This window comes from Gordionus sp. m RMFG-2023, chromosome 2 (genome assembly GCF_954871325.1).
Source record: "Gordionus sp. m RMFG-2023 chromosome 2, tfGorSpeb1-WG-v2, whole genome shotgun sequence".
Taxonomy (NCBI): Eukaryota; Metazoa; Nematomorpha; class Gordioida; order Chordodea; family Parachordodidae; genus Gordionus; species Gordionus sp. m RMFG-2023.
The window spans coordinates 43,155,168-43,443,525 of record NC_088776.1 but is presented as its reverse complement, the minus strand read 5'-3'; the positions used below and the strand labels follow the sequence as shown (position 1 = coordinate 43,443,525).

The window sequence follows — 288,358 nt, the reverse complement described above, 5'->3', positions numbered from 1 at the left end:
CTGTTTGTTTCCAATTTTTATAGGAATTTTCGGGGATTTTCGACCTGCGTGAATTAGCTAGACCGAGTAGTTATTAAAAATATTTTTTATCATTTTTAGCCAAAGTGATGGCGTACCTACCTTCTCCAAGGCCCTCCACAAACTAGCATGAATAATAGAATCAAAAGCTTTTTTAAAATCAAAAGCAATGATAACTAATTGACTTTTCCGTATTATGGCTCTCTCAATTTGGCCTTTTACCCCAATAATAGCTTCAAGTTAGTTATACCCCTTCCTGAACGATACCAGTAAGGTCTACAAAATTAGGTTCCACTACCGGTCTAAGTTTGTTTAGGATAATATTTATGAATATCTTATAGACTATCGAATTTAATGAGATACCCCTCCAGTCTTCCAGATATGTTGGGTTCTTTGTTTCACGAAAGTTGACTAGTATATCCATTTAATCGCCTGGACATCTCTCTTCTTGCCAAACTCTGGTAATAATTGGAAACAATGTCCGCGCGTAACGTTGGATCGGTCTTCAAGTACTCGCTATGCATATTATCTTGGCCACAAGACTTTTGATTTTTTAATTTTTTTTATTATACTTATTATTTCACTTTTGATAGGAGGGAATAATCTTTCTATATTTACATTTAGTGCAGTGGAAAGATAAGTGCATGATATGGGTGTGATAATTTGGAAGACAAAACTTGTTAGAAGGTAGTTGGTAGAGTTAACGGTAAGGGGAAGGCGTTGTTGTGAAGTTAGTTGATATGTTATTTGATAAAGAGGAGATTTTTTTTCCACTATAAAATTTTTGGTATAGAGATATCCAAATTTCTATCTGCTCACCCGGATCTGTAATTGTTTTGTTATATTGGCTGAGTTTAAAATATTGATCTTTCTTGAAGGAGGTAAAAGATTTTAATAATTTGAAAGCTTTGTATGCATCATTTATATTGACAAGAGTTACTTATTTCCATAGTTTGATTCTCAAGATATTTCCTCTTGTCCCTGCGATGGCTAATATCATTGAGAATGTACTTGACTCTATTCATCCTGTAGTGACCTGCCCCCTCAAGGCTAACGATCATTAAACCTAAATAAAAAAATTTATCATATGGTAATATCCAGATTAGACATAAATTGGAAAAAATATTTTTAATTCATATGATTTTTTTTAATAAACGCAATAAAAACTTGTGCATTATTGATGTCAAATTTGATAGATTTAATACTTAAATTATATGTAAATAATATATTATTAATGATAACACAAAATTGGTCAATATCTAACAAATAATTAGTCTTATAATCGCGAAAACAAAAATTTTAAGTCCCAACGCTTCGCAATGATCTGGTTTGACTGTAAATTAAAAGACTTTAATTCCTATGGGGTGGTCATCCGCTGATTAATTAAAAACTAACCGGCCTCATTTAAAAATTATTTTTAACTCACCCATTGTTAAAAAATTTTGTCACACCCACCAACTGCAGACCTCTAGTACAGATATCAAACAATTGATTTATTAAACCGTATTTGTTGATATAGATAGACTTAGAGGAGAGATATAAGAGTCTTAAATGTCATTGGGGAAAAATTAGATCGGTAAAAATATGATGGCCCCGATTAATTTTGGAAATGTTTTCAACATATTTAAATACATGTCAACCAAAATTATATTGTTAATGCAAAATTTTTGTTAGTTTTACACTGCTCAATCATTGACATAATACCAATTGTAATATGATTATAAATATTTTCTAAATTACATATATTTTATAATTGAATTCCTAACAAGTAATACAAGCACAATTAATATATCAACATTATATAATATTTGTAAAATCATTAAATCAACTTATTTCTTTCCAGCTACAAATCAATTCTTATCTTTCATCTAAATTTATAAACAGACTTGATCATTATATATTTTTATATGTGATATTTTTCAAATAAAATCGTATATTTCAATTTTGTGTTCAAATAACTTAAATATTCGTTCTATGGTGTTAAATTTTTTTTAACTGCTCCCCTCCACCCAATTTTTGTCTGACCCACCCCCAAATAGATGAAACAAGTCGGGCCTGTTTTGTTTTATGTGGAAATATCATATTATAAATATCTTACCCTTCTTGTACCCCAACCAAACTCAGATTTGAAACAAAGTGACTGTAACTATGAATTAAATATTTTTTAAAATTAACTTTCACTTTATATTTTTAAAAAGATTTATTTCTGATAGGTTTTCACATGCCCCCCCCCCTCACAATGAGCTAAATCAAAGGACCTAGATGGATAATAGCATTCAAAAAATCATTTTCTTCGGCTTTATTTGATGTCCTTGTCAGATATTTCTTGTAAATGAAGTATGATTCTCTCCAAACTGACCCGAGGGCCTGGATAGAAAAACATTTTATTTATGTTTCTTAATGTACACCACTCACACATATTACTTACTCAAAACAAACATAACTTTATAGTTTATAGCTATAAATTTTACTATGCCACATATTCCATTTCTTAAAAAAAAATATTTACAAAAATATCACAAATACAAAATCGCCCATAAATTGTTTATTATACTATTGATGTATATACTTATTCTAATTGAGACACAAAATGAAATATACACTATATATATTTTCGCATAAATAAAATATCCACTATTTTTATTAACTTGAGCTACTATATATTTTTATTTCAACAATTCTTAGCCCTAACCATAATAGCATATCAAATATTATGCCATGTGAGGCTATATGCTAACGAGTCTTCTCTTTGTGAAACAGAATGAGAGCGCAAACGTAACGTAGAGGAGTACAGAGCTCGAGTATTTATATTTAAAACAGGAGCTAATCATATATGATATTTCATTTATTACTTTTAAATTTACCAATTATATAAAGCGATAAGAATTTAGAACTTAAAGCTATATTAATATTGACTACTAAAACTAAAACATATTTAATAAGATGGAGGTGCAATAAATGTAACATTCCTCCTTATTGAATCATTTTTTAAAAATACTACGCCTTCTGATATGGGTGGAGAGGTGATTCCCATATGATACCATTTTTTTTAAATTATAATTATATTTTATAGATAAATTTTTTTTTTTATTATAACAAAAAATTTTCGGATCTTTTTTCCGAGTCATTATGAAATTATTTACAATGGACATAGGTAATTTAGGTGAATATTTTAAATAAATTTTCTTAAATATCAAAGATTATAAATTCATAAACATAACTTTTCCATGAAGTCTTAGAGCATTTTCAATGCAATATCCTTAAGATAATATTTATAATTAAAATTAATGATTTTCATCCGCGAGGGGGGTTTTATAAATTTTTTTAAATGTCTATTCTATTTATAATTTAAATATTAGTTTAATTATTTTAAGAGTTAAACTTTTTAAGAGATGTTACTTTTATATCGATATTTTGTATAATAAATTGTGTAGTAATTATGTAATGCCACTTAATATAATATTAAAAATGAAATTTAATTTTTTTTTATCAGATTATGATAAGGGATTTTATTATATTTATAATATACTGTACCTGGTCATATTGATTTAACTTTTAGATTATTTAAAGATTTATGATAAAAATTTAGAGATAAAAGATTTTCTTAGAAATCCATTTTATTTAGATTCCTGAAATATTCGTTGTTAAATTTATGATAAATGAACCGATTTCAGTGAGGGAAAAAGTCTCCCTAATGTTCAAGCCTTTAAGAAAATATAGGATACAACCATGATTCGTCTTATTCCTAGTGCAAAATTATATTTTACGATCAAAGCCCACTTAGAGTGCGATGGTGAAATATATTTGAAGAGCAAGGTCTAGACTGGAACAGCCATAGATTTTGGAGGTATAAAGAAAAAAATTAATTTTTTTAAGTGCAAACTAATAAAATCACACTCTTTTTCTAAAGAGTTGTTAGGCAGATGCCTTAAGATTATTTTATTTTTTAAAAAAATTTGTAAGTAGATTATATATTTTTTAAATTTGAACGTTGTTTAGTAAGTTTATAATAAAAGTTTAAAGGTTATTATTAAATATTAATAGTAAACATTTTTTTAGAAATTTTTAACCATTATCGCGCTAAGCCCAAAATATATTGATATACTAAATAGAGGTCTGCAATAGGCGGATTTGGCCAATAAGGCCGCCCATTCGTTGTTTTAAAATTTTTTAACTAGCCCCTCTCCCCCTATATCCTAAATTTTGTTTAACCTATCTGCCCGCCTAATGTTTAAAATATCGTAGAAAGTCCACCCATGTCTGCCCGGATAATGAGCGGACTAAAAAACCATTGCAAATCTCAAGTACTAACTGCTGAAATCAGCTTATCTAATTTGGATTTGTCTCAATTAATATAAAAGCAGATATTTAGTAATTAAATATCATCGATAAATTTTTTTGAAAATATTGTAATGGAAATGTGAATTATTAGAAACCTGCAATTCCCGAGTAACGTTTGGAAAAAATTAATTGAGCCGGGACGGGCGAAAAAATTAATGGACCTGGCTGGCAAAAGGTAGATGCCCAGCGCGTTTAATAGATAATTAAAAAAAAATATTTGAAAGCTTAATTTTGTTAAAATAATTATTTTGTTTATAAATATAATTTTAATGATTAAATGACCCGCTACATGATCATTCATTTATAAATACTATTTCCTTTTCCTACATTTTGTGTTTATTGCTTTAATAAGAAAATCATGAAACTTAAATCTTCGTTATTGTTTATTTTTTGTAGGGGACATTTATGGATTTTAAAAAATCGGACCGGGCAATCTTAGTAAAAAATTGGAATCGGCCGGGCCGGAACTAAATCAGGCAGGGTCTAAAAATTTTGCCATTTGCAGACCTCTAATTATTCTAACAAACAGAGTATGTACCGATGAATGTAATGCGAAGATGATAGACCTAATAAATATATAAATCCTTTAAGATTTAAAGCCTATAATTGACCAAATAATCAATAGTTTAACGAGATTCTCATTAATCGGTGACTTCATACTCTGAATCACCTCCGAGGGCAACAATGTTTCAAGGGCAAGAGAATAGAGCTTACAAGACGTGTTATCATTACCATTTACGTGATCATATATAGAGAAACTGCCCGAGGTAGAGTAGATTACCTGGGTAGGATAGCAATACAACAGATGCTAGGGGAAAATGGGCACTCATAACAGTCGATACTACCGTGGAGGTGTCTAAGATAGCATATTCGGAACATCGGATACAAAACCTGATAAGTCACCGAGGAGTTTGAGTCATTAAATTGGCCCAAAAAAAATAATATTAAGCAACCTACTGATTTTTTTATTAGGATGCAGCGTTTATCGCGAGTATTTTATTTATATTTAGATAGTGTTATTTTTTTTATTAATATTATTTTTATTGTTTGCATTAATATAAAAAAAATATACAAGATATTAGACATTTTAATAATTATGGTTTTTGTATTATAAATAATGAAATATAAGTGTTTTATTAACTAAAGTGAAAATAAAGTTATGAGCTAAAAATTAATATGTGCTTTGCGTAAAATTTAAAGTATAAACACGCAATTATTAATCTTTGCAGGTAAATTAAAAATGGATATAAAATATTTAATTTTAACAGATTCCCTAAATAAAATTGGTATTGTTACATAATCTAAATTGTGTAGGTGAAATTACTTTGTATCACCATTAGCGGTGATTTTTAATAATATTTTTTTAAATATTATTCTTAAGTTTTTGGGTTAATTTAATTTAATTTGTAAGTTTCAAGGTAATTGTTTATTTTATAAAATATATTGTTAATTTGAAAAATGATGAAATATATAACTAAAATTAGGTAGTTAAATAATGAATGTCCAAATGGTTCTAGAAAATCACCTAAAACCTGAGAAAATAGAATAAATATAAAAACTATTTAACAATGATGCGTGATAAAAAACCCGAAACACAAGGCTAAACACTAAATAGAGAAATGATTATATTCTAACGAAGTAAAGCTGGGTTACGATCCACGAGGAAGCATGCTGACCAGTTGCGATGAAGGGGCGAATAGAATTTAAGGTTTCAAAAGAAGTAACAATAACGGTGATGATATGAATCCGATATATTAGACAATTGTCTAAACGGAGTCGGCAATTGACCTAACTCACATAATAATGGCCAAAATTCCGTCATGAAGAAATTCATCGACTGGCCAAGAATCGAATAAGAGACCATAAAAATTGAACTATTAATAAGGGCACTTTCTATGCTTAACACGTCTTGGTCATCTTATAGAACGCTTGCTCATTATAATTTTTAAAATGTATAGCAGCTAATATATTTTTTTAATTAATAGGGATATGTGAATGTTATGTTTCGACATATTTCAGTGCTGATAATTTGTCTTATTTCTGCATATTGTGATAGGAGAATCGAGTACCTTAGCTTCTATTATATAAAATTTTTGTGGGTCTCGGCGATTCTCCTATTACAACAATAAGCATAAATAAGGCAAAATCTGTTTTAATGATTATGTATAATTTTAAGGTGAACCATAAATATCGTAATCATAATAACATTAACATAGAAGGAAAGATGACTTATTGATAGCATTTTTGCTTGCAGAAAATAAAATAGACATATAAAAAAAAATTAAAATTCAATATTATAATTATAATATAACGCCGAGAATAAAAATTAATATCACGAAAATGAAAGACTTTTAGATCAAAATTCATAGTTATAATCTTTATAACATCGACGGTAGACTAGCAAATTTTATTTTCTGAAGGGACATTTGAAGGTTTTGAGGGGGCAGTTACTCGATTTAATCTGGATATGGGTTTATATGGGATCGATATTTAAGTTAAAACTTGAATTTATTAATGACTAATCTCAATCTATATATGATATATAGATAGATAATTAATTTAAAATATTTTAGGATATAGAATTAATAAATACCGATTTCTAAAATTCCAATTCTTTCTTTCTTGTTTTTCTGAGTTTAATAATATCTATCAAATATCAGATATTTTCAGTTTTAAAATATAATAATACCAAATTGAATGATTATTATTTTTATTAACATCTTCCATTCATTAGGTTTATTTTTAACATGATCATAATTTTTGGTCTATTGTTACAAACACAATTGAAATAAGGTTTTAATTTTAAAAAGATGCATTTAAAATATGTCGTTTCATTGAATCGGAAATAGTAAAAAATAAATATACTAATGTATAATGACAAGAGTTTTGATTGATGATTTGTGTAACTATTATCTAATTTATTTTGGGCCGAAATTATGATTTTACGTTAGACTCTCGGTATTTTTCGTCAATGTCTTCTAAAATTTCTTTCTTTTTATTACCTTCGATCGTACCTTGAAAATTTTGAGCGTGTGTCACAGCTGGTTTGGGTATAGAGACTAGTGATTTTTCGATTAATTGGGGCGGAAAAGCAACACTAAATACCTGAGGATAGTTTTCCACGAAATGAACGGTTAATTCATCCTTAATAAATTGAGGTAGATCGTCAAAATCTTTTCTATTTTCTAGGGGAAGTATTACCGTTTTGACACCTGCTCTTTTAGCCTGAAAATATGTTCAACAAAAATTAATGGAATATATAAATTATTAAATACACAATAAAACCAATATAGGGTGATCATTTTGACTAGAGTTAAGAAGGTTGACACTGTATAGAATAGTAATTGTTATATTTGAATATCGTATATATTCAAAAGGTTAGGTTATATATTTTAAAAGGACGTTATTTGTATTTTATATTATTATAACTTTCCGACATGTAATATTATATTATCGAGGTTAATCAAATTGCATATTATTAGAAGTTAAATGGAATAATTATATAAATGTATATATACAAAAGAATTACAAATAAAATTCATTATTGTTTTTAAACTTTCGATATAATATTTGGCGACGAGGTAAAAAAGTCGCGCGGTTTTCGGTTTTCGGTCAAGTTAAATGTTATATAGAATTTTAACTTTTTTTTCTGTTTATAAAAAAAATAAATAAAATAATAATAAATTTGTTTAGAAATTATGGATAAAAGATGAGAGATAAATGGGCTATACGACTATAGACACATAAAATATCCTAAAAATTTTCTATTGATGACTATGGAAAAAAAAAATATTCCTCAAATTAACGTCACTTTGAAAAAAACTATTTATAGCTTATGGAGGAATAAATATTAACTGATATAAAAAAAAAATTACTTTTCCCAAGGAAATATGGGCAGATATATACAAAATTGCAAAACAACTTATAAAGATAAAACAACTGTTCTGGCATCTAGAATTGAATTCATTAGATTAAGTCGCGGGCCTACAGAATCCGTTTTGAGTTGTTTAAAAACTATAAAGGAGCTAGCCCGATGATGCGAATTTGAAGATAATGAAGAACTAAGAATTAACGATCAATTAATCGCCGGAGAACTATGTTTACGACACCCAGATACTAAAGACGAAGACCAACCGTTAAACTTAAACAAAGTTATAGAATTTATAATAATGATAAAGGGCACTATCAAAATGATTGATGCAGCCTATTTAGATTTCCATGGATTATAGAATTTATAATAATGATAAAGGGCACTATCAAAATGATTGATGCAGCCTATTTAGATTTCCATGGATTATAGAATTTATGATAATGATAAAGGGAACTATCAAAATGATTGATACAGCCTATTTAGATTTCCGTGGATTATAGAATTTGACTTATCGTGATTGATACAGACTATTTAGATTTCCGTGGATTATAGAATTTGACACAGCCTATTTGGATTTCCAGGGATTATAGAATTTGACTTATCGTTACCAACATATGTAAAAATTAACAAGATATGATAATGGTAACGTGAAATTGACAAACTATATAAAGAATTTGTTACAGTGTTTGATAATAAATTAGGATTAATAAAAAATGTCGAAGGAAAACTACAATTGGAAGAAAATACAAAACCAATTGCACTGCGAGTACCGTTATTGAAAATGAACTGAAACGTTTGGAAGAAAATAATATAATAAAGAAAATAGATCCATCAACAACAAGAGTAACCTGGAGTACTCTAATGGTAGTGGTACGTAAAACTTCAGGTGAACTACGATTATGTGGAGAATAATTCTACCAACGTTTGAAGAATTAAACTATAGAGAATATAAAACAAGTTGCATCAAACCAAAGATTATTACGTTGGGTTTATAAATTATCTGCATATGATTATGATAGTGTACAAATATAATTGCAGATGCTTTATCACAAATAAGGGAAGATTATAAAGTTAGGAGATGAAAACGGAAAAAATTAATAGATGAACTTGAACTTGGTAAATAAAAAGATTGTTAGACGATCTTAACTTGATGGGAAAGAAGATATGTTATATTTGGGAGGCGGGCATAAGGGCTCGAATCCCTGAAAAATTTGAAAAACCTCTAAAAATTTTAAATTTTTTTAAAAAATAAAAAAATCATTTTGAAAAATATGTTAACTAAAAAAAATTCAGGTAATTTAAAAAATTTTTTTGAAAACCCAGAGATCGTAAAGGTTAGTGACAAAAAATATTAAATCTTACATAAATTATCCTCAATATTGCAAAAATTATGCTTAACATTAGATTATGGCTATATTAAGTCTCAGATAGACACCGATGTTTAGGGTTTTCAAAAAATAACAAATAGGGCCAATATTTTTTTAAAACCTGAATTGATCCGATATTTTTTTAAAATTGTTTTTGGTTATTTATAATAAATAATTAATGAAAGAAACCAAAATACAATTTTTTGTTATAAATGTTTAAAAATAGTTTAACATTTTACACTATTTTTTGCCACAATCAGCTAATGTTGTTAAACGGTTCGATTTAGCCAATTTTAAAAACGTTTATCTCAATATTTTGGCCAAAAGTAAATTACTCAAGCTTATTGATTTTGCCCACAGATGGCAGAAAGGTTTGAATTTCTATTGGCAATATTTTGAGGCTTAGGTAATAATATTTTGGCTAAAATCTTGATTTAACTCCTTTTATACAGTTAAATGGAGCTGTTTAACAATACTACATTCACCCAAAGTTGCAAATATTTTAAATGAGATTATTAAATTTTGGGAGAATGAAAAAAATAAAATACACTTAATCATTTGTAATAGTTAGTTGGTTTTTAAAAAAAATAGAGAATATTGATATTTTTATGGCATTGATAAAAAAAAATAGATGGTAAGTAATCATTTAAATATCGGATCGGGTTTTAAGTAATATCGGAAAATATTGAATAGGATCGGTGAAAGTGCGGATACGCACAGACCTACATTAGATATCTATTACCTAATTAATTGGGCAATTACAAATTATTTTTATTTAGTTATAATATAATATATTACATATTTTTATTTATCACTTTAAACTTGTATTCTAATCTGCTTATTCTATCTCATTTTATAAATAAAAGAAGAAAAGCGATTGAAATATACAATTTCCGGTCAATTATTTCTATGAAATTAAGCAAAAAATGACCGCTCTAATGTCACAATGTTATTAAATGTATCTAGATACATATGCATAATCTAAAAATATATATAGAGATATTTTCCCAAAGATACATTTTTTATTATGATTATGTAAAGTGTATATATTGACAAAATTACAAATCTATTGTTGAAACCAGAGTTTATGCTCTTGAAAATAAAAAAATATTAAAGATTTTTGATCTCTAAAGATTTTTTAGAGAGTGCTCAAACAAGTTTTTTGATCAAATTTTACTTAAAATTTCAAATCATTTCTTTAAAAAACTTGTGATTTTTAGCATAAAAAATATTTTATGATGAAATCACAAATTTTTATTTTGGGCAAAAAAATCTTCAAAACATTTTGAGATTATTTATTTCAAACTCTAGTTAAAACTCAAATTGTGAATTGAGGCAAACATTTTATTTATATATAATTAAATGATTATAAAATATTATTGTTATCATTAATAAAACATTCTCTTAGTTTTCAAGGCATCCCTATTTTAGTGTCCCAGTCTTTCAACTGGTGTGCGGGAAGTAGGGCAAGATTAATCTTTAAATATAATAAAATCCTCACTCATTTATAGAATAGTCAATCTGAAGGGAGTTAAAATTTATATCCTTATTATCCTTTTGAATCGCTGTTTCAATTCTTCTTTTTATCTTTTAAATTTTCTGGCATTTGAAGCCAGTCATTAAGTTTGAAAATTTGCTGATACTGCGTTGATTGTTTATTCTTCATCAATATTACTAATATTAAGCATATATGTTTTAAAAAATATTATAAAGATTATTATTAGGTTTTCGTCATCCATTGTGTAAAGTAAAACTTGCCTCAAACAAATAAAAAAAAGGATTACTTTAAAATTTTAATATAATATAAAAAACGCCAAATAAATTTACCAAAATTTATCCACAAATAGATATAGATAGTTATTTTTATATAAATGCATCAAGATCAGAAACTTAATGATACAACATTCATGTATCTAGATACTTTAACAACTTTGCATATTTCTAGGTAAGCCCATCCCTTTAAAAAAAAGTTATCCAAAATAGAATTAATGTATCTACCGCAATAACTTTTTCTTTGATACCACCAACGGGCAATATTTTCCCTGTCAAAGATATTTCTCCAGTCATAGCAATATCATCCCTGACCGGTGCGTCATTAGCTAAAGAAAGTAAAGCTGTTACTATCGTACAACCGGCACTTGGGCCATCTTTTGGAGTCGCTCCCTAGGTGCATGATAAATTTAAAAAAATTAAAACAATATCCAATTTTATATATTTTATACCTCGTATTGGAAATGTGAAACCTATAGGAATTCGGAATCTCTTAATTTTAAATCATTTACTGAAGGAGATTATTTAGAAAAATTTGATTTGAAAATGAATTAAATCTCGGGCCTAACCAATATTTCTCTTAAAAATAGGACAGGGTCTAAAAAAAATATAATAGACATTAATTTTACCATATTTTTGTTATTAAAATATTATAATAATTAGAATTTATTTATATTTTAGGATGAATAAATTATCAATTTTTATCTAACTTTAAAAAATATACTTAATTTATTATCGGGCTTGGCTTAAAAAGGGAGAAAGCCGAGCTTGAGCCAGAAATAAATTAAATTTTCATGGTTCTATCCCATAGAGGCAAATATCAAAGTTAAATCATTTTTAAAACAAAACAGTCATCCTTTTCAAACGAAGCTCCTTATTTATAACAAAAAAAATATTTATAATATTTTTGAAATTATCTAAATTATTTCTTAGTTTAAGTTAGACATGAGTGTAATGGGAATAAAGAAAATGGTACATTGTAGCAGATATGAGCATTACAAGTTGAAAATCGAGGGCTTAAAAAATGTTTTCGATTCTTTTCTTTTCTTAAATTAAATGATAACTAAAATTTATTTGGTATTGAGACAAAGCAATTCATAATTTTTATTTAATTTAACTAAATGCCTTTAATTTAATAAAGTTCAATTGAAAAATTGATTTTGCTTGCTGGACTTTACTGCATAAGTCAAAGATCTGATCTGTCGATGCGGGTTAACTCAATTTGGGTCTTTTGCGCGGCGGTGTGAGCCAGCTGCACTTAAAAATAAAAATTGATAACTATTTTCTTCTCTTTAGAAATAGGATTATTTTGATAAGAACCAGGCATAATGTGAAAAAGAGTTTAACAATATTCTATTTTATTAATGATTTTAGAAATTCTTAGACATAAACATTGATCAGTATAAAAACTATTAATGTTTTGAAATTTAAAAAAAAATCAAATCATTCTCTTTTCGAAAATGACTAAATTAAGAATTTAGATGAGGAGATCTAATAAAAATATATATAAATGAGATAACCAAAATAAGATATTTTTGTTGGTCTTATCCTAAGCTATCTATCCAATACAACAAACATATAGAATTTTTTCCCAATGAGACTTCACCTCCCCAAAACATAGCCCTAAAATAGTCAAAACTGTTCTATTTCTAATATATAGAAATATACAATTTATTTAAAACTAAAATGATAAAATCGAATAACCAACCTCGGGAACATGTAGATGTATCTGAGATTTGAGCAAATATGGATTGCAAGGGAAGAATTGCATCATAAATTTTTTCGCGTATGTGTAAGCTATCTGGGTACTCTCCTTCATAACGTCCCCCAGATGACCTGTCATTTGAACGATGTTCCCGTTCAATTTGTTCCCATCATCACTTACCGAGGGTGTTGCATTGGTCTCGTAATGGTAATCTTTCTTTTTATCCTCTTCTTGGTAGCGATTATAATGATCGCGGTCATCCTTTTTACCAACCGCTCTATCACCGGCTGTTGCTTCGTAAAATCCTTCATCTTCACTGTTCTTTGATGATTTTATCGATTTTCGATTGATAGTTTTTGGGTATGGGTCGATGGGCCGGACTAGGGATGTTTCTATGTATAAGGTAGATCCACCTGGTAGGAAAAACAGAGAATTTAATTTTTAAACCTCCTGGAATGAATTTGGTAAAAATAAAAAAAAATTAAGTTGGGTATTCTGAATATGCTGGAATACAATTACGGTAAAATCTGATTTATAAAAAAAACATGATCAAAAATAAATTGGTTTATAAAATAACACATTGATGTCAACCTATATAAAAAGAACCGGTAAATACCCTCTTTAAAAGAACCGACCATATCAAAAAGGGAAGATTCGAGCCCAGTCCAGGACATCTCGAATTAAAATTAAACTTTAATGTATTCAATGCATTTAAAATATTTAAAAAATTATTTGGGTGGCCATGAATGCCTCTTTTTTATAGTTACTGCCCGGCAAATATTAGTATGAAGATCAAATAAAAGAGCTCGCCTAATTTTTATTAAAATGGCGGTTGCTATTAATAATATCAAATAAAAGCTTAATAATCAAATATCAAATTTAATATTATAATCAGGCGCGTAAGCAGGAATTTGGTCGGGGGGGGGGGATAATAAATTTTTTAAATATATATTATTGTTATTTAAAAATATCAAGTATAAATTTATTAGGACTAATAACTATTATACACAATTTTAAATTAATGTGAATTATAAAAAAATTATATATAAACCGGCACATAAAAAAACTATAAAATAAATGTGAATTAAAAAATATTAAACGGATATAACTGGCGGCATATGAAAAACTATAAAATATAAAGTGAATATAACCACCATAAGAATCACTTAACCCAAAATAGAAATTTGAATTTCTTGAGCCTTTAAAATTTATATATAAAGTATAAAAAAATTTAAATGTTGGAAATATAATTAATACACAAAAAGTTTTTTAGGAATAATTGTATTTTGTATGTTATATTTACAATGTAAAATCGAATCTTCGTTGGGATTGTGCTAATTTTTCAATTATCTCATCCTTGCTTGGCGTCAAATGCCTATGAATATTCAAAAGAGACAAACCATTCAATCTACTTTCAGAAGTTGTACTTCCTGATTAATTTTTTTTAAAATATATCCGGGCAATTTTTTTTTTAAAAAAACATCCGGGCTGGGTCTGAAATTTTTTTTAAAAAAACATCCAGGCCGGTGTGTATATTTTAAAACCAAATAATTGAAATCGCCATTATTAGCTATTAATCAAAAATAAATATAATTTATTTTAAAAAAATCCGGGCCGGGCTCGAAAATTTTATCTAAAAAAAGCCGGGCCGGGCCTGAAATTTGTTTTAAAAAAACCCGGGTCGTGCCCTGAAAATAGTACCTCTGCAGGGCTCTGTTATTCTTCTTAAAAAAGAGAATGTTCTCTCATTAGTTTACTAATGAGAAGAGTTGCTAATATATATATAACCATTTTAATACATTGGGAATATAACCTAAAATGTGTTTGAAATTATGCAAAACAACCATAGCATTTTTTGGGACTATATCATAGTTATTCAGCTAATAAGGCATCATAAGTTTAACATCTTCATGATAACAATCTAACAAATATATATTTTTTTTATCACCATCTGAAAAAGGTTGGGAAAACTTTTGTGGAAGTAATATCTGTAGATTGGTAAGTGCTGCATGATGAATTAAAAACCATTCATTTATTTGGGTTATAAATGTATCTAAGAGAGGGGACATTTGTTTTAATACTCTTCTACTGATCCTATATTAATGTTTTGACGATGAGCTTACCTTGCTGAAAGTCGAAGGAGACAAATATTAAACACGTATAGCTCTACTTTTGACTCAATAATAACATAAAATTCTTCATCAACAGCCCCTATATCCCTGAGTTCTTAAAAAATGTTCTCCGCTATTCTCATCTCTTAATCAAGTCAATGTCATATATTTGAAAAGTATTACATAAAATAGCTGTATAATTAAATAATACATTCTAATGAGAAAAAAATTTTTCTTTTTTCTGAGGAAATATTTCTTTCAGGCCATTGTGTTATTTCAGTAATAGCATTAATAATCGGTTCTTCTAACTCCATAAAAGCTGTTACTGCTTGATGGCGGAGACTCCATCTCGTAAGACAAGCTTGTGATTTCTTTCTCCCTGTTGGACAAGGAGTTTCAGAAATAATTATTATTTAACTAGAAATTTGAAAATGGTAGATAAATATTATGCCACTAGAAATTTAAAAATAATAGGTAATACGCCAAGGAAAACTTGAAATCGAAATTAATTGATAAAATAACTTAGTAGATGAATGTGATAAATAAATGTAATTAAATATATATTTAATATGAGATAGGAATAAATATTAACAAATATAAATTAACATAAACAATAATATTTTTGAAAAAGAGATTTTATATAATATTTTTAAAATACAGTTACACATTAGTTACCCATAGCTGTCCAAGCCAGTCCCATTACAACGCCTACGGGTAAGGGGTTGAGAGTGTACATTCTGTCGCTACTAAATACGGGTTTACCAACAAATTCTTGAAGATTTGAGTCGTTTATAATTAAGTGGGTAGCTTCGTTATTTACTAGTTTGTAAGCTACTTTCCTCAGGATCTTCACAAAAAAGATAAATATTATTATATTAGTGTTGCAACTAAATTCCCCTCAAAAAACTAGAATATGCTTAAATTTTATCATTTTAATTTATGATTATTAATACAAAGTTGAGTTTCATAATATTCTTTCATTCGATAATATCTAACAATCTACCTTTTACAAGAACCATTAAAGTGAAAACGGTAATCCAGTCTTATATTTTCATTGATATAAAAAGAAGTATCGTTTTGCTTAAACCAGAAAGACCGTTAAAACGGTCTACGGTCCAGTGCCAATCAATGAGCTTTAATAATTTATCACAATTGGTTGTTGAGAGGGAAAAAAATAAGGAAACTTTTTCAATCTGTTTTTGAAGGTTCCTAACTCCACTTTCTCTGCAATATCTACGGATCAAGGTTTTTAGTGCCGAAGGCGATATTTCGGCCTTTTCTTTATCAACTCCACATCTTTCTCTAGCCTGAGGTATCAGATATTGCTAAAAAATATTTAAAAAATTAATATAAATAAATTATAACAAAAATAAAATTTTATTTAAGGCAAATACATAATTAAGAAAATATATTTATGATTACCGGCAATGTGCGTAATCAGGCAATATGTATAATATCATAAAACCTGTTTTAAAAAAACTGGTATATAATTGATTTAAAGTTGAAAAGTATCAAAATAGTTAATTGAGCACGTTTTTAAAATTTCAAACAATTGGTGACCTTTAGAGTTATTTATAATTTATATGCTAAAATCCGTATTGTCTGCTTATATACATTGTCGGTAACATACAAATTATAAAAATATAAATTAGAAGTTCTTCAAACAAATCGCCATTTGATTATGATTACGACTTCTTTCTTTTAATCACTCTATATTATAATAGTGATCAGAAGAATAAAAAACACTGAAAGAAAATCCGGAGAAGAAATACACCCTGAAAATAACTATCCCGAAAAAAAATAATATGATGAAAAGTAAGGAAAAAATGTGGATTAGCTAGGATGAGATTATATGAAATTACCTATTTTTGTAGATTTTTAAAAACAATTCTAGAAATCGTTTATATTATAGAAAGCTTAAAAATTATGTAGTATTTTATTTTTTTGATTATGAGAATTATTCAAATCCGATATATCAGACAGCCTTAATAATTATAGAAATATATTATAATAACTGTGATTTTTACAATAAAAAATAGTAATGATATATATAATAACTTGCGTTTAGTACATATTTAACATTGAGGTAGGTAGAAAGAGAATTTGTTTATAATATATATGGGGCACATTTGCCCTGTCTAAGAAAACTTCATCCAGACTAAACCACTTTTTAACAAGTTTACATTTTTTTGATGAATAAATACTTTTGTTGGTATATTAACAGTAACAATTTTTGGTAGTTATTAGAAATCCATCAAATTTATAAATCATTATTAAATGTTTGATCATTACAAGAACTTATCAGTATGGTAATAATTTTTAATCGTTTATTTTAAATTACGAATAATATCTTTAATATTATGAGATGGAAGCTTTAGTAATAGCAAGATACATTTTGCAAATATGAAGAAGCTTTGCATATATATTTTATTAATAAATAAAAAATATAGCTTCTATTGTATGTAAGTGTAATGAAATGCATTTTTTGAGATATTTTAATTTTTTTTAAAAATACTCAAAACACATTAGTATTTTAAATTACAAAAATATAATCTATGTTTTTTTTTCAAGATTTCACCTTATTTAAAATTAATAACATGAAAGCTGAGAAAACTACTTTAGATAGAGAATTTGATAATTTACATATATAATAGAATATTATAATATTGACTGTGGGAGATTTTTATATAACAAATAAGGAATGTAACATTTATTTAAAAAAGCAATTTAAAAACAATTTCGATGTCTTTTATCAATCTGCTTAAATTATAACGAATTTTAGGCATTTAAATATCTTCAGGAGTCATCGTTAAAATTATATTTGCATTATACATATAGCATAAATACTTCTTTAATAAAATAATTACCGTCCTTCAAAAGGCCTCCAAAAAATGGAATCGAATAATTTAGTCATTAGGAATATAATTTGATAAAATAATTAATATTAGCGATTGCCGCTGCATGATATTTTATAAATTTAAGCTAAAAAGGCTTAATTTGCATTATCATAATAACGTTTAAATCTCATAAAATTTAATGACTTTTTAAAGCAAAATGATTATTATATTATGGCATCCTAGTATTTTTAAAATGATCGAAATGAGTAGCGATTGACAAATATTTTTGGACTCCTCCTGAATTCCCATCTGGGAGATAAGCATCCTTAAAGTCCAACTTTGAATATTTTTGTCTTTTTCCAATCTTTGCTAGTAAATCAACCAACGCTGGGATTATATGATGCTCCTTCACTAGCGCTGTGTTAATAATATAAAATTGGCAAATATTTTAATGGTTCTATCCGTCTTCCGTACATTAACGGTTGGCGTTATCCAATTAAACTGATTCTTTACTGGGTCCCTATATCAATACCCCCATTATTCACCAACCTCTCCAACTCCATCTCGATAGGTTTACGCTCGCCTGGAAACTCCTATGGTTTAACTCTCAGGTCTAAGTCCAATTCCACCTCGAAATTGGTGATCAACCCCGATTTTCCATCAAAGAGTATATTTAACCAATAAGTAATCCCACCTATTTGTCAGTCCTTTTCAATCTTCTGTATTCTAACAATTCTTGTCTTATCTTAATAGCTAAAATCTATGGTAATACAAACAAAGAAGTATCATACGACTCTGTTACTACCACTTGAAGATATTGTATTTCTCCTTTTACTTAAATCAATAATTGTTTTACATTTATCTATCAGCTATTTATTTTCATATGCTCTCAGAGATGATGTAGGAGATAATTTTGGTTTTCCCATTCTTTCCCAGATTTTCTCGATGTTTATAGGGACCCGAGCCTGTAATGAAATCCCAATTAAGCCACAAATTATTGATTCTTGCTGCTATCTTGGTCCGATTCATCTTTTACCCTAACACCTGGTATATCGAGTCTGGTGAATTATTATGATGATTATTGCAATTGTTAAAGTTGTCGTAGTTAGTAATGAGTTTACCCCAATGCTCTTGCAACAACGAGCACAATGGCTTTTTCTCGTACACTAGTGACAAGTCACAAATTTGGCTGGACATTTATCATTCTCTCCATGTTGAAAATTACATTTTGTATATCTCTTTTCTTTACCCTGATAATTCTCATTACATCCTTGTTTTCTGCTATTTTGATTATTTTGTTTATTAGACCAATTATTAACTCTATTTATTTCCCCTTGATCTTGGATTATCTCCTGATATGCTTCTCTCAATAATTAATGCCAAGTCTAATATTGAGTAAATGTAACATTTGATTCTATGTACCCTCAGGAAACCGACTCTGAAATTCTTATTCAACTTTTGGAAGATCAATGCTTGCTAAAAATTCGTAATTTTTCATCAGTAATCTGTATACTGACAAGATTTACATTACTCTAAAGTTGACTAGAAAATTACATTATTTGTTTATCTGCATCTAATAAACTATATTCGCTTATAGAATAATGTATTATTCCTATTAAGAATCTTATTTGCAGCCTCTACAAAATCCTTATACTTCAATTCTATCAATTTCTTTGGGAAAATATATCACTCCAACTAACCTAATCTCTCCAGACCAAAACAAGCTAATAAGACTCTAAGTTTATCTTCCTCCTCTGTTATGCTTTTTAAACTAAAAATCGCCTATACATGAACTAAGTATAACACAATATCTATTTCACTTTTGTAAAATTCTAAGTTAATTGTTTTTATAATATTTATAAGTTTAAATCAAGAATTATTCAATCAATAAAAGTATCGTAATCAATTTAATATATTTACTAATCCAAAACTATAAGTTTAATCAATATATATTATTTCTATTATTATCTTCACCATGATTTTGTAGAGGTTGCAAATAAGCTGTTTTAGAAGAATAATAAATCATTATAACCAAAAAAAGTTTATTAGATGTAGACGAGGGTCAAATGAACAAATAATGCAATTTTCTAGTCGATTTAAAGAGTTATGTAAACTTTGTCAGTATAGAGATCAGAGCCGTAACCACGAAAATGGTGCGTGGCCAGACCCCCCCCCCCCTCAAAAAAAATTTTTTTGGCCCTCAAACCTGGCCCCTCAAATTTAAAAAAAATTATTAGTTATTTATAATTGATTATTTTTATATTTTTAAAATAAATTTCAAATATTTATTCAAAAAACATGTCTAATTTGTAAATTTCTTTCTATACTGTTTTATTATTATCCAATATTAAATCATCATCCATTCATTTTATCATTTTCATGTGTGTTTGTGTATAACATTATATACGAGCGTAATCACATATCACGTTTAAATTGTACTTTCAATGATAATTATTTTATTTATTATAGTTCAATTTCAATAACATTATTATTATAACCAGTTATTTAAAACAGCGGTGAATAATTTAGAATTATGAAAAGTATGTTTCTTCGTGGCAGATGTGCTTGAATATATTTCAGATAAATATAACAAAAGTGAGATGCCTTTTTTTGTTTTAAGGCTGATGAAACAAAAGATGCATAAGGTTGTAAAAATCTGAGCATAATTATTCGCCATATTTTTCCTGGAGAAGTCCAAAAAAATTTAATAAGAATTATTAATTTACAGGTCTTTCTGCTTAAAGTATTAATGATTGAATTTTATAGCAACTTAATGAGTTAAATATTAATTCACCGAATATAATAAGCCAAGCATATGATGGTAAAAACTTTATGCCTGACCAAAATAGAGAGTGAAACCTTACTTTAAAAAAATATTAATAAAAATTCCTTTTATACATTACTACAAGCACAAGCATGTTGTGCTTCAAAATTTGCATAATACTATTGTTATAATTTCTAATTTTTTTAATTTATCCAATGCATTGTACGTAAACTATTTTTAATTATTGTAGAAATGCATAATTAGATTTTTTGCATAAAAAATATTGATTTCTTAATTATATTTGGTTCAAAGGGGGGGGGGGTGAAAGGATGCAAAATTAATATAAATATCGAATCGGAATTGGATCGGTTTTAAACCAATATCGGAAAATATCGGATCGCGGTGAAAAATATGTGGATCGGCACAGCCCTAATTATAATATTATTTTGTATATTCATATTATAGTATTATTTTGTATATTCATATTATAGTATTATTTTGTATATTCACATTATAGTATTATTTTGTATTCAATTACATTATTAAATTTTTAATAAAAATAGGAAAAATTTTCTATGAATCCTTAATTATTTGTTTTATTTAAAAAAATAGTGGCCCCCTCAAGTAAACAGCTGCCCCCCCCCGGCTAAAAATTCATGGCTACGGCCCTGATATATTGATGTAATATTGATAAAAATTACGAGAACAATTTTTAGTAAGCGTTGATTTTCCAGAAGTTGAATACGAATTTCGGGCCGGTTTCCCGAGGGTAAAAACATAAACACATCAAATGTTACATTTACTCAATATTAGACTTGGCATTAATTATTGAGAGAGCAGATCAAGAGATAAGATCAAGGGGAAATAAATAGTTAATAACAGGTCCAATAAACAAAATAATTAGAATAGCAGAAAACAAGGTTGGAATGATAATTATGAGATAATGAAAACAGATGTACAAAATGTAATTTTCAATATGGAGAGAATGATAAATGTCCAGCCAAATTTGTGACTTGCCACAAGTGTGTGAGAAAAGGCCATTATGCTCTTTGTTGCAAGTGCATTGGGGTAAATTCATTACTAAATACAGACACCTCTAACAATTGCAGTATGAATAGAATGTAATAATATGAAAGAAGGGAATCAACAGGGGTATAACAACTATAATTATCAAATATCATATATATTACAATATCTTGTTTAATTTAATTATTATGTCTCATTTCCGAGTTAAATTTTATTATAAAAAAATTTCTTTATACTAACAAATATATAATTGGTTAGCAAGAATTGAATTTTTTTTAAAAATTAAGTCACTATCATAAAATATAAATTTGATTAACAGTGATCTAATCATATTCATTCAGGAAACAAGAATAATAATTTGTAATATTAAGGAGTAATTCAAACGAATAATCTGTTAAAAAGTGAATTGTTAAATTATTTGTCAAATTTTAATTATTATTAGTATTTGATTATAAATATTCTTGGATTGAATAATTAGTCATTTGTATTTATTAATTCAGACTCAAGTTTGAATAGAATAATCTTTAAATGGGTCTAATCAAAACGGAATATATTAAATAATATGCAAGAGAAATGAGATATCTGGGGATGTGATTTCCGATACAATTGTGCATTCCATTTATGAGTTGCCAATGTAGGTTAAAAAAATTTCGCAAGTGAACCTATACAGAAAAATAAGTCATTTTATATAAAGATGAGAATGTTTATTTTTAAATATTAGAATAAAATTCAATTTATTTCAAATACTTCAGCAATAGCCAATTTTTCTTCAGCCACATAGCCAGAAACGTCAATCATTTCCATTCTATCCCTCAGTGGTTCTGGAATAGTATCGGTTATGTTGGCCGTACATATAAATAACACCTTAAATGGTAAAAATTTACATTAATAATCAAAAATTTTAAAAAATAAATTTAGCTGATAATGATTGTAATTTAAAAATTAAATAATATTATCAAAAATAGAGGGAGAGGAAATGGTTAATATTGCTAGATAATATAGTAGAGCAATAGTTGATTTTATTGACTAAGGCTAAGCCTAAGCTGAGTGTTTTTTGGCTAAGAAATCTTTAAAAATATGACAAATGTCACTCTTTTGAATTACATTATCATTGAATTTTCACGATTATCGATTCTATTAAAAAACTGGAAAAGTTTTATAATGACGAATATGAAAATTGTATTGAATTTCCAAAACAAATTTAAAATATTCATTTTTACCTAATTTCATTAAAAAATCATTGGAAAAGTTTTAAAATGACGAATATGACAATTGTCACCCTACTGAATTAAATTATTATAAAATTTACAGTTAGGCAGAGCGTTAGCCAATCAAAATCAGCTTAAGCTCAACTTTAGCCATTAAACTCAGCCTAAGCTCAGCCTTACCAAAATAAATCGGCACAAACTTAGCCTTAGCCAAAAAATCGGCTCAGACAGTCAAAAAAATCGGTAAGGCTAAGACGATTACCCAACTATACTTAGTAGACCCCTTAATTTAGCTACTTTTCTTACATTTAATTAATTTGAAAATAAACGTTTACCGAATGAAGACTACCTAGACCAACGAAGAAATAGTATTGAAAAATATAATTCGTTTATCTGTGTATGAAATGATATTGACAAATTTTAAAAACCTTGGACAAATCTACTGAAACATCTAGATAATGATCCAAAAAATTATAGTTTTGTTCGGGGTCCAGCATTTCGAGCATAGCGGAAGATGGGTCCCCTTGATAGCCTTTGCCTATTTTGTCAACCTGTGTGATAGATTTATCGTTTTTATTCAAAATGGGTATGTAGCGGTAGTTACTGTTTAAAAAAGTAATGAGTAACTAGTAAAGTAAAGTTATCAATCGTTACTTACTTTTCATTTTAATCCAATTGAGCCTAGTTTAAAAGATTTGATCATAATCAAAATAACTATTTAATTTAACACTTCAATGAGCTAAGTGGTTAATTTTAAAATAAAATTATAATATATTGAAACTAGTGTCAAGGCCAAAAGGGGGAATCGAGGGGGTGCCCCACGGTTGCATGATTTTAATTTTTTCAAAAAACAATAACTCATATTTTTGTTGACATTATTAAATTATAGTTTATATTATTAATGCAATAGCATCCTAATTTAGAGTTAGTTGCATTATATTAATTTTTATATCATAAATTTGTGAAAAATTGTGAAGTCTTTAGATGGTTTCACAAATAAGAGGCCAGAAGGGATATTTCTGCTGCTTTTTAAAGAAGTTAAATTATTCCGTCTTCCGAAGAAGGGTGATTGCCCAAATAGTTGTCAATTTCAAATAATTTATACATTGCCTTAAGAATTTCAATGACTATATATATCACCTAGTATATGTGACGAGAGATGTTTCCCGAGATTAAAGCGAATTAAAACATATTTGCGTTCGACCATGACTCAAGAAAGATTGAGTAATTAAAAAATTTGACAGAATTAAATCAAAAAAATTATATAAATATTTATAACTTATGTCATGTATCTACTAAATTGTGCCGTAATTTTTAATAGTGAAAATAAAATTGTTTTTTTATATCAATTTTATGTATGATGGGAGACGGGATTGCTAGATTTCATGATTGGCCCTAATCATCATTCTTCCATATACCATTTTTTATATTTTTCATATCTCACAGTCACATTTTTAAAAATAATCTTTTCAACCTTATTATTAAACAAGTTAACTAGCGATACATATATTTTATATTGTATGGGATTATATTAGTAGTGCTGTAAAGTAACGGCATTCGTTACCTTCTTCTAGAAGTAACGAGTAACGGTAACGCATTTCTTTTTTTGAGTAACGTTAATGCAAAACGTTACTTCAAATTTTTCTTAAATATATGGAAAACATTATTCTATTATAAAATTTTTATTTATTTTTTAAATAATTTAAGCCGAGTTTTAAATTTCATCAACCACTAAATTTCTTCATTTTTATTTTAAATTTTCAGTCGTGATCGCTAATCTAATTAATATTAATCAATCGATGTATGCAAATATATATTCTTATTAATATTATAATTTATTTTATAAAGAATATTAATGTCGATTGTACATTGTCTTCAGATTAAGTTGAGTAAAGCCTGCCTTGGATTCAATATGAAAATTTTTTTACACTAATAAAGAAAACTAAGGGTACAAAATTTACACTGCAGGAGTTTGTAAAAAAATGGAATGCGCTGAAGGAATGGGAAATGTGGTTCAAATGGCAAAGCAGATGGCAAAAAAGAGGCAGGATGTGGTAGGTGTTAAATGTTTGAAAAATATGGATAGTAGTGGTATTAAGAACACCTGGAAGATCTATATGGAAGGATTTTTGAACGAAGAAAATGAATGGGATAATAATGTTAGTTGTGCAAAGATAGAAGGTCCAGGGTATAAATTTGGCAAGGAAGAAATAAAGAGAGCAGTGAAAAAGATGAAAAAAGGGAAGGCGTCGGGTTTAGCGAGGGTGGTATCAGAGATGCTTAAAGGTTCTGATAATTTAGGGATTGAATGGTTAATGAATTTAGCCAATCAAATTTTCATAGAAGGAACTATTCCCGAGGACTGGCGAAGAAGTATAATATACCAGTATACAAGGGGAAAGGTGATCCTTTAGTTGCGGGTCTTACATAGCTATTAAACTCTTGGAACATGTAATGAAAGTATTTGAGAGTGTTAGAGAAGCGGATAAGGGATCAAATTAAAATTGATGAAATGAAGTTTGGTTTTACATCGGAGACACGATAGATGCAATTTTTGTGGTAAGACAAATACAGGAGAAGTATCTTGCGAAGGAAAAGAAACTGTATCATGCATTTGTTGATTTGGAGAAAATTTGACAAGGTGTCGCGTGAGGTTATTTGATGGGCCTTGAGAAAATCAGGTGTGGAGGAATGGTAGGTTATCGCAGTGATAGCAATGTATGTGGGAGCACAAACAGCAGTACGGACGGATTATGGTGATAGTGAAAGCTTTGAGAGTAGGATTTCATCAAAGATCCGTGCTGAGTCCGTTATTATTTATCTTAGTAATGGATGTAGTGGCTAGAAAAATGCTTGAAGGACTTCCCTGGGAGCTATTATATGCAGATGACCTTGTATTAATGGCAAACAGTGAGGAAGAATTGAGGCATAAAATTATAAATGGAAGATGACAATGGAAGCAAAGGGTCTGAAAATGAATGCATCAAAGATAAAGGTGATGATTGGTGGGGAAAATCTAAAGATGAAGAAATCCGGTAAGTGGCCTTGTGGTGTATATGGGAAAGTAGTTGCTGGAAATTAATCCAATGCACCAGATATCAGAAATGGGTACATAATAGATGAAGAGTGGAAAAGGGAAGTTTAATGTTAGCAAGAATGACCTTTATTTGTAGAACATTCATGACAGGGATACATAATAATGATAACGATGGTGGTGTAGATATTGGCAATGGGGTTAACCCTAGAAAAATGGATACATAATAATGATAACGATGGTGGTATAGATATTAGCAATGGGTTAACCCTAGAAAAATGGATAAGTTTTGTTATTTGGGTGATATGCTAAACGCAGGTGGTGGTGTAGATTCAGCCGTTGTTGCAAGGGTCAGAAAGCTTGGAAGAAGTTCAGAGAGATGTCGTCTATTCTTACAAATAAAAACTTCTCTTTGATGTTAAAGGAGAAAGTTTATGTAAGCTGTGAGGAGTTGTTTAGTTTATGACTGGGAAACATGAGCAATGAAAACGGTTCACGCAAATTTAAAAGAACAGAGATGTGGATGATTAGATGCATGTATGGTATCCCTGAGAGAGAGGAAAACTAGCAAGAAATTGTGAACAGGATTGGGTATAGAAATGATTGGAGTGGTAATGCGACGAAATAGACTAAGATGGTTTGGATAGGTGGAACGTATGCAAAAGATAATTGGGTAAAGAGATGCACCTTGATGGAAGTAGGAGGATCAAGACCTAGAGGAAGGTTCAAGATGACGTGAACAAATGTGATAGCAGCGGATAAGAGAAGCATGAATCTTACAAATATTGATGTTCAGGACCGTCAAAAATGGAAAAGAAAATTCAGAGGGAAAACTGGCCTACCCGGGTAAACCTGGAAATCGCCATAAAACGAAGAAGATGGCTATATATAAAACCTGTTCCTATGCGATTTTAGAGAGAGAAGAAAAAATGCATTTGGTAATTCACCCGCTATTTAAATCAGATTGATCCTCGTAAAACAATGTCAGTAAAGGAGGAAGCTTGAACTTATTTTCTGTTTGAGAAAAGATATTGATAAAGAAAAGGCAGAACGCACAGATTATTTTCTAATAAGATTCTCTTAAAGATGAACTAAGCTTTTTTCAAAATAAAGATTATTCTTTAATTTTTAATAAAATTTATTCAATATAATACAACCCTGCTACCCTCAACGCCAATTGTACGTGTGTTTAGCACTAAGTACTCTTGTTTATCTGATCAAAATTTTACAAATCAATTGTTGATAAAAATTTAAAAAAATTTTACAAAAATATCTTATCTTATAATATATTATTTTTGTATCATTTTATTTATAAATTATTATATAAAAAAAATTCTTATAAAAAGATAACTTATTATTTATGCATAATTATATTTATAATTAGGGAAATTTTTTTTAGTTAATTTTTTAGTAACGTTTTTTGAATAGTCAGCAACGTGATTTCCCTCTTCCTAAGGTAACTAATAAAGGTAAAGCGTTCCATTTTTCAGACGTAACCGGTAACGAGAAACGCGTTTCTTTTTTGAAACATTTTCAGCAATAATTTTTAGTTGTTAAAGCCAATTTTTAAGCGGATAAAAAAATTGGTAAATCATTTTTTTAGCAGAAAAAACAATTGCATCAGCATGAAATTTTTCCTAAAAATATAGCTCAACTATGAAAAAAGGAGAAATAAATGAACCCGCACCTCAACGTCTACCGAATTTTATTAGGCATGCGCCTATAGAAAGAGCCAATTTATCCAATTCTTAGCTTTTACATAAATGAACATATGATATTAAGAAAATATTAGAGTAACTTGGAAAATTAATTATAATTAGGGATGAAAATTTTCCCCAGTCTAGAAATTATACTTATATCATAATAATTACAAATGAAATTTATAAATAATTATAATAAATTTTAAAAGATATTTTTAGTAGAGAATATGTATAATTTCACAATTTTTAAATAGATGTGTTCAGTTTTTAGTTTTAACATCAAATCAATTTATAAAACATACTATATTAAAGTTTTTAAATTGCTCATGTTTGATCTTATAGATGCTTAGAAAGTATTCAGATGTTTAGTACTATTATTATAAACACGAAGCTCAGAATAAGAAGGACTGAATTGCAGTGTGCAAATACTGCAATTTAGAATACAGGTTTCCCAACTTAACAGATGAAAATACATATTTCTAAAAGCAATAGATATCTAAGAACATTAAATAATTAACAATAATGCAGGTATAACATCTGAAGAACAAAGTATGGATATTGAATGCATAAGCCATTTTTATAAAAATTGCCCATTTTCAATAACTCATTGTTTGTATAGAAAGAAAATATTTCAATAAAATGCCTTCAAGATTTTAAGTAAGTTAAAACTTTTTAGACAGCAAATAAAAAATATTGTAAATATAGTTACTGAAAAATTAGATAAAAGTAAAATATTGACTCCAAAATATAATTATCCAGAAAATCGATTTATGATATTTATCCCCTTTGCTTAAATTAAATCCGCAAAACTTTGGGTCAAATATATGAGCAGCATATTGCATGTCCCGGCCATAAAAAAATTTTCGGTTCTTAATAAATTGCTCAATCTTTGAAATCTCGCTCTGCAATAATAGATTGGATTTTGTTTTATAATGGTTAAATGCTTCACTCCTGTGAATAAATGATTGAGGGACATCAAATAAATTGGCTTTATCTCCTTTCACTATCTCCATTTGTGTAAATATGACTTTTTTTAATAATCAGATCATTTAAAAACTCATCATTGTCGATAAGACTAAGTCTCTTATCTCGATCAGTAAAAATATCAAATATTGTCATTTCCTATAAAATATCTTTATTTTTTAATAAGTTATTTATCATCGAAACTATACCTGCCCAACGAGTATGGGTACAAATATAAAGAAATAATTTTATTTTTATTTCTAAGTAGTTGTTTTTCCTTTAATGTCGATAAAAGAATATTGTTGAATTTTACATATTTGATTATACTTTGGCTTTTTTGACTCATTTTAATATTCTTTAGAAGTAAATTTAGTCCACGAGCAACACACCGAATGTATTCAATAGTTGCATATTTATTTTTTACAAGGGTCCATGCTTTATTCATATTGCTTGCATTATTCGTTATTATGATGTTTTCTGTTGAGTTGGGAAAGCTGCATTCTATCACCATGCAATACAGTCCTTCGTACCAAGTATCTGTATACTTTCTAGGCATCTATAAGATCAAATATGAGCAATTTAAAAATTTTAATATAGAAATATATTTATTTAATGTTAAAACTGCAAATACAACTATAAACTTAACACATCATTAAAAAAACTATGAAATCAATTGTTATAAATAGTCTCTACTAAAAATAACTCAAAATTTATTATAAATTTCATTTGTTTTAATTATAATATAAATATACTTTCTAAACTAGGTATTTTATTTTAACGAGTATCTTAGAAAATTTTGCAATGGAGATAAGAAAATTAATGTATATTTAAAAGCAAAGCACAATTATAATTTATGATATGAACCACGAGGTAAAAATGATTTTATAAGATATGATTAAAATTATATTTATTTTATCATGAGACCATTTTTAAAACTGGGAAAGTTTTAGTGGGAAAAAATATAATAAAAATCATGTTGATTTAAGAAAAAAATATTATAAATGGGGAAACTATAAGGGAAAATTTCCCATATATCCCGGAAAATTTATCCTGTGTTACATCCCTAACAATTTAACATAAAAATAGCTGTTGCGATTAAATTATTTTTTCAGAAATTTGAATTATTAGTTGAATTAAAGTTAGAAGAAGTTGGTCTACCCTATCCTATATCTCTTAATCCTATTACTTATCTTATCTTTATTACAGTTATTATTAAAAATTGTAAATAAATTTCAGTTAATAAAAAAATTCCCTTTCACATTACTAGAGTTGAGCTAATATTATATTATCGAAAATGAACATATATCAAAACAAAACATAATTATGATATGAACAGAGAGGAAAAAATATTAAAATATGATAAATATCCTGATTTTGATCAAAAAAACATAAAATAAATATTGGGGAAACTATGGGGGAAATTCTTCCTATGTTACATCCATAGTTATAATCATTAAAAAATAATTATAAATATGCGAGTATGATTTAATTAAATTAATATAAATATATTATTTATATTTTTCAATTCAGAAATCAGATTCTCTAAATTTATACACATTATAACAATCCATTATATTGTTATGATAAAAACCCCCGGAAAAAATCCCAGGAAAAAAACCCTCAGGAAATAAAACCTACGAAAAAAAACCCCAGGAAATAAAACCCCCGGAAAAAACCCCCAGGAAAAAAAACCCCCAGGAAAAAACCCCTTGGGATTATTTTTAAACACTCTCATATTTAAGTATAATCTAGCAATAATTTATATTGAATTGGTATTTAGACAATTGCAAGTTAATAATTTGTTAAAAATATTATTGTTCAGCAACTAGTTAAATGAACAGATATTAAAATGTATTATGATCAGTAAGTTTTAAAATGTATTTTTAATCAAAAGAATAAAAATTGTTTATCAATTAAAAACGCTATAATTGGTATTTATTTATAAAATTAAACAATAATAATTTGGATCTTTATGCCGTGACAAAAAAAAAATTTAATTTACAAAAATATTTTATTCATAAAATTTCTATTTTATAAAAAAAATTTAATGGATCTTATTTATCCTGGAAAGCTCATATTTGAAGGTTATTCTTATACCATACATAAAAAATGCTCAAACAAGATTAGATGGCGCTGCTCAAAGTATTCTTCTTTTAAATGCCGAGCAATACTTTTTTCAACACTCGATAATCAAGACCCGGTTCTTGATACAGCTCATAATCATCCATCAAATATTGATGGACTAGTAGCAATGAAATCCATTGCTAACATGAAGAAGCGATGTGCAGACTCTTTGGAAAAACCTCTTCAAATTTATGCAGAGGAAATTGTAAAATTAGACCAAAGAGTTCAGTCGCATATGTTATCGGAAGGTTCTATAAAAAGAACTCTAAGGAATCACAAAGCAATGCAACACCCTTCAAATCTTGAGAATTTGGAAGACCTAGTTATTGAAGGTATTAGTTTAAATATAATTATGGTATTAGTTTAAATATAATTATATTTTCATAAAAATTTAAATATTGTAGGTGATTGGGCAAATTGTGGCTCCCAGAACTCAAAACGATTTTTATTATTTGATAATGGCCCACAAGCTGAAGAACGCATAATAATGTTCGCAATAGATGATTCCTTGAATCTAATATCTAATAGGACAGAGTGGTATATGGATGGTAATTTTGCCATGTCCCCAAAAAATTTTCTATAATTATATGTGATTAGAGTAGCAATAAACAATATTTTTATCACAGCGGTTTATTGTGTACTCCAGAAAAAAACTCAAAGTACTTATGAAATAATATTTCAAACAATAATGTCTAAATGTCAGGAAAGGGATTTATTTCCTGATCCATTATATATATACATGGATTTCGAAAAGTCTGCTATGACCGGGGTTAAGAGTATCATTGGTATGATTATTAATATGTTTAATAATTTAAATTTATTTTTTCAATTAAGGAATCACATCGTAATTAGAGGATGTTTTTACCATTTGTGTCAAAGTACCCCTAGAATAAATTCAGAAGCTGGGTCTGGAAAGCGAATACGGGACCGATGAAATGCAATGACATTCCTGAGATCGGTTACTCCGAGCAATGGTAAGGATTTACTTGATTATTTTGATAAAAATTATGTCAATGGAGTATCAAGGGAGGTCATAAGAAGCAATTCTCAATCCCAATGACGTCGAATTGAGCCTCGATTTTCTCCAGAAACCTGGAACGTGAATCAGAGCACTTTTTCAGATGAAGAACGAACAAATAATCAATGCAAAGGTTGAAATCATCGTTTTTCTAATCTGGTTGGGAATAAACACCTATCAATCTGGGTACTCATTAAAAAAAATGAAATGCGAGGTGGCTGCCGATGAAACCAAACTTGAAAGATGGCGCGTAGGTAGTTGGACATCGAAAACAAAATCGCAGAGTTCTAACAACCAGATTCGGCTAAAGAAACTTTGTGAAGAATACCGTGATGGGGTGCGAAGCCTTCCAGATTTTATAAGAGCGATTTCCTTCAATATTCGATGGCATCCAATATAATTATTATTATAAATTATAAAATTTGTATTTACATAATCATGATTTACCAATAAAATAAACATTTCTTATTTCTAGGTTTTGTCAAATTTAGTCTATTTAATATCATATTTAAAGATGGTATTGTATTTTTACTATAGCAAAATTTTTTTACAATACCTAGTTATTTTACTGAGGCATTTTTTCCCAGTACCAATTTAAACATCAGTTTTTCTTATTTAAGCATTTTTTATGGAGAGTAGGCCAAATAAAAATATACCTATATTATTAGGTCTTAAGTAAATTCTATAAAAATGAAGGAATTTTTTTCCGGGGTTTTTTTCCTGGGGCTTTATTTTCCGGGGTTTTTTTTCCTGAGGGTTTATTTTCCGGGGGTTTTTTCCGGGATTCATTAATTAATAAGATCAGATATAAATCAAATCCGAGGGCCGGGAAAAAGCTTGCCGAAGGCCCGCCAAAATGGGGTATAATGAGAAAAGAAAAAGTTAGGTCGGCCCTAATTTAATTGGTCCAAAAAAATTAATAATTTTTAAAATATTTATTAGAGTCGGGTCCTATAGAGCAGTTAGGTTATGTCCTGGTTCGATTTATTTTTGATAATTATTTCTGTTCTAAACATCTTTTGAACTAGACCCTACTTTGGCTTGTTTTAAGTGTTTAGTGGCATTGATATTTTTTAAATCTATTAATTTTTAGGTTTAGTCGAAGCTATGTAGCCGGCAAAACAACGGCTGTTTAGTAATAAGTCGAACCAAGACATGCCCTAATTCCTTTTTTATAGATTTCTAGTGATTAGAATCTAATTTACTCCAATAGTTTAGCGATTTAATCAGGGACACTTTTCCAAATTATCCAATTATATCACTTTAAAATGCGAATAGTATTTATTTGATAAAAAAAAATAAGGTATAAATTAAGTGCTATCCTATTATTAGATATAAAAAAAATCCTTTAATATATATATATATATGTGCGCCATCGAAATGCAACATGATTAATATAAGACATATTTTCTTTAAAAAAAATTAAGGCAGCTAACAAAATATGTGTCGAATGGTATAAACACATCAAAGTAAAACTCCTGAAAATTAAAAAATTTTTTTTAACTTCGTCAATTAAAACTAGAGGGTTTTCTGTCTTCGTCTTTTTCAAGCATTGTATAATTTTACCCGGCATGGCTCCCACATAAGTTCTCCTATAAATTATTTATGTTCAAATAAAATAATTTATATGCCAAAATAATAAAATAAATTTGATAACAAATTATATATAGATTTTAATGTCTAAAATAGTTTCAAAAAGTGTAATATAAATCATTAAACCTGTGTCCTTTAATTTCGGCGACATCCGTCATGCCTCCCACGCTAAATCTAAAAAACTTTTTTTCAAATATAATGAATTCATTTAAATTGTCTATAATAATGGTGAAAACTGAGCTAAATTAATAGAATTTGCGAAATATCCTTAGCTGCGAATTCAATTCAATTTTAAGGCTTATTAACAATGTTTTATAGCAAAGAAAGTTTAATCTAAGAGGGATTCGTTATTTCGTTTTTTGGTTCGAAGCGTTAGGGGTAAAAAAAAATTTTAAATGACCTTACTCGATCACTATTTAGATCGGTGCTTAAGGGGTCAAAAATTCTTTTAGTCATACTCAATATTTTCATAAATAGAAAATATTTTAGGTCAGATTTGTAAACCTCGATTTAGATCTTTTTAATATATAATAGGGAATTAATATATATGGAATAATGAGTACTCGATAAATTACCAAGAATAACTAGCTTAAAACTGCATTACATCCTCCTGAGCAATCTTAAACTATCCCTCTTATCAAATATCAACCTCTGAATAATGATAATCTCGAAAAATGGGTCAAGGTTTATTTTTTTTAATAACATTTCACAGAATAATATAATTGTAGAATAATAATATGACTTCTCTATTAAGGGCAGATGCTATAGATTTAGCTATACTCGTTTTTCCGACACCCGGTGGTCCATAAAAGCATAATATCTTCCCTTGAACCGATTTCTTTAAGTGACTAACGGCTATAAATTCCTTTTAAATTTTAGATAATTGATTTAATCAATGAATGCGTTTTCAATTGTCTGAAGAAAAAAGGGTTAAAAATGTGAAAAAATGCCAAAAATCAATGTTTTTTAAAATCAAGGATGCCAAACTAAGATGCGTTTTTTGACGTCCTCCATTCCGTAATGGTCTGCTTCCAATATTTTGCGAGCTCTAGCTAAATCCATATTCTCTTGACTAAATATGCCCCAGGGTAAGTTAGTCAACCATTCAAGATAATTTCGCGTCACACTTTTTTTTTAAAAATAGAAGAAAAAAATAATATATACAATATAAATTCATTATATAAAAAATGGCTACGATTGTAACTCTCATTATCCTAATGTATTATTTATTCGGCACTTCTTCCTAGCTCTACTAGTTATTCTTTCGGTTGTATTAGTCCTTTGTATTAATCAGAAATGACATATATCACTTTTTTAGCAGATAGATAAAAAATTAAAAATGTAGTATATTTATATTAAAAAAAGGAAATATATAGTTCATCAATATTATCATTTATAACTAATTTATGAAATTCATAAAATAAATTTAAAGAAAGAAGCAAAGTTTGAATTATAATCTTAAAAATTTTTTTTATCATCAAAAGATTTTGTATACATAAAAAGATCTTAAATTTTAGATAAAATTTGATCTAAAAATCTTGTTTTGGTATTCTCAAAAAAATATTAAGAGATCAAAAATCTTTGAAGATTTTTTAATTTGAAGAACATTTCAACTATGGAAAAAATAAATAGGGAATAATGGTTAACAGCACCTTCTTTATTATTTACCGGTTTAGAAATTTTGATAAGAATTTTTTTAAATAAAATTTGAAGTATCGGCCACTATTTAAAGTATAGGCCAACACCATTATTTTAGATATCGTGAGTATTGGATTGAGACCGATACCAATTATCGGTCCATCTCTGTTATCTATTAAGTTTTGATCATGGCACATTTCCAACATTGTAGCTATTTATACTATATATTTTTTACTATGCTCTGATAAGTAATATTTGCAATATTTTGGGCATATTTATTCGATATTCCGAATAAGCACTTGTTTCAATGCCCTCTCTTAGTTATTCGTCGGATACGTGCGTGGTCAAATTTCTGAGTTTTCATTTTGTTTTTGGATATATTGGTAGAATTTATATCTTTCAATAATATTTAGTTTTGGGTGCAAAAAATTGTCAAAATTTTGTGTAGTTCTCATAAATCTTTCCTGTCATGGCTCTCCGGTGTACATGAATCCAAAATTTTATAGGTAACATTCTATCATTATGAATAAAGATTGTTCTTGAGTGGTATTCATAAATTTTTTTGGGTATTTGAATTCTTTGAATACGATCTTATTATTCTTTATATTGTATTTTGACTCACTCTATTAATTTAGGCATAACTACACCAATTAAGGACTGGGTATTAAGAAATCAGGGTATTTAGATATAGCGTTGGAAACAACTGCGTAATATTAAATCAATATAAAAAGAGGACAATATAATTGAAAAAATAGGGAAAAGCGAGGAGGTAACCTAATAAAAAAAACACAAATATGATATATTAATTTAATGATTTATTCGATAAAAATTATATTTGCAGAGATTATAAGATTGGTAGTTTTATTTTAAGGAATTAGGCTATTTTTTTTAAAGATGAAATATGTTTTAAAGACACAAAACACTCTTCGACTAAATGCGCAATCATGCTTGGAGTTCATATTTAATATTTATCCATCATTCCTTTATTTGCCCTTATATTTTAAAACGATGAATGAATGAATTTGTTTCTCATCTATAAATAAATAGTATAGGCTTACCTAAACTCAGAGGAGTGGTTATCCAAGAAAGATAATTTGTTGAGCTCCTCGTTGATAACGTCCATGACGGCTTGGGGAACTTTCAGATTCTTCAATTTTTCCCGAAATTTTTCCTCAATAGCGTCCTTATCGTCCTTCTCCATGCCCAACTCTTTTTTGATAACTTTCAATTGCTCTTGTAGCATGTATTTACGGTGCTGTTGTTTTACTTTATCTTCCACCTATACAAAAAATTTACCCAAATTATATTCTAAGTTTCAGATATCAAATTTTAAAGCGTTAGGGCAATAAATATTTAAAATATGCGTATAGTCCTGAAATGGCATCCCGAATATCAGGCTGTAGTTGGATCGGTCGGACAGACATCTTCTCGGACTAGGGGTTTAACCAAATTTTTAAATATATTTCTCAATAAAAAAAAATTTTCTGAAACAAATATAATTCCGTTTCCTTGATATATCTCGTAACTCTTTCCTTAGTTCAATATTTTTAATCAATTTTATTCTATTGGACTCATATTTTTGAAAAAAATAATTAAACCAGATCAGTCGGACAAAATTTATTTAATAATTTTTTCCGATCAGGCCGGCTCTGAGAAAATAAGTCCGATGTAGGGCTCTAATGAAGTATATGTTAGCCTCATTGTGCTGTTATTCCGTCAATGTATTATTTCATAAACTTCAAATCATCATTTTGATCTCGTTTATTAAAATTTCAAAAATCCTAAAATATATTACAGACAGTATTGAATTCTTATCCTACGAATTTCCCAAAAAATATATGAAAAAAAGTAATGTAAATTAGAATAAGTTCACAATAAAATTTCCTAAAAATCATAGTTAGAAATACATTTCCAACAAAATCAGATTTTTTAATACTTAGATAATTTTAAAATATATATAAACGATAAAATAAAATGGCGGTTTAAAAAAAAACCTCTTTTCCAATCTTGTGCTGTAATTTACTGAGCTCGTACTCTTTCTTAAGCAAGGAGAGAGAAAGCATGAGTCTTTTGGGGACGGACTGTTCCTCCAGAACCTTCTGCAACTCCAATGAGTCGGCTGATGTTAATGTGGCGCCAAGATCGGCAAGATAAACCGGGTTATCTGTTACACCACCTATCCTCGTATTTTGAAATAATTGGGCAACACTTTCGCGGTACAGTGGGTTTAAGGTTATAATGTCTCTTATGGTTTTAATGACTTCGGCGCAAAGGGCCTATCACCAAAAATAATTTGAATAAAGTTATAAATATTTTTGGTTCGATACTTTTAAAAGAAACTATACATTCATATAAGATTAAACCCCCTGAATATTTGCCCGAAGGGGAAGATAAACTAATATCAACATATTATAATTAAATTCTAGCTCATCTTTTAAAATGTACAATATTCTAAATGATAATTATTAGGGCTGTGCCGATATTAAATATCGGATCGGTACCGATATTTCGCGTTTCCGAAAATATCGGATTGGGCCGATACCTGTAAAAACCGATTCGATCTTTTTACTTTTCTTTTTTTTGTTATTTTATTTTATTTTATGTTATGATATTTATTTTACATTATTATAATATTTTCTAAATAATTTTTTTAATTTTATTTCTTTTTTAAAATAGATTTCTAATATTTTAAAAGTTTTTGTTATAAAAATAGAAAGGAACATCCAAAGTTTTATTTATTTTAAATCTTTTTAAATAACGCCATTTTTTTTGTTTATACTTTAAATATAGTATCTGAATTGTGGAAATATTTTACAAAAGACAAAGATAATTTTGCAAAATGCGTTATCTGCGGAATCATCTGAGTCTGCCTTCAATACGGCAGGAGATATAGATAGTCCATATTGTAGAAGTTTATTGCCAGAAAATCTAGAGGCTCTCATATTTATTAAAAAAATCTAATATATTATAATTTTATATATTAAATATTACAATTTTATAATTCATACCAACAAATGGATATATTATTAAATATATTTTTTTTATTATAGTCTTAATTGTAGAAATAAAAAAATTAAATTCATAATTCGATTTTTTGCATAAAAATATTGATTTCTTTACATTTGGTTCAAACAGGGGTGATTAAAAATCAGTAAAAATATCGGATCGGGTTTGAAGCAATATCGGAAAATATCGGATCGGTGAAAATATGTGGATCGGCACAGCCCTAATAATTATATAGATTTTCTTAGATATACTCGCTAAAACATTCTTATTTTTTAATAATTGAATCTGGCTATGCAAAGTTATAAGTTGGGAGTGGAGATCAACATTTTGACTATATTATAATGCAAACTAAATGAGGTATTTGCGTTTCGTAATACAATGGTATCGTGCAAATTAAAAAACAATTTATAAACTTTAATAAAAACACAAGCTAGTTTGCTTTTTTGAAAACGCTCAATTAGGTAGCACTATTATGCATTCCTTCGTTTTCTTTTCTTTCTTTCCTTCTGGCAAGGTAAAATATTTTTTTTCTCTCAAATTTTGAAAGAAAAAGGTTGAATTCACGTATGACCATGATTGCCAGATCTTGTAAGTGGATGCCTTATTCTTTATCTACACGTTGACGTTCACACTATTTTCTCATGTTTTTTTTAAAAAATTTTAGTTTCTCACTTTCTTTATAAATATCCATTAACCATTTTTAACCAACCAATCATATTAATTGAAAAACATTAAATTATATAATTAAAAAAATATCTCAAATCAACACCAATAGTTCATAGAAGGCCTTCTCTTTTTTAAATTCATTGTTTTTTAATCTGTTTTCTAAATTTAATATAATTTTTTTCAAATAGTTTACATGTTCTATCTAATATTTTATAAAAAAAAATAAATAATCAATCATGTTAAAAAATTTAATTATAAGAAAATAATTTTTTTTTGTACAAGCCAAACTAATTAATAGTTATGGAAAAATATTTATTTCAGCTGAAAATTAAGATATAATTTTAAATAGAATACTCAAGTAAAATTTTTAATAAACAAATATAAAATAGAACTTCTTTGATTTCAATCAAATTACAAATTTGAGTAAAAAATAAACAAACCAGAACAAAAATGCATTGATACTAAGCCTATTCAAAAACAAATCAAATATTTGCCTAATTTGGAATAATTTGTAACAAATAGTAATGATACAAGTGGTAAATTATTTGTTTTGTTCGAATATGAATAATTAGTTTTTTTATTTGAATGATGTCTTTTAAGAAAATTTTTTTATATCAAAAACTTATCAATTTGACAGGGAAGTGATTCAAGGTATAGATCAACTACTTGTGAAAGGCTTTTTAGTTAGTGTCTTTCAAAAAATTGCATTATAAAGAAGAAACAATTTTTTAAAAAAAATATTTGCCTTATAAAGTGGTTTGACATTATAAATTAAATTAATTTAAGCTTTGTTAATAACTTGACTACATACACTTAATCCACAAATTATTAAATCTAATGTACAAATAACAAATAAAAAATTATGTCAAAATATATATGAATTATATTTATAATATTTAAAAAAAGGAATTATTCAAATAATTACAATGAAATACAAATAGTAAATTTTTTGATTTATGAAATAATGGAAAATTCAATTTGTATTTGTTTTTGAATAGTCCTAACCAATAACACCACCTTTTTTAGCTGATACTGATATCCAAACTGACATCAACAATATTAACTTGGTATCAGTCAATGCCACCAATATCAAAAATGTAGATTTATTTTAAATGAGCAAAATGTAATTCATTAATAAAATCATTTTTTACTTATCATTTATAAGTAAACTTAAAGAATAAAGATTAGAATCATCTTTTACCAGTTAACAAGCTTTTATAAGAATATGTTTTATTAATTCATATGGTAATGTAGAGTAGATAAAAAAAATTCAATTTATGAAAGTTAATTTTTTTGAGTATGTGCAATTGGTATAAGTTTAAATTGAAAGTACCAGCAAATATATATATATAATGGTTCATCTCTAAACAAGAAAGATATTGCTATGATTTGATTGACAATCAGAATTAATTTATTAAAAATTAATTGATTATAATAAAAAATATCAAAAAAGAAGATTATTTAAACATGTTATAAAATAAAGTTACCTTGATTTCTTCAGTAACTTTGAATTTTTCATGAAGATAATTCTCTGTCTCAACCATTAATAATGGTAATTTTGAAGGAGAATCATTGTCAATTAAAATGCTATCTAAAGGTTTCTCAATTATTGTTTTTTTAGATTTTAATTTTATATCATCAATATTATTTGTAATAATTTTTTTATTATTCCGCCAAGATCTACTGGGCTTCGCATTTACACTAGTCAACTTTGAAAGAATTTTGTCTTTACCTTGAAGTTTATTAACAGAATTTGCTGTAAAATATATTTTATATTTGAATATGGTGTTATAGAACTTTCAATAGGAATATCTTCTATATCTTTAATCATGTTTAATATTTTTACTCTAAATAAATGGTCTCTAAATAAAAATATCTAAAAATCTAAGTACCTTCGATGAGCCATAACAATCATCCTTAATTTATCACCCAAATCTTGCATTTCATGAATATGTACAAATGATCCCACATGATATAAATCATCTAAATTGTATAAAACCTCCATTTCATTGCTGTAATAATAATAATAATATATTGTCATAAAATAAGAATGTAAACTCATCATCCTTTTTCAGAAAAACTCCTGCATAAGGTTGATTTAGTTTTACTTTTTGTCTAATCAAATCAATTAATAATTTATTAGTAATCTATAGAATAATTTATAACTATTTCATATCATTTCATTTAACTTCTATAATTTTTATAAAACGAGGAAAAAGTGGATTGCGATTGACAGCAATAACAGGAATATGAGGATAATTTTCAGGAATGTGCATAGGAGCAAGTGCCATATTTTGTGTTGTATATAACTGAGGCTGTTCAGCTGGTAAATTTGAAGCAATGTCATCCATATCATCATCAGGGGGAGGCTTATCATCAGATTTTGATGAATAATTCCGAGAAATCTGATAATTTGATAATTTAAATTTTAGATTAACATTTTGTGAAGAGTATTTGGTCAATGGATAATGTATAAATTTTCTCTTAAATAAGAAACTTTCAGAAACTTTATTTATGGACCTTAATACCAGCATGATAAGAAATATTTTTTGAACCTAACTTTAAAATTAAAGAGTGAAATAATATATTTTTTTCTTTTCATATTTTAATTATTAATGCATGCATTATGAGTTCCCATAATTTCATTTGGCCAACTAAAATTTTTGACTTTAAACCTTATCCATGATGGGTATATAAGAGAAGAGAGACAGAGAAGAGAAGAGAAGAGAAGAGAGATGAGAAGAGAAGAGAAGAGAATCTGCCTTCTAACCAGGCCTTTATTTGTGGGGGAGGAGGGGTCAGTCATCATGAGTGAAACATTATAGGCAAGGAACTGTAATGCGCAATCGATTGTTAGTATGATATTCACTAAAGATTTATGATATTAATATGTGATATTTAAATAAAATATTAATTCTCTAAACTTTTATTCGCGTCAAGCTAAAGAGACGAAGGAAATTAAATTATGCCTAACGAAGACATTAAGATAGCTCTAAAGAAAAGCGAAGTAGAATAAAATCTAGCCAAAATTTGATCAAAGATGAAATATTTTTAATAAAAATTTTCTACATGCCTCCCAAATTCTGTAAATTGAAGGTTAATATTCAGGACTATGTTTATAATTTGGAACTCATTTTTAAAGTAAAAAGTAGCTTTGACCCTAAATTAAGTAAAAATCTGATTTTAGCATATACTGGATAAAAATTTAACAAGCATTATGAACTATCGAATTATCACTACCCGAATAAGTGATACATCAATTACATAAAGTTACTTAATAGTATAGAGAAAATTTTATTGGATATATTAAATATTTTCCTACATAGGTATAATTTTTAAAATAGAAAAGAGAAACGATTATTGATTTTTCGATTAAATTAAAAATTTTATTCCCTTTGTAATTTTAAACCGCCAGTTGATAAACTTTTAGGAGATTTCATCTTAGGAGTATGTTACCTGAGTTGGACAAAGAGCTTCAAGGAAGTGAACAAATTAATATAACTTAAGTCAACACAATATTCTAGTGACGTTTATTTTAAGAATAATAGTTATAATGGTAACAAATTTAATAGTAATAATAATTTAAATAGTAACAAATTAAATAATAATAATTATATTCTAAAATATATATAAAAAAACGTCATTAATTTTCTTGCGACAAAGCTAACCATATTGAAAAAGATTGCCGCATGCTATGCATATGATTCTACCGCGGACACCTGGCCTCTTTTTTTTATAACAAAACTACAATCTTGGTGAAGATATGTAGGTTGCTGATGACAATGGAATTCAATAAAGGCGCTGCTTGCAGTGTAATAGACAATTACCTGGACTCGTATTGCCATATCATTACTTTCGCCTGCATATAAACATCTGGGCTATGGCAATACTAAAATTGAAGTAGTAAATATACCGCAATGATATACGGCATATTATATACCATTGATGTATCGTTAAAGTCGAAATATAATATATTTATAAATTTTTACCGATTTTAAAAGGGAGAATTCTCTTAAATTTGGAATGTATTTCCTTAGAGAATTTGATATAAAACTTCAAAAAAAAATTCAGATGCTCAATCCCGATTGTTGGTAGAGAAAACAAAAACAGATGTGCTTACAAAAAAAAATTCGAAGACGAAATCAAATATTTAAAAATTAATCTAATAGGACCTATCTTTCACTCGGACGAGTATAATTATATTAATTTGAAAGAAGTTATTAAATTAATATAAAATTGGTATATTGACAATATTAATAATTATTCAAAGATTATAAATATTTTTTATTATGATTATAAATAATTGTTCCCAAGTAAGTCTTATAATATTATAAAGATGGAATTATTATACCCTATCAGCTAAAAAAGGAAGTCTTGTAATTTTATAAAAATGGACTATAAACTAAAGAAGGATCTTTTGACAGACATTCGTCAATGATATCCTGGTATTATGGAAATGAAGTCATCATACAAATATTACGTTTTTGGGGCAGATCTTGATGGTAGACGTTGAAGATTTTGCTAAATGATGTAAGAGTTGCCAGATAAGCCGGGAGCGTAAAGTGCCTTTATAGAATTGGAACATTCTTACCCGACCTTGAAGGAATCCACATTATTAACAGTCTCTGTCTTTGGAAAATATTGGTTAATTTGTATAGACTCTTTTATTAAATGGGTTGAAGTTACAATTTTAACATATATTAGTTCAGCGAGTGTAATTAATAAACTGCGAAATTATTTTGCTAGATTTGGGTTACCTCGCTGTTTCATAACGGTATTCAGTTTGCCGAATCTGAATTTCGAATAAACAGTAAAACATTTTAGCTCAGCCCCTTATAGCCCCAAATCTAAAGGGTTGGCTGAGTGCTACATCCGCACCATATAGAAGCGTTTCTGTGGCTATAGGCCAGCTAAATCCAGCGATGTTTAAATTATTGACCGATATCCATGTACAACAACTGGTATATAGCCTGTAAAAATGATGTTTGGTAGTCTGCTCAAGACGATGTTGGATCAGAGGAGATTATCCTTGAGATAAAGGACCTAAAATGCATTATGGAAACAAACAAAAATGTTATAAAAACAGGACTTTGAGCCCCTGAATTTGGAAATAAACAAAAGGCTTGAATAGAAAACAAAAACACTGCTGAATAACATGAAGAGATGGTGGTTCAACGTAAAAGTGTCATATTGTATGATGTTTAGTTGATGGCTTAATAAAAAACAAGCATGTCAACCAACTGAGATATGCACGTCACTGTAAGCAAAAGAAATATCAATAGCAGTGATGAAAGAGTAAGACAAGGTAGAGAAAATATGACCATAACAAAAAGAGTTTCGAAACCCTATTATGTTACCATGTCAAATTCAATTTGTAGTGGGGAAAACTGTAATGGATAATCAATTAATTGCGCTTTAGATTACATAATTATATATCTATTAATGTAATCGACGATTATTCGTTATTTTAAATATTAATTGAATGGTTATTATTTTAATAATTCAAAATTTTATAATATTTAAAATATTCGTTCTCTAACCTTTACACGCCCAGATTTACCCTCCTACCCTGAAATTAATTTTACTAAATATTTTCTAAGAGACCCCCACCCCCTGAAAGATATATAATGGTAGGTTCCCTTTATTTCCTCCTAATGCCGTTTAGAATATTTCAAATTCTACACAATATTTTAAGAAGGGGATGCTTGCCTCGTAGAGTCCAATTCTTGATTTCTCGGAGTTAGGGACATAGAGTAAATTACCTCCTAACCAAAAATATTCAATCTATTCCCTCAAAAATAACAAAAAAATTAAAGACATGCAGAGGTCAAAATTTTAGGCTGGGACCGGATTTGAAAAATAATTAATTTTCTACTCAGTCTGAATATTTTTGGAAATTATTGGCCTGGTGTGGATTTTTATTTTTAATAATTTTTCAGCCCAGTTCGTATTTTATAATTTTATTATTTTAAATAATTTTCACTGTATTTTGAAATTGTTAATGGAAATTGCAAATATGAGCAGAAATAATAATAATTCAATATATGATTTTCCAGCATTTTCTTATTAATTGATATAATTTAAATTTATTCAGCCCGAATTATTAAATTTTTAAATTAAGCTCAGCCTGGATATTATTTTAATATTAAGGCCAGGCACGGATTTTTAAAGGTATACCATTTTGTGGCCCGTTCCGGGATAGACTGCTCGTCTGGGAAAAGATCAGTGTAAGATATCAGCCGATATCTTTATTTAATGATTATATAGTAAAATCCTAAATTGATAAATTTGCGAATTTATGTTTACGTTATTATTTTTTGTATTTTTAACTTTTTCCTGTAGCATTTTGGAAATTATAATATTATACCTATTGTTCATATGTAAAATTTAAGTAATTCAACAATCATTTATAACTAAGTGATCAATGCTTAGGATATAATTAAAAATATATAATATGCATGTCACATTCAGCTATAAACATTATCCATCTTTGAATGAGATAATTAACAAATTACACTTAATCAGCGATAATGCACCGAATATTGTATTGGCTATGAGAAACGGAATAATTCAAATTTTTTTTTGTTCTGCCAATAGTTGAGAGTTGTTTATTTTTTTGCATGAAATATATTGATTTTTTTTATGACATATTGGTTCAAAAATAAATGGTGACCCCCATTGGAAAAATCCTGGCTACGCCATTGCCAGTAGCATTTACTACTACTTTATAGTTATTGTATCAATTATTTTCTAATCTAAAAATTAATTTTTAAATCATAATTAACTCGTTGGCCGTCATTAGTATTTAAATGATATATAAAAAGAAAAGTATATTTTTGTAAAAACATAAATTATTTCTATTCCCTAAAAAATAATATTAAAATCAATAATTATTATAATCGTTATTAGGTTTTAACATCAAATCTAAAGGTATATAAAAAGAATTTATTTTAAATGTTATAAAAATTAAATGAAATTATAATAATATTCGTATAATATATTATTAATAATAATTATCAGTAATTTTATGCTAAAAAGAACCGAATTTATGTTTGAAAAATTTTATCATAATAAAATACACCAAAATAATAGAAGAAAAGAAGAATGCAATTAAATCTATACATGCTTTTAGCAAATTTTTTTATTTTATTATCATAATATTTAATTATTTTAAATATATGCTTAATAAATTTATATCAATAAAAGTGTATGAAAATGATAATTTTTTCATAGAGTATATTCCAGATTTTTTTTGTATTATGATATTCTATAAGAAAGGTTTTATTGAATTGGTCTTAGTTAACTAGAATTAAATAGAAAGTTAGTTATGCATCTTATTTACTTAGAGTCTATTGTCATTATTCATTAATATATGAAATCAGAATAGTCGTTGCTGTTTTCTTGCAAAGCGTAAATAGAATTTAGCACGTATTAGTCCTGAAAACGATCCTTCTGCAGAACAAGCACATATGAGAATTATTAATAGCCTTTTAATAAATTTTACATATTCTGAAAAAATTTAAATTTTTTGTTTCTTACTTTTTTCCTTTAATATGGCTATGACGTCCTCTAAAGAGTTTATCCATATGAAGAATTAGACGAACTATCAAAATCAACTCCACAGAATACTGAAACATGACTTTCATCAAGTTTTTGATAGCAAATTGCTCATATGATCCATCCCTCGTTTGATGAAACGATTTTTTATTGTATAAGTATTTAAAACTTTATACTAAATTTGTCTATAATATTCATTAATTTCCCCAAAATGATGGTATACGATAAATTTGAGCCTTCTTTGAATCTTAAAGGCCTTTTTTTCTGTCCTTTTAAAATGGGTTCCTCTACAATTAAATTGTTTGTCTTTAAAATTAATTTCTCTCGAAAATTTATCGAAATTATCATTTTGTCATCGTGCATCTAAAATTTTGATCAGAATTTTTTATATTTAAAATTTTGAAAATACAATGAGGAACTTTGGATTATAGCATTTGTATCTTCTAATCTCTCAAATATTGTTATTATTTTAAGGAATAAAAAGTTTTCAAAAAGATTTATTTTATGTAATAAATTTTTTGCTCTTATAACTAATTAATGTGAAATATTTTTCTAATTTCTTATAAAGGTATTATGATTATTTCATAGTTCCTTTCTATTGATTTTAGTATTATTTTGTATACACCAGCATGTAGGACACAATAGCCATAAAGAAGATGAACTGTCATTTTCATCTTGAATGAAACAATATATCTCCGCATTTTTGTAGAATCTCGAGCAAAAGATAATACATCTTTTCATTAATACTATAAAATCGAAAATTTTTGAAATAAGTAATGATGGAATCTTGTACCACATACACAATGTACATTGCTCTAGATTCTTAATTAAGAAGAGGCGTTTGTAAAACAGATATCTTTCCGCTAACGTTAGAGACTCAATCGTAACCTTGACCTCATCATTTTTTTATGTTATAATAAATAATATATGTTTTCTCTTTATTTCATTTTTGGATGAGATATAATAATTAACGTTAGGCCATTTCCAGACATAACGTTTTTTCAAAGCGATTTTTGGGTAATGTTACCAACAATCAATTTTTTATTTCCAAAAAAAATGTTAACTTCTCGAATTAATTTTTTTATATAATATCATATTTTTTTAAAAAAACACACTAGATCCCCAACTTGTTTGATTTTAATAACGATTAAACTGGTTTGATTTTAATAACGATTAAATGGCGTTTTGAAATGTGGATCCAGATTGTTTTTTTATATAAAATATTATAATATATTAAAAAACATAATTCTAGAATTTAACATTTTTTTTTGGAAATAAAAAAAAATTGCTTGTAACATTACCCAAAAACCGCTTTGAAATTCTGTCTGGAAAGGGCCTTCGAGGTCTGCAATTGGCGAGTTTTAGCCAACAAGCCCGCCCACTCGTTGTTTTAAAATTTTTTGACCCGCTCGCCCGTCCACCATGGTTTTTTAAATTAATCCGTCCGCCGCCCAATGTTTAAAAATTATTTTAGTGGCTGGTTAATGCATTTATAATTAAACATATATAATATGCAAAAAGAAGTCTACTCATTTCTGAAAAATATTAAAAAATTCACCCGCCCACGTCTATACATTACTTTAAAAATATTCCCGCCCGCCATTCGCCCAATGTTTAAAATATTTTTAGAAATCGGCATAGGCGGGCATGGGGGGACGGGCTAAAAACCCATCGCCCATTACAGACCTCTAATTCACTTATTTTTTTATGGTCCAGCGAGAGTGGAAAGGCAAAAGGGCTTAGTAATATAGAAATACTATAATAATTAATACGCGATTTTGTCTTTGTTTCTTTTTTTTGGATTAAACATAATAATTATCTTTTTTTATGAGGTCAGAGTCCTATAGAAATTCCTTAAAGGGGGCGAGACCCCACTGCCTCCGTGAAGTTGGCACTTATGACTTGAAGGCTCTCTTACAACATTATAGAAACTCTCTCCAAAAATATTACTTATCCTCAACGAGCAGAAAACTGAGGTCCGCCAAATTTACTGTTCTATTTCATTCAGCCTCAACCGAATTCCCGCCTTTAACTCGTATCGATTTCACAGTTGGCGGTTTAGAATATATTACTAATTCTAGCCTAATACTTTGTCTTCCTTACTATAAGAACATATCTAAACCTCTTCTTTTCATCAAGCTTTCTTCTTTCATTAAAACCTTTACTATATTCCTAAAATCCTTATGCCCTTACCTTCAATTTTTCTGACTTCCATCAAATCAAGTTAAAAAAAATCTTTATCTCCTCTTCAGTCCCAATTCATGACTACTTCTGGGCTTATCGCTTCTAGTCACAGTCGAACCAGATTCGTTAACTTTCCCCTTTCTCTGACCTCTTATTGGTTAAAGTCTAGACTATTTAGGACAGTTCTGTTATCCCAAATACTCAACAACCTTTCTCGGGTTTGCAGAAAGGCGGGGATATACCACTCAATGACGACCTCTTCGTAAATCTAAGATCAAGCCATTATGATGGCCATCTTACAGTTTTTCAAGTAAATCAAGGATCTGATTACCAGTTCTGGAAATCCTACTCTCTAAAAACATTGATTTTCTTCTCTCCTCAGTGGAGTCAAGATATGGGAACTACAGCTTAACTGTGAAATTATTTTGTCTTATCAGCAGCGTCTACATGAGCAGGGAAGGGAGGGTAGGAACAGTTTGCATCCAAATTTTTTAAAGGGGTAGGGAGTAGGCGCCCTTAATGGGGGTAGGATAAATATTTGGAGGTAAATTTTTAAATGTAATAGGGCAAAAGATATTGCTATAAAAATTAATACTTTTATTATAGACCTATTATAATTCAATGATATTGCTGATCATCTATCAAATCTATATTTGCATACGATCATAGACATTATTTTCCAATAAAACTTTCTGTTATCTTTTTAAATGCCAAACAATATACTATAATAATGCATTAATTGTAAATGAGGGGGGTTTTGTTAAATTTATAATCTAAAAATACCTCTTTTTTCACAATATTTTGATGGTTGGTAGTAGAGTTGAAATAGTTTAAGCTATTCTTTTTAAAATTTTTGAAGAGAGCACCGTTATAATTATAAAGGTATAATTAATGTAGGAATGGCTAGAATTTTTTAGTGGGGGTTTGCATTAGGCATTGCCTTAACTACCGCTTTTGTCGAAATCATTTCCGACAGCATATAAAATAAAACGACCGTATTTCCCATCCACTTAAATTAGCCGGATTTACTAGAACCATTGATCGCCAAATATAGTTCTATCGATTCTTTTGCTGCATTCATGCCCAACGCTTGATCTATTCTAATCTCCAAAGGTCAAGCCTTTTTTTAAAGATTTATGGAGAAGAATCTGCGAAATAACCCATCACCAAAAAATCTGTTATCTTTATCTCTACAATTGAATAATCTCCCATCCATTCTCCAACATTATCTTTATCTCTCTCCTACTTATTTTTTCACCCTTTCCCTTTAGATTTCCTAAATCTCTTCTATTTTTTATCTCTATCATAGTTTACATTCAATGCCTATATTCATTTATTTTTAAAATAGAAATATTAACTTAAAATTTTCAATATAAAACCAATTTTAAAAAAGCATAAAAATACTTATATACATTTTTAAATTAAAAATAATTACCGAAATTTTTTTTAATTAATGGCCAATACGAATTTATTTTTGGCTATGATGTATTTCACAGATATCTCTCATTTAGGTATATTTCATAAATAATACTTTTCTACAATCCAATATGTCGGTATTCTATACATAAGTATTCATAATTTTATCGCTAAATTCCTACCTTTACCTATTCATTTTTCGTCGTTTGATTGATTTTATACATTATGGTATTATCTACTTATTTGAAATATTAATATTTATTGAAATTAGAAGAATTTCTGTTTATTTTCTCTCTCTCCACAATTCATGCCAAATATTTTCATCTTTGTAGAATACATCCATATTATAAAAAAACTACAATTTTGCCACCGTTTGACAAAACTTAACCCGTGATATCTTTAACACTTAATGGGGCTGAAATTTAAAAAATAAAAATTAATGGTTTTTTATATTTTTGCAGAATCATAATTCGAGTTATTCAATTAAGGCACAAATAAAACAAAATAATATTTATGCAATAATATAATCATATTAAAATTCCAGAAGAGGGCAATTTCCTAACTTTATACTCCCCGGGGATGCTTTTGGTATAAATGAGATGATTTGAAAAATAATATTTTTTTAGTTATCAGCCCACATTTGGTAAAATCAAAGAAATATAGATAGTTGTTTCGCATAACAACCACATAATAACTTGACCTAGCTCTCATTTGATCCTTCAATTAAATGATGTAAGCTAATAGAACGCATGTCACCTAGGTGTCAAACATCCTTTATTTCCTTTATATTTTATATTAATATGTAACCATTATAATGAGTGATGATTGAATAATATTGTTCATGCTCATCAAGCCTGATTATATACATCTCAATTTACAAATTATAAACCAAACTTTTAAAAATTGATTTAGAAAACAATTTTTAATATTATAAGAAATTTTTGAGATTACACTAGGATTATTGACAAGCAATTGTCTAGTGGGATTTATTGAAAGGAAATATAAATTATTAATTTGATAATAAGCGCAAATCATAAAATAAATAATTCCAGATATCCTATGAAATCGTATAAAATTTTTTTATATTATTCCTATCCCTTTCCTATTATGTAAATTTAATCATTTTATAATGAAATTATAATAGACCTAGGATAAATATTAAATATACTTTTTTTGGTATAAATATTCTTAGGTAAAATTTAATTCATAAAATACAGAAATATAAAAAATAATTATAATATTTTGCATATTTTAATTTAACAACTCACAAACAAACATTTGTATTATATTAATATTTAAATATATTTTAAATATTAATATACAAGATGCTAAATAACTACTTACAGAAAACGATTATTACCTACATAAAATCATTAAATATTCTTCCCTATTCTATATAATGAATATTCATTAAAAAGAGAGTATATGAAATATTAATACATTCTTATATCCAAGATAGTTCTTTTAATTTATATTTTTCCAAAAGTTCTTTATTTTTTATTTAGAGCAGGAGTAATTATTTACACAATTATATCATACTACTATAAGCAAAGCATCTAATTATATATTTAAATTAATCGCCGATGAATATTTTATAATGTTAGATACAATTTCTTACCTTATAATTTAAATTTATTATATGCTAATTTTTAACCTCACGAGCATGAAGTTGTAATATTGAATATGTGCAAGTAATCGTAAACTTTTTTTTACAATCGGATAGATTTATCAGCATATTTCGCTTAACTCTTACCTAATATAAGTAATGTAATTAATATCTAAATAAACGGGAGTCGGTGAGTATGCAGAATTTTTCTAAATATATCTTAAAACAGGGAGGGGCAGAAAATAAAAAAATATTAAAAGTAAGGGGTATGCTCCCGGAGTGTTGTCTCCAAATTATTTTCTTTCAAGTAGATGCTGAATATAATAACAATTTTGTTAAAACTCTGAATCATGGCACGGAGTGAAGACACACCAACATATCAAAAAATTTGTCCCTTCTGAAGAATTTCGCTTTTTTTATTAAATCGAATTTTCCCCAAATACTCTTTTTTAATATATTATCGACAACATTATTTTAAGAGTGAACCAGGCTATTAATAGCTCTATTTTAATTGCCGGAGTTAAGTAACTTTAACTCAGATATGCAATCACCGAAATCAATTTATATTAGTCAATTATACTTATATTATCATTTACTAATTAATAGGTTCCCTCATTTCTGTAAATTGATGCTAAATTTAAGGTCTCTTTTTCTGTGATAAAAGAAATTCAATTGCTTTCTTAAATTTACAAAAAAATATTGCGTAGTTTAAAAGTTTACGATAATGTTTTCAATTCTTTTTAAAACATTATAAAACTGATTTTTATTAACTCCAGAAATACTTTCGAGCATAACCAATATATACTTTTCTTTCTTTCTTTGCATTGGCTTCATTTGAGTGTTCTGTTGCGAATAACATCCTATGAATTACCATTTGGAGAACATTTATCAGGGTTAGGATCCGTGGTATCAAGACCTAACATAACCGGTGCTAGATCTATTTTATATTGTTCGAACTCAACTTCAAATTCTGCTGTTTTATATCTTAGTATGGTTATAATTTCTAATATTCTCTTGATTAAATATTCAATAAAATTTATATTTTTTAATACCATCGAATGTTACTAAATTTTGTAGACAATTACGGTAATGTTCATAGTCTTCTAATCTAACACCCATTTTAACGTTAAGGCCAGCATCTGTGACCAATTCCTTTTTAAAAAAATTTAAAATGCTTCAATTTCAATTTTTGTAAGATTTGTCTCACCTGTATGTTTTTGAAAGTGGTGATTTCAAAATTATCAATTATTAAATGTAGTGTAAATGTAATATAATTTTATTTCCTCCATATTGATTGGCCTAAATAACAAATGTGTTAGGTATATTCAACTTTTATTATTTATAAATGAATATTTTAATAATGGTTGAAAATAGTGTAATTATATTGTGCGCCAACATAATTTAAATAATCAATGGCACATACAGGGAGCACAAAAACGTCGGTCGACACACAACTATGGGCATAAAGGTATCCCAAGATATAGACAATTTATCCTTTTTTAAATTTTATAATGTGATTGTAAACTATTTAAGTTTCCAATAAACTTTGAAACATTTTTTATATTTTTATTATTGTTTATTGCAAATCATGTTTTTCAAAAAATATTATCACAATGTATTAATTGATAATTTGATAATTATTAAAAACAATAAAATTTATAACAGATTTTTTTTCTCTTTCAATCCGTAAATCTTCTTTTATTAAAAATACTATAATATATCATAAGCCCTCTTTCAGGTCTTTAGTTTTGAGGGCTATTATTTTACTAAGTGTTTTTGCAAAATTCAAAATAAGGAGAAGGAATCATTTTGTAGAATATTAAAATATTTTTTGAATTTTGTATTTTGCCCAGGGCATCCCTATTAATGTTTGAAAACATAGGATAGCTTTCACATGCAATATTAAAAGCTTGGAAGTATACTCCATATTTTATGGCTCATTTAACCAATATATTGAAAAGTGTGCGACGAATGGCGTTTCCACTGCTTATACTGTTGAATTGCGAGGTTTTAAATATCATTGTCATCTAAATAAAAAAGAAAATAAAATATTGATAGGTTTTGAGTATCATTGTCATCTAAATAAAAAAGATATTAACATTAATTATTGTATTATCATTTTTATTTAGATGCAAACACACAATTATTGTATTATCTTTTTTATTTAGATGCAAACACTCAATTCAACATATACATTGTATGCAATAAATTTCTGAGAGAACGGTTTATGGCATCTCGCGCAATACGAAGTAAATATTGCTGTTCAGACATGTTATTAAAGCAAAACTAATTTCTGGTTGTTAGGTTCTAATCCAAGATTTACAGAGGGAAGTGTCCCTCAAAATTTAAGCTTCTACCCCTTGTTTAGCGCAGTGAGGAAAGATAATATTAAGATAGCATATTAAAGTATAGGTAATTAATTGAACCTGCAATTATTGGGGCATTCTGCTCCTTCTGCTTTCTTGAAGTTGAAAAAGTTGTACGTTTTCGTATAGTTTGGAATGCAATGAATTTACTAATAAATTTACTAGGGAGAGTATTGTAGGCATTTGCGAAGTCTAACTAGATGTTGATAGGTCTCGAAATAAATCAAGATGATATAGACTGCAGCTTATAATACGCTTTATTTTAACGTCAAAATAAGTAATTGCGAGAACCCTAGAAGCTGTTTAAGAAAAGAAATTTTGCAATGAATCTACGAAAGATGCTGATTGCAATGCGTCTGATGTATTAATTAGATTTTGTGAGAACAAGTTTTCCTCAATCATCTATGCAGGGAGCTGTCTTGTAAAAAAAATAAGTCGTATGCATTCAAGGCCATAAATCGCATATTCCTGGAGAGGATTCCCTTCATTACATCTTCCTATATGAAAATAATGAACAAGAGATTTTTTATTGTATGATGGATTAGAGGGCTTGATGAATATGTAATGCTTTATGAAGATTTTTTCACATATTTCATTTTCAAAATAGTAGTTGCGAAATGTTAGATGAAAAGCATCCTTAATGTTCACGTTATCAATATTTTTCTTAATTAACTTTAATTTTATACCCAGCAGATTGGGAGTCTTGTCATTATTATTTTTTTAATATAAGTTTGATTGGTCTATATAACACTATCATCTTGATCGAATCCTTGATCTACTGAGTGATTGAGGTTTATTAGTTGAAGATGCTAAAATCTATATGCCCGAAAAATAGGAATTTTCCTCATCAAATCTGGGAATAAAAAATTTCAGGTATAAGTTTTATCAATTAAATGCGAGTGCATCTTCAAATCCGGGGGTTGATTAGCAATACTATCTTGTTGGGGCCATATTGTGCTGCAAAAATAATCTTTAGAGAATGATTGTTTCCGTTATTTTATTCTTCAAATCTGATAAATTCTAGGTTTTTGACATGGGAAATTGTTGGGACATTTTTTAGTTAATTCTTTTCCAATAATTGTTTAAAATTAATTATAAATAAGTTGATAGATATAATTTAAATTTTATCATGTATAGGATAAGTGTAACCCAGCAGAGGCTAAGAAATATAGGGAAAAACCCCCTGAGTAAATATTGGCTATGACTTTGGTAAATAATATATTCAATTGATTTTAATTTTCACCGACCTGTTTGTGTTATTGCCTGACCCTCCAATTAATCATAATTTACTATCTTTAAAGATGTATAGATATTTTTTGCTACAACAGAGAAAATCATATATAAAGTTTTTATTTATTTAAATCTAATTAATGTTACTTTTAATTTAATTTTTACTTTGTAAAATTTGAAAAGAAATTATTAGTAAAAGTAATTTTTTTTATAAACTTTTAACATTATACATTTTAAACTAAACTGACACATCATAAAGATTGTCGAAATTTATTATGCTGAGCGAATATATACAACATAGTAGCTTTAAATAGATAATGATATTTTAAGAGTATATAAACATAAATTATAATCATAAATCACGAGTATATATCTATGAATTGATATTTGAAATCAAATAATATCCTCTTTCTCTTTTATAATATTTTATAAATTCGGTAATTTGTTTTTCTGTTTTTAAACAAATTTCCGGTCCAACATAAGAAGAAATATAATAAAACATGTAATATATCTTCAATCTACATTAATTATAAACATGTTAAATTTAAAAATATTTATTATAGATATACTACCATTAGAGAACTGCACGGGCTGTCTGTTAGCCCGACCCGAGTCTCGAGCTCGGGTGGGGTTCGGACATTAAAGAAAATATTTTTCGGGTTTGGGTCGGGTTGTAAGAGTTGTCCGACCCAAAACCCAACCCTACCTGACCAGAAAAAAATATTTATATAAATACCCTAAATTATCATTATAACTCATAATGTCAATTATAGAACCATATCATATTTTATTTATTACATTTTATTCTTAAAATATAAATCAGAATATCATCTCATTTTCAATTATATTTTATAACTTACATAACAACTATATACTAAACTATTTTATGTGAATATTTTAGTACATTGTATTGCATAGTTAGTGATATTATTATATACTTTACTTTCTATTCTATCAAGTTAAATAAAATATATTTTACTAATATCTATTTAATTAAATAGCCTCATATTTTCATATTAAAAAAATTATTTCAATGGATGCCAAATTAAAAATAATAGGTGAAAAGATTAAGGGCAATGAATATGAAGTAAGGGAAAATGCCAATGGCAAATCCGCGGTCTGGAAGACATTTTCATTTATATATGATGAAAACATAAAAAACTTAATTATGTAAGTTGCAATTTTTGCAAATATATGCTTATAATTCTATAACAATATACATAAAATATATGATATTATGAAATTATTTAGGCATAAATCAACTAAAAAGCATAAATGCGTATTTACAATAGAGAGTAAAATACTCATATACAATTGATAGCCTTTTTGGTACTGATCCCCAAAAACTCAAAAGTTGTGCCAAATTAAAAAAACGACCATGTTTTGTAGACATGATTTGAGATCATTTGATGCCATTCTTGGGGAAGGCTTTGTTGATTGTTGCCAATATTTTGACAAAATTGGCTCAATAAATGGAAATTTGATGTTAAAAGTATCATTCCAACGACAATTTCTAGAAATTTGATAGATACTGCTGATAATATACGCAATAAATTATTTCCAAAATTAAACGCATATATGAAAAAGGGTCGATATGCTGATAACAAATATATGAAAAAATATGGTTAAATTATTTATAATTTTTAGATTCGATTGTATTTTAACTTTTTTATAATATTTTATACAAATTAAAGAAAATGCAATTTAACATATATTTTGATTAGATTATGGCCGTCAATAAACTTTTATTTAAGGTGGCGATGAATAAATACACATAATTTTTTTTAGGTTATTATAATATTCAAACTCAAATTGTAAAATTTTATTCGGGCTGGTCGGGTTGGACTAAAAAATGTGTGCTCGGGTCGGACTCGGACAAAAAAAGTTTTTTAAATTCGGGCTCGGGTCGGGCTCGGGCTACGAAAAATTACTTAGCAGACCTATAACTACCATACTAGAGCATATGCCTACCTACTAAAATCTAAATTGAATAGAATATTGGCATTATTCATATTCGATTCTTATTTTCGAATCGAATCACATTATTGATTATTCTTTCAAATTTTTCTATTCGTGCTCGTAGATTAATTTATTTGTGTTCGTAGAATAATTCTATATTTATGTTAGTATACGAATAATTTTAAATTCCTATTCGTACGAATAATAAAAACTTTTTTCGATTTGATTCATTAAATATTCGATTCGATAATTAAATTCTTTAAAACAATTTCAAAAATGAAAAAATGGATTATCAAAATTACACAAGTGATTTGTAAAAAAAAGTAAAAATAGAAAAATTTCCACAAGGAACATGTTAAATAATTAAGAATAATTATGAATATTTGTGAATAATTTCGAATATTTACAAACTTTTTAAATATCTTTCAAATATTTTTTTCGAATAATATAAATAATTTTAAATTACGAATAATTCAATCGAATAATAGATAAAAAATTATTCGACAAATAATGTATTTTTCTTATTCTATTGGTATAATTCCAGAAATCAGTCGGCCTGAAATTTTTATACTAGCTGGATTCGTACATTGAGAAATATTTGAATTATTTTATTTTCCTAATGCTTTTATATATGTTTTTCTTCTTTTTTTCAATAAAAAAACTCATATTTCTTTTATTCCTACTAGGCCTTATAAAATTTTTTGATAAACCACGGTTTTTTTTCTTAAGTCCTAATAATTATTTTTTTCGGATCAGACTCAGATCATTGGAAATGATAGACGAATTAGATCAGTAGGACAAACAATTCAAAAATTTCATTACGATGGACCTTAGAAAATTAATCCCATGCAGAGCTTTTATAATCGGTATTAGTAGTTACCACGTGATTATTTTTAGTGTTGTATAAATAAATTTCCTTGCTTTAAAAAAACATGGTGAAATCGTGTTCCTTTAATTTTAGACGAATTTTGTTTGAACATAAACTTATTTATATTTTTGACGATTTAAAATAATCTTCAAATAATTTTGAGTACAAGATTTTACATTGAGGAAGTTAGATATTTGATTAAATTTTAAATGATGCCAAAATCTTTTTTAAAAATTTTTTATAAGTAAATCTTTGTAAATCAAAAATTTAAAAAAAAAAATCTTCGGAGATTTTTGCTTAAAAAATTCTGTTTTTGTTACAAAAATTAGCTCAATTTATTATTTTTATTAATTTTTCAAGCTGGGTTTAGAAAAGATAGATCGCGAGTTGAACAGATCCACCCCGGATATGTCTAATTCTACAAGGAACAACAGTTTAGAACACCCCACCCCCTCTCTTCTTATTAAAGGTGTTTATTAACTTTAGCAGGGCAATTAATTCAATAAACAAACATATGCTCCACATTAAAAATAAATCGAAATTCCCTATTACATTATATCAGCAATATAATTGCCTTTTTTTATAATTCCAACAATTTTGTACCATTTAATAATATGTAGTCATTTTCATGCAAATATGAACATCCTAAAGTGTTACTTAATATCTTGATATTAGAACATGTTATGGTACAATTTCTAATAACCAAAAGTAAGTTGGTTTATCAAAAAGAATCTAACGCTATCCCAATCTTAACCTTGCAAAATCTTGAATACGCTGATGACATTACCTAACAACTCTAGAGAAAACTGCCACTTTCATATCAATAACCTTGTCGATATAGCAAGACGAGTTGTAATTAATATTCCACCCAAAAAAACATATCACTATCGTCGAATTTCTTTTCAAATATTATTAATGACATTTAGTTGGAATATGTGATAGAGTTCAATACCTACTTCCTATACCAATTAAAATGAAATAATATTAAAGCTAGAAAAGGTTCATGGATTTTTTATTCCTGGAAATCAATTTGAAAATGGAAAATTATCCTCCTCAAGCTTAATATCCAAATTTTTGAAACACGTGTATGTATACCGCTAATTTTTTATGGTTGGAATCTTGACACCCAGATTTTAGAGATATTCTAAAAAATAACTAGACCTGCATGCCTAACCAAAATAACTGTTGGACCCCAAATTTACCATAATACTTTCTATTCTGAACTAGATGCAGAGGTTACTTTCATAGCAATCATATATAAAAATTATTTAATATTGAATAACCCTCATAAATTGCCCTAATCAGAATAGCAATAAATAGAATGGAAATATGAATGGAAGAAGCGGATATAATAATGCAAATATTATTATAACTTACATTTTAAATCGGATATAGTTGTTTTATATTCTTATACACTACATATTCTATAATATTCAGGCAACGAGGATTCTCGCCTCCTCATTGAAATATTATTCAAAATAGATGATATTGACCTATTAATATTTTAAGCATCAAATTTTCTAAAAAAATTTACATCCCACCATTTCTATTTACTATGAATAGAACATAATCTATTCGTTTCATATTCATTATATTAGATTAAAATTGTTTGAGTAATTTTTTAATTTACAAAAAAATACAAAAATTTTAATATAAAAATGAAATATTCTGTTTTAATTTTAATTACATAAATTAAATTGTAAAGGTTGCGTTAACTATATTTTATATCTCAAAATTTAGTTTTCACTATGATTGGCGGTAATTTAAAAATTTAATAAACATTTATAAAAAAAATAATCTACTTTTTATCTAAGATATAATGAATAAAAATTTTTTAACTGAAACTAGTTACATTTATAGTTAGGCGAAAGTTACAATTTTTAAAATGCAACTTTTTACAGTTAAGGTTCTCGAATAACTAGTTACCATTACTAAATTTAAATGAACGCGTTCATGAATTAGAACGTGTCCCTTTTTTTTGTTAATTAACTTTTGAACGTAAACATATTCAATTTTTACTGGAAAACAACAGCGAATTAATTCATTTAAAAAAGTTTTTTTTTAAATTCTTATATTTTTAAAATAGAAAAGAGAGAATGATATTTTAAGTAAAATTTTTATAAATCTATAAAAATTTCAAAGTACTTTAGTTAAATTGATGAAAATTAAGAAATGTGTCATTGTCTTTAAAAAAAATATAACACGTGCTCAAGTTTTGCCGCTTTTAAAGTTTTTGAATTCGAAAATTATGTTTCAAATTTATATTTTTCATTTTCGGGCAGGTTTTAAAAAAGTTTTAAAAAAGAGACAGACAGGGTAAATAAATATTGAATTGCTGGGATCTAGAATAAATATCTTATATTATTTATGCTTGCTAAAAGACTTATAAAATAAAATATCTTCGGATTAAACTAAACTATTAAATAATTTTTTTCAATATATTTGCTTTTGTAAAAAAAAAATTTTTTTACCTATTATATTATACTATAATTGTTTTTTTTAAATATAAAATTATTTATATCGATTAAGGATTAAAATATAAAATTTGTATAATAAATTATCATTTATTTTTTTATCTATAAATTTTTTTTCCAGATGTGCAATAATTAGATTTGTATAATAAAAAAATTGGTAAAAATGAATTAATGGTTAAAGTATATTTCGAAGATAATAAAATAAAAGTGTTGTGATTAATTTTGTATCATAAATAAATACTATATATTAACTGTAATAATAGTAATAATTTTTAATTATAATAATTCTAACAAAAAATATTTCGTTTTATAAAAAAAACTCCATTTTTTAAGACAAGATTGAATAAAGGCACAACTAGCACTCTAAAATATTGAATAAAGTTTTTTTAAAAATAACTAAATTACCCTATTATTATTAATTTTATTTTAATACTATATTTTATCAAAAACGACATGGTTTACATTTAAAAAAGGATAAAATTTTAATTATAATCAACGCGGAATGGAAGAAAAGATTTTTGGTGATGAAACCATATACAATACTAAATTTTTTCATTGTCATTCCTACCATAATATAAGAATTAGTCAGCAACCATAAATGGAAATTTTTGGTTTTTAAAAAATGAAATCTGATTTTGTTTCTATTTTTTTTTAGTGTTTTAGTTCAATTTTGGTCTCATCGAAAAAGAATTTATTGAATGAAATAAGATCTTCCTTAATATTTTAATAATTTTATTTTTATTCAATTTACTATATATCTACAAATTTTTATATATTTTGCGGACATTTCCAATTTTCCTATTAATTGAAATTAATTCTACAGGAAAATAAACATTTTTTTTTGAATAGTTAAGAATTAATGTAATTTAAATTTATAAACTTTTAACGCCATCTATGAAATAAAATATTAATAATTTTTATTTTAAATAAAATCTAGCAAATCTATAAAAAAACCAGAGTTGTTATTCGCTACTTTTAAAAGTAGCGCGCTATTAGCTATCGCTATTTGTCAAAAAAGTAGCACGCTATTAGCTACTATTTTTTAAAAGTAGCACGCTATTAGCTACTATTTTTTAAAAGTAGCTTTAGCTACTTTTTAAGCTACTTTTTATAAAAAAAATTTAGAAACAAATTTGCTTTATTTTTTGCTTATAATGTCATTATATAGTAAATATATAAAAATCAACATTTATCAATATTAAAATAAAGTTAGTTTTGATTATAAAAAAATTTATGTAATAAAAATAGTAATTTGTTGCATTTTATAAGTTTTTACATTGTATTATGTGTCCAACTATCTGCCGTGGTACATATATATGATATCTCTGATAACTCTACTATTAGAGCATCCTTCATCACTTCAAAGTTATCTGCTATTTTATTCATTAGTGTCTGGCGACATAAAATTGTTATACCAGGGGGTAGAGTTTTAATCATCATGGTAAATGATGGATTATCAACCAAGGACATTGGCTGAACTGTATTAATTATAAATATCAGCCAATTTCTGAGAAATATTGGCATTTGTATTATTAATTAATTTGGTTTTAAATGAATTAGTCTTTTTGGATGTAGAGTCGCCTATACCAAAATTATTTAGATGTTTCTCCGTTTCCTTAAAACCATTAGCATGTCTTATAAAATAAATACTATTAGAATTTAAAAATGACAATTTACCTTTTTATGTTTCTTGAGATTATAACTGGATTGATTTGAGGAAATATTTTTCTTACATTTTAAACAAATATTTATTTTAAAATATTTTTCAAATCTAGGGAATGGGAAATTTGTATTATAGCTCTTAAGAACATTTTCTTCCCTGGTATCTTCCATTTCATTAATATCATTGTCTGAATCACTTTTAACGATTTGGATATCCATAGGTGATGACATTTTAAATTATTAACACGTGAATTAGGTTCATAATACAAATGAAAATATAAATTACAAATTGAAAATATATTTCAATTTCAAAATTATATAATAAATCATAAAAATTATAATTAATTATGATATTATATTTAAATTTTCATGTTTATATACTTACCCATTATATTATTTTAAAGTATCTATGTAGCGCGCTACTTAGTTACTTTCAAAAAAAGTAGCGTGCTAAAAAATTAAATAATTACAAAAAAAGAAGCCGCTATTAGCTATAGCTACCAAAAAAGATAGCGCGCTATTCGCTTTAACAACTCTGAAAAAAACAAAGACCATCAAAAAGTAGAATAAACAATATTTACTTTCACCACAAAAAAATATAGGCAGGTTTGAAAAAAATAATGTTATATTTCCTTTTTATTCTTACAATTATAAAATAATAAGAAAAGTTTTTTAAAAATATAAGAAAGTGGGAAATATTTTATTCATTTTTATTTCATATTTTGTAATAAATTAGAATAAAATAGATAAGCATAATTATATTATCAAAGTTATTGCTAAATATTTAAATTTAATGCATATGCCATTAAAAAAATAGGTTATTAATATTTAGGCCTTAGAACTATTTAAAAAAATTTTCACCATCGGATTGGGCCGTAAAAATCGATATTGCATGTCTCTTTTTACTTGGACAAATAGATTTTGCTATAAACATCAGCCTAGTCTAAAAGCGATTCTAGATTTTTTTTAAAAAATCCTTTGTATTTATATTTTGCCAAATCAAACAACAACTCTTCCACCATAAATTCCCTAAATATAAAGACATTAAAATACCCCATCCTTATTAACTGGTTATTTTGAGTCTATTAAAGCCCAATTTGGATCGATTTTTAGGGCCCAATTAAGATATTAACCAAATTAATATTATTTAAGCTTCAAGATTTGACAAATAGAGGCCCAAATCTTTCCCCATCTATCAGCAAAATCTTCAGGCTTACATAATACTATTTTAGTTAAATCTTAATAGGACCGTTTTAAAAATCGATCAAAATCTTGCTTTTTAACAATACTGCCTATTAGTTACCACAACTTTGGGAAACAAGCAGAAAACACTGTTCAAAATCTTTTTTTAACTAGACAGCAAAATTTATAATAACACTTATATTGCCATGCAGAACTGATTCATCCGGCAAATAATATCGGTAGAGATATGGATAAGAATAAGCTGTACAATCTTAATCATCGAAAAAATATATAATCTATTTCTATATTTTCTTTACATAAATTATAATTATTTTATGAATATATTTTAATATATTAAAATCAAAAATTTATCATAACGATTTTTAAATTAATTATGTTAAAATGGCTTACTCGTTTATACGATGTGATTTATAGTTTTAAAATAAACCATTATTTATTAAATTGCCTTTTTTTCCAGTTAATAAAAACTTAAGTTTAATTTAAATTTAATCAATCGTGTTATCAATTATTAGCATTATCTTTAATAAAGAAATGTACACTAAAGATTAATGAATATTTAATTAAATAAATAAGGTATTTAAATATCAGATTTCTAAAAGATAAGAAATTAATCAAATCAAATTTATATTTAGTGTTAATCGTTGATTATATAACTGCACCGCTGGGAGTTGGGAATAAAAAGCATGTTCAAGAACGCCTAAATTTAATTTGAGCACACCTTTAATATTTTAGAAAATCTTTTTTTTGAGTGCGTCTAAAAAATTGGTGCCTTAAACGCTAAAGGCTTGAGGACCTTATTAGGTAAATTCATAATGTTCAATAATGTTTATATGATTTTTCACATTTATTAGTAAAATTAATAGTTTATAAAAAATTACATGATGTTATGCCCTTGAATTTGATTTTTTCCATCCTTAATTAGAGTGGCATATTTAAGAGGCTTTAAGACGGACTAAGTAAAATGTGTAAATGTTTTAAAAAACATATGTTATGATTTTCAGTTATAATAAGGCAAAATTCTTTACCATTAATTTTACTTATAAATTCTTTACGAACATCATCCTCATGACAGTGCTTGGAAGATGGTGGCGATTACCCTGGGCTGCCAAATTTTTCAAAATTTTATGGGCTGCCAAATTTCAACAAATAACTTTGGGTTTACTATTTTTTTAAAATAAACCTTTCTTCCTAACCCTTCATATCATACAATGATATTACACTAAATTAATTGGTAATCAATATTGAAATTAAGAATAAAATATCAATTTTTGATTGCAAGAAAGTCTATTTTTTTTTAATCCAGTCCAGAAATTTCATACCTGGTAATTACTAACTTCCTTCGAAATTTTAGAATGCGTTGTAGGAATAATGATATTAACATTGGCCTCGCCGTAACAGGCTTTATTTTACCCTGCATTCACAGTTAGCGCGAATATAAAAATACAGCATATTTTGTGTACTTTGCCGTGAATTCGTGTTAACTGTGAATGCAGGGTAGCCCCTCATTCATATTAGCGCGAATTTGCTGCCGAGAATACAAAAATACAGTTAAGTATACAAAATTGTATTGACAAAGGTTACGATAATGGAGTTAATATGAAAATTTAGAAAATGAATTGAAAAGGCATTTTTAGCCTTGCAGTTTTTATAGCTTCCACTGGGGTTATTTCGCGATGTTTTAATTAACTGTTGAATCTTCTTTTTTTGGTATTGTACCGGGTATATTTATATACTATATTTCGATTGAACTGCCTTTTGTTTTAGCAATAAATATGTCAATTCATGAATAATTTAATAAAATTTTACATATTGAGAAAGGGATAAATTATCAGTTTTCTATAGATAAATTCTATCAACAGGGTCCAAAGTTGTGCTCATTCAAAGTTAGACAAACAAAATTTTAACTTTCCAGCAAGTAAAAATATTTTTTTTATTTTTTTATTAAACTTTTCATTTAAGCAGACGATAAAAAAAATAGATTTCAGTAAAGATGATTTGAGTTTAATTAAAATTTTAAGACAAGAAAAACATTACGGAGCCAAAAGTTCTGAAGGAATTTCCTAACAGAAACTGGTCTATCGCAGCCTTTAATTGATTGATTGCAAAAACTGATTGGACCTGGTCAGCAAAAAAAATGGGTAGTGGTAGATCACGCACAGCTCGTACTATAGAAAATATTGGTAAAACGCTAGGATTGTGCCAAGAAACCCGACCTAGCACCCACAGAACAATTCGCCAAGTATCCGGGAAACAAGTATTTGTTTGCATACTTCAATGTATCGCATTATCCACGAGCTCAACTAAGATGTATAAAAAAGAAATAAGCCCAAATTCTAACCGATGCATATATGATTGTCTGTCTGGTACCAAACAACTTTTACTAAAATACCCTCAGAGGTTAGTTCATTTTATATTGTTCACGGGTGAAAATTTATTCACAGCAACTCCGACTATAAATCTGAAAAATGATAGGGTAAATGTTGTAGTTTCAAGGAGAAAAAAACAAGTTACAGCCAATTGATTACTTCGTGTTTGTTCAAATTTCTTTAAATTCGTCATGGTTTTAGTCGGGGTATCAAATCTTGGCTGCACAGGGCTTATCTTTATCGAACCAGGGGTCTCAATTAATGGTCATACAATCGTTAAATTTTACGGTGAGCACTATTGCCTGCTATTAAATAATTGTCTGGGTGATTTTTCTTATTCCAGTAGAATATTACTCCAACTCACCAAGTTAGAGAAACTGTGGGTTTGCTTTTAAAAAAACTACAGATTTTATTTCAACCCATCCTTGCCCCTCCCCCCAATAGCCCTGATCTCAATCCAATCAACTACATGATATGAGGTGTCATTCAAGAACATGTTTTCAAACCCACATACGCGACTTTGTCCATCTCAAACAGCAACTTGTGAAGGAATGGAATCGTTTTATTCAGGGAATTGCTGATTGTGCAATCAATGAATGGCGAGTTCGCCTTAGAGTGTGTATTCAGCAAATAGTAGGTATTTTGAACTTCCGCTTTGAAGTACAACATTTGACTCAAATTAATTTTAATTGTTGATGTTTTCATGTTTTTACGAATTGTAAAGTTTAGTAATAAATAAAAAATTAATTTTTACATGTCGATAGTTTGAATTTTGTTTGCTTTGAATGTGCATAACCTGAACCCTTTTGATAGAATTTCATGATATTTGCAGAAAACATTGATAGTTTACCCTCTCTCTCAATCTATAAAATTTTATTGTATTATTTTTAGAATTGACAAATTTATTTCTAAACATAAATGGCATCAGTTCGTATATTTCTGACTTTTCTCAACTATGGCAAATTTTTAAAAATCATATTAGTTTTTTACATTAAAACTATTACCGGAAACTGAATGTGAATGCAAATTAGCAAGTGTATAAACGATGCGTGATATTAGGTTGATAGTATTTGTTACTTATGACTCCAGTGGATGTTTAGGAAGCATCAGAAGGAACAAATTGGAGCACAGAGACAATTTAATTATCCAAAGAATTGAGATCACTAATCTTATTGCAAATGCAATATTTTTATTAAAAATAGTATAAAAGATAAATATTAAGACTAAGAATTCTTTATTATTACGTTTTGAATGTAAAAATTTAATGACTAAAAACATATAATCATATAGCAATTTTATGATTTGAATTTATAAAGAGAGGTCTACTTTTTCTGAGACTTGGCCAATTCATCTAGAATCAAATTTTTATCTAGAATAATCTCCTGATAAATATGTAATATTGCGAATCCATTTAAATGGCTTTCACCGGTGTTATTTCTTAAATGGGTTTAACCTTTTCAAAGTTGAAAAACCTTTCATTAGTGCTGGTGCTAGTCGGTAAGTAGCTAAAATAAAAGGCAATGTTTTGATATTAGGCAGGGAATCTAAAGTGCAATTATACATGGAAATAAGTATATTTTGGAAGAGTACTCTATTCTGTCAAAATTTTTATACCAAAATTCGACATCACAAAGTAATTTAACATACGATCCTGATAATTCATCAGAATAAAAATCTGAGATTTTCTTAATATCCTCTCGCGTTTAAATTGTATTTAGACTCAACCGGCAAAAGAAAATAAAAGCTGTTTAAAATAAAATTATGACTAATAAATCCTTCCTTTAATTGAAATAAAAATGTATCAATAAGGGGAATAAAAATATTTATTTTATAATCAATCGTAGATGCATCAATATTTAAGCGATTGGACTATATAGAAACTACTCTAGGTTTAAAATTTTTAATCCCAAACATATTAGCAATCACCTATACTTTCTCATTATATTTACCAAATTAAATGATTTTTCTTATTTAAAAATTATAAAAAATTAATTAAAATTTTTAAAACTATCTAATTAGTTTAACAATATAAATTTTATTATTAAATTTATAAATATCTAATTTAACTCTACCAGAAAAAATTTACAATATATTTTTATTGTTATTTAATATTTTACATATAATTTTTAATATGGATTTTTAAACCATGTTATTATTTAAAATAAAATTCTTATTTGTTTTTTTAAATATTCATTTTGATATCGTATATATTATTTTATTTATAAATTAAAACCGTTTTTTAAATAAAATTATTCTAAATTTAAAAAAAATTTTTAAAAAATTTTTTTCGGGGGTTATGGGAGGGGCGGGGGGAGGAGCTTGGGGTTGAACCCTTCCCCCTTTTCTACGCCTCTGAGCAATGACTATATTTAATCCCTGTTTATAATGATTTAATATTGAAGTTTAAATATTTTGTATTTAACTTTTATTTAATACCCTATTTATGTTTTGCGTTTATAATAATATTCATTATATCTTAAGATGCCCGCTTAGCCTGATAAAATTAATATAATCAAAAGATTTTTTAATTACTATTTATTTGATAGCCATATTAATTTTTATTTTTACCCCCCCCCCCCCATTCCCTGATCAAGTCCAACCCTTTAAGATAATAAATACTTTCAGTCAAAAAATATTTAAAATACCTTTTATTTGATACCCTTATCTATATTTTTTGTTGATAAAAATATTCCTGACCCCCTCCCCTCCCAAGACCCTAAACCCGCCCGGTATGAAGGATTATTATTATTACAATAAAAAAATATTTTAATTACCTTTTATTTGATACTCATACAAAAAAAAATATTTTTTACCCCCCCCCTATCCACCCCCCAGACCAAGTCATACCCATACTTTTAATCTAAAGATATTTAAATTAGCTTTTATTTGATACCCATATCAATATTTTGTGTTGATAAAAATATTCTGACCCTCCCCCTCCCAAGACCACCCGCCCTCTATGAGTGAATATTATTATTACAATAAAAAATATTTTAATTACCTTTTATTTGATACCCATATCAAAATAAAATATTTTTACACCCCCCCTCCATCTACCCCCTAGACCAAGTCATGCCCATTAAGACAAAAAATGAATACTTTCAATCTAAAGATATTTAAATTAGCTTTTATTTGATACCCATATCGATATTTTGTGTTGATAAAAATATTCCTGACCCCCCAAGACCTAGACCCGCCCTCTATGAGTAATTATTCACCTTTTATTTGATACCCATATCAAAAAAAATTATTTTTTACACCCCCCTTCCCTCCATCTACCCAAGTCATACCCATCAAGACCAAGAATGAAGACTTTTAGTCAAAAGATATTTAAATTAGCTATTATTTGATTCCCATATCGATATTTTATTTTGGTAAAAATATTCCTGCACCCCAGACCTAGATTGGCGCATTAAGGGGAAGAAATTGACCTCCAGTTGAATATATCTTTTGATTAGCTATCGATTGATACCCTATATTAAACATATCGTATTTCTTAAGGTCAAAAAAACAACATTGAAAATAAATAAATAACAATTAATTTTAAAAAAAATAAAGCAAAACGCGTTTTAATTAAGATTCTTCTATATCATGGTTCAAACGTTATAATACTATATAGTTCTTTATCCTTTAAAAATTGAATTCATAAAGGGATCCCTTTAAAACCCGTGATTATCCTGGATAGTTCTGATCCCTTTAAAAATTACGACATATATATATATATATATATCAAATCTAAGGAAACAGATTGATACCGATCTGTAAATATTTATTAAAATAAAAAAGGTTCTTATTAAATTTTTATAAAATTTGGTAATTATATTGTGCAGTGTTGCTAAACAGCTCGATTTGGGCCGATTTTTAAAAATGGTCCGATTAAGATCTTAGACAAAATAATATTATCTAAGCCCGATATAACCAGTTATTGAAAACCGTGGTGATATTTTAGCATTATAAAGAAAATACTGAGATAACAACAATTTTGGTAAGTCAATAAATTAAACATAATCTTTACGATCTTAAATCAAGATTTCATGATATTTCTCGTCTGGTTCGACAAAAATTACGGATGCTGCAATGTATAAAACATAATTTATTCTTTCTGGACTATTTATAGCAATGTTTTTATACACCATCCAAAAAGATCCTGAATTAAATAAAAATGCGAAATTTGTATACAAAAATACGTGATATACATCACCCAGATTCAAAAAGAAGTAATATCTCTTATGGTAGACATGGTGCTTGATTATATTTCAGATAAATATAACAAAAGTGAGATGCCGTAATTTTTTAAGACTGATGTGACAAAAGATGCATCAGGTTGTGAAAATCTGAGCATAATTATTTATATTTTTTCTGGAGAAGTCCAAGAAAATTTAATAGGGATTATTAATATACAGTGTCTTTCTGCTGAAAGCATAACTAATTGCATTTTAAAGCAACTTAATGAGTTAAATATTAATTCAACGAATATGATAAACCAGGCATATGATGGTGCAAACGTTATGTCTGGCCGAAATGGAGGAGTGCAAACCCTACTTCAAAAAAGAATTAATAAAAAAGTTCCTTTTATACATTGCTACAACCACATGTTGCATCTTGTGGTTCAAAATTTGTACAATAATATTGTTATCATTTCTAATTTTTTAATTTATTCAATGCATTGCATAATTTTTTAGGCGGTTTAAAGTGTCCTGTAAATATGCAGGCCATATTCTTAAGAGACTTTGAGACCAGAAGTGGACTGGTCATTTAGAAACATCTGGCATCGTTTATGTTAATTTTGAGGCTATTGGTGAAGTATCAGTTTACTTTTCTAATAGAACTCTTAATTCATAGGTTAATTTATGAGATATTAATAAGAATAGATCCACTATAAGTATCTACAGTCAGTAGGTACTTATCAAGTGGATGCTAAATATTGTATTGATCCACGATTAATATATTTAAGAAATATAAGAAGCAATAATTCTATTGATTTGATTAGAATAAAGGCTGAAAAACTTTTAACAAAATTTAATCTCACTCCCCACAAATCATCAAGGATACGTAAAACGCCTATAAATTTTCAAGATTTTTTAGTCGAGACCAAATTATAATTTGATTGTGAAAAAGACTCCAATTGGAGTTCTTTAAATGGGAATTATTGATTACTTTGTTGATAATTTATTAGATAGATTTACACAAGATGATTATAATCTTCTATCAAGTTTTAATGTATTGCCCCCCCCCCTGTGATAGTGATTATTTTATATCGGACAAAATGGCACGATTAGAATAATTATTAAACTTAAATATGGAAACTTTACATCATGAAATGAAAATAGCTAAAGGATTATTAGCTGCAGAAGTTAAAGAAACACATAATTTTGAAAATATCCTAAATATTTATAAAAAAAATATCATAATGCATTTAAAGAATTGTATATGCTATTCAGCAGCCATCATCATTGGTGTACCAAAGGCTTCTTGTGTGGTTTCTTTCTTTATAATAAAGAGAGTTCTATCGAGCAGAGGATCGATGAAAGATCAAATGTAAGCAAAATTTATTAATGGCTTATAAAAAAAAATTAACACAAAATTTATCCCATTTATGTTAAAATTTAAAAATAAAAAATCGTCGTATTATATTATATGTTCATAGTATTATTTTGTATTCATATAACATTTATAATTTTTTAATAAAAATAGCAACAAATTTATATGAATGCTTAATTATTTCTTTTATTTAAAAGAAATAGTGGCCCCTAACTGAAAATTCCTGGCTACGGCCCTGAAGTGAACATGATGTTGAGATATCCTATATATAATATATATAGCTCATGTGTTTATTATTCACTAGCTATGTAGATTTTAAGATTCTAGAGGCATGCTTAGTATAAAATTTTTATTATTTCATAATTCCTTTCTATTAATTTTGTGATATTATTTGCTTATAACAAGTAGGATCTTAAAGAGTATGCACCATCACTGCTATTTGGAATTGAGCGAAATATCTCCATGCATTTGGGAGATTCCAACAGATAATAAATCTTTAATTAATACTATGAAATAGCGAATGTTTGAGTATTTACTCTGTATTTCGTGATGCTTAAGAATATCTATTATATTTAAGGTTGGGAAATTTTTTAAAAATATATTCGAACATATATACAAAACTTCAAAGATAAATAGTAAGAATATAAAAGCAAAAAATGTATTCTAAATACTAAATACATATAAAAAAATTAGAAAAAGTTTTAAATACAAAGAACACTTTTTAAAACAGATTTCAAAACTAAGAGAGGTATGGATCCTTTCATATTTTTACAAAAACTCTATAAATAAATAATTACAAGAAAAATTAATACCCATTTATATGTATATGTAAAATTATTCATGAAATAATATAGATTGATCTACATCGGCCCTAAATTTTTAGGCCATGCTCGGTCCGAAAATTTTTTTTTTAATTTTTCCTTCCCGGCCCGCTGCCGAACAAATTTTTTTTTCATTTGTCCGGAAAAGTCCTACCCAAAATATAAATTACTTGTCCACCCGACCTGCCCAAATTTATTTAAATAAAAAAATTAATTTTTTTATTGTAAAAAAATATTCTACAAATAAAAATATTAGCGCTTTGTTTCTTGTAATAATTTTAAAATATATTTATTTGATAAAATGTAATGATGTCATATTTAAACATTAAGCCCGACCCAGCCCTAATTTTTTTTAAATATATTAGGCACGACCCAGTCCGAACCGAAATTATTTACATGGGCCGTGATTTGCAAATTTCTATAGATATCCTTTATAGTGGGACACCAATATATTAAAATTTAAGATAATAAATATAAAATATATTTTATTTTTTAAATACAATATATATTCGCGATACTGCCCAACCCTGATTAATTTTTGATTACTAAACAAATATTTGAAATTTGTTACCGATTCTTTATAATCCTAAGAAAAAATTTCTTCCAAGTAACTAAATTATGAAAGTGGATCTCTTATGGATATATTATAATTTAATCATTCTTATAATTCTAAATTATCCTCTAATTTTCAAAAATTGCAAAAAATTTGAATCTTTATGAGGCCTTAAAGCCAAAATTTGAATTTCAGGACAATGAAGAGATTTTATTATTTTAATCTATGCGATACTGGACTTTTTCAAAGATTGCAATTTTGCTCTCTTCCTTTATTATATTCTATACAAAATTTAGTTAGGCGACATATGAAATGTTTATTTTAAAATCTTTTCAGTTTTACTACTTTTCTATTACCATTTGCAAATGGTAAAGAAAGTCTTTAAAATAAAATAATAAATAATCACACATAGTATCCCTGTCATTATTGTTAAAATAGGTAGTATTTATTTTTTATGCAAATTATGTTTTATTAAAAGTTTTTAAATAAAACAATATGGTCGGTTTAAAAAAAATCATGGTCAAATTGAAACAGGGAGAGGAAAGAGCGTGGCAACATTGCAGGGACGAGCGAAACCGTTATGCCGGAACGAAGCTTTATAATTTACAAGTATAACCGAACCCTTATGCCAAGTCGCTAAAGGGGTAAACTGAACCTTTATTTTTAAGCCGGTTTAAAACTGTTGTTATATATAAAAATATAACTTAAACCATAATATTTGATAACCTACACAATTTACTTTTCCCTGGAGAGTTTTTATTTATTTTATTTCATTTTTTCCCGAGAATCTAATATTTTTTCTTATTTATTTTATTTATAAATGTAATTATACGTTCAAATCATATATGCACTAACAAATCTTAAATATTTATTTAGTATATTTTACATCATCTATAAAATCATTCATTTTTTTGATTTTCTGTTTTTATTAAAATTTTTAATATAAATTAATGTATTAAAACCTGAAGAAAAAACTTATATATTTTTTTTAAATCTTAACCTAACAGGAACCTTTATCATTTTAAGAAAATGAACCCTAACCGAACTGAAACATTTATAATTTTTTGCCCCTGAATCGTAACCAAATCAGATTCTTTACGCATAACTGTTAATGTCCCTGCAATATTGAAACAATAAATAATTAAAATAAAGTTATTATTCTAAATGTTTTTTGAAATAGAGAAAACACGAATTTGAAAGATATGAATTCTCTTCGTTTTCAGATATGAGATTGAAAATTAATATTATTTAGGAATATGGCCATAATTATTCATTTGATAAAAAAAATTCTATGGGTATTAAGACACTCATATAAATTAGACGAAGAAGGGTCCTTATAATATAAATAGATAAGATACCTCTTACAATGTATCTAGTTACAGTCACTTTTATAATATATCTAGGTAAAGAATTTTGCATCTAGATACTTTAGCAACTCCCCTTAGTGGTATTTAAAATATTCTTAACATGACTAACAATCTTTAGATAATAATGAGAATTTTATAAATGCCTATTTCTATGAAAAAAAAACAGAGCGATTAGTATTATTAAATTATTAGAATTCATTCGATTTGAAATTTATACTTTAAAATATAATTTATTACATAACCAAAACCTTTCTTCCTAAATATCTTTAATCTTTTAGGAAATTGCACTGACAAAGGAAAAGAGATTTTTTTATTTTAGGTAAACATTGTATCATTATTTTAAATTTAAACTTAGAATAAATGATTGAAATATCAATTTGAGCTATAGAAATTTTTTTAAAATATTTAAATACAAAAAAGGGGTATTTCTCATTAGTGATTTGCATTGGGTTTAAATATCATTAGGCCCGACCCGAAATTAAATTTTTTTTATCATAGCCCGAACCAAAATTATTTTCAAAAATTAGACTTATCTAAGACCAAAGTAAATTTGGACCCGGGGGGGGGAGGTCGGGAGATCATCTCATTTTTGCTATTCGAGTCTTACTGCTTACATTAGAATAAAGGAACTCATTTGATATCTGCTAACAAGGTAATTAAATTCTACCTAATATAAAACTTGTCACAAAAAATTGTCCAGCATAAGAATATTAAAATAAAATATTTAGCGATTGCATTTCCATTTTAAAAAAGATCATTTCATAAACTAGATACCGCGATTAAAAAATTTTGAGCTTATTTCATTAATAGTAAGCAAATTACTTGAGGAAAATGAATGAAATATTACTATATATTTTTCGATATCTTCTAAAACTTATTTTTAAAAAAATTGTTGGAGAGGAATTAGTGATCTGCATCGAACCTAGCCCAAAATTTTTTTAAAAAAGTTTTGCCGGCCCGGCCCAAACCCGAAATTTATTTTTAAAAAATTTACCGACCCGGCCAGGCCCGAATTTATTTAAATATAGAAATTAATTTTTATGATTACTTAAAATAAAAGACATATGTTATATAGCGTTTAGTTTCAATAAATTAAATCAAAAATTTTTATTTTACATAAAAAATTCAATATAAAATTTATAAATTTAGATATATTTAATAAAATTTCCAAGATCCCACCCGACCCGGCCCGAAATTTTTTAAAAATATAAGGCCCGAACCCGATTATTTTAGATAGAATTAGACCCGAGCCCGGCCCGAAGCCCGTTCGGCCGGGCCGGGTCGGGCCTAACTTTGCAGATCTCTAAGAAAAATCAGAGATATATCAGAGATCGAAAGCAGGAATTTTAAAAAAAGATGTGTTTTGCTTTTAAACTTCTTAATTTCTTTTTTTCGCATTAAAATATCGATTACCAATTAAATTGCAACAGGATTAATATTCCGCATAAAGGAGAGACTAATTGATTCTCCTCCAAGTTAAGGTGTTAAATTGTCAATATAATTTTTTTTTACAAACACTTTTATTTTATTATAGATTTTAACTATAGTATTATTTCTCGGTATTACTAATATGATTTTGTTTAAATCTTATTTTTTTTTATTAGATCTATTCTATATATTTTTTTAATATAATTTAATGAGCTCTTTTATTATAACACATTGAAAATAAATGAGATTATCAAATCTATTATAGTAAAATATATACTCTACTCTAGCTTTAAATAAAATGTATTAATAAATAATATATACTTTATTTTCGTTTTTTTATATCCTCTACAAAAAAAAGTGAGAAAATTTGTAAATAATATTTATAAAATAAAAAAATGAAGATTTTTTTTAGCCATTTTATTCATTTTGAGATATAATAGTTAAGCCTTTTACATATAATAAATTTGATGTAATATGTCATAAAAAGAAATTCACCTGTAAAGGAAACTCCTGTTAATTTAAATTTTGGAAAAAAAAACTAAAATATCAATCCTATTAATAAAAATACAAAATTGAAATATATATAATACTTCTTTTTTTTTATTATATTAAGTGTGAGTGTAATAAGTTTTTTTATATATATCATTATAATATTCTATACTATTTTACTATATTTATCACAAATTCAATTTATTAAATGATGATGTCGTATATAGTTAATGTATTTTCATTTTATATGTTGTATAATTTATTTAGTTTTTAATAATCTAATAACTAAGGATTCCAACAGAAAAAAACATTTAAACACTATTCAAAAAAAATTAATGAATTGTAGAATGGACTTTTAATATATATTATAATATTATTAATGATAATTGACAAAATAATGACAAAATTGATATTGATAGATATTACATTATATTAAATGTGAATATGTAAAATAGTGATGTAAATTTTTATAGTTAAAGAGATAGATGTATCCATATAATATATTATCATTAATAACAATAAGAGTTGTATATTGTTATATTAAATCAAAATTTTTCCCTTATCATAAGTAAGAATAACAATTATTTATGCAAATCGAATCAAATTAATTTTCAATTAAATTACTTCTTTTTTTCTCGTACATGTAATAATAAGCAAGAAATAACCTCTTATCAAAATAAGTTGGTTAAGTTATTTATAAAAGGTTTAAAAAATATTTTCCAAAAAAATTACAAATTGATGAAAAGCATTAAATGTTATTTAAGCGTTGTCTTTTCTAAAACCAAAATAAACGTAAAATATAATGATTTGAGGAGAAAAAAATATTTTTAATGATAAATTTAAATAAGAAAGAGAAGTTATGATTTAGATCAAATAGATGTAATTTAATTTTTTCTATATGACACCTAGTTCTAACTTATTCTATAATATATATGTAGCTTTTTATTGATTCACAATGGAAGAATGGGAATATAAAATTTGTTCCTGGTCTCATTTCGAATGTACTATTTTAGATTTAAGTTGTCATAAATATACAATGGTAAAGATTTCTTAAAAGATTGCATAACAAGTATACATGTTAGCTATAATGTGTTATTTTTTCAAATTTAAATCATTTCCGAGCGCCTTTTTAAAAACTAAAGTCTTATTTTACCGGAAATATATTCCAGTATGCGTGGCATACCTATTTTATGAATTATAGACAATTTTGCCGTTAATATAAAAAATCTATGGAAAACTATTATAAATTATATTACCTTCAAAAAAAATTGCCTGAAATTCATAGAGGATGTATTTCAAACATGACGGAATACATTTCCGGTAAAATCACATTTTTAAATTTAAAAACACTATTATTTAAAGGTTAAAAAATTACCCATTGCCGGAAAAAACATATTGTTGCTAATAAATATAAATAAAATTTTGCTTAATTTTCAATATTTTATTTAAACTGTATATTAAATTCGAAACTAAAACTCGAAACCCCCCTCATTTACAGGAACAGAATAAAATTTCCAGGAAACAGATCTAACTAAAATGTGACTATTTAGCATTTCAAATTCTTGCGATAAATACAAAATGTTTTGTAATCCTAGGTGTATCCATAGGTGGGGGTAAGGGGAATTCCCTCGTCTTCTGAAATTTATCTCTTCTTGTAAATATCATTTTAAGCTAATAAAAATCCCCTCCCCATCTCCCTCAAATATGTATACAATATATCATTGTAAACAATCATTTGAAAAAAAAATTAGTAAAAACTTAATAATTTTTTAAAATAACAATGTTATAGAAATTTTTTTTAAAAAAAGAATTTATATATAAAAAAGAAATTAAAAACCAAAATTATTTTTATAAAAATTTAACATAACCAAAGGCATGCAATAAGTAGGCCTAAAGACCTCCAATAAAAATTATGGTGGAAAAATCTAACTAATAGTGACCCCCTCCTTAGCAAAATTTTCGATACGTCTCTGTTGTATTTTATAAAGACTCACTGCAATCAGGTTATGGTCTAGTTAACATACATTGATACGCGAGTTGTAACTATGAATGGATGCGATATGGTTATCTACTTTTATTTATATATTTTTAACTTTCACGATAATTTTGAATTTAGACAACGCCAAGGTCTTCGTGTTTGGTAATAGATTCAAAAAACTTGTGGATTTCGAATCCTTATGTCGAGATTCTATATCCTGTTACAGAATATGCCTTTTAAGTTTCCTGAAAAAATTAACAACTAAATACAGTTGCTTAGAGACATCAAATAGGCATAATTTATGGGCAGGGCATCGTTGACATCAACCTTTATTTTTACTAATCTAATTAAAAATGTATTCACATCCCTATCTCATCTGATAGGAATGATGGACTCTGATTTCGTATTTCTCCTAAATAGATTCTTTTTTTAAAACCCTGCGATAATATATCTGATGGAATATAATTAATTTATAAATCAAAATATTGCAGACAATAAGAATAACACATTCCTTCAGAGTAAAAAATCCACTAAAATAAAAGATTATACTAGAATGCTTTTACATATTTACATACTTTTACTCTACTTAAGCCAATGATGATATTCCCCTTCCTACCCATTACCCTTCCTATTTTACGTGGTTTCCATCATGGGGTGGACAATGCAGGATAGGATTGTCTTAGGGATTAAAATGAAGATCGTGTAAATATTCAGGGAGGAGGAGGGTGCGAGTATTTTTTTTAGTTTAGTAATACAATTTATATTGTATTATTAATTTTTGCAATTAATTACCTACTTGGTGATCACGCTATATTACGATAAAACATATTACTTTTGAAATATATATTTATTTTTACAATATGTCCTTTTTGTTATAATAATAATTTTTTAAATATTTAGTGAGAAATATAAATTATTTTTGTTAGGCTAATCCTCAAAGAATAGTCTTATTTTTTATGATGCAATTGCTTTATTTATCTTGCATTACATTTTAATTTCCATCGGGGTTCAGTGAGTGTTCAGAATCTATGAATGTTCAAAGACCAACATTTAAAAAAAATTGTTTAAAAATTTTATTATAAATAATTTTTGAGGGGACTCTCCAAAACTTTTACGGTGCTCAAGATCCTCAAAAGTCTCTTCTTAGTATCCCATTGTTATAATATATGCGGTGTTAAGGTGGTAATTAAATGGATACCATCTATCTATCTTGTATCTATAATAATTATGTGGGGTTTTAACGGTAATTTGTGTAATTCATAAGGAGTAAAAAAATTAGATCGAATGTGGAAAATTTTTCTGGGAGAAGGCTTACTAGAGGATAGATTTGAGGCAAAAAATTTTATGAGGTAAAAATTGTCAGGCTTTATGAAATCCAGATCCAAGGTAACATTCCATTCATTTACCCCTATCCCATTTTAATTATACCCTCTAATTTAAATATTGATCCTATGTAATTCCTCCCTCCTAGGTAAAATGGCTGCATGCACGCTCAATTCTCCTTAAAATCATGATTACCCAGAGGGATTTTATTGTCAGAATCTATAAAAGATAATCACATTACTAACTCACTAATTATAGGGAGGGATATAGTCTATTGACAGTTAAAATTATGTTTGTTCCTTTGTTTTATTGATATTTCGCAATCATATATTTTTTTGTTAATTATTTCATTTAGGTTATTTCTAAAACTTGAAAAAAAAATTACTATTTTTCTTCAAGTTTTGGACATAACATAAATTTCAAAAACACAAATGGAAAAAATAAGCCTGCTTCAATTAAAGAATAAAAAATATACGAAACGTCCTTTTAGAGAATTTCAAAAATTTAACACACAATTTTGTTAAAAATTTTATAATTTGTGTTAGAAGAAGAATGGTATTTTTAAAAATAGCCTTGGATAAAAGCCTTAGATACTTTAATAGTTTTTGATAAATACCTATCTATTATAATGTAAATTTGGTTAATTATGTGTGAATAAAATTATAGAATGTCAACAATATTGATGAATAGTTATAATAAAGTTTTGAATAAAGAATAAAAAATAATAATTAAAGAACTTAATTCCCACAAAAAAACGAATGGCAATAGGGTCTACACTACTTATGAGTACAATGTCAGATAGACTCATGATTCTCAGCTTTAAAAGTAACTTGATATATTTAAATGATTAACTAGACTAGAATTACACAGCGAACAAAATAGAATCGGATCAAAATAAATTTAACACTGATATCCAATTTTCAATTCACTAACTCAGTTAGAAATAACAGTCATTCTAAAATGACTTTATTTTAAGGAGTTGAAAAAAAATAATAATTCTCATTTTAAAAAAACTTTAAAAAATACCGCTCAATAGAGTGGATTACTTCATATATTACTCTCGTCATAGAACCTTTCAGAGGCTAGAAATATTTAAGCCAACAATTAAAAAATAGTATATCTTCTATATGTCATCACATAATTATGATACAACTTCTTAAGGAAATAAAACCTCAGCAATATTTTTATGAATATAGTACCAATTTAATGTGGACACTCTAATTCAATGAATACTAATATACTTATTGCTATCCCCAAAAAAGTTATCCATCCTTTGTTCAACTATGAAAGCTTATCCTTCATATTGAGGCTAACGTGTTAAATAAAATTTGTTTTAGCCACATATCTTCGACACTAGATCCAATACATCCAACAACCCATAGCCTATTCATATATTAAAGTTATAGGAGCGTTCAAAAATAAAAACATGCTTGTAGCATATTTAATTTATAGATGGTAACTATTAGCTAGTCATTCGACAGCATCAAATGCTTAGTATATCTTTTACCACAATATGGTATCTCAGAAAAATAACGATAATTTGTTTATATAATGAGTCGTTAATCTCACTCCTAACCTTTACAAAAACTAATACAATGGCAAATGGCATTTCCTATGAAAGAGGATAAGCTACGCTATTAACTTTCTTTAACGAAGGTTTATAAAGGACTCACTAAAAAGATATATCTGATCTGTCCTTCTAAGCCACTCTTTTTAACATGCAAAACTCCATATAAATTCCCTCAATTAATGACCAAGAAAAAATTCATGCAAGGTTAAAATATCTCATCATTTTATTTATTCCGCCTTCATCGTTTATTGTATATTTCCTTTCTTTAAGTGTAAACCCTAATTATTTGAAACTATAAAAATTATAGATACTTTACCAGTATTATCGGTTTTAGTGCAGTCAGCTGGCTAAGGGCGCGCGATAAACTCATTTTTTAGCGGCGGTATTTAATTAAAAAAAATTTTATTATAATTTTATATTGTGTGGTTAGTTATGTTATTAATCTCTCCTAAAGAATAAACAAATTGATATTTAAACACGATTATTCTTTAAATGAGCTATATTTTTTGGGTAAATATTTCATTCATTCAAATTTTTTTATCACTATTTATTGCACAAAATTTAAACGTGAATTTTACTGGTTAATTAAAAACAAAAGGTATGTTTTAATAATCTTATTTATTATGAATATGATAGAATTTTATGAATAAATTATGAGCCAAATATAATGACCCAGCGCCAAAAGTAAAGAATGTGAAAATACTAAAGATAAAAAAACAAGTGGTAACAAAAAATTATATTGTTTACCCTAAAAAATACAAATAAACAAGCTAATTCAATACAAAAATATAGAAAGACAAATGAGTTAAGTAAAATAACAGCAACAGAGGAGCCAGAATATTCTTGTCATATTTAAGCTCTTTGTGGAATTTTCAAAGATTTATAATTGTCAAAATGCGGGAATCTGAGATACATTTTTTTATCTAATTTTATACACATTCGTGTACAATTTTCATTACTTCAATATCATTCATATGCTTAAAAATCAAAATTAAAAAAGTCCAAATTTCTATATATTTATCCGATATGTCTATTTCATTTAACAGTTGTTTTTATTTGGAAATTAATTTCGAATCAAATAATTTCATTAATTTTTTTGACCATTAATTCGGCTTCCAATAAATAGAATAACAATGAAAAAGGATTTTTAGATGTAATTAAGCCAATAATCATAAAAAAACATTGTTGAAAAAAAAAGTATATATATTTATCAATGACTATCATATTTATTTATAAACAATAAAATGGTCATTTTTTGCCATTGAATAAAATTAGCTTTGTAAATTTATTTTTGATATAAAAATATTAAGAGTTTTATTATTGTTAAAATATTATTACTTTTGAAATGTTTTCATGAAATATATAATAATTTGTTAATAGATGGCATTAAATATCTTTATGATAATTGTTTATAAAACTCATTAGTGAAATATACTATCTCTTAAATTGTTTTAAAGGTATTTTGGCTAATATTTTGCAACTACCTTGACTAAAACATGACTCAAGTTGAGATTTTAGTCGAAAAATCGACTCCGAGTGACCAAATTATTTGATTAGTAAACTAAGTCGAACAATTTAGTAGATTGCTTAAATGTGGCATACGTTAATATACCCTATTTTTGTTTTTAATTAAATGGATTTTGTAAATAATATTTGATTTTTTATTCCTAAAAATTTTGAATATAAAAAAAAAATTATATTTGTTTTCCAGAATCCGTTGTATATTAAAATAAAAGATTTATGCTGTCCAGTTTCCTATAAATAAATAAAATTTAATATTTTTTAAATTGTGAAAAAATTTCTACCAAAAATAAAAAATTTAGCATTATTCGACTAAATTGGTCGATTTAGTAGACTAAAATTTTGATTGGATTAAGAAAGTCAAAAGGTATATATAAAAATAATAGTATTTATCTATAAACTAAACTATGAGGAAAAAGCTCAAAAAATAAAATTCATAGATATAATTTATTGATATTTAATCAATATTTATATATATATTCTTCGTAATAGATCATATCTTTTATTTAAACGGTATTTCAATTTTCATAAACTAAGAATTTGAATCAAGTTGATTGATAAAATTTATATAACAATTTTTAATGATCTGAATTATTTTCCGGAAGGATATATGCTCCTTTTACAGGAAAGTAAGAACGCCTTGCTCAAGGTTAGGAATGTGCTAAGACTTTTGGAAAACCCGGGTAAAAAATCATTCCGTGGTCCTTTGAAATCCCCTAATTTATCTTAGCTTTAAAAAAAAATAACAAATTTATCATTTTTAAAATTGAATTTGTGTATAAGCAGCGTAGAAAGGTAATATTTATGTAACATATTATGGTAAAATATGACATTTAAAAACTAAAATTCTCTTTGAGGTGTCAATAAGAAGTAAAATTTAGTAACCCTTAAAATAGTCTAATTTTGGCAGCTCAGATTTTTTTGCCCCCTTTTTTTTACAGGCTTGAATATGGAGCCGATTAAAATGGAAGTTGAAATCAGGACTCCTCTCATATGTGGGAGGGGGGGGGGTACAATCATCATGGAATTCCCCTTAGGAAGACTCCTCCATCATTGGCTTGGAGGGGATAGAGGATACTGTAAGATCTACTAAACCTCATAACCTATGTTTTAAAATGTATAATAAAATGCAATTGCTCAATCAATTGATTTTTCAGATTAATATTAAAAAAAGAATAATTATTTTATTTATGACTTCAAATTCAAAATTATATTTTTGAAAAAAATAAAACTAGATGGTTTTATCAATTTATTTGATTAAATTTTAAAAAAATATATTAACTATATCTAATAACAAATTTAATTAATAAATTAAAAATGCAGTTATATTATAAATATATATTTCTATTTCAGGTATAAAACACAAACATAATTAAAAGTATAATGTAGATAAAATAAATATAATTTTTATTATACTAGAAATTGATTAAGTGTCTTTTTGAATATTTTATGAGTATATTGTTTATTTTACTTGTATAAATTTTTATGTCTTTACATATTTACTCTTTTAACTTATTTTGGTTTTATTTTGATGCGTATGAATGATAACTAAACCTTATTAATAGTTTATAGTTTTATTTGAAAACACATTTCAAACAAATTTTCTCATATCGTTCGTTCCTTCCTATCCCAACAATCAAAAAACAATGTATATATACAATAGCTGAAGAGAATATTTAAATCTAATTTTACATGTGAAAATGGATAACCTTCATTCATAATATCTATTCATTATTATTATTGAATTGAATTTAAGCAGAATTAATTAATTAGTAAAAAAAAGAATAAATTAATTTAAAATTAAAAAACATAGTTCTAATTGTATAAAATCATTATAATATATCATACCATAGCAGAAAATTTTATTCATGATTAATCGAAAATAATCTAATAAATTTTGCCTCAATAAGTATATGTTTTAAAATATTACATTATATGTAGTATAGAAGACCAAGGATCATGGGAGCCCTAAAAGAACTATAATAAAATCAAAACAACTTTACAATTCTTAATAATTAATACCTCTTTTTGTTTCCTCTTACTTACTTTTTAATAATACATAAGAAAATTATAAATAAAATGTAATATACTTTGAACGCATTATTAATTTTCTGAAAATAAAATTTCGGGAAAAGAGAAGCAATATACGGGGAAGGTTTTGTCCATGTATTAGGACTAAGACTATAAATTTTTTTTAAATTTTCCTTATAAAAATTGCATATTTCTTATTTTTGTAAAATGATACGAAATTTCTGTTTATATTATAAATACTGTTAAGAGGAAAATAATTCTTCGGGGAAAAAACAAATTACTGTAAATGTATATGAACTACTGGAAGCTAGCCCCAGGTCTTCAATATCTCTAAAATTTAATATTTTTTGTTCAAATAAAGTATAACACTTAAATAGAATAGGTTTTGATCTTTTATACAAGATAATTATTAAATAACTACGATATGAACTCCATTATTTTTATTTTTGAAAAGCAGAATTCGAAAAAAGTTAATTTTGGATAGACAACATAAAATTCCACGATAAAGGCAGTTTTCAGTTTAGATTTTTTTTTTATTCTTAAGTCTAGTCTGGTCTTCTTTTTTGATTCTGTCTTTGGCCTTCGGTAATATTTTATAATTATTCCATTTTACTTCTACAGCGCTTCGATTTATTTGCAAGAAAAAAAAACCTAAAATTGAATCTAATTTGAAATTTGTTTTAAATCTAATTTAAGCTATATTAATATTTAATATAAATTTTAAATTATGTATAAACCAGGGCTGTGAACGCTCCTTCTACAAAGATGAATTAGGGTTTGGGTTTATATTCTGTGAAGAATCTCTGAATACTGTTCAGGGTTCGGAGACCAGAAAAATAATGACTTATAAAGATTAGTCAAAATAACAGATAAAAGAATTTATTTTAATTAGTATTGCCATAAAAATAATTTCTCATGATAATTATAATATATACAATATAATACTTTAATACAATTAAAAAATAATATTATTTAAAAAAATTTTTTTAGATCCTGAACACTAAAAAAGGGTTCGGGTTCAGCCAAATATCGAGGGTTCGAGTTTGGGTCCTCAGCCCTGGTATAAATTTACTATAAAGGAAATATTTTTTAATTTTTCCAAATATTGTTATGACATTTTTTTTTACTAGACACTATATTATCATGGAGCAACTAGAACTTTGGGTAGCCATGGTAATCTTTATAAATTTTCAAAAACACGGCAGGAAAACTTCCAATAATACCTGTGTCTAGCTATGGAGAACTTCTTTATTGGATATTATATTTTACAAATAAATCAAAATTGAAGATTTGTGGTATATAATAAATAAAATGATTTCAAAGTTATATTTTAATTTAAATAAAAATTTCCCTAGTTTTGACCTAAAATAATATAAAAAACTGAATATAAAGGGGGGGGGGGGTACTCATTAAAGGAAACATAATTGAGTCTCTAAAAAGGAGCAATAATTATATTTAAAAATTTCCATTTATATTTTTTATCTTAAAAAATGAAATTTTTTGTTTGGCATTCAAAGTTTGAATTTAGATCTTATAAGCCAAAGTTTAATTAAAAAAAAGAAAGGGTTAGATCGATATTTTCCTCTGATGGATATGGTTATTGGGGTAAAAATGAAGTTATTCAGGGTTTTGTATTATTTTTTGTGTCTAATTGTTGAGTAATTATGTCGCTATTAATATTTGTGGTTAATGGAAATGTAAGTAAAATTTAAAATGAGAGATGTTGTTCATGGAATAATTGTGAGTCCAGATCAGGTCTTAGGGACACCATTTGATAAAGGATTATGAGGTTCTATGTTATTGGGGATTCTAGTATTTTTAGGAATAAGCTAAAAAGTTTAATTATTGGTGAATGGCGTTGTTGATAATCCTGAATTTCCATACAATTTAATCTGGATAAGTTATAATTTAAGGAATTTTGAGTTGGACAATGTGCAGTCGAATCATCTAGATAACTCTTAGGCTTCTTAACTACTAATGTCCATCTATTTTTTTCTTATTTTGAAAGAGTAGAATGTCTTCAAAAAGAAATGATGCGAATAAAATGGAATCAATTTTAGAATTAAGGGTAAAACATATTTGTGAGTTGTTATCGTCGAAACATCGTTTTGCCATATGTTTCGTATTGTAAGAGCCTGATCCAGCTAGTTATCATTAGGAGAGATTGGACTATTGGATATTAACATTTTTGGGCGGTAAAAGAAGAAAGGAGTGACAAGATATAAAAAGATAATAAGTAGATGCCAACCATTTTACCTACTCAGAAAGAAAACCCATTTCAGTCTTTGTTGCATTTAAGAAGAGGCCTTAATGTATTTTGAATTAGTTTCAATAAAATTTAAAGCTTCCATAAATCTAATTAGTGAGCCATAAATAGTGCCATCGTAGATATCATGGTAAGGTTCAAATTAAATTTGAATTTGAGATCCTGGACAAGGCCATGTATGCCTAAACAAAAGAGAAGTACCAGGGAATCATACTGCTAGATGTCATCATCAGAAGCTATGATGTGATAATTGAATTGGAGTCGTGTCGGTTTTAATGCCAAGGCAGGTAACTAGAATAACCAGGGAATTTTTTGTTAAGCATTTTAAAACATTTTCACTGAACAACATTTTTTAAGTAAGCATAAATAATATTTTTTAAGTTTCTGATTATTTTTATTATATATTATGTTAGCTGTATTAATTTATTTATCTTTAATCCGCCAAAGAATATTGCAAGAGTGGAGTTCTAAAGGCAGAAAAGCATTCAAATTATTGTTCATCATCGAATTCCAATTGTCTGATCATTGTTATTTTCTGTCAATATTGCCCGTTTAATTATATTTATAATATAAAATTATTGATATATTATTGGCTTCATACTTAATTGCTGGGAAAAAAATATAGTCCCCTTTTGCGAAAATAAAGTGTAAAATTATATATAGGGATATTCAGCCACAATACCAAATTTCAAATAATGAATTACTATCCAATTATAATGTTTGTAATTGTTGGGAAAACTTTTTTATCTCAAGTTACAATTATATAATATTTCTCGACACAATTATATAACCGGAAAAATTGAATATAAAATAAATCATAATAGCTACTTTCCCTCCTTTCTTTTCGATAAAATCAAACTAAAATATTCCTTGAAACATTAACCTTGGTTCCATTTTAGGCTCCTAAAGGAAGGCCGAGAGCCCATATGTTTGAAATTTCTCAAGGCCCACTAATATGGGAGATATGTTACAATTACGTCATCAAAATATAAACTGGTAACTCAGGGGGTGGGGGGGGGGTTACATCAATGAACATACCAGTAAGTGAATATTATTTTACATTTAAGTCATCAGGAGAGAAATATTAGCGTCATTAATTAGGGAAGGGGTGTTAGAGGGTTCTGAAATCTCTCAAAATAGAAATATTAGAATTAAATCAAATTATTATTTTTTGTTTGAAAATAAATAAAATTAAGCTGGAAACATGCTTTAAAAATCACTTTGAAAATACGTTCTATCTGGAAATTGTTCTAGGAAAAAGGAGTTTACTACAAAATTAAATCGTTGCAAAATACATTTATTTTGTTCTTCTAATTGTTTTTTATTGAAATGTTATGTTCAGTGACATATTTAATCCCATTATAAATTTTAAAAAATTTTGGAGGGAGGATGGTGGGGCAATAAACACTTCAATATTCTTACCTATTTTCTATCATTATAAATTTAGTATAATAAATGATTGAGTTTTTATTTTTCTTTCAGAAAAAAATGAAAAATGAGAGATCTGCAAAGCCCAGCCTGGCCAGCTCAAAAGCCAGAAAGGTCGGGCCGACTAAATCGTAAATAAAAAAATAAACAGAGAGTTTATATATAAAAAATCAGACTGAGGCTTACAGACCTCGGTTTTATCTTAAAATCTTAATAGGCCAATTTGGGCTTTAAAATTATGTTGTATTTGTTTGAAATAGATAGCTATAGAGTCGTAATATAAAAGCCTACTTTTAAAAAATTTACTGGGCCTCAATTTTCGTAAAATTTTAACAGGTCGGGCCAAGAAATTAATAAGAAAATTATCGGACCGGAATTCGCCGGACAAACTATATAAATAACAGCCCTGGCTGAGTCAGGCAACTTATGCAAAAAATCTTAACTTTCCGAAACAACCCGAGCAGGGTTTGCAGATCTTTGCTATATATCGACTGCAATAGAATTATGCCTTATGTAAAAATTATTATTATTTATATTTTATTTGTTATTTTTTTCTAAAGGTGTTTTTATTTATTTTCTTCATTAAATCCAAAGGTTTATAAAGAAAACACTATATTTATAGCCTTAAAAAAGCCCACCATCCACCATCTATACCAAGTGAATAAATATTTTTTTCAAAGCAGGAGATCTTTTTAAAAAAAGTTCTTTACAATAAGACATATTCATATACACGATTTTTAATTATTATATGTTATTTAATTTTTGGTTTTAACTGTTTTATTTAGTTTTTATAAAAATTTTATTGTTAACTATTTTGCCCAAAAAAATTTAAAACGTTAAAAAGACGATTATGACAATTGTCACTTTTGTGAATTACAATATCGATGCAATCCTACGAAAATATATTTATAAAATATCTTTTTTAAATTATTTTAGCCAATAGATTAAAAAGGTTTGTGTGATTTTTCTTGCATTTAACTACTTTTTTGTGGTATGTGATTTTATTTCCCGATTGCGTTATATTCCCTAACTGTACGCCATCGTGCATGCTTTTTGCGTCATCATGCGACATTTTTGCTTAATTATTTATCATTTACTTTATATGTCATTTTGTAATTATCAAGACTCATCTTTTTAATGAGAATATTTTATAAACTAGGATCTAAATTACTAGGTGACATATTAAACATGCATTTTTTATATATAAATGTAATCAAACTCATTTTAATAAGGATAGAATAATATGCTAATAATCCCTCAATACCGAGCCAGACTTTACTCAAGCTTGTACTTATGTATTACTATTAAATATTTTTGTAGTTTATACTTAATCTAATTTTTTTTATGCGATTAATTTTAAAAGCCTAATAATAATAATTTTATAAAATACCCGTGTAATATTTTCACCAAACAAAAAAGTATAACGTAAACTAAATATACTTGATTTTTTTAGAGATATGCACTAACAAAACAATTTTTTTTAAATATTTTTTATTGGAATTTAATAAATGAACTTAGTTAGGTAAGGTACATGTCATAAATATTTATGTTAACGTTAATTTTTCAGTCAATCTGTTCAACTATCATTATCTGTACGCGTTATCAAATTTAAAAAATATAATTTTTCTATAAAGCATAATGTATAAAAATCTTATCTGCAATTTTTATAAAATTTTGCAGAGAACCCTTTGAGCTTAATATACTAATTTTTCCATAGATTTTTTATATAAATTTTAATTGCTGAAAAGTTTAAATTGTCTAAAATTCACAGGGTAGATAATCTAGACTTACGGGAATACATTTCCAGTAAAATAAGATTTTTAAATTTAAAGATACACGCTCAAAAAATGATTTAAAGTTGAAAAAATAACAAATTGACAGGAAAAAACACGACGCTAACATATATAAATTTGACCAATTTTGAAAGGAATTGGTTCAATTAGTTAAAAATTTATGGCCGTTTAAGTTCCTTCCTACTATTACTAACCATATATATGCTTCCAGGCAATTTTTGGGTATTTGGAAAATATGTGTAATATATATTATATGTCTGAAATTTATAGGATATGTATTTTACTCATGCAGAAATACATTCCCGGCAAAATAAAATTTTTTCACATTTAAAAATTAGCTAGTAAATTATTTAAAGTTGCAAAATATGTTAAGATGCAAAGTCAGTATCCATTATAAAAAGTTTATTATATATCAAATAAAATAATTAAATATTAAATTTACAGTCCCTTAGACTTGTTACGATTATACCAATTCAGTCGCGTAGACAGTTCCCATACCCCGAGTCAGAAAATGCAGATAATCATAATATTTATGAAAAGCCATCCTTATCAAATAATTATTTATTTCATGAAGTTAGTGGAGCCTATTATAATTGCTCTTAGTGAAATGAGAGAATAACCTGAAAAAGACTACTTATCAGAAGTAGATGCCTTAACTAGACTTGATAACAGAACCCAATTTTTCTTTGAATTAAAGTGTATCAAAAGATTATTTAATTATATTAGGATGCATTACATTAGTGCTTCAAGAGCTAGGGCAAATGTTGATGATAAATTTCATAAATTATATGATTGTTGATTTCAAGGTAAAAACAGATTTTCATAAATTTAATAATTGCCTACCTTGAATTGCACGCTTACTATAAAAGAATAGTATAAAATAATTTATTTAATCAAGCCTAATTTTTTAGTGTTGCTAAAACCTCGATTTAGCCGATTTAAAAAAAGGTTGAAATTATGATATTAGTCAAAATCCTCTAGATTTTATCAAAGGAAGTACAAACCAGGGATGTGAACCCTTCGACAAAAAAAAGGGTCCAGGTCCGGGTACAGGAATAAAATTTAAAAGGACCCGGGTTCAGGAACATAAAAATAATGACTCAAAATAAAAAAAAATTTCATTCATTTATTATTATAATATATACATATTCTTAATTTACAAATGAAAAATGAAATAATTTATATTTTATATGTTTTATTCTTGCACAATCATGATATCTTCTAAAATACATCCTTGAGATTTCCACGTAAAGTAGACAATATATATTTCAAAAATGAAAATTCACGTTCTACCCTTACCTAAAGTAGATAGTTATCTTTATAAGATTATTGTACTTGTGTCGCCGGTACAGCCATGAAGATTGTAGGTAAGATATATAATTCTGGATATATTGAAAAATTTTCTTCCCAGAATTTTAAAATATTTATATCCTTATTTATTTTCTAAACTTCTGAGTTACTATTAAAGATGCAATAGGCATTTTTTGATCCTCTTTTCTATCTAATGGAAATTTGGTTGCTATCATTATTATTATTATCACTACAACCAGTAGGTATTGTCGTAGTCTTCAATATATTGTAAATAATGGAGTTTTGCTTATGCCATAAATCCTTAAGATGGTCTTTAGCCATTTGTTTTTGCTCATTACTCAATAAAATTTGATATCGAGGGTCTAGATATATAGAAGCGTATACAATATTATTTTGAAAATTTGGTTGCTCTCGATTTCATGTTTTCTAATATTTCGTATAAAACGGACTGTAAATTTTTCTAAATCTAATCGGCATCTAATCCATATGCCATAAAAATACAATAAACATAATTGTTCTGATTGTAATCTTAATATTATTATTTTTAAAGGAACTAATACACTATTAAGGTCATTTATTTAGCACCAATCATCTTTCGACAAAATGATTTCAATGCTCCTATAATAAAATCATCAGAAATCTTTCAAACTTAATAATCGTTCTAGTATCATACAAATTGAGGACCAACGTGTTGTGCATTATCATTTAAATTAAAATATTATTACTTGTACTACAAAATAATTCAATTTCAAAATAATCAACGTATTTCTATAACATAGCATATTAATAAATTTACATATAAAATATTATTACACTGGAAAATAATTTATGATGTCAATCTCTAAATAAAATGGATGTCCAGGAAGAAAATTGAAAGAAAAACGCCAAGATAAATAAATGATTCCATAAAAAAAGTTAATAAAATTTAGAATTTTTTTTTTAAAAAATATTTATATTTTAAATTTTTTTTATGACACCTAGAACCCTTGGACCCTCCAGTTTTAAAAAGGATTCGGGTCCGGGTTCGGCCAAAATACGAGGGTTCAGGAGAGTTCAGCTTCTGAGTTCGGGTTCACATCCCTGAGACAAACCCTTATGTCAACTTTTAAATACTAATGTTGATTTAGTCAATTTAAAAAAACGAAACCAACCAAATATTACCTAAGCTTTGACATTTTACAAAAATAGAAGAAAACTTTTCTGTCATCTTTTGGTGCGATCTCGAGGGCCTGGTAATATTTGTCTGGCTATAATCTTGGTTTAATTAATCATTTCTAAAAGTCACTTAGGTCAACATTTTTAACAATACTAAAAAATTCTGGTGAAATCATGTAAAAAATTGCTCAATCACAAACGATCGCATATATTTTTTTCTCTAAATACCTAAGCAGTTTATATGCAATATTTCTTAAGAATATTTTTTGTGATTTTTTAAATATAATTAATTATATTATTTTTCTAATAAAGCAATTCTTATTTAAACCTATATACATTTTTAATGCTATATTTTTGTTCAATTTTTTTTCAGCACATACTTATTTTACAGTGATTCATAATATTAGTTAGTAGCTCATTTTTTGCCGTTTCAGCCGATTTCCAAAAACAGCAAGACCAAATTTTTAATCATAATATCATCAGTCTAGGGATTAGTATGCCAGTTGTATACATTTAATAATTTATAACAGCATTTTTATGCATAAAATTATATTTAGAATTTATATATGATAAATTTACAGATTATTTTGATTAGTAATTGTCAATTTTTTAAAATTTTTAGATGTTTCAATAACAACTTCAAGATAAATTTTAGAATTTTTTTTTAAAAAAATTGTCCCCACTCCCACAAAGAAAATTACTGGCTACATATTAAACCCCTTTAAGAGATTCACTTAAAAATAATAAAAAAATTTGTGAATAGCAAAAATTCCCAGATTTTTTGATTCAAGGTTCCCACGTGCATCAATCAAACAAATATGGTATAAATAATAGTATCCAAAAACTTATTTCATAAAACCTATCATCGTTCTTAAGCCCCTCCATAAATAAGAGAAAGGCCCCAAAAATAAAAAAGGGTTAAAAAAGATAAATAATACCAGATTATATTTTTTTTATATAAAATAATTTCAAAATAATTTTTGAAAAAAAAAGTTAATGGGATTTAGCTATAGGTTTAGGAAATAACAAAAAAAATGTTAGAATTTCGGTTAGCTGAGTTGATTAGGTAGATTATTACTTTAAGAAAAATGTAGCAATCTACTAGTAGATGAGGTAGAACTGGTCATCCTGATTTTGATAAAGGCAAAAAATTTACACATCTCAAAGAAAACTATCTTATTATTATTAGATAGATAATGAATATGACATAAATGGTAAAAGCATCCTCTGATTATGATGTGATCCCCTAATTGAAAAAATAAATATAAATAATTTAACATATTAATAATCATACCAATGACAGTTTTAACCGCGCTCATATCAGACTTTTCGAAATCCATATATATATATTAATGGATCAGGAAATAAATCCCGTTCTTGACATTTAGACATTATTACTTCGAATATTTTTTCGTAAAAGAATTTTGTGTTTTTTGTTTAGAGTTTAATAGTTGTTAATGATTGTGGCATTCGCTTATAAAATTATTTATCAATATTAATTATTGCTAGGTTATACTAAAATTATTAAGTGAAAATTGAGAAGAAAAAAATTGAGAAAAGATCAGAAAAATAAAGATTAAGCAAAAATGTGAAGAAAAATATAAATCGAGAAAAAAATTTAAGAAAAATTGACAAGAAAAAAATTTAAAAAAAATAACTATTTTCTTTGTTTTTAAATTTTTTTTCCGTGGGGTTTTTTTCCGGGGTTTTTTTTTCTATTACCATATATTATATATATTTATTATAAATTCTACAAAAGATATTTTATTTTTCATATTACAATATTGTAATAAAGCAAATATATTAGATATACTTGAGATGAGTGTATAAAAACAAAGTTATTGATGAAAGATTTAAAATATATTTATGCAATGTAATTCTTAAATATCATGATAATTATCATGTATTTTTTTTCTCCAATAATATCATTTATATGTAAGATAATCTATCGATAAAATAAATAAGAAATAACACCGTCGCCTATTTTATAAACATTATTTTAATTATATTTTAGGTTTATATTATTTTGTTTGCCAAGAAATAATAGATTTTTTAAAATATTTTGGCAGGTTAGATATTTTATTACCAATTATTATTCAAAATATAATTCTTATTATTGTAAAATCTAAATTAATAAAGTAGCAGTGTCCATTTATAAAAATCTACAAATAATAAAATTAAAATCTTTTTGAAATAAAAAAAAATGCTCAAAATGATAAGGGTTTGTTCGTATCAGGGCTGGGGAAAGCTAATATTGATAAAAAAAATATTTTAGTTATTATGATGACAGAACTAGTAGCTAAAGATATTATATAGAGAAAAAGTTCCGTCTATATAAAAAAATTCAAAAAAGTAAACTTTAGCTTTAAAATTACTGGAAATGTGAGCCCAAATTAGGGGAATTTGAAAATGTCTTGGCTGAATATTTTGAGAACATAGACCAATTTTTGAAGAACCCATCAAACCTAGGGTACTTTCAAATGGGGTGGGTTCAGACCTATCTAAGAGTTCCAATTAAGTTTTTTATCAAAATTTCTGATCAAAGTTTTAGGTTGTGCTGTCAGGCTAATTGACTTTCTATCCCGTCCGCGAATGTTAAGCGAAATCAGGTAAGGCAATAACAATATTATTCCCTCTCTAAAAATTTTACCCCTCTCCAAAATTTTACACCCCTGACTAACAAATCAAATTAGCAAAAAAAGAAAATCCATTTCAAAACTACCCCCCTATTCCAGTTTAGTTTTATTTAAATAATGATAGCGTCGCTATAACCACCTATTCACCTCCAATTTCAATGACGATTTTGGGCCATACACCCACCCTTTATCCAAGAATTTCCTACTCGATAGTTACAGTCCTAAAATCCTATAAAACTGTCAGAGATTCTAATAAATTTTATCCAAATTTCGGCAATTTTTATTTATGCCATCAAGTTTTATATATTATAAATAAAAAAAATAGCTGGAAATTTCACTCATATTTTATAAAATTTATCCTACCATCATTTTTGAAATAAATTGTTAATTTATAATATATGTCGCATTGCAGTAGCATCACTAGGGACGCAGGGACTCCAGCCCCCCTGAAAAATTTAAGGGCCCCTTTGAAATTTTTTTTAAACCACTAAAAAAAGGAGTTAGCTAGCTATAAAAAAGGTAGATAATGTTAACAAAAAGATAATTTCGAAAATAATTTTAAAGCCCCCTGAGATTGGTAAAGGCTAGTGATGCCCCTATCGTATTTGAATGGAATCCATGGGCATTCGGAATATCTTAATTTTAAATCATTTACTGATGCGATTTTTAAATTTTGAAAAGCTGATATGACCAGAAATGTATTCCAGCACGTATCAAGCACTGTGAATTTCATGCAATTTTGTGAAATCCCAAGCTTAACTTATATTATTTTTCTTTTTGATTTTTTATATAAACTAACAATTGTATAAAATTTAAAGGTTCGTTATTCTAGATATGCTAGAATATAATTCTGATAAAATTCTTTTTAAATTTAAAAAGAATCCTCTTGGATTCCATATTCCAGGATGACATGTATATTACCTACCCTCAACATATGTCAAAAATATAATGATTTATCCGTAATTAATTTATTTTTGAATTTGAACTAAGTCTCATACCTAAAAAAACTAGATATTTATATTTTATCTTCATCATTGAAATGTTAGATCAGAATGCATTTTTGCATAAAATGAATACATCATGGGGGAAAAATAATCGGGTTTTATAATTATTCGATTTATTAGAAATCGAATTTGACTGGAGTTACTTATTTTAATTTTGACTCGGAGACAATGATAAATATTGAAATAAAAATTGATAAATATGCAATTTATGATAAGAAATTTAAATAAAGATCCATAAATATGTAATTTGACAAAAGTTTTACACAAACGTTATATAAAATGTGAAAACGCTTGTCCCGCGTAATCATGCTTTGTAACAATTTTAATTCTTGAAAATCTCTTAAGTTAATTTGGCAGGTCTAAAAATATCCCATAATATTAAATATAATAAACAATAATTATTTTTCTAAAACAAAAATAAGTAGATATTTTTTTTAATTTAGAGACAAAATATAATTTAAATCACATAATTTCATGCCATTTTAAAGCTCCATTTTTTAAAAAAAGAGACTGAATGAATATTTATATCGAAAAATAAGGGCTCTTAGCTATTGTTTATAAATGAATTATTTTTTAAAAAAGTATAAAATGATTTTAACAATATTCAAAAATAAACTGCTCAAAATTACGGAAAAATGATTTTGGGTTCTGTGATATTTGAAACAATTCCTTCATGATTTATTTTGCTCATTGTAAACAAGGAATATATAGCAATCAAAATCAAAGAGGTATTTTATTGTTAAAATAGTATCCTTTATTTTTCTTCTCCCAAACGTGAAACTAAATTTTTATTAAAAAGCTATTAATTTTTTTTTGCGTAAAATGATGATTGTAGTGATAGTATATATATGATTTCAATTTACCTATTTTTATAACATGGTTATTATATTTATTTTACTTTTATGTAAATAATAATCACAGGTAAAAAAAAATACTTTAAAAAAATATAATAAAAAAAATGTATAATTTCGATGATTGATATTTTATAAAAAAAAGAAAGAAAGAAAAAGAATTTATGATTTTTAGTTGATCGGATAGATTATTAGATACCATCACTAACTTGGATACTTTTATTTACTCAACGAAAAACGAACTTCAAAATTTCAGTTAATTTGTTCGACCCAGCAAAAATGTTAAAATATCATATATAATAGATATCATAAAAAGAAACAGCTTTATTGTTATCTTCATCGTTCGAATTAAACAAGTTTTACCTGTCTGTAGTAAAAGTTTAGTAGCACCATAATGAATGAACGATTACTTTTATTTAGTAAATACTATATTGATTTTTATTTTAGATAATAAATTTAAACTTTATGATTGATTAAAATTATTAAGTTTTGATTTTCAACAAAAAAACGAATAATTATTAGATTAATTATTAATAAAAAAAGCTCTGAACTCAAATATAAATTCAATTTATAAATATAATATTATATTTCTATACCTATTTCCCAAAAACTGACCCCTCGTGTTGGGAATTTTTTAAATAAGGAGATTTATGGGGTAAATTATAGGTCATAAAATCCTAGATTAAAACAGCAATTGAAAAAATTCCCCTGACAGAGACCCTCATACATAAATATTCGGGATTACAATTATCCGAGAGTGGGGAAAAAATGGACAGGAATTATTCCGATAATTTTTAGGAAGATCGGGACAATACGACATGTTGGACAAAAAAGGGTAAAGCCTATAACTTTTTATTTTGGAACTAATTATTTCATTTTGTCAAAAGATATATTTCCATACACACTCTACCGTATGTTCATTTAGTAGTAGGGGTTCAGGACAAGATATTACTCCAACTTTATTTTTGGTTTTTTACTTTTCTGCTAAAATACTCTTTCAATTATTATGAAATATATAGGATATATTTTCCAATCTCCAAATTAGAGGTCTGCAAAGCCCAATCCGGTCAGCTTCTACTTGTTAAGAATTTATACATAGTTTCCCAGCCTAGCTTCTTAAATTCCCCGACCCGTTATAATTTTAAAACAATTCGTCCGGACAGGCCGGTAAAAATTTTACGAAAAGTCAGACCTAGCTCTTATTAATATCTATATCTTTCCCCAATATCAATGGCTATCTCTCGTTTTATGAATCAATTGTATTTGATATCTGTATTGTTCATTTATAAAGATCATATCATAAATAAATTATTTTTAAGAATTTAGTTATACAGCTCTTAAAATACAAAGAAATAAGCATATTTAAATTTATTTTCAAATAGTATATATTTATCAAAATCAAAATATATTATTGAAATTCAAAATATATCAAAATTTTAATGCCAAGGATGGCCTATTGAAATTTTACGAAAAATCAGAGATTTGAGGCCTGCATGATATTTTCTGTATAAATTATCCTGTCCGGCCCAAAAAATCTTTGCTCGGGCCCTGCCCCGTTATAGTTTTTTTAAATAAATTCTGACTCATCCTGGGGACCGGGCTTTCAGGTGGATCGGGATTTGCAAATCTCTAAAATCGATTAAGCTTATTCTGGAGTTTCTAATCTATCAAGAGGAATTGTTAGAGATATTTAAGCTAACTCAGTCTCTTGGGACTATACGAGCAGGGTATATTGGTGATTTGGTGACCACACAAAATATTTTATATGGTGTTTTCAGCCAATGGAGTCTACTCACCTTGATATTTTTACAGATTCTGATTATATTTTAGATGATAGGTGATGAAACCTTTTTGGATGCAATTTCTATTGATACTTATCACGCTACGTCTCAGAACCATATTACCATAAAAGATATGAAATCTTGTATTAAAATAGAATATTTTGTAGTCTATAATGATGAGGCTATTCAACGATACAAATATTTGAATCATATAAAATGAAATTAAAATTTTATCTTATCTCCCCCAATATAATTTAAAATATGCTGATCATTCATTTATATAATGAATGTTTTGTTATTATTTATTATCTATTTATTTATAAATAATATTGGATGGTATAAACAGGACAATAAAGTCAGCTCAGCAGCTAGGCTAATATTATTTTTAGTTGCAAATATAATAAAAACACCCTAAATCTTTTTTTTATATAGCAAGCTAAATATACCACAAAAAAAATACAATTTAAAATCAAATTTAACCTTAACATTATGAATGATAGGATCAATATCGAGATAATCAAAAGCAAAACAAAATTTAAAAAAAATAATTTAATAAATTAATTTTTTTCCCTTACCAATTTTTATAAAATACTATTTTTTTTTAAACATTTTTTTTAAGTGAAACCAATATCGAACCGAAAAACTGAAGAATCGAACTAAAAATAAAATAAAACCATTTTCTAAACGAGACAAGCAAATTTGTTTATTTTTGATTCCCGGGCCTACATAGCAACACTAGTAAACATTTTAATTACTAATTAGGTACTAAGTAGTACTTAAAATTTTTGTCATTTTTTCAACTAAAAAAAGTAACAGTCTTTACTTTTTTTAACATAAATAAAAAGGATCTATGAAACTTATAATTTTTAAATGATCTATGAAAACTTATATAAAAGAATTATCTAGATTGATTAAATAATGTCCGCCAATTTTGCGAATTGAGATTTCTACAGTTCATAAGATAAAATCCTATATCATATACTAATAAGAAAAAACATTAAATTCTGGAATAATATGCATTTTCAATAATTCACGGGTGTTATCTGGGGGAGATCGGGGTAAAGCGATTGATGGGGTAACAATATTAACGCAAATAACCTCTTAACCCTTGAGCATAAAGACTTTAAATTTGGTGTGAAGATGTATTTTTATTTAATTTCTTACCTAAGTTCATCTTTTGAAAAATTTTCACCGTTGAGCATATTTTGCCAAAAACCCGTTTTTTACCCCAAAATTAGAGGGTGACATTTTGATATAATTTTTTACATTCTGGTATTGTATTGATAGTTTATACTAAAAATGATGAATAGATGTCAAAATTGCAATATTTTGTCCAATTAAGCAATATATTTTATTTTAACCAGTTGACACTGATGCTTAGCCACTTTACACTGGGTATGGTGTAAAATGACGAAAATAGCATATTCACATAATTAACACAGTTCCTAAAATATTATAGGTAGAGAACTACATTTTTTTTGTAGATGAGGAATTTGTCTACTTATAAATATATAATTTGTTCTGTTTTTAGTATTTCAAAATATTATGGTAAAAATGCAAAATACCAATCATTTTACCCCGCTCTCCCTTATATGCAAAAATTTTGTACTCGAGATAAGAAATTTTTCTCTAATTATACCAATAATTTTTCTGCTATTTTGAAAATATTTATCTTATTGACTTCTAGTTATAAGGTTCTTTAGTTTTAATAAAACCTACTTCTAGCTTTCAGTTCAAGTCATCAGTTGCAATCGAATCGAATTGGATTATTATATAACTCATTTCTTTCAGTAATCATTTTAAACAATAAGGTATCATAATTTTTTTATGCACGATAAGTATATTTATCGTTTTTGAAAAGTAGAAATTTGTTTGAAAGTTATGTACAAATTTTAGAGATTTTTTAAAAAAGGGGCAAGTAGAACACTGACTTCAAAAAACCTAATGTAGTAGTATGTGAGTAAAGAGGAGATGGCAACACTTAGACTTACCCTAGCGCCCATAACGTTAGTCCATATTTACTAGGTCAGAGACCTGCAGAGGTACCATTCGCACGACTAGGCTCGAATTTAAAAATAATACGGCCTGGCCCCGAGATTTTTTAAAAATATATTATAACATTATACATAATAATGGCGATTTAAAAATATTTGGTTTTAAAATATTCAGCCAGGCCAGGGTATTTAAAATTTTTTTTAGGTCTGGACTGGTATATTAATTAAAATTAAAATAGACTAAGCCCGTCTATCTTTACGCGGGCAAGGCTCAGGGCCAGGCTTGTAGGTCTCTGATCTAAATAAAATAAATAAATAGTTAATTAACCTTATCTATATTATATACTGTTAGAACTCCAACTTTGATCACTCCTTAAACCATCCATCTCGTCATATAGGTTTCACTTTGCTCCATTTATAATTTGAACACCTTTATTGAGCAGCTAATGAACCTCACTTGAGTGGTCACTATATTTAAGACCTACGTAAACTAATTTTAGCCAACTACTGCCACCATGCCTTGGTCCATAGTTAGTTTAGCTAAAATAATCGAACAAATTAATTTTTTAATTGTGGCCATATAAATTTTTTTAAATGGGACTGCTTATTTTAATGTTATTTTTCTATTTAATTAAAAAAGAAATTCGTATTTTTGAGTATAATAGAATTATTAATTTTATTTTTTAAATTTCCTGGTGTTTTTGTTTTATAATCAGAGTTTCAAATACAACCGAACCCAAAAAAAGAAGTGAGGGCATTCTTATATTAAGAGTCATATGTTCCGATTTGAAAATATTATGATTAATTATTTAAGTTAGATATCAGGAAATATTATTAGTAGGTTTTCGGCAATATTTATATATCTAATTCAGGGTTGGGCGAATTTTCAGAAAAAAAGAATATTATAATATAAATACAAATACATTTTTAAAAAAGTATTTGAATACAAATACGAATCCTCTGTTTTAAAACATGTATTTTAAATATAAATAATACAAATGCTTTGACGATTACTTTTTAGAAATAAATTTTTATAAATTTTTTATTTATGGATATTTTAATAATCATTTTCTAAAAATTAAGCGAATAATAATAAAGTATTGTAAAATTGGCAGGTATTTTTATAATGTAACAGACATAGAATTTTAATATAATAGCTAGCAAAAATATGAAACAATTCTAAATAATTCATTGTGGTGCTTTTACTTTGCTATTGATTTTAGCTATTTTGAAGAACCTTCTTCAGCCTAATGTGGTTAAATGACATTTAGGGGATATGGAGATCATACTCTGCTAAAAATATCTTATAAACGTCGTAATATCGTAACTTGATGGAAAATCTATAATCCTGGGTTATATATCTTCTTCTTCCTAAGCCATGTTTAACAAATGAAACAGATAAGATCTTGATTCCTTCTTCTAACTAGGATCACAAAATTAATATTTAAAGAAATAAATTATGGATTTTTTTATAATCAATTTATAATATAATTTTAAAGAAGTAAAGACTTTTGCTCTTCTATCTTCTATAGGAAATATAAAAGATTTTTGTTCACATAAAAAGGTTAATTTTTATAACAATTTCAAGAAGAAAAGGGATTCAAATTTAACACTTTTGAAAAAATAAAAAAGGGGCTAAAAAATAAAAAATTACTTAGGAGGGGGTGGATGGGTTTAGCCCCCTGTAGCCCCTCGCAATAAACCCCCTTAAAACGATATCCATGTCAATGTTATCTCAAAATATAGTATGGGTGGAGTTATTGATAAAAATTATATAAAAATGTATTCAATTTAAAGAAACAGGAAATATGATTTTATAAAGAGCAAAAGATTGACAATAAAAAGCTCCTTATTAGAAATATGGCTTATAATCTCATAAATATAAGTCGATTATAGTTATAAAATTGTCTGCCAATTGGAAAATTAATAAATATTAAAGCAGGCCCGTGCCGCCGATATGAGGTGCGACCGCCCTGGGCCGCATAGATTTGACGATTTTAAGGACCGTCAAATAATTTTGTTTCTTGTTTGATTTCAAAAAATTCAAATTTATTTAATATTTCTAAAGAAATTAACATTAGCCACTAAAATAATGGAAAAAATGGCCATATTTGGCAGAAACTTAGAATAAAGAATTTAGTCGTAATTTAATTAATTTAATACAAGGCCCATAATGATAAAATTGCATTAGTTTCTTATATGCCAAAATCGCTTAATCTTAGTCAAAAAAAATCAGCTATTACCCATCTAGATAAACTAGATTAATAAAAAAATAATGCTATTTCAGTAGACTGAATAGTAAGAATCTGCCATATAATTTTTTATTTCATAGGCTCTAAAGATGAAAAATGGGAAGAGGGAACAAATTTGATTCGGGTAATGATAGACAAAAAAAAAGAAATGAGAAGCAGCGTAGTTTATTAATTCTGAAAGTGGGACACTTTTAAAATATTTTATAATCATGCGCCACATCTGAAATTCGAGTAAACATTGATATTATTAAATTTTTTAACGTATTATTCTATCAAGCGAAGATTTCGTTGGAAGAACGTTTTCAGCAGACGATATACCTGCTTTGATAAATGTCACTTAAACGGTGCTAAAAAAATATTTCAATCAATTAAATATATTAATGGATCAGGATTCAATTGGAAATCAAAATTTACTAGCTCTATTAACTCAATTATAATTTTTAATAAATAAATTGTGTAGGCAGACTATTAAAAGTTCTTTAGAAATCATGCGCCATATTTACAATAATAGGATAGATGAAGCTCTGCCAAATTATTTATTGTTTTTAGAATTATTCTAGCTATTCTAATTACCATACTGAGCACAGATTCTCAAATTTAAACTAATTGAGACTTAGTTAAGATCCTGCATGACGCAAGACCTCCTGGTAAACCTATCCTTGATTTAAATTGAAATTGACATTGCATCGTCGTTAGATTATACTGAAATAATATCCTCTTTTACAAATAAAAGGGCCAGGAGCAGAGTTGTTAAAGTAGCGCGTTATCTTTTTTGGTAGCTATAGCTAATAGCGGCTACTTTTTTAATAATTATTTAATTTTTTAGCGGGCTACTTTTTTTGAAAGTGCTAACTTATCTACTTTTAAAAAATTAAGTATAAACATGAAAATTTAAATAAATATCATATAATTATAATTTTTATTATTTAATTTTGAAATTGAAATATATTTTCAATTTGTAATTTATATTTTTATTTGTAATTTAAACCTAAATCACGTGTTAATAATTTAAAATGTCATCACCTATTGATATCCAAATCGTTGAAAGTGATTCAGATAATGATATTAATGAATAGGAAGATACCAGGGAAGAAAATGTTCTTAATAGGTATAATACAAATTTCCCATTCCCTAGATTTGAATTTTTTTTAAAAATAAATAGGGGTGTAGCAATACCACTTTTGAGGCCGATCCGATATTAAATTGATATCGGCCGATTACCGATCCGATATTATATCTAATTTTGTATTCTGTAAAGATACCAATGGTTTTAATGTTTAATATACTTTTTATTAGTATAACATCTATAATTAATTATACCATAACTTATGTCATTTAAATATATTATAATGATCAGTTATAGTTTATATTCAATTCAATTGCATTCTAAAAGTATATAAATTTTTTTTATTGTTAAATCATTTTTATTTAATAAGTAATAAAATAACATTAATCTTTATACATAATAATAAGTAATAAACAAATATATTATGAAATTTGAAAAATAATATTTAACTTTAATGTATCGAAGATTTCTTTTTAGAAATATAATCACCAGCTTCACTAAAACAGATTCTGAAGAGATTATCACACACTTTTATAAACAGAATGCGCAAAAAAAATAACAATATGGCAAAATGTTTATTAATTAATTATTATTATTAAAAAAATATACATAAAAATGGATTTCGATTTTTTTTATAAAAATAAACTGATTTTAGATATAGCTTTTTTTTAAATTTTATTTTTGTTAAAGACGCCATTTTATATCGGATTGGAAAATTTTATAATATTGGCCGATAATCGATATTTAAAATGGGTGAAATATCGGCCCGATCCGATCCGATAAATATTATCGGTGCATCCCTAAAAATAAATAAAAACAAAAACTGGTTTTTAATTTACTTGTTTAAAATGTAAAAAAAATATTTCCTCATATAAATCCAGCTATAACCTCAAGAAACACCTAAAGGTAAATTGTCATTTTTACATTCTAATAGTACTTATTTTATAAACTGTTCATGCCAATAATTTTAAGGAAATGGAGAAACATCTGAATAATTTTGGTATAGGCGTCTTTACATCCAAAAAGAATAATTCAATTCAAACCAAATTAATAAATAATACAGATGCCAATATTTCTCAGAAATTGGCTGATGTTATTGTTGATTTTATAATTGATACAGTTTGGCCAATGTTCTTGGTTGATAATCCATCATTTACCATGCTGATTAAAACTCTATCCCCTGGTACAACAATTTTATGTCGCCAGACACTAATGAACAAAATAGCAGATAACCAGGCGCGTACGCAGGAATTTGGTCTGGGGGGGGGATAAAATTTTTTTGAGAAATATTATTGTTTTTTTAAAATATCAAGCATAAATTTATTAGGACTAATAACTATTTCTAATACACAATTTTAAATTAATGTGAATTATAAAAAAATTATATGTAAAGAATCACTTAAATGACCCAAAATAGAAATTTGAATTTTTTGAGCCTTTACACAAAAAGTTTCTTAGGAACAATTGTATTTAGTATGTTATATATTTACAATGTAAAATCCAATCTTCGTTGGAATTGAGCTAATTTTTCAATTATCTCATCCTTGCTTGTCGTCAAATGCCTATGAATATTCAAAAAATCCAAACCTTTCAATCTACTTTCACATGTTGTACTTCTTGGTATGTTTTTCAGAGACCTGCAGGCCCGGCTCCTGGGCCGGACAATATTTTAATTTTTTTAATTATACCAAGGCCGGCCCAAAATTTTTTTTAAAAAACACCCGGGCCGGACCTAAATTTTTTTAAAAAAACACCCAAGCCGGGCTGTATTTTTTAAAACAGCCTATATTTGAAATCGTTATTATTAGCTATAAAAATCAAAAATAAATATAATTTATTTTTTAAAAATCCAGGCCGGGTCTGAAAATTTTATTTTAAAAAAAGCCGGGCCGAGCCTGTAAATTTAAAAAAAAGCCGAGCGGCCTAAAAAAAATTTTAAAAATAGCGTAAAAAATCTTTAAAAAAAATCCGGGCCGTGCCCTGCAAATGGTACTTCTGCAGGCCTCTGTTATTCTTCTTAAAAAAGAGAGTGTTCTCTCATTAGTTTACTAATGGGAAGAGTTTATAAACCCTTTTAATACATTGGGAATTTAATCTAAAATGTGTTTGAAATAATGCAGAGCATCCATAGCATTTTTTGGGACTATATCAACTATAGTTAATCTTATAAACATAGTTATTCAGCTAGTAAGGCATCATAAGATACTTTAACATCTTCATAATAAAAATCTAACAAATATTTTTTTTTCTATCATTATCTGAAAAAGGTTGGGAAGGCTTTTGTGGAAGTAATATTTGCAGATGTAAGTGCTGCATGATATATTAAAAATTCATTTATTTGGGTTATAAATGTATCTGCATCTAAGATAAACTCTTCTACTGATCCTATATTAATGTTTTAACGATGAGCTTGCCTTGCTGTCGAGGGAGACAAATATTAAACACGTATAGCTCTGCTTTTGACTCAACAATAAAATATAAAATATGAAATTCTTCATCAACATTAGCCCTAATTTCCTTGAGTTCTGATAAAATGCTCTCCGCTATTCTCATCTTCTTAATCAAATCATTGTCATGTTTTTGAAAAGTAATACTTAAAATAGTTGTATAATTAAATACTACATTCTAATGAGAAATAAAATTTGGAATAAGCATTGAATCCAATAATTTTCTTGCTTCTGAGGAAATATTTCTTTCAGGCCATTGTAATATTTCAGTAATAGCAAATAATTGGCTCTTCTAACTCCTTAATAGCTGTTAGTGCTTGATGAAAGAGGCTCTATCTCGTTGGACAAGGTTGCAATTTCTTTTTCCCTGTTGGACCAGAAGTTTCAGAAATAATTATTATTTGACTAGAAATTTGAAAATGGTAGATAAATATTACGCCACTAAAAATTTGAAAATAATAAGTAAATATTACGCCGGAAAACTTGAAATCGAAATTAATTGATAAAATAACTTATGAATGTGATAATAAATGTAATATAATATATATTTAATATGAGATACGAATAAATATTAACAAATATAAATTAATATAAACAATAATATTTTTGAAAAATATATCCGGCATCTGAATTTTTTGGCTTTGGGGGGGGGGGATTTGTCCCCCTGCGCCCCCCCCGCTGCGTACGCCAATGCTGATAACTTTAAAGTGATAAAAGATGCTCTAATAGTAGAGTTATCAGAGATATCATATATATGTACCAAGGCAGATAGTTAAACACATAACACAAGGTAAAAACTTATAAAATGCAACAAAATATTTATTTTTATTACATAAAATTTTTTATAATCAAAACTAACTATATTTTAATATTTATAAATGTTGATTTTTATATATTTACTATACAATAACATAATATGTTTCTAAATTTATTTTATAAAAAGTAGCTAAAGCTACTTTTAAAAAATAGTAGCGATAGCGTGCTACTTTTTTTGACAAATAGTGATAGCGGTAGCGCGCTACTTTTTTTTGACAAATAACGATAGCGGTAGCGCGCTACTTTTAAAAGTAGCGTTTAACAACTCTGGCCAGATGGATAAATGTTTAAACTACTTTTTTTTTAGTTTTTACTGATTATTTGATAAGCTGGTGATTACATACACGATATATACACTATATTAACATTTTTAATATGAGTTACACATATTTATGATTAAAATTCAATAAATTTTACCATAATATTTAGTTTTTGTCACAATATGAAAAATTCAAACGAGCTTAGATAAATTATTTTTTAAGAAACTGCTTAATTAATTTTTTTCGTGGTCCCTCAAAAGTATTGGCACGGCGAATTGCTTGTATACAAAAATCATGCAAAGTCTTTTGCTTAAATTCTAATAGTATGAGGATATAAAGTTTATCAGATATCTAGGTATATTGCATTTCATCACTGGATGTTTAAATTCCCAAGCCATTAATATAATTTGTCTAAAGAGCTCAATAATACTGAATTGATTGGGTGTTATTCCCAATGGCGGGTTTATTTTTCAACAGGATATTCCGCCATGTCATACGGCTTTACCCTGGGTCAGAGACTTCAACTACGAAGGGTGGGGGTTTATGCCACTATGTCAGCATAGAAAGCTATCGTCATTTGAATTAAATTGAAAGAGGGTGGGGGGAGAGGATGTAATTTTGATTTATTTTATTTATATTTTGAAATATATTGACGGAGGTATTTAAGAGATGCATTTCCTTTCAATCATATTTTTTTAACCATTTTATAAGAATTGGCGACCATCTTTATAAATATGTAGCACTAATACAAAATGAGTTACTCTAAAATGAATACTGTGATGCCATAAGCAATAATTATGATTATTTGAATAAAATAAATAGTAATAATAATATTATTTCAATAATCTGCATACCCTATATAATTTTGTTTGATTTGATTTTTTTTAAATATAATTTTTGAAAGTTGGAGTTGCAATAAATTTAAGAATAAGTTCTTAAATCAATTTATGATGTCTACAACAGTGTTATTAGGACGGGGCACATAGGGGTTCAAGCCACTGAAAATTTTGTAGAGGCCCTTGAAAAATATCAATTTTTTTAGATATGAGCTTTTTTGCTTAGGTAAAAATACTTATTTTTATTTGCATTAATTTTAAATAGAATCTCCCTTTACCTCATTTAAATATAATTATCTCTTTTTCGCTAATGTTAGAATGAAAATATAAAAAAATAAGCCCCCCCCTCAAGTTAAAAAATTTAGCTACGCCACTGGATATCTAGAATTAAATATTTTATTATTATATTACCACAATGTGTATAGTAAGAACTAATGAGACCAGGTAAACTATAAAAAATGATAAATATTTCTACAATTAAATTTTGTAAGTATAATTGATTTTAATATGTTATAAATAATTGATAAAAAAACTTGTTATTTTTGTAAAAGTTTTCTTAATTTGATGAGTGTAAATAAATGCACAAATACAAAAATACATGTATTCATGCGCCATTACTTAGGATATTCACTTCATAATGGGTACTCACCTTATAAATTACACGGGTCAGAGAAATAAAAAGTGGCGGTAGGATCCTGTCTAAAATGTTTTATACTAACTTTTTACAGTAAAATGGCTCAGAATCAATTTTTAAAATAAATTATTGACGTATTTTTTTATTCAGTGTTTTATTTCTGGGGTAATCTTGTCCGGCATTATATACAATATTATAGGCGTTTCTCTATAAATTTCATAACATGGTAAAATTAAATAAATCAAATGGTTAATCAAAATAAAAAAGGTTATATATAAATTAATATTGTATTTTTTAGAAACTAAAATCACTTCACAAAATTAGGATAATCACTATATTAATTAATATAACATATACCTTATTCTCTAATGAGTCTATTACACGGGATCATGATTTGAAGGCTTAAATTGCTAAGATGATTTCTTTTTTTTTACCTTGTCAAAGTATATAATTAATTAAATATATATATGTTGATATTTGTTAATTACAATACAATGACCAATATTATCGCAAAATTCTATCATAAATTTATTCTTAAGTCAGATATTAGAGGAATTTGCAATAAAAGATTTTGAGCCCCGTGTGCAATGACCAAATTGGGCACCGATATTGGCTAGAATATTTTGTAGAATTCGTTTCAAGTGTTTAGTAAGGATGGCGAATATGAATAAAATGAAATATTTAATAAACATCAAAACAAAATATTTTGTTACAACTAATTAACGGCGAATAATGATATATTTTATACTAGCCATAGCCATATCTTTCGAATTTTTAATCAAAGGCATAACAAAAGTTCTCGTGGCTCATAGGGTAAAAAACTAAACTTAAAATATATCTAGACAAATTATTTATTGTAATATGGGTATCAAATAAAAGGTAATTAAAATATTTTTCAACATTATATTTTATTTTTGGAACACTTCAACTTTTTTTAAAAATTCCCACCTCGTCTTTTGTCATTTCTTCAAGTTTCCATTATAAACTTTGAATTTTCTCTATCCTTTAGGGTAAATTAAAAAAAATTGCTAATTGCAAGTTCTATATTTAACATATGGATTGCCACATATTTTAAAACGGCCTTCCTTTTTTTCCATTGATAAAATAATGAAACATAGATTTTCCATTCTTTATGAAAGTTTCTTTATAGTGATAAAATTTGGATAATAGTGAATCGCTAACCAAACTTATGACCATAAATTTTTTTTAATTGTTACAATTCTTTAATCTGTCCAATCTAATTACACTATTAATAAAAAAAGCACCATAGACATATCGGATCTCATTATCGTTTATGTTTGTCGTAGTGATCTGCATCGAGCGTGATTTTTCAAGCCCGACCCAGTTTTCCTTTATAAAATTTGTTTGTTACGCCCCGATCCTGAACCAATTATTTGTCATATAAGGCTCAACCCAAAATAAAACTATTTAATGCACCCATTCCGGCCCGAATTTATTTATAGTTCTAAGTTACTCCTACCTATGTGGAGTTCATTTCATATGGGATATTTAAAATTTTTTTTATCTATAATAGTAGTTTTTTTTTATTTTTATGTAAAATTCATACTGTTAATATAAGTCGATGGTCAAACGGTATATATTTTATTTTTCAAAATTTGTCAAGCTTGATCGAATCTTTTTTATTCGACCCAAAAAAATTAAATTTATTTAAATACAATTAGTCTTTTTTTAAAATATAGTTTTACATCTATTGCATTTACAAACGAGTTTGTGATCATTCTACAAACAAATAAAAAATTATTGGCGTCTTGTTTAAAATATATTTTATAATTTAAGCATACCACAAATTAAAAATATTAGACCCAACCAAGCCCGAGACGAATTTCAAAAAAAGTTGGTGCCCGGACTGAAACTGCAGATCCCTAATTTTTGAAAGTGAAAGAAACATAAATTGAATACCTTTTTAATTGTAAAAATAATCTGAAAACAATGAAAAAAAATTGCGCTTTTTTTTAGTGTAAATTTTGAAAAAATTCACAATATTATATTTCAAAATTTTAGCCTAGTGTAAAGTTTTTTTTTAAAAATTTTAAGTCTGAACCGAAATTATTTTAAAAAATAGTTTGAGCCCTATTATTTTTCAGTTGGCTAAATATGGGTCTACTTTGCTTATGTTTAGTTTGTCGAAGTGCTTTTAAGACAAATTAATATTTCATATTTAAATAAATAAACAAATTTTTTTAAGTGTCACATTTCCTTAGATCCCACTTTGATATATCAAAAATGCTTGCAGCCATTATTTTATCAACTATGAATCACTCACAAAATCTATGTAATAATTGCATAAAATATAAAACCTTTAATTTTGTTTCTATGCCAATAATTTAAAATTTCAAAAAAATAAATATTTCAAAAAATGATCAAAATATTGTGAACGTATTTTATTTAATAGTTTATTTATTTGTATAAATAAAATAAAACATTATCGATATAAAAGAAAATAAAAAGAAATAATAAAATTTATTTATTGATTGGAAAAAATAAATAAAAATCAATCATGTGATAAATCGATTTAAAAAAAATTAAACGTGCCTTTTTTTTTCTTTAAAATTTAAGATTTATTCTTTTCTTTATTTTATTATCTTCTTTCTTTCTTTCTTCTGTGATCAAAGAATAAACTTAGGAAAAAAATAAAATAATTTTATATGTATAATATGGTAGCTCAATTTCCGGCATAAAGAAACGGGAGTAACTTGAGCGAAAATATTGGGTATTTTCGATGCTCAACTTTGAGAAGTTTGTAATTATTAAATTAGTTAAAGAGAGGATAGAAAAAATAAATGGCAATAAATAAATAAATTATATTTTTAAAATAAATATTGAAAAAAAAAGTAAAAAAAAAATTAATAAAAATGATTTTATTTTATTCTATTTTTTTGATTTATTTTTTTTTAAAAATAAAAATATACTTAAGTAGTTTATAAAGAAATATAAATCGCGATTACAAAAACATATTTTTTAAAATATTCATTTATAATAAATCCATGAAATTACCTTCAAAATCATGAAGATGCACAAATATTGAATGGTAAGAAATTATTTTTGATAAATTTATTATATATAAATAAATGATATTTAGAATATAATAGTAATAAAAAGCTAAAAAAGGATATAAATTATCACAAAAAATATATATATTTCCAAATTTACATAAATGCCCAAATTCAATTCTCCCAATGACTAATACCTTTAATCTGAATTAGCAGTTTTTAAGTTGTAATCAAAGTAGTATAATATTATCTTTTTTGAAAATCAAGGTGGTAAGACAGACGATTTTGAAAATATACCAAACGATTTTTTATATTTTTAGAATCAAAACGCTATCTTTATCAATTTTGTAAATAATATAATATAGATTTATTTTTGCTAAGAGAGTTTAAAAAAAGAGAAAATAAATGATTTGAATATTGATCTGCCTTATTTTATATTATCTTAAATACAACTCTTAATTTGTGATTGTTTTCCTGTTGTATATAAAAAGGCCAATAATAGTGATTCATTAATGGCACCTTACATATGTAGTGACTATTATGGTAATGATGGTTAACTTTGGAGCTATTTATTTTTATTCAATACAAAAAAAAATTTACTTTTTCTTTTTTTTTTCAGTTTCATTACATTATTAATACTTATTCTAATTAATTAAATTATTTTAATCTTTAATCAATACAAACAAATCTTTGTACATACTCTTTTGTCTATTTTATTTTCACTTTAAAATTTTTTTTTAATGATTTTAAGAAAGTTGTAAAAAAATGTATTTCGTTTGTGAATATTTAAAGGAAGGCAAAGCCTAAAAATAAAATATAAAAAATATATACTTTTATATTGATTTCAATTTATAAATTTTTTCTTATTTCTTATCTTTTTTTAAAAATTTACAGTCCGAATTTGATTTTTAGACGGAATTTTTTAAAAAAAATGGCCTCAACCCCTTTGCAACTGTCAACGCTCAACTTTTGGAAAACTTTTGATCTGCCAAAATTTCAAGTAATTATTTTTATAAATTGCAAAAGAGAAAGCAGATTATAAATATCTCATTTTATTAATTGATTTTGATAATATGGAGAAACAAAAATATTTATGGCAATACTAACATTTTATAATTTATAAATAATTTTCTTTATTAAATAAAATGGAAATAAAGTGAGATTTAATTCAAAACATTCCCATATTTTTTAATTCGTTTGTAAATAAAATTATTTTTAACAATTTTTTGCAAGTCGAATAATTTTATTTTCAAATAAATTAAAAAATATAGAAATGTTTTCCATCAAATCTCTGATCAACACTGTATTTTGATATTTCAAGTTTAATTTATAAGGGCATCAAATCTAATTATATTTTTTAAAAAAATTAAAAAATACAATATCACAACAAATAAATTGCATAAAAATAATTTTATTTGCTATGAATGAAAGTTGATTCAATATAGATAGATAGTTTATTTTCACATAACCGTTTGATTAGTTTAAAAAAAACAGATTGGTTTTGCAAATTTATCCAAACTTTACTCATATTTCACATTGGTTCATTTCCTTTTTTTGCCATATGCAAAGCATTTTTATTAAGAAATTCAATAGAATAATTTAAATACATTATACAGTTCAGTTGTAATTATAACACTAAAGAATTCTATAACTGTAAACTTGTGTTGGCTTGATTTAGTCTAATTAAAGTTTTTGCCAAAATAATATTATTCAAACCTTGAGATTTCGTTAATAATCTAAATCTATGAGCAAATCTCCAAGCTTGCTTAATATTTTTTTTTGCTAAAATATCTGGTTAAATGTGTTTAAAAATCGAGCCGTTAAATTTACAACATATAAACTATACTTTGAAATTTTAATTTTATTTTCGCCCTTTTACAAACTATCTTAATCGCGAAAACTTACTTTTTTATAATGACCCCCTCACCGTGACCTCCACTTTAGGAGGTCTCGATTATACATTCAATTCAGATTGAAAATCAATATTCTTTAAAATCACTTTTTTACAACCATTTTTTTTAATAATATAATTTTTTTAAAAATAGAGTTTCTTTTTTATAAAAAACTTGTATTATTTTTTTACAGGTATTCTAAAATAAATAATAAAATCTATAATCAATAAAATATCAATTATTATATGATTATCATCATCTAATATCTAATCTATCTCCCCTTTATTTGCTTTTGTATTGATTTATTATTTGTTTATCGGAAAAAAATATCCAATCAATAAATGCCTCGTCTTTTTGTTTTTATTAATGAGATGATTTTTTGATATTCAATTTTTTTTTGAGCAAATTATTTGTTTATTGATTTTATTTAAAAAATAACCTGAAGCAAAAAAGTGTTTAAAATAGATAATTTAAATTTGGGCATTTTCTATGAATTTTTTCAATTCACCCAATTTTTTCTTTTTATTTATTAATAAAATAGTAAATAATTTGATCTTATAAATTAATATTATCTAGAAATATTTTACTTTCTCTATAATATAATATATTTGTATTAACATTCATTTTTTTAACTATTATAATACGCAAATATTTAATTTAATATTTTTTCTTCTTTTTTTTTATCCTAAAACAATCGGAATTAAGATTTTTTTTTGTTGAAAATTATCCCAAAGCCTATATTTTCGTATCTTTTTAAAAATTTATTATACAGTCCTTATCCGACGCATGGTTTTTTATCATCCCAGATCTTTCTTAACGTCTTTATATCTTGTAAAACATTCAAAGGGAAGTCGAATATATGAAAGGTGAATGGGTGAATAAATGATCCATCTTGCTATTTTTTTTAAAATGGATAATTGGTATAATTTAAGTTTATTATATTTTGTCCTTGTTGGTTTAATAAAATGATTCAGGTTATTGTTTATTTTTAAAAAAAACTTTTAGTCCTGACTCGCAGTCCTGGGGTTTGGTGTAAGCAAGTTAATCTCCTATATATAGTATATAAAATGATGCCAGCCAAGTTAAAAAAAGAAGAGAAATTTAGGGTATAGATTTACTTGTCTGATTAAATCTCCTAATGTTTTAATTAAAATATTGTAATTGACTTAACTAGCTCTAAAAAAATGTAATCTATTTTATATTAGCTCTATTTTCTGTTTTTATTAAATCTTACCTAGTTGTATATGAATTCCTATATTATAAATGACCAATATAAATCGGAGAAAGAAAATACTTTTTATACTAGGCTTTTACCTATATTTATCATAAAATATTTCGAGGGGATTATTTCAAATAATAATATTAATTACCTGGCTAAAAATACAACCAATATTTTTTTCCTAAATTTAATTTGTTTAATACCTAAAAATTATTAGACATTTTATCATCCAATAGTTTGCATAATTTATTTCGATAATTTTTTTTATATTTAATGAGCATGGTCAGTCTAATAATTTTTTTATTCAAATTGAACCTTCAAATATATGATGCATGAAGCATGCATTATACGTTTAACTAAAATATCCTCTATACCTAAATAAAACTATTAAAAAAAGATGTTTGATCAAAATTAGATATATTTATCTGAATAGTAACAAATAATTGCAGTTTTTTAAAAAAATATACCTTTATGTTTGCATTATTATATAATTCGATATAGTATATGTAATTTTTCTTGTAATTATATTGATATAGGTAAAAAAAAAATTAAAATGATAATATAATATTTCTGAGTTTGATAAATAATGATTAAATATTTAAGAATTATCATGAATAGTGAATAGCTTTGAATTTTTAGGTCCGTCATAAATAAAATTATTTAATAATTTTTTTATAAATAACAGAATTGTTTAAAAATATATTTCCGGTATAATCGGAGGAATCCATAAATTTTATTTGGAAATATTTGGAAAATGCCTTTTATCTAAAACTAATGGTTACCCTGGTTAGATTATAAAAGATTTCTCAAAATATATACAATTTACTGCTCGCTATAAATCAACTCAGGCGCGTACGCAGCGGGGCAAATCCTCTCCCCCCCCCCCCCAAGCCAAAAAATGCAGATGCCGGATATATTTTTCAAAAATATTATTGTTTATATTAATTTATATTTGTTAATATTTATTCCTATCTCATATTAATTATATATTTAATTACATTTATTATCACATTCATCTACTATGTTATTTTATCAATTAATTTCGATTTTAAGTTTTCCGGCGTAATATTTACTTATTATTTTCAAATTTTTATTGGCGTAATTTTTATCTTCCATTTTCAAATTTCTAGTCAAAAAATAATTATTTCTGAAACTTCTTGTCCAACAGGGAAAAAGAAATTCCAACCTCGTCCAACGAGATAGAGTCTCTGCCATCAAGCAGTAACAGCTTTTAAGGAGTTAGAAGAGCCAATTATTTGCTATTACTGAAATATCACAATGGCCTTAAAGAAATATTTCCACAGAAGCAAGAAAATTATTGGATTCAATGCTTACTCCAAATTTTATTTCTCATTAGAATGTATTATTTAATTATACAACTATTTTAAGTATTTCAAATACATGACATTGACTTGATTAAGAAGATGAGAATAGCGGAGAGCATTTTATCAGAACTCAAGGAAATTAGGGCTAATGTTGATGAAGAATTTCATAATTTATTGTTGAGTCAAAAGCAGAGCTATACGTGTTTAATATTTGTCTCCCTCGACTTGCAGCAAGGCAAGCTCATCGTTAAAATATTAATATAGGATCAGTAGAAGAGTGCATCTATATATTTATATCTTAGATATATTTATAACCCAAATAAATGAATGGTTTTTAATTCATCGTGCAACACTTACCAATCTGAAAATATTACTTCCACATAAGCCTTCCCAACCTTTTTCAGATGGTGATAGAAAAAAATATTTGTTAGATTTTTATCATGAAGATGTTAAAGTATCTTATGATGCCTTATTAGTTGAATAACTATGTTTATAAGATTAACTATGGATGATATAGTCTCAACCATGTATTAAAAGGGTTTATATATCTTAGCAACTCTTCCTATTAGTAAACTAATGAGAGAACATTCTATTTTTTAAGAAGAATAACAGAGCTCTGTAGAGGTACCATTTTTAGGGCACGGATCGGATTTTTTTTAAAAAAATTTTCAGGCCCGGCCCGGCTGTTTTTAAAATAAAATTTTAATGACCGGCCCTGATTTTTAAAAAATAAATTATATTTATTTTTGATTTTTATAGCTAATAATAACTATTTCAAATATAGGCTGTTTAAAAAATATACAGCAAGGCCCGGATATTTTTTTAAAAAAATTCAGGCCCGGCCCGGGTGTTTTTTTAAAAAAAAATTAAAATACGGTCCGATCCGGGGGCCGGGCCTGCAGGTCTCTGAAAAACATATTAAGAAGTACAACTTCTGAAAGTAGATTGAAAGGTTTGGATTTTTTGAATATAAATAGGCATTTGACAACAAGCAAGGATGAGATAATTGGAAAATTAGCACAATCCCAACGAAGATTTTTTACATTGTAAATATATAACACACAAAATACAATTATTCCTAAGAAACTTCTGTGTAATAATTTATATTTCTAACATTTAAATTTTTTATACTTTATATATAAATTTTAAAGGCTCAAAAAATTCAAATTTTTATTTTGTGTCATTTAAGTGATTCTTATAATGGTTATATTCACTTTATATTTTATAATTCACATTGTTTTTCATATACTGCCAATTATATCCGTTTAGTATTTTTTAATTCAGATTTATTTTATAGTTTTTTATATGCCGATTTATACATATAAATTTTTTATAATTCACATTAATTTAAAATTGTGTATTAGAAATAGTTATTAGTCCTAATAAATTTATGCTTGATATTTTTAAAAAACATTAATATTTCTTGAAAAAATTTATTATCCCCCCCCCCCAGACCAAATTCCTGCGTACGCGCCTGAATCAACTATGTTATGATTCTCTTATGGGATACAATACAACTCCATCCAGGTATGTTTACTAAAAATAGTTAATTGATTAGAATTCTTTCTTTGATATGCTATAATTTCTAGTTAAAATTTGAATAAAATAATCTACAGAATACGAAGTCCATATTAATTTTATTTCATTTACTTTACTATATTTGATTAACTTTCAAAACAAATTTCTTGGATAATTCACAACTTACATTAGTTGCACGAAGAAATGTAAATCTTGATCGATTATCAAAATATTCAATCTTAATTTTTTATAGGATTTTAATGGAATATTAATCTAATACTCGTCTTTGGCCGGAACCTCTACCACGTGGAGGGGATACATGAAAAAATTGCTATTATAATTAAGGAGTAAGGAGTTATGGAGAAGCTATCGTCAATTAAATTAGTTAGTGGGGGGGGGGGGGTACTTTGACTTGGATTTCATTTTTTGCTAATTTTGATTGGTAGAGGATACAAGGACATCTTCAGTGATTTAAGGAAGTATCCCTTAGCTCAGATAACCTTCCTTGGATGTTTGCATAAAGTATGAGTTTTTTTGGAATCCATATTAAATATATAAAGTATAGAGAAAGAGCAATTTTCTGCAACTGTATTGAAAGGGAATTGAAGTTAGCTATTAGTGTATTTTTAAGATAAAATTAATTACATTTTGTTGCTAAAAAGTAACTGTAACTAGTTAATTTGGAAATAATTACTTTCATTTTTTGAAATGTAAAGACAAAGTCCTTATACGCTACTTTTGATATGATAAATTTGTATATATATTATATATATCATTCTATTTTTATACGATGATTTCTCAAATTTAAAATTACTGTTTATTAAATATAATACCAATACATCGAGCACTCATGTACGTTTGTAGAGCCAGACCCAGAAACAGGCTCTACAATGGTCTGGGCCGCCAAAATTAGACTATTTTAAGGGCAGCCAAATTTAGATTTCTGTGAAATATATTTGAAAAAGCATAAATTATTCTTAATATTATCTCATCATTCATTTATTTATTATACAAATTTATTTTATTTTGATATAAATAATTTAAATATTGCCTATTCTACGCTACTTATTTATGGTCCCGTTATGACGACTTTTTATGATTCTTTTAAAGCTTAGGATTGTTTTAAATCTTTATGGAGTTTAAGGGCCGCTGAATTCATTCTCGCCCTGGGTCGCTAGAAGTCGAATATTCGAGTATTTATTAGCTAACTATCATTTCAATTATATTTTAAAAAATTCACCAGCCCATGATACACAATAAAAAAAATTTATTTTTAGGTTTTTGGAAGTGTAACTATTTATCAACATTATAATTAGAATAACTTGAAATGTATTTTTTTTTCTTCACATGATAAAATATTATCATGAAATATGAACGTGAACGTGAACGATTTCTATTTGTACAAATTTGTTTTGTAGTTTTATTTTAATTTAATGAGGTCGATCATTAATTTTTTTTATCATGGGAAAATAGATTATAAAAATATCTAGCTACAATATAAATGGCCTTAACTATAAATATTTTCTTAGGGAGATCACTGGGAGAAGGGGATTGATTATTTTGGCTGATTTTGATTAAAAATTTTATATATCGATCGATTTCGACCGGAAATTGCATATTTCGTTTACTTTTGATCATTTATTTTATAAATATGCGGATTGGAATATGATTTAGGTAAAAGATAAATAAAAAGATGCAGCTCATAATATAAATATATAAATAATAATAAAATGACTAAATTAGGTAGTATTAATAATTATATACAATAGTAATAGTATTGTTAAACGGCTCGATTTGAGCATTTTTAAAAATGGCTAACTCAATGTTTTAGCCAGAAAAATATTGCCTAAACCTCGAGATTTAGCTAATAGATGTCAAAATCTTTGTACCATCTATGGCCAAAATCTTTAGGTTTGCGTAATATTTTTCTGAATAAAATATTGAGTTAGCTGTTTTTAAAAATTAAGGGGGTTCGGAGTTGAGCACCGCGTGGAAAATATGATTGGGAGATATTGTGCGTTATAATCCGTTTATATTAAAATCTAGGCAAAAGTTTGCTTTCATTTCTTTTAAATTGTTGAACCCCCCTCGGTGAATATTATTCTTCTATAATCATCTCAGAAATTTCTTTTTCTATTTTAAAAAGCCCGCGAAAATATCCTAAAAATCGACGAATAAACAATATTATAGACATATTTCATTTTTTAATCAAATCTTCACATAAAAAAAAATTTATGCAGGACGTGATAGCTTCTTTCATTTTGTTTACAACTTGATTTCTCATTTGGTTAACTGATTGAAGAATTATTAAAGACTAATCAGTCACTAAATATTAGCCAAACCAGATATTTTTATTTTCCATTCTGGTATGATACCAATTTTGGCACCATATATTATTTTGCTAAATATTTTTTATCTCTATATTGTCTACAGAAATAATTCACAATTAAGCATATACCTTCAGGCGCTTTTTAATCTTAAGGTTGACCAAAATATGTTCCTAATAATTTTTCCCGTTTTACTGCCTACTATAGTGGTCACAGCATAAATAGGCACATAACATTGGCTTATATTTTAGAATTGTTGTTTCCATTCAGGTAACTTTTACGAAGATGATATAATAATATTACATATTTTAGAACAGCAAAATAAAAATAACCTCGAGATTATTATAAATGCTTAATCATATTTTTTCGTAGGCGGGAGCGGGATTTGATCTTGGCAAATGGGGATTTGGGGGTTGAATTCCCAAATATTTTTCGTAAAATCCCGTCCCCTTAGCATAATTTATATGCTATTAAGGTTAATTATGTATATATTTTTATTACAATTCACTTATAAGTATATAAAAATGGCTAAAAACGTAAAATCGGCAGTATTTCTATTAGGGGAGGGAGGGGGGGGGTCAAAATTAGGTGAGGTGGAGTGGAATCTTCAAATACTCCCCCTTAGAGTTAAGGGCCTGGATAATATAATACTTTGAAATACAAAAATTAGAGCATTAATTAAAATATTTATATTTATTCAATCAAAAAATTTTTTTTATGATAATTTCCAAATCATTACTCAATTACCCATTTAAAATAAATAATTAACAATTGATTTTGCGTTGCCAATTTAAAAAAAAAATTAAGAATAAAACCTTGAAGATGCGACCATCTTAGTAATAGTAAGTTACCTCACTTCCGCAAAAGTTGTAATCGGCTCCAATAAAATTTCCGAAATATTTATAAAGAAAAATTTTTTATATTAAAATGGTGGTGAGGTGGACTACCTCGAAAAAAATTATACGAATCGCCCATAAATTGTTAAGAAGGTTTTAACTTGCATTCAAATTTGATTCTCATTATTTTATTTATAAAATATTAATGAGAAAAACTTTTTGAAATTGAACAATGAAATCATTATCTTTTACCAAATAATTCGCAACGTAAACTATCTAAAATATTTTTAATTTATATAAAAATAATTTTTTTTTCTCATGATTTATTCAATCCTATTTTTTTTTAAATATATTTTAAATAAATATTTTATTTTACGTTCTTATTGTAATATTAATATTTCCAACTAATTTTTGAGGTATTCAAATTATTTTCTCATTGTAAAAAAATTTATATTTTAATTCACAACTTGCAAAGATAACTTGACTAATTTTGATTGATAATTTGAGATGATAGCACATAATTTCGGCAATAAAATTATATAATCTATAAAAATAATTATTATTTTTTTGTATCTAACCAATCATACTTTTGAAGACAAAATAAATTCATGATTTTTAACCAAATATTTGTTTATCTTCTTAAAAAATCTAATTTGAGCATTATATTTGGTCTCAGTCAGTGGCATTTTTAGATTTTCCTAGCATTCAGGCGGATAACATAAAAATTTTTCTCAAAAATGAGTTTTGCTCGAATAGTATAGTCGTGCTTAAAATGCCTTGACGAATGAAAGCAGTATAGTCGTGCTTAAGATGTCTTGACGAATGAAAGCCACCGTTAGGTGAGCAAAAGGTGATTAGCATCCCTAAAAATTACTTAACTACCTCTATTTTATTTTAACACTTTTAAGGGGATTGACTAAATCGAAAATTCCCCAAACATTTATAGTTTCAATCCATTCCTTAGTTTAATATTTTAAAACTGTTTTAATTCCTTTCCGGTTATTTTTTTGAAAGAATTTATATTGGTTGGTTCAAGTTTATTAATTTTGGATTTTAAAAATTAATCATTATGGGTATTATTTTGGAAAACTAATAATCTAATAAAAAAAATATTTTATAAAAAATCAAGCAAAAATTTTAAGAAAATAAGTTGAATCTTTATATTATAAAACATGCATGCATAACAAATAATTAAGTGACATAATATAACCACAAATAAATTTGTACGATTTTAAAAAAAAATATTTATATTATGTCAATCATTTTAAAAAATAAATAAATGTAATTTCAAAAACCGGTTTAAACCGACTCGAAAATATTTATAACGTGTTGGTTCTACCCTCTCATAATTTTCTTGTTACGATTCAAAAAGTTTATCGGTTTTTTCGCATTTTGCATTAGTGATCTGCATCTGGCCTAATTTTTCAAGCCCGGCCCGGTCCGATTTTTTTTTAGAAAAGTTTTGCCGGCCCGGCCCGAACCCGAAATTAAAAATGTTTTGCCGGCCCGGCCCGAACCTGAAATTTTTTTTAAAAAAATTTACCGACCCAGCCCGGCCCGAATTTATGTAAATATAGAAATTAATCTTTATAATTACTCAAAATAAAAGACATATGTTATATATCGTTTAGTTTCAATAAATAAAATCAAATATTTTTATTTTACATAAAAAATTCAATATAAAATTGATAAATTTAGATATATTTAAAAAAATTCCCAAGGTCCGACCGACCCTGCCCGATTATTTTAAATAGAATTAGGCCCCGGGCCTGGTACAGGACCGGGCCTAATTTTGCAGATCTCTAGTTTGCATAACAAAAAATATGCCATTTTTTAAAATAACTTTTATGAACATCCCATAATTAAAAAAAATAAACTTCTTGGCACCCCTAAATTATAAAAAAAAACACTAACACCTCTGATAACAACAAAATATATTTATATTCTAATGATAAAATCAGCTCCACAAATATAAGATTGAAATAACGTATGATAGATAATAAATCTCTTCGTTGCTAAGCCACTTGCTTTGGGAGATAAGCGTTTGCAAATAACTGATATTCAGCCACTTGCTTTGGGAGATAAGCGTTTGCAAATAACTGATATTCAGGGAATTGTTTATTTTTAAGACCTAACCGAAGACCGCAACAACAAAATCGAGCCATATAACCGATTCTAGAGTCGAGCCATATAATCGATTCTAGAGATAAAAGAGGCTCAATTCGGTTCACACCTAGAAACCCGGACCGTTGATGCTCTACCCCCTTTCCAGTAATATTAAGAACTACAATTGACAAGTAAAATATAGATTTATAGGTAGTATAAGGTCTTTCTTTTCTTTCTGATAAAAATTTACTAAATAAAATAAAAGCTAATTAAAAATGGCTTAGTAAAAGAAAATATGAATTTCTAATAAAAATGGTTTATTTAACTCGTTTATTTATTTTTTCTTCTAAAGACGCCAATAATCAATCACGACATAAATTTTAAATAAATTGAGAAGAAAAAGAAAGTAAACGTTATTTATTAATTTAAAACTAAAAAAACTTTATTTATGGACCTTGCTCTGATCATATAATAAGTGGCATTTATAAGTTTGATCCTTTTTCGAAATCACATTTTATCCTATGTTTGAAAGGGGAGAGATAAATCATTAATAATTACTTCTACATTAATATATTTTAGTTTAGCTAATATCGTCTATTACTTTACTGCAAATTGTTTACTATAATAGCTTGTGAAAAAAAAAATTGCGAACAAATTTTGAAATAAAAGGCAAAAAAATTTAAAATTTGTCACGAAATATTTATATACATATTTTTTTTTCCTCAAATATTAAAATTTTTTTTTTCTCAAATATTTAAAATATATATAAAAAATTGATAAAAAAATATATGTTTATAATCAATATGAAAATTTGTTTTATGTTTTTTAAATCAGCTTAGCTATTTATTTACGTTTCATTGGTAAATTTTTAGATTAGTCGTGTTAGGTAGGGCCATATTGATTAAAAAAAGTAATATTATTTTGTAGAATAATATTTAAAATAATCTTGATTTGTTTTATGAGGTTTTACTTTAGGACAGAACTGGTATTCTTAGCTGATAACTGGTTTCTACAATTTATTATCTCCTAATTCTTTAACTAATCATGTTATCCATTTGATCGAAATTCTCTGTTATGAACCTCTCACGATTTCGTTACTTTTCGCAAAAAATAATGTTCTAAGGTTATAACTGTTTTAGTTTTAATTTATTATTTTTTTAAAGATTCCATTTTAAATGGCATTTAATTTATTATTCCGAATACCGAGGCTGAAAATTTGAAATTTGTCTAATTTTTTTAAAAAAATTATTAATTAATTTTAAAAAGTTTCGAATCAAGAATTAGCATTAGCATCAATTCATTTGCTTAAATTGTTATTTTTTTTAAAAAAATTAAAATATTTAAGGTCATATATAGAGATAAATTTTTTTAAGAAAGAAACCATACTGTTTCAAATTGGCTCTTACATTCAATATAATATATTTTAATAATTTTTTTTAAAAAAATTTATTCATGCCGAAATTTTATTGTTTAATTTTTAGTAATTAAAAAAGTTAACTAAGAAATAATAACTTAACTACTTAAAATTTTTGTTATTATTACAATACATATGTTTTAATAATTTAACACAAATTCTCAATTTAAACAAAAAAAATATTGACCAAAAATTAATGAGTCAGTTTTAAACTTAAAATGCGATATAATTTTTTAAAATGTATTAAGCTATCAATTTGTGCCAAACTTATAATAATTGTATGTCTGTATTATATACTAATTTTGAATTTATGTATTATAATTACACCACTAGCTATTTTATTGTCAATAAAATTTGTTTTTAGAATAATAATTATATTCATTCCTTTTTCCCCCTTATTTGATAACTTAGAAATTGATATTTTTATGGGCCTTAAAGGTCGTGTTATATCACGAATCTATTACCAAGACTTCTAAAGGAGACTCGCTAATAAAACATATAATCCATATTTAATCTCCCACCCCCCACCTCCTCCTTCAATAAAATTTATAATTAATTTGGTTTCCTTTGGCAGCTGAATTGTAAGTTTTTGAGAATATTTTCACCATGTATTACTAATAGATGCTAGATTTTCAAGGAAATATTTAATCCTATTCGTATTATTTATGCTGAACAAAAGGAAATGATATCGGTTTCATGACTGGATTGTCATTGTCAACTTAATATATATGAAGAATTAACCGATAATCATAACCCCAAGGCCTCTTTTAACTTTCACGTGGCATACTGGTTGGAGAATTTAACAAGACATCAGAATTGAACCATTTATCGCAACCTTGAATATTTTTCGATTCTTTTGAAAAATCAAATAATTGACTATTCTATCCATGCGAACGAATAGTAAAATGTATTATTCTTATTCGATTTGTGTTTACTATATTCGTTCAAAATAATTGAATATGAATAATTCGATTTATATTTCCTTTTTAATAGGCATTGTATTGAGAATGGTTGTTAATTGGATAATGATAATTTTAAAAGTTTTAAGTAGTGTTGAAACGGCTAACTCAATATTTCATCCAGAAAAATATTAAGCAAGCCTGAAGATTTTGCTCATAGAAGCAACAAAGGTCTAGACATATATTATCGAAATCTCGAGGCTTAGGCAATATTTTTCTGGCTAAAATATTGAGTTAGGCGTTTGAAAAAATTAGTTCAAAACGAGCTATTTAACAACACTAGTTTTGAGCGATAACTATCCGAGTATATGCTCGAAATTTTGTTGTTAATCGCTTAATTATTTATATATTTTATAGAAATAAAATTTTCCTCTTTTTAAGGATTAAAATATTTAGTTATAGATTTTGAACGTAGTAATTTTAGTGTCCAAATGATTTATTGGATCAAAAAAATTTATTTATTGATTTTTGTTTCAATGATAAAAAAATGATATTTTTTTTAATTGAAAATCATCTATAGATATAATATTTTTGTTATAAATGAAGCATAACTAATTTTTTTTATTTTATTTTATTTTTTTAAAAATTATTTTATCACTAAAATATTTAAAATCAAAACGCCTTTTTAGCTTTTAATAAAAGCGTTATGCCACAAATACAATATTATTGTAAGAACTAAAACTCCTAATTTGAACATCTGATGGATGGGAACCAAAATTTTTCACAAATTAATCACATGCCCATTTTATTAGGATTAAGATAAATGATATTTTATATAGATATTGAACTAGGGCATAATTATTAAAAAATTCTTTAAATTTTAAAGAAGCAAAATTCTATAGGTTTTACTGTAATCCTAATTTCCATATCTTTTTGATTTTTTAAGGATTTTATTTGAAATATTTAGATAAATTTTTTAAAAAAATCATGATTATGACTAAATTTTCTAAATTTTAATTTGTATGTATTCAAAAACTTATCAATTTCTTTCCTATCTTCATTAATTGAAAGAAAAAAATTCTCAAATATTTGCCACAGATGAGCTAACTAACAATTCTTTGGATAATTTATTTATAATTATGTTAGAAAAGGGTTTAAATTAAAAAAAATTCAATTGAAGAACATAAATTATTGATAGAAATTTTAAAATAAAATAATTATTACCATTATTTTTTAATCTAAAAAATAAAATTTTATAATTAGATGATAAATACATTATAAATAAATGAATATTTGAGGTTAAAATTCTTTCTATTACGGGCTATTGTAGTTATCTATTATATAATATGCAATTTTTTTATTGCAAAAGGCCCCATTTTTCTAATCATGTAAAATTATCATTATTGTTTTTTTTCCTTACTTCGTTATTATAAATTTTAAAAATTAACATATGTTTTTATATAACTTTTTTAAATTATAGTTTTTAAATTTATTAATTTTATAAAATTAAAATTTATATTATAGTGTATTATAAAATTTTTCCCCATATTTTTGTTTTTATTTTTGATCAAAAGATAGGAGCTAAAAATTAAGTATTATGTATAAAAAGTTTAGAAATTTTAAAGATGTTATAATACTCAGAGAAAAGAGTAATCGCAATAAGTAAGAAAAACACAAAGTATATTCTCAAAATATGATTTTATTGTAATCGATAAAGTATAGATAATTTTTTTTAAAAAAATATGTGAAATTATAAAAAAATTATGAGTTATTTCATTTATAGATAAATACTTTTTAGCTATTTTAGCTTAATTTTTCTTCCAAATATGTTTTTTTTACATATTTTGAATTTGAACCCCCTCTTCATATCTTGAGTTATTTTTTTTACTAAAGAAAGAATTAAGCTCCTTATATAAATTTCATAAGCTATATAAAGAATATATCATAATTCATAAATCATAATTTTATGATATTTTTTGAAATAAATAAAATTATCAATATCGCGTCAAAATTAGATGTAACATTTTTACACGAATTACTTAGAGGGAGAACTAGTGTTATTAAAAAGCTCGATTCGGGCCGATTTAAGAATTATAACCAAAATAAAATTATGTAAGCATGGAGATTTTGCTCATAGATGGTAGAAAAGTTTGTACATCTATTTGCCAAATCTCGAGGCTTACATAATAATATTTTGGCTAAAGCTTCGGGCCATTTTTAAAAATCGACGCAATCAAATTAAAAAACTAGAAAACCATTGTTTTTGCCAGTAATATTACTTAGAGAATTTTATCGAATTTGACTTTTAAAATTTTTATTTATTTATCAGAAAAGGAAAAAAATAAACTACATAAAACCTTGAGTTTTAAAATATATTCCTTTATCACTTTGGCTTTTTTATCTTGTGCTTTGATTAAAATGAAGGACTAGATTTATAAGTCAAATATTTACCGGTGGAAAAAAAAATATAAAGTATACTCAGAATAAAATCCAATCTAAAAGTAAGTTTTAGAAATCGGAACAGTATAATAATATATATTTTTTTAAAAATGACCTGGAAACTGCTACCGTTTTTTAAACAAAGTAAAACGAATTTATTATGAATTTCCAAATAATATAAAAGTTGAATTTTTTATATGTGGATCATTTTAGAGGGGTTTATTTAGTTTTATAAATTTTCCAAAAACTTTTTTTCATTGCATTATTAAAACAGAGTTAGGCCACCGGTTTAAATCTAAGAAGTAAGAAATATTTTTTTGAGATATTTAAGAACTAAAATCAGATCCCATTTACCAAACTCTGCTAATAACACTAAATCTATTATGGTTTCTAATAAATTTGATTAATAATGAGTAGTTTTATCCGCTTTCAGGGACGTGCAGGCCCGGTTTGAAACCTCCGTCGGGGTCTTAAAAATTAAATTGTTGTAATCGGAAGGATGTTAAAAAATGATCGAATATTTAACTAATTAGCCAAGTCAATATAAAAAAACTGGACTGACTTGCAGGTCTCTGAGAAATATATTAATGGTGATTTTTCGATTTTAAAGCAATTAGGCAGGTTATATTGAGTTGGATTTTATAGATATACAATCCAACAAATATTATAGGAAGTTTTTTTTGATATATTAATAAATAAAAATTGGATATAAGGAATTCCCTTCAGGATATTAATAATTTTTTTTTAAAAAATCATTGTTTTTCTTCCTATACATAACAATAAATTATAGTGGTGTGGAATTTAACTTAGTTTAATCTGGATATCTTAATCTTTTTTTTCTCATTTTTTATAAAGACAAAAAAAAGGATATATTGAATCAGTTTTTTCATATCTATCAAATAATTTAAAAGACACATTTAAAAAAAATAATAGAGATTTATTATTTTGCCTGGCTTCATCAATTAACCCATCATCATTTTTAGCTCGCCTTTTCTGGAAAAATTGGAACCCACCTTTTACAAAAAAACAATCTGATTAATGAATGTATCAAATAGTGCTGTTGATCAGCCTGGTTGTGCTTAAACTCACTTCGACTTGAGAATTTTTTTATTCGAAAGTCGGGTGCTATATTTTTAAATCCTCCAATTTCGTTTGATTAAGCTGCTAATTAACTACGCCAGTCCTAAATATGCTTGTTAGACATTGTTCTCTAACATAGGTAGTACGATACAGTTGCCATCGAAATTTAAGAGAAATAACAAGATAGTCAACATACATAGTCAGTGTAATCCATTTTATAATTGAATTATTATATATTTAAGTAGGGGTGTCTCAACGTTATTGTCTAAGGGGGTTTTACCTTTCAGAGTAGGGTTAAAGGGGTCTGGAATTAAGTATAAATGGTTTCTTTACACTTTAAAAAAAATGATATTTTCGGGTTTGACTTTGAGATTGGCTTATCCTTTTAAGATTTAATCGGTATTGTAGATTTTATATAAAATAATGGGAGAACCATATTTTTTTTCAAAAAAATTTAAGTTGTTTTCAAATATTTTTGATAAGAGAAAGATAATTTTTATTAAAAATATTATAAATAATTATAACATTTTTCATCTTTTATATCCGTTCAAAAATTGAAATCTATATAATATTATATAATAATAATTTCTAGCTAAAATAATTCAAATTGTATGATTTTGATTATTCATATCCAAAGCCAAACCTGATGAATATGATCAGGATACTTATTTTTAAATTATATCCAAAATAATTAATTATTACTATTAGGCATAAACGTCATAATTTAATTTGCATTTATAGCTTCTTTCATTATATAAAGAAATTAATAAATTATTTTTTATTTAATTTTTTTTACCGTAGGATGGACACTACCACAAATCACTTTCATTTTTCCTAAAGTAGGATAAAAATTTTCTAAATGTTAAAAAAAATATTGAAAGTGTTTTTTTGACTAAAAAAAGAGTCCTAGTCATATTAAGCAACGCAGCCTAAACTGGGAAACATTTTTTTAAATTTGTTTTCCATATTTTCAAAATTCCTTTAAACAATTCTCATAATTTAGTCAAAATTTTTTTAAATGGAAATTTTAAAAATCCGGGCTGGGCATGGAATTTGACATCTTTAGGTCATATTATCGAGTAAAGGTTAGGAGTTTATTCAGAATAGTATAAATATATTTAATTATCAATTACTATAGCAATTTTTAACTTAAACATTTAAATTATAACTTTGCAATTTTTCGTCCCTTTTACCTTATATTATATATATCAAGTGAAACATCGTTGTTATTCGTGATCATTACTCAAATAAATTCGTGTTTTCATTGGTCTATTTATATAGGGGGAATCTTAATTAATTAAATATTTCCAGTTTTAATGTTTTCCCACTAACGTTTAAAATTTACGATCACTTAAGAAAAGTTTATTTGGTGTTTTTTAAATTTAGAATCGAATTAAATAATAAATCGAGGGGGGGGGGGCGAAGGGTTTATTTATATTTGTTCAAATTATATTTTAATGTGCAAATTTACCAAGGGGGATATTTTCCGCCCATGTTCTTTGCCTACGACAATGATATATACTATTGACCTGTATCGGGCCTAGTTTTTAAACTCGGCCCGGCCCGAAATATATTTTTAAGAATTTGTCTTTCCGGCCCGATTCTGAGTAATTGTTATATTTGTCCAGCCCGACTCGATATAAAAATTTTTTGTCCTCCCGGCCCGAATTAAATCAATTTCAAAATGGTTTTATATTTTTACACTGAGCATAATCTAGTTTTTGATCATTTTACAAACCAATAAAATATTGACGCGTTTTTTTTTGCAAAAATTTTAAAATATAACAATTTTATTTTAAAAATTTAGGCTCAACCCAACCCAACCCAAACCGAATTTTATTTTAAAGAAAATATGTCATATACTTTGCAAATTTATAAATAGCTTAATCATTATTACAGGCGCTTCTTATTTAATTTGCATATTTTTTGAAATTTTTTTTTATATTATCAAAGTTTTTGAAATAAAAAGAGTATTGACCATTTCGAATAACGCTTAAAAATATAAATTTTTAAATATTTGATTCGTAATACAACATTATCGCAAATTTTTTGCTCATTTATTATTACCATGACCCATAAAATTTGATTTAAAAAAAATTATAATATCATTTATTTTATCGCAAACAAATTTTAAAATTAAGAAAATGGTCGAAATCATTATAATACTATATTATATATTAAAAATATATATTAGATCTGAACAATTGCCCAATTTTTCAAAATTTGTTCCTTCGTGAACTAATTTTATACATCTTAGCATCTACGCGATAATACCAAACTCACATTGATGAATTAATAAATATATTATAATAAAAAATATCGTTTTAATTCAAAATCATTCTAATATTACGGTGTTAACTTTTTATGAATTTTCAATTTTTTTTTGTCATGTGATTTTTGTTATTTCATAAGCGATATTCTTTTATAAAGACAATAGTATTATTTTTTTAGGGAGACCAAATTATGTAATATATTTTGATTATTTATATTATTTGATATTGATTATCATTATATTATAACCATCATTTGGAACGATAATTGCTCAACTCAAGGAATTTTCAACTGTAAAAATTATTTTTAATTAGGTGAAATATATTTAAAATTAAACAAGTATCTGAAGTAAGGAGCATGATTAAAGGTTAGAGAGATATGGGTTAAAGATAAGGTTTGAGCGATATGACTTAGGGTTTAGATTGGTATTTTAATAAAATTTACTTTTTAGTAATAACCTGTCAAACCTGGTCATACGATTATAAATAGACGAATATAAATTTAAATAAATATGTTGTAACGGCAATTTCCTTGAGTTTTGGACTATAATCATTTAGAACTTAGACTTAAAAGGGTTCCGGGTCTAAATAAATATTTTTAATCGATTAAATTCCCTAAAAGTTTTAGATCCAGTTTTTGGATTTAACAAGGTTCAGGCTTCGGTTCCAAACTCATGTTGAAATAATGGAAAAATTTAAACGATGAATAAACCCTCTAAAATGAAACATTTTGAACAATATAATGGAGCTGGTTCCTGAAAATTTTAATATGGGTTTTTGTTCCTGTTCTTATATCCAATTTCCGCTTCCTGGCTTCTAAACTTATATTATAATTATAAAAAGGTACTGGTTAACATAGCGTCTTATTTTGTTTTTTCAAATTGATATATTAGGCTTTCTAAAAAACTCCATTTTTTTAAAACTCTTTGCTTCAAATAAAAATACCTTAATAAAACTTAAAAGATATTAGAGTTCCACGGACCGACGTGAATAGTTTTGGACCTAACTGTTGGACAACTTATGAGAAATATTTATGCTTGAGTTTAAAATTAGCAAATATTTGTTAAGCTTCGAATTATCTTTTTCCTTCATAAAAGACCAGGTTGGACAACTTGTACAAAATTGTTTTACGGTCCAGGCCAAAAAATCTCGTTGAAATTTTCAATTACCTTTAAAATGCATATATTCGAAATTGGCTTCATTTATTATTTTATCGTGCATAACTAATAATTTATAAATTTTAAAAAATTGTATTGGAAAAATGATTATTAATCGAATTCAATCTACCTTTACAGATGCGCGCATAATCTTTGGATAATTTACTATTTATTTTTTTTCAAAAAAATAGGTCGTATATATTTTGTAAGGCAAAAAAGTAAAAAAGTATGATTTTTTATCAGCAAATAATTAAATCTCTTTTTAAATAAGTTGTAAAATTTTGTCATTAATTATGTAAATTAAAATTTGTATATTTTTATAAGTATTTAATATTAGCCTCATCATAATTATAATTTTTTTTCATTTCGGGAGTCGTAACAGTTCTTTTATGCTTAAATATTAAGTGGAACGAATTGTTACCGGTTTTTAGAGGCTCAGGTGACATCAATTTGAAATCGCCCGATAACCACATCATTTTTTAAAACACAATGCATTATATTCATTAGTGTTTAATTTTTTTTAAATAAGATGCGTATGTTCCGGCCCTAAGATTTAGCCCATTTGCGAGGCTTCTAGTTCCGAACTCTTTTTTTTAAATAAGAAATTTAAAAAAATTTGAACACTAAATATATATTCTAAAAATTACACGACATTTTGAACAATATACATATCAGGGACCTGCAGAGGTCAAAATTTTAGGTCAGGCTATTGGAAAATAATAATCTTGTTATTTTTGATAAATTATGAATGTATTTTTTCAAATTCTTTCAAGAGAAAATTGATAATATGAGCCCTAAATGAATATTAAGAATTTCATTATATGATTTTTAAAATGAATTGATAGTTAAATATATTTTTTAATAGTCGGCCCTGTCGTCCAATTTTTTTAAATCTTAAGCCCGACACTAATTTTTTTATATTTTGATCCTATCTTTCTCGTTAAATAAAAAAAATGGTTTGAAATTATTTTATACATTTTGCCCTAAATACGAACTCTTTCCTTTCCTGATAATCTTTTTTGAAGATGAAAAAAAATGGATTTTTGTTCAATATTAAATTATTATTGCTTCCAATTCTAGCAAGAATGTGTAATTAGCATTCCCGCGTTTAACTTGTTGTTCTCAGCTGAATCTTACAAAATGGTATACCCGGTTGTAATTTCCCGCCTTTTTAATGTTTTAAAATTTTTTAGTCCCCTGAGAAATTTTTAAGGGGCATAAAAAGTATACTAAAAAAAATAGTTTGAAATATTTTTTTTAAAAAAATTCAAAATTTTCCCTAGCCACCATTTCATTTTAAAAAAATGATAAAGAAAATTTTATTTTATGATAGAACGAAGAAAAGAAGATTCTTAATAATTAAATATAGTTTTCATTTTCAGATTTAATATTTTATCTCTTAGTTATAATTACTATTACTACTTGTTATAATTATTTCACTGATAAAAATAAAAAATTCAAAAACAATTAATAGTTTTTCCTATATTACTCCATTAAATTTACCATTGTATTAACTATTAATCTAATTAATCTTATAAATTAGATCTCTCGAGTCTTCTCAAATAAAATTAAGTATCATTTTTGTTTTTATATATTAATATTATAAATATTGAACAGTTTTTTTATATTAAATATTTTATAAATGTACCTTAACTAAAAGCGGTAAAAAATAAAATTGATTATCGTATTTTTAATATCTCTTTTTAAGAATTTGCTTTTCAGAATTGATTGATATCTGGAAGGAATATATTTATTTGGTAGAATTAAATTATCCGAAAATAAGGTGATTAAAGGTAAGATTGGCAGTTTATTTCTAAAAAATCATCATGATGTTAATAAAACTTTAAAATAAAAATGGAAATATCCGGTGATTTGGGAAATATTTTGCTGTTTCAATATTAAAAATTTTGCATCGACCAATTATTACTTATCTATAATAGTTTTGTTTTCTAATAAGTATTAATGTCATATCGACATTCCAAGATTTTTATGCATAAGAAATAGATAATCTGATGATAATTCTGAGATATACACCATTTTAATATCTGTGCAGCCCTAAAGGTGATTGACGAGCACCGCTTATTTATTTCATTATAAAGCTAGAACAGAGTTATGATTTGCATACAATTTATCCGAAAAAATATATTATTTAAAAATAAGTAATTGTCATTCATTTTACTCTTGGAGGACGCGAATCATTTAGTGAACCAAACCAAATTATAAGATGTATATTATAATATTTCATATTATTTGTTTGTTATTGTAAATATTAATACTTTTATTGATTAACCACCACGGAACTAAGTTGATAGAGAGGAGTAATTCAAAAGGAATTCATTTTTGAAATGATTTTACCATTTTAATATTTTAATTTATTAATTTTACTCTAGATAGAGACGAATTGAAGCAGAAAGGATCTGTAATAATTTATTTACTTAGAATTGAGCTATTAAAACACATAAATATACAGAATTAATGTCATGTTACAAACATCATTCTTATATTAAAAATAATAGCTGCGGATTCACGCTAACTTGAATAAGAGGTAAGCTGTAAGAAAATCTTTAGTAAATTAAATATAATGAAAAATAGATTGCTTGTCAGTAGTATTAGATAGGAAAAATTAGAATTAATCTACCTATGTCAACATTAGTGGATTAAATTCAAATTTAAGATATATTTATTTAAGAAAACATTCGTCTTTACTATATAGTATAATTTATTAACATATAATCAAAATATAAATATTATTTTAAGTGCAATTTTAAATAAAAAAAAAATAAATCATTTACTTTCTAATTAATACTTCCAAGCAATCTTATTTAGATACTATACTTGCAATACTTTATAAATAAAATGTGATATATATAAGAATTTAATATGTATGATTAAAGATTAAAGTGCAATTATTTTACTATAATATGATTATATATCTATCGTTTTGGTCAAGTTTGATAAAAAAAAATAAAGAAATATTTAAAAAGAATAAACCAAGGCAACCCGGCCGAAGGTCGGGCAAAAGCGAGGCGAAAGCCCGCAAATCGGAGTATGGAGAAGAAGCCCCCTTAAGAATGATACCCCTATAATTTGCCAGTCCGCCCCTGTGCAATTCAGTATAAATCAAAATTTTAAAACACTAGCTCAATTAGATGCTGAGATATGACCCTTCAATGTTAAATTATTAAACTATCTTGGTTTAACGAATCTCATTGAATATTTATGCCAAAGTTATATATTAATCATTTTGTAGCCCATTTTTTCAAATGCTATTTCCTTCCAAATCTTAGTGCCGTGTAATTCATGTAAAATTAGGACCATTTTTAAGTTTTTGATTTTTTTAAATTTTCTTTCTTTTTCATAAAGATAAGGCATATAATTAATTATATATATTGAAAATTTCCACTTATTTTTTTTATCACAAGGGAGACCGGGGCTAGTATAGCCGAAGGCTTATTAAGCCATTTTATCCCTTTTTTAAAATGAGAGATTTTAAGTGCGATTCATGTATAACAAAAAATAATCGTTTAAAACTAATTAGGACCAGTTTTAAATCGTTGATTTTTTTTAAATATATAATTTTTTCATAAAACAAGCATATAATTAATTATATACACTGAAAATTTTCTTATTCTTTTTTATCCCGTATGAGAGAAACTAGCAAATTTGAATTTTATCTTAATAGAGATTTTGGCATATTTTATCCAGGAAATTTTATTTGTATTGGTAACTTATCCATTTACCATTTTTTCCTCTTTATATGAATTTTACAATTTAACGAGTATTTATCTTTATATGTAACACGCCTATTTTTATCTAAAAATAAGATTATAATTTTTTAAAGATAGCGCCCTCTATTATCTATCATTTTTATTTAAAAATAAATTTAAAATAAACAAATAACTGCTGTTTTATTTTATTTCTTAATCACAGGCAACAGTATGATATATGATCTATAAATCTGATTTAATTATTTATTAAGTATTTTTTAGTAAACTTTCGATATAAGGGTGAAAGTAGATCTAGGCCTGTCTCTTGAACTATTTATAATAGAGTTTTAACATTTTGATTAATAGTATATCATGTCAACATAGTTACTTCTAAAATTGGTACCCGAAATACACTGATTGATTTTACATAAAATTACCCATATATTTTATAGGCCTTCACGGAATTTATGATGATCAAATTCCCCCCTTGGATTTAGCTGATTATACATTTATTACCTCGACTTAGCCCGATATTATTTAAAATAAATACCCATAGTTAGATTTATTAACAGGACTTCGCCGAATCTCATTTATACAAAACAAAATGTTGTGCTTATAAAATAAAAGTTGTTGTAGAAAGGGTTTTAAAATATTTATCATCTAAATATATTATTAAAGACTTCTATATAAAATAGATTTTCAACCGGGTGGCCGCTCATCCTCAAGTTGTTTCTATGGGTCTTATACCGAGCTCCAACAATTTAAGCTAACAAATTTTTCAGCATATTTGTTAGAATAAATTCAACAGCTTACAAAGGATTTATTTATACAAAAACTAAATATTAAAAACACTTTTATATAATTTTTTCAATTATCATTTTTTTGCAGAAAAGTGATTTTTCAATGTTAGTTATTCATTATATTGCATAAATTTGATTATTAATTAGTAAGAAAATATTTTAAATGCTAAAGTTAAAAAAAAATTTCCTAAAAAATAAAAGGGCCTGCCAGCCAAAATATATAAACTAAATAGTCGATATGAACATCAATGATTGGATGGATAACGCATGATAGATTATTATTGTACAATGTATATTTTTTCTTCTATTAATCCTATTTTTTTTTAAAATGTTACCTATTAAATAAATTTATAATTATTCCGAGAAATCCCTCTATATAAAACTTACGAATATGTTTTGAGGGCAAATGTTATATACTATAATCTTAAATTGTCCCAGACAATAAATATTTTCTCAAAATATCTTAAAATTAATCACCAATTTATTATAGTATAAATATAAAATAAAACGTTGTACTTCTAAAAAAAATCCAAATAATATATTATTTCTTTGCGCTAAAATTTATACTATACAATTTATTTAATTATATGAATTATGATTATATGATTAAGATGATGATATGATACATAAGAAAAATAATATTAATATTAATATTTTATATAATTTTCAAAAGTGTTGAACACTCCTTGCTATAATATAATATAAAACCGGGTTATTAATTTCATAATAACTACAAAGTTTTCTCTAACTAGATATTTTGGTAATAATATATGATGTTAATCTACTTGCTAAACAACGACCAAAATGTATCAAAATTCAATAAGACCTTTATTTTTTAATATATATTAACGGAGTCACGTGGTCGAGCCCGATCTACTGAATCTTGCAAGGGCGGAACCACCTAGTTGCTTCTGGATTCGGAACCAGAACTATCGGATTGTGATACACGCACTGAACCGACTAGGCCGCAGACACTACTCGAAAACATCAAAATTTTTGTATATAAGGATAAAATTGCAACTATCTAATATTTTAATAAGATACATAAAAAATCATTAACGTTCAACGCTATACATCATTATCAAAATATTTTATTGCCCATTTACCTGATTGATTGATATCAAATAAACTGGGATATTGGAAATAGTAATCTGCATTGGGCCTAATTTTTCGAGCCCGGCCCGGCCCGAAATTTTTTTTAAAAAGTTTTGCCGGCCCGGCCCGAACCCGAAATTTATTTAAAAAAAATTTACTGGACCGGCCAGTCCCGAATTTATTTAAATATAGAAATTAATTTTTATTATTACTTAAAATAAAAGACATATGTTATATAGCGTTTAGTTTCAATAAATTAAATCAAAAAATTTTATTTTACATAAAAAATTCAATATAAAATCGATAAATTTAGATATATTTAATAAAATTTCTAAAGTTCGACCCGACCCGGCTCGAAATTTTTTTAAAAATATTAGGCCCGGCCCGAACCCGATTATTTTAAATCGGGCCTAACTTTGCAGATCTCTAATTGGAAAATCTACTATTCTATTATTACAAAATTGTAGGATATTGACAAATCGAGTATGACTGAAATTAACTTTGCATTTATTAATTAAATTTTTTACAGAATGACCGGTTATAAATTAAAAGAGGAAAAAGAATGCCCAAAGAATAACCATTTACGGATATTTTTTGATTGACGGAAGGAATTCTTGACACTTTAATGTATTAGGGTTTAAATACAGCGGTCTAATAGATTCAACTTTTCAGGGCCCTCCTTACCGCTTACCATGTCAGAAGGCGGCACAAAAACAATTATAGTTTAAATAAATTGAAATGGAGACTAGAATGACATGAGAAAATGGCCCAAGTTTAAGGGGGTGGGCAACATCATCTTATGTTTTTACAACAAATTTACTTGCATAAAGGCTTGATTTCTTTAGGAATAGCGCCTTAATTAAGCCAGGGACCCGGAGTGAACCAGAATGAACCGCTAAACCGTTATAAATATCTCAACAGTAACCGAACCGATGTAATTATTTTTTGAAGGAGTAAAAAGAACCTTTTTTAAAAAAAGTTAAACCGGTTTCAGCCAAATTAAAATAAATAATTTTACCTTTTATTACATTCTTTTCCTTGTGGTGTATTACATATTTTACCATATCTGCTCCGTTATTTATAATTATTGAATGAAGAAAATATTTGTTTAATATCCATAAGAAATATGTATTAATTTTTCACTATGACTTAAATTGATCTACAATCTTTTAACTGCTTCATATAGTATTAGAGCATTCCTATTTCCTTTTTTAGTATGCAAAATATCTAAATAACCAATTTTTGATTAATAATCTAAAAAATCATTAGTTTTTATATATTGGGAATCAAAAAAGTTTGAATATCCAAAAATTATATAAACTTGCTCATACTTGCGGTTCTCTCAACACAAGTTTCTGTTAAAAGTGCCTTTTCGGGGCTAAAATTTGTGTTATCGCCAAAACAAACAAATATTAATCCACTTATATTATAAAATATATTATTTATACGTTCAAATAATAAATTTAGAAATGAATTGATTCTCATATATAATTCATAGATACTTATAAAAATAAATTAATTTCATCTATTTTATAAATAAACAATATTATTAACTTAAGTGATGGTAAAAATTTTAACAAATAATATTTATAATTAAAATCATTAAACGATGGTGTTGCTTATATAAAAATAATTTAGAAAAACATTTCTAATCGTAATAAACCTTTACAATTAGCTGAACCGAACCGAAACTTTATAAAATTTTTCTTAAGAACCGTAACCATTATAATTTTTTACATACTGAATCGGAACCAAACTGAACCTTTATAAATAATGGTTCGGGTCCCTGATTTAAGCATGATAAAAAAACGATATTTTTATTTCTTAGGCATGTTTAATTAACTCCTTTGCCTAAATATAAAAGACTTTATTCAAATCAAATTTAAGTATATTCTGAGCACACTTTTATTCGTCTCTCTAGCGACATCACTGTCTTCTATACTTATTACATATCACTCGCTTTTTTTATCCTTTAACTTTTCATTTCTAATAGAGGCTTATTGAATAAAATATTAATATGTTAATCTACGAATCTTTAGATAAATATTTAATCACGTCCTTCTATTCACGATAACAAGTTATTTATTTAAAATGGCATGTACATACATATTACATATTAGCAATAGAAACTTATTTATTATACCTCGTAACGCAAGTATAAACAATTTTATTATAGAATCAAAAATTAATCATTTTATTAAGTATTTGGATATCGCAAAAATACATATCACAAATGAAGAAATTGATTTTGATATTCTAATATTATGATAAAAAAATATATAAATTACAATAAAAAAAATACAAAATTTTTTTGTAGCTAAAATATAATTTTTATATCTTTTCTAAAGTTTATCTATATTACAAAAAATATTTTGAATACATTATTTTATTAATAGTTAATTTGATTTATTTAAGGAGAATTTATGAATAAATTTAATTGCAAATTTCTTAGTATTTTATTATTTCATTAATAATATAATCTCTGATATATATTTATCTTTTTCCTATTGTATTATTATTATTCAAAATCAAAATTAATAAATATGTAAATAGGGTATCTATTTAAAATCTCTCGACTGGGACCTCTTTTAACAAAACAAGTTTACTATTCTATTTAAATACATCGATTGCTTGCGTAAGTGTCTTAAAATCACAGAATATTTTTGATTAAGTGTAATATCTAAACTAGAGAAAAAAAGGAGTGTGTAGATCGGGGTTATGACGAGTCCTTAAAAACAAATATTTAATTTAAAAGTAATTGATTATTTTTAATAAGAGATGTGCCATTTTATTCCTCATAGCTAGTTATATAATAGGATTAAGGTAATAAAGTTAATTTTTCTCTAGGGACCGCGAATGCACTGAGATGAATAAACCTATGCATAGTGCACATCCTAGAGCATTTTTGGTTTAAAAATAGTTATTTTTGAAAAAAGGGATTAACTACTTTTCCCGGTCTCCTCTTATATGTATTTAATTTAATAATAAGTTTCATTTTTATTTTATTAGAAATGATTACTATTTATAGTAGAATTTTTTTTATGATAATTAAATTATAAATAATATAATATTCTATACCTTGTATTTTTAGTTTTTAATAATCCAATTTTTCGCCTCATTTGAATTACCTTTGCTACCGCCAATCAAAAAGATAATTTCTTTGATGAAATAATTATTTTTAAAAAAATTATGAATATTTATTTATTAATCAATATTTTATTTTAATGATTTACACCACGGAGCGTTGTTCCTTTGAAATAATAATATCAAATCACTAAATATATTTCGTGATTATCTCTATTATATCAATTATCAATCGAATAGTTACGTATTCAATTTATTCTTTTTGAATAAGTCGAATTGATATATATTATAATTTGAAAATTGAATTGTTGCAGTCGCAGAGATAGTTATGTATGTAATGAAACACATAAATAATAATTTGCTAATGTACTGTACTTTATTAATTAATTTTTTGAGATCGCTTGTTGTTTTCATTTCTTTGAACTTTTATCCTTATCAGTCAGGCCATCGAATATGACGGGAGTTTATAAATTATTAACAATTTTTATTGTTAAAATTATTTTATTTGTAAATCCACAAAAAAAAATTTTAAGTATAATTTTCAAAGGGTTTTTTATATAATATAAATGGGCCATGGTAAATAATATATATATTTTTTTTAGCTATTAATGGCTATCCTAAAAAGTATTTAAATATTAATTATTAATAATATCTCCCTCAACCATGTATTTGGTTAAAAAATCAATTGAATAATTATTTTTAAAAAAATCGTTAGAAATAAAATAGAGCATAAATAGCAATTTGTGTTTTATTAATGTGGATACTTGGAGTGAAGTTCGATATTATATTACAATATTTGAAATCAATCACGCAATATATTTGATTATAATAAAATGTATGGCTCAAAATGGAGCCCAATATCGTACCTAATTTCTTGTTTTTAGTTTGGTCTAGCCCTTTAACTGAAGATCATTCATTTAAATGTAAGTTAAAAGTGTACATAAATCTGAGTCAGCAGTAAACGCCATTTTGTGGTCTGCACGTTGACTAAATGGTATTTACATTCTTGTTTAAAAGATTTCCATATCGTTTAAAAAAATATTTTTAAACGATAAATGCCATATAGTCTACTTTCAGACCACCAAAGCCTGCAGCTGATTACTATGTTTGTAAATATTTTTAATGAATAAAGAATGTAGGTTAGTATATAAATAATATTGGCCCTATCTAGTGTTGTTAAACGGCTCGTTTTGAGCCGATTTTTAAAAACGGCTAACTCAGTATTTCACCTAGAATAATATTACGCAAGCCTGAAGATTTTGTTTGTAGAAGGAATATAGGTTTGGACATCTATACGCGAAATCTCGAGGCTTAGGCAATATTTTTCTGGCTAAAATATCTAGTTAGCCGTTTTTAAAAATGCCCTATCTAATAAAAAATATATTAAATTTATTGTCCTACAGATTCGACTAGAATTTTTTCTCGAAGATTGGAGTACGTTCTGACATAAAAATTAGAGAAATTATATATTTTTTTTCTAGAAAAAACGGGTAAATTATTAGCTCTCTTTTTGATTTATTTTTCTTTAAGTGTATGGTGGCATTATTTTTATTTTTTTTGCTCGTTTTTTTTGTTTTGTAACTCGAACCAGGACACACCCTAAGTCTTTATTTGAAAAATAATCAGCTAATATCTCACAAAAAGCATTAAAAAAATAATTTAAATTTTTTGATAGAGTCCGGCCGAGTATATATCTGAATTCTTCCTACATATAAATCTAAGATAACGGTCCGACGAGTCTGAAAGATTACCCGGCTGTATTCGATCTCTAAATATTCACTTTGAATAAAATATCCGAATAAAATTCCAATTTATCTTTATGATATTATATATATTATAAATTATGACAAAATAAGATTCTGATGAAATTCGATATTTATAATGCTTAAAGTTTTGTAAAACATATAATTTTTTTAAATATGGAATCTTTGGGTTATGTTAAACCCTCAAAATGAGGTTGGGGAATATATTTTCAATCATAGACATGTTAAAGCAAAAAAAATAAAAAATTATAACGGCGCTAAGCGAGATGAAAAATAATTTTTTTTGTTATATACTTTTTATTCAATTCAAAATGATCATTTTTTTGTGTTTGATAATAAAATAAAATGAGAACGGTGAAATGTTTTTTTAATCCTTTATAAATTCATAGATATAAAAAGGTGAGTTCAGGTTCGATGAACTATAAAATATAGTTATATAATTTGTCAATCGAATCGCGAAATGAATTTATAAAAATTTTTTAAAAATCAAAATATTTTAATCTACGTAAAATAAAAGTTTTATGGGATGGACACAAATAGACTTTTCGATTCGCAATTTTCATATCGAATGAGAATAATATAACAAGCATTATTCGTTCAAATTATAAATATATTCGTATTATAATTTATATCTGCCAAAATTGATTCAGTTCGACCACCTTTTTATGGATTGTAGAATAGTTTAAACTTGCCTGGGAAACATTCATTACTCATGTGATTAATTATTTATTTTATTAAGGTATAAGAAAAATCGAGCACGAAAATTAAATATCTAATATAGCGAGCCTAAGAAGGCCAATAATGAATATTAATAAAATCAAATTTGATCTATATAGTATATGTTGTACATGGTTATGCGATTATGCAAATTAAGCATTCTTAACTTAAATTTATTTAAGAATTATAGAATAACTTACAATTACAACATCATTAATAAAATTTAATTTAATCCTCATTTTTTAAATCTATCGAATGTTAGATTAAAAGATTTCTAATCGAATTCAATATCTTATTATGTCAATTCTTTGGAGACCTAGACAAAGACATGGAATTAGAATATGCGATATTATATAACCGGTGTACTTACTCTAATTTGAACTCTCTTAGGAATCAATAATTTTCTAATATCGCTTAATTTACACAAATACTTTAAACTCAGATAATCCAAAAAAGTGTTCTTATTTTTTTTTTAAATAATTTAAAAAATTTTTTTTGTAAAGTTTCAAATTAAAAAAATAAAAAATAAAATTAATCACGTTATATTTGGTTAAATTAAATGAAGATTCATTTATAATATTAAATACTCTATAAAATTTTATACCTTAATTTAATATTTTTTATAACTCTTATTTCTAAGTCTTTCTTTTCGTGTCGTCCCTCCTAAAGCAATCAAAATTTTTTTTTACGATTTTTATTAGTATTTAATATTTATATATTTTGGTAAAAGTATTTTAATCTTTTTATTATTTTATAACATATTTTTTTGTATAAAATAAAATAATAAATAAGGGAAGATTTCAATAAATTTAATTTTTTTTTTATAACTTAATTTTATTTTAAAGCTTTAAATGCTATTAAAAAATAATTGTGTAGAGTAAAGAGATCCATAAATTGGTTCGTTTCATAGAGATTGATTTGTGGTTACTGACACTATTCTTAAGATTCTTAATAATAATATACCAGACCAGATATCTGTGAACCTGTGAAATCAAAACACAAAAAGCGAGAAGAAATTATATACTTATGAACTATAAAAAATGGTAGAGTATATATTTTGATTAAAATATAGAATACATGAGCCTTAATTAATGTGTAAACATTGTTATGAATTTACCCTTTATTAATATTTTTTTTACCTTAAAAAAGCAAAAGTAATAATAAAATTTATATATAAATTTTCAAATGCTATTACCTCATAAATAATTGTTGCAAAGATCCCATTTGAAATGTTCGATATATTAATCAGATCCCCCCTTGAGTTGTTATCTTATAGGTTTTACCCACTCAATAAATTTTAATAAAACCTTCCTAATCATCTTTACTTTACTAATATATAGTTGAATATTTGAAACTTACAAATATTAAATATTTACAATTCCCGGCCCATTTATAATTTTATGGCAAGTTGGCCAACCCGTTAAATTTTTTCTTTGCTCCATTATAATTTTTGAAAAAATTTGCCCGGCACCCCCCGTTAAAATTTTACAAAAAGGGCTCCGACCTGTTAAATTATTTTTTGTAAGAATTTTCCCGCCATCACATTTTTAATGTTTATACTTTGATATCTAAATTTTTAATTGGATCATATTGTAAATAATTTGTTTAATTTTTTGTGAATTTATTTTATTATTTATAAATTTAGTATTTTAGTTAGTCAGCTCTTACATGCAATACAAAGAAATAGCATATTACAATTTACTTTCAAATAGCATTAATCAATTATTAGCTTGAAATTCAAAAAAAATAATTTTAAGACCGGGCTGGCCTACAAAAATTTTACGAAAAATTACAGATTTGTGCCATACCTGAAATTTTATGTATGAATTTTCCGGCCAAGTCTGAAAATATTTTTGTAATATTTGTCCAACCCTACCCTATGGGCTCTTTCAGACGAGAAGGTTTTGCAGATATTGAATGTATTATAATCTTCTGGTAGTATCCGTGCTGTAGAGTAACATCATTTCGGGGATTAAATATGGTCATTCGTTACTTTCTTTGTAAAGGTAACACTCTATAATTGTTCAAATCATCTGAAAAAAATCCTATTTACCTATAATGTAAGAAACAATTGACTCCACCTTTTAAGAGGATATGGAGCGAATTATTATTATTTCGACTTCTACCCTAATTTATAATTTACCTAACTAAAATTTATGGATTCATATTTTTGCAAACAAAACAAAATCAAGTTAAATGAACTTTAAAAAATATTTTACAAATCGTCTAAAAATTTATATATCTATTAATTTTATTTTTCCATAATTTTATAATTGCCTAAATGATATTGTCTATTTTATATTTTTATTACAAATACTTTTATATATTTTTTTAAACCGAGTACAACAGGTAATCTGATTTTTATCTTCAGAAAATGTTAAATATAGTGCCCTTTGGGTTGAATTTTTTTTAATATAAATTTATTAGGAATTTATTTTATAATATTTTAAATCTATTTACTGTCACATTCACAATCATATAATGCAAAAAATATTTCAAGAAAATATATTTAAAATAAAATTTTTTAAAATTAAAATTGAATATTTTAATGTGCTAGCTCTGCTAGGATGTTGGTATTTTTTTTTATTACATAACTAATATTTGCTTGATAAAATTATATTCTTTATTAATAAGGGCATATTTTTGAGTACAATTGTCATTTTTTAAAATTATGTTTATTTATATGTATAGAGTATTTGTAAAAAAATAAATTATATTATAAAATATAAGGTTCTATTACATTTCAAGTGAAAGGTCACAAATTTCAATAGAAATCAAAAATTTTTTAAAAAATATTATACCTTATCTTTGACTAAGGGCCCTTATGGGCTTAACTTTTTAATTTTATAACCCCCCCCCCCCCCCACCATTTCCCCCTTTATTAAAATATAAATAAAGATTGCTAGTGAAGTAAAAAATGTGAGATTAAATTTAAATTGCGAACGTTATAAAAAGATAAAATAATTATGAAAAAAATAGGATTCTCCCCATATAGACAAAAATTTTATTTTGATAGTTTCATAAAAGTTTTATTTTGTTGGAAGAATGTTGTTAAACTGCTCGATTTTTATTTTGTTGGAAGAAATAGTATTGTTAAACTGCACGATTTACTCTATTTTAAATTAAGATTTTCGTCAAAATTAATATTACGCAAGCCTTGAGATTTCAAATAGATGCCCAAGCCTTTCTGCCATCTATGAGCAAATCTCCAGACTTGCTTAATATTTTTTGGCTATAATATTTAGTCGTTTTTAAAAATTGAACCGTTTAACAACAGTAGAAAGAGAGATAGAATGCAAGAAAGAAAGATATTTTTAAGTTCAAATATCTTTACAAAAGTGATCAATCAGCTTCTTATGTTTTTTAAAAAAAATTGTATACACTTTTAAAATTATAATTTTAGAAAGAATTGGATCAAATAGCTTTGGATATAGCCAATAGGCAAGATGAAAGTGATATTTCTCGTCAGAAATTAGTCGAACAAAGTCGCGAATTCAAGAAAAATAGTCCAGAAGTATAACTTTATTTAATAAAAATCGAATAGTTACTTTTTAAAAATAATTTTTAAATTAATCAAAGCTGTTATCTCTATTGACTACATCAGATCTGTAAGGAATGTCGGAATTTATAGAGAAAAAAAAATTAAAATTTTTTATTTCCCTTCTAAAACCTATTTTTTTTATACGCTCAAAAATAAATTAATCGTAAAATTTTTCATAACTTTAAAAATATTCGTGTTGAAGTTGAACTTTATTTTAAGTCAGAGAGTCAAAAAAGGTCTGATAGATAAGATTAAAGCATCCTGACTAGACCTAAAAAACAGGTCCAAAGGACTCCAATCAGATATAAAAAGTATTGTTTTATGATGTTCACTTTATAAAGGTTTTACCGATTGGTGGACACTTTAACAATTAATTCAATACAAAGATATTAATATTTATTAGCAACGCTATAAATAATTTTTATAAATTAATTAATATTATGTATATTTTTTTTATTTTTATACAATTTTATTATATATATAATATTCGTATTTGATATTCACAAATGAAACTTTTTTTTAAAATATTCCATTTTATCTATAATTTATTTAAATTAATATTCAAAATAGATAAATAAATATTTTAGAAAAGAAAATTCGAATAATAAATGATTAAAACAAAAAAAACCAACATTTTGAATTGAGGCCATTTTCTGTTTTGTTTTATCCTACTCAACTTGTAATTTTCTTAGTACCAAATGAGAAAATATTTAAATTAATATCCTTTATAATTTTTTTTATTAAATGGGGATACATAATCAAATATTACAATTACGATCACCATATTAATTTTTATTATTATATTAAATATAAAAATTAGTATATATTTTTTTTTCTGGACCACAACAAATTTTATATTAGTTAATTTTTATATCTATAATAATATTCGAATTTTGTAAATGGAAATGACATGTTTTATATTTATCCCTTTTTGCTCGTGGAATATTAATAAATACTTTAGTTTGAGATTCTCCTCCATGTAAATATGTATTGTCGATTAATTATTGTATGTTATTTATTTGTAACATCTCCAATTTTCGGGCCATTACGATTAGAATCTTTATAATTTAAGGATCCTCCTGTATCCTATTTCAGATCAAACAAAAAAAACCTAAGAATTAATAATAAATAAAATATGTCTTTCTTTTTTTTTATTAAAAGTATATTTTTGCATCTCTTTATGTATGGTTCTCTTCTTATTTAATTTAATCAAAATTTATTACGTTTTTTTTATTTTTCATATATATAATATTAGCTTAGGCAAGTTTTCGATTTTGGAGATAGAAAAATGGTATTTTTAATCACGCAATTCTTGCCATCCATTTGTCACCTCTAACATGGAGAGAGATAATACAAATCAATTGCGTGGTTAAAATATGAGTGGAATACCTAAGAGAGGTATCCTCTTAATCAATATACAAGAAATTATTTAGTTTCCATCAGCGTCATGACACAATAATTACTCCCTCTCTCATTAGGTCGCGGATAATATATTTGTTTGGATGTGTTCTACGTGCTATTTTCTAAATAATTGTGATATAATTTGATACTTATCATTAGTATTCGCAACTAAGTATTTAGTTTTTAACCTTATTTAATCTTCAACCTTGATATATTTAACGAACTATCCTTAAAAGCTAATTTTGGAAGTCCACGATACCCAGCGACGATATATATCCTGTCGAACAAATATCAATTTTAAATAAAATATAATATGATAGTAGCCTAAAAAAACCATTTAAAATTTTCGGGGTCTACTTAATAGTTGTCTCACTCACTATTGGTAGTGATTGACGTGGCCCACAAGTATATATAAAGATTTAAAACAAGTATCCTAACTAATTTTAAAATATCAAAAAGGAAAAGGGGGATATCTTAAAATTTATTATCAATGGCTAAATTCAAATTTTCAAAAATATATATTTATATAAGATCTTCTTTTTTTTTAACATAAATTTTAATCTCAAAATTGAATTTTTTTTTATATCATTAAAATAAATTTTAAAGCGAATTTTTCATATTGGATTAAATAATAAATTCCTACATTTAATTTACACGTATTACTTTTAAGGAAATTAAAAAAAATTTAAATTATATGATTAAAAACTCAAAATTTTTTAAAAAAAAACCAAAAAAATTAAACAAATTTCTTATTCTTTTTTTGGACAAATTTTAAGAACTAATAATGAGGATTAGGATATGGAAAATATAATATTAAAAAATGTTTATTAAAAATAACAAATTTTTTTTTCAATTTAATTATATTATATAATGAATAATGTCATTAAAACTATGATCGAGGATGAAATTATACTTGTCTGAATTTCTAACGAAATTATAATATTTTTTAAGTCAAAATAATAATATAATGTTATTAATTTAAATAGGACCTTAATTTAAATCGAAATTAGGATTAAAATTAATTAAATTCTTTGTTATCCCCTATTTTTAAATTTTAAAAAAAGTTAATTTTTTTTTGGATAAACAACATTTTTTAAAAAAAGCAATACATATATAATTGCAAGAAAAAAATAAATTGTATTAAAAGTAAATGGTTATAACTATAAGTACTAGGCATCACCTTAAGTTCATCCATACATTTTTTTTTCATTTGATTTAACATTAAGATGATCAATCTACTTCTACTGTTTGTTTATATAAAAGAGTAGAGATAAACAGTAAATTGGCGTAATACCAAGATAATTTACTATATGGCATCGGAATTAATTGTGTAACATTTACGTTCTCATTTATAATGACTTTCCCACTTTTGATTTCAGTCTCCAGAAATTTTATATCACGTTACCAGCAGTAAGATAACAATTACATTTTTTTTTAAAGTTAGATATTTGATTACATTTTTATGCTTATTGTTTTATAACCACTATTAGTGTTGTTAAACGGCTCAATTTCTAAAAACTGTGAATCGAATATTTAATATAACCTAAGCCTGGAAATTTTGCTCATAGATGGCAAAAAGGTTTGGACATCAATTAAAGAAATCTCTAGGCTTTAATAATATTATTTTGGCTAAAATCTTAATTTAAGATCGGCGAAATCAAACTGTTTAACACTAAATACTATAATAACCATACAAATTAATATTATAATCAATTTTCGATTTTTATCACCAAAGGATTGTGATAATTATCAAAATTTTATTAAGAGAATTTCAGCTAATCATGTTCTTATACTTATACCATAAAAGTTTTATTTAATTGAATTCAATAATAAATCAAAGAAGAATAAATCATAATTTGTCTTCTTTCTATTAAATAAATTTCAAATCCGTTCTTTTCAAAAAATTTTAATATCTAAATTTTTTAGAGATGAAGAAAAAAAATAACGATATCTATCGTATTGTATTACTTCGATCGCACATTCAATGAAAGCTTTTAAATGGAATTAGTCTAATTTTACAATATTACAAAGATAAAATTATTTTTTAAAGATTAGAAAAAGTATATATAGTTTATAATAATTATAAAAAAGGCTTTAGAAAGTTAAATATTTTTAACCATATGGGCATCAATTAATCTCTTTGACCTTATCATTCAAGACAAGTATCTTCCCCTTAAAATGATAAAATGACCTTCAAAATGAGAGAATTTTAAAAACAATCGTAACTATACAAAGGGCTAATAATTAATTTATACGCCTATTTGTTCGCAGAAGTATTTAACGGTGATCATTTTTTATAGCATTATAAATCTTAAATTTAAAATCATAAAATTTTATGCTTAGACATCCATAAATTAAAATACCCCATCTTTGTTTTAGTATTTCACATTCAGTGTTGGAGATAAGATTTTATTATTGGCCCATAGTTAAATAATAAATAAAAACAACATCTTGCGGGATCGAGTTGTTAATATTACATGACATTTAAATGCATTTGATATGCTTAATACGCAATTAAACGTTCCATCCTCTGAATCAACAACGTTACATTTTCTCATTCCCATCTAATAAGAAGATTTAGAAGATGTCCTATGCGAGGAGATCATCTACAATTTTTGGGTAGATCTGTATGTAGCAAGAGACCAGCACTATATTCTCCTATACTAAAATGTTTTTTTATTTAAATGACCAAGAGAGAGAAAAAATTATGTCCAGCTTTAGATAAGGCTGTGTTATAATTTTGAGAGGTTTGACTAAAGTTAATTTTAAACCATGTTTGCGATGTTTTGCGGGCAACCACTGTATTTAGTTATGGTATATGTGGTACTTTGGTGAGTTACATTCTTAAGGTTTAAGGTGTGTATGTTGAAATGAAATTTATTTTTTTATCTGAGGGTTTAGTGTGAAGAGCGCTTGTACCATGGGCATGTGATGTAAATAATAAATTCCTTGATTTTAACACCAGTTTATCTCATGGGAATGTTATGTTGGCCAATTGTAGCGCTCCAACGTGAATTTTATAATTACTTTATTCCATGGGGATACTTCGTGACGGTCTAGAGTACATTTAAAAGGTTGGGATATTTGATAACGTTTATTTGGATTTAAGTCTCAATAGATTTATAACGGGAATTTTATTTTATTTGTTAGGCCTAATAAATTTGCAATATTTCCATTTAGGCTAAGCCCTCTCTGATCGGTTATGGAGCCAGTAGATTCTGTAATCTTCATAGCTTTTTACAATAAGTAACTGCACTATGGAAGAGCCTAATGTAAAAATATTTTTTTAGAGCTACGTATACTATAACCGAAATAATGGGATGTATTTTCTTAAGGATTTGTATTATGGAAATCCTGGGATCGATTGAACCTTTGAGTTGTCTGAGACATCTGTTGATGAAGGTTTGTAACTTTTTGGTTTGTATTTTATTTATGTTTCAGGTATCGCTGACATATAATAGGATATTGACGACTCTTGAATTCACTATTTGCAATCTAGTTTTGAATGAGATTTCTCTGGGGGTTCATAATTTAAGGCAACTTATATATGGTGTCTTAGTCTATCTTTAATTTTGTCACTAGTGTTTCCCTTGCTATCTATTTTCACGTCTAAATACATTTACTAGGTTACAATACAACTTTTAAATAATACATTGTTTTCCAAAGCTTTGTGTTAGATTATATTGAAATGGATTAATCTGTTAAATTGCTTGAGACAACTCTTGAAGGTTTATAACTTCTTGGGTTGTGTTTGTCGCTACCGGAACCTCTTCAATTGAAGCTTATGCTGATACCTTGGTTCTAGTGACTAAACCAATAGAAGAAACATTAACCGGCTCGACATTCTAACTAAGGACACATGGCATGAAACTGGCCAAGATATGAATTTCTAATATGAACATGATAATGTCGTTTACATAACTCGCCAATCAAAGACTTAACCATTGATTCGGACCTGTTAAAAGTTGTAATCGAATTTCAATAACACTACTAAGCGAAATAAGTAAGCTGCACTGAGAAACTCGAGAATCACATACAAGTATACCATCTTAAATTCCAATTTTTATTTTGTATTAAGGTGTATAATATTTGATTAAGCTTTAATTTATGAAAACTTAAATTTGTATAAATTCTCATCAAAAATTTATTATACATCTTTGACCCAGGGACATTATTTTCGTTAATTATTTGCACATATTCGAATTCTTCGCGATTATCACTATAATAATGACTTTACGATGATGGGTTGGTTTTATTAAAAATTAACAATTTTTTTTCTAAAAATTATTACGTATGAAACTTGTGTTATTTTATCCCTTTTTTTAATTTTGAAAACGAACATTGTAATAAATATAATATCCGTCCTTGATCTAGTTGCAAAGCAAACATTTATTTGATAGAAATTTAAAAGATTTTTTTAATATTTAAAAATATATATTAAATTTAGATTTTTTAGCATTAAAAAAAAAGACAAATTTAAATATTAGATAATATAATACAATATTATTTTAATTTATGTAGTTTAAATTAATTTTTTTTTAAAAACCATTATGACTATTAATTACGAATTTAATTTTTAAAATGTATTAAAATAATAAAATTCAAAATGTATTTTATTATTTTTAATATTATAGTTTGGTACTTAAATGATAATCATATTTCGATCACATTACAGATTTTAAATATTCTCGAAAAGTTTGATTTAATACTAATATTAAGACAATGAATGGCAGTATCAATTTTGAGATTTGTAGTTGGTTGTTTTATACTTTGCAGGATAGGCTGAATTTATTTTAAATTTACCCTTGAATCCTTTCCTATTATTAAATACGAATAATTTTTTTAAGGAAGAATAATCCTTTTAAAAATTGGGAGTAAATTTTTATATTATTTTTGATATTACTTATTTCAAAAAAAACAAAAAGTTAGTTATTGTAAATGATAACAGGAAATCATTGAAATTGGAATTTCATTAACTTAATTTTATTTTATATAAAAAAATAAATATATATGAGTTGTTTAATTAATTGTAATATTAGAAAAATTAATAATGAAATGAAATCTTTATAGTAAATTGTTATATTAAAAAAAATTAATTAACAACAAAAAAAATTTACTTTGTTACATAATTATTCCTTGTTTTTTTTTTAATTAAAATTTTTTATTCACTTGCTTTTTTTCGATATTGTTCAAATGTCATTATCTTCTATCTATAATTAATTTATCTTTTAAAAAATAGTCTTTTTGTTTGGAAAAGATTTAAATATTATAAATTATATGATGATGGATAAATACACTTATAATTTTATTTAAACAAATTTATCTATTAAATTTTTATTTAAATATAATTTTAAAGTTTTTAAATAAAATTGGTATATCGATTTTCATCAATAAAATAACTCATTTTTTAGAAGGTAATTATCACTAACTCTCCCAAAATCATTTTTTTATTTAAAAAAAATTATGGGGCTTAAGAATATTAATAAATTATATTTTGAAATAAATTACTTTTCATTTTTATTTTATGTAATTTTTTTAAAAAATAAATTTAAAATTCTTTAAAAGCTATCAAAAAAAATATTAACAACGAAATTCCCACAAATCGACTATAATAAAACAAACATTTAATTATTATTTTTTTAAAAATCTCATTATAAACAACACTTATAAACCAGGATGTCAAAAAATGCGTTGCACCTTTGTTCAAAAATTTTCAACAAGAAATCGATTCCTTATCCAAGAGGAGCAAAGCGGCCGAGGCCGCATTCCTATCCGTCTACAAACAAATCATTGATTTCGTAGGTAAAATATATAATTAGTATAATATAAAAAAAATTTTTAAAACAATTTAAATTAAATAGATATTGTTTTAAATATATATGCCTATCTGTCAGAACAAAAAATTCTTAAGCATTTTAGAGTAAGCAAGATTATAGTGTTCTATGATTAAGTTAATATGTCTCTATTCTTAGCCGATATCTCGCTATATCGTTAAAGTCTCTTATCTATATAAAAAGTATTTGGTTCCTCGCCATTCTAAATAAATGAAAACAATCAAAAGATATGGAAGTAGATAAATTTAGTTATTAAAATGACCTTAAAATTCGATAAATTTTAAAAAAATTAAATTGTTTCGCTTATTTTATACAAATTAATTTAATCTTTGAAATTTAAAATCGATTTCAGAAACATTGTATGTATAAAAAGGAAGTTAAGAAATTTATTTTTTTTCCCCTCTATTTTATGTAAAATTTCTATTAAATATAATGTTATTATACATAATGACTATAGTTAGGTAATTAGAAGAGAATTGGCTAATTCTTAATCTACAAGCGCATGCCGAAGAAAATCAGCTAAGCCTTGAGGCGCTATAACTTATTTATGCTTTCTTCTAAGTTGAGCTATAATCTAAAAAAAATGAAATTTTAGTCTTATGAGAAAACTAGTAGCCGTCGAAATAATATAGCAAATATCAATACTATGAGTTTTTTCCACAGGATTGCTTGTCTCGTAAAATTCAATTTTTTCCCCCAATTGAATCCTATTTTTATATCTCTAAGATCCATTAGAAAAAATAATAAATAAAACCTCAAATTGATTTTTCTATATAATACTTTTAAAAAATATATTATACCTTTTTATTTATGGTATATGTAAACATTATGATTATCATATCATCAAAAAAAATTTGTCATTCATAGAAACTATTGATCTGCTCAGTCATTAAAAAATATTGTGTATTTGATATATAAAAATAACGGATCAAATTTTAATTTTATTAATATTATCGGCCGTTATCGACTTGCTATCTATTTTTATCAGGTTGAACTCTTAAAAACTCACTCATACCAAAAATTATAGGGTAACGATTATGGCTCGGTCTACATATATCAATTTACTAAAACAACACAAAAAATTTTATATATTAAAATTCAATAATAACCATTTCGAATACACATTGTTTATAACCCGCATACGTTCACTCCTAACTAACCTATTTTTAGAGGAGGGATTTTAGACCAAATAAAACTGGCAAGATCTGGGATTAAACACAGGTGAGCCATACCCGCTACTCCAGAACAATATTTTTTTTTTGCATATAAGAATAATTTACCGTTATCTAATATTTATTTTATAAAAACACATTAAAAAATCAATAATGTCCAACGCTGATTATCATTACCAACATTTATATCGCCACCGTTCTTGATAAAATGATAAATAATTATATATATATACAAATCAAAAACCAGACCCGTCCACTCTAATCGAACAATTCGAAAAGTTACAAAAGATATCCCAAAAGATAAAGGATTTGGAAGTAGAAAATAAGCAATTAAGGGAGACCCTCTTGGATAATAACAGAGAATTGGCACAGGCAAAATATTGCGAGGAATTATGCAAGAAGTTAGAACTCAAATTGAAAGATACCGAAAAAAATATTCAAACTTTGACGGATGTATTACGAAAAAAATATTATATTTATAGTTTTTTTTATTTCTTGAAAGATAGTTTTTAATTTTTTTCTTCTTCCTATATTTATTGAGGTAAATCATATATATATTTGCATTAATGAAATAATTAAGTTATGAAAGGGGAATAATTTAATTTTGTCAACAAATTTTGTTTTTATTTTAGTATAAATAATTAACGGAAAAATTAGGGTATATAATAATTTAAAATAGAGATCTTCAAGCCGGATTCGGGCCTATTTTTTTTAAAAAAAATTGGGTTCGGGCTGGGTCGGGCCTTTTTTAAGAAAATTCGGGCCGGGTCGGGTCGGGCCTTAGAAATTTTAAATATAATCTAAATTTATCAATTTTATGTTGAATTTTTTATGTAAAATAAAAATATTAGATTTTATTTATGGAAACTAGACGCCACATAACATATATCGTTTATTTTGAGTTATTTATGAAAATTAATTAGAAAGAAAAAGATGTGACTAAAATTTGCGATAAATTCGGGCCAGGCCTGTAAATTTTTTCAAAATTAATTTCGGGCCGGAGCTTGAAAAATTAGGCCCGATGAAGATCACTAATTTAATATATAATATAAGTAACTCTCCAGATAATATCCTCTTAGCCAATCGCAGAATAATAATTAGATATATTCCATTGTGTTATGGTGGTTAAAAGGCATCCGTTAACAAAATTCAAGAAGAGATGGCTAAATCTTTCACTGATCGGGAAACTCAACTTTTAACTGAAAAAGAATCACTCAATGACACGATAGAAAGACTGAAATGCGAAATAAACAACTTGAGAGGCTCTTTCGATTCCATAAACGCTCAATTGTTCGAACTTAAGAACAAATACGACGAAGACATGTTGGCCAAGTATATAAATTATGGATTAATGTTCCTAAATTAAAATTCATGAGAGTTCACAATTCTGAGTTATATTTAAAAAATGGAAGCGCATTATATTTTAAGAGTTCGAATAGATAAAAGTCTTGATCACCCCCCCCCCCCCTCCCACCCAATATGGGCCCCTCTCCTTATTATGAGGCTTTTTGTGGTACCTAAATTTATAAAATTTTTGGCTTTCTCCCCCTCCACCTCGTCTGACCCAGTATCTATGACCTATCTAGGTTCGAACCAGAGATCGGATCATTCTATGTGGAATTAGTCAGGATTTCCTAGATCCGGAGTTATGGACGTTCAAAGTATAGGGTAGACGTGATCTTGATTTAAAGAATCACCCATTAATTGAAATTAATTGTTGAAAAAGTTACCCCTAATATTGGAAAATATATTTTTTGTAATTTCCGCGAAAAAAATTTCTTATATATATTGAACAGGCTATAATTTATGATGCTAATATTCTATTTTACTTTTATATTTAAATACGGAAAAAAATTGGGTTTTTCTGAAATCTTGAGAATAGTCAAGTTCTCTATAGATGACGCTATTTGTTTTGTTGTTGTTTTTGAATAAAAACATTAAAAAATTCTTCACAACTAGTCTGTGCCAAAAATATCAGAAAATGGTATTCGCAAACTTTTGAAACTTTATCGAAAGAAGAAATCAGTTTTTTAAATATAAAAAATAAAAACATGCCAGAAATATATTTCTAGAAAATTTCAAAAATTTTGAGTCGGCTGTTCCTTAGTAAAATATTGGGCCCCACTCTCGTTCTAGAGATCTATATGCGCCGATCCAAGTTCGAATATGAGCTGGGTTCATAATGGGATCCGATCCGACACAATTCAACAGCGGATCGAATCCATTTTTCTTTATTAGAATCAATCATTTTTAGAATTATTATCAAGAATAAAATTTAAAATAAAATTAATATTAACAAAGAAAAGTTGTTCTCATAAAGTGGTTTTAAAAATCGATCAGCTGTTAAATCGTGTCTGATCAAGTCTATCTATGAATCCAGCCTGAATCCCCGACCAAACTCATGTTGATGAGACGCGAACAGATATTTTCTTGTAAGCGTTCAGGACCTTGATTTAAAATTTATTCCTACAAAAAAATCAAATCGGTCGGACAAATTTATTTTTCGAATAGGTTCGAACCTCGAAAATATGGATATCGAGCTTTAATTGTTTATTGCTAAAAACAAACAATTAGAAATGTTAATTTATATCATTTTACGTTTTCCATTTTAAATTTGCAAATGTTATTTTGATATATTGCTTAAAGTTTGTAACAATTGCTCCATAAAATCTTGTTTATTATTCGATATGAAAATTGAACTAAATAATAAAAATCAAAACAAATTCTGTCTTGTCTAAACTAAACTTTCTTTAAAAATGAATAAATTTGCAGGAATAGTGAAATAGACCTATTAGCGAACGATATCGAAAATCTCACGCATAAAGTTGAGGCTTCCGAAATGGAAAATCGAAATTTGAAAGTGGGACAAGGAAATGGCAAAACCTTTGACGATAATGAAAGAATAGCCGAATTTAATAATGAAATCAATTCCTTGAGATCTCAAATGGATAGAGAACTGGACTTAAAGGATATCGAAGTTTCATTAATACTTTTTTTAATTAGTAAACTATTACGAATCAATTGTGATTATAAAAATAGACGATGCAATAGTAATGCACTGTTAATAAGGATGCATTTGGAATGCATTTTTTAAAAAAATTCAGATGAGATAGATATTCATGTATCTATCGATAAATTTAAATTTGTTAATCCTATTTATCAAAAAAATGTTAATATTTAAACTCAATGACATTAATATATTAGGCTGACGATTCATTCACTAAAATACATTAAAAAGTGTGCATACATTGAAGTCCCCCATTGAAATGCCTTTGAGAGTCTACTTCAGCCAATGACATTGACTACAGCTGACTTCAGCATTGACATGGATTGTCCATTTGAACTATTTCAAAAGATATTTTTTAAAATTTTTGACAAATATATTTTATCGCTTATTGATATTCTATTTATTTTTTAAACCCTATAGATAACCCGGTTGATGGGTGAAATGAAGGATTACAAGGATAATTTTATCGATCTCGAACGAGACACGGGCTCAAAAATTGCTCAACTACAAGAGGAAATTATGCTTAAGGCCAAAGCTTTAGAGATATTGGAGGAAAGATTATCTTCTATGGGAGACTACCATATTATGAAAAGAGAACTTAAGTATTTTATATAACTGATTTTTTTTAATAACTGTTTCAATCCAATTCACTAAAATCAGAAAATTTTACGCCCCATTATTCATTATTTATTGGTAAAAAATAACGAGCTTTATATATATATATATAATTCTTGTTAATAATTTCTCAATCTAAAATATCGTCAAAGAGTTTTAGCAGCTACCAATTGATTATTATTAAAATAATTTATTTTAAAAATAAATCATATATCTTCCTTGCAGACCCTGTCTAAATATCTATATTTTTTTGTTGATAATCACGTTATTGTAAAATTATATAAATTATCACGTTTTCTAAAGCATCCTTAAATCGATGGAATTTAACGAGCAACAAGTGGAATCAAATATCTCTCCAAACACAGAAAAGGAAAAATCTTTGGAAATGTTAGTCATGGAAAAAAACAAAGCCATTAAACATGAAAATGCTTCTCTAAAAATTAGCAACGCTCAGATCAATGGTTTATTATTTTTTTAAATAATATTTTTTGCAAATTAAATTAGGGAATATATTAACAAATTATTAACCAATTATTCTCTATTCGGGATCAAACCCAGTAAAAAATAAATTAGAAGCTGTTAAATCAGCTGATTTACATGATTTCCTATAACTTATTTTTGTTAGTTTGTCTGATTAAAATTAAAGGTTTGCAACAAGCTGGTTTCATCCGACAGCTTCCCCTTCTCACAATGATAAAATGGTATGTTACCCGCCCGTTGTTTACAAATAAATTTGTTAGTTGGCTTGGTTTGATTGTTATCTCATTTAAATATTTGCAAAATTTTGAAATAACAAATTGATTTTAATAAATATAAGCTTGCCCTACCACTCCGCCCATTAAATATTTTATACCTTAAGAAATTATTTACTCACCTGACCATTATTTAATTTTTTTAAGGCAGGTTAAAAATTTGCCTCCCGATCTCTAGTTCAAGGTATATAAAACTACTTATTAATGTTGTTAAAGTAACTAATTATATGTAAAAGTAACTATTTATATTTTTGTGAAAAAAATACCGGTAACTAATATTATAATTTTTGCCTCCTGTCTAAGATCAGAATTGAATAATCGATACTTCTTTATAAGATATTTCCCAAATTTAAAATGACTGTTTATTAAATATATTGTTGCACTTATTTCAAGCCCTCCTATATAACATTTTAGTCTAGGGAGGTTTACTTTTGTGAAAAAATGGACAAGCCTTTAACACCGATTTTAAAAATAGTTTATTTAGTTTAATAAAAAATTTAAGCTCAAATTTTTATAAAAAAGTAATTAATATATGGGGAAATTTTTCTTTATTTAAATAAGTATTTTTATTAAGGTTCTTTTGATCAAAATTTGTTAATCGCTAAATTTATTTATATATTAAAGAAAAATTATATTAAAATGATTTATATAAATTATTTAAGATAGTAATTTGCAATGTAATTAGCTACTTTTAATTTGATTATAATTATTTACTTTTTTGAGGATATAACTAGAAAATATAACTAGTTACTTTTAAAAATATCTTTTAGCAATACCGCTACTTATTTTTTTTTACGAGGAAAAGGTTACAATTTTGTTTCTAATATAAGAGTTAGTTTTAATAGAGAGGATAAGAAATTAAAAATCAATCTACTAATCATTATCTAAAGGAAAATATATTTATGTGAGAAAATATATTCTAACCTTTTTTTAAAAATGAAATTTAATTATTTGTAATTAAATATCCATATTACAACATATATAATTATTGAGTTTTCCCGAAATCTTATATATTTTAAAACCATCTGGATTTTAACTATAATATGATATCCTACTTCTCCGTTGTAATAAAGGAATTTATGTGGCAATATAATATGCACATTAGTATAAATTATAGGATTTTTATTTTTAGCAATTAAACAATTAAATTTTTTTGGCAATTAGTTTTGTATTTAAATTAAAATTGAGATAAAAATCTTTTTTATATTCTTAAACAAATATTTTGTATAATTAGTTATTAAATAAAAAACAAAATTCAAAAAGAGCATTATTTATTGATAATTAGTAAAAGAGATACTACTGCTCAGTTATATACTCCTTTTTATTTTTTTTAAATTAAAATTAAATTTCATGAATTGAAATTTATTTTTTTAGACTAGCTCTTTAAAATATAATATCTGTTTTATCGCGGTTCCCTTATATGTGTTTATCATATGATTTGTATGTTTTTTTCTCTCTTTTTCTTTTCGTTATTTAAAATATAAAAACGTCGATTGTATACATTTATGAAACCATATTATATTATTTTTATAATATTTATAATGTCCTTAACTATATAGTCCTGTTACAGTTATATATATTTTTATGACTTATACAAAGTGTTTATAAATTATATTATATCTATAATTATTTTTATTAATTATTTAGAGAAAATAATTCGAAGAGGTAAAAAAAAAGAAGTTGTTTATGACAATCCTATTTAATGAATTATCATAAATTTTGAAATTTTCTTGAATAGAAATCATTTACTTTAATGTTATCATTTATAAGAAGTCACGGTGTTTTTTTAAAAAAACATTTATTAGTTCAATTTTTTGTACCTTAATACGATAAAATGGTTATCACAAAGCCAATAATTTGTGATTATACCTCTTTGAAAAATAAAAACAAAAAAATACACTAGATCCTTCGACGCCGCGTCTACTTAATCATAATTCACCTCCGCCCGACATTTTTAACTTTAATTATAACAACGCAAAAATTTATGAAGATATAAACAAGTGTAGGGTCGAAAAGGTGAAACCCGAATCTCCTAAATCAAACCAAGATCATAATATATTTTTATCTAGCCATTCTACAAAACTTAGCCAGAAACAGTGCAGCTTCGAAGGCTATGTGACCCATAATAGTGTCAACAGTTTTCGCTCTTTAAGCGAACTTAATAATTTTAATTTATCGAGCCCTGTAACCCTTTCGACCAAATCGTTTCCCACGAAAGAAACAACGTCCACGCGTAACAGCTTGAGCGATCATTATTCCGGTTCGCTCAGCTGCAAAACCGAGTCTCACGATGACAAAAGATCTCAACATACTCCACACAAAACGTATCTTGATACGTCCGCTATGATGAACCCATCAAACGCCGATAACATGATACTTTATCAACAAATGGCTGCTGCTTTTTATTATCGTCAATTTTTCGAAAAATGGGACAGGAGAATGCCGCCTAACCCACCGATCGCCAACATTAATAGCATTTCCAACGATAATATTTTCAACCATACCTTCCCCGATTATTTTGGTAGAACAACTCGAGGTATCCCAAGAAACTCTAACAATAGTAGTAATATTGCCACCCCGCCGAACGGCGGTTATAATGAATCTTCAAAAGTCAGGAATATACATAGAGGAGACCTCACGGATGACTTTGTGGCCAATGGATTATTGGGTCATCGACATGAAAATTCAGAAAAATGTCACAAAAATAGTGCTCAAAGTATTACCAGTCAAAGCCAAAAAACACCGATCTCACCCATATTTTTTAAGCCCTGCAAGGCTTCTATCGCTAATTTTATACATACCATCGTTAACGATTTCGGACCAAGTATCTATAACCACGATAATTTTAATTATCAAATGTCTCATTCTGCCCCTTCCCTGATGCTTAACGTTGTTTCCTCTTCGGAGCAATCAATAAAACGTTTTCGTAACCTATTAAGTGTTAACGATGATCTCAGTTTAATAAACAATTTCAACAATCACTCGTCACTTGTGCTAAATTCGAAAATGGACCAAGATAGAGACTCAAATCCGCGCATCCATCGAAATCACAAAGGTATTACTGTAACACGCGCCTATCAAGAAAATTTATTCACCATTCCATCTCACATTCAGTCACCTCCCTCTTCTAGTCTTAACAAAAATGAAACCGGCCCTATTTTCGCTTCGTATTTCAGTAATAAGGTTGGATCCTGTGATAATGATTCAGATCTCAATTCCCACGACCAAGTAAAAATGACCAAAGAAACCACCTTCGGAGACGATGATTTCAACAAATATAAAAGGTCTTTTTTAAAAAAAACAAGTCTTTTTGGGTTGGTTGTATTAAGTCGAAAATTAAATTTAGTCCCATTAAAAATCATAGCGATTTGTTTTACGATTTAAAAAATATCAGAGTTGACTAATGGGTTAATAATTAATTTATTTTTAAATACAGAAATAATTAAATTTTACATTTTGATACATCATTTTATGTTATTTTTGTTACATAGCGGAGACCCCAAAATAGAATTAGTTGATTACGAACAAGACGAAAGTCGGAATAGCTTTTCTTGCTCTTTTACATGCAATAATAATCATAACGATAATTTGAACGACGCCAAAAGCGATTCCAAATTACTTTGTTCACAATCAAAATCCTTAATTAATGATATTCCATTAGCTCCAAATCAAACCCAGAATAAATGCAAAGAAGATTGCACCAACGTTACAAATATGAGTAGACTACTACCTAATACGGAAGAAATCGCCAAAAAGGTAAGGGAGGCTCTCTGTTTTAATCAAATCGGACAAAGAGTTTTCGCGAAATACATTTTGGGTAATTTTATTTTATTTTCCTACTTTTATGACTTGTTTTTAATTAATATTAAATTTATCAGATACCTGCATTTCCTGCGCGTCATAATTTTTTTTAGGAAATTATCGAAATAATCTAAAAATAATATAATAAAATTTACAAATGAACAGGGCCGATTATAAAAAAATTTATTTAAAAAATAATACTCCTTTAATCAGTTGTAAAATCATATAATGCAGCTTTTTTATTAATTTATTTCATATTCTCAACTTCCCTAAACCAATTTTTTCAAAATTATTTTAAAATATCGGGATTTTGGAAATTCCATGCTGTTGATAATAAAAAAAATTTTAATGTAGGCCGGGCCTAAAATTTTGACCGGTGCAAGTTTATGATATTAATTATATTACACAATATATTAGCCTATTTTAAAATTTAACAAAAAGTGTCAAACTTTATTTGGAATGTCCGTTAAATTTACAATTTATTCATATGATTAGGAATATCAATCTACTTTATTTAATTTTAATTCGTGTATTCAAAAAAATGATATAATGATTTTTATACTAAATTTGAATAAGGGAAAATGTATATTATATTAAAAAAATTTTTAGGCTTGTCACAAGGTACCGTGAGCGAATTGTTGTCGAAACCTAAACCATGGGAAAGGCTTTCCGGTAAAGGAAGAGAGTCATACAGAAAAATGCACGCCTGGGTTAGTGATCAGACAGCTATACTCGCTCTTAAATCATTGGCACCAAAGAGAGGTATATATATAAAATGATTATATATCATCATGTTGACTATGAATTAATCGGTGATCGTCCACTAAGATTTTATCGTTAGTTTTATTTTATAGCTGCGAACATATTTCTTCGATAGTTAAATGAGCTAGCTTGTTGACCTTGAGTATATATTTAATTATGTTCCCGTACTACAATGATAGCGTTCACACTGATATATTTTTTATAAATTATAATTTACTAAGAACCTAAATGATTTGTGCCTTATATTCGATTATTATTATTTAATAAATTAAATATTTAAAAAAAATACAAAACTTCAGCCAAAGAAATTACGAATAATCCTTCCAACTTGAAAAAGGAAGACAAGCAAACAAAAGAAAAAATAGCTGATATACTTTCGAAGGCTCAAAAAGCTATGAAGACAGTCGATAATTCCCCTTTGAGCGAGGATATAAAACCCCTAAATCTTATTAATAGTGCATCTCCTAATATTTCTTATTCATCTAGCCACAATTATAATGATCAAAAAATTAATGAAACTTTAGAAAATAGAATCAAATCCGAGCTGATTTTCGATGACAATGATAGGGAAATTATGAATGAAATGCATGAACAAGATATGCCCCTGGATATGAAAGTATATACAACTTTAAACTTATGCCTATATAAGAAAAGGAATAAAATTAGAGAATAATTTATAAAAACTCATATGCCCAACTTTATTCATTACCTCTTTTTTACCAATAGATATACCAATCGATTCGCGCATCCCCGCATTCAAACACTGAAGATTTAAACATATTGTCATCGCCTTCCGACCTATCCCACAACCATCATCTTATGTACAACACAAACACTCTCAGAAAACTTTGGTTGGATTATTTTCAAACTTCATCCCCTCTGCTTTCAACGCCCAACCAAAAAATCAACGAACAGAAAAGTATTAACGATACATCAACAAATTACGATTTGGATGGAGCCACCATGATATTAAAAATGATGACTGCTTACCACTCCAAGGGCCAGAATAACGTGAACAACTTTTTGGATGGCAATCCTTTCTTTTCTACACATACTAACGGATCCGAGGATTTAGACTATGATTTCAAGGATCATCCTTTTGACAAGAAAAAAGCCATGATGGCTTTGGCAGCTTATTCTCGCCAATATTACGGGCTCGTTGAAAGGTACTACGAAAATCAGGCCAAACTTGTAACATCAAATGGTTCCGATAATACCGAATGTCCGTCTAAAGCTCATTTTGAAGAATGGGATCAAAACTATGAGCTCGCGAAACGTAAAATAGAAGAGGAAAGTTGTGAGGATGATATGGGAGGGTACAAAGAGCACTTTGTTAAAAAGATGAAAAGTTAGTCAAAGCGAATACTTTTAAAATTTTTATACACGTACTTATTTCAACATTTAATTATGATAGGAATTTTAACGCTTTCATAAATTTATTATATTATATCATGTCAAATTTGCAATTTGCTCATTTTTTATTTTTCGATTTCCAAAAATCTTATGTATACAATGTTTCAACGTTTCCCACTTTTTTAAAAAATAAATCGAATTTGTAAATAGTGCTCTAAAATTTCATAACATTTTCTTAAACTCAAATTGTTAAATTAAGCCAAATTTTATTATATTATGACCATATTTAATAAACACTAATTTTTATATAAGTTCTTAATATTCAAAAAAATCAGATCATTTCTATACCGATTCATTTTACGAAGAAATGCGATCTCCAGTTTGCTCTAGTCCATTGAATTTGACCAAAAAGAAATATGACGTATATAATTTATTTTGATCAATATTTTGTAACAATATTTAATAAATGTTGATCCATATAAACTTAATTAACGTTTTAATAATATTTATCAGAAAAATAACGTATTTCCTCCTTGCAATTTTCGCCGCGATGTCGAGGATTCGGAGCAAACCCTTACGTCTAATTATACGAATAATATTCAAAGCATATCTAACGATATTTCTCTTACCAATACAGTTAATCCGCTAAATTACATCCAGTCAATCACCAACTCTATATCATCTCCACAGGCTGCCAATTTACAAGAAACTAAAGTTTGTGTTAAAAAACTTCAAACACAGTTATCTTTCCCTCCTAAACAACCAATACGGTTAAATGGTCAAAATAACGAATTGAAAATGGATTCAAATGAAAAGAATAAAAATTTTAATCAAAAGCAACCAAATACCGATGATATAGTTAAGGGGGTCAAAGAATATTTAGCTAAATTTTCTATCAGTCAAAGAGTGTTTGGAGAGATGGTACTAGGTTTGTTCTTTATATTTTGTGTTTAATCATGTCATATCTATCTTACAATAAGATTTTGATTGTAAATTTTTTTTAAAGTAGCATCTTATATATCATAAATAGGCTCCAACCGAATACTCGTGTTTACAAAATACAGATCGAATAATAATAAAATAACTCATTATTAGGCCTAATTTTAAAATAAATGACTAAATAATTTTTTGCAACCTATAATTCGGTTTTTTTTTCTTCCAGTTATATATTAAAAGCCAGATTTATATCTCAAGTATATAATTATAAAAGGTTTATCTCAGGGTTCGGTAAGCGATTTGTTAGCCAGGCCTAAACCTTGGTCCCTTCTCACCCAAAAGGGCAAAGAACCTTTCATAAGAATGCAACTATTTCTGGAGGAACAACGTTTCAACACCACACCTCCTCCAATGACTTCTCACACATCAATGCCCTCGGATAAATTGCCAATTGATAAACATCAACACGGTACCGATACCACAGTAGACTCCATCAAAGGTAAGAAAAATGAACCTTTTAAATGTATTTTGGAAATTAAAAAATTTTTTTCTCATATCATACGGATCAAAAAGGGAATCCAAAGTAAGTATCATAATATGAAAAGTCATAGGTTGTGAAAAACCTTTAAGAAGAAAATATTTATTTTTTAAACTATATATTATTTTTACATTTAAAAAAAATATATAAAAGTTTTAATCTTTAAACAGATAATAACCACAGTGATAATATTAAAGTCGAAAGTTTAATGGATTCAAATAATAATAACGATATAATAAAAGAGTATCAAGAAATGGAACAAGATGATTCAAGTCATTCTTCCTTATCTACCCTCGCATTTTCAGAAAATAAAAGTATTAACTCTTACTTCTTACACATATACATTTAAAATGTAATTTATAGAATTTAAATATATCCTATAATTATTTATCCTCATTATATAATTTAAGTTAAAATACCTTCACAAACTCAATCTCCGTCCAACGAAGGACCCACCATCATAAAAAGGGAAATAGATGATTTTCATCAAATGAACGAAAATGTAAATAGTAATCATTGTAACGATTCAATTGCTGTCAGTAATCCCGACATAGATGATGCATCATATGGCACCGTCCCAATCAAGCCTCATAATTTAATTAAAGAGAATTATGAAACGTTAATTCCTAATAGTAACTACCATTTACCTGTTTGCAATTCGAACAACGTAAAAGGCAACTCTAAAACTTCCGTGTCATCTCTCAAGACTTCGGGTCAAAATGGTAAAACTACAACGATAACTCATAAAAGTCAACAACCCAATAACTCAAATCCGATTGCCCCCATCTTTACACCGTCTTCTTCTAATCTTCTCGAGATAACGGCCGTTTCTGGAAACTTAGATACACTAGCGTTAACCCTTAGAGTCAAGGAGATATTGGTCAATTACAATATAGGGCAGAAGGTTTTTGGCGAGTCGGTCTTAGGGCTTTCGCAGGTGAGTTCCTATATTGCTTTTAGATTATAGTAATGCATTTTGTGACAAATTTTGTTTTAAATTACTATATATCTATGTTAAATGAGTAGATTCTGTTGGTTGGAAATACTGAGCAAATAACTTTATACCATGATGTTAAGTAGTTAAATAAATCGAATGTAATGAAGGTACAAGATAGATGCACCGGATGAATCGCACCCACAAAAAATCTGGGATTATTCACATTCAACCATACAATTAGAGCACGAAGACATACAAAATAAAAGGATAATAAATGTATTTATGAGTGTTAGGATTCTAACCTTTACCTGTTATTATATTATTAATGCATATATATAATCATTATAAAACATATAATTAAGTAATATACTAATTTATAATATATGAATAATATATTACATTATATTCATATATATATTTTCTATATCAATATTATTTATATATGTAATTTAAAATTATAAATGCACATCTACCCTTCATTATTTGAGAGAAACGCCTATATCTATTCTATCATTAATTTAGCTGCCATTGTCTTGGCGTCTCGTCGCACTCCATCTGATCTGCCCTCCATCACCAGTTCCATGTTACCTGCTACCACACGTTCACATAACTAGTCTGCATGTTTTCGCAGTATGCGTTTAGGAATCCCTATTATATATGAATATAACCCATATAACCCCTTCCGATCTTGAACTATTCCATCTCTCCAGCCCTAGGTGGTTTGTTCCTTATCCATAAATGTTGACCAAGGTCAAATTCCCTAATACTGGAATGTGGATCGTGCTCCCGACTCTGTTTATCATTAAATTTATCTCATTTTCTACCTTAGGTTTAACCCAATCTAAACTAGTTCTTTTCTGACAACCGAATATAATCTTGGCTGTGGACCTACCTGTCGAACCATGTTCTCCAAGCGTATACGCTGCTACTTTCTAAGTCATTGCCTCTTGTAGGTCATTGATTAATTTTCGAGTTGCATTATACCTTCCTTTCAAGGTTCGAATGGTTCGTTCAGCCTGCCTATTTGCCTTCGGGTGGTACGGCGTTGAACGAATGGCAAATATGGTTTTTCTCACAATATCGCTAAGATTCTATAGAAATACATTGAGGGCCATTCGGTTCGGCACACCAAAAAGAGCAAATCACATAACCTCATTATAATTCCTTCGCAGATGTGCTTCTGGTCGGGTCTACCTCCATCCATTTTCAATATGAAATAATTTCTACCAACCAATATAGAGAGTCAACAGGTTCTTCGAAATCTAGATGTAGACGCTCCCATTGCTCTTTAGTAATATTCCTTGAATATAAGGGGAACTCCATGACATTTAGTCGATTTTTCTGACACCCAATACACCGCTTTATATATCGTTCGATGTCCTCATTACATTTAGTCCACCAACAACACAACAGAAAAATAGATTTCATCGAGGGATCCTTTATATAGTGTCTTCAACACTGCATTCCTTAGTTTAGTTGGGATTGTCAGCCTACTATCCCTCTCGACTATTCCTCTGTCTACCATTAATTCTTCTCGATAAGTAAAATTATAGATACTCTTCTCTCGTTCAATCAAAACCTCTCTAACCTTGTTCAATGTGGCGTGACTCGTCATAATCGAACCTTGTAACTATCAAGTTCTTGCGCAAGTTTTTCTCTGACACCTTCTTATCCTCTAAATTGATGCTACGAATCGCTAATGAACGCTTGTATCCCTATTATTATGCAACGTTAACCAAGATATTACCATTGATTTTGAAATGACCCATTGCATTTGATTTTCGGACGTATTGAAGTCTAGAAAACAGTATGATTCTATTGATAAGAAAACGAGGGCACTGCTATCGGAATAGAAAAATTCCATAATTTTATTTACTTCCGAAGATTTGTATATGGTACTTTTACGCTAGTTAATCGGTGTAACACTGCTACCTTACTATGAAAATTGGTAATGAACCGTTCATGACACGCGACAACATCAAGAAATGACGTAATGGATAAACATTCGTGAAATTAGGATTAGCCTGGATTGCTTTTCTTGGATGTACCCCAATACCCCATTCTATTTGATAAGGACACCTAAAAATGAAAATTTATATAATACTTGCAGCCTATTTAGTACTATTTTTAGGTTAGTTAGATGTTCGGCTTCGTTTCTGCCCGACATAATTACATCATCCAGATACACTTCAGTCATCTGGTAGTTCTTTAAAACATTGTTCATGAAGCTGGAAAATTGTTGGCGCGAGAGAGCCCAAAAGGCCTCCTTCGGTATCGAAAATATTCCTTATGTGTAGAAACCATATATTTTTGGAACTCTGGCTCCTCGGCCATTTGTAGAACGCGTTCTTTAAATTTATAACTGTAAATCTGTTTCCCCCAATCTATACCAGTAAGTCATCCAACATTGGAATAACATGATGATTATATAATTGATTGGGAATTAAACTAACCTTGAAATCTGCGCAAAGACGAATCTCGCCATTGTTTTTCCTGACATTTACTGTTGGGGTTGACCATGGCACCATAGGTGTCTAGGAATCGATTTGCTCCAGATCTCCGCAGCTAAAACGCAATCTAGTTTAATCGATTCGCGTAGTGAGATAGGCACTCGAAGTACTGGAAATTATTTTGGAAAGCCGTATCTATTAACTGGAGACGGACCGCCAAATTACATATCAACCCCGATTTATCATCAGAAACGATTTTGAACTGTTTATCTAACAACAGTTCTAATGAGTCTTCCATTAGTGACATCTTGTGGCTCACGGAGGGAGCATCGGTTGACATATTTTTGATACCATTGGTTTTGAATGGCCCACTGGAGTCCCATTCGTTTTGATAACCTGGTATGTTTACCTATCTCGGTAACTCAAAACAAAATGCCAAGTCCAAACAGGGATAAGTCATTCGAATTTATTATAATCACTGATAATTTATGAATTTACTTCCCAACTTGGACAACGGCTTCACCTATTGAATCCAAAGGCATATCCCCATAGGCTGATAATGAGTTGGTGGGGAAATGAATGGTTGGCCGATTTTCGACCAAATGTCAGCTATAATAGAGGTGTCTGCTCCTATATCATAGTCGAACGTGACAGTAGGCCCATTTATTTTGATTCTAATCTTTGCCCTTTTATTTGATCCACATCTTCAAAGATTATTTATCGAATCTCTTCAAGGAAAGTCTTGTTTTACTGAATTTAAATTCCGATATATGCCGGTTCTTTGGCACTTAGAGCAAATTTTATCTTCAGCTGAGCATGGATAATTTTCATGCCAGCCAGAAAAATTATTACACATACGATTATAAAACTTTCAGTTAGGCCTCATGAATATTATTATCTCTCTTATGCTCTTGTGAACTAGCTATTTTATGTTTGTCATGAAAATTATTCTTACAACCCTGCGGCCTTATTACACTATTAACTAGATCCTTCTTAGTTGTCATTTCATTCTTGCCATTTCAGTCGATGTGCCAAGTCTAACACAGTTTGAAATGTTAACGGTTTTTATTCGCAGCCAATGCCAATGAATTTTTAGCGAGAAGATCTATAAATAACCTTACAAAGTCTAATCGGCTTCCAAAAATTGTTCCATTTGGTTCAAAAATAACAAATACTTTTTAATCTGTCAAATTTAGGTACTTATTTTTTTCGAGAATGTCAATGCCCTCAGCGCTAAAACTCATGATGAACAGGTCCTTATTCCCCTGTTCCAGGGGTCTAGTTTTTTAATCTTGTTGCATCCTATAATTGAAGCCAACGCTTGATCGATCCATTTACTAGAAATTTTTCCATCTTATCTATATTTATGACCGTATTGGTCTTGGCGTGTGGCATACTTTTAATCAATTATGAACCAATTGAGTTCGCCAGTAGAATAAAATTAACTGCATGTTATTTTACGCTGACCTAAATTGAGAGCCGCCTAATTGACAATTGGTTGTGGGCATAGATCTTTTAGGTCTCGAAATAGATCTTCAGGCTAAATATCCATTGGAATATGCAAATAAAAAACTCTAACATTTCAGTTTGTGCTAGACTTGATCACAGCAACTGAAATGGGCCAGAATGAAAAGGCAACTAAGAAAGATCTTGGTATAGTGTAATAAGGTCGCAGGGTTTTAAGAATAATTTCCATGACAAGCATAAAATTAAAGCAAGGATACATACAAAATAAAAGGATAATGAATATATATAGGTGTTAGGTAGCTAACCTTTACTCGGTAATATAATTAATAATCAATATTACACATATATATGTATTATCATGAAATTATAAACATAATTTCTTAATTAATACAGTTCCGCTAATGAGAATTTTTTTTAAAAAAAAATTAAGAATACTGAAGGTTGGTTCATAAAATATCTATATTTATAAAATTCAAGGGTTCCGTTAGCGAATTACTATCCAAGCCCAAACCTTGGCATATGCTCAGTCTCAAAGGACGGGAGCCATTCATTCGTATGCATTTTTGGCTGAGCGATTCATCAAATATCGAAAAGCTAAAAACATGGAAACAAAAAAAGAAAAGTAAATATGAGGGTAATTGTAAATTTATATTTAAGTTATTTATATAATGTTACCAGCAATGTGCATCATCAGGTAATTTGTGTAGTATCTTATAAAATTGCTCTAAATTTATTCATTTTTTTACATTTTTAAATAAATTATTTTTTATAAAGTTGGAAGATGAAAAAATAATTTGTTGAGCACGTTTTTAACTTTAAAAATCTGATTTAATATTTCTGACAATCTGGTTATAAAACTTCTGAGTTATTCTTTTTATATAACTAAAATTACACAAAGATTGGTTGACAGGATAAGGCGAAAACAAAAAACAGAATAATTCAATTAAAATGAAAAATTTAGCCTAGCAGTCTATGTAAAATATTTTTGGGCCAGGTTGAAAACCTTTTTTAAAATTATTGGTAGGCTGGATCTCTAATATTTATTTTTAAATATAATCATTCAGCCTATCGTGACCACGGAAATGCCACTCTTCCTATCAATCATAGCTATAGTCACTCAAACAATCCTACATTAATAGCTAACCATTCCAGACGTTCTCAATCTCTTTCTGTACCCTATAACGATTCTTTTGAATTCAAAGAGGATCTCAACGAATACGGGAGGGAAGAAAAACAAGTGGATATAAATAATGCTGGTCAAATTTGTCTCTTTGGCACATCTTCCCCACACATCGCTCAACCCACTATCGAAACAAAACTTGATAGATCATCCATTCATGATGATGGCTTCAAAATAAATGATGAATATAGTGACAGAAATGGCTCAAATAACAAAAATGATGAATCTTACATAGATTATGACCAAGTTGGTTGTATAGAAGGAAAAAATGAAGAAAGAAGAGCCATTGAATCGGATCACGACTTTGATCAAAGCGAAATTTCTCGCTCTTCGTCATTGTCATCGGATTACGATGACAAAGTTGGCAAAGGCTCGAATCATCTTAATTCGTCGACTCCTTCCCCTTCCTTTCTTGCAGATCTTGATTGCCTAAGATCCGATAGTATCGGCGCGAAATCCTCTGCCATTAACGAAATAGATAGTCTAATTACGTCGCCAGACGCACAGTCATTATACGGTAACAAAGATAAGAAGAGCGGGCATATCAACGTTGGAGCCCACAAAAGAAAGAAAACAACTCCTCTCAAGGTTGAAAATAACGATAAAGGTATCCAGCACCATGCCGTCTTCACCAATGACAAAACTGATGTTTTGGATGACAGCAAAGCCAAATTGAAAACCTTCTCTGACGAACAAAATGATAACAATAACTCAAATCATCCTATCAATAACGGCAATTGCTTGTCGCAGGACGAACAGGAAGAAAATAGGACTACCGATTTGAACTATGATTTACCTGGATCGGTGAGGAATGGATTTCGAGTGATCGAAAGCAGCGAGAACTACCAGTGTAGAGAGGACGGAATGATGAATTATTATAGGGATCATAGTATAAAGGTATTAGACATTAAATTTCTTAATGCGATAATTTGTTTTAGGTATTAATTTGTTCTCATTAAAATGTATAAAATAACGAGAAGGAAAAGAGTTAGCCTTAGGGTATGTCCTGGTTCGACTTAAACACTTAAAACAAACCAAAATAGGGTGCCCTAGTTCAAAAGCTATTTCGTTTAGACTAAACACAAGAATAAGTTATCTTCGACTTGTTTCCAAACAGCCGGCTGTTTAGCCAGCTATATAGTTTCGACTAAACAGCCTAAAAAGTAAGAGACAAAACATTGCCACTAAACACTTAAAACAAACTAAAATAGGGTGTCCTAGTTCAAAAGTTGTGTAGCCTAGACTTTACAGCAATAAGTATCTAAAATAATTCAAACCAGGACACAGCCTTAGTACTTAATTACTTATTTATATTAAGAGATCGCTTTTTTTATTTGTACATCTTAGTTTTGTTAGGAAATATCTTGACAATTATAAAAATATTTGCACACGTACACCAATATTTTAATATTTTCTCACATTAAATTTTATTTTTGAAGAAACCCAAAAACAATCATGCCGTCGTCAACGATCGTTTCTTTTACAAATTTTTTCATGAAGACACCGATTCCAATAACGAAGGTAATTGGACGCGAATATCCAACATCGAAAGGCTAAAACACAAACTTGCATCGTCGGATGAAATTCTATCCAAATCTTGGGAATTTTAGCCATCTCATTTTTATTTTATTTACCGAGCTCCTATCGAAAAGATTCTACGTCAACAAGCTAAATCATTCGCAACAAAACACCCAATTATTTTAAAACCATTTTATGATGAAAGAATCTTTATTAAATTGTATATATTATTTATTTACAAACGATCTTCATTTTTAAAGAGGCCAATATTTTTTTAATTTTTCTTACATTTCTTATTTATACATAATAAATTACATTCATTATACTTTATTATATTATAACTACACAATACAATGCCTTTTTAAAATTTTATTCTAATCAAAATTAATAAAATCAATTATTCATATTTTATTAATTTTTAGTTTCACTAATAATTTATATATATTCTTAAATTTATTATTATAGATTTTTCGGCATGCATTTAGGAATTTTAAAAATATTTTTCGATTTAACAAGACCAAAATTAGAATTAATTTATGTATCACAATCCAAGAAAAATTTTTTAAAAAAAGATTTGCACACCAACTTATCAAAGATCCTTTAACAATATAACCTAATATAAATCTTTATTAGAACAAAAAAAAATATTTATGGAAAGGGCTCAATGCAAATTTTTTTTTACAAACCCTTTTTTTATGTATGGGAGACTAAGGGAAATGATTGAAAGCAAAATTGTGCTAAATGATGCTTTGATATTTCTGTTGTTTAATTAAAATTCAAGAGTTGTTTACAGGGTGATTGCCTTATTTTTCAAATTTAAGGTTTTCCATACTTGTTCCTCTACATTTGTTACAAGGTATTAAGGGACCAATAACATTACTTATAAACACTCCCCACAGACTTTTTGTTTTTTTTAACAGTTTTATATTTAAAATTAATTTTTTTTTACACTTTCTTTCAGAAAATATGATTAACATTACCACACCATACATATTTTTTTTATATTATATATTTTTTTAAATGTTATATTTCATAAACAAACAAAACACTCCACCCAACCCTAAATCTAATAAAACATCTAATCACAATTTTTTTATATATTATTTTTCTATTCCTTATAGCCTTCATCAGTATTTGATTTAATTTTTTTTTAAACTTGTAAATATGATATAGGAATAGTTTCTTTACAAATTTATCAATGATAGGTAATTTATAAATCTTTTTTAAATAGCCTGAATTAAATTTTTCTCACAAATTGCCAAATATATATCACATATTATTTAATTATATATATATTTATACTATTATTTTTATAACTTATACTGCTCATAATTTTTTTTATATATAATATTGTCACCCAAATGATGTCCTTTAGTTCTATAAAAAAAAATTTATATTCAATATTATCAACCCGATATTTTTTGTTTAACATACGTAAACATTCGTTCATCTACAAAATGAATGAATTATAATTGTGAAATTACATAATATTTACATTTAAATTTATATTATATAATTATAATTATATTATTTTTAGTCCGAAATTCTACATTCATTACATAAAAAAATCAATTGAAAATTATGTTACATTCTAATTTTTATATAAATGGTCATCACATATTATTTTTTTTATAATAAACTTTTACGAAAAAAAGTTAAATTAATATTTAATAAAATATTTATGAAGATTAAAAAAAAACGTTATTTTTATGATTTAAAAATAAATGAAATAAAATCAACATTAAAAAAAATAAATAGTCCTAATAAATTATAAAGTATATAAGTTGTAGACAGGTTTATAGCTTAGTAAAGGCTAATGCAAAATTAATTGCAGTGTTTTTGATTTACATGCGTTTCTATTCATATCGATATGCTCATAGCAGTTATTTAAAATTATGATAATTTTATTTAACTACAAATTCATGATAAATTCAAAATCATCCATTCTATTTTCTAATGATAAATAAAAATGATTATATTTTTAACTAGAGAAATACGATAGAATCTCGAATGATAATATCGAAAAAGAAAAACTATTAAGCGAACGAAATTCGTTGATCGAAAAATTGGAGAAGGACCTATTAGCTTTGGAGTCCATGACAATTGGCTATAGAGGAGATGGCGAAGTTTTTAATCATTTCGATTATTATTTCATTGTCTTCGATATTTTCCCACTTTAACTCAATCTTTTAAAAAAAAATAATATAAAATTAATCAATGGGAGTTTTTTTCTGAAATGAGTTTCGAATATTTAGCTAGCTATATGGGTTCTTATTTTAAATTTAAAATAAAATATAAAAATTTACGTGATAAATTTAACTTAAAAAAACATATTTCAGGGCCAACCAGCATCCCCATCATCTACCGAAGTTTTAAAATCTGCAACCTCTCAAATAGGATATCCTAGTATATTCATTATAAAATTTAATAATCAAATAAGCCATATTTTTTTATAATCAACTTACTTTTTCTTCAGTATAATATAGTATCACTTTAGAGTACTGTTTATATAAGGTTTCCGCTTTTCTTGCCTTTACTTTTGATCCTCTCTTACAATATAAACACATAGTTTTCGGTTATAACTTTTAACGCATTTAGCATGATAAATGTATGGTGCCCTGAGAATCGTTATAACTTATGTTACCTTTAAATAGTCAAGATAAATATATTTTTTAACTCATGACCATTTAAGAGTATTCGTCGATGGAATCTATCACGTCTAACAACGCTGATTCACTGTTGCCTATTGTCTCCAGTCAAAGGGAACGATTTAAAACAAGGAATAAAGAGCTAGAAGGGGTAGGTTATTATAACTACTTAATTATATATTTATAATGACAAAAATTATTTTATTTCATTTTGATTTTTTTATGCAAAATATTTAAATTTGTGATATAAACATTTAATGGGAATGTTATTCGTGATTACAAAAAGCTAATTTGTGTAATATATTTATGATTGTCAAATCCAGTGATTCGAGCGACCATTTTAAAAATTTATGAAACATGGTATAATGGTTAAATAGATAGTTTATTTTGTATAAATCAAAATTTTAATGCTCTAGCTAAAATATATCTCAAGTTAGGCCTTCAAAGTTCGATTAGTGCATTTTCCTCTTTTAAAGAATCTCAGATACATTTGGTCTAAGTAGCAGATTTTATAGCCTTAAAATTTTCCTTAAGAAAATGCAAAAATTATTTTAAAAATATCTGTGTCGCTGTATTTCCGGTAAAACATAATTTATTTTGAAAATACTTCATTTAAAACGATGAAACTTATGAAATGTGTTTATTACCAATATATCTATATATTTAAGTAAAAATATTAATGGAAAAAATAAGAATTTAAATTTTATTTAGTATCTATACTAGAAATTTTTTAAAATATACATTTTTTTATACCCCAATAAAAAAAATATATTATAATTATTTTTGATTATAGCGCCCTCTATAATTAGTTTATTCCTATAATCTAATTGAATTCTTATTTTTTCCATCCATTTATATTTTTACTTAGATATTAAATATATTGATATTAAACATATTTGACGAGTTCCATCGTTTTAAACTCCCTTCATAGTTGATTTTTTTAATTTAGATTATAAAAACTTTCTTCATTAATATTTTTACTCATATTTAAACATATTGGTAATAAACATTTTTGGAGAGTTGTATTGTTTCATATTAGGCTCTTCACAAAATAATCCTTTTTTGTTTTACTGAAAATACAAGACACTAAAGATATTTGTTTAAATAATTTTTGCATTTTCTTAAGGAGAATTTTGGGAGCTACAAAATGATATATAATTTGTTACTTTAGAAAATTATTTGAGTAATTTGAAATTCGTTAAAAGAAGAAAAGGTTCTCATCTAACTTTGAAAATCCATATGTGCTAGAGCATTAAAATTTTGATTTATATAAAAATACAATCTACTTAATTTTCATGCCATATATCCTTTATAAAAATGGTCGTCTGAATCAGGCTATTTCAGTCGATATGTCATGGAATTATTGGATAAATAATTGTTATAAACACTTTGTATAAAGTCATGAATCAACATTCTTCTCACTTAATGTACTTGCATTTATTATATTAGGAAAATGCTGACCTTAAAAAGAAGCTCCATGTTACGAAATTGGAACTTGACCAATACAAAAATGATAATCTAATGCTCTACGAAAAAATTCGATTTATGCAGAGTTATTCTAATACGACATCTAGTAGCTTAGCTTCCCAAAGAAATTTATTACTACAAGGAGCTGATCCATCGGCATACGTTAATTTAAGAGAAAGGTATGTTATGCATAATATTTTACAAATTAAATGAATTCGGCCAATAATAAATTTTATTTGAAACAAATGTTCCATAAATATGCGTCGTTTTTGATAAAAAATTCTCCTCTTTCCTGCTGCGTAAAATTTAGATTATGGGCTTATTTCTATTTTTATCAAATTGCAAAATAGTATTTGTATAAATAATAATGTGGTTAATTGGTTTTGTAAATATATTTACTATCGATTTGAATTTAACAAATAAATTATCATTACTTCAAATGATAATATACTAAAGCAATGGCCATTTTTTGTTGGGGTTAATCGATAAATTATTTGTCCGAAAATCCCGACCCAAAATGAAAATTATTTCCCATCCAGCCCGGCCCCAATTTATTTAATATTTAAAAAATTCAACATAATTTTACACTGAGCATGATCGAGTTTTTGATCCTTCTACAAACAAATAAGAAATATTGACGCTTTTTCAAAATTTAAGACCGACCCATCCCAATCCAAATATATTGCAGGCAGGGCTTATTATCTCTAATTTTTAGTACTATATATTTCATAGATATTTATTATCTTTCGACACGATTATATTAAATTGTAATATAGATGTATACATAATTAATTAATTAATCTTAATTTTACAAGGTTTAAGAAATTTAATTTCTAATAACTTTTTATTTTTTAATTGACAACTATATACAGGTCTATGTCTCCCAGATCTTCGAAGCGCAGTCAAGTTGAGACAACTTACGCAGATAGATACGAAAGTAGACTAGATCCATTTAGGGATTTCAATATGAAGGTTATATTTTTTCTCTTCCTTGTTAATCTTATTTATCCTATATTTTAAATTTTAAATTTATAGTATACAATATATTTATTTAATTGTAATACCCTTAAAATTATTATTGATTATTTGTAACCTAACTCATTTATTTTAACTTATTTAATATATTAATAATTTATTTAAGAAGCTAATAATAGTTAACAATATACATTTCATAATATAATTTTAAACATGAATTTATCATTATATAGGAAAAGCAAAGAAAGCTGAATAATCTTAACCCTCCCGAAAAGATGATATATTTTATGGCTACAAGGATGGTTTCCAATAGAACTGCAAGAATTTTCGCCTTTATTTATATGATAATTTTACACTGTTTAGTGTTTATGGTAAGTTAAATTTTAGCACTATATAACAATACAAAATATATCATCGTACTTAACATACATTTCATGGTGATACACTATAAAAATATTTTGTATATTGTATTGAAAATTTAAATATCATTTAATCTTATCTCAAAGAATTACGCCATTAAATCTTTCTATATAATTTTGAGGAATTTCGATTAAAATTTGGTGCATATAGACAGGATTGGTAAATTTTCAAAAATTTTTCGAATATAAATACAAATACGTTTTAAAAAAAGATGTATTTTAAATAAATTATCTACAAAACATTTTCAAAAAAGTATTTAAAATACAAATACTTTGTCTAAAACTTTCTGTACAATTAATAAATACTTTTTGCAAATCGATTTTTATAGTACCACTATCCATTGGCGTACGCAGCGAGTGGGGGGGGGGGGGGCTTGGGGCAAATCCACCCTCCCCCCTTGCCAAAAAATGCAGATGCTGGATATATTTTTTAAAAATATTATTGTTTATATTAATTTATATTTGTTAATATTAATTATATTACATTTATTATCACATTCATCTACTAAGTTATTTTATCAATTAATTTCGATTCCAAGTTTTCCGACGTAATATTTACTTATTATTTTCAAATTTTTAGTGGCGTAATATTTATCTACCATTTTCAAATTTCTAGTCAATAAATAATTATTTCTGAAACTTCTTGTCCAACAGGGAAAAAGAAATTGCAACCTTGTCCAACGAGATAGAGTCTCTGCCATCAAGCAGTAACAGCTTTTAAGGAGTTAGAAGAGCCAATTATTTGCTATTACTGAAATATCACAATGGCCTGAAAGAAATATTTCCTCAGAAGCAAGAAAATTATTGGATTCAATGCTTACTCCAAATTTTATTTCTCATTAGAATGTATTATTTAATTATACAACTATTTTAAGTATACTTTTCAAAAACATGACATTGACTTGATTAAGAAGATGAGAATAGTGGAGAGCATTTTATCAGAACTCAAGGAAATTAGGGCGAATGTTGATGAAGAATTTCATATTTTATTGTTGAGTCAAAAGCAGAGCTATACGTGTTTAATATTTGCTCGACTTGTAGCAAGGCAAGCTCATCGTTAAAACATTAATATAGGATCAGTAGAAGAGTATATCTTAAATACAGATACAATTATAACCCAAGTAAATGAATTTTTAATTCATCATGCAGCACTTACTAATCTGCAAATATTACTTCTACAAAAGCCTTCCCAACCTTTTTCAGATGGTGATAGAAAAAAAAATATTTGTTAGATTTTTATTATAAAGGATGTTAAAGTATCTTATGATGCTTTCTAGCTGAATAACTATGTTTATAAGATTAACTATGGTTGATATAGTCCCAAAAAATGCTATGGATGCTCTGCATTATTTCAAACACATTTTAGATTAAATTCCCAATGTATTAAAAGGGTTTATAAACTCTTCCCATTAGTAAACTAATGAGAGAACATTCTCTTTTTTAAGAAGAATAACAGAGGCCTGCAGAAGTACCATTTGCAGGGCACGGCCCGGATTTTTTTTAAAGATTTTTTACGGCCCGGCTTGGGGTTTTTTTTAAAAATTTTCAGGCCCGGCCCGGCTTAAAATTTTTAGGCCAGACTCGGCTTTTTAAAAAAATTTCAGGCCCGGCTTGGCTTTTTTTAAATAAAATTTTCAGGCCTGGCCCGGATTTTTTTAAAATAAATTATATTTATTCTTGATTTTTATAGCTAAATAATAACGATTTCAAATATAGGCTGTTTTAAAAAATACAGCCCGGATTGGGTGTTTTTTTTAAATAATTCAGGCCCGGCTTAGGTGTTTTTTTGAAAAAAATTCGGGCCCGGCCCGGGTATATTTAAAAAAATAAAAATACTCTCCGGCCCGGGGACCGGGCCTGCAGGTCTCTGAAAAACATACCAAGAAGTACAACATCTGAAAGTAGATTGAAAGGTTTGGATCTTTTGAAAATTCATAGGCATTTGACGACAAGCAAGGATGAGATAATTGAAAAATTAGCTCTATCACAACGAAGATTGTATTTTACATTGTAAATATATAACATACAAAATGCAATTATTCCTAAGAAACTTTTTGTGTTAAGGCTCAAAAAATTCAAATTTCTATTTTGGGGACCAAATTCCTGCGTACGCGCCTGCCACTATCAATTTTTTTACTTTAGTAATATTTTTATTATTAACATTTTCTAAAATTCTAATAATTATTTGAATATCATCATATCGAATTTCAATTATATTTATCTCCAGCAATATAAATATTATAAATATATTATTGTTGTAGCAGTAGCTAATCACAGAAATTATGTTAAAATTGCAAATATATAGTTAATATCACAATTTTACAGAGCATACAATAAATAGCTAGAGAGTGAAATCCCTTCATTTGTGATTTTGATTTGATTTTTAGTTAAGCAGATCTTACATTTAGCTTGCCTTATATTATTGATTTTGATGATATTTTGAAAATTTCCATCCTTAATGTCATTACATTTAGAGGATCTTGATGTTGTAGCGGAATCCCTGCAAAAATATCTTATAAACATAATAGCTATGTTCCTTTTCTTCATTTACTATATCCTCCTCGTCTTCAAGAAAACGTTTGTTTTCGTTTCAGTAATACTCATTTTAAAAATAAAATAGGATTTAAAATGAAAGATGTTAATTTTTTCGTTAACGCTGTTCACAATTTTAATATTTAAATAATGTGGAGTTATACTTTATAATTCAATTTTTAAAAATATTTGTATATGTATTCGTCTGAAAATCGTGAAATCATAATAAATACAAGAATACTTTTTTAGTATTTAAAATACTAAATACTTTCTAATATATTCAAATAAATACAAAAAGGTATTTAGTATTTTAAATACAAATATTCGCGTTAATGCCCAACCCTGCATTCAGTGGCGTCAGCCCTACAAGAAACGTTTTGTTCAAATATAAAATATTTTATGACCGCAGGGACTTTGAGGTTGCATAATAAATATTTAACATCTAAATTTTATACATGCCCACTTGAGGGTAAAAATATTTAAAATTTTAAATTATAATCAAATTGGTATTTTACACACTTGTTTTATATTTATACTGAATAAACTAACTTACACAATTATTACTTTGCAAATTATCTTTCATCATTTTGCATTAGGTTTTATATCAACTGGCCAAAATTGAAAATTGTCATAGAGAAGCATCGGTGGATTGGGCTGCCAAGTTTTAAATATTTATTTTTAAACAATATATACGATTATTTATTAATGTTTTATTTTAAATATTATTTTATTGTTGCAGATACTCTGATCACATGAAGGAAGCTCACAAAGATTCCCATCACAAATGATTATTTAAATACAATATGGGATACCTATTATTATATAGCATATATATTTGATTTCGTATTCATATATTTTTTTGATGATTTAAATTACATTTATTGATCCTATTTTCTTCGATTTAACAGTTAAAATTTATCTAAATCACTTTTTATTTTTGATTTCAGGAAAAATTAAATTTTGGTGTTTTATATTTGATTAAAAATTTTAATTTCACAAATTTATGGCTTATGATTATTAATTGATATTTCGTTTTCATTAATTTGCTTACAAATATGACTAATATTTTTATAGCATTCATAAGTATAATGATACAAATATACATAATCGAATCGGTATTTGGTTAGTAGAAATATAAACTAGGTCACACATAGACCTGTACTTGAGGGGAGAGCGCACAGGGGCTCGTGCCCTTTAAAAAATTTGAAAAGCTCCACGTGAAAATTGGTTATTTTGAAATTGTTAGCTAAAAAGGTCATTTTGAAAATTTAATAAAAAATGTTATTTAAAAAAAAAATAATTGAGCCCTTTGAGATTGAATTTCCATCGGTGGCGTTTTTATATACAGAATCAAATATTTGACAGCTCTTTTAGATTTTTAAACTGTAGATACATTTTTAAATATATTTTATTTAGTGTTAGAGTAACTGACTGCCAGGGATCCGAACCTGAACAGAACCATTAAACCGCTAAAAAAATTCTAGCCGAACCTGAACCGAACCTCTAAAATGCCTCTGAACCGGTTCGAGTTTCATAATTTTATGCTTATAAAATAATGTGTAAGTTATTACTAGTTTATTGCAAAAATTTTAATTATAAATTGTTTTAAAAATTCTTATCAATCACATTTGATTAATAAGTTTCAGTCGTAATTTTTAGTTATATTGCCATTTTCCAACATTTTTTAAATATTTTAAGCTCATAAATTATAATGCCTAGAGAAAAATTAAATCCAATATATAAATTATTTACATATAGTATTATAAATGATACATCAAATTTGATATCATACTGGCAGTGCAGGCTACCCAAGTTAGTGTGGAAAGATGTTTTTCAACAATTAAATTTATATATCTCCTTATAGATGTAATTAGAGTGAGACGAATTTTGAAAATATATTAATTGTGCGGCTTAATAAAAAAATTTAAGTAATTGTTCATATTAAAATATATCATTGATATTTATTTGTAATATTTATAAATTAAATATTATTTTATAATGTGCAATTAATAAAAATGAAGGTTTTATGTATGTGTTTTTATTTTAATTATGAAATAAAATAAAAAATTTCCTTATACATAATTCGAATAAAGGTTTGAATACAAAAGTGTTTAAACCGGTTTTTAGAGGTTCAAACTGAACCTATATTTTTATTTTTTGCGAACTGAACCTGAACCTTAAACCGTTATTTTTATCCGAACCTGAACCGAACCGATATTCATTTCGGTTTGGATCCCTGCTGACTGCGCACAAGTCCGAATATATATTTTCTTAGATTTGATTTTAAAATTTTCTATCGGAACTAGGGAAACATTAATTTTTCCTCAAATGCTTTCATAAATATTCTTTTCAAGAAAAACACGAAATATTTCCCCAAATACTTATAATTTTTTTGCTTTCTTAAATAATCGTACCTTTTTCCCCCTCACTCCATGTTTATTTTAATTTTTTGGAGGGAATCGAAACCGTTATTTCTAAAATTTGAGATTGGATCTGATTTCATTTATCGAATTGTGTTGGATAAGAAAATAAATTAGAGAAGTCGCTTCTGTTTATTTAAAGGTAAGACCAAATTTTAAATGAAAACTAATATCGAATAGCTTATTTGGAAAAGTGAAATTAAGGCTTATTGGATATTGATTCCGATTCATACCTTGCGGAACATTTTAATATATCAGGTCCGGGTGACGATGAAATTGCAGCTCCAACATATGAAGTTAATATTAAATCCTTAAAATAGAAATGGCCTTCCCGTTGAATAATTAATTATGCTAGAACGTGTTCAATGCAAAAAGCTTTATAAATAATGTGTTAAATAAAATGGAAAACAATATTTAAAACTAATAACGAGTAGGATAAACTAGTTGACAAACTTGCATTATTACATACATTCAATGAGTGTAAAATTTATTTCAATCCAAAAGCGATGTACAATTAATTTAGGTTTGTTATTACTGGTTTATAAAATAAATGAGTCTGATGCTGCCAAACAAAGTTGACTAGAGATTTCTAATTACCAAATACATAGTATACTTTATTTTACATAAGATTTTATGATAAAAATTAAAGTTGTCGAAATTACTAAATAAGTAAAGCCATTATTTTACTATTTTTAAAAGTACAAAAACCGTTACTATGTAAATAATTAAGTAAATTGTTTTGCTTTTATTTTATTAATCGATACATTGAATAAATCCCAAAATTCAAATAAATAAATAAGCAAAATATATTTTACTATAAATATACTGATATTTTTTTTATCTAACCATATGGTTGTTTTTCAAAGCTTTATGGTTCCTCTCTCAGCACCGCTTTCACCCCGTTTAAGTCGAGAATGGCGGAGGTGTAGTATATTTATAAACAGGATTTCATGTTTGAAAATTGTTAATGTTTTCTTTTCTAAAGGAGTATATCTTTACTCTAATAGGATTTTTTGCTTAAATAACTATAAAATTTTCTGGATAAGCTAAATACTCAGACTAAGTTTAATATATATATATTCTAGACATTTAATGTCTCATAAAATTTAAAGAAGTATCTTTGCCTCAAAGCAAAAAGCACTTAAAAAAAATTAGTGAGAATAGATTAAATTCATTTTAATTGGTATTTATGCGGAGTTTCATTAAATGCCTAGAAATACATCTCTTGATCAAGTTTGAAACAATTAGCTTCAAATATGAAAAGTTAAAGACGTTTGTCCTCTGGCCCCACCTGCCGGAGAGCCCCAGTCTCCTCAAATTGGAATTCTGTAATTTCTCCATCCTATTAATTATTACAAAATTGTGTTAAATACGGCTGCCAATCATTTTGTAAAAGCTATGAATGGAAATATTTGTGTATCCTTAAATATTTATAATCTTCGTAAATCATAATAAATATGATGTTAAAATCACTGATTAGTTTAAACCTATTGATTATTGTCTCGTCAAATTCAATGGTTATTATTTCCATGCCAACCATGAATATTTTGAGCAATGATATACAACGCCAGTAAAAAAAAGCAATTTGCTAAACAACGTCAAAATTTTATTTTTATTATATAATAGCCTTAACTAAATCACTGTTCCATATGCAATCTCAGCGTGCGTGGATGTTGATTTATAAAGAAAAATTGCCACGAGGACAATTACGGTATTTGGTGCCTGAGCCACACACATTACTCCAAGATTTTTTTTGGATATAATGATAATTTATGACGTTATCTAATATTGTTTAAATGAACATAAAAGGCCAATGGCATTCAATTTTGTCGGACTTTTTTATTGTAACTAAGTATCAATAATATGGCTGGAAATAAATATATTTCTGCCAATAAATTTCATATGAGACAAAAATTATAAATTGGGATATCAGAAAGGAAATTTTAAGTATTTTATGATACAAACGTTTTTGGCTATTATCTATCATATTTTTTTCTTTTTTTTTCTCTTTAGCTTTCACCTTTTCTGGTGGTAAGCTCCTTCAACATCTCTCTCCACTTTATGTTATTCATGCAATCTCTTTTATCTAATTTATACTTCTTTATATTGGCTCTAACTTTATGGCCCCATTGAAGTTTTGGCATTCCTCTTTTACGTTTGCCCATCACTTCCAAACTCTCAACCTTATTTCCTATGTAGTTCATAGGCCTTCTCATTGTGTACCCATACCACCTAAGTCTGTTTACCATTATCTTAGTCTTAATGGGCACTACCTTTAAACTACTAAGTATTATTGTAATACGCACTTTATCCCTTGTTGTTATCCCAGCAATCATCCTCAGCATTCTCATCTCCATAGTTTGCAGACTTCTCTCGTCTGATTCTTTGGTTGACCATGTTTCCGAACTATATAGAATAGTTGGTTGTACTATGGAACTGTAAATTTTTTCCTTTAATTTGTGTGGGATTCTTTTGTCAAATAGCACTCCAGATAAAGATCTCCACTTTAACCACCCTTGATTAATCTTACTCTTTATCTCTTTTTCTATTGTGCCGTTTGTTTGTATAGTGGAGCCCAAATATTTGCAGCTTTCAATTGCCGATATCTGCCATTCATTTATATCAATACTCTCTGTTTCATTTCCTCCTATCACCATATACTTCGTTTTTTCTCTATTTACTTTTAGTCAGTGCTTTTCTAGGATATTTATCCAACTCACTAATTTTTCTTTCATTTCATCCTTGGATTCGGCAAGTATTACAATGTCATCTGCAAATATTATATTCCACGACATAACGTATAATCATTTTATTAAAAATAAATCACGATGCTTTGCCAGGTTTTTCGATATATTCATAATATTCATTATATAATTTAAAAGATAAAATATAAAAATATATTTCTGTTGCTCTCATTTAATATTCAATAAGTTTAAATTTGATAATTTTAAGAACGAACGTGCGTTTATCATGTGCTTTACATTTTAAAACTAATATATTGTAAATTTAAAAAATAAAAAAAAACTTAAAATTTTCTAAAATTTAGTTAATTTTCTAATATTGTATATAACAAACTTCATATCTTCTTATTGAAAATGGTTGCTAATCGTTATTATTACAAACTATTTTCCCCCGATAACCAACAAAAACGTAAGAATATACTCAAATAGTTATTTTATTTTTATATTCGCATTCTATTTAATTTGATAATTTTATTTTTTCAATCATATTTGCTCTTTTTAAATATGGCCAAATTTATTAAAAACTTATATTTCCAGGTTCTTCTTAATTGCTAGGTTTTTATAAAACTTTACATGATTAAATATTAATTCGCATTCTTATTCATCTTTTGAGTGGCCATTTATTTTACAAATCGCCGATTAAATATTAATATAATACTGAAGGTCTATGTTAAACCCAGATTCTTTACCAACACTGGGGTAGACAAGAGAGGATTTTGGGGATCACACTCCCCTTCTCCACATACAAAGTATGATATGGGGAAAATTACCCCCTTTCATAATACTCCTATATTGATATCTAGTCAAAAAAAGAGGTTTGAAGGTTAAAATATCAATAGATATAAAGTTTACTTTCCTTTCTAATCTTAAATTGATAAAAATATCTCCTTAGTTTTTTTTATCTATTTTTATAAAATTATCTCAAAATTTATCCCCTCATTAAAAAGTGAGTGATAAAATCCTAAAAATCTATGAATAGATAAATGAGGGAGGCACTTATTCTTCTCCTATTACTATTCTTATTTCGTGAATAATTCTTTTTTCTTTGCACTATCTACCAAACGGGCTGAAGCCCTAAAATGTGCTACATACGCTTTAATTATTGATATAAATTTCAAAATTAATTCATTTAAATGTTTAGCTGACTTCATTCTTAAGGCGTGATAACATTATTTTTATTTTATTTATTAGGTTACTTATTTGTGGTTAACATAACCTATTTAACAATTAATATGTAAAGCACTAAATATAGACATAACTTCTATATTTTGATTCTTATGCCAACTTTGGCATTTTTTTTAATATATAAATTTCCCAAAAGATTGGTTTACTTTAAGCTTAAAGCGTAGCATCATAAAATTTTGTTGGTTTCTTTATTGGGGGTTGGTTAAACTGGTTGAGGAATATAAGTACTATCAGATATTAGCGCAAGCATTATATATTTATAGTGCTTTAATATTTTTTATTCTGGCATGATTCCAATTTTATCAATAATTTCTTATTTCCTTCGTATCTTTTTATACTTACTATGTATTTTTAGTAGTGATGTTAAAATAACTAGTTACAAGTAAGTAACTAGTTACATTTTGGCTAATAAATAACTGTAACTAGTTATATTTTTAAAATTGTAAATAGTAACTGTAACTAGTTAAAATTTTTGAAATGTAACTGCCAAAAGTAACTAGTTACTTTTAAAGATATATCCAAATAATTAATTTTATTTTTAATATGTTGTGATAAATTAATTTTAAATTAAATTTATTTTTTAAATAAAATTTATTAATTTAAAATTTTGTGAAAATGTCTGATTGTTCCCAACAATAACACAAATACTTATATGTATGGCAGATGTGCAGGGATTATAATATTGTCAACCTCTAAAGGATACTATATTAGCTAGTATTGAAAAAAGGTAACTAAAATTAAATAATTATTTATAAATTAATAATATCATGTTATAGGGTTAATTATCTTTATGATAATGACAACATCATTGCTGCAATTCTTCACCCTTTATTTAAAACTGACTGGCCTTGGATTAGGCAAGAAAGGAATAAAGCAAAAAAGGAGGAAATTTTAAATTTAATAAATACCTTAATACCTCAAAGTGAATCCCAGACGAATGAATCATGCTCAAAACCAACATCACTTGATGTAGTTGGATTTTTTGACCTAAAGCGCCAAAATATTCTGGATAATGAACTTATAGAAAACTTTATCAAATCTAATAACAACACTTTTTTTTTATATAACGATTTCCCAAAGTTAAAATTACTCTTTATTAAATATAATGTTGTTCTAACATCAAGTGCTCCCGTAGAGCGCTTATTCAGTCTAGGTAAGCTCATTTTTGGAGATAAACGAGCACGTCTCCTAGATAATAACTTAGAAATTAATTTGTTGTTAAAAGCAAATAAACATTTATTAGATTCTAATTTTTATGAAAAATAAATGTTTTTTTTTCAATGCAAATATATATTTTTATATTCGATGTAAATATTCAATTTTGCGATATTTTTTTATATAAATAAATTATATATTATTTTAAATAACTGATTATACTTTGTTTATCCTAATTTTTTTTATATTAAATAAATGCAGTCAATAAATAAATAATGCGCTTATGAAGGATGTATAAAGTAAGTAACTAGTTACTTTTGAAAATAACTGTAACTAATAACTAGTTACCTTTGTAAAAATGTAACTAGTAACTGTAACTAGTTATGTTTTTGCCAATGTAACTAGTAACTGTAACTAGTTATGTTTCAAAAGTAACTTTTAACATCACTAATTTTTAGGGAAATATCAATATAAAATAACGTTATTTTAGATAATTTGTTTCTCATTGTAAAGTTAAAAAGAAATTTATTAAATAATCTTCAGTCACTATTAATACTAGGTTATTTGAGAATGACGTCAAAGGAGACAAGTGAGCTTAAATCCCTGGAAAGATTTTACTGACCCCCTCCACCCTCCCACCACAAAAAATGAATATTATTATTTTTTATTAAAATTCTAGGATTTTGAAATTTTTCTGCAATCAAAAAATATACCTCCCATATTAAAACTAGCAGTGCCCTTGGTAAAAATTTTCACTTTTGTACATCAATAATATATAAAAATGTCAATTGAATTATGAAGAAGAAACAGAAGTTGCAGGCCTTTCAATTATTCGATTTGTATACGATTAGCAGAGTTGTTAAAATCTAGATCCTGTATCTAGATATAAAAATGTGGTATCTGTATCTAGATAGATTTTTGATTAAAATATCTGTATCTAGATATTATTTTAGACGATGTATCTGTATCTAGATCCATTTAAAAAGTATCTTTTAACAACTCTGACGATTAGATTAGAAATTTACCATTACGAATATCTATGTAATAATAAAAAAAAATATATGAATAAATAATAAATTAATTCGTAAATTTTTGAAAATTTTTGTAAATATTCAAATTGTTCGTTAATTTTAGGACTTGCAAATATTCTTAATTGATTATTAAAATCAGTCATTTTTATCAAATATTTTACATTTTCTGGTGCTTGTGGTAATGATTTTTTTAATTGTGTTAATGTACTTTGTTTAAAATTTCCTAAAGGGGAATTAAAAAATATTAATTGTAAGATTTGCAATCAGAACAAGGTGTAATAATAGGATTCTTCTAGTTATAATTATTTTTATTATAATCTTCTAGCCGCAAGGTGATGCTACCTTCAAAATGTTGAAAAACATAAAAGATTTTTGACTATTTGGAGTTGTTTAAAATTAATAGTTTCATTACTCCAACGGGAAAATAAAAAAAGTTTCTTGTAGTAAATAAATATTGTAAAATCTATGCGATTATTTAAATTCTTATATTCACGAGGAAAAAAATTTTCAATTTTACTTAATTCGGTTTGTTCGAATGCGAATAAAATATTATTCGAATCTATAAAACAAAATTTAAAATTCGTTTTATTCAAATCAAATTTTTCAAATAATTTGATTGAATATTCTAATTTCGTATTATTAGTGTTTAATGAAATTTAATCATTTGTCATCTCTTTGGTTTAAAAATTGTTTTGGCATGCCAATATAAATTAAATCAGATTGTATGTTCTATATCATCAGTTTATTATAATTATTTTTTCTGTTTAAATTTGATGAGGAATGAAAATATTTAAAAAATCAATATATCTTCTTTTGAATTATTTTATATAAAAAACGAATTATTAGAATTTACGAATACGAATAGCAAATTATTTGATCGTTGCACTAATTTATAATTGTTTTTGAATACGCTTATAATAACGTAGTTTACCTATTCTTTAAAAGAAATCGGTAAGGGTGTATAGGGGATATTTTTTTTATAGTATTAAACAATACAGTCAAAACCGTTTAATTGCATATCACTTAAGTGCAAAGATTTTTATGTGCGAAAAAACCCCGCGATTTTGATAAAAATTACTAGGCATAATGTTAACATTTATAATTGCGAATCGGTTAATTGCAAAATATTGGATAATTGCAAACTTTTTAAGGCCCCTTTTAAATGACAATAACGTTAATTTAATCGGATAAGTAAAAAAATAAAAAAATTTCCAAAAAATTATTCGTAATTTTTTTTGCATGAATTGCACCTTTAACTTATTTTAATACAAAAATGGTAGTTTTATTATATTTTATAATGTTAATTTAACGAAATAAAATTTTTTAACCCCCCTCCCAAACGATCTATATATAACTAGATAATCGATTCACACATTAAATGCAGTTAATAGTGTCATGGGAGTATAGTGATGTAAAAAAGCCCGATTCGATTAGATTTTTAAAAACGGTCCGATTAAGTATATGATCAATCTAATATTGTGTAAGCCAAGTGATTTTACTCAAAGTGGCAGAGAAGGTTTGGGTTTCTGGGGCTTACACAATATTATTTTTCGTAATCAAGATGTTTTTAAAAATCGACACAAATCGGGTTTTTTAACCACACTATTGGAGTAAGCTTTAGCACCATTTTATGGTTGTTAATTAAATTATATAAATGTGCGTAATGGTAAATGAAACCACAAAAGAGTGTACATTTAGGTCCTATGTATAGACACTCTTGATTAATGAATTGCCAATCTAGTAGTATATATTATTGCGCCCCCTCCTTTAACAGTTCTTACCTTACTTTGTAATTTCAAATTTTATATTTCCTAACGCTATTTATACTATGATTTCTTATAATTCTTATTTCCAATTTAACAAACAAATTTTGTTTTTCCCTTTTTATTTAAATACATAAAATCTAATTAATAAAAATCGAGAAAAAACATGAAAATTCAAGAAGTGTAAAAATTCAAAAATATAAAATCATACATCAAAATCCCAGAATGAATAAATCACTAAATCTCAAAAATATAATAATCCTCATTTATTATTTACGATTATGTTTTTACATTCTACCAATCAACAATAGAATAAATTAATTAAAAACTAGGACATGCCAACCCTTTATGGGCACGTGACATTCTTTATTAAAATTTTACATAATATCTAATAATTAATTATGTTATGGGTTATAAATAATATATAGTACAAACTATTTTGAATAATTAAACTAAGAATATTTTTCCAATTCGAATAATTGTTATATCAATGACATAGTTGTCGCCCTATCATCAATAAAGTTAGATGGGAAGGTAAATGCTCATAGTATATTGTTTCTCAGATGTATGTCTAAACGATTGCGCTATATTTATGTTATCTTGGGCTTGATCAATAGCTTGTAAAGACGGTCATCATCTAATAAGATTTTCCCATATCATATTCACGGTGAGTAGTATTGATATTATAAAAATAAATGTTATGGTATCTTCATTCGACGTTAATGAAATATGTGTTGAGCTATCATCTATAAAATCAAGTGAAACGATCAATGACCCCAGGTTGAAACGTGTAATGCATTTTTTTTAAATCAACGATTTATTTTATAAATTACGGAATTTTCATGTTGGCCTTCTTTGTCAAATTAATTAAAGGTGATTATGATGGCATGTTAATATTATATATCAGAACGAATTTTATTTTACAAATTTTATAAAATAACAATTTTAAAAAAAAATTTATTTATTTTATATATTTGATTTTTTATGTTGATAATTATTGTGTAAAAAAAACTATCAATTATTTAATTAAGATTTTACTATAAATAATTTTGATGCGTAAAAGCTTTGGTAAAAATTTTTTTTTCATTATTTAAACAAAAGATTGTACATTATTTTGTTGGGTATTTAAATACCATGACACTGGTATTATTAAAATGACTTAGTAAAATAAATGTGCTCTTTAAATTGACAACATTATAATTCTTAATTAATAATTTACAACAAAATTTTAAAACTTAAGATTTATCTTTTTGTTGTACAATCAAATCAAAATGTCAGTGGAGTCACTAGGAGGGGAGGGGGCGCAGGGGCTCGAGCCCCCTGAAAAATATGAATAGCCCCCTGAAGCAAAAAATTTTTTTAAAATCCTTAATATCCCCTTGAACTAAAAATAAATTTTTTTGATTGCCCCTGAACGTTTTATAATTCTAATACGTAATATATAGATTTAATTTTATTATTTAAAAATTAATAAGACATCTAAATTTTTATTAAATGAATGCTATTTTAATTATTAGATTAGATTAATACATATTAATTATATTTTTACTATGTCAGCTTGCAATCAAATTCTATGTTAAAAATAGAAGATCAACACCACTCACTAAATATTATTTTAGCTTTAAAAGTTGAAGCTTAATTGACTTTTATTATTTAAATTATGATATAACCCTAATTAAATAAATATAATCATTTATTAATTTAAAATTAACAAATTTAATATTGTAATTAGCAGAGTTCAAAATCACTAATCAACTATATTATTCATGTTTAAATTTAATTACCCAGGGGCGTCTCTAGCCTTTACAAAATTTTTATGGGGGACTTAGCCCCCATACCTTCTAAGTTGCTGGCCTTCGGCCCTCTTTTGCCCGGTCTTCGGCCGGGTTTTATATTAATACTAGTAGATAGCCCGTCAAAAATGACGGGAAATGAGAATTTTCTTCTTACTTTATGCTAGTTGTTACCTGTTATTTGAAAATAATATCCAAATTTTTTTCTTTTTACTCCTACCCCCCCCCCCCTTCAGGCCAGGTTCAATTCATTAAAACTAAGTGTAAATACTATGTTTGAGTAAAAATAAATTTAAGGCTTTTACTTGATAATGCCAATATTATTTGTTAAATATTACTGATTCACTTATACATAATATTTAATATTAAAAAAAATTCCCAGGCAAAGTACAAAGCCATAATAATTTTGAAAAATTCTTCCAAGCCCAATGAAAGATCATAATAAATTTGGTAGTTGAGAACTGAAATAAAATATTTAAATAATCATAATGAATTTAAAAACACAATCAAAATCAGATTTTCATGGGCCTTGGTTTTTTGATCAGGCTTGACCCAGGCCTGCAAAATAACTTGTTTTAGGCCAATGTCTGACCCATAGTTAATAATAAAAAAATTATCAAACGTCCAAGCTTATAATAATTTTAAAAAATTTTCCCTAAACCCAGCCTAATATAATTTATAAAAATATTTTCTAAGCCCAGTCCAACTCATAATAATTTTATAAAAATCTTTCTATAGCCTGGCCAACCCATAACAATTTTCAAAATTTTTTTCCAAACCTGGAGATAGGTAAATCTCTAAAAACCATATCTATTTTTTGTTCTATTTTAGCCCAGCTCATCCCTACTTCAGACCAGCCAACCCATTTAGACTAAGAGTGAATACTATTTTTTTGAATAAAAATATATTTAAATTAGCTTTTACCTGAGGGCCATATAAATATTCTGTGTTAAATATTACAACTCTAATATTAAAAAAATTTCCAAGCCAGGTCCACGCACTTGGGAAAAATTAAACCTGCCAAAGACCATAATAAATTTGGTAGTTGAGAACTGAAATAAAATATATAAAAAGTCACAATGCATTTAAAAATACAATCAGAATTAAAGTTGCATGGGCCTCGATTTTTGATCAGGCCTGGCTATGTCTTCAAAAGAAATTTTCAGGCCAATTTCTAGCCCATATTTTAAATTAAAAAATTTTCAGTAATCTAATACTAAATTAATTTTGAAAAATGATTCGCAAGCTACATCCAAGTCCATATTAATTGTGAAAAATATTAACCAAGCCCAGGAAAACCCAGAAATAACACTTTGGACACATATTTTCTTTTCAACCATATATATTGTTTGACATATAGTATACCCTTATTTTCCAGCACCTTTTAATGTTACGATCTGAGTTATTGTAATATATTTATTGCATGGTTTTTTCCCTTAGATCCAGAAAAATATTAAGGGGGTTTATAAGAATTAAATCTGTCTAATATATGTATATTTTTTTGCCATTTTATATCTTTGGGAAAATTTTTAAAAATTATCATCAAATGAAGGGGAAATATCTGATTTACCTAGTGCTGTAAACATTTCTACAAAAATCGAAAGCGTTCACGTACAAGTTCATGTTCAAAAAAAAGGAACGCGTTCACGTTCACAAACGCGTTCAAAATTTTATGATAAATTTTTTTAAATTTAATTTAATATAAATAAACTTATATTTTTTAATACAATATATTTTAGCCATGTTAAAAAATAATATAGTTTTATTTTGATAATATAATATAATATAGCGAATAAAAAGATATTTTTATTTATAAAAAATTTTTCTTATTAAATTTTAATAACAATTGTTTTCAAAATATTTAACTGATAGACAGGAACACTTGGCAGTTAATACGGCATTAGCTAAACTAAAAACGCGCTCTACAGGGGCAGATGAGGGAATTGCTGTATTATAATTAATAAACCGCTCTTTTAATGTGAAGAATTAATTAAAAACATATTGTTTTGTTATTTGCAAAAAATTGAGATAAGTTATCCTCCTCCAATCCATTCTATACTCTCGACAAAAAAAAGGATATCTCAAAATTAACAGTTCTCTAAGGTTTTCAAAGCATTTTTTTCAATAACTCTAAAGTTTATTTTTAATAGGTTCGTTCTGTGGAAGTTTTGTCCATGGCCATTGAAGTTTGAATGCTGGATGTATAATTGCAGAAAGAACATATTGATCCATATATATATGTTCAAATCTTTAAAAAAATAAAAATATGTAATTAATTGAGAGTGATAGGTTTAATACCTTTTATTAATCCCATTTAATACGGCGTCTATCAATGGTTGACCATATTTGAGGCCACTAATTTTTTTAATTTTAAAATAACTATCGTTATTGTTGGGGTCAAATATCCCAAATGCATTATTTCTTCAAATTTAATGATTTAACTTAGTTATATCATATAAAATCAAATAATTAATATTATAATCAAATGTCGTTTTAAATTGGAACCTGAAGATTTTGACAATATAATACTTTTTGACCACATTTTACACTTGGTAAGCATTGGATTAGTTCCTTCAATATAGGATGTTAATGTAAAACATTTTTCATATTTAGCCATAGTAATGATAATTCATCTGATTTTGGATTTTCGGAATCAGATGATGAGGATTAAATAATAATATTCATGCTTATGCTAATCTATTAAATTAAAATATAAACAATAATATTCAAATTAATAAACTATGTGTTAAAAAAATTGAAATGTGAAAAGGAAATACACAGCCGATTAAAAAATATAAATAATACATTTTTTAAAAAAATTCGGAAATATTAAATTTTTCAAATAAATAAAAATAAAAATATTTTTAAAATTGAACGAACGTTAAATTCAAACGCGTTCGTCATAAAAAAGGAACGCGTTCACGTTCAAAGTTCGTCAAAAATAAAAGGAACGCCGTTCATCATTTTTTTCAAAAAAACGAACTTCGTTCACGAACGCGTTCATTTTGAACGGTTCATTTTGAACGGTTCATTTTGAACGCGTTCGTTTACAACACTAGATTTACCTATAATTATATGAAATTCATGAATACATATTAAAGTACCATGCTGAAAATATGTTCATCCTAATTTAAACTTTAAACAAACCACCACATTTCCAAATGATTTTTTACTTAGTTACAAATTATAAAATTAAATTTAAGACATTTATAAATTACAATAGAAAAAATAAAAAAATATTTTAAGTTAACAAATAATAGGAGGTTAACTTCAATCATAGTCAAATTATATATAAGTAAAACAAAAAAATGTTATAATAAGTTATGAATAACATTCATTCTACAATTATGAAGTTATGAGAAAATATACAACACTATAATATAATATAATAGATTGAATTATTTAATGGTAATTGAAGCATTAGTAAGTGGACAATTTTTACAATTTATACAAAATTATTTAATTTTTTATTTTTAGATTTAAATTCTTCAAAATATTTCACTGCTAATAATCTCTGCAATTTCTCTTGGGAATATCTATCAATTTTCTCTTAAACCATATAATAAATATATTACAATAACTCAGATCGTAACGTTAAAAGGTGCTGGAAAATAAGGATCTACTATATGTCAAACAATATATATGGTTAAAAGAAAATATGTGTCCAAAGTGTTGTTATTAATTTGTAAAAATTTTAAGAATTTTTTTAAAACAGTTTTAGTTAATTATTATTCAATAAATTTTTAGGATTTAAAGAGAAGTTATTTGTAGAATAGAATAATATTACTTAAAATAATAAAAATAAAATTTGGTACTATTCTATTTCCAATTTTGGAATAATAATAAAAATGATTATTTTAGAAATATATCATGGTATTTTATATAATTAAGTAATGAGGAACTATTAAATATACACATGAATTTCATATAAAACCTACACACTTATAATAAAAAATTATTTAAATGCTTTTAAGACCTTCATTAATACTCTTTTAAACAAAGACCTCCTATCATAGATTTAAATCAAATATGGGGTCAACCTGATTATGTCACAAAAACTCTGTGGTGGTATCCATCCCATTGCAATTAGCTATTTAGAAGATTATTAGCAAAGGTCAAAATCCAGGGTCTTAATTTATTATATAAACATAGCAATTAGGACTGAGTGTTAAGGGAGAAGTCAAAATAGTATGCCATTCGTAGAATCCTCTTCCTAACATGGATATTATCAAAGTATACTTTAAAAATAGTTTTGATAACAAAATTGTTTTATCCCTAAATTCCTAAAGACATACTGTGACATCAAAACTTTCCTTTATTCAGCCCAGTTTGAATTTCTTTGAACCCAATTTTAAAAGACTTGCCTCTCATTAAATTGTCTTCTATATTCAATTCACCTCTACTGTTTTTAAAGGACTGGTCTCTACCTTCTCATTCTTTATCTCCCTTCAAACAGGCTCTAATTCTCATTAATTCTTAATCCTGCTGGGAAATCTTGTCTACTAGCTCTAAAGTTATCGGCCTTTCTCTTGTGTCTATCTTTAAAGCTCTTATCACATTACTATTTAGTTCCTCTTCTTCACTATATTCTAAACTATTTATTATTGGCTCTATTTTCTTGTCTTCTAAGTCCTTATCACATAATCTCAATAATATATCTGGTAAACAATTTTGTTTACCCGCTCTGAATCTTATTTCGAAATCAAAATTCCCTAACAACATAAGCCATTTCTGTAACCTTGGTGACATCATCAACTCCTTATTATCTCTTTTAAAAAGCCCTACCAGCGGTTTGTGATCTGTATATAACAAAAATCTTCGGCCTAACAAATACTCTCTACATTTGGTTAAACCAAACTTGACTGCTAAGGCTTCCCTTTCTATAGTTGAATAATTTCTTTCAGCCTTATTAAACTGTCTTGACACAAATAAAATCGGTCTTTCTACATTATCAACTATTTGTGATAAAGCTCCTCCTATACCTTCATTAGATGCGTCCACTGCTAAAACAATATCTAATTCCTCATTAAAGCAAATCAACATAGGTTTCTCTACCAACTTTATCTTCAATTTTTTAAAACTTTCTTCCTGTGCTGCTCCCCACTCGAACCTTTTTTTTTCTTTAATAGACTATATTATGGTGTAGCAATTTCAGCAAAATCTTGAATAAAACGATGGTAATAATTTGTAGCTCCTAAAAATGACTGTAATTCAGACTTATTATTTGGCGCTCTCATGTTCACTATCTTGTCTATATTTTTGGCAATAGGAGTAACTACGTTTCCTTTTATAAAATGTCCTAAGTACTTTATTTCTCTTACTCCGAAAACGCTTTTCTTCATATTAGCTTTTAAACCATTCTCTAATATTATATCTAACACCTTAACTAATCTAGAATTATGTTCTTCTTCGGTTCTACCTGATATTAAAACATCATCTAAATAATACATAATTCCCTTTAACCCTTGAAATAAAGAAGTCATTGTTCTCTGAAATATCGCAGCCGAAACTTTCAAACCAAATGGTAAGCGACAAAATGCAAATAATCCTCTATGCGTCGTAATTGTCAATATCTTACTCGTGTTCTCGTTCACTTTAATCTGTAAATAAACGTTAGAAAAATCAATCTTCGAAAAAATTGTTGCTCCTTCTAGATTTGCTAATAATTGTTCTATCCTCTGTAATGAATAACTAACTGTACTGATCCATGGATTTAACGAAACTCTATAATCTATGCATAATCTTAAACTATTATCTGCTTTTCTAATGGGGACTAACGGTGTCGCCCACTGGCTATGCACTATAGGTCGTATTATGCCTTCTTTTAACCTTTATTTAATTCCTTATCGACTTCTTTTAACCAAGAAAAGGGCAATCTCCTTACTCCACAAAATTTAGGCTGGTAATTTTCTAATAATTTTATATTTACTTCAACATCTTTTAGTGTCCCTAACTCTTCTTTAAAAACCTCCAGGTATTGATCTACAATCATACTTATTTCATGGCTGTATTTATTTTCGGTTATCTCTTCCTGTTCTACTCTTCTTAATTATCTGTTTGTTGATTTCAACGGGTGTTACCTCTAAAGACTTTATATCTCTTGAAATCTTATTCTCTTTATCTCTATATTTAATCAAAAACTCTGGTGTTCGATTTCTAAGTTTATCGAGAACTAATTCTTGTTTATCCTCTGTCATAGGTAACTTAAATCTATCGAAATCACTCCTTATTATTTCACTATTATCAACAAATTCTGTAGTTCGATTTCTAAGTTTATCGAGAACTAATTCTTGTTTATCCTCTATCACAGGTAATTTAAATCTATCGAAATCACTCCTTATTATTTCACTATTATCAACAAATTCTGTAGTTCGATTTCTAAGTTTATCGAGAACTAATTCTTGTTTATCTTCTATACTAGGTAACTTAATTTTCTCAAAATCACTCCTTATTATTTTACTATTTTCATCATTACCTACAGGGATAGTTTCGAAAAAATTCCACAATTATAAATTGAACCTAACGTTCTTATATCACACCAACCTAAAATTGGTTCAATTTTCAACGTAGTTATCCACAAATTTATACTTTTATTAACTCCTGGTAACCTTACCCTATAATACCCTAAAATTTTTACCACGCAACCATCCAATTGTTGGGCTCTTATCTTCTTTGTAACAAATTCTTTCTCTGGCCAAAATCTCATAAAATCCTTAATACTTATCAAACTAATTTCTGCTCCTGTATCTAATAAATAACAAATTTCTGCTTTATCTATATTTATCTTTACTCTCGGGCATCTATTCTTCATTAAAAAATTCTCTATCCATTTTTCGTACATCTATACAAGTTGCATTTTTAATTCTATATATTTCAAAATCTCTACTTTTTATTTCTATATCACTTCTATTAATATCGTTGAATTATAATTATCGATGTTAAAACACTTTTTATTATCACAAAATTTATCGTTTTTATTACAATAATTAATCTTACTTGCACTATCAACATTATCCAAATTGTCATTATTAAAATTAAAATACTTATTTTTACTACAATTATTAACATTAAAGAAATTATTATAATTATCGAATCTATCATTAAAATTAAAATGCTTATTCTTACCTGAACTAAAATTAGAAAAACCATTATTACCAAATTTATTATTAAAATTTAAATATTTATTCTTATTTGCTACTAAATTATCAACATTAAAAAAATTATTATTATTACAAAATTCATTATTAAAATATTTCTTTCTTAGTCATTTGTTACATTTCTCTTGAGTGTGTCCATCCTGGCCACAAATATTGCACCTTAAAATCACTCTGCATCTTATAGCTACATGGCCATTCTTGCCACATCTCGCGCATTTCAAATCCTTTGTTAAATCACAATCACGCGACATATGGCCTGTCTGACCACAGCTATAGCAACTAATTCGTCTGAAAATCTCTGTACTTCTAGAAATGTTTATGTTTCTCTCCTTATTTTCCTCATTTAATATATTATTTATCTTATCTAATTCCTTATTTTCTATTTTTATGTACGATGTATTTCTACCTAAAATTAAACCTAATAAAAATGCTAAAACTATTACCGAAAATATTATTACAATTATATTTTCCAACAATAAATTCCTTAAAATAATTTGACTTAGATACATTACAAAGAATTCAAAATAATTTTAATCACAAATAACTTAATGCTGCGGCCAAAATTATACAACAATGTAATTAATATTATGATTAAAATCAAAGCATAAAACGGCATTACGAATAAAAGAACAGAAAATATATATATATATATATATTTTTTTACCTTAAATACGCTGATATATACAAACAATTGACTTTTAATCACAATTTATTTCTTCTAAATTTAATTGTATAGTCTATTTATTAGACTGAATATCTGCGGTCCCTGAGTATTTTTACTCTTCGGACCAGTGTTGAATTTTGATGTTTTTGGTATAATTAGCAATAAATATATTCAATATAAATATAATAATACCTTTAATGATTCAATTTTATTACTCCAATTTTATTAATCCAATCTTGTTAATCCAAATTATGTAAAAAAAATTAAATATAATGAATGGATTGTCGATTCACAAAATACGGGTTTTTATATGTTAATAAAAAAAATTAATGTTCAAAAAACAATTTTATATGCAAAATTAAAATAAACAATAATATTCTCCGTACATTCAAGTTCGTTAAGGATAATGGGTTTTTATATGTTAATAACAAAAATTAATATTCAAAAAAAAATTTTATATGCAAAATTTAAAATAAACAATCATATTCTCCGTACATTCAAGTTCGTTAAGGATAATTTTTATATTCATCTCTCATTTTAATATTAAAATAATAAAATAAAAAAAACTTTTTTTTCATAACTTTAACAGCTGATATAAAAAAATTTGCGTCTAGGGGCAGGGGGACAAATCCCCCCCCCTCCAAAGCCAAAAAATGCGGATGCCGGATATATTTTTCAAAAATATTATTGTTTATATTAATTTATATTTGTTAATATTTATTCCTATCTCATATTAATTATATATTTAATTACATTTATTATCACATTCATCTACTAAGTTATTTTATCAATTAATTTCGATTTCAAGTTTTCCGGCGTAATATTTACTTATTATTTTCAAATTTTTAGTGGCGTAATATTTATCTACCATTTTCAAATATCTAGTCAAAAAATAATTATTTCTGAAACTTCTTGTCCAACAGGGAAAAAGAAATTGCAACCTTATCCAACGAGATAGAGTCTCTGCCATCAAGCAGTAACAGCTTTTAAGGAGTTAGAAGTGCCAATTATTTGCTATTACTGAAATATCACAATAGCCTGAAAGAAATATTTCCTCAGAAGCAAGAAAATTATTGGATTCAATGCTTATTCCAAATTTTATTTCTCATTAGAATGTATTATTTAATTATACAACTATTTTAAGTAATACTTTTCAAAAACATGACATTGACTTGATTAAGAAGATGAGAATAGCGGAGAGCATTTTATCAGAAATCAAGGAAATTAGGGCTAATGTTGATGAAGAATTTCATATTTTATTGTTGAGTCAAAAGCAGAGCTATACATGTTTAATATTTGTCTCCCTCGAATTGTAGCAAGACAAGCTCATCGTTAAAACATTAATATAGGATCAGTAGAAGAGTATATCTTAAATACAGATACATTTATAATCCAAGTAAATGAATTTTTAATTCATCATGCAGCACTTACTAATCTGTAAATATTACTTCCACAAAAGCCTTCTTAACCTTTTTCAGATGGTGATAGAAAAAAAAATATTTGTAGATTTTTATTATGAAGATGTTAAAGTATCTTATGATGCCTTACTAGCTGAATAACTATGTTTATAATATTAACAATGGTTGATATAGTCCCAAAAAATGCTATGGATGCTCTGCATTATTTTAAACACATTTTAGATTAAATTCTCAATGTATTAAAAGGGATAAACTCTTACCATTAGTAAACTAATGAGAGAACATTCTCTTTTTTAAGAAGAATAACAGAGGCCTGCAGAAGTACCATTTGCAGAGCACGGCCTGGATTTTTTTTAAAGATTTTTTACGCCCGGCCTGGGTTTTTTTAAAAAAATTTTCAGGCCCGGTCCGGCTTTTTTTAAAAAAAATTTAGGCCCGACTCGGCTTTTTTTAAAAAAAAATCAGGCCCGGGCTGGCTTTTTTTAAAATAAAATTTTCAGGCCCGGCTTGGGTGTTTTTTAAAAAAATTTCGGGCCCGGTCCGGGTATATTTAAAAAAATTAAAATACTGTCCAGCCCTGGGGCCAGTCCTCCAGGTCTCTGAACAACATACCAAGAAGTACAACATCTGAAAGTAGATTGAAAGGTTTGGATCTTTTGAATATTCATAGGCATTTGACGACAAGCAAGGATGAGATAATTGAAAAATTAGCTCAATCACAACGAAGATTGGGTTTTACATTGTAAATATATAACATATAAAATGCAATTATTCCTAAGAAACTTTTTGTGTAAAGGCTCAAAAAATTCAAATTTCTATTTTGGGTCATTTAAGTGATTCTTTACACATGTAATTTTTTTATAATTCACATAAATTTAAAATTGTGTATTAAAATAGTTATTAGTCTTAATAAATTTATGCTTGATATTTTTAAAAAACAATAATATTTCTTAAAAAATTTTATTACCCCCCCCCCCCCCCCTCAGACCAAATACCTGCGTACGCGCCTGATATATACAGTTTGTGATATTGATATTCTATTTAATACAGAATTTGATTGAAAAGCTAACATAGTGAAAATATAATTTATATGTATTATACGGAATACGGAATAAAGCGCATACGCCCTCTCAACGTTGTAGGTACAACAGAGCTACGCTAGGTTTTCCTCATTTCCATCTAATTGGAAGATTTAAGTTAGGTATAAGTAAAATATGAGGAGCCCTTCACACGTTTGTGGGCAAGCCGCACGTACTTGTACGCATAATAGTTCATAAACTATTATTTAAACGTCTGTGGGCTGGAACAGATAGGGAGGACCAAGAGAACAGCCCACACCCAAAACCTACGGCCCTATTTATTTTAAAAAAGGGACGGGGAAGGTACTCTAGAAATAAAATTTAAAACCTAAAATAAGAAATATATGATTAAATAAAATACAAAGTACAAATACAATCACTTATCAGTTTATCATCCTTGAAGATAATTTCCATATGGTTCATAAGTAAAACGGAAATGTGGATCATTTATATGTATTAATCTAATCTATTAATTAAAATAGTATTGATTATTATTTTTCAAAATCACAATTACTTCCGGTGGAATTTGAAGTGATAGAACGGTAAATATTATTTTATTTTAATCATATTTATTTACAGATTCTATGAACATTATATCTCAATATTGATAGTAATTATAACTTACACTAAAGAAATTAAGCTTAAAATCAGCCATCACCTACCTTTAAAGTAATTAAATTATACTGTAGTTCTCGGGTATAGGCTTTTTCATTGTCCCACTCCTTTTAAATTAAAGCCTATAGAGGTTTAAGCAACATTTTTCGAAATGTTGTGCCTACAAGTACGTGCGGCTTGCCCACAAACGTGTGGAGGGCTCCTCATATTTTTACTTTTATACCCAAATTAAATTGTTCCAATTAGATGGAAATGAGGAAAACCTAGCGTAGCTCTGTTGTGTATTCAACGTTAGAGGGCGATGCGCTATATATCACGTATCACGTAAAATAGTATTCATTTAATGGGTTAATGATGCTTACTATCAAGTGAATGTATGGAAATATTCTAAATACCAACCTAATTTGCTAAATACCGACCAAAATTTATTAAAATTTAATAAGACTCTTATTATTTAATATATTAATACGGAATCACGTGGTCGAGTCCGGCCTCCTATATATTATCCCCCCAAGGATGGAACCACCAAGTTAGAATAAGAAAAAATTCATGATCATTTCCGGGATTCGAACCCGGGACCATGGGATAAGTAAGCCAAGCTCTTGCCTACTAGGCCATAGAGGCTTTACAAAAATCACGATTTTTCAAATATATATTATAAATATATTTGGTAGTGCCTATCCAAATGAAAAATGAACAAAATTCAAATTTGATAGGTAGTACCTTAAGGTAGTAAGCATCATTAACCCATTTAATGGGTATTTAGATAGTCTTATTAATTTTTATGTAATAAAATTAAATCTATATATTACTTAATAGAATTATAAAAGAAATCGCTCAGGGGACAACAAAAAAATTTATTTTTATTTTAAAAATATATTAAGGAGCCATTAAAAAAAATATTTTGCTTCAGAAGGCTATTCAAATTTTTCAGGGGGCTCGAGCCCCTGCGCGCCATCCCCTAGTGCCGCCAATGTAATTACCATGCCCCTTCCTAAAAATATTTTCAAGGTCCAAATAAGTATAAGAGATTTCTTTATAAATAAGTAGACATATAGTATATATTCCCCTATTATATATAATTGGTTATAAAATTTTAGGTAAAATGCCACTTTTACAGACGTATTTGACAGTTTAATATTACAGTTAATATTTTAATAAATTTAACTAATAATTCTTTAACGCCATCTATTTATTTAAAAATATTATTAAAAATTAAACATTTTATTATTATACATCCCACAATGGATGTAATAAATTAAATATCTTTTCTTTTTTTACGTGCTTTTAGGAAAGCTATTTTTGAAAACAGTTTTTATTTAAATTTTTAACACCTGTATATTTTTGATATTATTACAAACTACTATTATTTTAAGATATGATATATCAAATAGAGGTGGAGCGACAATAATATATTAAATCTTAATTGCTTTCATCATATCACTCTGTTTCTTATTTTATAGTTACAAAATGTCTAATTTCTAATATGGCATTTGCCATGTAAATAACTCAAGGCTACAATATAATTGCATAATTTCTTCTAAAGATTTTAAGTGTTTGTTTTATCAATTTATCTAACATAATAAATTCTGATATGAGTTAATATCGTGAGTGTCATGGCTATGACTGCAAATTAACCAGGATATATTATTTGTGTGGTTATGTTAGTTAAGATTATTACTACAGCTGCTGAGAGCATATGATTGCATATTTTAGATAAGCAATAATGGTCAACTGTATAGTCGTTTATATATCATTAAAAATGGAAGATAATCTTTAAAAATTTAATATCTCACAATAATTTTCTCGATTACTTATCTAGCTTCCATCATGTCATCTAAGAAGAAGCTCTAACCACAATATAGTTTTAATTGGTCGTTCATATTCTCTTCTTAAAGAAAAGTTGATTTGGTTAGGCCTATAAATTTTTCCTTATTAGTTCATTCTATAAAACATTCTAAACAGAGAGTTATATTATTTCATGACCTTTTGTCAATGTAAGTTGCTAAGAATTATATTATATTATGTAGTTTTTAAAAACCATTATCAAGGCATATGTATGAATTAATAAACCTTTTTTATCACTTATAATTCTTTCAACCCAAAATTTTTTTATATTAGCAATCGAAAATAATTTATACTGTAATAATTATATTTTGTGTTAAAAAATTATTTTTGGAAAAGTATTATATTTTAATTATTTATGTGCTAGTTTATTTTGTATGCATAATATAATAAATGACAAAATATGAAATTCAGAATAATTGTTCAGAGTTAGCAAATTTTAAAAAAGTTAAATATATTAATATAAAACCCGGCCGAAGGCCAGGCAAGAGCAGGCCGAAGGCCCGTAAATTGGGGGGGGGGTATGGGGCGAAGCCCCTATAATATTTTTTTTAGTTTAGCCCCCTGAGATTGTAAAGGCTAGCGATGCCCCTGCAAAATGTCATATGGTGCCATACAATTGACTTTTTAATTCTTTAATTTATATAGTCTAATCAATTTTAAATATATAACTGTGTTACTATTGGTTGAGATAAATAAAAATTTTCTTTAATTATATGAGTTGTGTGAAAGATATGATTATATGGAATTATTTCTTTATAAATTGATATTCACACATACACTTATCAAAAATCTTTTATTGATATTAATTCAAAGACAATATTATATTTAAACTATATAAATTAAAAAATTATTTTATTATTCCTTTATGTCCACAAAATTGATACATGATCAAATCACTAACACTGATACAAAATTACTTTAATAAATTAAAATATTTTTTATTCCTTTATTTTTATGTTATAATGCCCCACAAATTTTCAATATCTTTACCATGCCAAGCCACATTGAAAAGATAATAATAAATTTTCATTATTCAATTGTTATTACATGGAATACATTTCCTTGTAATTTTTTCAATGTCAATACACACCAGGCCACCATACATATTCACAAGCCCAAGATTTCATTTTATCCCGACCCTGATGTCCGGCATGTAATAAAATAATTTTACATCGTAATTTAAAAGGAATTACGGCCCTCCTCGCATTAAACAATCATCCACCCGGACAATTCTTTTTCTATTTTCTTATAAATTTTACAATTATTTTTCCACGGTTTTTTTCCCGTCCCGTTAAAAATAATTTTATCTGATTCAATTCTTTATCTTTTAAAGTATTTAATTTTATATCTTCCCAATTAGTAGGACCACCTTTTAGCACATGTGATAGGGAACACATCAATGCTTTCTCTTTCTCTTTCTCTTTATACATTATTTTATTTTTATTAAAGTCTAGATCTTCTTCACTCGATCCCAACCTGGATAAAATATCGGTCAAACAATTTTCTTTGCTTCTACGATATCTAATTTCAACATTGAAACTTCCCACTAATAATAACCAATCTTGTAATCGGGGTGATAACATTAATTCTCTATTATCCTTTTTAAATAAATGAATTAATGGTTTATGATCGGTATAAATTATAAATTTTTTCCCGCTTAAATATTCCCGACATTTGGCCTGTTCAATAACAGAATATCGCGTTTCCACTTCTTGGAAAACTCTAGAAAAAAAATTGGTCTTTCTAAACGTCAATTAAATGTAATAATGCACCGCCAACACCTTTGTTAGATGCATCAACATGATTTCTAAATAGTTGTTAAAACACACTAAAATCGGTTCTTCCCCAATTTGTTTTAACATTTCAAATGTTATTTGTTGTTCACTGGCCCATTCAAGATGCCCTCCCTTTTGTAATAATTTATACAAAACAAAGGTATGGCAATCTTTGCAAAATCATCCAAAAATCTATGATAATAATTTATCATACCCAAAAATGATTACACCTTCGCCTTATTGGTGGGCGGCTTCATATTTGCTATATTTTTCAAATTTTTTTCAAGAGATTTCATCTCCATTCCATTTATTTGATGTCCCAAATAGATAACTTTTGTTATACCAAGAACAATTTTCTCTTTGCTGGCCTTCAGACCTTTAACACGAATTCGTTTGAAAACTTCTTCCAAACGTTGATTATGTTGTTCCGGTGTTACACCAGTAATCAACACATAATCCATATAAAAAACTCCTGCTAGGCCATGAAAACCGATGCCATTGTACGCTGAAAAATCTGCGCTGACACACTTAATCTAAATGGTTACCTACAAAAGGTAAATAACCATTTGGGAGTCTTTATAGTGCCTATTCTATTCAATTGGAATAATAATCCCATCTTTTACCCATTTGTTCAACTCGTCTTCTATTTCCTTTTTCCATTCAAAAGAAACTCTTCGACAAGCCATAAAATGATGGGTGAAAAACCATCTTTAAGTTTAACGCTACTTGATAATCATATAACATCCTAACTTTTCTTCAAAATTGATACCATATTTATTAACTATAGGTATAGCGTTATGTCATAATTTGATTGTAATACATCAGATTTATTTGTATTGATGCCAGAAATTTTTATCACTTTAGAATTTTCCATTATTAATTTTTTAAACTGAAAACCTACACGAAAATTTTGTTCCTTAACCATACAGGTTATTTTGTGTCCACTACAGACACAATGGTTGCATATAATATTATTACCAATATTCTTCTTAACATCAAAATTTTCACTATTTTTTTTGTCCCTTTAGAAATCAATTTTTTCATATGGATCATATTTGCCACATATTTGGCTTTTAACACTATTGTTATTCATATAATCAATTTATAAATATCCTGATATATAACATGGATTACTTCTTTTATTTCTTATAATTCTTGGATGTTAACCACCGATCTCTCCACACATTCCGGAATATCGCACGGATTATCCTTTATATTAACCACTTCTGGTTTATCCTTTTGCTTTCATTCAAAACTTCTTTTAAATTACTTTCCAAGTCCAATATTCTATATAAATAATTATCTGACACCACAGTGTCTTTATTTAAATTATTTTGTATCTTTGTCACTACATCGGTACATTTCCTTGTCAGAAATTTTAATGTAATGAATAGCACATATATTATAACAAATAATAATATCTCACTACTTGATTAACTTATATACAACTGATTAAGTTTTTTATACAAAATATAATCAAAATGCTTATAAACGAAAACTTTATCGAAAATAGGCCTATAATAATGATCATAACACAAGCTCATTTCATATTTCAAAAAAACTTACCTTAAGATTGCTTTGTTAAAATTTTTTATAAAAATATTTATATAAAAAAAAATTTTTTTACCTTTAAAAATAGAATTAATTAGAACTCCGATATCCTCTAGTCACGAGCATCAATTTAACAGTTCTTAACTTACTTTGCAATTTCGAATTTTAAACTCTATACTATGATTTCTTATATTTCTTATTTTTAATTTAACACACAAATTTTGTTTTTTGTTTTTAATCAAATACCTATAAAACTTTAAATCTAATTAATAAAAATCGAAGAAAAATCATGAAAATCCAAGAATATAAATTTATACATCAAAATCCCATAATAAATAAATTAATATGTTTAAATATAAAAAACTAAAACTAGTAACTTGGACACCTGCCTTCTCTCATTCTTTATGCCATAGCCGTTCGATTTATAATATAAATTTTTCTATTGTTGGGGTGTCGTTGGGTCTACCCTAAATAAGAGTGAATAAGACTGCATATATTTTTCTTAAGGATGGGGTGTACTTTAAGGGGGTAGGGTAAAAATATTGGACAAGGGGGGGGGATTTCGTATTTATATGAAAATCTTTATCTTTCATGTTGAAGCTGTAGGTGATAATCTTCAGAAAAATGATATAGTTATGAAATTAACATAAAATTAAATGACCAAGATACTTGTAGGCTATGTTCTTGAAAAACCGAATATGGATCGATATAATAACTGCCGATTAAAATTTTAACCAAAATGATATTATGTAGACCTGGTGATTTTGCTTATATTTGGCAATGTTTGTTCTTTTTATCAAATCTTGAGACTTACATAATATTATTTTGGTTAAAATATAAATCAGGCCGGTTTTTAAAAATCTATCGAAATCAGGATTTTAACAACACTATTTGTAGGTTATATATATTATATATTTTACATAATTTAATCATAATTCTAAATTTTTATTTTATATAAATATCTAAACATATTTTTCTTATTTTTTTAAGTAATTGGGGGATTATTATTTGGGAAATAAACATAAATATAAGCATGGGACAAACCCTAGTGTAGTTGTTTTTAGTTTATCAGAAACAGCCGTCTGCTAAATGGAAATTTCTAAAACAGAGGAATACGAACATTATATAAGTAATTTTTTTTAGTTTGTTTATACAATTCCAATTATATATACTAATATTTAAAAAACAATTATTAGCCGATCCTAGAATGGATAAATTTTTGCATTATGTTTTGCTGGGAAAGTCACCGATCTCTCCAATTAAGTATATATTCATTAACTTTACTTTTGAACTTATATAATTGATAAGTGGCAATACCTTTAGTTTGCAAAACTTTAGTCAACATATTAATGATGAATTTGAAAATAGTACTAAATATACAATACCAGTTCAGCCTAAAGGTTTATTCCTAATGTTTTTTTTTACTTAATTTTAAATTATTAATAGATGCACCAGGTAGATTGGGTGGGAAAAATGTTGTTTTGGATGCATCAACAAATGTTGGTATATTTATGGTAGAGGAAGATAGATTAGGGGTAAAAATTTTATATAAATAATACAAAAAATAATTAAGTTCTTATTTCCTAATGATATATTAACATTATAGTATGCATAGGTATCCAGAATTTTTATATAAAGGGGAGGGGACATTATTAGATTAGGATTTCCTCCATAAATTTTATTGGAGGTCTTTAGGTTCACTTAAGCCTATGGCTATATTATATTTTTATAAAATAATTTTGGGTTTTCACTTAATAAAAATGTTTTTTTTAAAAAAAAATTTGAAATATAGTCATTATTTTAAAAATTTATTAACTTTTACTAATTTTTCTTTCAAATTCTTCTTTACTTATCACATATTTATACATTTTTGGGGGTGTAGGGGAAATTCTTTTATGCTTAAATTTTATAAGAAAACAAATTTGGGATGGAGGAGGATTCCCTGGTTATGCACCATTATATATATAATTAATAAATTTATAAGAACTTATAAAAATATATTTAGGTTTCAAGTCAAGCTAATTTTAGTACTGTAAGAGCAAATTGTTGTGTATTCAAAGGTAGGTATAGCACTAATATTTAGTCAGACCACTTGTAAAATTGTTTTTATTAGGAAAATGGATTTATGAGATCATGCTTGGGACTAAAGGGGTTATGCAATTAGGATGGAGTACTAAGAATTGTCATTTTTCCCATGAGGTTTATTATTATCATTTATTTACAAAGTTGTTAAATGGTACTTTTTTATGTATCTAGATAGAGATTCATTGTCTAAAAATAGATATAGATACAGATTTATTGTCTAAAAATGGATCTTGATACAGATACATTGTTTAAAAAGATATATATATATACTGATACCATTTTTTAAAATTATCTGTAGCAGATACAATTTTTGTTATACTTTAATATACAAGATTCGCCATTGTTTTTGAACAGAAATGCTTATTATGAGAGCATAAAATATGTAAACAACATTTTTACATTTTGTTCTCATTCAATTTGAATATAAAATAATAATATAAAATGTCAATACCCCTATTTTTATAGATCTTTTGAACAAATTATCATTTAAAATTATATGAGCATTTATTTTTAAAAAAAATTTTAACACAACTTATAATTAATTTATTTAAAGTTAGCAGAATATCTATATAATTATTTTAAAAAATTCTAAATAAATTTATTTGCCTAAAATATTTTTGTGCATCAATGGTAATGTTTTTAATAATTAATGGGCGTCAGCTACAAGGATTATATATTCCTTTACATGTGAACTGATATCTATAGATTTATTAAATGGGGAAAAAATAATATTTAATAAATATTTATATTTTTTTTTATATATTAAGTTTTAATATTAATATAAGTTTAAATATTTTATATATATTTTTTTTATTATATTAGTTTTAATATTTTTTTATATATATTTTTTATTTAAATTATATGCTCTTGTGATAAACTTTTTGCATTCAAATATTTATATTTTTAAAATAAAAAAGCGTTAAATAAAAGTATATCAAAATGTTTCTAAAAACAGAGATACAGTTATTACTAAAATAATATCTAGACACAGATACTTTTATAAAAGTGTATATAGATTTAGATACAACATTTTTGCCTAGATACTTTAACAACTCTGTTGATTTACTTTAAATTGCATTGAATTTTTTTTTGATTTTATATAATGAACTTATATTCATAATGAGATATTAATTTTCTATATACAATATTAAAGCAAGGAGTTGGTGACACTCCAGAATCTTTTGCCTACGATGGAAATAGAATCAGGAAATGGAATGTCTCTACTGCAAAATATGGAGAAGTAATATAAGTATTTTTATAAATTGAGTAAATATTTTGTATTATTAATCAATAAATTTCAGTAAAGCTTAATTAAAATAATCTTATAATGTTACTAAATACTACCTAAACTATTCAATATTTGAGGGGTTTATGAAATATTTGAACAATTTTATATTATAATAAATTATATAAAATATATTTTTGGAATTTTAAATTATTTATATTTCAATTCAATTAATATTTTGAGTCTCATAAATAGTCTTTTATTTTTATTTTAATAGTAAAATTAAGGATAACTAATTAATGGTTAGAATTAGTTTTGACTTTTAAGTAACTTTAGTTGGAATCTTAATATTATTAATCATTAGATCAGACCTCTACCCTAACCCCAGCCTGGGTACACGGGCCAGGCCTTACAATTTTTTTACCCACGCCTGGCCTAAAAAAATTTTTTTTAAAAGATACCCAGGTCGAGTCGTATTTTTTTTAAAAAATATTTTAAATCGCCATTATTAGTTATAAAAATTAAAAATAAATAGAATATATTTTAAAAAATTCGGGTCGAGCCAAAAAAAATTTATGAAAAAAATCTAGGCTAGGCCGAAAATTTAAAAAATAAAATCGGGCCGACTGTGCAAATGGTACCCCTACAGGTCTCTGCGTTAGATAATGCATTTATTACTCAATCTAAACTATGATTTAATTTAATCATAGAGAAAAACCCCTATGAACCTCTTTAGTCTGGTCTCTTTTCATACCCTCCTGTCAAAAATGTCTATCAAAATTTATATATATATTATTACCCTCTCTATGCTGACTAAAAGTCACATTTGGGTTACCTTATAAAGATATAATTAGTTTTAATGGTAACCAATTTAAGTTATAATTTTTAGCTTTTTTTAATAAATAAGGAAAACTATTTACTAAGGTTAAATGAAATCACTAGCAATTTAACAGCTGATAGATCGCAATATATTTTTTTAAAACGGCAAGAGATATTTAATTTTACTCATGTAGTTTAAGAATTATATTAAAATTGAAAAATATTTTATTAGATTGGTCAGCTGTTAAATTGCAGCAATTTCTAGGATTTTACGTTTAACTACAAATTTAGCAAAAGTCTCAATTGTAGGAAAAATTTTTTTTTTGAGATCCCTTACATATTCACTATTTAGACTAATTGTAACCAGTAAAATGATCGACATACACAGATGCCTTATTATACAGGGATACCGACGGGGCTAAGATAAAGAGGTGGCTATCTTTGGATGTTTTATTATATGACAAATAAATATTAACATTATAAATAATTAAAGCTTCTAAAAAATGAAAGATGACTGATAAATTTTTAATATGTCAGAAAAAAAGAAAACGTTATATTTTGATTATTATATATAAAAATAATCTCGAAATCTTAGTATATAATCATTGTTCCAAAAAAAATCTTGACTTATTAAATTTGAGCGATACATGACAACAGAACAAATTCCCATTTCAGCCCAAATTTTTTAAAATTAATTTATAAGTCCGGTATCAAATTTTTTTATGCCATAATAGCCCGAAGTCCGAAATTTTTAATTTAAATAAATATAAGTTAAACGCATTTCTATAAAATTAAATAAAATATTAAAAAATCAACTATTGCTTCTTATTACCAGAGAAATTGGAATTGTATATCTTAATAGATGTGAAAACATATTTTTTATTTAGCCCATTTTGGGGACTTGCCTGTCTCTGCCTCCCCAAAATGTTGAAAATCATGAGCATGGGCCACATTTTAATATATAAATAAATGTAGTAAATGCATAATTAGCCGCATGAAACGTTTAATCTAAATTTAAAGATTTTTTAAAATATATATTTTTAAAAAATAGGCATGGCGAATCGGGGATACTATAAGTTGCTCCATCGATTTAGATTTAGGTTCCATCACTTTTTATAGGTTTGCTTTTAGTTTTTTTTCTCTTATATATATCTTAATATAAACAAATGCCTATAATGGAATGTCCTACACTTAAGCCGGTGTGGCATATTTTCTCGGGTCATACTCGGCCTTCAATCGAAAAAAATCTGGCCGAATCGGTCCATTTTTTCTTGCCAAGCTTGACTTAAAAAAAATAGTTGTCACTGAGGGTTCTTTGATAATAATAATTCAAGTATATATTGTCTCCGAGTGTTATAGTGTTTTATCTATGTCCATTTTTTATAATTATAGGAGATCACACCATAATAATGAAAATAGAGGATTATTCTATTTAAACATTCTTATTGGTAATATGGAAGAATACAATATTGGAGAATTTGATTAAAATTATTTTGCAAAAAATTGGATATAGGACACTGTAATACTCAACTGACGATATTATATTATAATATATGAATAGTTAATATGTGAGTAAAAAATGAGAAAATAAAAAGAAAAAATAAGTATGTTCAAAAATAACTTTAGCTCATTTCTAGTAAAGTGCCACATTTTCACAAAATTTCAAATTTATCAAAAATTTGCAATTATTAAAATTTTATTTTTTTTGAAAAATAAAATGGTTTTAAACAAAATGAAAGGAATGGTAAAAGCATGGGGGAGGCTTTCGACAATATCAAAACAGGGTACGGTATCGCTTACTTCCCAACCATCAGCCTCTCCATACACGAAAGCGTGCGACTAAATTTTGGGGCCACACCTTTATTATATCCTTTTTTTTTACGATTAGTTATAAAACTATTTTTATACACTGACGTCTTGGATGAGATTCTATCGGGGTATGAAAATAAAAATCCATTTGGTATTCCTCTTTAATATGAATATGGCTATCACAAAAATAAGACGGCTATTCATAAATCCCTGCGTTTAAACTTTGGTCTTATAAAACCATTTTAAAAAATTGATTAAAATAAAATCAACGATTTTAATTTACCCTGGCTTTTATTTGATCCGGTAGTTCGAACTAAAGACACGAACCACTACCTTCACCATAACAAAATATAATTTAATTTAAAATCAAGGTTTTAACTAATTGAGTAAACCAGGTTAGTTAACTTAAAAAATTTGGTATTTTTTGGTCGAAATATATATTTTTCGATTTATTGGTCATTTCAAAATTTTGTGAATTTAATTTTAAAATGGAGCTCAGGCAGAATGATCTTGATGGTTTGGAAGATGATATTTGCTTTTTTAAAATACATAAGCAGCATATTAACCAATTTATAATTTATTGACAACTAATATTCTTTATTTTTCTCGATTTATCGGAATTAAATTGTATAGTATGATTTTAATTAAATATTATTCATTTATATTTTACGCCATTGATTTTTAACGTCTTCCTTAACACAATTCTCTAATTCTTGCTCCATATTGTAAACAACACGCATCCCGTAAACGGTTACATGCCTCTTCAAGACCCCCCTTTGCAGGATTTGGTGAGGGCTAGAATACTTTTTTCGGGCCTTCACAGGATATTAGACGCCTTCGTTAAGTTGGATCAGGTAAATAAATTATTTGTTATAAAAAATCTATCTAAAACCTTAATGAATATTTGTTCTTATTTGATGCCTTTGCTAGTTTTAAGTTATAGAAAAATATTTTTAAAAAAAATTATGGCCTTGAAAACGTTTTTCGCTTAAAACTTGTGATAATTGTTACATCCATCGCGGTAGGAAATAGCCATACATGGACCTTTGCGCCGAGATATAATTCGGCGGTGATGGTTTATTATTTTTTATTAGCGTTTACTGGCGCGCCGAATTCGCCACCGTTTTTTAAACTGGCAGCACAGCGGCGTATTTTAATAAATGATATGAATTCATAATTCAATGTATTTTTATACAATTTATTTGGACACAATTAGTTTAGTGAAACTCATTCTTTTATATGTAATTAACCTTGATGTAATTCATTTTTTAAATTTTAATAAAATAGTTTTCTTTATCTTTGCTAGCCATCGTTTGTTTCTAACATGGTGGCAGCAGAGAAAAAAGAATCAATGATACTTAAAATTAAATATAAACTTTAATTAAAACATGGACACTTGGCGAGCTATAGATGAAAACTATTTTAATTCTTGGACTAGATATTGAAATATTCAAAGATGAAAATTTATTGGATGATATTTTAAGAACCAATGTTTGACAAAAATGCAGACGAACCCTAGGCTCAAAATGATTCGTATATAACACAGATTAAAATGGTTATATTTACATAACATACGGAAAGCTATATATAATAATAACAAACATCGTGCTATTTGAAACCTAACTGTTCCACCTCAAGTTTACTCTAATTTTAAATGTTTCACGATTTTCAAGGAGGGGAAAATTATGGGTGGATATAAAATTTAAAGCAATTGAATGTTTAAAATATATTAAATCGATATTCGTACATTGAAATATGATACATAAAGTAAAATTTTTTAGAATAAATTGAAATTAAATAATATAAACTCGATGATGATAACAGTAACTATTCTCAAATTGTGATAACTAAATACCACGATGATACAAATAAAAGAAATTATGATGTCTATATCAAGTCAACACGTCAATGGTGTCGATACAGATAACCAAAACGACGACGATGAAGCTAGTACTAAAAGATATTAATGCCGCTTATTGACATACAAACAAGATCGATAAACAACAAATTAACGACTAATTCGCTATCGACGACAAAATTTATTCACGATAACAAATAACGACGAAATTAATTCGCTATAACTTCGACGATCGCGAAAAATAAATATAATGAATTTCTTAGAGAGAGGAATATTATAAATTTAAGAAATAAAACCCCATTCTTTATCTGTGTTTTGGTTGGATCTAGCAGATCTTATCAATATTTTATATATTTATTTTTGCTTCACCCTTAAATTATTAGTTAGTTATGAATGACTGGCCCCCTTGTCTAATATTAAATTCGTAAAAAATTGTGACAGGAGCTCGAACTCAAAACATAACTCATGCCACTTGATCCATTTTTGCCATTAAACAAAATTACCTTTTGACTTGTATATATTGCATAGCAATAATCATCCAACTACTATTAATATAAGATAATGTTTTGAATGCCGAAATTTTAAGCCTTGATTAATAAGACGACCACCGTGTAATAAATTTTTTTGAATAGTGTAAAAAATTAAAGTATGTGTAAAGAAGCTAAGAAAAAGACATTCAAAAAAGGAAAAATTCAAGAAAGAAAGAAGAATAATGTTTTTAACCAATAAAATAGCCAAATAATTAATTAAACATTCGTCAGAAATATAATTTAGAAACTTATATAATAATTTGTTTATTGCAAGTTTTAAAAAATGATAAGGGAATCGAAATCAATTCCTATATTTGTTGAAAATAGAAACGTATAAACCCTTTTAACCCCAAAACCCCCCACTTCTAAAAAAACAAGAAGGAAACAATAGAAACGACGTTATTAAGCGACAAAAGCGATAAGACTTTGGAAGCTTCGTCCACAGCTTTGCCTCAAAAAATGGAGATAGTCCAGGAGTCTGCAAATAGCGATTTTGATATAAAAGAGTTGCCAACGTTGGAAGGTACCAGTTCGAGGGCTTTGCTTTTTATCCTGGCTGGTTACTTCTTCGATAAATTAGTCAAAGTTTTGGTAATAACAAACCTTTCACCAGGGTTTAACAAAAAAAATCAATGAGCATTAGATTATTTTTGCCTTAAATATAGAGAAGAAATCTTTGAAGTTTAAAAACAATATTTTTAAAAAAAAAAAATTTGAAGAACCAAAAAATTACGTGAGCATTCTTAAAATAAAATATTTATTTTTTTTTATTTCAAAAATCAAAAAATATTATTGACTTTGAGAAGTTGTTAAACATTGTTTCATTAAAGAAACAATAACAAGATTATATACATCTAGTGTGTTTAAGCTTACTTAATTACAGTCTTTTAAAAAATTCTTATAAGATATTTGTAGTGTAAGAAAAAATTTACATTACATTTTGGATGTTATGCAAAAAAAAAGAAAGTTAATATAGGATACAAAATATGATATTGGCAAAACAAAAAATAATATTTTTTTAAGTATTTCATAACACTACGATTCATCAACGCTCATGTGGTCAATTTCTCTTAAAGAAAATAAGAAAATTACACAGTATTTTTGGTAAGCGGGAGTTAATTCCCTGGTAGAAAGAAACGTCAATTTTTTTTTCAGAGAAAGGGAGAGGGTTATTTTTTGAAAACATTAAAAAAGAGAATTATCTTCCATGATTCATCTAACATATGTCATGGTCATTGTTCAGTGTTCGCACTTTAAAAAAAATAAAGAGTAATCGGATTAAGTTTAAAAAAATGATGAACCTTTTTTTTGCTGTTGTTAATAATCCTTATTTAACTTATTTTATCAATTCTGTTCATATACAGAATAATGCCTACGTGGTAGAAATCTGTTTTTTTAAACTCTTGGCCAAACATATCAGTACTGAAAAAGGAGATGATCAACCGATGGGTAACAGTCCCTTGTATTGCAGAGAATTTATAAGCAAATTTTTGGACGTTTTCTGGGCCTTTATCGACGAAGTGCAGGCCAAAGTGATCATGGAAAATCTCATAACTTCCATTTTGGTGCACTACCGGTTCTCACCACTCGACTCAGATTCGAAATACCAGGTAATTTTTTACTATTTCTGACCGATAATTTGATTAACTAAAAATTAATTATATACTTTTAGAATATTAATATGAGTGGGCAGGATAGAAGATTAGGGTGCGATTTCATTTATACAAATGACGAGTTTAGGCATGACCTCAAATATATTTCTTGATTTATTATTAATAAACAATAAATAAATCTCTCCTAATCTTTCTTATTTAAACAACAGAAATTATACTTGTCGATGATGATCGAGTTACTAAGACACGAGCCAACGAGGAAATATTTACTACAAAACGTCTTATATCCTTTTTATACTTATATTATATATAAATAATCTTGATTATACAAAGTATTTGATCCAATTTGAATGACGTAAGCCAAATAGGATCAAATCAATTTAAACAAATACTGTTTTATTAAACCTTTTACGCTTACTCACTACATGTCCTTCCCTCTTTTTCAATACCTTGACTTTTAATCTAGTCTTAACTCTTTTTGGAATTTTTTTTAAATTTAATAATAACAAATTATTATTTACCTTAACTCAATCATCATTATCAAATGTTGTTTTATGTACGTTCGAGAGGATTAAATTACCTTTACTCATGCATGTTAAATCACCGGACTACGACCTTCTTCAAAAGCTAGTCCCACATCCTTACCTAAATATTTCCTCTATCCTCGATCCTCTCAATTATATGGGGTCCGTTCATAATATTCGCGACTATACCAATCAACCTGTTACCGGTAACTCAATACATAGTCATGCCAATTATTTTTTATAATTTTGGTTGTTTACCTAATCCTATTTCTCTGTATGACTATATGTCGACCGAAGTAACGTTTTATAACTATTATGAGTCCATATAAATAATATCAGCTCACAATGAATTTACCTAAATAATCTAAGCTAACCAATATATTAGGTTTAAAGATAAATATAATATATTATGTCTTATGGATCTGGGAACGAATATTAAAAAACCAAATATTGTATTGGTATAGGTTTTAAAATGTTGTTCTTTTATGAATGTTAACCCAATACCAATATTTGATCTTATTAATTGGTATTGATTTTGTAAATCAAGAATATTTTGGTGACGCGTAGCCATGAATTTTTCTGCAGGAGGAGATATTTTTTTTGAAACATAATATTAGAACGAATCATCATATAAAATTTATTATAACTAGTCTTATTAAATAACGTCTAAAAAATTCGTTACTTGTTTTAAATGGTAACGAATAACGCTTTTTTTTGAGTAACGTTAACGCAAAATGTTACTAGTTACTTAAAATTTTTTATTAAAAATATGGAGAAATATTTTATATTTTATTACATATCTTTTTTAAGTTTAATAAATAATTTAAGCCGAGTTAGTTATTGATTTAGATTACCCCCAAAGTTCTTAATTCTTGTTGTTATATTTTATATAGTCAATATTGCTAATCTAATTAATATTGAATCCTAATATAATTTGTTTTATAAATGATATATATCAACAGTATTTATTTCTTCAAATGAAGATAATTTAACTCTGGCCTGGCCCTAGTATGAAACATTTTTTACACAAAGAAAATTAAGGGCACTATTTACATTTTATAAGTGTAGATTACAAATTAAAAAAACATAAAGGTAAAAATATGAATTCAAATTTTTTGATACTGATAAAATAAATTGATATTTTGAAAATCGAGAAATAAATATTATATTATATTATTTTTGTATAGTATTATTTTTATCTATACGAAAAAAAATAATAAAAACAAAATTTATATATAATATTTGTAAGTAACTCGTTATTTTTTTATATATAGCGAGTAACGCACACCTTTTTTTCACAGGTGAACAACTTAATGAGTAACGCGTTTCCTTTTTGCACTAGTTATAACCTCCACATTTTACAAAATTATAATTTCTAACATATAATAATTGGAAAATACAAAATATTATAACTATTAAATCAGTTTATAAAGCACTATGAACTAAAGAATTAATCATATATGATGATTTAAAAGGTTTCAAAATATCATTCATAAATAAAAATTTAATCTTTGCGATTGCCCCAATTTTTTAATAATTTGTTCTGAGTGGGGATTAAATCTCGATGTATATTAGGTAAGACTAGTTTATTTAATCGATTTCCCAATGTCCTAGTTCTGAGTGGGGATTAAATCTCGATGTATATTAGGTAAGACTAGTTTATTTAATCGATTTCCCAATGTCCTAGTTCTGAGATTAATTTTTATTCTTCGTAATGAAGAAAAGTTCCTCTCATTTGTGCTTGTACTAATTGGTATTGTGCCAAAATATACAGTAATTTTAATATATTTGTATAAAAAAACTCAATATATTTTAAGACCTTTCTTGGAGAATTATCTACTAAAATTAATATTTGATACCAATATTGAAATTATGAAATTAATAGGTCTACAGATATATTAACATTCTCTGACAGAACGATTTATAGGTAATAGTATATATATAAATTGGATGGAGCCATTTGATGAAACACAAATCATTCATTGATTGAGTCAAAAATGTATCGTGCAATAAAAACAGTTATTTTATAGACTCAATTGAGTTCACGTTAATATTGAAACGATTTGCTTTTCTAGGTACAAGTTGAGGCCTTCTAATCTCAAAATCAAATAATTTCGCTTTCTCTCAACAATCATATAAATCTCGTGAAATTATTGGTTCGGTATTATCTTTTAGTTTTCTAAGTGTAATATATTAATATTCACAATTCTCATAACCTCAGCCAAATCCATGTCATATTTTTTGAAAAAAATTGCATAAAATTGATTGTTGTTTATTAATACATTCCAATGCGAAAAAATCGACTGTCATATTGAATCTAATAATGTGTTAGCTGCAGGTGTAATATCTCGTTCAGGCCATTTTGATATCTTATATTTTTCAAATAATTTTGCTACGGGGGGGGGGCTTGCTGGCTACGCGCATGGTCCCACCCGTAATTATGTATGCATATTTGTAAAGTAGGCGCATGTAGAATTGTAGTAAAAAAATATAGAAAAGAAAAGTTAACTAATATTAAAATGCTTCAAAGTAACGCAAAATAAAAAGATACATTTTAAACAAACAATTTATTCTGTATTTGTTTGTAATATTATATACACAGCCAGTTTTATGGGTCCTTCTACTAACCCGATCAATGCTACGATTGATGACGTAAGAAGAAACGGTATGAATCATGGAATTGAAACTGTAAGACCAGAGGGTTGGAATATATCATCTTCCGAGACTGAATCTGAGTCAACATGCAGGTCATCCTCGTCTTCTACTTCTGGGAAACCGAATTCTGATTATAAAGTATTTGATAAATTCAGAAAAAGATAGTGGGAAGATTTAGGAAATAATACCCATTTAGAATCAATTTTATAAGGCTGTGAATGATTTTTATGCTTATTTGCGCGGCATTACTATGGGTACTCATTTTTGTTTACGGTTCTAAGATATTAGTATGGTCGGTTGAAAGTAAGAGAGGGTATAATATATATTTAATTAAGAATAGGATTAAATATATTATATTTATATTCTTGAAATTATTCAATAAATGGTTAAAACTAAGGGACAAGTAACAATTACCATTTTTGAAATGGAAATGGCGAATAGGATCGAAAAAGAATTAATTTCCTGTACATTAACTCTATCCCACATCAAGCCTATGAAAAATAATTATATTCACCTTTCCCTTCATTTTATCCAACAATCATTTTTTTCTAAAACTATATCGAGCATTATCAACACGTTTTTTATAATAGATAAAATGATCATATTAACTTTCCTCAAACCCATATCTAAATTATTATATTTTTTCGATCAATATGCATTTAATAGATAACATCTACTCCCGATATTCCCTTATCCGTATTTACGAGTCATAAAACAAAAATGGCTTACGAAAATTCAATGCAACACCTCCAAACCGTCGTTTCGGGTAATGAAAAGATTTTTTTTAGTATATTGCACTATTTTTCGGTTTGTAATACATTTTTTCGATTATTTTAAGTCAGTGACATTTTTTTTTGATCATCCAGCAATCTAATTTGAGCAATACCATCTCTTTCAGTGCTCAAATTATGGGGATTTGTTGATTTATTATTTTATTTCTTTTATATAATTTGTGCAGAATTTATTAATTTTATGTTTTATATTTGTAAAAGAGAAAAATTTATTAATAAACTTTGTTCAATGCGAGTTCGTTCTGTTTAATATTATTATTGTAAACATAAAATCTCTCACTATATTTTAACAATTTTATTTTTAATATATATTGCCAAAAAATAATTCAGAAATCGAAGATTTGCAGCAAGAAATTATTAAAATGTTATTGAACAACAGGGATACTCTAAACGGAGTATCTAGTCGATATTTATTCCTTAAAAAATTTCGGGATTTCATTCGTCAAAACCTTAATCTCAATATAGTAAACTTTTTTTAAATATATATCCTACCATTTTATATCTATTCAAACCTGAACCTGTTTATTTATCCTCTGGTCTCTTACTTAGAAAAGATTTATTTTAAAGGTAAACACATTCATTGGTGAGTTAATAAGTCATTTCGTGGAAAATCTCACTGGAAATTCTATTATATATAATAGAGTTAAAGTTCGAAAATGATAATGGGAGGCCGGAAATTTGATTTATTATATCTACCTTTAAATGATGAAATTAAGAAAAATGAAAGCAAGTACATTTATGCCTAGCGCTTACATTTGCTCCTTTACGCCTCATTTATAGTAAAGCTATTTGTTCAGGCAGTGCGGTATTTAACGCTACAAACAGCCCGAGCAACATGCCCCAATACAATTTAGGTTTCAGTAATAAAGCCAAATCAGTTCAATTCATTCTATTAAGAGACAGTGCACACTAGGAAATCTTGTAATTTTTGTCATACTATTTTTTACAATAGGAATAGCTCTATTTTTTATTTGGCCAGCTATCTTCACCCTAACGCTCGAATAATTATTAGATACATGTTTTTTTTAATCATATTGGGGCACACACAGGAATGTCTCCATTATGTCTATTTTCAATCATAAGATATTTTATGAAAATTTTTGAGGCCTACATATATATATAATTAGAGCTTTATAATAATTCTTAGAAACATGTTTTTTAGCACATGATTATTAAAATAGAAACTTTGTCTTTCTTAAACTGTATAAAAAGGTCATTGGCGAGTTTTTGCAAATCGAAGCAATTTCTAAATATTCAAACTTGTGAATGGAAGTTCACCTATGATTTTATTTGGCTTCTTATGCCTTTTTTTATACCTTAAATATAAGAGTCTAATCTGAAATTAATCTTGATTTAAATAGCTATTTTTGTAAGATAATTCCAGCGTTCACGTCCAAATAAATTAACGCATAAATAGTATAAGTAGAAAAAGGGAGAAGGCGAAGTGTTGGGAGCAATTTATAATGTAGTGTGAATGTCTATTTTTTTCAGTTTTTAATGTTTTTTCATTAATTTTATTTTTAGAAAAAAATCATAATTTTTTAAACAATCTGCAAATTTTTTTTTAGATGCATCACCCTTTTAGTAAATGCCCTTATCCAGCCATTCTTTGCACTTTTCACCACTTGGTTAAAGAACTGAGATTCGAATGGGATAAATACCATCAAAAATACTCTTATAGAGCCGTCCCTAATTCAGGTTTTTTGCATATATAGAAAAAATATGTATTATATATATATTAAAGACCTGTAAGCCCTTTAATATTGCTAATTACCCCCCTTTGCAGTCACCTTTTCTATTTTAGTACACTACCAAATATCTTTCCTGCTTCAAAAGTCTCTTTTTTAAAACCTTTTTAAAAAATTTATGAAATTTATTTAATTTCTTTATATTTCTTGTTACATATGTTTAGGGACATGGGAGTGTAGATGGAGGGTAGTGTGGATGGGAAAGGGAGGGAGGGAAATGTTTTTTTCTTGCTTCAAGTCTCTTTTTTTAAAACGTTTTCAAATGAATTTTTTTATTTCTTGTTTATTTTAAAATGGGTAAAATATCGGTACATTCCTATTATTAATTATGTTTTTGCGACTGTCATATTTTCAAAGTTATCATAATGCTTTTTACATGCCGAACCGGGAAATATAAAACCCGGGCCAGGCCTTTAAATGTTTATCTCTGTAAGTCGCCATGCTATATAAGTTATTGAATTTATACATTGTTTTTTTTAAACATCACTCATATTTTGAACTAATAAACCATACCTCTATCAGAACATCTAACAAACATATTTTTTGCTTTCTTATAACGGTGTTAAATTGCAATTTTGGTGTAGCTGATCATTTATCATGTTTTTGCTAACTATGTCTTAGACTACGGCCAACTTGATTGCATGTAAAAAAAAAATTTACTAATAATTTACCCAAACTATCGACCGAAGGATGAAGTATGTATGCTTATTTTGTGGAAAAAGAGTTAAAAAAAATCTTTCAAGCCGTGTCCTAGTTCGTCTTTTTTTGAAGCAGAGTCTAAACAAGTTTTGAACTATGGCACCCTATTTGAAAGAAAGAACGAACTTGTGTATTAAATAAATATTAATTGTTATTTATATATTTTTTTCGATATAATAAAGCAAATACGCGTTAAATCTAAATAGCCTTATTCTTTTTAGACAGCTTCAAACGCTATTTTTACATCTAAATTTTTGTTGATAATAAAGTTTAAAAATGGAAATCAAGTTCAGATCTATCCTTAAATAATTTTTTGAAATATTTCATTTTTTAACCTTTCATTTATTACAACTTATAGAAGCCTTTGTTCCCTGTCAAAACTTTTACGATGATTCACTCAATTATTTCGACCTTCAAAGGCTGGCCGGTCTCATGTCTTATCTCAAAAAAACTTACGAAACGGAACTAAACTCGGAATTACTCAATTCCGAATCCCTAAATCCCATCGCATCCAATCAAAGTTCGACATCTTACCTTAATCTTCGCGATCATAACCCGAGCTGCAATCCAAGTAGCGATTTATCCCAAAATACAGGACTAAGTGGAGGTTCTGGCCATTCCAAAGCCAATGTGGAACTTTCTGGTAATTTACGATGTCAAATAAGCTTGACTATCTAAATATTTGTAACTATTATGACATTATTTTATATAAGTTTCTTACTTTAAAATCCTTGTCCTCTTAGTTAATATTGATATTTCTTTATTCACTCCGATCACGTGATAGTAACGACATTTTTTTTAGTTTTAAACTCAAACATGATATATAAACTGTATCAGACATTAAATGATAATCGACATGCACTGAAATGATATTTCTTATATTTTTATTTTTTGCATTATAAAGACAAATCGTTCACCGTAAATCCCAAAAGTAGGTCTGAAGCATCTTCCTCATCCCTCATAGAGTTATTGGACGGTGCCATTCTTTTGTATCACGTATCGGGACACAAGCATACTTCCAAAGTATTTTTTTTGTGGAAATAATCATATCAAACAGGCGCGTAGCCAGCGGGGAGAGGGGAATACCCCATAGCTAAATTATTTGAAGAAATATAAAAAGTTTCATGAATTGTGAAACGCAAAGTATTCTATTTCAAATAGGTTATATTCTATTTTAAACTGTAAAAAAGTTAAAATTAATTTTTATATTTCTTCCTTGTATATTAATATTTTTTTCCCACGAAAATATAAAGCATATTTTTTTACATTTTTTTAAACCTTAAACACTGACGGATATATGAAAATTTTATCAACCAAAAACCTAAAGGTAATATAATTTAATAGAAAATATACAGACCAAACCCAATAATCAGAAAATTCAAAATCTTATGCACAATGATTGCAAATAAAATTATTGAACGAAATGAAGACTCTGAAAAGATAGATAAGGAGGAAATAAGGTCTTCAGGAGGTTATTAATTATTTTTAGACACAATTTTCTGAAAAAACTTACAAAAGGTATGAACGTCACGTTGGAGTTTTCGACATCAAGGTGTTACAAAATTTTTGGATCTAGAAGAACCTATTTTGATTGTTCATGGAGAAATATCAGAAAGGCCTGAACCGGATATTATATCTGAAGCTGGTATATTAATAGATTCAATAGGAAAACCGATTTTTTTCACATTAGAATGTACTAAATTATTTAATTACCCAACAATTTTATGTAATATTTTTCAATAAAAATGATATGGATTTGGCTCTGGTTAAACGAATATTATTATTATACTACAACTTTGAAAACTAAGAGATAATATCGACCAATAATTTTACTTGATATATGTGACTGTTTAATCGAAAGCGCGATTATATGATTTTGAGATTCGCAAACCTCACCTTACACCTAAGCAAAGAATCGTTTTAATATTAACTTGGGCTCAATTGAGGATAATTATAAAAATAACCATTTTTATTCCACTTCTGGTTACATTTTTTTACTCAAATTAATTAACGATTATTAAATGGCTATAGCCAATTTACATACTATCTTGAAATCCGTCTTAGGATATGTTACTTGATATTAAAAATTAAATATTTTGCTCTTTATTCAGAGAATATAAATGTATCGAAAGGCCATATCTGATTGCTAAATAATTTCAGAATTTTAATTTTGGTATGAAAAATAAATTTTAATAAGTAATCCTTCAAGAAACGCCATATTTAAAATATGGCAACACAAGTATTAATGAGAGGACATTTTCTTCATTACAGAGAATATCCTATCTCATAAGTACGACATCAGAAAATCAATTGAATGGACTAACTTTACTTAATATAGATAGAGATTTAATTCTCAATTACATACTAATTATTGGGAAAAAGGTGCAATCGTAATTAACTTTTCAAATCATCATATAATGTTTGATTTTATATTTTATTGTGATTTACATACCCAGTTATATAGCTATAATTTTTTAGCAATATTATATTCACTCATTAATTTGTATTTTCCAATATTTTATTATTTGTGTTCGAAATTGTCATTTTTTAAAATATGATTAATTATAATAAATTTTTAATGTTACAAAAAACATCATTTCTTATAAAGAAAAATTATCCCCACCCATCCCTCATAATATTAAATAATTTTTACGATACAAATTTTATTAATTTAAATTCTGGTCCAATTTTTTAGGCGTTTCTGATCCCAAATTTCTTTAAAATATCCGGGTCCAGTCAAAATGAATATTGTCAGATTCTGACCTGTCCATTCAGGAGCAATTACTACTATATATAGTAGTATAACTCGTTTATTTTTCACGTCAAAAATCAAAATAGTAAATACGATAAAGTCATTATAAACAATGGTAATTTATAAGTGAATTATACTGATTGACTTTAATCTATATCCAAAATTTTTTTTTATTATCACTATTTTTCTTTATATCTTTTAATTTTGTTCTTTCTTTCTTTTTTTTGAAAGAAAGAAAGTTTGTTTGCCACTAATGTAGATTTGTTAATAACTTAATATTTATTAAATATCTTAATAATATATATTTTTTTAATAAGATGGCAAAGGTCCGTGACATAATCAAGGAATATCTGAAAACAATAACCTCCATTCAAACTAAGATAAACGTTTGCCCACCTAACGTAAATTATTAAAAAATTTATATAACCTCCATAGACCGGTAAGGAACTTTGGCATTGAAAACTGACAATTCATTTATTTGAATGTGTAAATCAGCTGGTGACTCGCTATCTTGTTTTCTTATAATTATGAAAACTTTGGAAAAAATTAGAGCTTCATTATTTAATTCTTATAATAGAAACGAAAATGACTTGTCACCAGCTGATTTGTATTCAGCTAAACGCGAAGCTTCAGGATTCATTTTTTAATGAATAATTTATTAAGTCTAGGTAAGTGTTATATGTCAATGATAAGATCATATTTATCAATGGGTTTGCTAAAGTCGTCAAGATAAGTTGATGGTACTTATAGAGGTTTTCTCAAATAATTAAAATATTCATAAACTTTAATACTCTTATTTTTTTTAAATCTAAAATTAGATATAAAAATATATATAATCATAGCTTCTAATCATTATTCATTTTAAAGCTAACTCAATTTTTAAAAAAAATGCTGAGTAGAGCATTCCTATAATAAAGTATCTATATTTTTTTTTATCAAAATGACACTTCTCAAATAGATCCTCGCAAGTTGCTTATCTATTTTACTTCCACTGTTGCAGCCATTTTTTTATATTGATTTACAAAAGATTTTATATTCTTCAGAAAATAGCGGTTAAAACAGAGCTAGAACGTTCCAAACAGATATTCCTTAGAAACGCGCTTGAACAAGCCCGGTTATTAGCTTGGATTAGGATAGTCGTTTTTTCTAAAGTTACCATTTTATTTCTGTTAATTTGTATAATTTATATTTTTTTTTAATTCCTGCTTAAAAAAAAAGTTTAATTAGCTTAATTCACTCTTATATATCAATTTTTCATTTAAAAATTTTTTTTTTAACTGATTAAGCAGTTATATTGATAAAAACAACTTACTATATTTTTTCTTATAACTAAATCTTTACGAATGCAATGTTTTAATATTTTAAGAAAATACGATATTTAAATTTCAAACCTATCAATAACCGTTCACAGGAATCTATTAAATTAAATTAATTTCTGTTTATCTTTTTTCTAGTATCCTTTGTTTATTATTCTTTTAATTTTATTGTGAATGTATTATTCATAAACTTAAAACGGAAGGATATTTTTTGACACATACCCCTTAAAAAATATATACACAAATTCGCATAATCTCGTCAGAATAAAATAATAAAAATATTTCTTCTTTTTCTATATTTTTATTTTTATATATTTATTACATTTTAACAGGAGAAGCAAGAAAACGTGGCCTGGCTATTAGGTGCCATTTTACGTACCATTAACAATGCTCTATCTAAGGGGGGTAATCTTTATCTATTCTTGCCCGAATTTTATCTTGAAACATGTTTGAACGCCTTTTCCGATCTCAAAAACAATTTCCATCCTACTGCGCTTATGTCAGACATACCTAGTAAAAATACAATTATAGGATAATTCATTTGCCTTTAAAATATAAATGAGAGTTCTTAACGATATCGTGAAGTGAAAAATTTATTAATAGTTATCATAAAAGAAGTTCAGAGAGATGTCGTCTATTCTAACAAATAAAAATTCTCTTTGATGTTAAAGGAGAAAGTTTATGTAAGCTGTGTGAGGAGTTGTTTAGTTTATGACTTCGAAACATGGGCAATGAAAACGGTTCACAAAGTCAAATTGGAAAGAACAGAGATGAGAATGATTAGATGAATGTGTGGGGTGTCTCTGAGAGAGAAAAACTTGTAAGGAATTGCGAACAAGAATGGGAATGGAATGAAGTGATTGGAATGGTGATGCAAAGAAATAGACTAAAGACTAAGATGGTTTTAGCATGTGGAACGTAAGACAAAAGATGACTGGGTAAAGTGATGGAAGTAGTTGAACAAAAGCTAGAGGAAGGCCCGATATAACGTGGATAAAGGTGATATCGGCGGGTATAAGAAAAATGAATCTTACAAATATTGATACTTAAGGACCGTCAAAAATGGAAAAGGAAAATCAGAGGGGAAACTGGCCCACCGAAATCGCCATTAAACGGAGAATAAAAAGAAGATAAGATTCCACCTGGCCTGCAGGTTGCTGCTTAGTCTTCTTCGTTTAATATCAGGTTTACCCTAATATCCCCTTTCTCCATTTTTCTCGATCACGGACATCAACATTGGCTAGACACATTCTTTGCATATTTTCTACCAAATTCATATAGTTTGTGATTATACCTCTCTCTGGGTCTTGTTTCATATCTAACATAGTGAATCTCTTCACTCGATCGTCCTTCGCCTTCCGCTCAATATGTCCAAACTATTCCAGCCTATATCTTCTCATGACATTACCTATCGCCTATCCCAATCCTTTCTCGTGATTTCCTGATTGTTTTCCATTTCTCTTAGTGATCCCCAATAGATCCACCCTTCACCAATATATAATTTTTTTACTGCCCCATTACCTTATCTATATATTTTTTTTGAACTAATATTTATAATTATGGTTTCTACTGAAAAATTGAGCTTGGAGGATTACTTTTCTCCGTTTTATTGCATATTATTGACTAACCACTTTAGCCATTCTAATTTTAATCAACATGGATAATCTGCGCTAATAAAAAGCAAGAGTGGTCCACTTTTATACAAATATAGCTAGGGTCAAAATCATTTCCTTTTGGGATTTCCTCCATACCCTCTACATTTTAAAAAGAAACTAAAATTATCTTGTTTTTAAGAAAAATAGCCCTATTGTAAAATTGATCGAAGCAGAGTTTGAACCCAGCCAAGCAACCCTCTTTAAAAAAAATTAAACCTACTTTATTATTATAAGTTAGAATGGGAAGTGATAATAACTAGATTTAAAGTGCTATATATCCGTATAAATCGTTTGTTTTTATTTGATGACCAACAATAAGATCTTGCGTCCTTGCTAAAAACGTACGTGCGACTTGTTTCCTTATTTTTCGCTCGTGATTCCACTAAAATAGTCAATTCTGAGCTTAGAGATCGCCTTACACAAGGTTTACCTATAAATATTTTAAATATCTTATTATTATGATGTATAATTTTTATTTGCTTATTAAATTTTATTATATAATTTTGCGAATCTGGTTTAACATAATTTTTTTTTAGAATATAATTCCCATACTTTTTATAACTTATAAGGCAAAATAATCCTCGTAAAAAATAATATATAAGTTTTCTTTTATATAAAGATTTACAACACTAAATTTTTTTCTAAATTTTATGGATATTTCGCTAACTTTTAATGAATAAATGATTAGTTTAATGTAAAATTATTTTTTTAAATAATTGCTCGTTTTAAATCAGAATATGTTCGAAAGTACGTAAAAAATAGGGGTATTGACATTTTTTTAATGAGAACAAAATATAAAAAATGTTGTTTACATATTTTGTTCTCTGAAGAGTTTCTGCTCGGAAACAACGGCTAACCCTATGTATCAAATATGTTAATATTACTTTTATAAATGATTGATTATATTAGGCGGCTGATAAATAAATCCGTTTTGCACTATATAATTTGATAAATTAATCATTTTAATTTGATTAATAAATCCTTCTTATTTTTATTATCTAATTATTGTTAGAATATCACAAATGAAATAATTATTATCTCGAAAATAAAAAAGGGCTTATTTAGATCTTTCAAAACATCCAAAGAAGCCTAAAAAAATTTAAATGATAAATAAATTATATAAAAATATGAAAACTTCATTTTCAAAAAAAAATGAAATGTTGTTAGTACATATTTTATAATAATGATAAACCATTTAAAAGCCATCAAAATAAGAAGCGAAGATGAAAATTAAATTTACTCTGCACTACAATTGACCATAGAATGCAAGAAAAGTTTTCTCTCTTCAAAAGTGTGTATAACAAAGTTATATTGCGTCAGCGTCTCTAGTTAAACCTTTATACCAATAATGAAGCTAACCGTATCCCTTATAACGGTTCGTTTCACTTCCCTGGTTTGTTTAAAAACACTCATTTTTTAAAAAAAATTTATATATTCATTTTTAAAATCGGATATTCATTTACTCCTTTTAATATTGTTGAATTCATTTTACCAAACACTTAATTGACCTTTCAGCTAGATTAAATCACCTAATTATTATCATTTTTTTTTAAATTTAAAATCGCGTTTATTTACACCATTACCCTCTCGGACTGTAGCCCTAGCCGACTGCGCATGTTCCCCTGGCGCCCTTAAATGCATGGAAGTTAATCTTGATCGGGAGGAAAGAATTGAAATAGTCAAGGCCTTGCTAAAGCCTTACGAAAACAGACCCTGGGCTCAAACTAATTGGATACTCGTTCGATTTTGGAAAGGAAATGGATACGGGTTCAGATACACCAAACCTCCAAAACCCCAGGCTAGATTGGTTAGATGTATGTTTAGTTTCTTTTTTATTATTCATTCTTAATCGGTAATAAATATAAACTAAATAATAGATTTAATAAGCTAAAATTGTATAATTATTTTGGAAATAAATATTACATTATTAATTTTATAATCAATCGTTGATTATTTATTTCATTTAATCCTTTATAGTCAATTCGGTATCTAAATTTTTCAGAAAATTCGTATTTAAAATCTATTATTGCTTTTAAATCATCAACGACTAGTGTTTATTTATAGTAACAATATGTTTCAATTACATATACTAATCAAAATCATCTGTTCGCTTATTTTATAAATAACTAAATTTCTTTACCATCTTTTAATAACATTGTCTTTCGAATATCCGTATTTCATTTGAGAGTTATTTACAATATTTATATTTTTTATAGCTTATTCTGTGTACAACACAGTTTGCGCATATAAAGCTATGTACTAAAATTTTTCTAATTAAATATATGTTTAATATGAATAAGTTATAAATGGTTTCTTGAACCTTAGTTCATTTTATTTGGGCGATAAAATAATTTTTTTTAGCGAATTTTGCTTGCAAACGCTTTAAAAATACTTTTTAATATCTTCTAAAAATATTTATTATTGTAATAAAAATAGCATTCAAATTTAATTTAATATTCATGCATTTTATTTATTTTTTACTCAGATCGAGAATAAATTGTGAATACGGCTAATATTCTGCCAGTAGTGATATTGAGGTTTTAGATGCGTTTGGATAATCAAGATATATCAGATTACAGTGATGATTCTTTAGATGTAGATCAGGAGGGACATGAAAATATTAGAAAACTAAAGTGGCAGCCATCTGATAAAAGGTCCTTATATGTACCTCAATAGAAGGAGATTATTCATGAACCTACTTATCCTCGCAGTAGATATTACTCATATCAACAATTGAGAATTCTATCAGATATTATGTCCCGTAACAAATAGGGTCTAATCTAAACCAACATCCATTTAAATGATAATAGTACAATGAATTCACATGGTGAGGAAAGTTGGCCACTTACATACAATTAGGCTTGGAGGTGGGGTCCAATAATAGAGCTTGTTGAAATGTTAGATATGTATGAAAAAATAATTTTTTCCAAAGGAAAAAATAGAATGAATCAGTTTAATCCTCGAAAATAGGGTATAAAATGTTTTTATTATGCATTAATGATGAAATGGTCTATAATTTTGAAATTTACAATGAAGAAATAAAGCACATACCTGACATTGGTGCTAGTGGGGATTCAATGTTGAGACTAATAGAACATATTCTACAAATTATTAATTATAAATATTTTTTGATAATTGGTTTTGCAGTGCAAAACTACAAATAGTGCTAGCCCCGGTGGGATTTCAATGCCATGTTACAGGTAAGGCAAACCGTCTATCAAATTATATTTTTGTTGGTAACAAAAATATACAAAAATATACGTAAAAAAGGACGATATACATCTGAAGAAAAGGAGACAGTATGTAATAACGTAAAATCACGATATGTAAAGTAGTGCGACAACCGGGCAGTGCATTTATTAAGTATTTTTTTGGAGCCTTTCCATTAGGGAGCATCGAAAGGCTCGGTAGAAAAACAAAACTCACATTTATAATTAGATCTCGAGGAAGTGTAAAATTATATATAAAAAAATGGGTGGTGTTGATTTGATAGATCTTTTAATTGCTCTTTATAGGATCTATACGTTTCAAAAATGGTAACATAGGATACTATTTGAATAATTGATTAGTGTTGTTAAACGGCTCGATTTAAACCCGGCTATAGGCAGAAGAATATTATGCAAGCCTTAACATTTTCCTTATTATATGGCACAAAGGTTTGGACATCTATTAATGAAATCTCGAGCTCGCTAATATATTGAGTTTGCCGTTTTTAAAAATCGGCTCAAATCGAGCCGTTTAACACTATAATTGATATTTCATTAATATGGTCAGCTATTAGAGATATAATTTAACAAAGCACCCTTTTTCGAGTTCTACAAACTTAAGACAATCATAAAGAAAATTTTTTGAAATTATTTTTGTTATGTTTTTTACTATTATGTTTTATTTTTTTATATGTCACTGTTCTTTAAAAAATAATCATTTAAAAAATCACGGTTGTACTAATTTTATTTATATCTTTATTTGCAATTAAGCCTTTGTTGGTGTTAATGGGTAAATACTTTTTTGAATCCGGATCTTTTACCATTTGGTGGTATCGCCTTTTCCTAATTTATTTTATTTTATATTCCTGGAATGAGATATATATCCGGTATCATCCAGTGGTTTATTTTTATTTTATAAGCCATACATAACCTAATATTATCGTTTACTTTAAATATTGGCACTAGAGGACTGGTCCATTCTGAAAATTTTATTGAATCTATTAAGTCTTTTATTAATTCAATATCAAATTTATCTTCTAGGGCAGTAATTTTCCTAGGGGCGCAAAAATTTGAGGTTACATTGTCTTTTATACTTAAACTGATTTCCATATTATTTAATTCCCCTAGCTTTTTGTCAAATATTGTAGCATATTTGTCCGTTAAATCTTTTAACTCTTGTTCTATATTGTATAAATTGCCTTGTCATTATTTATATTATTGATCTGCATCCGGCCTAATTTTTCAAGCCAGGCCCGGCCCGGCCCGAAATTTTTTTTAACAAGTTTTGCCGCCCCGAATTTATTTAAATATAGAAATTAATTTTTATAATTACCCAAAATAAATGATATATGTTATATGGCGTCTAGTTTCTATAAATAAAATCAAATATTTTTATTTTACATTAAAAATTCAACATAAAATTAATAAATTTAGATATATTGAAAATTTTGCAAAGCCTGACCAGACCCGGCCCGAATTTTTTTTAAAAATATTAAGCCCGGCTCAGTCCGAACCCGATTTCTTTTTATAAAAATGGGCCCGGTTCGGGCCGTGCCTACTTTTGCAGACCTCTAATTTATATCGTATGTGTCTACTGTCCCTGCTAGTATTGCTTCTCCATAATAATTCTTTGTATTTCTTTTTCCAATTTATTCCTATAGCGATGGTCCATCAGATTTTACCATAATCTGGTAGATAGTTTACACTTTCTTTTATTTTTACGTATGCTGCCTATGATAGCGATTTCGTTTTCTTCGTATGTTTTTAATTTCTTATAAATCGTCTTAGCAGAGTTAATTTTGTTACTTGTCATTAATAAAAATTATTGATACTAAGGCTCCTGTGTACAGAATCATATTTATTTTTCTACCCTATATACTTGGATGACTGATCTTAAGTTTTTCTTTAGAATACTTATTATCCATCTCGTTTTTTTTTGTTATAATCCTGTTAAATGGTAACCGTTACCGCATTTGAAACATTTTTTTGATCGTAATAAGCGTATGTTGTGGTTATAATTGTTATAAGCATCGTATCTGCTAATATCGTTATATATTTCTGTGGGTAATAGTTATTTTAGCTTTGTCTACTTTGGGAAATTGTTATCTTTAATAATTTTTATGATTATATCTATTATAATTATCATTTTCTCTTCTTTGATATCTATATAATGGTATTCGTTATTATCATTTTATGTATATCTAATCTCCTTACCTTTTATATTATCATTCGCTGAATCGTTTAGAACTAGGTCTATCTTTTTACGTTAAAATATATACCTTTTTAACCTCTTTTTCTTTGATCAGATCCATCGTTCTTAATAATTTTTCGACTTAACTAAATACCGATGTCATTTATTAAAAATATTATTGTTTTTAGATTTTTATCTTAATAAATCCATTGATTATTGTATTTAAATTTTCTTCATATCTGTCTTTAGGCATCTTAAACTAACGATTTTAATGAATTAGAAAATTCTAAATTTGTTTCTCTTCCTTTCCATTCTTTTTGCCAACTGGAAGCTTTCTAGTGGATTAATTTTTTTCTCATTAGTTATTAATATCTATGTAATATCATAATTTTTAATTTTATTCAACGTTTTCTAGGCGAAGTTTAGTAATAATTTGTTTAATTCATAATTTGATAAAGGTGAAATTAATGCTGCACGTTTTTTTATCATTATCTTTAACATCATTCGATATAAAATATGGATCTAATTTCATAATATAATATATTATTGTATTCTATTATATTGAATCAATATTAATTACAATTATCCCATCCCATTCCCACATGTAATATAATGTATTCTATTATATTGAATCAACATTTATTACAATAATCGCATTCCTCTCTCCAATAGAATGTAATATTTTATGACAATTTTCTCAACCCTTTGACACGTCATGTAAATTTTTATTGTATTTTTTTTCTTCATTTTTTAAAATTTTATTTGATGTGTGTACTAATTTATTTTTGTATATTGTTTTGCTGCTATACATAATGGATAATTAAATTTCTTTTTGTTAAATAATAATGCAGTATTACATTTATTTATCTTAATATAAGGCCTATTATAATGTAGTATTTAAAGTTAATCCATTAATGGAATTATACAAATTACAACTATAAGGTCAATTAGCCCCATATAGTGTAAAAATTAAAATTATACTTACGAAAGACTAGTATCGAGAGCTATATTGACCCTCTCCTCCCACCCTTTTTTTATGAATTGGAGGCTTATTAATTATTATTTCATCCTTTTCCCAATGTAACAAATTTTTTTTCTCTATTTTTAAAATTATTCGATGCATGTAGTAATATTATATAAATTAACTTCTACCGCAATTAATATTATATATATACTGATATATAGTGATAAACAATTATTATTTTATTACCACTTAAATAAATATCTTTAATTCTTGTCTACTACTATCTTTAAATCCCTACACAACGAATCATTGTTATTTTTCGGGTTCTTTTTTAGATTCATCGTTACCCGCTAACCACTAAGCTACACACCCCCTACCCTAATCTACCTTACTTTTGTGATGGCATCGATTTTATGGCCCACTTAAAGTTTCCGTTATTTCGCTTTTAGAGTTTTGATGCAATTATTTTTGTAATTTTCTGGTTCCTTGAGAAACATGATCAGGTGTAAATTCTATATATATTCAATTCGCAAAAATAAACAAAGTCGATCAAGACCTTCCAGTAGGTATGGAGGTAGATGTTCTGAACGACATAGAAACCATAAGTCATGACCTTTTATTAAACGACTCTCGTCAAAATCAGCCAGGAACCAATGAAACAGCATTAAACACTAATAACCCTTCTCCTACCTCCCAAAACTCAGAAGCGACCAACCTGAATGACAATAACACCGTTAATTCTAATAGGAATACCCTGGTTACCGTCTTTACCCATAACAACAACAATGTGATAGACTACATAAAGCCTATGCCTTCATTTGTTTATCAAAAGCACGTCGGAGAGGTGAGTTTATCCTATATATTTCACTTCTATTTCTATAGTTAAACTAAACTTATTATCGAATGTTACCTTTGGCCTTATTTTTCTTTTATATTTTTTTATTTGTTTAAAACCCAATAATTTCTCATAATCGCTTGTCTCTAGGCTTTGCCATTACGTTATTTCTCTGATCTAAACAATAATGTTATATTTCTTAATATGAACCTGATGGTTCTGTTTGTATGGTTGTGATTGTATTTTGTCAAATAAAAAATTTATATGTTAATCATATTAATTCATATAAGTGAATATTTGTTTCGTTTTTGGTTGATATTTTTGTTTTATTTGTATTTAAATATACAAAAATAATTTACTTATATTGGCAATAATTGTTGTGTGTGTTAAAAAATTGTTATTTAAGGTGTTAGCTGAGGATTCCGAGAAGGCATTGGTTACCGTTAATAGCATTTTAAATCAATTGAATTGGGCTTTTTCAGAGTTCGTGGGAATGCTTCAGGAGGTTAAACTTAATGACATACAATTGATTCATAACTGTAAATTGTATAATTTATACATAAATATATATTTAATAGGGCTTCTCCACAAATTTTTCACCGATCCGATCGGATATTACTTAAAAACCGATCCGATATTTATATTCATTTTATTTACCATCTATCATTGTTTCAATGTCGTAAAAATATCAATATTTTCTATTTTAAAAAACTAGTGTATTTTTATTCTCCAAAAATTAATAATCTCATTTAAAATATTTGCAATGTATATGGGGTGAGTATAGTGTTAAACAGTTCCATTTAGTCGATTTTTAAAAGGGGATAAATCAAAATTTTTGCAAATATTATTACCTACTCAAAATTTCTCTAATAAAAGTCCAAACCTTTATACCATCTGTGGGCAAAATCAATAAGCTTGAGTAATTTACTTTTGGCCAAAATCTTGAGTTAAACCTTTTTAAAAATTGGCTAAATCTAGCCGTTTACAACGTTAGCTGAATGTGACTTGCTAGATATTTTAAAATACTTTTTCTTGTTGCAGATAATATCAATTAACTATTTTTTTTAAACATTACAACAAATAAATTGTATTTTAGTTCTTTTCATTAATTTATTATGAAATTATTAATAAAATAAAAAAATACTATATGATTATATATACAATTATAAAATAATCAAAAACAATAATAATATCGGATCGGTTTTTAAAAAATATCTGCCCTATCCGATATTTTTTAAAAACGCTAAATATCGTTTATCCGATATTTAATATCGGCACAGCCCTAATATTTAAATGTATAAATAATGTCCAAAAATAAAACTAATTAAAAATTGGCCTCCTCTAAAAAATAGAATTACAAAAATAATAAACTTGTTTTGGCAAATAATATATATTATTTCCAAAGACTTTTAATTTTGGCCCAGATTATCAATCAAACAAGTTCGAACAATTTTTATAGCAATCCTGGCATATTTTTCTTCTATCATTCTCAATCAAAACTTTTTTAAAAAAAATATTATCAATATTTAAGATTCAACAAGCCTCATCTCGCACCGATGTTCAAGTGTTCATAGATGCCCGTCAGCTTAAGCTATGCGCCACTTGTTTTGACCTAACTGTAGGACTACTCCGAGCTCTGGAAATGATCTCTAAAGTTTGTCCCGCTATTTTTACCGCTTTCACAGAACGACCCTCCGCCGAAATACTGCTTACTAATCTCTTTCAAGTAAAAATTTTTAGCATTTATACATATCTATATTTAGTGTTGTTTAACGACTCGATATGAGCCGATTTTTTTAAAAGGCAAACTCATAATCTTAGCCTTTGTCTCAACTTCGAAATTTCGCTAATGAATAATATCACCTATATTTTGAATCTTCAGGCTTGTGTAATATTTCTCTGGATAAAATATTGAGTTTAGTCGTTTTTAAAAATCGGCTCAAATCAAGCCGTTTAGTAACACTATCTAGATCCTTATCCTTCATTTTATATTATAAAATCATTTTTTAAAATTATTATTTAAATTAGACTATTCGATAATCAATTAAATTCAATTTGATGAATAATAAATTTGAATTATTCGAATTATTGTTTTTTAAGAATTTACAATTATTCATAATTAATTTTTTTTTAATTAAAGTAACTAATCAAATATTTTGTATTTTCTAGCACTTGCGGTATTTTTTTTTATTGTGATATTTTATTTAAAATTTACCTAAAACTAAATTAAAAACGAAATATAATATAATTTGTAAGATTATGTAATCAGAAGATGAAATTATAGGGTTCTTCTGCATCTTGTGAGTGTTTTTTTAGGCTTAAATATTATTGATGAAAATCACATTAAAAAGAAGAAACAAATAATTAGAAAAATTATACGAATACTAAATTGATCGATTCGAAATTTGCAGATTTAATTAGAATATTTCATTATTTTAGTTAATGTGCCAAATACTGGCCAGGGTAACATCCCAAAAAAGCGCTTTCAACTTGGTAGTTTCTTTAGCCATGCCAGGCCTTGAAATGGTTCAACATTTTCCCATACTCTCCGCTGTAGCCGGTATATTGATCCAACTCATTATGAGAACGGATGTTTTAAGGTTTGATTTTATTTGTTATATTATAGTTTTACTTTTAAGTCGTTTTTGTATAAAATTATAAATCAGAAAAGTCGGTAGAAGGCTATTCCGAACATTTTTAAAATTAAAAAACTATTAAATAAAGTAGCGTCTCGCCATTATTTTTTTTAATTTAGAGATTACATACAGCTAATTGCTTATAATTATATCTAGGATTTATGGCAATAATTGATTTTTAAATTTTAATCATGATTTAATTCAATTTGAAGTTTGAATTTTCGAAGGAATATTTTATATTATTATACCTTATTTTGCTTTTTTTTTAAAATATTATGCCAAATAATTTATATTAACGCCATCACTTAATTTTTGAGGTATTAATATATGAACGTTTTTATTTTACCTTATTGGCAAATGTAAAAAAATTAATTTGAATATATCATAATACCATCATTTAAAAGAAATTTGAGTCATATTAGATGCCAGATTGATTCATTTTTACGCAATGCGAGAGCCCTGCAAATTCAATTTTTCAGAGCTCTCCCTGAAATTTATTTTTATGCCCGATCCAGGCTAAAATATTTTATAGAAAAATACAATGAAAACAGAGTTGTTAAACGCTATTTTTAAAAGTAGCGCGCTATCGCTATAGCTATTTGCCAAAAAAAGTAGCGCGCTACCGCTTTCGCTATTTGTCAAAAAAGTAGCGCGCTATTAGCTACTTTTTTTCAAAAGTAGCTTTAGCTACTTTTAAGCTACTTTTTATAAAAAAATTTTTAGAAACAAATGAAACAAATTTTTTTTATTTTTTTTTGCTTATAATGTAAATGTATAATAAATAATATATAAAAATAAACATTTATAAATATAAAAATATAGTTAGTTTAGATTATAAAAAAATAAGCAATATAAATAAATATTTATTTTAATTTGTTGCATTTTAATAATAATATCATTTCAATATTATCATCCCCAAGTCTAGAGCGACGATCAGAAAGTATAAGCTTTGCTTTACTAAATAATCTCTCTACACTAGCACTTGAGGGCAAGGAAGCTCTAAAAATATTTAATCAGATCAATTTATAAATATAAATAAGTTTTTACCTTCTGTTATGTGTCCAACTATCTGCCGTGGTACATACATAAGATATATCTGATAACTCTACTATTAGAGCATCTTTCATCACTTTGAAGTTGTCGTCTATTTTATCCACAAGTGTCTGGCGACATAAAACTGTTGTGCCAGGGGATAAAGTTTTAATCATCATAGTAAATGATGGATTATCAACCAAGGACAATGGCTGAACTGTGTCAATAATAAAATCAACAATTACTTTATCAGCCTATTTTTGTGAAATATTGGCATGTTTATCAGTTAATTTGGTTTGGATAGTATTTGTCTTTTTGAAAGAAGATTCTCCTATACCAAAATTTTTTATATGTTTCTCTATTTCCTTATAGCAATTGGCTTGAACAGTCTAATAAAATAAATAATATTATAATGTAAAAATAACAATTTACCTTTAGGTGTTTCTTCAGGTTATAGCTACTCGATTGATTTGATGATATATTTTTTTTACATTTTAAGCACAGGAATTTGAATCCAGATTTTGTTTTAATATTTATTTAAAAAAATTTTTCAAATCTAGGAAATGGGAAATCGTTATTAGAGTTATTAAGTACATTTTCTTCCATTGAATCTTCCATGTCTGAATCACTTTCAAGAATTTGGATATCCATGGGCGCATTTTAGATTATTAACACAGATTGAAAATATAAATTAAAAATTGAAAATATATTTAAATTTCCAAATTAAATAATAAATTATAAAAATTATAATTAATTATGATATTATATTTAAATTTTCATGTTTATACTTACATTCATTATATTTTTTAAAAGTAGCGAAGTAGCGCGCTACTTAGCTACTTTTAAAAAAAGTAGCGCGCTAAAAAATTAAATAATTTTAAAAAAAGTAGCGGCTATTAGCTATAGCTACCAAAAAAGATAGCGCGCTAAGTAGCGCGCTACAAGTAGCGAGCTACTTTAACAACTCTGAATGAAAATCACTAATTGCTTTGTCCAAGTCTCAATTCTAATTACAATTCTCTTCTATTTTTTAAAAAAGAGAAAACATTCTTTTTAAAATATTCTAGACTCGGCCCGAAGCCGACTAGCAAGGCTCTAATAAGAGCTGGGCAAGCTTATAATTTTGGCGCTTATGAAGGCATATGGTTTTGTCCTAGTTCGATTTATTACTAAATAATATAAAAAGTAAAGAGAAAAAGACGAAAAATAATGCCACCAAACAATTAAAACAAACCAAAATTGGGTTTCTAGTTCAAAAACTGTTTTGCTTAGGCCAAACATAAATGCGTATCAAAGATAAGTCGAACCAGGACATGGCTTATATGCTTATTTGATAGAAAATAATAAAATTAAATCATTATCATATCATTATTTTCACAGCTTATATCTAAAATTAAAAAAGTTAAACCAAAGAAAAATCAAATTTTATTTATAATTTGAATGTTAAAGTTATATTTTAGTATATTTTATTAAGTCTAGATAATGTAAATTTTATTTTTGGCTTTAAATTTTTTTAGATATTAATTTCCTAAAAGGTTTAAGTTTATTTAAAATGAACCTGAGGCAAATTTATTTATTTTTATTGAAATGATAAAAGTTACATTTATATTGAACAATATCATACATATAAAATATATATAATTATATAATAGCGTCAAGTTATTTTTTTTTAAAGAATTTTAATTATAATTAAAATATCATTTAAAGCATTTTCATATAATTTATTTCTTATCGACGATGAAATATAAGAGCCCAAGAATCTCATTTTTTAAAATTCTAACCCTTTCTGGTTCATTTATGTTACGATCTAGGATTCATATAAGTGAGTTTAGTATAATTCGATGGTGTAGGGCTTAAATTTTTTTGTTATTTTTAGACATATGTAAAATGGCTAAAGGTTTATGAAAATAAAAGTTATAAATAATCGAATTCCCCTTTTAAATAATACATTTTCGTAATAATTTATATAGAGTTTTAAATTTTACTTTTCTTATGCCTGCCTTTGATTCCTATTCAAACAACATTATCCTTTATATAAATATATCATCAAGTCCTTTTGCTTATGGAAGTATATTTCCTAAATAAAATTTCAATCGGCATTATTCCTCTCTAAAGAATCTTACACTTTATCCTAATATTATAAAAAGTTGCCTTATTTTGCTCTTGAACAACACTTGCGAACAGATTTGAAGATAGTGCTATAAGCCATTCTGAAATCGTTGTTCCACACGGCATAGATGTAAGGATTAAAGCACGAATTCAGGTATCCCAGCCAGAGCATCGAATTGAGGGCCTGCTCCGATAAGCACCAACACACGGATTGCCATACCATTATTAAGCAAAACGGGGTCCAGCATATCACAAAGGCTAACGTTATCATGCCCACGGTCTTTAGGGCTCTAACTTGTTTTTTTAGCCGGGCCTCGGCTAGAAATGAATTCAGATTTTGAGCGTTATTTTGTTGGCTCACACTGAGAATAGTGATACTTCTCTTGACTAAAGTCTTTGGCCGGGGAGAATTCAGGTAATTAGTGGTGGCCGGGTTGAGTTGGAAGTTTCGGCTCTCATCTTTATTAGTTTTTATGTTGTTTATATGTTATATACTATAATTAACTATAGGGAAATACTCAAAATAGATTTTGCAATATCATAGTGCCTTTTTCCAAAATGATAGTATCCTATTTTATTTTTTGATGATTTAAAATTTATTATTAGAATTTAGAGACTTTTTTTTGTTTGAAGATTTTTATACTTATTCCCTGATAAATATTATCATGTCATTCTTTGGGGTCACTCTATAATATATTTATTAACAAGGTCCTTAGCTATTTTCATAAATTAAAATTATATACCATTATTTGGACTCACTTACTACCTGCCCAAATTGACAAGTTTTATTAAGTGTACAAGATTTTTTTTTAATTTAGAATAATTTTAGTTAATTTCTTTGGCCATGCTACTTATCCATAGTGACCAGCTTTATTAAATGCTCGCTTATCAAATGTTTTTGGGAATAAAAATGATATTGCCCTTTTTTAGCCATACTACCTGATAGAATTTAATAAATGCCAACTTTCTCAAAATTTATATCTATTTTTGTAAGTAAAAATTATTATCTCATATTTCGCGTAATTGCTTTTATGATTAATTTTTGTATATGAATTATATTCTTTCTAATCAAATAATAATTATACTCTACTAAAATAGTATAAATTAATTAATCAGAATTTATAATTTTTAAATCAATACCAGAACGATTTAATAAAATGAAAAAAAAATCTTCTGATTATATTTTTAAGTATAATGATCACAATTTTCCATTTATAGTGCAGACTAGTGTTGTTAAGTGGCTCGATTTTTAAAAACGCTAACCCAAGATTTTGACTAAAAAATTAAGCAAGCCTGGAGATTTGGGCATCTATTAACGAAATTTTGAAGCCTGCGTAGTATTTGTTGGCTAAAATATTTGGTTAGCCATTTATAAAAATGGAGCAGTTTAACAACACTAGCAGACTTGTCATACCCCTATTTGCAATTCTTCTCAGAATCAGTCCCGAGCCTGATCATAGTAAAAATATTATATTTATTTCAGTCTTCCTTTTTACTATACAATATCCAAATTTAAAAATTTGTATTTAAAATTTTTTATCACTTTTATATTTTGTAATAAACATAATTTAATTATCAAAGCTATTGCTGAATAAATATATATGGATATAAAATTTGTCAATATAGACATTTAAGTAAAGTCCAATAACCACACAATAATATTTATTGCAAAATTTCTAAAGACCTGTACAAACTGAAAATTTAATTGTATGATGATTCATTATCCTCTTAAGTCTAAGTGAATGCCTCTGATATAGTATTTCACACCCATATCTTTCTTTTATACCACATTCTTCTATTTAAAAAATATGAATGAAAAAAGGAAACTATACTTTTACTTAACTCATACAACCAAAATATTAATTCTTCCGAAGGATTTACTTTAAAAAAATCTATCTCATTTTAAAATTAAGAATAAGTCTCATCTAAATATACATACTATTTAATTTATAGATCTATAATATAATTAAATACGCTTTTACTCATAACTTCTCCCACTCTAGAATACACGCTCGATTTTAGGCTCGGGTGGGTGCCTATTTTCTCGGCTTTGTTTTGAATTTTGCATGGATCGGCAAGTTTTTCATTGTTTTGCGAACTATTTTCACCGCTTTTGCATTCTTCTCTTTCAAACTTTCCCATGCTATCCATTTTAACGAAAATGCTACTACGCTTAAATAAGTTCAATTTTCTAAGCAAAAAGTTCAATCCCACCATCAACAAAACCTTTCTATACTTCATCATATTTTCATTTTCGTTTCCTGCCATTATCTCACCCCGGGACCCTATATTTTCCATTTCTGTTTCTTCCTGACGCTTTTGGTTCTTGTCCTTCTTACATCGATTATCTTGATCTTTAGAATCAATGTAAGAAGTACCAACATTTGCAATGGATTTAAATCTAATGGTAGAATCTTTATTGTGTCGGGAGACGGTCGAATAAGGAGAGGTGCTGAACAGGTTATTTTTGATTCCCTCGACTTTTTAATTTTTCAGTATAAATTTTATTTAAAACAACAGATTGTAAGAACGAATGAAATAAAATATTAAATGAAACGTTCTCGAAATTTAAATAGCCTATGTTAAAGATTGGTATCCCAATTATTGGAGTGCTATAGCCATTTTTCTAAAATTTGGGTATCACTATATCAATAGCATTGTAGAATGTCAAACAAACTATAAGACTTGCTCTAATCTCATAATAAAAAAAAAAATTTTTTGTACTTATAACTTATATATTTTTAAAGTGATCATAATTATAGTTACAGGATTAATATAAGATTATGAAATTATGTAATCTAAGGTTTAACATAATAGGGCATCATTCGCGTCCCATCTCACATCTGTGCATTGATTTAGTTATAAGATAGCACTTAAATAATATTTAAAAAATTGATAACCTCTAGTTGCCACTTGACATATTTTCCTGAACCGCCTTCTGATAGTTAGTATAATGTACAGGTATATGGCCACCATACTGATCATCGGCAGGTAGAAAGTCAGCGGAAGTACTATCATGGTGAACTCTTTCCTTATCTGTACAAAGCAATACTCTGGGTTTAAGTAGTTTTCTAGCCTGGTGGGTTCCTGGTACCAATCCATCTTGAAATTGACGGGTATTATTGCGATGAGTCCACTCACAACCCATATGAATGCTATGACACTCCATATGATTATATTGTTGAGTACGGATTTATATTGAAACGGAAACCGGACAGCTATGAACTGATCCCAAGCTATGGCGCATAAGTGCAATACACTCACGGTTGAGAAGAGAATATCGCTCGTCAGGTAAATTCGGCAGAACTTTAATCCTAACGGCCACCTTTTGAGGATCAGGTTTATACCCGCGAACGGGATGACGAATATGCCTGGTGGTGTGTGTTTAATAATATAGAATATCGTTATACCCTTAAAGAAGAAACTTTATATAAAGATAATAAACATAATTAGTGTCCATTTTTAAGTAAATTTATGCTTTTAATCATCACTCATCTTTTTAAACTCAAAATTATACTCCTTTACTATAAGAAATCGCAATTTTTTCTATTCTGTCAGAGTTTTTAAAATAGCGTTTTATGCTGCGATCTAGGAGCGCGTTCGTTACTATTTAAAATAAATTTTGATCATAAATCTTTAAAATGTTTGAAGCAGAAATTGATGAACCGATGAACTAATTTTATAAACGAAATTACATTAGAATTATCAAAGTATGAAAGTTAAAGTGGGCATTTATTGCCCGTGCAATTTATATAATATCCTAAAAAATTGTCTAAAATTTATAGTATCTGAGGTCAATATGCTGGAATACATTTCAGGTAATATGATTTGTCAAATGTAACTCACTAAATAAATAAATTAAGGGGTAAAATAGCACAACCATTTCTGCTTTTTTAAATTTAAAAATGTGATTTTGTCCTAAACACATTCTCCACTCCAGTATATTTGAAATTAAAATACCTGTCTCCTATAAATTATAAAAAATTTGTTCATGAACCTTTGACTTGTTTATACTATGATGGCACGGATTGTGAATCAGTGATATAACATAAACACAAACTCCGAACCAATTATTTTTTATTTGTCCCGAATAGCTCAACCCGAAATAAAAAATTATTTGTCCGCACCTGGTGCGAGTTTATTTGAATATAGAGATTATTTTTTTTTTTTTACAATATAGTTTTACAATAAACATAATCGAGTTTTTTTTAAATGAATAGGGCCGGGTGTGGGTCTCGCTTGCATTTGCAGATCTCTAATGTCAATCATATTGCACGTTTTAGTAGACTAAAAATTAACTAGATTTCAAGGAAATCAATAATAATTTCAATAAAATGAAACGTGCTTCTCTTGATAAAGAAGTTTCCAAATTTTTTTAAAAAAAAATAGCTCGAATTTAATTTTTTTTAAAATTAATTTATGCTGTTATCTACATTTCTTAATATAAATTTAATTAAATGAAACCTTAATCTGATAAACATATGGCTTCTGGGAATTTTTTTATGAATTATTGTTTTTAGAACCTTTTCGCAAGATTTATATTAAATATAAAATGCTTATATTTTATTAATTTTACAATCACACAAATTCTGAAACCTATGCCAATATTTAATTTTTTTTGTGCCTAAATATCTTTCTAATTGAAATATCAACATAAATAACCACAACTGAGTTTTAAGTGAAATAAGAAGCCTGATAGCTTAACCACTTAAAGTACGAACTATAAAACTTAGACTAATTTAATGTTTAAATTTTTCCTTAAAATTCTTCAAACGTAATACCAGCAGATATTTTTAGTTATAAACAAAATTAAGAAAGCATCTTGTCGAAATTTTAATTGGTGTGTTCGAATATTGTTAAAGCGAATTTTCGTTATGAAAGAGAAATTATCCTTTTGAAAATATAACCCTTTTGCATAATTGTTCAAACATTTTATTGAAATAAGTTGTACATTATATAATTTCAAAAAAACAAGAATAAATTCTTGGAAAAACGAATATCACAGTAAAATAGCTCTTGCTAACTTAAAATTGTGTTTAACCATTTTAGCTCTTGTTTTATTATAAATCACTGCCTGTTGAATTCTGTGATATCCGTTCTGAAAGCGCAAATTAAATACTAGATATTGGCACGAATTATATAATTATTTTCATTTTACAATACACTGGTATGGCAGTTGAAGTATTGAATATTATGCATGAGTTTTGAATTTGTATTTCAAATCATTTCGCCACCTTCGCCAACACTGGCGTAAGCAAATGGGATCAAAATTTACCTTCATTTTTTTAATGGATAAAACCTTCTCTTTTCTAATTCTATAAGATCATCAGAAATTTCTTGTTCTATTTAAAAATTGCATGGAAAAATCTTCAAATAAATAATGCTATAGGCCTACTTCATTTTATATTCAAATTTTCACATAAAAAATTGAATGGATTATATTAAAAAAGATAAAATACTGGACGCCTCAAATACGTAATTTGTATGCGATCGACCTATACCTCTTTATTTATAAAAATTTTCAGACAATACTTTTTAATCCAAGGTTTACCAAATTTTATTGCTAATAATTTTTCCATTTATACTGGCTACTAATTTGCTAAAGCACAAAACATTGTCACAAAATTTGCTTCCATTCAGTCAACTTTAACGTAGGTGTATAAATTTTTAAAAAAGCAATATAAAAACGAAAAAATCAAACATATTTTTCGTAGACCCAGCCGAAAGCCAGGCAAGTTAGGATATTAGGGCGAAGCCACAAAATTGTCGTAACCCCCCTCCTCGTATAAATACTGGCTTCAGCATTCTTCACCCTCTTTGCTTAGTTATAAGTCATTGAAAAATATTATGGCACTTAATATTAGGATAAGTTTCAGAACTTGCTTGACTATTTTGAATTTAGCATGATCAAAACCTTTGATTATAACTCAAAGGTTTATTCCGATGGTGTATAAAGCTCTAAATATTAACATAGGTTTTAAAACTAACCTTCTTTTTTTATTACTATATATTAAGTCTTTGAACTTAAACGAATCTATCTCACAGGGCAAATCCATTTGTTATAAATAGAAGTAGTAAAACTAACAGCATAGTTTATACCTAAATCGAACATATATAAAGTTTTAAAAACACAAACTGAGCCGATTTCGAAATTTTAGCTGAGTTACATTTTTATAAAATAATTTGTATCCCGCTAATTTTTATATAAATAATCATTCTTGGTAGAGGTGCAACGTGGTCTACAAGCCTGCCAACCTATAACCCGTGATGTCTATAGTTTCATTTTTTTAACTCGCTTTTTGCATAGCTATAATCCTGTGTTTAATCTACTAATAGTCGCTATTGGAGATTTTATCATGATTTTTGTTCCTTAATGTATGTGGTTTTTTAAACTAACATTTTTATAAATATAGTTAATTTTTAAGATTGCGCAAAATTAGTTTATACTGTATAAAATATTCCGTTCTATATTAGCCATTTTATCTTAAACATTGAATGAAATTGCATTAAAACGTCATTCCTGAAATGTTTATAATATTGTTTCCATAAGTGCACTAATATAGCCCTTTTACTGCTCAAACAATACTATACTTTTTATAAGGATTCGATCACTTTGGAATACATCCATATAGTGTTGTTAAACGCCACGATTTAGTCAATTTTAAATTAAGATTTTGGTCAAAATTATATTGTGCAAGCTTCGAGATTTCGTTAACCATTCTGCTATCTGTAATAAGAATCTCCAGGCTTGCATATTATATTTTGGCTAAAATATTGGGCTAGTCGTTTTTAAAAATCGAGCCGTTTAACCCTATATTCATACATAACTAAAATTTGTTAAATTAATACGCCTTAAGCTTTATGATTGCTTAAACACCTTTTTATCAAATCTTTAAACATTCCCAATCGGTTGATGGATTGAAGTTGTTACTGAAATCAAATATCTATCCATTAATATTTGTTGACCAATTAAGCTCTACATATTGAACCTTGCTGCACCTCAAATTCACGAACTTAAAAAAGGCTTAGATTGTTATTACGAAAAACAAACATAAAATAATTATTCTATAATTTAAACCTAAACATATATCCGCCACGGCCAGAGAAGATATCATGTAATACCGCGTGGTTCTAAGTCTTCTATTGAAGATCACTGCCATTATAACGCTAGCGTTTCCGAATACCATTGTTATATTCATCAGAACTATTGTGATAGCCAAAGCCACATTTATGTGTTGAGAATGTAATATACCTATTTCTTTTACCAGGCTGCTGTCGTTAAAATTCATTTATTTTGATGACCTATTGTTTGCATTCTTTGATATATTTATGTAAAACTTATAAAGTAGTTATTTCTATTTTAAAAAATTTGGATTGTATAAAGAAATTCTTATTTTTCATCTTTTATTACAAAGGCTGCAACGTTGAATATAAAAGGAATCATTATAAATTGGATCATCTGTGAGAACATCACTCGTTTTTTTATATTATTATTTTGTGATAACCCTTTTTCTTTTCTTTCCTTTTTATTTTTTTTTAAATCAAAAATAATAAGGCAGGTATTTTCTTGTTTATCATATTATATTCTCCTTTTTTATTGAAATTATGATATAATAAATATATAAATAATTATCAAATATAATTTTACAACCCCTAAAATTTCAGGACAAACTTTTTTTTAAAGAGATTAGGAAAAATTTTTTAAATATGTTTTACAGGGTTGGTTAAGACAGATAGATTCCGGACACTTTTTTAAGATAGTTTAACACAATAATTTATTTAACAATTTGGTAATTGATGGATCTTCATCAAATAGTATTTAATGATTAAATTATATTTACGCATTATAATCATTACATACCATGTTTCCCCTTTTCCTTCATTTAGTAAATGTTTAAAATAAGATATAAGACTAAATATAAAAGATATAACTCTTAAATAGGGGAACGGAGGGTGTGGAAATATTTTTTGAGGTTTCGCCCCTAAACCTCCTTTTGCCTAACCTTCGGTCGTTCCTGATTATGATAGGCCATTTGCTTATTATTTATGATTTACTATTTTTATTTTACTTTTTCAGATGTAATATCTTTTTATCATCTCAGTGAAGTTAGCCGATCAATTAGAAGCACGAATTTTAAAATGCCAATATTTCGTGTTTTCTTAGGGTCAATTCGGGTTTTAACCAATATAGTAGCTAGAATAATAATAAAAAAATTATTAGCAACCAAATTTTAAACTTGCAATTAAATCGACCGAAAGCTTTGTTCTAAAAATTTTATCCATGTTTATCGCTTAATTGGTATATTATTTTATTTCATTAGGTAGATAGCACAAAGAAGAAAATTTACCAAAAGGAGAAGAACTAAATATCCGGTGCATGTAGTACTTATGAATTTTCACTTTTGCCAAACACAACAAAACTGACCGAGTTATAAACTAAAAAGAAATTTCTGATATCAAGCGCGAAGTGAGCTAGGCTTATGGAAACACTAATTCTGAAACTAGTACCAAATCATTGTGTCAATTGGTGCATTTTATTAATTATATTTCTAAAATAAGAAAAAAATTGGAATCATGCCAAAATGGAAAACTATAGAAGTTCTAAATATCTGGTTTGTGCGAATATTTTCTACCCCAGGCCAATATAACTGAGTTATAATAACTTATATATACATGAAGTAAGCCAAATTTCTGCAAGCATTGATTCTGATACTTATATCAATAATTAATGCGTATTTGGTGCATTTTAATGCTTCAACCCAATTATTGGCAAGATAAGAAAAAAGTGACAGGATCGGCATCATGTCACAACAAAAATTATGAAAGCATTGAATATTTGGGTTGTGCCAATTCTTAATGTATGTATTTATTAATTCATCACTTCAATCCGTTTAGTAGAAAATAAATAAAAAGGTTATTAGCAAAATAGAAAAATTTCCAAAATTGGCATTATTAAAAATTATAGCACTTATATCAATTATAATTAAAAACAGTAATATTTACGTGAGCCATGCCATGCATTATGCAACATTAAATTTTCTATATATTTAAAAAAATTACTATCATGAATACTAGTAGCTTTGTTACTTTTATAATTAGTAGCGGTAACATAAAAAGTAGTCAACCAGACTGACGTCACCATCAGAAAATGTGATTAGCAACATGAGATGAATTGGTTACGGTGAAAAAAACGATTCATAGAAATAAAAAAGGTCGATCCCATAATATATAGAAAAAGAAATTTTTTAGATGATTGTCTAGAAATGGAGGAAGATGAAAGAGGTTTTCATCAATTTATTTAAAAAAAGTATGAAAGCAAATTTTATTTACAATATTTTTTATTTTTCTACCCCAACGATATTAAAAAAAAATTATTTGGGGACCATTCTCCTCCCCCCTCCCCATTTTTAGGCTATTTGAATATATTTCTATTATTGGGCAAGGAAATATAAAAATAATTTTATACGCACTCCAGGGTAATCAAAATAATTAGTTTTGTTTTTCTTTTATATTTTATTTTGGGTTGTAAGAAATAATCAAGATGATTATTGAAAATATCTGAACCCTAGTTCAAGAAAAATTTGAGTTTTGTTTCATAATTCTAAATATTTTTGGGCTCGACTAAAATAGCCTGATTATATAATTCATTTTTCAATTTTAGCAATTGAAGCAATTGGTGACTAAAAAAGGGTATTTTTAATTTTTTTTAAAAGTTTTCCTATTCATTTTATATGGATAAGAGTAACATTAAATTCCTTTCACAAGACAATTACGAAATCCAGTTATAAAAAAAAATGTAGTAAAAGTTTTAATATTGATCATAGACTCCATAATTTTCTATTATAGAAAATTATATTTATAATGATTTTTTTTTCATGAACTGTTTATTACGATATCTTTTAATTATAGCCGGACAAAAACTGTTTCTACTCTGCTGAACGAACCCGGTTTTCAACTATCCGCTCTAGAAGTTATGTTAGGAATCGACGAAAAAGAATCTAACTCTGCTATTATCAATTTCGAAGTTGACGTTCTGGTCAAGAGACAATTTTGTTTCAAAAATTGTAATATTTTTTAAAAATGTTTTAAAAAAAATAACCTTATTAAGGAGCATACCGCTTTAATGTGTTTTTATAATAATTTTTTTAACAACGCGATTTATTGTAAACATCGCTAAACATTCGTTTAGTAAAGCGTTATTCATATCTTTCGGATTTCGGGGAAAAAAATAAGTAAATTTAAATCTTATGCTTCTGATATTATTTAATATCACTGGGGAAAGAGACTATGAGAGAGTAATTATAACTAAAGAAATCATTTATATTATCTAGTTTTTTTTAATAAGGTTATTTTCAATTTTTCCCCGATTATAACAAAAAAGTAAAAAATCAAATCAGTATTAGTATTATTTTTTTGCTAAATTTTATCACAAACTATAATTTATTTTCCCGTCTCTTCCAGATGCAGAAATAAGCGGGCCCGAACTAAATGAATTCGCTCAAATGGTGACTATGCTGCAAGAAGAGCAAAGCAAACAAAGTAGCGTGCGGGTTTCCATATCAGAGGAAGACACCTGCCCCATATGTTACGCTAGACCACTCGAGGTTCAATTCTCTCCTTGCGCTCATAAATCTTGCAGGTTATTTTTTAAATTATTTAACCAATTTTTGGAAAATTATAATTACTTGTTTTTATTTATATCTCGTGACTTATTATGAGACTTAAGCACATGCCAAGCGATTTATTTTTCATATATAATATCGATAGAATGTAGTTTAAACCGTCTATCGATTTTGTACTCCTAATATTTTATAACGCAAATTACAACTTTAACAGACCATGTATCACCCATTATTTGATGAACAAACGCGAATGCTTTTTTTGCAAATCCAACGTTGTTGATGTAGAAGATATTCCAAAACCATTCATTATTTCTTAACGTAAATCTTAAATAAAACAATTTTGATTTATATAATCACAGGAAAATAGCGCTCACTCTTATCTTTTTGTAAATTTTGATCCACTTTTTAATGTTAATTTTTTTAAATATAAAATAAGATAAAATGATTTTGTCAAATTATTTACTTGTGATATTTTTAAAAAATTCTTAATTACATATATGTGATATAACAATTTTATTTTTAAATATGTATTTCTTTTAATCATTTGACTAGAGACCCATCATTATTATCTATATTTTTATATGTGTTTTGAATATTTTGGTTTGAACAATAATATTAAAAATGTTATTTCAAATTTATCCAAATAAATAAATGAAATAAATAAAAAATCAAATACAACTTTTAAATATAAAATTAAGAATAAAGGTTACAATTTTTTAAATAATACCCGATATTTAGTATGGTACAATTTGAAGTTTTAAGGACAACATTTCTATTCTTGGAAAAAGCCTTGGACTATTATTTTTCAACTGAGGATGAGCTTATTTAAAATACGGAACGAGCTCCTTTTACATTGGATGACTTATTTTATAATAGTTTTTATAAGGACTTTTAAATAAATTTAGTAGAGATACATTGTCTAAAATGAATCTAGTAACAGATACATTTTTATCAACGTATCTTGATAATTAAGATTCTAGAAGTTAACTAGAAATTTATTGAGCTGATATCGCACCTAGTATATAATTAAAATAATGATCGTTAGATTTTAATATATTACATTACAAAATATATAAGAAATGATTATAAAATCATTGTTAAATTTTTTTTTTAAATTTTCATTAAGGCACCTCCTTTTATTTGTAAAGACATTTATAGCCACCCTAAACTCCTTCTACTGGGGCCCTTGACAGCACAGTGGTTGTTATATTTTTAAAAATATTAAAATTCCGACACTCATTTTTAAAAAAATCACTCAAAATTTGGTGAGTATCAAAACTTGTATCATCTAAAGGGTGCCCAAAAAAATATTATATTAGATTATTTGATTTTTTCAGAGATTGTCTAGAAATATTAGTTTAAACATTATGATATATATTTCTTAAATTAATTAAAAAAAATTATAATATAAAATTTACCTTGATGTCGTCATCCATTGCGTAAAATAAAATTTGTTTTTGTAATGAAATAAACTCGGACATATTATTAATGAATTTAACTCAAATATTATTTTTAATGTAAAATAAAATTATATTAAACTGTATCTAACAGATATCTAAAAATAGTGTCTAGATACCGATATAGATGCCTTTAAAGTGTATCAAGCTACAGGTACCACATTTTTGTATTTTATCTAGATACTTTAACAACTCTGCTAAATATGTTTATTTAGAAATGGTGATTCCTCATTCAAAACAATTTATGACCACCTTTTCATCAAAAACCTTCTGGATATTTCTTTTAAATTTTATTAAAATTATGTGATATATTCCTTCCTGATTAAACTTAGTCCCGAGCTTTGGCCCACCTAAAAGAATGAAGCAATATTACTCCGAGGCTTATACGGCAGTAAGTAAAATGCAAATTATTATCCAATTTGTTTCAAGACTGCAATTAATAGATGAAAGATTATAAAGGCGATAATTTCAGTAAGAGGGCAAATAGGTGGACAAAAGAGCTTATTACCAATCTTATATAGCCTATGTAGATGATTTTCTTCAATTATGATATCATGGATATATAATCTATCCTTTTCATATAAATTAAATAATCTTATTGTTCTTCTTCCTATATTTTATATCCTAATCCACATGGCAGTAATTACTGAAATTATAACAGCATTGTCTTACAAATATAGCCTATTTATTATTAAGTAAAAAGAATAGAATTAAAAAGGCAAAAAATAAAAAAGAGTTGGCACTATGTTTGTTCCCTGTTTTCAAAGATATTAAAGTAATAGAATAAAGGTGAAGAATGAGCAGTTTAAATTGTTTTGGAACATACTAATGCCCAAAATGGTTCATTATACTATAAGTATACATAATATATCCTTAATCCTTATTAAAATGAATAATTTATTTAAAAATAATATTAATAATTAATATTGATTTCATAGGAATAAAATATTGTGTTTTATAGTCTAATATTTCACATTTTGCCCTATGGATTGCCCTCTAACAGAGGGTCGTTGGGAAGAAACATGACCTTTACTAAATTCTAGTATATGGAAGCTTGGTTATATTTTACAAGCAATGAGGGAGACCATATAATGCTATATATTTATTCCTAAAAATAAAAACTATATTAAAATTCAAAATATTTGCTTTAAGAGCACCAGTCTCCATAAATCTATAAAAAATAAAATATAATTACATAAAAAAATCTAAGAGCTTGGAACTCGATGATGAGGTAATTTTAAAATTCGATTGACTATTTCTGATGATAATGATATGAAGAATGATAATGTGAAATAGTATTTACTATATTTATCTAAACCAGGACGTAGCCCTAGTCCAGCAAGGCTACTGATATTTTACAGGGAGTCCTCTTAGTATGCGGCTGCTCTCTCGGTCCTCTATACGGCCCCAATATTTGATTATTATAGTAAATCCCACCATTCAGTTCTATGGACTAATTTCCTAAATCACTATCTGCCCATCCTTTGATTGACTCCTGAACTGGTAACCACTTATTTTTCCCATCACATCCCCCTCTCCACTCTGTCCCTCTACCTTTCAATGTTTGACTCTATTCTTACATCTCGACTTCTCCAAATCCTTCTTCTCAATATTAAACTACACATCCATATTAATAACACGATCAACGCTTCAAAAATATTGTACTGAACTTCCCAACAAATTTTAAACTCTTTATCTTCACACTATAAAAAAATTTTAGATCAACTTCAAAATAAATATTTTGGTTATTTGTAACGTCAATAGATATGATAATATCTATAATGTAAATAGCCCTAGCTCAACGATACACACAGTGGCGTAGCTAGGAATTTTCCTTAGAGGGGGTCCATACATATAAAAGCTGGGGGCTTCGCCCCCCAGACCCCTTTGACGGGCCTTCGGCCCTTTTGCCCGGCCTTCGGCCGGGTTTATCTTACAAATCATAACCATATCTTCGATAATATATAATAAATATATTTTTTTAAATGCATCAATAATATGTTATTATAATTTAGTAGATTATTCTCAATGACTTTATAATAATACTATCCAGAATAATTTATATAGTAATATAATATCTTTCCATAACATCAAAACCAGAAAAATATAATTCATATAAAATCACTTTTAAGTCTTTTGAACGTATAATCTCAAAAAAAATTTTGCTCTGGGAGGGGTCCAAACCCGAAAACCACCCCCGTAGCTACGCCACTGGATACACATATACATCCACCACTTCTAAGATTATTAATTATTCCCGGAAATAATAGTTCAACTTCATCTTAAATTTTTTAATCATAGTACACAACGCTTTTCTACTATATTAGTTATCCACGCCTTTTACCGTATTCGCCTCGTCTTGGCCACCACTGCTAAAATATCTTATTTTTGATAGGGCTTGCTATAAATATATGACACTTAAGAGGACTTCCTGTAAAATATCAGCCTACACTTAATATCATTATGTTTTAATAACTGGAATGGAATAATATTCAAGTTACTCAATTTAAGTCAACAATGATATATTTCTATTACTGTTTATTTATTAATGATATTTTTTTTCTTCGACAAATTTTACCAAAAAAGAAAAATGATAATAATTATTTTTTTTCTCTTTTCTTTGCATTATATATTAACAATAAATAAATAATTCAAATTGAAATAATGAACGGTATAATTCGTTCTTCAACAAACAAATAAATACCACAAATTAAATAAAAAATTTAGCAAAAACAATCAACTAATTATTAATAATTTAAAAATTCTTGATCAAATTTTATTTCATACATTTAAATAGAAGGAATAAAGTTATTTTTTAAATATCTTAAATTTTTTCTCATAAGTATGGGCGAGTAAATAAAATATTGCAGCCCCAATTGTACATTTTTTTTACAATTGTAAATTAAATTCAAAATATAATAATAATATCACTTATTATTATTATACTATTTGTTATATATAGCATATTTTGTAATCGCTTTTAAGAGAAGATGTCTCCGTTTTCATCTAGAAAAGAACATATTTTTTTCACCAATTACACCTTTCCTATACTAAATAATTTCTCTACAGGAGAAATGGATGAGATAATAGTATTATATTTTATGAAAAGTGGTTTAAAAAGAGGGAACTATTTAAATATTGTGAGATCCGATAGGAATGATCTCAAAAAATTTGTTATTTTTCAACCTCATTGAAAATATCATCAAAAAATTCAAGAACACAGATTTTATCGTTTTATTAGTTGACTTTTTTTAAAGTTGAGTTTGAAGTTACATAAGCTAATATACGGATATGTTTATCCTTAGTTATTGAGTTCATCTCTAGTTTTAATAGAACATTTTTTGGGATAAGGTAATATGACTTGTGTTCTTAAAAAAATAATTTTCTGTCAATATATTCTTTCCCATCATCTGTCAGGTAAATATTTTGAAGTAATGGGCCATTTTTTTTTTAATTTTTTGATTTGGTTTAGCCAGTTTTAGGGATTGTCTTCAACTTTTATATTAATTATGTAATTTTTATTTATTGTAATTATTATTTATTATAATTATTCATACCTTTTAATGTAGTTTTAGATTGTAAGAGGAAGGTTTTCATACCCTAATTGTTTTATTTTTTGGCTTTGCATGTAACTGATAAAGTTTCCGTATTTTGATTTCCTTTACCTTTAAAACCATCAAATTTAAATATTTTTGGAGCTTGTTCTATAATTTCTATCTCAAGCATCACCTCTTTGTTTTGCCTATTCCTATATAAAATATCTAAATTAAATCGATGAATATCCATGATTACGAAAAAGATGGCATCTTCCAAAATTAAATAAATGGATGATAGAAGTGAAAAGATTGTTTGAATAAATTTAATTTTTTAAAATATATCCATGTATTTATATAATAAATTATAAATAAAATAATAAAAATTAGTTTATATTCATCATTTTAAAATATTAATTAAAATTTTTTTAAAGTAGTTAAATAAGTAGCTATTGTTTAACTATTTTTTTTATAAAAGTAGCATCGTTACTAAAAAGATATAGCGCTTTACTAATAGAAACTTTAAAAACATTGTTAAATAGCATAGATATAGAACGGAAAGATAAATAAAAAATATATTTACTTTATTGAGATTAAGGTTTTGAGTTTGACGAAGGAAAAGTTTTCTAAGGAATAAATATCGACTAGATAATTCGGTTAAAACATCCCTATTGTTCAATAACATTTTAATTATTTCTTGTAAATTTTCAATTTTTAAATTATTATCTTTTGTTATATATTTAAATTTTTTTTAAATAAAATAGTTCACAAAATTTAAGGAGACTTAAAAAATTCTTATCAATTATCGATTCTATGAAAATATTACAAATACAAAATTAATAAATTCTGCACGAATTATATAAAATGAAGCAATATATATGACGTTGTTAGCGACAATGTGATTTTTCCGATATTGTTATTTTTTCGACTTTAAATAATTTCTTGAGCGTTTTTTTATAAATTTAAAAATCTGATTATACTGGAAATGTATTCCATCATGTTCCGAATACCTACCCTATCAATTTAAGATAATTAATTCTGAACATTTGAATTCAAATATAATTTATATTAGTTTTAAATTTTTTATATAAATTATAAATGACTCAAAAGTTAACGCTCTAATTATCTACAATTCATAAAATAGGTATTCTAAACAAGCTGGAATATATTTCCGGTGAAATCACAATTTTTAAAATAAAAAAAACATGCTCAAAAAATATTAAAGTTGAAAAAAAACATATTGTCGGAAAAACACATTGTCGCTAACATAAATTCCTATGTTTTTAGCACTGAAAGAAGCGGTATTGCTCAAATTAAATATTTGCTGAGTGGTACAGAAATGTCAGTGACTTAAAATAATTGAAAAGGTATTACAAATCGAAAATTGTGTAAACGACTACTAAAAAATGTTCATTACTCGAAACTTTTTATGTTTACATTGAATTTTTGCAAGCTATTTTTGTTTTATGACTCGTATCGTAAATATGAGTAGGGAAATATGGGGAGTAGATATTCTCTATTAAACGTATATTGAATATAGAAAAATATAATATTTGATGAAGGTTAATACTAGTGCTGTTAAAAATTACTTTTGAAACAACTAGTTACATTGGTAAAAATATAACTGTAACTATTAACTAGAAAAAAACTAGTTATTAGTTACAGTTATATTTTAAAAGTAATTAGTTAGATTATAAGTTACTTTCTGATTCTTATAAATTTTAAAATGGTCTATTAATTCTAAAAATGGGTTTCAAATTATGATTTGTATTAAGAATTAATAATTTTTTCACTCAAATATTTGCAAATATAATATTTATATATGCAGTTGTTGCAAATATTTATTTTAAACTTATATTTTTTTTATGTTATTTTATCAGCATCCAAGTCTATAGCTTATAATAGAATTTTATAATTTTGGAGTTTTTTTGTCAAGAAAATGTGATAATAAGAAGAATAATAAAGGAAAGGTATTAGAAAATTTATATCTTATTTAATTATATATGTATCATTTTGTATAATTTGAACACTTTAGATCATGGATTTACTTACCTATTTTTTAGAAGGCAAAAAAATCTTGGACAAGAGAACTAGGACAAAATTACCTTAGATAATTCCCCAATTCTCAAAAAAAAAATTAAATTAGCCTATAGAATAAAGGATATTTGATTAATGTTGAAGGAATATTTGATATCTGCATTATAATATTTTGTTTTTCTTTCATAGTCTTTGCCTTTCCTTATTAGTAAGTAATGATTACTAATTTAGTATTTACAACAATTATTTAATTATAAAATAATCAAAAAATATGGAATATATTGCGCTAAATTGGTGATATAATATTAAAAATAGGTTTATTACATAAATTTGGTTACAAAATTAGAAACCCAGCAATGTAACAATTTAAGAAAAAAAATATATTTCTACGGGAAATTATATTATTGTTGGATATCCTTTGCAAACACAATCAGATATTTAAACAAAATTTAAAATAAATAAAAATAATTTAAAATTAATTTATCACAACGCTAGTCCCTTGGAACCAAGATATACCCCTCGTTTTGGATAATACATGTGTAGATCGTTTTGCCAGATCTTTTTCTGTCACCTCCATCTCAAAAGTTGAAAATATAAAAACAAATAAATATAGCCACCTTAATAATCTTTTGTTCTGATAGTCTCAAGACACCTGTGGATCATTTGGACCCCAAGCTCTAAAATTATTCAAAACAATAGGGCAAAGGTTACGTTTAATCACAGGTGATCCAAAAGAAGGAATATCAAACGAAATTTGTCGATCCAACTGTATATCTATATATTGACCATTAAGCTCCGCCAACCAAACCTAAATATATAATTTTATTTTTTTTTAATTTCTCTTCTTTTAATTATATATTTTTATTTAGAATATAGATAGAGTATGTTAACTATAATTTTAATATTCTTTTAATAAATGATCAATTCGCATATTAAAAATAAAATCAATTAGTTGAATATATTATTAGATTTATACATACATATTTTTAGAAATAATTAGTTACTTTGGCAGTTACATTTCAAAAAATATAACTAGTTAAAGTTTTAAACAAAAATGTAACTAGTTATAAGTAACTAGTTATTTTAACAATACCAGTTAATACCGTCATTTTATCTGTTGCAAAAAAATGTCTTGTTAAAGCTAAAAATATATAGTTTTAGGATAAAATGATTGTTGGGTAATGAGAGACATGTGAATATCATTATTTTCATAAGCCTGATATAGGATAGGGTTAGTTTGTAAGAAATTAATACATTTCATATCATACTAAGCCCAATTTTGAAAATAGTAATAGTTACTTATCCCTTTGTTTTACCTATTTATTGAATAATTTCAAGAATATAAACATAATATCATTAATTTCTGTTCAAAATAATACATTTAGACCTTTATATTTTTCTATTTCCTTTCCTAGTTTTAAATTAGTATAATGGCAAACACCCTTTTAATCTATTTTCAGATATAAAAAAAATATTATACCCTTCTCTTACTTTAAGCCGACCATACTAATATCTTAGAATCGTAAACAGCAAATATGATTCCCTTTAGTGTTACTGTGAAAATAAAAATCATTAAAAGCCTACAAATTACATTCTAAATGGGTATTCTCCCATCCATTTATCCCCTAATATTATACTTTTCCTGAATAGATCAAATGTCTTTAGGTGACCCAGAGGCCGAAAACGATTATGTCCTACATGTAGTTGACTCGGATTCGTTCTCGGGAGACGATATATTCTAATCCCCTGGTCCTACAGTTTTAAATTCATCATTTATCAATCGTAGCATTGATCGGATTAATAGAAGGACTCATAGAACTTGCCAAGGTGTTTAATAATAATATTATATATAAATATTTAAAATTAGCTGTTTGAAATGTATCCTTTTTATTTTAACGTTACTTTGAGGCATTTATTTTTTTCTTTTTACAAATCTAGATGCAATATTAATTATTTATTTTAAAAATATGCATACATAATTAGGTGCGGGACTAATAATAGTATATTCTTAGTTTACAAAAGCAATGCCAACCAAACATAGTCGTAGCCAGGGGGGGGGGCAAGGGAAATCCCCCCCCCCATTCAGAAATTTATCACTTTTTGTGGATATCATTTTAAGCTAATAAAAATATCCCCCTTAGTCCTCCCTTCCACTCCCTAACCCCCAAAAATGTATGCATATACCTTAAACAATAATTTGAAAGAAAGAATGTAAAAGTTAATATTTTTTTATAAAAATATTCATCATAATTTATACATTTTTGGAAAAAAGCATTTGTATATAAAAAAAAGTGAACCAAAAATGCTTTTTAAGAAATGGAATATAAGATAAGTCTTAAGACAAAAGTTAAATGTATTATAATTATTAATAATAGATCCATAAAATTATTAAATAATATAATATATTAAATATAATTTTTTATAAAGTGAGTAATTTTAATTTATTTATCTTAATAAAAGTAAAATATAATTATAAAACTATTGATAAAATTAAATCATAAATTAAATAAAAAGATTAAAGGACAATACAAACAGTGGAATATTATATGTCGTAGATTTTCAGTATATCTAATTTTATCAATTATCATATGACAATCAAGTAATTTTTACCAGTATAGCGAATTATATATTTTACAGAATATAAAATATTGATAAGGACATCAGAAAATATCTTTTAAAGACATTGTGAGTGTGAGATAAATAATATGAAGATTAATTTTTAATATTTTATTTAAAATAAATAGATGGCGTTAAATAATTGAATGCAAATTGTTGCTATATTTATTATCAAGAGCATTGATTAGTAAAATTTATTAAAATATTAACTGTAATATATTCTCTAACTGTCAAATATGTCTGTAAAAGTGGAATTTTACCTAGTATTTTGTAACTAATTCTATATAATAGAGGATTATCAACTATATGCCTACTTACTTTTTCTAAATAAATTTCTTATACTTGTTTGGAAATTATTACCATGCTTTTATATTAATGTATATACAAGTAATTTATTATATTTTATATAAACTAATAAAAATTTATTCCATATTTGTTCCAGGTTTATTTTTTTTATTAAAATTAACCTCCTATCTTGTAAAAATATTTTATGACTATATCGGCCCGCCCAAAAGGGGGTCTGAGGGCGAAGCCCCCAATAATTTTTTAATTCTCCCCCCCCCCCCAAAAAAAACTCTTAGGAAAATCCTGGCTATGGCAACCAAAATAAAATCAGATATTTTTATTACTTCAATAAAACTAACAATATTTTAAAACTTAAATAATATTTAATTAATTTTAATATTAGTTCCCAAACCTTTAAATGAATAATATATTTCATCTCTTAAACCATAATATATCGGTTAAAATTATAATATTTAAATAAACTCATTACTAGCTTACATCATTTAAATGAACTCATAATGATTATCAGAGACCTCAGGCCAGGCCCGGTACAGGGGCCAGGCTGTATTTTAATATTTTTGAATATACACGAATCTGACCTAAAAAATATTTTTCACTTTAAATAAAGGGACCGGGATATTTTAAAACCAAATATTTTAAATCTCCTTTGTTATCTATAAAAATTAAAAAAATATATACTATATTTAAAAGAAATTTTAAAAAAAGTAAATAAAATATGGGCAGGACCGAAATTTTTTTTAAAAAATAAATCCGGACCGGGCCGTGCAAATGGTTGCATGTCTCTGATGATTATATAACGTTACCTAGGTCGACATATAGTCATGAAATACAAATTGATAAACAACCAAATGGAAAGTGTGGAAGGGGGGGGGGTAGGGACTCGAGCTAAAAATTAGGTAATTTTGAAAAATTTATTAAAGTTGAACCCCCTGATTGTAAAGGCCAGTGAGTCTGTTATTTGCCATTACTGGTATCAGGTTGATCGTAAAAGTCGGCTATCACTATGAAGGTTAACCATGCCATTGAGCGGATAAAGGATGGAGAAAATATTTAGATAAGGATTAACTAGCTTTTGAAGAAGATCGTAGTCCGAAGATTTAACATGCATGAATAGAGGTAATTTGATCCTCTCAAAAGTATATAAAACAAAATTTCAATAATGATGATTGATTTAGGTGAGTGGGTTAAGGTTGCTATTAATGAATTAATTTTTTTTTTCAAAAAGAGTTAAAATGAGATTAAAAGTCAAGGTAATTATTTGAATTATTACTAGAATATATAATTGAAAAAAAGGATGGACAGTAGTGAGTAAGTATAAAAGGTTAATAAAATTGTTTGTGTTCAAACTGATATGATTCTATTTGGCCTATTCGAATTGATTAGTAACTAATCATTATCGATAAGTATAAATTCTGTAGTTCAAAATAATGAAATATATTACAGGTTAGGCCTTAATTCGTCATTTGAATAAACCCCATTCATTTTATCTTAAATCCTTTGGCTATCTGTATATCCTCCAAACCCCCCCCCCCCCTCCTCCCTCATATTAATCTTAAAACTTAAAATGCCCTCAAAAAAAGAATTTTTATATAGCTTTTACAATTATGCTGTAAATTTTAATTTTTATTTTAAAATTTTACAACCCCAAATTACCAATTGGTGCTTAATTAGAAAGGAAATAGTTAAAATTACCTGGTATTTAGACTAAGTCCGTGAGAATCCAGGATGCATCATAATAGAAGTTAAGAGATTTTTCAAGATTACCTTGACCCGGACTTTATCTATAAAAAAACCCATAAGATGTCTAAAAATTTGCTTATAAATTCTCTGCAACACAAGACACTGTTTTCGAGTCTTGCTTTAATGAGTTGGATATCAATAATAAACTATTCATAAATCAAGCAACAAGACCATTGTCATAAATATTATTTATATTAAAATTATTTTCTTTTGGTTGTTAATAATCCTTATTTTATTTCTTTTCATATACCAAATAATGCCTATGTGTTAGAAATTTATATTTTCAAACTCTTGATCAAATACAGAACATGATCAACCGATGGATAACAATTCCTTGTATTGCAGAGAATTTATAAGTAAATTTTTGGACGTTTTCTGCATCTTTTTATCGACGAAGCCCAGGTCAAGTTAACCTTGGAATATCTAAACTTCTATTTTGATGCATTATCGGTTCTCACCAAAAGACTAGTAATTTAAGCTGTAAATTTTTAAAATGAATATTAATCAACCAAAAATTAATTTTACAGTATAATTGTAAAAGCTATATAAAAGTTTTTTATATCCTTTTATATGATCCAATTTCTACTTTTAATCTTTTTTTAAAAATAATTTTCAATTTTTTAATAATTGTAATCAATTTTTTATAAAAATTAGAGATTAATATATAAATCCATTTTTACTTAATATCATTGGAAAATAATAATATCTACTACCCTATTACATCTTAATTTTTATTTTCACTTATTAAATGCATAAATATGAAAATAAAAATATCATATTTGGAAACACGAATGATTATTGGCTAGCGCTTTGTATTTGGGTGTTGATTGTAGATACATGTGGGAAACCTACAAATTAAAAAAAAAATTATAGGTTTCTTATACAGATTATAATGTTAAAAATTTTATTGTATAAAAACTCTATTTAAAAAAATATACAATTTAACAATCAAAAAATATATAATTTATAATGAAAAACTTGAAACCTTTATTTAAATCTTGTAATTAATTTACAATTGTATAATTTATAAAATGAAAAATATATAATTAGTAAACGATTACGAAAAAAAAAAATCATAATAACAAAAGGACAATATTGAGGCATAGATCATAAAATAATGTAAAATACAGAATAAATAGAAAAGAAAGTAGCAAAATTATTCAAAACCTCCTTCACCTAATCATCAGGAGAGATCGAATTATAAAACAAACATAACTAGCCTTAAGAATGGCTATTGCGATCCTCTGCCTTAAGTAAGAATCTTCGCGAGATTCCCAAGAATTTTTTCTGATTAGGCGGCCAATGTCTTTAAAAAAGTTTTTAGCCAAATTACCATGTGTAGTTAAGGTGGAGCAAATGATGGGTATGAATATATAATTTGAGGAATCAGCGCTGTATTTGCCGATCTTAAAATTTTGACTCAGAGCGTCCTTGTTAAAATTGGAGGGGGAGTTAGTGTCCAGACAAGAGAAATCCCATATTAGAAACTTTCCATGAGATGATGAGATACGTGTCCCATCAGGACGCCTACTATCGGAAAATAGGCCAGAAGACTCCGTTGAGGAACCAGCTGACCTGAGTGCAAGAGAGATTTGATTGCACTTCAAGTTATGAGTAGGTTTAGAATCTAAAAATAACCGCAAACTTGTAAGACACATATTGCTGGCGATATTGGTCAAAATTGATTTATTTGTTTTAAATGCTTATATTTCATTATCCAAAAAATGATTTTAAAAATATTGTTTGACCGATAACCGACTAGTAACCTCCCAGTGATAAAATACTGCAGCGTTTTCCATGGAAAAATCTTCATTATGGTATATTAAAGTGTTAAGCATTATTCTCAAAAATATTTTAAAAATATAGTGATTTGACCGATTGCCTAACTCAAAACTGACAGCTTATTAAATTTCGATTGACCAAATTTGTTAGTATAATATCAATTGAAATGTTCAATTTTGTTTTATATCTCTATAATTACGTGTAAAACACCTTCCCAAAAAATATTCTAAAAATATTGTAATTTAACCGATAACCGACTCGTAGCTGACTCAATGACCAATTATTGTTGGCGTTATCCATGGAAAATTCCTTATTTTTGCTCTATACGGGTATATCTACGTGTTAAGCATTATTCCAAAAAAATTTTTTAACCAAACTTAAAATCGACCGTCTATTAAATGTGCATTTTTTTTTCTCTATTATATATCATCAAAAACATTCAAATAAAAAAATAATTTTATTAACTTAGTTCCTAAGATACATTTGTGATTTAATAAATAGAGAAAAAACAAAAGCAAATATATATAAACAAATGAGGATCCGATATTTTCTGGTATTTTTTCTCTATATTTCCTCACATTCAAAAAATATTTAACAAAATAGAAATTATGAATGATAAATTAAATATAATATTTAAAATATTGGTATTTGTATGCGATGTGAATAAAAATCAATAATCTGTCAAACCACAATATTTTTTAAATATTTTTAATGCCTAACACGAAGATCACGAAAAAAAACAAAAATAATTTTCATGGATAGCGCCAGCATTGCAATATCTAGTCACTGGTTATAAATCGGTTATCGGTAAATCACAATATTATAAAATTTTATTTGTGATAATGTTCTAAACGTAATTATAGCGACATATAACAAAAATGAACATTTTTCAATGAGTATCATCAGCAATGCGGTATGTAGTCATCAAGGTTTTGAGTCTGCAATCAGTAAAATCACAATAAATATTTTTTAGAATAATGTTTTACACGTAAATATAAGCATTGGAAAAAAAATGTATAGATTTCGATCAAAAATGCTAGCATGTTTCTTATAGTTTTCGGTTATTTTTCGATTCTAAACTTACTCATAAATTAAATGTCAAAGAAACTTATCATTTTTTTTTAATATTTAGGTTTTCCACATGTAACGATATCCAAAATATTAAAAAACGCTAACCAATAATTTCGAGTTTCCTAATATGATATTTTTCAACGCTCTCTTTGGAGATTTATTTATTTAATTTTAAAATTGAAAAATAAAATGAGTTTTAATAGGCTAGTAAATATATTTTTTTCCATTAGTATTAAATAAAAATAGATTTATATATTAATATAAGATATCTAATCTCTAATTTTTTAATAAAAAATGATTACAATATATTTATATTACTAAAAATATTATATAATAAAATTTGGATATTTTGATTAATATGATTAATGGCTCTATAACAATGCAGTGTTTAATCAAAAAAAAATTAATTTATTATTAACAACCTTATCTCATTCACCTAATATCAAAATTTTATTTTATGTAGGTACGAGAGGATTAAATTACCTCTACTCATGCATGTTAACTCCGGACTGTACTTCAAAAGCTAGTTCCACATCCTTACATAAATATTTCCTCCATCTTTGATTAACTCATTTATATAGGGTCCCTTCATAATGTTAGCGACTTTAACAATCAATCTGATACTGGTAACTGCAAATATTAGACTTTATAGTGGGTTAAAACTATTGGCGTCAAAAGCTTTTACAATCTCAGGGGGCTCAACCTCCCTTCTCTTAGAACATTACTGGTCAACACATAACCATGCCAATTTTTTTTTAATTTTGGTAGTTTATCAAGTCGTATTTCCCTCTAAGACTATATCGACTGATACGTCTTATAATCATTATGAATTCATTTAAATAATATAATCTAATAATTTATTTAAATTATAATGCTAACCTATATATTATGTTTTAAAAGATGAAATATGTTATATATTTATAGATCTGGGAACTAATATTAAATTTAAGTCAAATATTATATTGGTTTTAATATTGTTAATTTTATTGATATAAAAGCAAAAACAATATTTAACAATATTTGATTCTATATTATTTGGTATTGCTTTTTTAAAACAAGAATATATTGATTAGGTAGAGAGAAGAAAAGAACAAGTGTTGATTCAGGTGGTGGCTGAGTAACCAGGGGTGGACCAGTAACTTAGGAGAACTTAAAGGGGCTACAATAAAAATCGCAAGTTGAACGAATTAAAGTATGGCATAATGGGTCGACGTGGCTTAGTGGAGATATGAAATTTTAAACATGTAGAAAAAGAGTTGGCGCTAGTGGACGAATGCGTGGTACGAGGAAATCGAGGAGTAATATCGCCAAATTAAGAGATTCAATGGTGAAGATTCATGCGACACATCCGGGTGTTGAACGGATAAAGCAATGGAGATGAAAAAATCTTTTGTGGCCTGGGATAAATAAGATGAATAAAGAGATTGAAGAATGTGAAATATCTGGGCGAATATGCCACATAAAGATAAAAATAAGTGTGTGGTCAAAGCCTACAAAAGGGGAAGCGTTAACTCATAGACTTTTTTAACTCTGAAAATAAACATATATACTCGTATTGGATGTTTATTCCAAGTGCATGTAGTGCGAACAGGTGGAAGGGTTGCGACTCAAGCGGTAGTAAGAAGAGAATCTATAAGTCCCGTTCGGTATGGTAAGAATAATCGTATAGAACTGAGGTCCAGCCTTCATAAATGATAATTTTAAGATATTTTGCCCCAAAACCGGTGTGAGACATGTAGCGCTATGGTATCACCCGAGTATCAGGTTGAGAGTGTGGCTGTAGTGATCAAAAATTGGTTAAGTAAATTGAAGTATGGTGGAGGAGAAATTTGAGTGGCTATATTGTAATAATAGTCGAAAGAGGGAAGAACGATCCAACAGGTAGAAAAGGTGGTAAATGAAACGTCTGAATTCTAGGCAGGACAGACGGTGTGATCCAGGATATTTGGAGGTACCAAGAAATAGGAATCAGGGCTGATCTTAGAGAATATTGGAGAAAAATTTTGTCAGATGAAATTTTTTAAAAAATGTGAAATTGATATATTTGTACTCTCGTAGAAAATTTTGGTTAAAATAAGGATTGAAATATACTTGTAAAGTAATAAAATATAGAAACCCAATATTAAGCGAATTAGATTAACCTTTCATTCATGGCTGTTCACAAATACGTGTATATCGGTGAAATGGAAGTAGACTCAGCATTTCTTCAAGAAGGAGAAATATTAATGAAGAACTACTACGATAGAGGGTGCACTCTTTATATAGTTCTCAACAAGAAGACTGCGAGGATGTGTTTTGAGGTTACTCCTGAGATCATATCCGAAATCGATGTCCACTAAGGGCCGGCCAAGACTTGTAGAAGTCATAACCCTTCCCTGGAAAGATCCATCCAGCTGGTGGTAAGGGGGTGTTTCCAGGCCTATCTCACCTGGCATGATTATATCAAGATGAGAGTAGACCTCAGCACCGTCTGCCACATCTAGAATGGGAACAGAAAGATGGCTCTTAATTGGCATTTAAGAGTCAGTTAGAGGAATAAAGTGGAAGAGGGGTAGCGATGGTTGGATAAAACAATTGAGCGGCTGCAACCCTACGGGTTTGGGAATAGAGTAAGTAGAACCGTCGATATTTGGGAATAATATGGAGAAGATAACATCGCCCTTTTCCATATCAGTAGATTTGGATGATTGGCTTGAATTAGTTTTTTCGGACGGGAATTCGAAGATTTATTGGGAAGACAGCCGTGATTTTGAGTTATAAAAAGTGGTTGAGTTATTGTAAGTATGAAACAAAATTTAATAAAAAGTTGTTAAATTATTAATAATTAGTTAATTGTTTTTATTAAATTGCTAAAAGGAAATAATTATATAGCTCATTATTAATCAATTTGTATTTTTTTTTGTTAAAATATATAGAAGCAAAGAAAAGAGAAAAAAAAATCATTTTTATCATTTTTCATTTTTTGTAAATTTGTATATGAAAAAAATATAACAATAAATAAATAGGAATAGAAATATAGGTTACAGATTAAATCATGGGGAAATTTTCATATAATATTTTTTTTTATTTATTTTTTTTTAAATATTTTTTTTTTATTTATTTTTTTTTAAATTTTTTATTTATTTTTTTTAGATTGTCTGGATTTTGGTAGAAATTTTTGAATGTTACCTTTTTCTTTCAATTGGCGTATTTTTAGATTTTTTTTTTGATAAATAAATATCGTGTGGATTTTGAAATGTTTAGTCAAATAAATTGATTAATTATTTAGTATACCTATTTTTATTAAATTCTTAAATATACTCTGTTTTTCTAAATTCTTAAATATACTTTTTTTTCTAAATTCTTAAATATACTCTTTTTTTCTAAATTCTTAAATATACTCTTTTTTTCTAAATTCTTAAATATACTCTTTTTTTCTAAATTCTTAAATATACTTAAGATTTTTTTTAAATTTTAAAAAAAATAATAAATAAAAAAATATATTTAAAAAAAAATAAATAAAAAAAAAATATTAAAAAAAAATAAATAAAAAAAATTAATATATGAAAATTTCCCCATGATTTAATCTGTTACCGAAATATAATATTGTTAACACAAATTGCTCAACTTGAATATTATTTAATTATTACAATCATTAAAAAGGGTTAGCAGAGAAAATTTAAGAAGTTCTCTTAAGTGTAGGCAACTTATATTTAACAAAAGTCCTCTTATGTATATGCGGCAGATAGAATAAGTCATATCGCATCGTATCAGGACAATTCAGCAAAACTTTAATCGAAACACTTTTTTCACATAGCGAAGACAATATAGTGAATTTATTTCTGAGAAACCTTAACCGCAAATATTTTGGAGCGAATACATTTTAGCGAAACTTTTATCGTGTCTCGTTATAACAAAACTTTTATCGTGAACCTTTAATAGTGAATTTTCTACCGAGAATGCATTTGCACGAGGTCAATATCGCGAACGCATTACAGCGAAACAGTGAATATATTGCGAATTTATTTTTTTAAAGGAAAACAACATATTTAATATCAATTTACCCACCAAAGTTCCTTAAATCATAAACGCGAAATATTTTATGGATATTTTGTTACTTATTTTATATTGAGTAAGACCGCAACCTTTATCTGATGTGATAGAAAATAAATTAGTCAATTTTTTTCTGGTCACTCTCACTCATAGTTGTATACGGAGGGGATGGCTCAAGTCTTTACCCTAATATTCCCTAACATAAATTTTGAAAATGTGCTTTATGACATTAAAAGTAAATTTTAACAAATATTCTAAAATGCTTAGAAATTATTTCATACAAGATAAAAAATACTAAAAGCTAAGAATTTTGGCTGATCTCAGATTATTTTTAAAAATCATAGAAGATTTTGCTTAGTAATTTTTTTAAAATTTCTCAGAATTTTTTATTTTATTTTCCAAGTTATTAAGACATGGGGTAATTGATTAATTAAAACTCAAAAAATCATGCTTATCCACTTAGAATGAAAGAAATTATAAAAATATCTGAGCGATTTATTATATTTTCTAAGAATTCAATTATGAGAAAATTAAAACTTTTACTTGGCAAAATCATCTTTCGGGATTCGATAAAAATTATTTTAAGTAGTTTTAATTCTGAGTAATTAAGGGGAAAAAATAATATATGCTATAGCACTAATCTATATGTATTGTTATTAAGAATTACATATTGACTTAAGCTTCAGAATTATTACTTGCCAAAATTTGGCAAACTTCATGCTTAAGACTTCCATTTAATATTAGATTCAAATTCCTATCAACTTTTTTGAACTAATAGTTTATATCTAAGTAAACAGAAGAGATAAAAATTATTTATAAAGACCGTAAAATCACCAGATTTAAAATATTTTGAATCCGGGAAATCCCTTATACTTAGATGTAATTTATTTTTGGATCGCTATTCAAAATTCGATAGACATTCTAATACCTTATACCTCTGTTTGAGGTTAGTGACTAGCAAAACTGATTGATGAATTTATAAATATCAAGTACTTCAAACAATAAATATTGGTGTAATACAGATTTCAATTTCGCCAATAAAAATCAAGGTTTAACTAATGAACTAATGATTAATATATTAATAAAGCCTAGGTCCCTGGTGCGCAATTCTTATAAAATAAAACTACGAGGAAGAGCATAGGGCAGGAGAGAATAATTTTTTTTATTCAAATAGTAAATTTCATAAACCAAATAGTAAGAAAATTAAAAACGCTATCATTGAATTAATCTTATACCTATTTCCTTTAAATATTATTCAATTATTAAGATCATAAATATAAATGTTTCAAAACAAAATAGTCACTATTGGCAATTATCGCAATATTAACCTCGTGATATTAAATTATAATATTTTCGTGATATATGTCTAGCTGTTATATATTAGCCTTAAAGGTTCCACGATAAGGATTTCACTATAAATAAATCGCGATATTTGTTTCGCGGAATAGTATTCGCTAATGTGAATTTGCGATAAAAGTTTTGCTATAAAATCCATTCGTGATTAACGATATTCGCGATAAAAGTTTCTGAAAGTTTCTAAATTGACATGGAACCCTATCGTACCTAGGTGCCGCCGATTTCTTTTACACTTTATTTCATTCTTTCTTTCTTTAGCTCAGAGCAATTGCCCCAATACAATTCAGATTTCAGTAATAAAGCCCAATCAGTTCATTTAATTTTATTAAGAGACATTGTGTCTGTAACACTTGAAAATCTTATAATTTTGACATAAGTTTTTTAAATTTTTATGGACCTATATCATTACCCCAAAACTCTAATAATTATTGGATTCATGTTTTTTATCACACTTTTTCTATTTTAAATGATTCTTCAATTTTTATTTTTTTTAATAAAAATATTATTTTCTTAAACAATTTATATAATATTTTTTAGATCCACACCTTTTAGTAAATGTATTTACCCAGCCATTCTTTGTACTTTTTATCACTTGGTTCAGGAACTGAGATCGAATGGTATAAATACCATTTCAAATACTCGTATAGGGTCAGGCCATCCCTGATACAGGTTTTAATATAAAAAAATATTTTTTATATTTAAAAATCTGTAGGCCCCCCTATTGGTCATTATAGTATATATATTTTCGAAAGCAATATACTTTTTAATTAGGAGGAAGAAGAGGGCCAAAACATCAATATATATATTTAAAATTATTTATTTCATGTTATGCTGAAGGGTGATCTAGCAGCATTGATTCTACACAAGAAAGGTCAACCCACTCATAGATTCTTGGTTTGGTCTATGATAAAATCATTCCTCATAATAAACTGCAACAATTATATTGGTGCATAAAAATTGCTTGTTACCTTAAGGTAAAATAAATTAAATTTCACATGAAAGAAATTTAATAATGGGTGCATCATTCTCACAATTAGTTTATAATAAACAATGAAGGAATATCTTCTGATATTGATAATATAAGTTAGAATTCTCCAGGGCGGGTTTTAGCAAACAGCACACTCGTTGTTTTAAACTTTATTGATCCGCACGCTTGATGTTTAAAAATTTTACTGGTTTGGCTCTTTATTTATTTTAATGTATTTTTAATTAAACTCATAAAATATGCAAATTACGAAATAAAAAAATGATTTTTAATGAATAGACGTCTGTATTGCTTATTTTCCCGAAGAATATTTAAAATTCACCTATCCATCGGCCATTGTTTTAAAAATATTTTTTTTAACTCGCCAGCCATTTGCCTATTGTTAAAAATATTTTAGAGAAACCCACCCTCTACCAGATAATGAGTGGGAGTGGGCGAAGGGCTAAAAACCCGTCTATTGCAGATCTCTAATGGACACAACAAATATTTTAGTTTATTGAAAAAAGAATTATGTTAGTGTCGTTGATTGGCTAAGTTGAGTCGACTTGGACAGAGCTAACCCACACTTTATGTCGTTTTTTTGACCTCGACCCAAAATTGAATCGGTTTTTGACTTCGACTCAAGGTTGTGTTGTATTTTTTTGATTCATTCTCAAAATTTGGGTTTTTTTTCTAATCAGACTCAAGGTTTATGTCGTTTTTTATCACTTCAACCCAAAGATTTAGTCGTTTTTTTTTCAACCTGACCCAATAATGGGTCGTTTTTTAAGACGATCTAAAGTTTGGGTCGCTTTTTTTAACCTAGTTTAATATCTAGGTCAAATTTTTCGACCAAAAGCCGATTAGGGTCGACTCCCACAAATATTAATATAATAATAAATAACATTTAGATATTAATATTATGGGTGGTAAAGTTAATTAAAGCTCTTTTAACTTTGAGGCTGATCGTTTATTAATCTTATTAATGGGCGGGTTTAGATCTTGAGGGGTCAAATTAAAATATTAGTAAAGATATACCATAGAAGTGTGGCAATTGTCATAATCGTTATTTTATAACTTTTTTAAAATTTTTTACTTAAAAGGGTAATAAATTGTAAGCATGTAAAATTATAATCTCAGCTAAGATTGAGCCATAAATAGTGACAATCGTGATGATTGTTATTTTTAAACATTTTTGAAGCAAATGGGTAAAAAATTAAATTGTAGACGGTAAATTAAAATTTTAACGAAGATGTATCATAGAAAAGCTTCAATTGTCATAATTGTTATTTTTGAACTTTTTTGAATTTTTGATGTAAATGGGCGTAATTTAAATTGTAAACATGTTAAAATAAAATTTCGTTAAAATAAACCATAGGATAGTGACAAATGTTATAATCGTTATTTTTAAACCTTTTTAAATTTTTTTGAAGCAAAATGGTAAAAATATAAATTGTAAACATGTTATTAAAATTTCAATGAAGTTATACCATAGAAAAGTAAAATTGTCATAATCTTTATTTTCGAAGTTTTTTAGATTTTATTACCTTTTTCATTTACTAATTTACTTTATCAATTAATTTCATTTTCAAGTTTTCATTATTTTTAAATTTCCCGGTATTATAATTTTCAAATTTCTAGTCATGGATATTAGACTTTTTTTAAAAAACGCTGAAGGTGAAAATAATATGCCAAAAAGCAAAAAAGTATAGTATGATAATTTAATAAACAAAAGCTGTGAACTGATTATTTCCTCAAAAGAATCAATTCAAAAGGGGGATATGATTCCCATTTCATCAATAATTGATAAAAATAGGGTTAAAATTGCAAAAGAAAATAGAGGCAAGATAAAACTAACTATTGAGGCTATTTTATATTGTGGCTTGCAAGGCCTAGCACTTCGTGGCCACAAGGATTCAGGAAGCTTAAATTTTAATAATAATGATAACGAAGGTAATTTCCGTGGACTTTTAAAATTTAAAGCATTAGGAGATCCTGTATTAATGGAGAGCCTCATTAGTACCAATAAAAATGCTACTTATCTCAGCCCTAGGATATAAAATGAGATAAATGATATTTGCAACAATATCATTTTAGAAAAATTGATTGTTGAAATTAATTCTGCCCCATGCTTCTCAATTTTGGCAGATGAGACCACGGACATTGCTGGCATTGAGCAGATGTCGTTGTGTGCGTGATATGTAGATACTCATAAAAACATTATCAAGGAAATGTTTCTCCAATTTATTCCTGTTTCAAGCATGACTGGGTCTGCTTTAGCTGATGTAATATTTGTGAATCTTAAAAAATTAAAAGTAATAATTAATCTTATTATATAATTATTTTAAAAAATATAGCTAAATATAAATATGATATGTGGGCAAGGGTATGATGGAGCACGTGCAATGAGGGGACAATTCAATGGGCTTCAGGCATTTATTAAAAAAAATGCCCAACAGCTATATATGTCCACTGTGCTGCCCATTCACTCAACTTAGCAATATCGGATTCATGTTCTTTACCATTGATATCAAATTGCTTAGGTTTTTAATTATTAAATTAAATTTTTTATATTTATATCAGGTAAAATATCTAGCATCTATGAGATGTTTAGATACCCCAAGCGTCAAAATATTTTGAACAGAATTATATCTGAAACTCCTTGCCCAACAAGGAGAAAAAAATTGCAAAAAGCTTGTCCAACAAGATGGAGTCTTCGACATCAAGCAGTAACAGCTTTTATCGAGTTAGAAGAGCCGATTATTAATGCTCTTATAGAAATATCACAATGTCTGAAAAAGATATTTCTTCAGAAGCAAGCAAGTTACTGGATTCAATACTTATACCAAATTTTTTTTTCGCATTAGAATGTATTAATAAATTATTTAATTATACAACTATTTTATGTAATACTTTTCAAAAACCTGATATTGATTTGATTGAGATGATGAGAATAGCAGAGACAATTTTATTGGAACTCAAAGAAATTAGAGCTAATGCTGATGAGGAATTTCATATTTTATATGTTAATGTTGAATCAAAAGCAGAGCTATACGAGTTCAATATTTGTCTCCCTCGACTTACAGTAAGGCAAACTTATCGTCCAAATATTAATATAGAGTCAATAGAAGAATATTATAAAATAAATGTCTTTATACCTCTTTTAAATACATTTATAACCCAAGTAAATGAAAGGTTTTTAATTTATCAAGAAACACTTATCAATCTGCAGATATTACTTCCGCAAAAGCCCTCTGAACCTTTTTCAGATGGTGATAGAAAAAAAAAAATTTGGTAGATTTTAATCATGAAGACATTAATGTATCTCATGATGCTTTATTAGATAAATGCCAACTATGGTATAAAAGATTAACTATGGTTGATATAGTCCCAAAAAATGCTATGATGCTTTGCATCATTTCAAACATCTTTTAGATTATTTTCCCAATATATTGAAATTATTATATATATTAACAACTCTTCCCATTAGTACTGCAACTAATGAGAGAAGATTCTCTTTTTTAAGAAGATTAAAAACGTACCTAAGAAGTATAATTTTTGAAAGTAGGTTGAATGGTCTGGCCCTTTTGAATATTCATAGACATTTGACGCCAAACACGGATGAGATAATTGAAAAATTAGCTCCCTCACAAAGTAGATTGGATTTTACATTATAAAAATATAAAGTTTCTATAATATTTTTTGTGCTATCATTTTTTAATGTCTTATATATTTTTCTTTTACATAAAAAATATTATTATTCATATTTCCAACATTTAGATTTTTATACTTTATATATAAATTTTAAAAGCTCAAAAAAATTTAAATTTCTATTATGGATTATTTATTTTATAGTCATCATATCCTGGTTATATCCACTTAATATTTTATAATTCAGATTTATTTAAAGTATTTCTATGCCGCCGGTTATATTCGTTTAATATTTTTTAAATCAAATTTATTTTTATATATCGGTATATATTTAATTTTTTATAATTCATATTAATTTAAATTTGTATATTAGAAATAGTTATTAGTCCTAATAAATTTATGCTTGATATTTTTAAATAACAATAATTTTATTTTAAAAAATTTTAATTATCCCCCCCCCCACCAAATTCCTGCGTACGCTACTGATTTAAATTGTAAATATGTGAAATTAAATTTGACTAAAGGTGAATCATAGGAAAGTAACAATTGTCATAATCGTTATCCTTTAACTTTTTTATTTTTTTGAACCAAATGGGTAAAAATATAAATTGTTAACATGTTAGATCAATATTTCAATGATGATAAACCATAGAAGAGTGATAATTGTCATGTTCCTTCTTATTTTATTTTTTTGAAAATGGTTAAAATATAAATTGTAAACTAAATTAAAATTTCAGGTGAGTGAGCCATATGAGAGTGACAATTGTCATAATCGTTATTTTAAAACTTTTATGAATTTTTTTTGACTCAAATGGGTAATATAAATTGTAAATATGTTAATTAAAATTTCAAAGATGTATCACAGAAATCTGACAATTGTAATAATCATTATTTTTAAACTTTATTAAATCAAATTGGTAAAAACTATATTGTGAAACATGTTAAATTTAAATTTCAGTGTAGATAAACCATAGAAAAATGACAATTAGTTTAGGTTCAGCCATTCCCTAGAGGAAGGATCTTCATGTATAGATTATTATCATATAAATACTAGTTTAAAATAGGAAGGGTTCAATGTTAGTCGCAGCATAAAATTAAATGTGTAGAACTTAAATAAATTCATTTTAAACAAAAAAATCGAGCAAACTATTTTAAATTTTTAGTTAAAAAAGAGGTTTACTTGATATAAAATTTTTTCAAGGTGTTCAAAATTAAATTTTTTTACAAATTAATCATAATATATATGCCTATTTTAGTTGCAAATTTCAAGTATCAAAGTTAAATTGTCTTAAAATACGAAGGCTCTCCGAAATTCATTTAAAACAAAAGCTTGAAATAAGAACACATACTATGATCAAAATATTTAAAATCTTTGATACATTTATATTTTAAATATTTTTATTTCAATATTATATTTATTTATTAAAAAATAAATTTAACAATATATATATTATACATATAAAAATTATATCCAGTTTGGATTATTCATAACACTGGTGTTCCATGAATTTAAATAAACTTTGTTTAAACGTTTCTGGGGTCATATGATTTCTTTTTTTATAAGGGAGTCCACCCCTTGAAAAAACACGCTCGCTTGCATAAGATGTCCTCTTTTGCGATAGAAAATCCTTACCCATTATCGAAAGATATATAAACAGTATTGAATTACTTCTCCACCAATTCAACATTATAATAGAGGCTTTCAGTAGAAAAATAAATTAGAATTATATAATTTTTGAATTATTTTTTGTTATCTTAGAAATAGGAGCAAAGTACATTCTTGCTGTCCTGTACAAAATAAAAAAAAATATCTAAAGCACTGGGTTCTCCCAACTTATTTGAAACACATGAGAGCCCCAATATCTATTATTTCATAGAGTGAACTTATAATTATAGTTTATATATATATATATAAATAGTTATATTTAAACAAGCAGATAACACATAATGATTGATGGGGAATCATAAATTTCTCCTTTATATGATGAGGTGTGAATAAGAAATTCATCTTTATTTTGAGGAGAGTTTATTTAAATGATTATTTTTATAGAATATGATTATGAAATTTATATTTATTAGTATCTTCAATATGAACAAATAATTAGAACATATATGTGAATCAGTGATCGGCAAATGGTAAAATATTTAGGCATGGCCTAGTGAGAATTTAGTTAGGCTCAGCGCGGTGAGGATTTAGTTAATTCCCTGCCGGCCTAGGCCAGTTTAAATTATTTACTAATGCCTGGCCTGGTTTTAAAAAATTTTTTTAATACAAGGCCTAAATCATTGTTGAACCAAAATAATCAACTATTTATAATCTAGGGGAGTGATTAAATTAGAAACCTATTTTATGGATTATAACTTCTATGAAATTACACAATTCATCAAATATTATTTTAAAAAATTGCACGTTTTGCCAAGCCTAGTCCAAAAAAATTCCCAGATATATGGGCGGCCGAATATTGTAGAGCACTGATCTGAATATACTTTTTAAATATATAGATTCATAATATCTGAGGATGTCTTTAGGTGATACAATATAATATTTTAAATGCATTTTAATATATTTGTTTATTCTAATTTATTAACTAATAATTTGATTTAGATGAGGGTTTTGTAGGGCAATATATCTGTTTAATATATTTAATCATTTTTGAACATATATTTCTTTATATCATTTCGCATCGTTACTATTCTTTAATTCAATTATATGAATTAATATTTTCAAGGCTTTTTCCCGAAATAAAATATATTACGTCCCTTTTTACTCTATTTTATTTTTCCAAAATCGACAATGTATGTGTCGTAATTTTTAAAGGGATCATGACTATCCGGGATCTTCACGGGATTTAAAGGGATAACTAAAAAATTAGGGTTGATAATTAAGGAATGATAATAATGGATTATCACGTTTTAATCGTGATAAAGAGGAATCTTATTTTAAAAGCGTTTTCCACGAGTTTCGTTGCGTTTTTAATTTTCAATTTTGTTTTTTTTGGCCTTATGATATAAGATATGTCTAGTATAGGGTATCATTCGATAGCTAATCAAAAGATTTATTTAACTGGAGGTCAATCTCTGCCCCAGTAATAATACCGTATAGTTCTTTATCCTTTAAAAAAATTGAAATTTTAAAGGGATCCCTTTAAATCCCGTGAAGATCCCGTATAGTCATGATCCGTTTAAAAATTACGACATGCATTCGATATTAAGGTATGCAAAGCTCTTTTCCAGCAATAATAATTTTTTTAGATCATAAATTACCAATATAAAGGTAAAAAATGTATGCAGAAAGATTTTTATTCCGCGAATAAATATGATTTTTTATAGTTATTATGAAATTGCTCAATGTATGCTAGATCTTATTACTTCATTTCCCATAACATTGTTGAGAAAGAAAGAATATATGATACTATAAACATATTTCTTAAATTTTACAAAGGTGAAATTTTTATAAATACTGATTTTGACATTCAGAGAAGAGAAACTCAGGTCGGGGTGTTTTAGCAAATATATTTCTACGGAGATGTATATGGCTAAAATGCGAGTATATTGAAAATATAAAACCATCAAATCGTAAAGCATAAACGCTTATTATATATTTTTTAGAATTTTTCTTTCATATCTGTTTCTTTTTTTTATTTCTTCCTTCTTTTTTTCATCTCTTTGTTCCCCTAAAATTCATTTCCCGCTTTCATGCAATGAGGAGAGCGAAGCGTAATGCCGACTAATGGGAGCTCTAGGGTTCAGATAATATGAGTAGTTTGTTAATGAGTCATATAGTTTCAGTGTAAATAAAACCGGAATTATTAAACGAAATCTATGATTCGGAGCAAAGTGCATTTTTGATGTCATGTATGGACAATTTAAAAATGTCAGCTGGATTCCCGACTAACAAATCATCTGGCAGCTCTAATATCTATCATCTTTTCATAGTGATCTTATATAATCGTTTTTAGATATAAAAAGGGTAATTAATATGCGGTTTCGTAGGGCTATAATAAATTGTCAATAAGGTATGCAGTAAAAAGGTGGGTAAGATCAATATTGAATTTTTTCGGTTATAAATTATAAAGAAAAGGAGATATTATCAACTTCCACTGGTATTTCGGCCGAATTATTAGAACGCTATTTTCTATAGAGAACTCTTGGCTTATCATGACAGCAATCTTTATTAATGGATATCGGTAGGAAAGTTCTATCTGTGAATTTAAAAACTACATATGAATATTTCAAATGTATCCATAATATTGATATATTTCTGGCATCAACATGAGTCGCGATGCCTCAATTATTACAGCATTATGATGTGTTACATTCGACACTAGTAAATATTTGTATGGTATCAAGATATAATACATATATACCGATACCCATTAAATTGGCACTGATTTCACAGGTTATTAAATAAAATGAGTAAATGAATTCTTCAATATCAAAATTTGACATCCTCGGTATTAATGTAAAATTTCTTATTAATACACCTTTTGCCCAGATATTATGGCATCTATTAGAGTGAAACATTAAAAAAAATTAAATATTATACGTTAATCTTATTGATTTTTTGAGCATAAGATACTTAATTCCTTCTGGTGAAAACATCTAACGGAAATCTACAATGACAAATACTGATAAAATACTGTATCAAAGGAAGACTTTTATGGAGTTTTTTTACCAACAACTCAACCTTTTCTAACTGTGTTGAGATAGTTGATAGTTCATCTTGTATGATTAGGTTTATACAGGGTTGCTCATTAAAAAAGAAAAAGTCCCAATCAAAAAAGGAAAAATCCCAAAAGAAAAGGAAAAGTGTCAATCAAAAAAGGGAAATCGTTATTTTTTAAATATTTAAAAAAATATAAATTTTTTTCTTGTCAATTTTTCTTAAATTTTTAGTTTTTTTTTATTTTTAGTTGTTATTATATTTCTAACTTTTTGCTATTTCTTTTAGACATTTTTAATCCTTATTTTTCATATCTTTTATCAATTTGTTTTTCTTCTTGTTAATTCATTTTTGTCTTTTTATAATAATTTTTTTCCCTGTTATATTTCTTCACTTCTATACTCCATTTTTTTATGTCATTTAAGAATTCTTCCTTTTTTTCATACTACATAACAATTTTTTGACTTTTTATGATTTTTTTTCTCCTATTTCTCTTTTGCAATCAAATTTTTTAATTAATATTTTTTGTATATGAAATTATTTCATTAGAATTACTATGTATACGTGTCCTTATTTTTAAAGGGATCAGAACTATCCGGGATCATTACAGGATTTAAAGATATCAAAGGATATCAATAGATAGCTTATCCAAAGATCTATTCAACGGTAGATCAATTCCTCCCCCTTTGGGCGAGTTTAGGCATGATGGATCAGGAATATTTTTATCAAAACAAAATATGGATATGGGCATCAAATAATAGCTAATTTAGATATCTTTTGACTAAAAGTATTCATTCTTGGTATACTCAAATGACAAAATTCTATAATAATATATAAAAATAAAACCTTATAAATTTGATCAAAATTTATATGGAGATAATGGCCCTTCTATCAAACTACTCGGATAGGTAGTTATATTATACTTAAATTAATAAAATAAATGCAACTAAATCAAAAATCTACAAATTGTTTATTTAGATTTTCATAAATTGACAAAATAGTAAAATTGCTCTAATATTATAAAAAACAGTTAAAAAATTCTGGATCAATTTAAATCATGGTGAAAAAATTATAACATGCTTCATATGGATATTAATCAAATATTTTGATAATTTAATATTTATAAAATAGATTGATAATTTAAAACGACGCATGGTAAAATATGTAATACGACAGGGAAAAGAATGTAAATAAAAAAAATGTAAAATTATTTATTTTATTATGGTTTGATCCGGTTCAAAGAGGTTTAACCACATTTATAAAGGTTCTTTTCACTCCTTCAAAAAATAATTATATAGGTTCAGTCTCGATTCAGATATTTATAAAGGTTTGTATATTTAGCGGTTTATTCCGGTTAACTCCAGATTCCTGGCTGATGTTTTGCCAACCTTTGCAAATAAAACTATTTTCTAAAACTCATCCCTGTTGTAAAATATCTAAAAATATATTTGAATTATTTATAAAAAAAGTATATTTCTTAAAAAGTTGTATATAAAGCCGATTCATATAGTTTTTTTGGATGACTATAGTGGGGTCATTTTCCTTTAATTAAATTTTCCACATGTATGTGGAAGGTCTGACAAAATTTATCGGGAAAAGAAAGAATGATGTCAAATTTTAGCCCTTGATCTCTAGAATGAATATATAAAATTCCAATTATCGTATATACAGGCTTTTTCTATGTTCAATCGTATCATCAAATAATATAAAATATAGAATTAATAAATCATTCACATTAAACATTTTATATATTTTAAATGGAGAATTTAACAATTAAAAAATTAAATGGCAAGTTTCGTATCACTTAAAACTCAAGAAAGTTATGCAATTCTTCAAACTATTGAGAAGTTTTTTTTATATTTAGGACACAGCCTAAATGAATCTTTTGTAATTTCATGAATAAAAAGTCTTTCAAGTTGAAATCAAAAATTTTACGAAAAAAATTGTTATATAAACAAATTAACGTATCTGTTTTTAATCAAGCATTATTTCTTAAACACCACGCAATAATGTTTATAAAAATATTATATAAAAACTCAACCAAAAAACAACGCACTTTATATGTGTTAATCTGAAAAATAAAATATTTTTGCTTAAAGAAAGTTAAGATTAAAAATTTTGAAAGAACTAAAAAAATACAATTATCTTAATTGGAGGTTGAGAGTAATTTTATTAATAGGATGAAAGAGTGATCAATAATTGTAAAGAAAAATGAAAAGTAATTTGAAATGATATAAGAACAATATATATTTATAGATTATTTTATCGTCTAAATTAATATATTTTATAAAGGACTACACCGAAATAAAGCAGGGTATCTCTAAAAAATAAAACAAAATTATTTCTTTTATTTTGTATGGAAATACAAAGCGAGATAGATAGTTGACGCTAATTATATAAATTGATTTATTTTCAATGCAGACCTGCAAAATCAAAATTTTTCGGCTTAGCCGTTAAACCAGTGACCGACTAGTGGCCAGGATCTGAATATTTCAAAAAGCATGCAGGAAAGAA

At 26.8% G+C, this 288,358-nt stretch overlaps 4 protein-coding genes and 1 long non-coding RNA gene across 9 annotated transcripts; 2 read left to right on the top strand and 3 right to left on the bottom strand.

Moving 5' to 3' along the window:
• Positions 1 to 7,193: 7,193 nt before the first annotated feature.
• Positions 7,194 to 41,297, bottom strand: LOC135925147 (lon protease homolog, mitochondrial-like). The gene is made up of 18 exons (XM_065460350.1): positions 40,950 to 41,297; positions 40,819 to 40,907; positions 40,653 to 40,772; positions 40,558 to 40,607; positions 40,248 to 40,516; positions 37,083 to 37,364; positions 36,147 to 36,367; positions 34,438 to 34,576; positions 34,193 to 34,315; positions 33,577 to 33,632; positions 33,362 to 33,449; positions 23,447 to 23,569; positions 22,558 to 22,674; positions 16,368 to 16,508; positions 15,859 to 16,030; positions 13,076 to 13,485; positions 11,596 to 11,760; positions 7,194 to 7,584 (listed from the first exon to the last, which is right to left on the bottom strand). The coding sequence occupies exons 1-18, from the start codon at positions 41,292 to 41,294 to the stop codon at positions 7,294 to 7,296; spliced, it is 3,201 nt and encodes a 1,066-aa protein (XP_065316422.1). The 5' UTR covers positions 41,295 to 41,297; the 3' UTR covers positions 7,194 to 7,293.
• Positions 41,298 to 111,697: 70,400 nt separating this feature from the next.
• Positions 111,698 to 183,582, top strand: LOC135924358 (uncharacterized). Its single transcript, XM_065459415.1, has 31 exons — positions 111,698 to 111,852; positions 112,709 to 112,814; positions 146,866 to 146,976; positions 154,080 to 154,206; positions 155,658 to 155,863; positions 156,543 to 156,742; positions 158,183 to 158,387; positions 158,838 to 159,019; positions 159,336 to 159,493; positions 161,688 to 163,068; positions 163,276 to 163,601; positions 164,195 to 164,347; positions 164,647 to 164,963; positions 165,074 to 165,695; positions 166,036 to 166,121; positions 166,214 to 166,628; positions 166,911 to 167,135; positions 167,345 to 167,488; positions 167,585 to 168,111; positions 172,506 to 172,662; positions 173,093 to 174,105; positions 174,648 to 174,816; positions 175,848 to 175,856; positions 176,716 to 176,852; positions 177,066 to 177,132; positions 177,419 to 177,525; positions 178,824 to 179,020; positions 179,714 to 179,813; positions 180,050 to 180,187; positions 183,364 to 183,428; positions 183,507 to 183,582. The coding sequence occupies exons 2-31, from the start codon at positions 112,746 to 112,748 to the stop codon at positions 183,553 to 183,555; spliced, it is 7,662 nt and encodes a 2,553-aa protein (XP_065315487.1). The 5' UTR covers positions 111,698 to 111,852; positions 112,709 to 112,745; the 3' UTR covers positions 183,556 to 183,582.
• A 4,685-nt stretch (positions 183,583 to 188,267) lies between these two features.
• On the top strand, positions 188,268 to 257,177 carry LOC135925037 (E3 ubiquitin-protein ligase RNF123-like). 3 transcript variants are annotated; one of them, XM_065460176.1, is made up of 32 exons: positions 188,268 to 188,337; positions 212,159 to 212,225; positions 212,271 to 212,362; positions 212,409 to 212,497; positions 212,968 to 213,022; positions 213,076 to 213,161; positions 214,201 to 214,287; positions 216,143 to 216,210; positions 216,831 to 216,956; positions 217,637 to 217,754; positions 219,670 to 219,879; positions 220,653 to 220,898; positions 221,111 to 221,184; positions 221,462 to 221,631; positions 224,028 to 224,218; positions 224,747 to 224,846; positions 225,202 to 225,335; positions 226,440 to 226,569; positions 227,677 to 227,961; positions 228,223 to 228,341; positions 230,388 to 230,471; positions 231,114 to 231,221; positions 231,719 to 231,899; positions 233,361 to 233,465; positions 234,640 to 234,855; positions 239,948 to 240,246; positions 240,644 to 240,742; positions 241,769 to 241,963; positions 242,677 to 242,837; positions 255,924 to 256,078; positions 256,476 to 256,653; positions 256,851 to 257,177. In XM_065460176.1, exons 1-32 carry the CDS (start codon positions 188,283 to 188,285, stop codon positions 256,951 to 256,953), a joined length of 4,386 nt encoding a protein of 1,461 aa, XP_065316248.1. In that variant the 5' UTR covers positions 188,268 to 188,282; the 3' UTR covers positions 256,954 to 257,177. The 3 variants fall into 3 exon arrangements, with proteins under 3 accessions (XP_065316248.1, XP_065316247.1, XP_065316249.1); XM_065460175.1 differs by having other exon boundaries at positions 219,667 to 219,879; positions 256,851 to 257,176; XM_065460177.1 differs by lacking the exon at positions 188,268 to 188,337 and adding an exon at positions 212,021 to 212,091 and having other exon boundaries at positions 219,667 to 219,879; positions 256,851 to 257,176.
• LOC135925038 (5-hydroxytryptamine receptor 1A-alpha-like) lies at positions 245,609 to 261,699 on the bottom strand. 3 transcript variants are annotated; one of them, XM_065460179.1, is made up of 7 exons: positions 261,651 to 261,699; positions 253,267 to 253,330; positions 253,093 to 253,218; positions 248,915 to 249,385; positions 247,997 to 248,494; positions 246,057 to 246,473; positions 245,609 to 245,757 (listed from the first exon to the last, which is right to left on the bottom strand). In XM_065460179.1, exons 2-6 carry the CDS (start codon positions 253,301 to 253,303, stop codon positions 246,058 to 246,060), a joined length of 1,548 nt encoding a protein of 515 aa, XP_065316251.1. In that variant the 5' UTR covers positions 253,304 to 253,330; positions 261,651 to 261,699; the 3' UTR covers positions 245,609 to 245,757; position 246,057. The 3 variants fall into 3 exon arrangements, 2 of the variants coding, with proteins under 2 accessions (XP_065316251.1, XP_065316250.1); XR_010571502.1 differs by lacking the exon at positions 261,651 to 261,699 and having other exon boundaries at positions 245,891 to 246,473; positions 253,093 to 253,306; XM_065460178.1 differs by lacking the exon at positions 261,651 to 261,699 and having other exon boundaries at positions 253,093 to 253,306.
• Positions 261,700 to 263,963: 2,264 nt separating this feature from the next.
• Positions 263,964 to 264,457, bottom strand: LOC135924829 (uncharacterized). The gene is made up of 2 exons (XR_010571421.1): positions 264,281 to 264,457; positions 263,964 to 264,240 (listed from the first exon to the last, which is right to left on the bottom strand). It is a non-coding gene; the product is annotated as an uncharacterized LOC135924829 (long non-coding RNA).
• Positions 264,458 to 288,358: the final 23,901 nt, after the last annotated feature.

Bases quoted from the DNA above. Each gene is read 5' to 3' on its own strand.
- LOC135925038 (XM_065460178.1), bottom strand. From the start codon at position 253,303: ATGAATTTTAACGACAGCAGCCTGGTAAAAGAAATAGGTATATTACAT. The intron at 249,386-253,092 runs GTTTAAATTATA...ACACACCACCAG, and splicing joins CGTGGCGGATATATGTTTAG to GCATATTCGTCATCCCGTTC. The intron at 246,474-247,996 runs GTAAAAGCGTAT...AAACTAATAAAG, and splicing joins TAGAGTGGGAGAAGTTATGA to ATGAGAGCCGAAACTTCCAA.
- LOC135925147 (XM_065460350.1), bottom strand. From the start codon at position 41,294: ATGCTGGTATTAAGGTCCATAAATAAAGTTTCTGAAAGTTTCTTATTT. The intron at 40,773-40,818 runs GTTTACATTCTT...TTATTATTACAG, and splicing joins TTTCTGAAAAAGGATGATGA to CAATGAAATGGAGGTTTTAT. The intron at 16,509-22,557 runs GTATTTGAAATA...AATATTTTTTAG, and splicing joins AAAAATTGGCTATTGCTGAA to CAATATCTGATACCTCAGGC.
- LOC135924358 (XM_065459415.1), top strand. From the start codon at position 112,746: ATGGCCTCAACCCCTTTGCAACTGTCAACGCTCAACTTTTGGAAAACT. The intron at 159,020-159,335 runs GTATTTTATATA...CGTTTTCTAAAG, and splicing joins ATTATGAAAAGAGAACTTAA to CATCCTTAAATCGATGGAAT. The intron at 183,429-183,506 runs GTTTTAAATATT...TTATTGTTGCAG, and splicing joins TCGGTGGATTGGGCTGCCAA to ATACTCTGATCACATGAAGG.
- LOC135925037 (XM_065460175.1), top strand. From the start codon at position 188,283: ATGGTTGCTAATCGTTATTATTACAAACTATTTTCCCCCGATAACCAA. The intron at 231,222-231,718 runs GTTACCATTTTA...ACATTTTAACAG, and splicing joins GGATAGTCGTTTTTTCTAAA to GAGAAGCAAGAAAACGTGGC. The intron at 231,900-233,360 runs GTAAAAATACAA...ACCAACAATAAG, and splicing joins GCTTATGTCAGACATACCTA to ATCTTGCGTCCTTGCTAAAA.